Below are 288,358 nucleotides of genomic sequence, written 5' to 3'. Positions count from 1 at the left end.
TCCCTGCTGTGTTTCCCAACTTGTCGCCAGAGGCTAGAGTGACTTTAACCAATCAGGGTGAAGTTCAGCCTGGTGTGGAGGAGAGCCTTTACAACAACATTTAAGCACTGAAGTGGGGATGTGCATATACCTATATCCATTGCACTCTTTGGAAAATTCTGCAAAGCTGATGCAGAGGGTGGCAATTGAATACAGGAAGGGCAAGGGATAGGCCAGAGAGAGAGATACAATTAGGCAAATTTAATAGCCCCCAAACAAGGCGTGTGGGGGGGAGGGATGTAGCCACTGTTCCAGCCCTCATCTCTCTCCTAGACACCAGCTCAGAATATGCCCCAGCTGAACTGGGATTATCTGGCACAATTTGTGCATAACCTTCCGCCCAGGCTACCGTCCCCTTTCACTCCCACCCACAGTGGACTTCAGGTAATTCCACTGTATACAAGTCTGGCTAGGAATTATCCATCAAAGTCCTACTCAGGCAGTAGTTGACTCATGAAGCAGTTCCTCCTTATGACCCTAGGATTTAATGATCGGTCTCTATCACCCAATATGGATTTTTTTTAAAATGGCACCTTCAGAGACACTAGTAAAGCTGAGGGTTATACATAGGGCCTATTAATTATTTATTCTTGTATGATTTGAGGTGAGGGTCTGCCCGTGCTTTTTATAAACTCAGACAGGCAGCTCAGGCTTCTTCTCTGTAACAGTGCAGATTCTGTACATGACTGACAAAACAAAAACACCAGACATACAGAGATGTGTTCTGGCATTTAGATGAAGTTAGTAGCCACACACAAAACTGCCGACAGAATTCCAACATAGCAGGAGGAACATCTAACGGGAAAGGTGTAAAGGGAATTGTCAGGATAAAGGAAAGCCTCAGAACAATTTGGATGGTAGCATTCTTGCTTGTGAACCATTAGACTGGGTTGAAGTCTAGCCAAGTAAGTATTCAGGAATCCGCCTCGTGCTGATAAAAGATGGGTGCTGAACTGAGAGGGACGGTCTTTCAAAGCCATCTTCATTCTATCCATTCTGATAGAAGTTAAAAGAATCGCACTCGATGATATTTTATTCAAAACTCCATTCAGCTCACTGTATTTCCTTCCCCAGCACTGCTGATTGTGCGCCGCTGCCTTCTACTGCCTGATTCAAGCACGGTGGCTATTGCAGTAGTGGTTTGCAGAGCTGTGCTAATCCATACTTAGCTAATCTGCAAACAAAAACTGGTCACTCCCTCCCTGCGTCTCAGAAAAGATTGAAAGGTAACAGTGCGGCTTTATAATACCAAGGAACAGATTCTGCCACCCTTACGCATGTTGTAGGTTCCAACAGAAGTAAATGGAACCACTCCAGGAGTAAGGTACTAGTCCGTATCAGCAAGGGTGATGGGATCTGGCCCCAAATATTTTATTGCTTTCACAAGATATACTATAACACGCTTATGAATATAATGGATTACAAAGTACTGTAGTGTATAAGTAGAGCTAAAGCACATGTGTTAAAGAACATGTGGGTGGGGGGGGCATTATACTTGCTTTTTTATTCCGGTGATTTGCTTACCCATTATGCCAATTATTTTGCAGATTCTACCTTAGGCTTCTTGAGGGTCCAACTTTGACAGGACTGGTAGCAGGGGCAGAAGGTGGGGGAGAGAGGGCTCAGGGGCTAGAGGAGAATGTGTGTTCGCTGACGATACATATACCACAACGTAGATATGACTTTGGAGGACATCTGTAAAATGGCAAAAATAGCACTACAGGATAACTACATTAAAGACTGCGAGGCACTCTGCTACTGGGCTAATGGGGACCAGATATGGAGATGAAGTGGGTTAAGTCTAAGCCTATATTATTATTTTACTGTCCTCCTCCTTCCACTCTCTCATGGATTCCTCTTCTTTGTTTAAGGCTGGCACAACTGTCTTCACGGTCTCTGCCCACTCAGTATTTACCTTATTGTTTGTCAGGCACTTGGGGATACTGTGAATCTGAAAGGCACAGTATAGCCCCTGATTCTACTCTGTTATTTTCATCCTGCAGCTATAATGCCGACCCCGGTTAATTTCAATAAACATCACAGTACCATGAGTCATTATTTCCTGTTGAAAAATTGGCTTCTAGCCCCAATAATGTGCACTATACATGCAATCCCATGGTGGGATTGAAATTAACTCACCTCACCCTTGTACCGCCGTAGCTTGTCTTGTGGAAATAATATACCAGGCTATTCACTTACATAGACGCACGCAGAGGAATAATCATTAATGTTTACTGATGTAGAATGTACACACTACATTAGTCACAGTCCTATAAATAAACATGCTTTTTATGCACACTACATTAATCTTGATCTGATAAACAAACAGCAAAACCACAGTGATCGCTTTCTAAGATACCCCCTGCAGAGAGAGTTAGCACACCAGAGCTTGCAAACAACAGTACCAAGCATCAGAGATAAAGCCGTTTCTTCAACCATTATTTCATGAGGGGTGGTTTATTGAAGGGAATGAGGATGGTTTTGTTTGGGGAGAATGGGTAAGTTTACATACTATGATATTGACATTTATTGTTGTACGTTTGATGGTTTGTACGGTTCCTAAAAATTCACTGTCCCAGGAGCAGCGTCTGAATGACTGTGTCACACACCAAGACTTTTTTACAAGATGAAGAATAAATAGTATCATCTTGCATTCACATAGCAGTACATTTATTTATATTTCAGCCTGAAGGATCCCAAAGTGCTTTTCAAACAATCGCTTTGCCAGCCACTGAAATGTAGAGATCTCTGGAGTGAAATGTGTACACAACAGTTTGGGATCAGAAGTATATTGTATCTGAATAAAACCATAAGGAAATGTAGGATGCGGAACATGATTACCCAAAGTGGAATTTAAAGAAAGCATGAGAGATTATTAATGCTTACAGGGCAACTGTGGAAAATACAGCTAGTCCAAGGGAACAAGAAGATGTCTTAGACACACTTATGAATGGCAGCTTGGCCCAAGCTGTAATCAAAATCGAGCTTGTCCACAAAGAGCTCTCCAACTCTCCAAGGAAGACAGGTGATCCTTGTTGGGGATTTAATACTCACAAGAATTGAGGGAATGTTTTGCAAGAGACAGGCAGACAACAGGACAGTATGTTGCTTTCCCAGAACCAAGATATCACTCTAAGATTGGATAGGCATTTGAAGTCGACAGGAAAGGATCCGTTGGTGGTGGTTCATATCGGCAGTAATGACATGGTATCACAGGACATCTATCCAATAGTAGATGACTTCAGGGAACTCAGAAGTGTGCTGAAGAAGAATGTCCAAGCAATCTTCTCGGAGATTTTTCCTGTCCCATAAGTGAAGAAAGCCAGAAGGCATAAGATTCTGGAAGTGAACTGCTGGCTAGGTAAATGGCGTGTGGTGGAGGGTTTTGGTTTTGTGAAACATTGGTCCACCTTCTATAGGAAGAAGGAGCTGGATAGTTTGGATGGCCTCCAGCTCAGTAGGCTGGCTAGAGTAGTCAAGAGGGCAAAAAACTGATAACAAAAAGGGGAGGGTAAAAAGAGGGGAAAATAATAGCACTTGGTTAATACAAAATCAAGATGAGACCAAAATTGATCAAGGAACAAAAAGGACATGAAGTGAAGTGAAGAAATTCTTTAATTGTCTATATACCAATGTTAAGAACCTGGGTAATGAACAAGAGGAATTAGACTTGCTCATTTATGAGTATAAATGTTATTTAGCTAGTGTTACTGAAACCTGGTGGGATGATTCCTATGACTGGAATGTTAAAATCAATGGTTTATATTTATTTCGGAAGGACTGAATGGGGAACAGGAGTGGCACTCTGTCAACAATGTCTTTACCTGGTTCTGAGTCACCGATAACACAAAACAAAATGATCTTGAATGCTTCTGGATCAATGTTCTAGAAGATAAAACACAACATGGGGTATTAGTTGGTGCCTGCTACAGACCATGAACTCTCACTGGGGAACAGGATGACCAGCTCCTTACACACCCATCTATAATGTGTAGGAAAGAAAGTTGCATGATCGTGGGGGACCTCAATTTGAGTGACGTATACTGGAGGTCTCACGCTGCCAGTACTAAAACTTCCTAATTCTAAATATTATAGATGACAATTGCATAACTCAAAAAGTGCGACATCCAACAGGGTGGAACTCTATATTAGACCTCATCTTGACAGCTAAAGAGGAACTGATCACAGAACTGAAAATTAATAGTAACTTAGGTACAAGTGATCATGATTTGATTACATTTATAATGTGCACACAGAATAAAATCCAGAACAGTAAAAATGGATGATGTAGTCATATTGTGTGACTACATCTTATAATCATATGATAACACTATCATCTCAGGAGGATATTAAACAGCAGCTACTAAAGTCAGATATTTTTAAATCAGCAGGCCTGTATAACTTGCATTCAAGAGTTTTAAAAGAGCTGGCTGAGGAGCTCACTGAAACATTATTTTGATTTTCAATATGAGTCTTGGAATACCGGAAAAGTTCCAGAAGACTGGAAGAAAGCTAATGCTGTGCCAATATTTTAAAAAGGTAAATAGGATGACTGGGATAATTATAGGCCTGTCAGTCTGACAACAATCCAGGGCAAGAAATGGAGTGACTGATAAGGGACTCTATTAATGAATTATTAAATGAGATTAATATAATTAACACGGGTTTACGGAAAACAGATCCTATCAAACTAACTTGATATCTTTTTGATGAGATTACAAGTTTGGTTGATAAAGGTAATAGTGTTGATATAACAAACTTCTGCAAGGCATTTAACTAGTACCTCATGACATTTTGGTTAAAATTGGAAAGGTATAAAATTAACATGGTACACTTTAAATGGATTAAAAACAGGCTAACTGATAGGTCTCAAAATGTAATGGTAAATGGAGAATCATCATCAAATGGGTGTGTTTCTAGTGATGTCCCTCAGGAATCGGTTCTTGGCCTTACACTATAACTTTTTTATTAATGACCTGGAGGAAAACAAAATCATCACTGATAAAGTTTGCAGATGACACAAAAATTGGGGGAGTGGTAAATAATGAAGAGGACATGTCATTGATACAAAGCAATCTGGATCACTTGGTCAACTGGGCTCAAGCAAACAATATGTGTTTTAATGAGGCTAAACGTAAATGGTGTACCTCTGGGAACAAAGAACATAGGGCATACCTACACAAAGTGGGAGTCTATTCCAGGAAACAGTGAACCTGAAAAAGATGTAAAAGCGGCAAAGAGTCCTGTGGCACCTTATAGACTAACAGATGTAGTGGAGCACGAGCTTTTGTGAGTGAATACCCACTTCATGTACATGCATCCAACGAAGTGGGTATTCACCCATGAAAGCTCAAGCTCCAATATGTCTGTTAGTCTATAAGGTGCCACAGGACTCTTTGCCGCTTTTACAGATCCAGACTAACACGGCTACCCCTCTGAAGCTTAAAAACGATGTGAGGGTCTTAGTTGATAATCAGCTGAACAGGGGCTCACGGGGTGATGCTGTGGCCAAAAGGGCTAATGAGATCTATGGATTCATAAACAGGGAAAACTCCAGTAAGAGTAAAGAGATTATTTTACCTCTGTATTTGGCACCGGTGTGACTGATGATGAAATATTGTGTCCAGTTCCGGTGTCCATAATTCAAGAAGGATGTCGATAAATTGGAGAAGGTTAGAGAAGAGCGATTAAAGGATTAGAAAAACATGCCTTACAGTGATAGGCTCAAGGAGCTCCCGGGAGCTCACAGATCATGGTGGATTCTTCATCACTGACAAAAGTTGGGTGTTTGTCTAAAAGAAAAGCTCTAGCAATTATTTTGGGGAGGTTCTGTGGCCTGTGTTATACAAGAGGTTAGACAAGGTGATTGCAATGATTTCTTCTGGCCTTGGAATCTATGAATACATGCAATTTGTGAAGGGTGAACAGGTCCTTCATCAATTCACGGAGAGCACTGAACAGTTACGGAGTGCAGTGATGACCAAAAAACATCTTTTCTGGATATTTTACATTAGAACTCAACATGTAATACTAGGAAAGAAGTAAATTACAAGCCTGTTAACCAAAAATAGGATAGCCTGGATCTCGGTCCCTGGGAAAGGGGTGGATGCAGGAAGAATCTCTGGAAGACACAAAAAAAGAACAAGAAAGTGATTAAATTTTACCAGAACTGACAAGAAAGTTGAAAATAGATATTTTAGCTTTTGGTATTATTTGTCAAGAGACAAATGTATCAAATTGTCTTTTGTTCTAGCTAATAAACGTTCTTTTCATAAGCAGAAAATATAAAAACAAATTTTATGCACGCATAAATGTACATGCATATTTGTGCACATCCAAACTGAGGTACACAAACTCCCCAATCATATACATGTCAGAGTCTATACACACACACACAAACCTCAAGTGATGCATGTGTAGGAGGTTCTTTGTGCACATAAGCTGGACCTGTGTGTAAACCACACACCTCCTGGGTGTGGTGCTCTGTCCCTCTTTAGTGGCACCGAGACCATTTAGAAATTAATGAGTCTGCTACAACCTTAGCTAAGAGCCACCACGCTTTTAGCTCATGCAGTACAGGCTCATACATTTAGCTCCAGAGGTCCCAGGTTCAATCCCGCCCACCAGTGACCGGGATCTGTCAGCGTTATATGTGCACTTACACAAAAACTGGCCAGTAGCAGGAGTATTTTGTTGTAGTGCAGCAAATACTGCAAGCTTTGTCCTGCTCCCATATAAGTCAGTGAGACTTCTGCCATTGATTTCAATAGGAACAAGACTGGGGTCAGGGTGTACATTTTTAATACAGATGGCCTCACTTGCAGTATCTCATTAAGGCCCCGATACTACAAAATACTGCATACATTGAACTCCACTCCGGCAGATATTTGTATTCTTAAATATGACTAATGATGTTAGCACTAATATCACCTTATAAGTACCAATATCCGCTTATGTCTGTGTCTCTACACAGGGCCGTCTATGACTAATGTGTTCAGGAGATCACAGGTCCCGGAAAGTTGAGCACAATTAAAACCACTGATGATGTGAGGCACCAGCTATCTTAATTAGACTTCCCACCGAGAGTGGACAGTTTAAATAAAACAGGATAACCATGCCCAGCATTTAAAGACCTTAAAATATGACACAACACTGCAGCTGGCTACTGTGAATCCTGCTATCAGCAAAGGCTTGCGTGGTCCTTATATGCACAGTGAAGATAGGACCCATGGTACTGTACAGGCAGCTGGTGGTTTCATAGCCTCAGTTGCCTTTGGACAGCAAGCACACGTGTGTGCATGTGAATGTCTGCATGTGCACACACAGGCACAATCATGTTTCTTTAAGTTTCCCATCTTACTCTTCAAAACTTAATTCAAATAATTTCAGTGCCTCTTTTTGTTGCATCTTTTCTTACTAATTGGCACTTAAACCACTCAGAATAAAGCAAGCCATTAATATTACTGACCCATTTGTCTCTTTATTTACCTGTCCTTCTTGGGAGCATGTAATTAAGGCAAAATTAATTGTTCAAAAAAGGCAACATGCTGTAACTTGAATCTGTAGTTCCCCTTTGAAAACTTTCCACTAGGTTTATTATAGTCTGAGTGTGTTCTCTTTACATTTTCCATTAATGAACACGAGTTCTTGATTATAGTGGTGGAACTGGTAGCAGTGAGCTACATTTACATCAAGATGTGTCTGTGTTCATTTTAAAAAAGGCACAGTTCATTAGAAATGGACCCAGCTGAATAAACCAGTGGGCAAGGTATGTAGGCTTTTTATTTTACTTTATGTTAACGCTGGTGAAATGGAACAAGTGCACCTCAGGGATACATTTCCATAACCAGACAAGCAGACGGGTGAAGAAATTTGACTTGCTATAAAAAGCTCATAACTGCTGAACAATCTTAAAGTCTCAGTAGAAAGAGTTGTCTGCACTGCAGCGTGTATTCCCCTTTCAAAGATTTCACATTATACATCGCAGTTTCTCTCTCCTGCATTTCATATCTTACAGATGACAGGCCTGCTTTAAAACACAGCTGCTGGCAGGAGGCCAGGGCAGCCCATATTTCACTTAAAGGCTCTCTGGTGCACAAAAGAGGATGGTTGGGGGTAACATGAATCATTGATTCAATCTTATTGATTGGTATATAGGAAGAATAGGCCACCTTACTTCTATAAAGTATATTTAATCACTAGAGATGCTGTAGTTTAACTGTCAAAGACACACACACACCCCTGAAGTGCCTGTAGGTAGAAGGAAGCAGCCCTTTTATACCAACTCCTGATACATGTATGGGCTGCCTACACTACAACCACAACACATTCAAGAGATCCAGTGATGACCCGCTAGTGCTTTGCCCCAGTTACCACAGTTTTAGTAAGCAATATAGATGAGACTTGACTACATCCCTGAACCAGGTAACAGCCTTTACCACATCCAGGTACATCCAAGTTTTAGCCTGGTTATGGAACATCGCTAAGGTCCTGTCTGCGCTACATATTGCATCTGTTCTACCGCTGGGCCAGACGACAAAGACATTTCTTAAACTAGTTAATATCGAAGGAGAGGAAAGCAATTAAGCTTAATAAATTAGCATGTATATAATTTATCTTTCTAGCTGGATTATCTGATGAGTTAGGCTGAAGGAGAAGATCAATATTTTGAAATTTGGGTACCTAGAGTCAGGAACCTGACTATATATTTAGAACCCTAAACATGTTGCATGATTTTGACTTCAATGAATTTTGGGTGCTTGACACCTCTGAAAACAGGCCAATCTACCCATTCTGTGCTGTGTGGAAGCGGACATTAGCTTTCACTGCAATTGCACCAAAAGTTATCCCAAGTTAGTGAGACCTTTATGCTCAGATACAAGTATCACAGTTCAGGGCAATTGCACCTGTATAACCCCTTGTGGTCCACTAAGGACACCCACTATAGGCTCCAAGCTCTTTGGCTGTCACCTCTCTCTCCATCCTGACCACGGGTACCATGGTTACCAAGTTCATACCTATGTCAGATTCAGAACCAGCACAACCATAACTAGTTCAGGCTTTCCTGTATACAGCTTGGGCCTTTGATTTTGGTGTCATTTAATAGGGAATCAGCAGACCAGGGCCCAGTCCTCAGGCTGGGGGGTTTGCATAACTGCAGGTAGGGAGTTTGCATTCAAGTGTCCCTAGAATTCCCAAGGGAACCCGCTTAATACTTTCTGTTCTGGGAGTCCATTCTTCTCTGGCACATTGTTCAATATAGTCCTTTGAACCACCAGGTCTCACATCTGTCACATCTGTCCAGATAGGGTTGCCAGGCATCTGGTTTTCAACCGGAATGCCTGATCAAAAGGTACCCTGGGGCGGCTCCAGTCAGCACCGCCAACCGGGCTGTTAAAAGTCTGGTCAGTGGTGCAGAGGGGTTAAAGCAGGCTCCTTGCCCGCCCTGGCTCTGCATGGCTCCTGGAAGCGGCCAGCATGTCCAGCTCCTAGGTGCAGGGGTGGCCAGGGAGGCTCGAGTGCCAGCTCTGCAGCTCCCATTGGCCGGGAAACACAGCCAATGGGAGCTGCGGGGACGGCAGCTGCTGATGGGGGCAGCGCATGGAGCTGCCTGGCCCCGCCTCCACCTAGGAGTTGGAGAGGGGACATGCTGGCCACTTTTGGGAGCCACCCAAGGTAAGCGCTCCCCAGACCCCACACGCCTCACCCCCTCCTACACCACAATCCCCTACCCCAGCCCTGAGCCGCCTCCCACACCAAAACTCCCTCCCAGAACCCGCACCCCCTCCCATGCCCCAACCCCTTGCCCAGAGCCCCCTCCTGCACCCCAAACTCCTCATCCCCAGCCCCACCCCAGATCCTGCACTCCCAGCCAGAGCCCTCACCCCACTGCATCTCAACCCTCTGCCCCAGCCCTGAGTCCCCTCCCGTACCCTGAACCCCTTATTTCTAGCTCCATCCTGGAGCCCGCACCCTGAACCAGAGCCTTCACCCCCTCGTGCACTCCAACCGCTTGCCCCAGCCTAGTGAAAATGAGCGAGAATGGGGGAGAGCGAGCGACAGAGAGAGGGGGGATGGAGTGAGCAGGGGTGGGGCCTCAGGGAAGGGACAGGGTAGGGGCAGGGCAAGGGTTTTTGGTCTTCTGTAGTCCAAAAGTTGGCAACCCTATGCCCAGAGAGGTTACATACTATTCCGGCCTATGATAACAAATAAACAATTCATTCAATACAATGGACCCCAAAGATATCTAAACTTAATAAGGTCTCCCAAGGAAATGCAGGAAATTGCTATATCTGTCACAATGAGCACCCAGTGGGGAAGTACTTTGAGAATTTCCAGTTTAGCAACTGTAGAATATCCCACATCACTGGCAAATGCCTCTTCCTTCTCCAGCATAGGTTTTCTCCTGCACTGGGGATGCAAGAACACTGTTCCACCTTAGCCATACAGAGAGAAATTCATATATCGACTATTTTAGCCATATTTTCTTGGGATTGAGCTTTCATATTTATTTCCCTTTGCTGGACCCTCTGGAAGCCTAGAGGAGAAGAAAAGTGAAGGTCAGATTTTGATTCTTCAGTTAAATTGAGCTGCAGTGCAGATATTTTGATAAGAACAAAGTAATGGCTCAATATAATTGAAAACAAAAGATACCCGCTAAGAAGAAACAGTGGCGATAATAAGTTGTGCAAAATCCACACCAGAAACAATATAATCTGACAGGCCTCTTCCAAAAACACTTCAGAAGCAGCTTTATCACTTACTGAATGTAACTGGTTAAAGTCTACACACTTCATGTTTGCTAAACAAGCAGCTCAGTGTTCTGCTCCCGTCAGGGCTCAACTTCTCAAATAGGAAGTGACAAGGCACAAGTCACAGTTATGACATGGGAACATAGAGAATGCTCCGTCACTACTAATTAGGGATTGTTCAGATACAGAGAACTGTCTACTTCCCTTAGGTCAAGGAGGGTCAGCATTGTTCTCTTCGTAACTTCAGTGAAAAACATGTTTTGCCACTTTAAAATCTGACATTAGTAATCATTGGAATCCATAAATCTGAGCTTTCCAGGCCTGTGGGACTGCTCCAAGCTTAATTAGGTTTTGGTTCACAAAATGAATCAGCATCTGTTGCCTGTTCTGTGCACACTACAAATCCAAGGGGGACCACCCCAGCCTCACTAAATGTTCTGCTTTTACAAAAAACAAAAACTTTATCAAGCCTAGAGTTGTCCTGTTGGCTCAGAGGCCTGTGAGACTTGAGCTGCGTGGTGGGGACTAGCAGCAGATAGAGATACAGGAGGAAAGGCAGCTCACTGTGCTGAGGTAAGGGATAACTTCAGTGACCTGGCAGGAGGCCGAATAGCATTGGAGAGGTCATGCAGCCACCTAGAATGCTTTTGGATCAAATTTTCAAACTCAGTTTAGTGGATTAAGTTCCCATGTCCCATTTTCAAAAGTGACTTATTTTCAGATTTTTAAAGGTTAAAATCATTTTTAAAATATCAAGAAGTTAGAATCTTGTATTGCATGATCATAATTTGAAGTTAAGAAACTAAACTGAGAAGTAGCTGCACTTTAGGGATCTCTTGTCAGAGAGAAGTTAGGCACCTGAATCAATTAAATCAGTGGGAGCTAGGAGCCTAAATATCTTTGAGGATCTGAGTCTTAGTCTTGGACTTAGGTTCCTCAGTGCCTAACTTGCTTTTGAAAATGGGACTTAGGGGATTTTGAAAATATTGCCCTTCGTCTATTAGTTTTATTTCATTTAACCAGCCTCAGGTTAATTTTAACCCAGAATAAGGGGGAAATCCCAATAATCATCACTGAAAAAATTGCTGAATATTAAAAAAATAACGTTAAAGTCGAGACAAAAATATTTCCAAGCATCTATCAGCTCCTTGTTTTAATGGCGTTCCAAAGGCAAAAGTAGTAAGCTGTACAAAGAACCTTCATGACTAGGATCAAAAAGTCTCCCTATTAGATCATGAAGTTTCTCTTCTTCATCATCAATTAACAGCCAAAAAATATAACAGCAATTTCACATAATCAGTATTGTCTTCTGCAAAATCAGTTGCTCGTGCAGTATTAATAGAGTGGGAGGTCTTTGTCCTTGCAGTATGGCCCCAACATGTGTGCAGTTTTACGTCCAATGAGCCTGAGTTAGTTTCTAGCATGATCTGAGTCCAAAACAGGCACTCTGATCTCTGAATAAAAACAGCTAATTTTATTCCGCCCAGGAAAGGTGCTTCAAGATAGGATAAGTCTCATGGCAAATACTGTGATAAAACTCCCTGTGTTAATCTTACATCTATCATCTTGTCCATGTTATGCTTCTCTAGTTTAGCACTTCACATCACAGAATCTCTGACTATCAACCTCTAAAATGCAATTACTTCTCTGGTTGGTTGCTTTACTGCAAATTATGATCACACAATTCAAGATCCTAATTTCAAGAGCTATCTTCCTTTTAGAGATGGGCCAAATCGGAATCTTCTATCCAACCCCCTTTGAATTTCAGCAGCTTTGCTTCAGATCCCAATTTGCTTCCTCTGGCTAGTTTCAGATTAGATCCAAAAACCGTGTGGTACCTATTTCTAGTTTAGTTAGGTGACAGGGGGGGCAGCTTATAATATTTTGCACAATGGAATCAGAACACAACCCCTGGCTTAGATTCACCATTAAATATGGATCCAAACACTGGCTCCTCATCCCACGTATCTCTGTTCCTTTTATGGAGCACTGCAGTGCTCTGTGCACATGTCTTCAGTTCAACAGCAAGCCTATCAATCCTGTTGTCCAGGCACACTTCTCAGGTGCTGTGCAGTCACATGTTCCTCCACAGGCCTTCTGTTAAGATCCTATTCATTGCCATAGGCCTGACTGATCAACCCTGTCTGTACAACACTTTCATCGCTCAAAGCAGATTCACTACAAAGGGATCATTTCATGAGTTTGCCAGGTTCTAGAAAGTGCTTTCTGTAACTCATGAGTACTAAGTTCAGTCAGTTTTAATTTAAACAAAAAAGCTGGGGAGAGACAGAGAAATATTTTTAGCAAAATTACTAGAGTCAAAAAACTGAATACTAAAAGAGGTTGCCATCAAACTCTATCCTGATTCACACCATGTGCAACCCTGATGATCTTTTTGGAAGTTAATTCACAGAGAATGTTTCTGGATACATGGTGTTGTCACGTGGCAATATAGGTTCTGCACACAGGGCAAAATTATGCTCTGATTTACCCCTGGATGTATATAAACTGTATTGGCAAATGAAGTACTGTACATCTGGAAAGATGTTCCAGGTAAGCACATTCTGGCTGCTTCTTAACCTGACTAGGCAGGAGAGTTGTGTAGCTCTGTTCTGGAATTGGGTATAGAGCATAGATGTTTGGGCTCAATCCCTACCCTTCACTAATTCCACCTGTAAAAAATAAAACATGAAGACGTAAGAATGGGTATATTGGGTCATCTAGGACAGTATCTTGTCTTCCAACAGCTGCCCGTGCCAGATGCTTCAAAGGGAATGAACAGAACAGGGGAATCATCAAGTGATCCATCCTCTGTCTTCCAGTCCCAGCATCTAGCAGTGAGAGGCTTAGGGACACCCAGAGCATGGGGTTGCATCCCTGACCATCTTGGCTAATGGCCATTGATGGACCTCTCCTCCATGAATAAATCTAATTCTTTTAAACCATGCATCCAACGAAGTGGGTATTCACCCACGGAATCTTATTCTTCAATACTTCTGTTAGTCTATAAGGTGCCACAGGACTCTTTGCCTCTTTTAACCCAGTTATACTTTTGGCCTTCACAACATCCCCTGGCAATGAGTTCCACAGGTTGACTGCGTGAAGAAATATGTTTGTTTTAAACCAGATGCCTTTTGATTTCATCGGGTGACCCCTAGTTCTTGTGTTATGTGAAGGGATAAATAACGCTTCCTTATTCACTTTCTCCACCCCAGTCATAATTTTATAGACTTCTGTCATATCCCCCCTTCATCATCTCTTTTGCAAGCTGAACAGTCCCAGTCTTTTCAATCTCTCCTCAAAGGGAAGCTTTGAGCTTTTCCATTCCCTTAATCATTTTTGTTGCCCTTCTCTGCACCTTTCCCATTTCTAATATCTCTTTGTTGAGATGGGGCAATGAGAACTGCATTCAGTCTTCAAGGTGTGGGCGTACTATGGATATATAGAGTGGCACTATGATATTTACTGTCTTATTAGCTATTCCTTTCCTAATGGTTCCTAAGGATGTTAGCTTTTTTGACTACCACTGCACAATAAGGGGATCTTTTTTAAGAGATTTACCCACAATGACTCCCAGATCTCTTTCTTGAGTGGTAACAGCTAATTTAGACCCCATCATTTTGTACGTATAATTGGGATTATGTTTTTCAATGTGCCTTACTTTGCATTTATCTACATTGAATTTCTTCTGCCATTGTGTTTCCCTTTTCTGTATCTTTTTCCATTTCAGACCGGATTTTTCTAGATCACAAATTTTCTATATCCAAGAGAAACAGTTGGATATGGGGAAAAAAGTTGAGATATAAGTTGGCGCAATCCGTCACCGTTGGGGAAAGCAGGCCATTACTTCCTTTCAATTCCAGCACTACTGTCCAAGATTTCAGCCGAGTTTCAGTTGCTCACATTTTACGTTGCGCATTTGAAAGAGATGACAGTACACAGTTCTGTGTTTTGATATTTCAGCAGTTTAAGCATGAATGTCCTTGGCTACTCAGAAAGCAGCAGCTGTATCCAAAATGGGAAAGCGCAATCTTGATTAAAAGCAAAAAGAAAGAGTGGTGGCTAGCTCTAGTGGCACACTAATTGGAAGACGCTTTTGGTTTTGGAAAAGAAGAATGTTGCCATTAAAAGAAAAAAAAACCCCTTTGTACTAAAACAAAATTATGCTGACGCCCGCGGCGTTCACGTCCGAAGTTCCAGGATAGTGCTTCTGCAAAAACTAAAGTAAAAACTGCCAGATTCTGTGTTTAAAATAGATACAATACAGCCATGAATGCAAAGCAGTTGGAAGTATTGCTATCCTATGGGAGGCTCTGGTGTCCTGCAGGTAATCTGTCAAAGGCTTTGATCTCTCAGAATCTTGGGTTTGCAATTATAGCAGCTTCTTTTTGATTTTCACTATCTGCTTTCTTAAAAGGTAGAAGGAACAAATATGTACAATAGAAAGTTTAAGGCTTGAAAAGAAAAAGGGCTTGAACTTGAAAGAGTAAAAGTGGTTAAGTGCACACAGAAGGTGTCAACTCTCAGGACCTGAGAGGCTTGGAGAGATTACACAATGATGAGCTGTGTACAAATGATGAGAAAAGTTTAAGTGGAGAATGAAAGGTTAAGACAAATAATAGGACTGTTTTCGATACATTTAAAACAAAGGGGTGGTCATAAGAGTTGTCGAGTCTCTCTGAGACTGAAGGAGAAATTCACAGACAAAAGAGGTATCGGTTAAAACTGTGACAGAGATGGCAATTTCCTGCAATATCTGTGGGAGCTCTTACAGTATGAAGTTTGCCTATCGTTGCGGGCCAGGGATTGTATGTAATTCCATTGGGGCGGGTGGAGAGTAATCACAGCCCTCCAGGAACTAAAAAAAGTAGAGAGTGATTAGGCAAATTCATTCAGGTTGTAACACCTTCAGAGGTGTTCCACATCCTGGACAGTTCCTGGGGAGGCTCACCTGTAGTATTTCAAACTTGATTCTCCAGAGGCCAACAGAGAACAAAAGGACTTTGGGATAAATAGTTTAAACTCAGTCTGTAGCGGGGCAGGTATACCCTGTCACCTCTTGGGGGAGGAAGGGGGCGTTATGGCCCCATGGCTGACTCCAAATAACCTCATGGCAGTGTGATCTAATGGCCAGAGTCTAGGGTGACCATACGTCCATATTTTCCCGGACATGTCTGGCTTTTTGGTTCTTAAATCGCCGTCTCAGAGGAATTTTTAAATATCTAAAAACATCCGGGATTTTGCCATTATTATTTTTCCCCAAAGAAGAGTTGATCATTCAAGAAAGAGTGAATGTTGATCATTCGAGAAAGAAAGTGAGTGCTGATCAGCTCTTTTGTGCGGCTGCGGGAGAGGAGGGGGAATGCGGTGCACTCAGGGGAGGAGGTGGGGCCAGGGTGGGGATTTGGAGAAGGGGTCCAATGGGGCAGGGAGGGGGCAGAGTCGGGGTGGGGACTTTGGGGAAGGGGTTGGAATGGGGGCGGGGAAGGGGTGGGGAAAAGGTGGAGTTGGGGCAGGACCAGGGGGGTGCGAGCAAATGCCCGCCCCGTGGAGTGTCCTCTTTTTGAATGTTCAAATATGGTAAGCCTACCAGAGTCAATAGGACCACCCTTCAATGCAGGGCAATATGGCTCAGCGGCCAGATTCAATAGGGTTGCCCTTATAAGCTGGGCGGTATGGTCTAGTGGCCAGAGTCAGTGGGGTTGCCCCTATGTGTAGGGCAGTGTGGCTTAACAGCCCAAGGAGGGTCGGCTGCCACCCACGGCTGAGCTGGCAGCCAGGGCAGGCAGACCCAGGCCCTCCCTACTCCACCGGGTCCCAGCCCAGGGCCCTATCAGTGGTGAGCGTACCCGCCACTGGGTCAGTGGGGATCCTTCCGAAACACACTGAGATCAATGTCTGGTTCCCCTGGGCTACTTCCCACCCTGTCTTCCCACTCTGTAGTCCGCAGGTCCTCTGGGTCTCCAGGGTACTTGGCAGGTGAAGATCCTGATGACTCCTCCTCCTCACTGGCTTCCACAGCCAGCTGGGTATTTGCTTGGGTCTTGGCATGGCTGGCCCCTGTGGCTCCAACCACTGTAGTGCAGAAGCACGGAGACTATGCCCCCTGCATGAGTCCCACAGGGGGCAGAGCGTGGCATGGAGGAGACAGGACCATGGCCCCAGGTCCCTCTACACTGGCCTGCAGAGGGGAACAGGTACGCTTTTCAGAACAGGCTGCACCAATCCAAATTATGGGCCAGCCTGCACAGTGCCCCTGCAATGCAGGCTGCTCAAGAACTGTGCTGAGTCTGGCAAAATTCCTCCTCAATCTTCATTCTCGGTCCATGCAGCTTCACACCACTCCTTCCTCAGGCAAAGGCCTATAAAGCACAGCTCCACAGAGAGCTAGTGACAGAACCAAGGTGTCCTATCTCCCTGCCCCCCATTTTAACCATTAAACCTTCCGTTGAGATCCAGCCCTGAGTAACTCTACTGCTTGCAATGCTCCAGATTTACACCGGTGCATCTAAGGACAGAATTTAGGTCAGCTCTCCCTTGTCATTCATATTGCTAGATGTTACCTGTGACAGCTCCAGTTTGGGCTGGAGGATAATGACTTGGAGAAAGTCACAAAGATCTCTATTACGGCTGGTTTTATTCACGTTTTGTGTCAGTGGTCTGGAAAAAGAACAATATAGCAAGGTGATAAAGAACGGATAATGACACAAACTGCAGGGGCAGATCATTGTCAACTTAAAAGGCAAAGGCAATAGAATTTCAGAATGACTTGGACAGGGCAGGAGTGGACCGATAAATGATTAATGCAGCTCACTGGGAAGAAATGGACGGTAATGAATTAGTGCTAGGATGGCTGTCACGAGACAGTTTAGCGAAAGTCTGGGGGTGAAAGGGGCAGAAGTCAGGAGAGGCAGTTTTCAAAAATAAAGTCACGGTCATAGCTTTGTAGACAAATAAAATTAGGGTTTACTCCACTCTTCATGCAATCCAGTGACAATAGGGTGAAATTCACCCCAGCACAGAATCCACCCAAAGTCCTATGCGCCATTTAAGCCTTTAATGTGGGTTCAGATACCACCATGCTGGTAAGCATTGTATAAATACACAGATTAGGTGAAGGTATAGAAAGCTCTGACCCTCTGAACTGGAGAGATTCTCACCCATAGTGAAGAGCTGTGAATGTAATAGTTTCTGTACTACAGCAGACCATTAGACCAGCTAGTCTGATACTTCAGAGGAAGATAACACTCTCCTGTAATTCACCTGCTCAGTTAGCAATGCAAACAGGTTTAGAAGTTGATCAGGGTCTGCCTGGACAAAAGTCACTGAGAAGGCAGGATATGAACGTTACGAAGAGTGGGTATGTTTTGGAGAAGCCAGACTGAGCCCTGGTCTAGCTCTTTACATTTAAGAACAAAAAGTCTTTCCCTCCCGCCCCCCAGCTCTCTAACAGTATTGACTGCTGCAGTGGCTCATTAAGTCAAACAAAGTGGGGTTTTTTAAAAGGGGCTGGATAATTTCATGAATAATAATACCAGGTCCAATCCTGGAAGCCCTCAGTGCCTGAAACTCCCATTGACTTCAGTGGGAGTTCTTTGTGTGAAGAGCATGCCACAGTTATGGTTATAACACCACTTATAAAGCACTTTATGCTCTGGGGCATAAATTGATAGCTGCAAGGGGGGCTGGAAAGATCTTGTACTTTATTGGATAATTGGCTGGAGGGTCAGGATTGCTTTCCTCTGGGGCATTATGCATTTGCTATTGCTGAAGTCCAGATATTGTGCTTGACGGGACTGCGGGAAGTTTCACCGTCCCATACTCCCAACCATTTATACTATGCACACAATGCCATTGATTTTTTTTTTTAAATCATGGATTCGATGACTTCCATGAAAACAGTGGGAGGAGTCCATTAGCAGTGAGGTTAGGGACAACCGGCATGTAAAACAGTCCTTCGGTGCCCATACATTAAAAAACACCCACACGTTCCTCTTTTGTTCTGTAATGCTTGATAAGGCTCTACATTCCTTGGCATGGTGTATAATCCTGTGGTGCTAGGAGTTAAATTCTCCCAGTGTGACATTTTTGATAACCGGCAACCGTCATCAAACTCACTTGTGCCTAGGAGTCATGAGAAGCAAATCAAAAAACAAAACCTGAAGGCATTAATTGTTAACAGAAGCCAACATTTTTGTCCTACATATGGAAACAGACATTTTGGAATATTGTACAAAGCTTTAGCCACCTAATAAAATATCGTAAAAATAGAGTAATTGTGATGGGGTGGCTGACCATCACTGGCAGAAAAGGGGTTAAAAGCAGCTTAGGGAGGCTGAGCAGAAGGCAGCGAATCAGAGAAGGGCTAAAGGGAGCAGCCAATCAAGGCCAAGCAGGCCCATATAAAAAGGGAACTGCAGGGCAGAGAAAGGCAGTTCTCTGCTGGGAGCCCAGGGAAGAAGGACTGTCTCTGGATGGCTAAGAGAACTGCCAGCACCCTGGACAGAGCAGTGCTGCGAGCAGGAACCAGGGGAGGGAGACAGAGCTCCTGGCTGGCTACTGGGGTTTGCGGGCTGAGGCCCTGAGGCAAGGGCAAAGAGGATGCTGGAGCCACGAGGAAGTGGCCAGTGGTTACTACAGAAAATTGTCTAAGGGAAGTGGCTGAACAGAGGACTACAGGTCTCCCAGAAGGTGGGGCACAGAGTGTAGCGTGGCTGCGGTCCTTGGAGAGATGTGGGTCCTAGAGCAGGAGTGATGGTGGAGAGGCGCCAGAGTGGTGAGCACATTCTGTTACAGTATTATACAGGATTTCAAGAATCTTCTTTATCCAGAAAGTTACAGGAGATGTGTCTGTCTGCAGTCTCTGGGAAGAGGAGACGAAGAGGCATATAGCATTCTGAAATTACTAGAAGATGCTACAAAAGAAACTGAATTTATGTCAGATCTAAGCAAGATAGATACGTTACTTAGATTAATGAGTCACTAAAGGAATTGGAGTGGTTTTTATTTTAAAGGAATTCTTCGAGACAATATCAGGCCAAAAGGGAGTTTTACCTGATTAAGCGCAGAAAAAACCATGTAAGGACTACAACATTTTAGTCATTGGGGATAAAATACCCAGGACTTCAATAAAACCAATTAGAATAAAGATCTATAGAAACAAATTTGAAAAGAATTAGAAGTATATGATATGCAAGCGTTAGTTCACAGGAAAAGCAGTGGACCCATATAGACTCTTTCCTAGCCCTCTTGCAGCCTAAAACTGTCTTTATCCCAAATAGGCAAACAACTGACAGTTAACATACAGGCAAAATTGTGTTCATTCAACTAGTATTGCAATCAGCAGCCATCCTCTACTAATATTTGGTAAGTGGTAATTTTATGCAATAAAAATAAGCTCATCGAGAATATAGTTTTATAAGAGAAATGTGTGGCTAATGCCCATTTTGTATTCATTTGTTATTATTTTAAAAACAGTTTTTTGTTTCACATTGATCCTCCTTTCCAGCCTGGGGTTTTACTGGAATCCTTCCAGTTGGTGCTGCTGCTGCATACTGATGCCATCTTGTGGTGGAAAAGTTGAGGCACAGAACAAGTCAGCCTTTATAAAGAAATTAATCTTTTGACTGTGGCTTGACTAACCGTGAGTCAAGGAAGTCTGGCAGGATCATACTCCAAATCTGTGTCTTTCTTTCAACCTCTCCTCAGCCTTCAGGGTTGTATTCCCATCAAATATGTAGTAGTTCTTCACCTCCTTTGGACTTAGTAGAAGTGCAATCTTTTGAAGACTCAAAGCGTGTGAAGATCTATTTCTTAACAGCTGATGAACCAAATGCACCCAAATTATTTCCTTGAATGCCTCAGCAAGAATACCAGGGACAGCTGGACTTCTTCAATTACAAAGTCATCCTCTCCATTTTCAACACCATCTTTCCTACTACAGACCTCGACTTTCCTCCCTCCCTGAGTCTCACCCCTACACACTAATTGCTTATCAGCATCCTTCAACTTCTTACTCCAGCCCTCTCCCACTCACTCCTTACTTTTGCTCTTTGCCCAGGATCTCAACTTCTTCAAGGGGAAACATGGCTTCTCTCCTCCACTGCCACCTCTCCTCCCTTCACTCTTTCTTCTTTTATACCAGTCACTGACCCAGAGATCTCTCACCAGCTTCCAGCCACTTTACCGCTTTACAGCTGCTGAACTCATTCACTTCCTTCATGTTCAGCCTCTCCCTGCCCCTTTGGCTGCTTCCCCACAGCATACGAATAGGTGCTAGTATCCCCATCCTCAAAAAATTGACCCAGTCTCTCCAGCTAGTGTCCCATCCCCCTCCTTCCCTTCAACCCTATGCCCACTGAACAGTCTTAGCTACAGCTGCAGTCTCTGCTTCTACTCAATCCTGGATTCACGCCAGTCTAGCTTCTGCTCTTGCCACACTGGTGAAACCACTCTCACCAAATGCTTCGGTGACTTCTTCCTGGCCAAAATTCAGGTCTGTGCTTCATCCTCCATGACCTCTCTATGGCCTTTGGTACTACTGATTTCCTTCTCCTCAACATCTTGTCCTCCCTTGATATCCGTACCGTTGTCTTTCCTGATTCTCCTCCTGCCTTTCTGATCTCTCCTTTGCAGTCTCCTTTGACATTTTCTCCTCATGCCCTCTTCCCCTTCCTGTTGAAATCCCAAAGGGATCTTTTCTTTGCCCCCCTCTTCTTCCTCCTCCTCCTCTCATAACCACATGCCTGGGGGACTAACATGAAGGGGAAGGGAGTCCAGGAGAGCTGGCTGTATTTCAAGGAATCCCTGTTGAGGTTACAGGGACAAACCATCCCGATGAGTCGAAAGAATAGTAAATATGGCAGGCGACCAGCTTGGCTTAATGGTGAAATCCTAGCGGATCTTAAACATAAAAAAGAAGCTTACAAGAAGTGGAAGGTTGGACATATGACCAAGGAAGAGTATAAAAATATTGCTCGGGCATGTAGGAAAGATATCAGGAGGGCCAAATCGCACCTGGAGCTGCAGCTAGCAAGAGATGTCAAGAGTAACAAGAAGGGTTTCTTCAGGTATGTTGGCAACAAGAAGAAAGCCAAGGAAAGTGTGGGCCCCTTACTGAATGAGGGAGGCAACCTAGTGACAGAGGATGTGGAAAAAGCTAATGTACTCAATGCTTTTTTTGCCTCTGTTTTCACTGACAAGGTCAGCTCCCAGACTGCTGCGCTGGGCATCACAAAATGGGGAAGAGATGGCCAGCCCTCTGTGGAGATAGAGGTGGTTAGGGACTATTTAGAAAAGCTGGACGTGCACAAGTCCATGGGGCCGGACGAGTTGCATCCGAGAGTGCTGAAGGAATTGGCGGCTGTGATTGCAGAGCCCTTGGCCATTATCTTTGAAAACTCGTGGCGAACGGGGGAAGTCCCGGATGACTGGAAAAAGGCTAATGTAGTGCCAATCTTTAAAAAAGGGAAGAAGGAGGATCCTGGGAACTACAGGCCAGTCAGCCTCACCTCAGTCCCTGGAAAAATCATGGAGCAGGTCCTCAAAGAATCAATCCTGAAGCACTTACATGAGAGGAAAGTGATCAGGAACAGTCAGCATGGATTCACCAAGGGAAGGTCATGCCTGACTAATCTAATCGCCTTCTATGATGAGCTTACTGGTTCTGTGGATGAAGGGAAAGCAGTGGATGTATTGTTTCTTGACTTTAGCAAAGCTTTTGACACGGTCTCCCACAGTATTCTTGTCAGCAAGTTAAGGAAGTATGGGCTGGATGAATGCACTATAAGGTGGGTAGAAAGCTGGCTAGATTGTCGGGCTCAACGGGTAGTGATCAATGGCTCCATGTCTAGTTGGCAGCCGGTGTCAAGTGGAGTGCCCCAGGGGTCGGTCCTGGGGCCGGTTTTGTTCAATATCTTCATAAATGATCTGGAGGATGGTGTGGATTGCACTCTCAGCAAATTTGCGGATGATACTAAACTGGGAGGAGTGGTAGATACGCTGGAGGGGAGGGATAGGATACAGAAGGACCTAGACAAATTGGAGGATTGGGCCAAAAGAAATCTGATGAGGTTCAATAAGGATAAGTGCAGGGTCCTGCACTTAGGACGGAAGAATCCAATGCACCGCTACAGACTAGGGACCGAATGGCTAGGCAGCAGTTCTGCGGAAAAGGACCTAGGGGTGACAGTGGACGAGAAGCTGGATATGAGTCAGCAGTGTGCCCTTGTTGCCAAGAAGGCCAATGGCATTTTGGGATGTATAAGTAGGGGCATAGCGAGCAGATCGAGGGACGTGATCGTTCCCCTCTATTCGACACTGGTGAGGCCTCATCTGGAGTACTGTGTCCAGTTTTGGGCCCCACACTACAGGAAGGATGTGGATAAATTGGAGAGAGTCCAGCGAAGGGCAACAAAAATGATTAGGGGTCTAGAGCACATGACTTATGAGGAGAGGCTGAGGGAGCTGGGATTGTTTAGTCTGCAGAAGAGAAGAATGAGGGGGGATTTGATAGCTGCTTTCAACTACCTGAAAGGGGGTTCCAAAGAGGATGGCTCTAGACTGTTCTCAATGGTAGCAGATGACAGAACGAGGAGTAATGGTCTCAAGTTGCAATGGGGGAGGTTTAGATTGGATATTAGGAAAAACTTTTTCACTAAGAGGGTGGTGAAACACTGGAATGCGTTACCTAGGGAGGTGGTAGAATCTCCTTCCTTAGAGGTTTTTAAGGTCAGGCTTGACAAAGCCCTGGCTGGGATGATTTAACTGGGAATTGGTCCTGCTTCGAGCAGGGGGTTGGACTAGATGACCTTCTGGGGTCCCTTCCAACCCTGATATTCTATGATTCTATGATTCTATGCTCAATTAATCTAATTGCCTCTATCCTGATGACTCACGGATCTGCTTCCCACACCTCACATGTCTTCTTCATTTTAGCCCCCCATTTCTGACTGTCTTGTTCACTCTGGGTAGATTGCCATCAATATGGCAGAGGAGATGCATGTATGTGGTTTTGGGGCCCCTGAAAGACTGGACCCTTACTATGTACCGCAATATATACTGAACATTTCATCACAAAAGGCTGGACTTTGGCTTTTATGCTACTGTCATGAGTAGGAGTCATTGCAAAGCTGCATCGACCCAGAAGCAGCACCTGCTCTTCAGAGAGACGCTACCACTGCTGGAGCTGTGTCATCGGATCCATGATGCACCAGCCCCACGCTGTTGGCCATCATGGGCTTAGGAGCCCTGTCCCTATCCCCTTTTTGTCATCTTGTTCCTCATGGGGAATTGAAGCAGGGAGTTGAAGCAAGCAGTCCCCCACACGAGTGGCACAGACAGTGGAAAATTGTCTCAGAGAACGCCCTGCCAGGAGACATAACAGAGTATCAAGACTGTCAAAAATATCACCCCCAAAGGCAAAGACAGAGCTAGACTATGGTTGCACTTCAGAGATTGAGAGGGTTGGTACATGTAGTCCACTGTATGGCGCTTTTTCACTCCTATAGTCCTTCCCATCAGAAGATCTCAAACACCTTCCAAACATAACTACCCTCCCAATCCCTGCATATCCCTGTTGATAGAGCTCAGGAAACCAAAAGCACTACCAACATCAACGGCTAACAACCACACCCAGAAATGACACTAGAAGAATGAGGACAGACAGCCAGAGGCAGCTGGGAAGTTGCTTCCCTAACTTTACATTTATGCTTAAAGGGACCTTCCAGGAAACCATGTGTGAACATAAGAGTGTTATGTTTCTAGTGACGCTCTGGCTCCTCAAGAAGTCTTGGAATTATCTCTGGTGTAGCCTGAAATTTATGTTTAATCCCTCGTAACAGGCCAAATTAGCTATTTATCTACCTTCTAATAACAGCAACGTAGGGCCGGGCCCACAAGAGAGAGAGAAACCCCTGTGAACACACAAGCAAGCAATTCCATCGAATGATCTGACAGGTGATGGAACCTGAGATTCAAGTCTTGCCTATTAATGAACTGCACCCAGGAGCACGGAGAGCGTGCATAGAACAAAATGATGACATTGCTGATTCGCTGTCAGCAGAAACTTCCCTAGCTCGACTAAAATCTGCACATAGCTAATAACCATCAGCAGCATGGCATCTTCTATTTGGGCTCCTACTCAGCTCTTGCGACTGTTGCCTCATTCACAGGGGAGATAAGTGGCGAAAACTCCTCTACTGTGGCACACCCCTGAACGGCTCGCTGCTGCAGCTTGCAGAAGTGCCCGGCTCCGTGGAGAACAAACCCCTGGAACAGGATCTCCCTGCTTTATAAAAGAAAGAAGGAGAACCCCATCGGACAATATTTTATTCATTGAGACTTAAATTGTCAGTATTTTATTAAAAGCTTTGGGATGTGTTTTATAGCATGTAACGGTAAAAGTATCATTGTGCAAATCTCAGTCTTACAGTTGTAGCCTCACTCGAAATACTTCATAAGCCTCCAGGCATAGCACTCATCTCACTCACTTACACCTTCATTATCATAGGACTCATTAATCTTACAGTCTTCCTTGTTAAGACAGTGCTTGGCTAGCAGTAATATTTAGTAATATCAGAATGTTGGCAATCTCTTGCATGCTCTGTTTAAGAATTCGTGTCCTAATGTTCCACCAAAAAGATCTAGAAATCAAAATATAATTTTAACACTTTTCAAAACCATTGATACATGATGGTAATTTTGTGTTTCATTAAAATGTAATTCCTGTGTACTCCGAGCATTATGAATTGGAGTCTTCATTAGTAAATCATTCGAAGACAAGAACCAGGGTTATACCAAAATGATATTTTCTGAATTCATAATAAATGTTATTAAGAATAATCTCCAGTAATATCACTCACCTGAGAACTTGCACCTGACACATTCGCATTTAGGCAGACTCAAAATAACGGCAATTGTTAGACAATCTGAATATGTATCTTGGTCTTGGAATCTAGGTGAACAGTTATTTGGCATTTGTCATCCCACACCTTATTCATATTCACTGAGTGGAATGACCTAAAGCTTGATTAGCTGATGGCGCACAAATCATTGTACAGGTACAGTCTTTGCTTCAAGATGAAGGGAATGCCAGCAAAGTCACAAAATTCATGTTACCTTGGCTCCTGCAGCAACACCAGGCTCATTCTAAGGACCATGGAACCCTCTTACACAAACATCATTTCTTCCACATTGCATTCTGAACCTAACGAACTGCAAATTGCACATTGCAGTACCCTGAAGCCGCCTTTCTGCTGCTCCCCCAATCCTGGAGCCACTGAGGAATAAAACAGCTCCCAGCCTAACTTCGAGCAGCCTAACTACTGCTCTAAATTACACTGGCTACAGCAATTCTGTAAGGAACTGCTCGGATGTCCGCGGATTCAAGCCACCTTTGTGAAATCCTCAACAAAGCTGCATTGTGCAATCCTTGGCTGCAGCGAAGGGTCTGGGCCAATATATTTATTGGTGTCTTGAAGAAGTACAAGCCCACTGTTGGTGATTAGCAAAAAAATGGTTACCTACCTTTCATAACTGTTGTTCTTTGAGATGTGTTGCTCATGTCCATTCCATTCTAGGTGCGTGTACGCCCACGTGCGCGGTCTTTGGAGACTTTTGCCTTAGGGGTATCCATAGGGATGGCTGTGGCGTCCTCTGGAGTGCCGCGCTCATGCCACGGTATATCAGGCGCCGCCGTCCCTAAGCCCTCTCGCTTCCTTCTTGCCGACAACTTCGACAGAGAGGCAGGAGGGTGGGTAATGGGATGGACATGAGCAACACATCTCGAAGAACAACATTTATGAAAGGTAACTGTTTTTTCTTCTTTGAGTGCTTGCTTATGTCAATTCCATTGTAGGTGACTCAAGCAGAATCCTTGGAGATGGGCTCAGGTTTACAGCTTTGCAGATTGGAGCACTGCTCTGCCGAAGCTAGTGTCACCTCGAGCTTGCTGGGTCCACACAAAGTGTGACGGATCACCAGGTCGCAGCCCAACAAATTTCTTGGATCAGCACCTGAGCGTGGAAGGCTGCCGAGGAAGCCTGCACCCTAGTTGAGTGAGCCATCACGACAGCTGGTGGGGGCACCTTTGCCAGCTTGTAGCAGATGCAGGCCATGATCCATGCCATGAGTCTCTGGGTGGACACCACACAACCTTTCAACCTGTTTCCATGTTTCTGGGAATATGGAAACATGGAAATAAGCGTCCTTCAAGTTGAGAGCAGCGTACGACTCTCCAGGATCCAGGGAAGGAATAACAGAAGCCAAGGAAACCATGCAGAACCTCAACTTCTTGAGAGACTTGTTGAGGTGACGCAGGTCTAAGGTGTGTCTTAGGCCCCCTTTGGCCTTCGGGATTAGGAAATAATGGGAGTAGAATGTCCATGCACATCCCAAGGAACCTCCTCCTCCACCACCCCCAGGCACAGGAGCTTTTCGACCTCCTGAACGACGAGTCGCTCATGAGAGGGGTCCCCAAAGAGGGATGGGGAAGGGAGGAGAAGCCACAACTGTAGGTTATAGCCCCGGGATACTATATCCAGGACCCAGCAGTCCAAGGTTACCCTTCACCAGGCTGAGTGGAAAAATTGAAGGGGTGGGAGGGACCTGGGGAACTGACTGGGGCGTCGCTCCTGGGCGCACCATCAAAACGCACGCTTCTGGCCCCCATGGTGTTTAGAAGGCCCAGACTATGTAGGTAAGTGAGAATAAGAGGGTGTGATGCCAGCTGAAGCTACTGTCCCTTCTTCTTGGCATCCCCGCCAAGGTTCTGTAAGGTCTTGGCGGTGGGGGTGGCCGGAAGGGCTTCTGAGCAGGCTGCGGTGTACGTATGCCCAATGAATGAAGAGTGGCCTTTGTATCCTTGACCCCATGCAGCGTGGCCTCCGTCTGCTCGGAGAAGAGACCAGCCCCATCGAATGGGAGGTCTTGGATTGAAGTCTGCATCTCTTGCGAGAGGCCCGCCATTCGTAGCCATGAGCTATGCCTCATGACCAGTACCGACGTGACTAACCGAGCCGCAGAGTCCACCGCATCCCAGCCCATTTGTAGGGAGCACCTGACCGCCACGCTGCCTTCCTCAACCAGAGTGCCGAACTCCTGGGCTAACCCCTGTGGGAGGGACTCCTGGAAATTGTGGAAGGAATCCCACAAATTAAAGTTGTACCTGCCCAGGAGGGCCTGATGGTTTGCCACCCGGAATTGTAGGCTGGTGGTTTAATACATTTTTCTGGCCTCTTTATTCTTGGGAGTAGAAGAGGAATGGAGCTGTTTATCCTTTTCGTTGGCTGCAGAGATGACCAATGAGCCTGGGAGTGGGTGTGTGTATAAATACTCAAACCCTTTAGCCGGGGCAAAGTATTTTTTTTCTCTGCCCTCTTGGAAGTGGGAGGGACAGACGTGGGAGTATGCCACAGGACCTTGTCAATCTTTAAGATCCCTTCATGGACTGGCAAGGCGAGGTGGGCTGGGGTGGAAGCAGAGAGGATACTGAACAAAGAGTCAGTCCACTCGGCCATCTCCTCCACCTCTAAGCCCAGATTATCCATCACTCTCCAGAGTAGAACCTGATGCTCCTTGAAGTCATCAGATGGGCTAGCTCTTGAAGGGCCTGCCACTACCTCATCTGGGGACGACGAGGATGACTGGGTTACTGGAGGAGGATCTGTGACTTCCCCTCCTTCGGGGAGGGCGGTTTCGGGGTGGGTAACGCTTCCTCAACCCTGGCCTCTGAGCGATCAGCACGCACCGAGCCCAGTGACATTGGTATCACTGGTGCTGCTAGTGCATCCAGTGCCACGGGTCACTGGTGCCGTCTGCTGTTGCTCCGAGGCGGCAGCTGAAGATCGCTGGGAAGGGGGCATAGCCATGACCAGCACTCCCCACGAGCCCCAGTAAGGCCACTGGGCTGGCCACTGTCCTTGGTGCCACTGCTGCAATGTCGCAGCCAATGTGGTGTCAGGACCCCAATCACGCTGGTGGGATCTAGGTGAGGGGCTAAATCAGGCCTCCAGGGATTTGCGACACAGGGGTGGGGAGCGCGGTTTCGACGCATAGGATCAACGGTGCTCCACTACGCACCCCAGAGGCCGCAGCAGCTGGCTTGCCCTCCTGGGGAGTCTCTGCCGCTTTCTGTTGCCCCTGCTGCGCCAGCGGAGGTCTCTGCTCCCTTCGCACCGGGGAGGCCTGGGCATGTGCCAGCGCCAATGGGAGCTTTGGTCCCAAACCGCTCTCTTGACTTGGTGACTGACCTTTCAAGGGGCTCAGAGTTTCAGCTGGAGAGGTGTGCACTCGCGGCTCCAGGGTGGCTGGGCAGGCCGAACCAGGTCCCTTGCCCAAAGGCCCTTGGGCCTTTTTGCCTGGTGCTGGGGAGCTGTGCTTACGGGCCTCCTTCTTAGGCACCAGGGAAATTGATTGGTGCTGGGCGGAGCACTACGCACCGATGCTGAGGTACTCGCCGACTCCTGGTGGGAGGGCTCGGACACCGGGCGAAGGGTCAACTCCACAAGAAGGGCTCGGAGTCTAATATCCCACTTCTTTCTGAGTTCATAGCCAAAAGTTCTTACAGATACGGCACTTCTCCTTGACTTGCAATTCGCCCAAGCACTTGAGACAGCTGCCATGGGAATCACTAACAGGCATCGTCCTGTTACAGTCCATGCAAGGTTTGAACCCGGGGGACCGGGGCATGCCCCGCCTGGGGCACAGTCCCACCGGGGCCTTTATTAACTAACTACAAACTAGAAAAAACAATTAAAACTATTTCCAAAGCCTTAAGGCTGAAGAGCTCTTAACGAGGCAGGAACAACCGCTAATCACTTGCGAAGCAAGGGAGAGAGGCACTCTGACCAACCACCATGGGCGGTAAGAAGGAACTGAGAGAGTGTAGGGATAGTGACGCCTGGTGTACCGTGCCATGAGCGCGGCACTCCAGAGGGCGCCACGGCCGTCCCTACAGATACCGCTGAGGCAAAAGTCTCCGATGACCACGCACATGGGCGCGCATGCACTTACAACAGAATCGACATGAGCGAGGACTCGAAGAAGACTACTACTTAATAACAAGAATTTGTTAATTATGATTAGCAACACGCCTAGCGGGACATGATCTACAGACTTCTTCTGTATAATTACTTTTACAACTTGCTGTCTTATCGGGCCAGATTCTGATATTCTTGGGGGGTAGTACTTTACTCCTCTAGGAATCCCGCTGCTGTTCAACTCGAACAAGGTGGGCAGAATCTGGCCGTAAGACCACACAGCTGGGTCAGTTTCTCAGAAAACTGGAACTTGGTCACCTTTTCCTCATCACAGATACTTTTACTGAATTCCTGCACAACAAATCATGCACAGCTGACACAGACATTCAGAAATAATGAAAGTGGGGGAGAAGCTAGTTTCTACATTTTTTTTATTTATAGAAAGAAATCTACAGAGTTTTAACCTTGGTCTGTGTGTACTGTAAGCATTTGTAAAAGTGCCCAAAGACAGTAGGGAAAGGCAGGCCTACGCAGCGCAATAAGAAATAGCGAATTAATTCAATCAGTGGTTCTCAGCCTTTTCCATGCTGTGAGGGACCACCCAGGGGCCACACTCCCATTTAGCGATATGGGACTATCAAAGTGGGAGTGACTCCCTGACACCTGTTTGAAAACCCACTGGGGTTCTGACTGTCAGGCTCCGAATCCCAGAATTAAATTACCCAACTAGTGGTGGTCACATCACACTACCCCTCAGCACCCCGCCTAAGCCAGGGCAGCTAATGATCCAACCGGCGGACTGAATTCGGTGATGACTCCTGGTCATGTGCCACCTCAGGCACGTTGCACATATGCTAAGATTACATTGTGCCAATGTAGATGGGATAGTGGGACTAGCTGGACCCTGGGTCTGATCTGGTTCGGCGATTCCTAAGGTATAGGCCACCTACAGTTGAAATTAGAGACAGTATTCTCCTCAGTTCCTTCCCTGTGCTATTATTTATGTGCATATATTGTTCCTGTCCTTTGCTCTCTGCTGTTGGAACCCAATCCAAATCCCAATTGAAGTTAATAGCAAGACTTCCGCAAATTTTAATGGCAGCTGAACTATGGGACCCTTAAATAGCTGCAATGTTCCACAGAAGACTGCATTTTGGTGGTGGCTGAAATGTTCCCTCTCTAGTAGGATTTGTATACCAGTTTGTAAAGGCTTTGGGATCCATCATAATGAAAGGTGCTACATAAATGCAATATATTATTAAATAATATCTGCACCTGTGTGGTATATATAATCTCATCTCAGCAGAACAATACATTACAAAACTGTATTCTAGCTGGAGGGGTAGTAACCATTATAGCTAAGGTTGCATAATGGTTTCCATTTTAAGCCCCCTGCTTTCAATCACGCAGAACTTTCTGCCACTTGCACATTCTGGCTGATATTTTTAGGCCTGTTCTCTGCCTGAAGGTGGATTTTGAGTGCAAAGAGTCCAGCTATTATTAAGAAGGGTGATGGGGGAAGGGGAATTTTCTTACTATAACAAAAAATCCTTAAGGACTAACCAGCTGAGAGCAGAAAGCAGACACTGGGCATAGAAAGCCCCATTTGAGAAAAAGCATCTTTGAGTTTTCCTAGAAAGTCGGATTTAGACTTGACTGACTTAGTGACCCTTTAAAAATGGCACGTTGTTCATGCAGTGTGGTTTTTTTTTCTCTCTTTTTGCGAAGTCCGAGTGCACATCTAAGGATGGTTGCACCACTCAGACAGCAATGACCACTAATCTGTGGAGCAAAACCATACTGAAGCGTCTCACAGACTGGGGCAAGGGGTCTGTCGGTGCCCGTGGCTCAATCCCTGCCGGTCTTTTGAAGCGGGACAGGTGATACAACTAGGCTCCACTGTAAAGGAGGATTGTGTAAGACTCAATAGGTAAGAATGTTACTTAATTGGTTACAGAAAATAGGAGGGGGTTAAGCAGTGAATACCAAAAATTAATATTTGTTTTACATCACCAAGTTATTTCTAGGTAATAGATGCTACACTGAAGCTTGCTGATGAAGCAAATTTGAGTCAAGATGCGGAGACTGGTGTCACTTCACCTTGAGGTGAGATACTGCACTAAAGGCTTGGCGTGAAAAAAGCTGAAATATTCCCGCTGCCACACTATGAATACGAGGAATTAAATAAAGACATGCAGATACCACTTGCCTATTTAATGGGGACCCTGGAGCTCTGTGTTCCTAATGCCTGTATGGCTTATGTTCTGCACATCTTTTATGTACTTTCAAGCCCCAGACAGCTTCTTGCAACAGGATAAATTTATCCTAAATTAGACTGGCAGACAGGATTATTTTTAAAGGTCACATGCTACTATTTCTGCCTGAGCGTTCTGGACATGAGTGACAATTGCTTTTAAGTGGCAGTTAACAGGCACTGAACTGAAGAGGAGCAGGATATTAGTGATGAGTGAACTGCCCCAATGGTTGAGGGAGGAACTGCTGAGTAAGCCTGTGTCCATGTGGGGATACCTCCGTATGCAACAAGAGACAACTTCATGCTCCCATCTTATAGCCAGACAGATGCATTCCGCCCATCATTAACTATTTATTTGCTGCCCTATCTACAGAGAATCATTATTAGTTATTTTAAAATGCCACAGGTGCATGTAATGCTCATATAGACAGACAAGGTCCCTGACTCAAAGACCGTACAGTCTAAAGACCTGATCCCAACCCCACTGAACTCAATTGGAGTCTCTCCATTGATTTTAATGAGCTTTGGATCAAGCTCTAAACCCTGACCTCAGATATAATTATTATTCTCATTGACATCAATGGGAGCTCTGCACAAGTATCCGAGGTCAGAATTTGTCCCTAACATGGGGCACTGAAGTCCATGGGAGTTTTGTAATTGATTTCAATGGGTGTAAGAACAGGCTCAAAGCGAACAATAGAGTGAAATTAAATATACTGAACTCTTTCTTTAGTGATCACTTGGGGGCCAGCAAGAACATATCAGCTAATTAGAGATGGGCTCACTAAAGGCTAAGGGGTTGATCCTCAGCTGTTAAATGGTCATACTTCCATTGAAATCATAATTGGACTGGAAACTTTGGAAATTCTTTAAAGTGGTCACATAATACAAGGCATTACTTAGCAGAAGTGGTCATTCGTGCAGACATGATTGTATATTACAATGGCTTATGCTTTATAAAAGAAGGTATCAGGTTGAAAGTTCAACGGTAGTGAGATCACTAAAGAGTACAACGCAAGGTGGGATTTTACCCCGATAGTCTCATGAACCTGCCCATCCATGGATGAGGAAACCTGTGGGATCGTGAAAAATGACTTTTTTGCATGACTCATGTTCACAACAATAAAACTGAGATTTACCAGGAAGTTGCATAGATCAAGAATATTTTTGTCAAAATATCCAAGCAGATCTGTCCGCTTAAATGTATACAACAAGCATGTTTCTGAACATAAAATGCATCCATTAAGGGTACTGACAAAATAGGCAAAAATGAAGATGGTCTAAAGTGGTAATGAAATACCTTTATGAATCTAAGTAACCAGTCAGACAAGAATTGTATTGAGGATTAGCTCCAACATCTGGAAACACAATAAAACCATTACTTTATTTTTGGACTTAGACTGAAATAGAAGGAAGCCTTTTTAGTCTCTTTTTCTTTGAGGTTCTGCCTTAATTTTTAATTTTAAAAATGCAGAAATTGATCATTTATGAAATTGAAGCCTTAAATATATATTAAAGTAAAATATTTGAATTCTCAGACCCCAAGAGTACCAAAAATATACAACATTGAAAGGGCCAGTGCCAAAAAGCTTAGCGCCCTGATTTTTCCCTGTTATTTATATATTTATTTAGGGCTAGTTTCTGCTGGTCTCTCTCACGCTGGAATGAATGGGTCAACTCAAGGAGAAAGGTACTACACAACAAAGGAAAGAGTGGCAGAATCTGGTCCTGATTTATTTATCTGACAGAGTTAAAAGTTAACTGTGAAATAGGTAGACTGCCCAAAGACATGAAGTCCAGAACCAGAGGTCTTAAAAATCTCAGAATGATCTGCTCCCGAAAAGCTACATTCAGGTGTGGTACATGTGTCTCATCTTGTACATCTTCTGGAAAGCTGTTTAAAAACCATGAGATATGGTGTCAAGCTTTTCTGTAAGTCTGAATCTCATCTCCATAAGCTAACAGTAGCGTTTCTATTTCTTCTACAGATTAAAAAGATGGGAACTGTTCAGCTTGGAAAAGAGGCAACTGAGGGGAGACACGATAGAGGTCTATAAAATCACAAATGGTGAGAGAACATGAATAAGGAAGTGTTACTTACCCCTTCACATAACACATGAACCAGGGGTCGCCCAATGAAATTAATAGGCAGCAGGTTTAAAACAAACACAAGGACATACTTCTTCACACAATGCAGAGTCAACCTGTGGAATTCGTTGCCAGGGGATGTTGTGAAGGCCAAAAGTATAAACTGGGATCAAAAAGAATTAGATTTATTCATGGAGGATAGGTCCACCAATGGCTATTAGCCAAGACGGTCAGGGATACAACCCCATGCTCTGGGTGTCCCTAAAGCTCTGACTGCTAGAAGTTGGAACTAGACAACAGTTGATCACTTGTTAAAGTGCCCCCTGTTCACTCCCTCTGAAGCATCTGGCACCAGTCACTGTCAGAAGACAGGATACTGGGCTAGACTGTCCGTTGCCTATGAACATAAGAATGGCCATACTGGGTCAGAGCAATTACCCCCTTCCTGGGATATGCCTGATTTTATATTACACGGGTAGAATATCTGGGTACCAACAACGTTTTGAGCCTTCTTTCAGCATGCGTGTATTTCCAAAAGATAATGCAAGGCTGGAGGTAGAATGAGGCAAATAAGTAGCTTAGCATGAGTTTCATCTATGTTTTTTTCTCTTTGATTAAACTAGAAATTAATTGGGACAGGACTACAGAATATGCAGTATCAAACCATCATGTCCATTGTCCCTCCGCATTTCTAATGGTTAACTACATTGAATCACTGAGACCTACCACCATCCGCTAATGCCACAAAATAATTTTAATCTGTGTTTCTATCAGATTCCAAGCTGCTGAACCATTTTTCCACATTCTAGATCCATCCACTTACCTAATCTGCCTATAACACCATCCCCAAATCATCCTCATTCTCTCTCTCTCTCTCCCTCCAAATCATGCTAAAACCGCCGTTTCAGTTTCTTGTAAAATCAACATTTCCAAAGCACTGTGTGTATTACCAGCAATATGCAGCTTAACCAGTGCCAATGGGCAAACTTCAATTTTTATTTTAATAAAGGGAAACCTTAAGAGATCATTGTAGCCGGAGACCAGTCAAAACCTCAAACTCAGATAACGCAGGGCACAATGAATGAACAAACAAAAGCAGAATCATTGGGACTCAGTGGGATAGGCAATTATTTTTAAAAACTAAGACCCCGCCCCTGTGGTCTGTGAGGTTATCATTATCACTCGAGTACATGTCTGAGTTTCACCAATTACTTTATACCGGGCTCCCCCTCTCAGCTATTCTGTTGCCTTTTTTTTAATTGATTCACACAAAGTAAAATTCTGTCTCGATTAAGCCATCATGGCTTTATAAGTGAGGAGTATATTACATTCATCTGTTGCTCGTAAATTCATTCATGGTTGTTGACTGTATAATTTTTGTGCTATAACACCAGGTCAATTACATGTTTTGTTTCTAACTGACTATGTTAATTTCCCCATAGTGGTAATAGGATGGTGCAGACCTGCACTGCCTCCAAGGAAGCCCCAGGTTTCACAGTGAGTGCTCTATCCAAGGTTCTTCCAGGCCCTTGTTCTGCCTGCATCAGACACCCCCTGAAGCAATTCTGCCAGTGGGAGGATGATGTCAGTTATGCTATATAATGCTCAGTACTTGCTGCAGGTCCTCCAGAGGCTTGAGCCTGCAAGGGTCAGTGGAACCTGTGGGCACTCGGCACCTTGAAGGATTGGGGCCTAATAATTTGTGGACTTCATCTTTTCTTAATTATTGGGGATTTTTTCATATTCAACCTTTATATATCTATTCATAAGATCAAAACAATTTAAAAAGCGGGTATGAGCTCCTGAGCTACACTATTTGATGTTCATCCTCAAAGTTGGGCAAAGAATATTATGCACTCTAGAGTACTTGAGAAGCTAAATGGTACTGCTGAGGCATCACCTTGCTCCCAGCAACAGAGACTGTTCCTAGGAAATAAGGTTTGGAATAAAATGGTATGAAATAATGACTGCATTTGTTCTTACTCAATAGATCCAGGCAGGTTCTCAAGAGATCCAATTTCCAGTATCCTGGGAGAGAACCGCCATCAAAACATAGGAAACCCAGATGTAAATGCCTTTAATGCAGAGCAAAGAGGAACGGGTACTAAAATCAACTGTTGTCTGCTGCTTAGTCATCAGTCTTTTGAGTGCCACGCCCCAGGCACTTACTGGGTCACGTCATTTGTCAAGTCTATAATAATGCACGAACAGTTGAGTGAAAAGCATACAGTGCACCCGGAGGCCACAGGAGTGCTGCCTCCTTGGAGGTACAGGGGCACTGAAGGGGTCATGCAAACATTCAAACTAAAACTTCAGTTTGTTACATGTGGCTGAAGACAACTTATTCTATTATGGGCTGTAGGAGCTCTGCTGTCACAGTTTTTTCAATTCCTCACCATCTGTACCTGAAGAACAATATTCTGGGCAAGATTCAGCGCTGCGTGCTGGATGGGATGCAGGAGGCCGTGTTGTGGCTAGAATCCGAAAGACAGAAATCAGCCAGAATTTCTCCTGGGGATTCTCTGGGTTTTCATTCTGGAGAGAGAGCGTGAGCGCGCTAACCCTCTTGGGAGGCTAAAACAGTAGCTCCTCCAATCATTCACCCCACCAAACCCTTTCTGGGGACAAAATGGAGCAATGACTATACTCTCAATGGGATGCTGTCCAGCCCCCATGGCAGGGAATATCTTGCACCTTCCCAGCCGCCTTGCATGGTCATACAGGGTATGTCTAAACGCATGGTTGAGTAGAACTCAAGTGAGCAGACCCTGGGTTTGTTAACCTAAGGCTTGAGCAACTACACACATGCCTAACCCCAGATTAGGATTGTTGAACTCTGGGCCACAACCTGGGGCTCCAGCGTCTACACTGCATTATGCGGGCACAAGTCCAACCACCCGTATCCCAAGCTACCTAGTGCCCTCCCAAAATGAGGCCGCTCTAGCCCTTTGTTTATGGTGCAGTGCAGGGAAACTTGACTGTCCACCAAACTTGCCTGTCCAGAGAACAAAAAAATGGCCCATAGGATTGTGGGACACTTTTGGTGGACTCCCAGAGCACGAGTCTAATGGGGCTGTGTCTATGCTGCAAAGCAACAGGGCTTGAATCCTCGGTCCCAGCTTGACTCAGGCTCAGACCATCCTCACACCTGAGATACCGGCACCATAGGCCTGAGCCCTGGGTTAGTGCAATCTGCGTGTAGATGGAAGGGAGGGGGGGCTAGGTGTGAGCCCGAGTTCAAACCCTGGGTTTACACTGTAGTATAGACATATCCACAGAGACCAAGCACAAGCTGACATCTTGTATTTAGGCCACTGAGTCCCTCATAATCTATTTCTCATTGCTCTCATTGAGTGAGTCAGACACGGAGGCACTAATTACAGAGTGCTTGACAATTACAAATAGGTCAAAGCCACAGAATGGGATCTGGATGTGAACTTTCTTAAAGGTTGGTGTGTTTGGATCCCAGGATTTAGTTTGGCCCATGATACATGTAGGGACCCGCTGCAAAGTGCGGTCCTGAATCTAAATTTCTCCAGAGTTTGGAGGTGTTTGAATTCAAGATTCTGGTTCAGGCCCATCTTTGTTTACAATATTCAGGCAAGTTAACAAACAACAAATCAAGCTATCCTAGAAATAAGCAATGCAAAAATCTTGAGATGTGTTTCAAAACAGCCCGAGTCACTGCCTAAGGAACACATGATAAAGGGGTTCACTGAATAGGGGCTAAGGGTGTGGAGGCACAGGGGGGTTTTAGACCAACTGCTTTTAAGAATTTGCTGCCGCTCTTTGGACACAGAGTGCCAAAGGAACTAAGATCCAACCTCTCATGGCCTCCGTTCTCTGTAAATGCTTCAGTTTTGACTTTGAACAGCTTGTTTGAGCACTGTTTGCATTTTACAGTTTCTTTCTGGTCACTCACAATGGCTTACTTTGATCTCTGAGCTTGTGGGTACGTTGGGTCTAATCAAGAAGTCAGGCATATGGTGGGGTAAGTTAGATCCCTTCCACACTCGGTCTCCTAGATCTAATTACATCTGTTCTAACCATGTCTGAGTGAGTCCAACTTACACACCAAGCAGCTGGAAGATGGTGCGGGAAAGCCTGAGCTGAAGTACTTACCTCCCTACTTTATATGCAAAAGACAGTGCTAATGCACACATTTATTATTTCCCTTTGCTACAAAGAGAAAAGCCAAGTCAGAATTCATATGTTTTCAAAGACTAGAGTAATATTTTGATGCAGACACATTATATTGCGGATGAATTCCACCAACCAGCTTTCATTTACTTGGCTGTGCTGACCTCCCGAGTCAGGCATTCTGCATGGCACATCCTAAAGGAGAATCCATCAGCTTAGTACCAAGCTTTCTACCCACTGCTACTCATTCAAGCAAGATTTTCACTGGAGAGGTTGCTAAGGCAGTGTTGAAGTGACTGCATTCTGACTGAGCGACACGGAGCACACATCTATCCACTGCCGACTCAAACTGCTACATAGACAAGCAACTGCAGAATTCATTAGATAAGAAAAACTACCTGGGTGTTACAAAGAGAAGCACGTGCAGCAACACACGGGAAATCGGATTATAAACCCTAATCGTGTGCCCGACTGAGAACGTCATCTGAATTGATACACACAACAAAAGCTGCAGGGCCAAAGATATCCGTACCTCACATGGAGATGAAACGTGTGAAGACTGCGTTCCCAAGTCTAAAAGTAAAGCAGAACCATGCGAACTGTGTGGGAGTGACAACCCTACACACCTGACTGTGCAGCAGGAAGGGAGTCGCTACTGTTATTTTTATCTTAGATTTGCACACAAAGGGTTTTCTATTCTCATGTTTCTGGATTAAGGTCTAGTTCGGCATACTGCTGAGTGCATTATAAAAGATATACCATAAAACACACAGACGTGCAATGCTACTAAATTAATATTACTTTGATGTGGGGGGGGGCTGTGGAGGGGTGTACACACCCACCCACACACCCGTCAGTGGTGTTAGAAAATACATAGAGCTGGACGTTGACATTAGGCACAACCATGAGCAAGGGGGTGGCGTGTAGGCCTGGATTAACCCAGTGCACTTGCACAGGGCCTCCATCTCAGAGTAGCCCTGCTCACCTGCATTGCAATGGGACAAATCTGTGCTCCCCATGTGCTAGGTTACACCACTCACTCACTCGGCCCTTGCTATGTGAGGGCGGGGCAGGCAAAGGGAGAAAGTGCAGCCATTGGGTGGCTGGGATCGGGAGGAGCCACCCAAGCCTGGGACAAGAGCACAGCGCTGAGCAAAGGGGTGGCCAGGATGGTCCCAGGGATGGTAGGTGAGGGAAGGGGGGCAAGTTATTGGTGGGCTCAGGGGTGAGGAGTGTTGGACGCTGCAGGGTGAGGGGTTGGGGTGAGTGGGGGATGCTGTGGGATGGAGTGAGTTGCGGGGAGCTGTTGGGGTGAGTGACCAACAGTGCTGTGGCCTGGCGGGCTGTGTTGAACAGGATGGATGTCAAGGCTGCTCGGAGGTAGGGAAGTCTGTCAGGATAAGTGGTGGGGGGGTGGAGAGTTGTTGGGGTATATGGGGGAGAGAGGAGTACTTGGGGGTCTGTGTGGGGTGGGAGAACTTTGCTGAGCAGCCCCTGTTCATGCCGTGAAAGGCTGGCAGCAGCTGGAGCAGAGGGCGGTCACAGTGGACACCCCTCTGTCGTGGCAGAGTGGGCAGCAGGACCAAATCTGAGCGAAAGAGGAGGGGCAATTCCCATAGTGCACCGGGCCCCAGCATTCTTTAATCTGGCTGTCATGGTACATAAACAGCACCAACCCAGGAGTCACATTCCCTTCCCTCCTTCCTCCTTAATCTGGTGATGGCGCTAAACTGCTGACCTCTATCAAAAACAAATTACAAACAAATTGTACTGGCTGACAATTGTGGGGGGGTGGGGGGGAGGAGGTGGCTGGAGCCAATTCTTTGCCCCTTCATTATCTCTGCCACCCACTCTCTACTTACCTGCTCCTGGAAGGCGAAGGGATAGATAAACAGCCCCTACTTATTCCGACAGGGTCAGTTACAAGGTCTACCTGGCCTGCAGAGAGGTGTAGCAGGCAGCCAGAGAGGGATTTCCCCATCATCTCCTCGGGTTTGTCGCTCCCACATGAAATTATACTAGTTCATCACTTCGGTATTGCTAATCTCTGGGGACCGAACACCTGTGTTATTTTCTCCACAACACTCACTCTCTCTTTCAATAGTCAAAATCAAATCCCATTGCCCAGGTGTCCTGTCACTTTTTATCTCATCATGATATTCTAGCGCATTTCAACAGTTTTCACTTTTCCATCTCTCTCTCTCTCTCTCTACTCAGCTAAATGCAGTACAAATCAGTGGGAGCGCATTTCGTATTTATTTACTTCCCCCTACGCCATTTTAAGCAAACTTAGGAAAAATCTAATTATGAGTCTTCGTTCCAGGAGGACAATTTAAATATGGATCCCGAACAACACATCATAAAAATAGCAACATCCAGACTTTCCTACCCACACGCCCTGTAATGTTATTGGAGGATTTTTACTTTTGGTAAAACTAAAACAACTGAAAATGCCCATTAGCGTGCGTGTACACATATGCACAGATACACTCAATATCTCTGGGGACACAGGATGGCACAGAGGATTGCCACTGGGATATCCATTCTTTCGCATACAGGTGCCCTGTTGGAATCCTCTCTCCCCTTTCACAGCCCTGATCTCTTTCCTCCACACCTCCCTTACCTTGTGCCATGCCACATTGCCTCTTCCCCTTGCTCCCAATTCTTCTGTGGCATTGTGTTCTCCCCAGTCTTCTAACTCTGCCACACCTCTATTCTCCTGCCAGCATCCCTGCTTCTCTTGTAGGCTCTCCTCCTCTGCTCAAGGAGGGCACCTCTGCCTCCCTTGGTGTCTCTCTCTCATTCCCCCATCTCATGTGTGCTCTCACCCCTGGGGGGCATCCCCACCTTGCACTGTTCTCTCAGTCCTCCTCCATTCCGTCCTCGGGAGGCTCCCCTTGCTCCATAATCTGATGGGAGGCTGCATTAGCTGCCATTGCCAGCTAAGGGAAATGTGCCCATGCTGATCATACCCCGCCCTGCCTGGTGCTACTGTTATGGCTCGGGCCTGTGGTGCTTTTGTCCTTCACCCCTACAGCTGGCCCTGGATATCCTGACAGGTGCCCCTAGGGAATTTCCTGGTTGATGCTTTTTAAAGATAGCTCGAATAGGCTTATCTTATATGCATATCCTCTCTCCAAACAGGTGTGACTGTGGTTTATAAACCGGTGTGACACCTACTCAAGACAGGAGCAGCAGATGCCTGTTTGACGTTCCGACACCTGCTGCTATTCATCCCTTTATTGAACTCTTAGGATGACAAGTGAGAACGTGCTGTAGAAGCTGTGGACCACCCCCTCTTGAACGCACTCCATGCTACACATAAGGTGTCACTCGTTATCCTCGGCACAACAAGTGGTTTTCCTTCAACAGTCGATATGATCAGAGCTAAGCACATGGGGCCACTTTCATCCCGGGTGTCAGCCCATTCGAGCCTGGAGCGTGTTCCCAGTAAGTTTTGTGCATGGCTGCAACATCCAGTGCAGAACGATTGCCAGGGTGATATTCTAATTTCCATGGGCTACTTGTCATGCTAGGAATCGGATACGAATGAGATAGATGAAGTCCAGCGGTAGTCACCTTCCTCAGAACACCAAGCAGGGGTCACTTCTTTCCGCTTCCTTCTGGCAGCATTCATATGTGGATGGTTTATGAATCACAGCCACCACAGATGTGAAGCATTAAATAAGCTTCCTGTATTATTATTAATCGTTCTTCTTCTTACAGCATCTTAATCAACCATTAGATGTGAGTTAACGAAGGGGCTCCCAGACAGCAGGAGGAAGGAGGAGGAGAGTATAGCCATAGAATCACACGCTCACTTGTTTAGGTAATTAGATGGTTAGAGACACAAATACCCAGAGATCACAACTCAACTGTGCGCGAAAAATACATGCACGGTTGTTGCAGGTTCCAATTATGACCACAAAAGGGAAGCTGCCGCCTTGACACCTTACCTCCAAAAATGTCTCGATGCTTCCAGAATATGGATCTTTTCTGATTTTTCTTATTTTATTGCAGTTTAAACATGGCCTGTGTTAAATATATTCTTCTAAAAAGTAATTCATAAGGAGTTAATGGGAGATTCCAAGATAAGTCAGTAAAGCTGTGACAGACAGTGCATTTCTGGGCAATTAGAGCGTCTCGCCCAGTTATATTGAAATGAAGAGTTGCATAATATTCACTGACTGCATGACTTAGAACAGTCAGTGCTCCAGCATGTGAAACATTTACTCATGAGAAAAGGCAGGTGCTCTCAGAGCCCAGAACACAGGAAGGGGGGCCCCCATATTCATCACTGTGAAAGGAAAGGTGCTTTATGTGTTGCTTAGAGAGAAAGGGATGGGGAGGTATGCTAGGGTGATAGCTGGGGGGGGAGAAGTGACAAGCAGGTTCACCTAAAACCTGCTTCCTGCTGCCAAACATTGCCCTGCATCCCTTCCAAAGCCCACAGATACTAATTACTTCCCCCCACTTCACCCCGCCGCCCTGCCTCAGGATACTCCCAACCATTCAGCCTCACCTCCAGGACCTTCCTCCACCCTCCCCTCCACCCCTCAGCCTAACCTGCAGGACCCTCCCACACCCTCCTCAACAAGTCCCATCTAACCTTCATGCCCTAACACAACTAAAGGCCTCCCAGCCACTTCTGTATTTCCCCTATTACACTGTTGAGAAAGGAGTCTTGATTTTTCTGTCCCTACCATCAGGCTAGTATCCTCTACTCCTTCAAAACACCTCTCAAAACCCACTGCTGCTGTGATGCCCCCAGATAACCAGCCATCATTTCAAGAGGTAAGCTGAGGGCAGACAACTGAGATACCTCCTTACTTATTTACTGAGGTCAGTACAAACATTTATTTTTATATATTTTAGGGATTGTGTCTCTAGCAACATATGAATCACCGCACTAGTTTAGGTTCCTGGTCCATCTAGTCTGCTAGCCTGTCTCCATCCATGGCCAGCAAGAGGTGATTTAAACAACAGTGCAAAAAAGCCCTCAGTGGAAACCAATGGAATAATCTGCCCTCTGGGAAGGCCTCCTCCTAACAACCATTAAAGCATCAAGTTTTAAAACCCTTTCAAACTTTTCCCCCCGGCTTTTATGGTTGTAACTCTGGATAGTCTTATCCATATACATGTGCACTCTGAATTTTTCAAGATTTTTCACCTCAACCACATCCTGTGGCAAGGAGTTCCACAGTTCAGTCATGCAGTTTCCCTATCTGTAAAATGGGGATAATGACACTAACCTCCTTTGTGAAGTGCTTTGAGATCTACAGCTAAAAAGTGCTGTGTAAGAAATAGGTATTATTAATTTTTATCATATTGTGTGTGGGGGAAAACCCATAATTTACTTTATTTATAAGATTATATGATTGTTTCCCACTCCCCTACCCTTTATATGTTGCTCGTCTTCCTATAGTATAAGCTCATAGGAGAAAGGACCATGTCTATCTATAGACGTGTATAGTGCCTAGCACAATGGGGCTCTGATTGGGCCTTTTGGGTGTCAGTACAGTACAAATAGTAGCAATAATGAGAGTGCAGCAGGTTAGTGTGGGATGTAGCTTCATAAAGGGTTTATCAGTCCCTATGAGATACTGTGAAATTCTGAGGTGTAAAGTTGCCACAGAAAGGTGCTGACACGACAGGCGTAGGAGGCTGTCTCTGGCACTGGAAATTTTCTTAATGTTCAGAATAAGGGAACTAATTGTAGAGGAAGAGAAAGGAACACACATCACTACCCACAGTGGTTTACTGGGTAATTGCAGGTCTGTAATGGTTTCTATTGATTCTATTTGAGTGCTCAGGGTATAACGCACTGTACAGTCCCATCACTGAATGCATATGTGTTTGCACTGCCCAGCGCCTGTAAAGGGACAATATATTACCCAGTTGCTCCACATAGGGACAAAGCTGCCTAGCAGCAGCCCAAAGAGCCAGGCCAGGCATCAAGAGGAGGAATCCCAGGCCCAATGGCTAAACACAGTTCCCAGAGGTATGGGGAAGGGAGTGCATTTTGGAGTACCTTCTCCAGTTCTACCCTGCCCACCCATGTTTCACCCTCGCTCATGTGCTGGCTGCTATCACCAGAGATCTCTCACACACAGCAGGCTCTGCATAATGCACAACATCTGCACACCCCCTGTCCTCAATACCTCTGTTTTACCAAGCTTCGCTGCCAGGGGGAACCCCTTAAGTATAAAAACAAACACTGGAAGCTACCTGACTAGAACTATACAGCCTGAAATAATCAGCCCCAAGAGGATGATAGAACTAATCCACTGAACATCACTAACCCTGATCTCCCACCTTTAACCACCGCCAACACACCCTCCACACCAACCCCCAACTGAAAACCCAAGACAGAAGATGAGATTTCCCCATCATGGGCAGCTGTGGTAACTTCCACAGTGGTTCTCATGCCAGAAGACTATCCCCTCTCAAACCACTCCCAGTGATATCAGCCATATCTACTTGGCAACACAAGGCATCGGTCCTGTATCTGAGCCAAGGGAGGTGCACCTCAGATTTAGTTGCAGTGACTTGAAAGAAACACCTTGTATTGCTAGAAAAGGCTTTTTCTTCCCTTTCTCCCTCCCCGCCCCCCCCCCCCCCAGCTCTTTTTTGTTCTTCGAGCCTGATGGAGACCCTCCTCTCTAGTCTCATCTTGAGCACAAGATCTTTTTGATATTAAAAGCTGTTTTCAGCATCTCTTATGAAAGGTCCATTTTAGGTTTTACATCATTCATTCTTCTACTCCTTTGCCATGGTAAAATCAGAGCCGGGCTGATTTTTTTGGGAAAGCTTGTAGAAAGTTTGGGATTTTTTTGCCCACCCTTCCAAACTTAATGAATCCTTATTTTTATTACTATTATTGTGCATATTCAGTAGCAACTAGGGCACTGGTTCTCAAACTTTTGTACTGGTGATCCCTTTCACATAGCAAGCCTCTGAGTGCGACCCCCTAATTGTTAGGATATAGTTATTCAGGCCTGTCCGCAAAGGCCTGTACTTTAAGAATTTAGGTGTATTCTTATCACTTGGCTAGTTAGAGGTATAAAAGAAAGAATCAAAATCACTGTCTGCCAGTGTAAGGTCCTTCTCTTACTGTGACAGTCTGAGGCCCTGTTCTTAGGTTAAAGCCTTTGGCTAAGCAACAGAGGCAGCCATAAGCTGGGAAGCGACTGGTCACATCCTCACATTCCAAACTAGTCCCATTGAAATCAGGTGCTATTGGGCTGTTAGGAATACACTCCTGTCCTGATAATGCCTGTCACCTCCAGAGAAAGGGAAGTGCCTAGAAGATGTAAAAGGAAACTTAATTTGATAGCATCCTGTCTGGCAAGAACTCACTTATCAATAGCTGGGATGTGAAATCCTCACTTCTGTTTTGTCATTATAGTTCCCACTTTGCTATTGTTTGTCTGTATAATCTCTGTCTGGTTCTGTGATTGTTTCTGTCTGCTGTATAATTAATTTTGCTGGGTGTAAACTAATTAAGGTGGTGGGATATAATTGGTTACATAATCATGTTACAATATGTTAGGATTGGTTAGTTAAATTTCAGGAAAATGATTGGTTAAGGTATAGCTAAGCAGAACTCAAGTTTTACTATATAGTCTGCAGTCAATCAGGAAGTGAGTGGGTGGGTGTGTGTGGGGGAAATGGGAACAGGGAATGGGGGTGGGGAAATTGGAATCATGTTTTGCTAAAGGGGGAAATGGGAACAGGGAATGGGGGTGGGGAAATTGGAATCATGTTTTGCTAAAGGGGGAAATGGGAACAGGGAATGGGGGTAAGGAAACTGGAATCATGTTTGGCTAAGGGCAGGAATGGGAACAGTGACAGGTGTAAGGCTCTGTGGTGTCAGAGCTGGGAAGGGGGACACTAAGGAAGGAAACTGGAATCATGCTTGCTGGAAGTTCACCCCAATAAACATCGAATTGTTTGCACCTTTGGACTTCGGGTATTGTTGCTCTCTGTTCATGTGAGAAGGACCAGGGAAGTAAGTGGGTGAAGGAATAAGCCCCCTAACACTAATAAATTAAAAACACTTTTTTATGTATTTACCATCATTATAAATGCTGGAGGCAAAGCAGGGTTTGATGTGGAGGCTGACAGCTCATGACCCCCCAGGTAATAACCGCATAACCCCCTAAAGGGTCCCAACCCCTGAACTAGGGTTTCCAACCATGGGTCAGGACCCGAATGTGCTAGACACAGAACAAAGAAGAGATCACAATCTGAGTAATCTAAGAAACAGTTAATCAATATTAGATTTACTAATTATTATAGATGGTCCCTGCCCTAAAGAGATTACAGACTAAATAATCTTTGCCCACCCTTATCATGCAATAAAGAGACTTAAAATAATTCTTTGGGATAAACCCAAAACCAAACTGACTTGTTTTACATAAAGACATATGTTCTGGAGGAGCTGTAGGTCCCTCCAGGCCCCCTGCTGCAGAAATGAACTCCAACTGTCTCTTCGCATTAGCTTACAGTTTGCACTACCTTATAAGGCTACCTTCACAACAAAATGGCTAGAAATAGTCTTGTAAAAACATAATAAAAGCTGAGATTCTCCTTTTCAGTTCCAGTTTCCCAAACCAAGGGGGGAGATGAGTCACACAGTTTGCCTTTGCAGCCCAAGTATAATACTGAACAGCATTACACAGACAGAGTTATGTACGTTAGAATTTTCCAAGACATCGAATGAAGCAATCACACTATCAAAGCAGGTGAGGTATCATGTCTCTCTACTGGAACTAAAATGAAGCCGAAATAAAGAACCCCATGCCAATGAAAATGTCATCTTCAAAATATACACAGGAAACATTTCAAACACATTGCAAATATTTTCAAAAGGAAGTGGCCAGCAATTCTCAAACAAAATGTGTGCAGGACACTGGATTGCCAAGCTGCTCCCAAACCAGCAGGAATCTCTCCATTCTTGGGGATCTTTATGCAGCTGTAAGAACTTCCTGAATACTTTCCTGCCTATGAAAAGAAAAATATAGCTAGCACTTTCCTGTCCTATCAATAATGTACCTTTTTTTTTTTTTTGCCATTACCACGTCACAGAATTTCTTCTATGCACATTCTAACAAAGACACCATTCCTACTTAATTGGCTATTTGCCTTCCCCCCCCCCGCCCCCCGCCTTTTTTTTTTCCTTCTTCTTCTTAAGAATAACCCAGAAATTTGGGAAGAGCCATGGAAATGTCTCAAGAAGTTGTTTTTCAGCACGTTTCCTCATTCAGTGCACAAGATAGACAGGGCTCACGTAATGAGCAACTATTCAATATTGTGTTTTATTCTCATTGTTCAGTGAGTGGCTCCAGGCCTTATTAAAGCTAATGTTAAAAAATACACAGGTTAAGAAAAGTGATTGTACATCTGGGTATAGTGCTTAGATTATCCACAAATACAAAGTTTGTTTTTAAAAGTCATAAGATACATATAGTGCATAATCAGCAATAACCCAAATTAAGGTGAATAAATTTAACAATACAGTTTATATATTAGTATTTGGGTACATCATTCATGAGAAGTTATACAGATGGTTGTGGAAAGCAAATATAGCAATATGTGTACACTATTCAACCCCTCTTCCGAAGACAAAATCATTCATTTTCTCATGGGATTTCCATGGGGCATCACTATAGCATCTTAGTATTTTACAAACAGTACTGAATGAATTTTCACAACACTTCTGTGTGATATGTGTGGGGAGGTATGAGCCCCATTTTATAGATGGGAAAACGAGGCAAAGAGATTAAATTCCAAACAGTCCGCAAATATTAGGTGCGCAGTTTGAGATGCCTAGGACCTCATTTTTCAGAGTGGTGAGCATTACGTCACATTTTATAAGATCAGAGCAGTGCTCCCACTGACTTCATTTGCAACTGTGACTTCTGAAAATCAGACCCAGGATTTCTAGTTGGGCACCCAGAAAATGAGGAACATGCAGCTAGTGATCCAGTGAGTAGTGTGGTTAAATAACTCGCCCAGCATCACACAGGAAATCTGTGGCACAGGCCAGGATAGAATCCAGTTCTCCACGACAGCATTCCACTGCCTTAATCAGGAGACGATCTCCTCTCTTCCTACAATCCCTGGACTCCTTCACTACATCTTCCAACTTCGGCAGCAAAGGAGGCAGGGGCACCTTAGTTATGGCATTTTCTAACTTCTACGTGCTGAAGTTTACAACCTTAGCATTCTTTCAGTGTCACTTTTTTAAAGTACTAGACAGCTAGACGGAGATTTTCAAAGTTAGCTACGGGTCTGGCAATGGAAGTCTGCTCATTGACTTCATATGACTCAACCCCAATAGCACACAGGACTCTGCTGGAACTTGAGGCTTTTCACTCTCCCCTTTAACGTGCAGTTTCCTTTTCCTTCCCTACCTCTGCACACGCATCCTTTACTCTCCCTTTATGCTACAAGTGTAGTGTTTCAGGAGATCTGTGCACATTCTCTGGTGAGAATGGGGAGATGTTCCACAGCCACACAGAAACAGGAGTTTTTATAAATAAACTGAACTTGTTCTCTGCAGCTGAGCTCCTCCTGCCCAGACTGGGGAGTGAGCCTACATGGTTCTTTGTAACAGTCAGTGAGCAATCAAAGCTTGTGTCATGACACGTAATGAGAGCCTCTCTCTGCCAACAGGCCACAGTGCCTCGCTACCTGCGCCATGACATTCTTGGAGCCTGCGCGTCAGTGGGTGACAGCACCACAGAACGGCAAAGGGTTACACGCAAGTCACAGGCAGAGCTGGATGATCTGAAGAGCCCCCAGACCCCCCAAGTGACTAACAGGTCTGAGCACCTCCTCCAGCTCAAGTGCAAGGAACCCAGTTATTCTTTACTCAAAATTCATCATTTCTTTGTCAAAGATGACGTCCAACACACAGAAGGAGAGGCCAGTGGGTTCTGCAGGGGAGTCTGAGGTGAAGCCTAGCCCCTACTGTTGCTATGGTGCTGACTGCCGCCAACACAGCCTGGAGTGGCAGCTTCTTTCCCTCCTTGGCCCCATCTCATGGATCTCCCTACTGTACAGCCTGGGCAGCCTTGTCTACACTAAACTCTCCTGGACAATTTTCCAGCAGTGGTAGCAATTGAGAGAGGTCTGGTGTAGAAGCAGCACCAGTGATTTTACCATCAAGTCATCTGAAAAGGGTGCTAAGAACTCCAGAGTCTTATCTAAGCTAGAGGGCTCCCGTTCTTGCGACGGTCACTGGAGCTCCACCCAGTGGCAGGGCAACAATAGGAGACAGCTCACTGTGGCCACGTCCTCATCTGTGCACTGGAATAAGGAGCACTTGTGAAATCTCCTGGTTTTCACAGGGATTCACACGTGAAGACCGACTTTACAACCACAGTCATTTTTGTTCCTGGATTCTGTGTCTAAATTGGCTTTTGAAATCACCATTAAAGACAACAGACAGGGAGAAAATGTAAAAATGGAGCTTGGTGCAAAACGTAAGAAAGAGGATAGGCGACTGAGTACTGCAAAAGCGCGGCAATAGGAGAAAGAACATGGTTACAACTCCAAAACCTTTGAATAGCAGTGACTTGAATAAAGGAATCAGAGTAAGATGCATCCTTTATCCAACAGGGCACACGGAAATGCAGAATGGACAGGGCATTGCCTATGCTAAATAATGAACAATTCTTGTCAGCTTACTATTAAAAAAAAGTCCAGGGGATGGGAAGCAGAACACTAAGGAGGTGAGGAACTCTGACTCAGCTCTGTATTTCCAAGGACCTGATTAGGTCACAAAGGAAAAACCAAAAATGCCCCCAGCTCAAGCATGATTCACACTGGGAGAGGAGCAAAAAACACAGAAAAGCCATAGAGGAGTTTCTTCTGATCTCAGCTGGAGGATGTGCTCAGAGCAGGCACTCATCTGGGAACCTGAACATTGCCCGGCTCTCCCAGCTCTGCCTGTAAATGGCTTTCCTGTCTGGAATATTTTGCCCACTGTTTAGGAGTGTGGCGGCCTCTGGTGGTGTAAGTATAAATTGAAAACCTCACACAAATCCATCCATGCCGACAATCGACATGCAGGCTGCAGCAGTATCATGCAACAGCCATTAAGTCTCAGGTGCTTTACCTATGAAGAATCATGTTGCTCATCCCTCAGATTCCAGCTGCCGTGTGAGGTTCAATTCACCCTATTGCTGGAACCTCCTATTGGGTGATCTACAAAGTTTACTCCAATTTCAGATGGGAATTGAATGCTCCCAGCCGGGGTATGCGCCATAGTCTGTAGCATTATTAGAGAGGACTGGGTACAGGAAACAAGTCCCAGCTGTGCCCCTCACAGTTCTTCACCACCCCTTGTGTCTAAGAGCTCCCACTCACCTTGGAACAGGGTCTCCAGAGTTACATGCGTCACAGAAGCCTGTGCTTAAATTCCTAGGATCCGTCCCTCGCTATTCAAAGGAAGGAAGAAAGAAAGGGGTATTAAACTGATGAAGAAAGGGATCTTAAACACACCTCCACCAGAGGAATTTGATTTAAGCAGGGACACACCCCATGGATTTCAAAACTAAGTGAAAATCTTTTCTAGGTTTGTACAACACCTAGCAAAAGGGGGTCCTGGTCCGTGACTGGGGCTCCTCAGTGCAATTGGAATAGCAATCATTAATGAATAACTGCCTGCGCTCAACTGCTTGCTCTATGCATGGGCACTGCCTCCAGCTTTAAAGGGCTCAGTGTCTTCTCTCTACTCACCCTCCCATTCCCACAGGGAAAAGGACATTTGTTCTGGCAGGAAAAGAAACAGGACCCACTACAACTTTTGTGCTCCCAAGCCCTCCTGACTACTGGCATCATATTTCAAATACTGGAGCCACCAAGGATTTGGTACCGGGGGTCAAACCCTAATTTAGAGTCTAATCAGTCTTTTGTCAGGCAAAACTCCCTCAGACTAGCCCTCAGTAAAGTAAAGTCTGGAATGAGCTCAGCATTGGGTGCTAGAATCATAGAATATCAGGGTTGGAAGGGATCTCAGGAGGTCATCTAGTCCAACCCCCCGCTCAAAGCAGGACCAATCCCCAATTTTTGCCCCACATCCCTAAATGGCCCCCTCAAGGATTGAACTCACAACTCTGGGTAGCACACTGAGCTTGAGCACTTCATGCTGCACAAAATCCTCTGGCCAGCCTAGGTGCCCCAATAATAGGTTTCAAAGAGAAATCCCAGCCATTCCTCCTCAGTGGAAAGGTCAGTCACCAAGATCTGGGGCCCTGAAGGAAGAGGAAAGGAAACTGGTGACGGGAAGAGGTATCATCCACAGAGAGCCCATGAAAATTGCATTAAAAAAAATAAGAACAGATTCAAGACAACCCTGCCTATGTACTTCAAAACCATGACCTAGAGAAACCAACCCCTGTAATGTTCACCGTGATCACAAGACAGGCACATGACCCCAGTGTTGTGTTAAAAGTAGAGTAAGAACATTTTTCTCTTATTAGGAAAAAGATGGGAGGGCAAGAGGGGGCAGTAGAGGCAGGACAACAACTGTTGGTGCCTCTAGGATGATTCTCCAACTCTGCCTGAAAATAAGACAGACTGGCCCTGAACAGGTTGGTTAAGATCTCTCAGTGCAGCTGTAGGAACCTCCTGCAAGGCCAAACCCTGGCACCAGCACACGCAGCGCGAGAGGACGACCAGTGCAGTCAGGAGCCTATGAAGGAGGAGGTCCTTCCCCTGATGCGGTTGAACCACCCGCAGCATTGCCAGCTCTCCTAAGTGGTTGTGGCCTACCTGCAGCTCTGCACAGGTATCTCTAGGAGCATTTCCCTCACCCTGTTGTAAGCGGACATAACCATGGAGGGTCTGAGAACAACCTCTACTCCAACCACCTTGAGACACGGAGGCTTCAGATCTGTTACAGTGACCACTGACCGAGCGGCAGTGCTGCAAGAAGCAGGTAGATCACTCAGAACTTGTTACATGTTTTCAAATTTTTCCTCATTATTCTCAGCAGAGGATACTTCCACATGTACCATGTAAAACATAATAAACGTTTGTAAAATGATTTTTTTTAAAAAAATTCTGTGAACTGCAGGGGGATTCTATGGGAGTCTTTGTTCGATTTCCAGGACTCGTCACTTGCCACAGCAATTTAGTTTCTTTATATGAAACGGTGGCCCCGATCCTGTAATGGGGCTCCAGGTGTAGCAAGAGTCCATTTGTGCAGATCAAGTTACGAGATCAGCGCCTGTATGTGCTGCATTAAATATATATATATCTACATATACCATCCCTCAATACAACTGTGCCTCAATGTCAAATCAAACTCACCAGGAGAAATTTCATTAGTCAATTTTTATTCAAATTAAAGCAAGCGTATTGGAAACTATAATGTATTTTCCTGTTAAAGCTGGAAGTATTTCTATGAAAACCATTTCTTGAGTTGTTTGCCAAACTGGACAAGACATATGTCAAGTGAATCACTTCACAAGAGATTTGGTCCTTGACACGGCAGGAGGGATAGCTCAGTGGTTTGAGCATTGGCCTGCTAAACCCAGGGTTGTGAGGGCTGGGGTTGGACTAGATGACCTCCTGAGGTCCCTTCCAATGCTGATAGTCCATGATTGTATGCAAAAAAATGACAGGTTTAAGGAGTCAACCAATTGACTGTGTCGTAGCATCAGCCGTTATCCCAACAGTCTGTTTTACAAAAACAAAACTCTGCGTCCAGGTAAACTCTTTCACGCTCTTCCATTATTTTAAAATTATTTTACACCTAAAACATACAAATTAAACCTTAACGTTTCCTTTTTGCCACTGTAGAGGAACATGAAATAATTTATAATCTCATAACCAAAGATAAGAACAGAAAAGATTAATGAATTCATTTAGCTTACTTCCACACTATAATACATAATATATTCCCAAGCACTGTAGTTTGGAGCAACAGATTATTCTAACACGGACATTATTTATGTGCCCATCCCATTTTGTTAAAATCAATGGTGTAACTGCCCTGACATTGGATACGAATCCCCCCCAAAGTTTAAAACCACAAAATGGAGAGCGCTCTTGAGGCATTGCTACTGTTTGATCAGAAGGCACCACAGATTGCTGAATGGTTTCCCTCGGTCTTCAAATAGCACAAACAAGAGAACAGTAGTCAGCTTTCGTTGCGTTGCCACGCAATGTTGCCAAGTGTCTTTATGGTAATTACAGAGCTTTACAAATCCAGATAGAAAAAGGATCTAGATAAACAGAAAATTGGCTTTGATCACCCCAAATTACCTATTGGTCCCAAATGGAAAATGTGGCGCTGATTCAAAACTCACTTTAAAAAACAACCACAGACTTGAGGCAACCCGTTATGTGGGAAGTGACTTTGCACTTGCACGTAAGTTTTAGAAGTACAGTCCTGCGCAAACATCTTGACAGGCATTTGTCTGCAGGAGAAGCTGTTTGTCTGTCTGTATACAACCTAGATTCAAAGACGTTCCTCACACACTGGGGCCCCAACGAGCCACCCTTAGGGAATCCAAGGGTACGTTTAAACTACAAGCATTACAGGGGCACAGCTACAAGCTTTCCGTCCCTGTAGTAAATCCACCCCCTTGAGAGGCAAGTAGCTAAGTTGACAGAAGAATTCTTCCATTGACTTGGTGGTGTACACATCAGGGCTTAGGATGGTTTAACTACATTTCTCAGGGGTATGAATTTTTCACACCCCTGAGCAACACAGCTAGGTCAACGTAAGTTTTAGGTGTAGATCAGGCCTAAGGCCCTGACCCTGCAAAGGGATCAATGCTCAGCTTGGAAAGGAATAAAAAGGGCCTTGCAAAACCTCCTGCAGTTATCTGGTTTGCTTTCATAATTAGGTTTGGGCTCAAACACATCTCCCTACATGACAGCCCAACCAATTGCAGCATTCTGATCATAGGGGAGAGACTGAAAATGAAACTGACTAGAGTCAGCCTGGTTTCCTTGTCTGAGCTGAGTGAACAGCAAAGATTAAATCCAGAGCAGAAAAGGAGAACGTTGAAATCGACGTTTAAAATTTTTTTTTTAAAAAAAATCTAATAATCTACTATGTTGTTCTTAGCAATTGAGGTAATGAAATCATTTTAAATTCATAATGTTGAACCCAGCAGAATCCTTTTAATGTGTTAGAATTAACACAAGAGCAAAGAGACTTTATCCCACCTTAGTTACAACACTGTAATTTCTTGTGCAGAAAATGTTCAAATTCACACCCACACCATGGCTGGCGAGAACTGCATTAGAGTGTAAGAATTCAATACAGAATGGAACATAACGTCATCGACAATAAAAAGTAATCCAAAAATTCTTAAAAATTATCTTATAAAAATATTTACATTAAAATTTGTTAGCTCTAAAGCTACATTTTTTCAGTCCTAAAAAAAGGCAATATTTGAAACGATCTGGCTCAGGTGCTCAGAATTAATACAAACATTAGACCACACATCCAGTAAGACAACTTCAAAAGCATTTTTAGGGGATATTACAAGTGGCTTGGCATGTGTTACAGATGTTAATATTGCATAGCTGAAAAACGAGGTCACTTGACTTGCATAATGCTGCAACGTTAGAGAAGGAAGGAAAGAAGCATCATTTCCTATTGATAAGAAAATAGCTTTGGAGACTAAAACACAATTAGTGATCCCTGACCAACTATCCGGGTCCTAGCCATGTCCAGTATGCACATGGGGCTAGTGGTTTTCCTTAGGCCACGTGTATGTGTAAATGACATTTTAGAATAGCAATAAGACACCAAAACCCACTGTCCCAAAGGATGAGTGCACCCCTTCAGCTGTTAAAGGGGCTCAACCTTTCATCTTGTGCATTACAGCCTCACGTGAGACGTTCCAGAGCTACTCAAACACACACTGCCATGGACTATGGAGTTAATTTAAGAATTACTTCATCTTATGTAGTATTGGACAGACTACCCACAGCTGAAGTGTCACAGCTGGTGAGTAGCTATTTAGGGATGAACGCTGGTGGTTCGGTCACATATGACAGGATCTCATTTGTCAGGGGTGAGGATGCCTCCTACGGTCTGAGCCAAAGCCTGCTGAAGTCCATGGGAAGACTCCCATCAACTTCAACGGCCTTTACATCAGACTCCTGGTGAGCAAGTTACGGAGCCAACACATAACAGTAAAGCATCAGCTGGCAGAACCATTATTTTGTTACTAATTCCATTGATTTTGTTCAGATATATGGATTGTAGGGCGTGGAGTGAGGGGTGGAGGAGGGTTTATGGGACGCTCTGCTTTCTTGACTTATTTCCAGACCCCCCTCACCTGACCCACAACACCCCAGCTCCCAATATCAATATCGTACGCAGTGTAGTTGTAGCCGTTGGGAAGATGTGCTAACTACTGATGCTAAACGAACTGTTCCACCTTGCATATAGCTCTGACACTCCGAGTACCTTTCCCAGACCTGAAGAGCTCGGTGAGGCTCAAAAGCGTGTCTCTTTCGCCAACAGAAGTTGGTCCAATAAATGGTATTACCTCACCCACCTTGTCTCTCTACTATCAGTATTGTCATTCCAGTGGACAGTTCACTCTTAGCTTTACAACACAGAATGAGTGGATGCTACTTCACATTCCCTAGAGAGGATCAAATGCACCGCTCATATGCCTATGCAGTGCTCCCACTGAAGTCAATGGCCGTGAGCCACAGGCATCCAGGTTAAAGGACACTGTCAACTTGCAGTTTTAAAGTCTACTTGGGCTTGTCTACATGGAGACTTAGTGCACAACAAGAGGGGGTGTAAATCTACAGTGCACTAGCTGGCCATGTGGACCCTGCTCCCATGCACTAGAAGTTCCTTAGTGCACTTTCATGACACAGCCAGTTAGCACATGGCAAGCTAGTGCAGTGTACTACCCCAGTTTGCCATGCACTAAATCTCCATGTAGACAAGCCCTGCATTTTAAAATATTCCACTTCCTGATCCATCTCCCTTTAAAATCAGCACATCATGACTTATTTTTATATTCTTTAAAAACAATTGTAAAGGGTTATTCTACTCCCCCGTTGATGTTTCTAAGAGCAAGGGAAACACTGAAAGCTTTTTGAGCAAGGAGATATTGAAGGCTTCTCTACATGGGAAAACTGACCGGCAGAATTATAGCGGTAGAAATATTCCGACACAGCTGTAGTGGTATAACTCCCAAAGTGAATACTGTAATGCAAATAACTTCTTCAGTATAGCTTAAACTGCCTCCAAAGCAACATAAGCTATACTGACAGGTTTCAGAGTAGCAGCCGTGTTAGTCTGTATCCGCAAAAAGAACAGGAGTACTTGTGGCACCTGAGAGACTAACAAATTTATTAGAGCATAAGCACTTTGGTGGGCTACAGTCCACTTCATGGGATGCATAGAATGGAACATATAGTAAGAAGATACATATATACATACAGATAAGTTGGAAAGTCACCATACAAACTGTGAGAGGCTAATTAGTTAAGATGCGCTATTATCAGCGGGAGAAAAAAACACTTTTGTAGTGATAATCCAGGTGGCCCATTTAGACAGTTGACAAGAAGCTGTCTGTCGCTTACAGACAGCCCCCCAACCTGAAGCAAATACTCTCCAGCAACCACACACCACACAACAGAACCACTAACCCAGGAACCTACCCTTGCAACAAAGCCCGTTGCCAACTGTGTCCACATATCTATTCAGGGGACACCATCATAGGGCCTAATCACAGCAGTCACACTATTAGAGGCTCGTTCACCTGCACATCTACCAGTGTGATATATGCCATCATGTGCCAGCAATGCCCCTCTGCCATGTACATTGGCCAAACCGGACAGTCTCTACGCAAAAGAATAAATGGACACAAATCTGACATCAGGAATCATAACATTCAAAAACCGATAGGAGAACACTTCAGCCTCTCTGGCTACTCAGTAAAAGATTTAAGGGTGGCAATTTTGCAACAGAAAAGCTTCAAAAGCAGACTCCAACGAGAAACTGCTGAGCTTGAATTAATATGCAAACTAGATACCATTAACTTGGGCTTGAATAGAGACTGGGAGTGGCTGGGTCATTACACATATTGAATCTATTTCCTTAAGTTAAGTATCCTCAGACCTTCTTGTCAACTGTCTAAATGGGCCATCTTGATTATCACTACAAACGTTTTTTTCTCCTGCTGATAATAGCTCATCTTAACTAATTAGCCTCTCACAGTTTGTATAGCAACTTCCAACTTATCTGTATGTAGATATATATCTTCTTACTATATGTTCCATTCTATGCATCCCATGAAGCGGGCTGTAGCCCACGAAAGCTTATGCTCTAATAAATTTGTTAGTCTCTAAGGTGCCACAAGTACTCCTGTTCTTTTTTCTATAAGCTATACTGGAAAGCGTCACTTTTATTCTGGAATACAGTGAGTGGGTGGGTAAGGTTCTGTGGCCTGCAATGTGCAGGAGGTCAGACCAGATGATCTTGATGGTCCCTTCTGACCAAGTCTCTGAGTCTACTTTGGAAGTTATACCGCTATAGCTATGCCAGAATAATACCACTGCTGTAATTCTGCAGGGCTATTTCCCCGTATAGGAAAGCTCTGACTGGCTCTATAAGGGAAAACAGTGAAACTGACTCTACCAAAAGTCCTGTAAAATGCACAAAGTTACATGAGGTGGGGGGGTGGGGAGGGGAACTCAGAGGAAACCTTTTATTCGCCCCCCTGTGCCCCCCAAACATGTTTTGGGACCCTTTGGTGTTACTTTTAACTACAGCGGATACCCAGAAGTGTGTCATGACTCCCAGCAGCAGGGTATGCTGGGAGTCACACATACAATTTGCAAGCCGATTCCATCCTTTTAAAGGGAAAACAAACTAGCACGAATTTGGTACAAGTGAGATTATTAAAAGTCACAACAGAGCCCAGCTTTCACTCTTTAAAATCCCTTTTTGGAAGGATCTTATAAAGGCTCCTGCTAACTGCTTGGTATGGATGGAAGAAAGTATTTAACACAGAAAACACTTTAAAAAGGAGAACAATGACACTGAAGAATACGATTTCCCTCTTCTGGAAGCGTTAAGACACTGTAGGCATTTTATCTTGGTCTTTAATCACTTCTTGGGTGGTGGAAGATTATTTGGCTGGATACAGGCAAGATGTGTTAATGACTCATTAAGACACCTTATGTTTAAATGCTCTGTTCCAAAATGGCCTTGAAATGCAGGACAGAGGTATGACTTTCTTCCTTGATTTTTTAGTTCGAACAGTACATGTTTTATGGGAGCAAAAAGCCCCTCCAGAGCAGCATGTTTCTGTAGGATTAACAACCTTTGGGTGGTGGGGTATTCACCTTTCTCTGGGCAAGCCACTGCCCAGCACATCCTATCCTGTATATAAAAGCAGCTATGTGACTAGCAAAACAATCATACAATGTACATCTCCAATCACATCATAAGTGTGCTAGGGATACATACAGTTGTCCAGTGACATATACACATGTTACTGAGACAGTGTCAAACACAAGCCAGCACCCTGGTCCAGTATATTTCTGATGATCGGTGGTTAGAAGATTCCACTGTCAGTAGTAAATTCCAGGAGCAGTGAGTAAATAGCTTAACTCAAGATGTGTACAAAGTATCAGTAGTGAAGACATTCAGTATATTTGTTTTTACTCACAAGCCCTACAGTAGCGTTTTGTTTCACACACGAAATTCAGTCTCTCCAGTATTAGTTTAAGCACAATGTTTATCCCAGGAAACCGCCTGAGAGAATTGATTGCACCAAGGACAACAAGCAACACCTTGGGATTGGCACGCTGCTGCACTATCCACAGAAGGGGAAGTTCTTAATGCAGCGCTTGCCACACTAGGAGTTCAACAGCAATAAGATGGATTAGATCAGGTGCCAGGCATCTCCTCAAGAACACCCACTGAGATTCACTTCACTGCTGCTCCTTGCATTAGCTGGAGTAGGTGTCACAATGGTTTATGAATCACAGCCACACCTGTTGAGAGAATGGACAAACAGACCTCACATAAGCTTTGGAGCAACTGCTGGGTTGTGCTGTAACACACACATGCTGCAAAGACCAAGACCAGCAGCCAGGGCGTGCAAAGGAAGCTGGCGTCCCCAATTCTGTGAAGAGAGCCTCTCCAATGGAAGCCCTGAGGGGCATCAAAAGAAAAGACCAAGTGGCCAGGAGGCACAGCCCTCAGGTTAAGGGATACACACTCCTTGACCTGATAGGGGCAGCTGGGCACATATGTGGGAGCTGGCACATCCCGAGTTCTGTTCCCACCTCTTCTCCCGACTATTTACCCGCATAACTTCTTCCAGTGCTCATATTGGTTGGCAGCAACGTCCATTTATCAGTGATGGGATTATAATACTCTACAGAGGCCAAATTGCAAGAACCATCATCTCCTCCAACCACATAGAGTAGCCCATTCACAGCACACACACCTACAAATAAAATGGACACACTGTTAAACTCTAGATACCATATCCTACTAAACCCCCCACCCTCCATCTTTTCTTCATTACAGGAGCCTGTGCATCCAAAGCCTTGCATTTTAACCGTGTTCACACAGTACCATTAAATACACCCACATGACCGAAGAAAGAAATGAAGATACAGACAGAACACAAACAAACAGTGGTTACCTGCATTTCTTCTACACATGTTCATGTCTGCAACTTGTTTCCAGGTATTTGTTCCTGGATCATAAACCTCCACACTCTTTCTTACCAAGGGACCATCGTGCCCTCCCGTAGCATATAGCTGTCCACTGAGAACACCGACGCCTGCCAAACAGAGAACAGAATTAGCCAGACCCGGACGGGACAGTGAAACTGACTCTACCTTTCACATCCTTAGCACCGCAAACTTAATAGGCCTGTCTAGTGTGCTAGGTTAGTCGTGTCCATAATGTGGACCACCGCTTAAGAAAAAGAGCAAGAGGGTGTCTGTCTCCTGGACACCTCCCTTCCCATTCGTGATTGTGGAACAGCACAATAGCAGCGACAACAGTTCTGTATAGGAGCAGTGACGGTGGGCAGGTATTTACTGCATATTTAGCTCTCTCCCTCATGTGCCTCTGCCTTTTTCAAATACAGGTTAATCACATGGTCTATTTTTTGCTCTTCGTGTCTTCCCCTCTCTCCCAGCTGTTCTGTTCCCCCAGCTGCTCTGCCTGCTGGTCTCCTCCACCTCCTTTGCACAGACCTTCCTGTACTTGGTTCTCTTCTTCCTCTTCCTCTGCTCATGATGTCCCAGCTACTGAGACCTCTTCTCTCCCTCTTCCTCCTGTGCATACTGCCTAGATGCTTCATTCTTTTCTCCCTTGAACCAGAGCCAGCGTGTTGTGTAGGGCCCCCCCCCCAATGGGCTAGCACCACCTCTGCCCTGGCTGGTGATTTGGTGGCTCCAGTCCTTGATAGCGGCTCATGGCTCTTTTCTTTTTACCTTAACATAGCAGCAGCTGCCCTGAATAGAGACAACTAAGATGGCTCCTTGTCTGCCACTGTGCTCACAGGCCCTCGGGCCTTGACCCTGTAAGGGAAGCGGGTGAACCGGCCTCGTGTGATCAGCCAGCAATATGCACTGTACCAGTGGCCACAGACTGAGGCTGGGAGGCACTGTTTTAGGTGCCTTTGACAATCCATGTGAATTAGCACATCCAGCAACTTACTCTCAGCAGCAGGATCAAGACCAGTCAAAATGAACCAGCCAGAATGTTAATAAAACAAAGATGGATAAGAAAAGCACTATCCACAGGCTCCAGCCCTCATCTCTGCCCACCCTCCATGCCCTAGAGGTCAAGACATTCAGGTTGTTTGGGGCAAGGGAAGGAGTTCTGAAGTCAAACGCCTCAGAGAGCTCCCTGCTAGCAAACCCCTCTCTTTCAAGCCAAGCAGGCCCCTGCTCAAGTGCCTCTAGTGAGTAGCAACCGTAGTACTGTGACATGGGGAGAGGAGCAGCTTTAGGCAAGCAGGTCCCATGGTGTTACAGACCAAAACATCACCATCTTAATCCACTGAACACCAATCAGCAGCAAGCTCAGATCCTAGAGCACGGCTGTAACGTGCCCCTCCGCCAGTGGCAGTTTCCAATGCAACTAAGCTGCAGCCCCACCTTTACCTTACACCAGCGCTTCCCAAACTGTATTCCGCGGAACACTGGTGTTCCGCACGATGTGAACAGGTGTTCCGTGAAAGAATCCAGAATTTAATTTTGACTCTTGCACTTGATTTTTGTACTACTTTATACGCGCTTTCCAGTTAGGTTTCAGAGTAACAGCCATGTTAGTCTGTATTCGTAAAAAGAAAAGGAGTACTTGTGGCACCTTAGAGACTAACCAGTTTATTTGAGCATGAGCTTTCGTGAGCTACAGCTCACTTCATCGGATGCATAGCATATCGTGGAAACTGCAGAAGACATTATATACACATGGTCTCTGTGTGTATATAATGTCTTCTGCAGTTTCCACGATATGCTATGCATCCGATGAAGTGAGCTGTAGCTCACGAAAGCTCATGCTCAAATAAACTGGTTAGTCTCTAAGGTGCCACAAGTACTCCTTTGCTTTCCAGTTAGAAACTGTTAGTTCAAGTTATTTTGAATTTGTATTTTTGCTTTTTTTTATAAAATAAAATATATTTGAGCATAAATAAAGCAATTTTTTATTAGAAAACCAAAGAACTATGAAATAATATTCTAAGTGTTCCGTAATAGGCTAAAAAGCGTTCCATGGCCAAAAAAATTTGGGAAATGCTGCCTTAAACAATGGGCCTGCTGGTTTTTCTTGTGTTTCACCCCAACAACTTGCTCAGTTAGGTGCCTGATCCATATCCCATAGACATCAAGGGGACTACACTAGCCACTGCATTAGATTTAGGATGTGCTGCAGTAACTGATGGAAAAAAGCTAACAGCAGGAGAGAAATTAACCAGACTGTGAACATGAGTAACAAAAGGCAGATATGCTGTGCTGACTTACCTGACTTACCAACATCATTTCTATCCTATCTGGCCTCAGTTTTAGCCAAGTGGGCCTCAGCCACATTTACGCCCCAATCCCTACTACGCTACGGGGATGGTCTGGACTACCTCCAGCTGAGTCAAAAGAAAGCAACACAGATGGATGTCAGCAGCCAAACAAAACTGCCCCAGCCCGTGGCAACTCTCTATTACATACTGTATTTAACTTTTGCGCACTGGAGAAACAAGCCCATCAGCAATATTAGGCCAAATTCCAGGTTCAGTGGAGTAACTCTGGATTTGGCCCAGCGTTTGTGCGCTAATACTGTGATTATTGGGAGACCGCGGGAAATGGGCAGGAAACTTGTGTTACACTTGGGTATATCACACTGGAATTGCAACACTTTCTGAATCATTTTTTAAATAGTAAGTGCAGCCAAATGTTAAGATGGTTAGATTATTAGATTGGGAGAGGAAAAATAAAAAAGTTAGAAATGTCCCATCCAGCCTAAAACGGCCTCTCCACCTGCAGTGCCTGTAGGATTCCATCTGCATCAATGCAGGGTATCTCAGATCCAAAGAGAGGACATCCTTTCCAGGAACGAATGGGATTCTTTTCTGTTGACCTAGTACACAGAAAGAGGCCTGCTGATGCACTGCCAGAATACATGTATTTTTTAGTCTGTACAGGGCCTGCAGCTAGCAATCAAAATTAAACTGCAACTATCCAGTATACAGGTTTCAGAGTAGCAGCCGTGTTAGTCTGTATTCGCAAAAACCAAAGGGCTACTTGTGGCACCTTAGAGACTAACAAATTTATTTGAGCATAAGCTTTCGAGAGCTATATAAGGCTTATGCTCAAATAAATTTGTTAGTCTCTAAGGTGCCACAAGTACTCCTGTTCTGTTATCCAGTATACAGGAGCACTCGTTTCCCAAAGAACACTAGATGGCAGCATTGAGCCAACGATGCTGGAGGCACTGACCGTTGTTTTTATTTATTGCAATAGTGTTATACTGATAGTCACTTTTTATTGCTCTAAGTAGTGAATTCCATTACTGGCATTTTCCCCCGAGAAGAGGAAAATTCACTGCCTGTTTTGGTAACTGCCGTAATTTGCTGCACCTCATACCCAGTTGAGGAAAAGAAAATGAACAGCAGCATTTGCAGGCAATTGAGAGCATGTTCAAAATATCAGAGCGACTATTTTCCTTCCTCTGTGTTTCGCATTAGAAGTACGTGTAAAGCAGGACTCCCAGCACAGTCAGTTTAATAAGGAAACTTCACCAAAAGCAGAGATTCATTATAACCAGAATTGCTATACGCAAGGAACGCCAATTGCACATTGCCGTGGACTGACAGTGTGGGATATTCATTCTATTTCCCTGTAAGACAGGGTGAGGCAGGTTCAGTGGCCCTGCAGAGAGATGTAAAGCTCTTTTGCTGACTCACCCCTGATGTCAGATCAGGAGGGCCCCAAACTAGGAGCGTTAAAGTGTTGGCATGTCAGAGACAGAGGTAATTAGAGGCAGGGGCAGAGAGAGATCCTGCAGAGAAGAGTGCTACAGCCAGTCAAGGAGAAAATTCTTACTGAGGCTTGTGCGTTATTATTTCCGCTAGCAATAAAGGCAAGCCTCGAGAAAAGGGTTGATTTGGGGCCCTAGTCAGTGTGTGTTTCTGGTGGAAGGAGCAGGGTGGGAACTTCACCTTCTTAAACACAGTTTCACTATGTTCACATTCAGCAAAAGTGAGTTTCCACTGCACGTGTTACACCATAATTATAAAACTTCTATAGCATCTTTCATCCACGGATACAAATTACTTACACACGGAGGCTCAGCATTATCATCCCCATTCCAACAGACTAGGAAAATGCACTGATAAGTTTTGTGAGTAGCCTATAGCCACACAACGCTTCAGTAGCAGTCAAGAACGGAACACAAATCCCTTGTTCCCTGTCTTATTCTACAATCCTCTGGCCTGTCCACTCATTAAAAACTGGGTCGAGACGGAGTGCTCGTTAAGATGGAATAAAGTGCTTTAACTTGGTTTTTAGGTCACTTGCTGCAGGTGAATTTTGATCTATGAAACACCTACTATATATACAGTGACCTATGGAAATCAAGAGGAAGCCCACAGGACAAGAAATGAAGTGGTGGAAGGTGCAAGTAACGGTGTGTCAGAGCTTGGCTTTCTGGTCCCAGGGCGAGTTTGCAGGGCTGGCAATTAGAAAAGCTGTCTTTTTACCGCACGGACAAGGCAAGTTTGATATGGAAGCTACTCAGAGACAATAGACATGATGCCATTTCTCAGAGTCACTGTCCAAAGCAGAGATTAATTTTAATTTTGGGGGAGATTAACACAGTCAAGGGAGCAGTTGGAAGCTTCCATGTGATCACGACCCACACGAAAAAAGCTTCACTCCTCAGAACTAGCAGCCCAGCAACGCAACTTCTTCACTTCCTCACCATGCAGTGACAGGGGATAAAAGCCGGACATATGTGAATTAAATGCTTCCGAGAAGTGGGGAAAGGATTTATTTATTTATTTAAAGGTGTCTCAGAATCGATACCTGCACCGCTGCGCCGAGTGCTCATATCAGCGACGTAGGTCCATTCATTTGTAGCTGGATTATACTGTTCTACGGTACTAAGGCACTGACGTGATGCTCCATCGTAACCTCCCACAGCATACAGCTTACCTGCAACAAACACGGCACAGACTAATCAGAGAGAAATGGGTGCATTTAATATCTGATCATCACAATAGGGTACATTATTATCAATCATTTGTAGACTACCATAGTGCCGAAAGATCCAATTGAGATTGGGGTGCCACTGGGTGAGTCTGTATCTCTTTTCGGGTGGGGGGAGGGGGCACTCTACTACACAAGTTAGAGCATATTTACAATTGATGTGCCCGTTTTTAAGCGGCGAACACGAACACTGTCTCCACAGGAAAATGCAGGAGGCTGGAATCCCGGAAGGCCAGAGTTCTAATCCAGCTCTACCACGTGATTCACTGCACCAGATTCAGAGGTATTGTGAAAACACAATCAGACCCTCAGACCCACTCACACCCAGTTTATGAGGTGTAAGGGACTCTAAACTGCTGCAGCTGATACACCCAGGAGAAGGTGTCCATTTAAAGCAGGCTTTCACCTGCTTTAACCTTACACATCCCTATATCCTCCCATTCAGTTGCTAGATTTTCTGTCTGTTACGTGCATTATGCTGATGTATACGCCCTTATACTCACTTAGCCAAATGCAGAGGTGATGCGTAAAAACAATATACTGCAAGCTATATATTGGTAAGTGGGCATGAATCTAACTGATTCAGAGGGAGACTAAGTTAGCGTAACATGCACTGTAAAGGGGGCAGAACTATGTGGAAACGTCACCCATTTAGGACACAATCTCAGCCATGAATTTGGCCAATTATGTTGCCTTGGGAACAACATTCCAATTTCTCTGCTCTAGTAAAATGGAGCTAATATTTACCTCACAGTGGTCTTACATAGGAGTTAAATTACATTCACCTCAGTAGCACCTTTTGGTTTGAAAATACAGTGCAATATTTAAGATGCCATGAAAGAGATAAACATGGAATAACCTACTCCACTGCAAAGGGCATCTGCATTGGCTACAGTTAAACACTAAATCCCTATTTTGAAGAATCCTGGCCAGTCGAAAGTGAGCTGATGTTGTAACTGCAGCTCAAGGTTGTCTGCTCCTTTGGGCTGAGTGTATAGCATCATCTTGTTCGTGTTGTGCTGATGCATGCCAGGAGCCATGCGTACGATTGGTATCCCCAACAAACGAACGGAAAAAAAAAATGACGGGCATCTAATGAGGCTGTATCCCGGAGCAGCATTGTCAACAAAATAATACTTAAATTCTACCCTCGGTCTTTGCCCAAAACCCTCCTGAGGTGAACGGGATTACAGTACTTACGTTCTGTGAGGGTACAACATGACCTTAAATGGGTCGCTCACCCCTTTGCTCTGTGGCCCTCCTGCTGTCTGTTTTTGCAATGTCTGGTCTTTTCCACCATCTTCTTTCCCTGATGGCTTTACAACTCCAAGAGGATGCAGGCTATTTTCCTTCACACAGTGTTACCACACACAGCGGGGGCCCGACCATGAACCCTTACACACACAGCTCCACTGACTATGTGACCATGCACATGAGTAACTGCTAACTCATGTTAGAGAGAGGTTCACAAGAACCAGAACCAGCACCAGTCTTTTGTTCCTTCTATCCTGTTTCATACTAAGGAACACTGGAAACCTGTGTCCTTCCAGAGGGTGACTCTGGTAGTGACTGTTAGTGGGGATTATTACACCTTTCTCAGTGCTGCTCCTGCTGCTCGGTAGTATCATCCGTGGGAAACGGCTGGAGTCTGGGGATTTATGGGTATTTTTAGGAGCGTGCCACAGGTGCCGAGCGCTTGCGAGATCATGCCCTTTTGTTTAGTGTACCATACATTTCAATAAATAGATACTGTGTGATTTCACCTAAAACAACACCCTCCCACCAACCTTGCCAACTTTCTCCAATTTGCCATGTAAAGCATTTAATTCTCCTCTTTGTTTTAATCTCAACCGTACGGGGTATTGAGCTCACCCCATTACAGAGGGCCCCTGAAAAGCCCTTTGTACCAATTAAGTCTCAAATTAAGCACAACTGAAGTGTGGTGGGAGCCCATGCACCAGTCTGAACCTCGCCTAATACGAACGCTAATAAGCCTGCCTACACTCAGGTCCTGGGTGACACGCTGCCTTTCTTCCTACTGGTGAAAATTGGCTGAAGTCAAAGTCAGTCCCATCACACTTCACTGGCAAGATCAGTTTCTTACACTTCCATACGCGCACGGGTAATTGCACTCCCCTGTTACTGTCTCTTTAGACATTTCATACACTTATTTGTGCAATCACGTCAACTCCGCTGGTGTTTTAGGTTAACAAGTCAAAGCAGGAAACATTTTGGTGCCGACTATGCTCTACCAAGGTAACGTTTGTTGGTTTGCGTCAACTATTAGATATGGTCAATAACTGTAGGCACCAGGTCAATTTTCATCATATTCAGTCTCTGTGGCTAGAACTCTGGGGGTGTTGTTTAACTCTGGACAGTGGCTTAAGCCGTATATCAAATTTGTTGTTCGCTCCTGCTGATTTAAAACCTGTTCAGCTCCAAGACACTTGGCTATTTTTGCTCCAGCGGATCTACACGTGCATTTGTTTTACCTTGTTTAAAAGAAAAATTACCATAGCATTTCTTAAATCTCTGTTAAGCACTCGAACTGAATATGACCCATTTTGGCTTTTCATAGGCATCACTGTTTACTAAGCACATCATAAGCATATGAATATGCCAATAATTAAGGAAATTATTATTAAAGTCCACAAGCAGTTAGGCAGATTTTAGCCGCTCTATCACTACTTAAAGAGAAACGGACTTCCGTTCCTCTCCTACTCCCTTTTTTAAAGAAAATTTCCAATCCATTCCCATTTACTGGCCAAACCAGCCCATTTGCAATCCCAGGAACTCAAGTTTGTAACATACTGGGGCTAACTCCAATCAATCAATCACTACATACTGTACTAATGGGAGACAGCTACAACCCGCTGCAATTAGGGCTACATAATAAAAACACTGCCACTAAGTTCCACAAAATGGAAAGAAATTCATATTCTAAAGTGATTGTTCCCCTGGATTCTAAGCAAGGTAAAATGAAATCAACCCACTTGGCACCAGACCTCAGGACTTTCATACTTACATGTTCATGCTGATGGCTGTTTCAAAATTGCAACTGCCCCTTATCCTTCCCTGCCCCATCCCTGTGCTGGCACCGTACTGAAATTTGTTACTGTAAATTCCCCATTTACGCACAACGCAGAATGGGCAACCCAACATGTGAGTCCGATGCAAACAACTGCAGAATCTTATGATTTTGTTGGTAGTGTGTCACCCAGCTAAGGTGCCAGGATTTTAACTGTGCTTCAGCCTTCATTTTGGAGGGCAGATTTTTAAAGGTCTTCCTCTTGCGGTTGCCATTGTCTATCACAATGCTTGCTGATGACCACAACAGAACACCCTCACAGTGCCTTGTTTCACTGACCAGAGACGTCTCAGAATGTTATTCTCCCACCAAAAAAATGAGAATGCCCCACGTAAAGCAGGAGAGGTGGCCAGCTGCTGTTGGGCCCAGCATCAGTATCAAGATCCTGTGCCATGTAGCGCGGATGGCAAAACATACAATTTTCCCGCACAACAGAGAGACTATTCAAAGCTGCAGCAATTTAGTCACGTTAAAAAAAAAAAAATCTTTACCAATCAACAAACATCTAGAATGCAGCTTTTAGAAACCGGCCTGGCTTGTTCTTGTGCTCATCTGCCAGCAGGTTACCTCAGGGAATGTTTGGAGAACAGCTCCTGCTCCTTCGCTGCAGGAACTCAGACTTTAATCACTTGTGTTTTCGTTTTAAATAGTAATATTCAAGTGACTGAAATGGCTGCTATTATTCTTACCCTCCACAACTCCAACTCCAACACTGCTTCTTCTTGTGTTCATGGGAGCCACAAAAAACCACTCATTGGTTTTATAGCTATAGGCCTCTACTGATGCCAGACCTAGTTAAAAAGAGGATACATAGATTAGCACTGTACTGTTCTCCCCCTTGGAGACACATCTCCACCGTGACCTGGACTAAAGTTTTCCAAGGTTCTCAATTCCCTCCCCACTCCCATGGCAGCTGCGCGGCCATTTTCCTGCTAGGCAAGGAAAAGCAGGTTGGTACTGGCCCATCAATGCTGCTCCTTCTGCAGCCAGGAAGATTGCTATTGAGCCTTACCAGATGACTCCCTGTCCTGAGGCTGCTGCCACTTCTAATGCGCTGGGAATAAGAGACTGGATCTGGGGCCTAGATCCCGAGCTCTTCAGCTGGAATAGTCCAACAGTGACTGTCCTTTCAAGCAGCATTAAAATCAGTCTAATGCAAAGATTTTAAAACCGCCCCTTTAAGCCCTCTGAGGTTTGCTCATCACAAGCTTGTCTACATTACAAAGTTATACCAGCACAAGCTAAGGTGCGAACTGAAACCACTATGCTTACACTGGGATAAGAGCCAGGTGGACATTCTTATTCTGATAAAAAAAAGAGTGCTTTGTTCTGGTTTGGCTTTTGTTACTTCGGCAAGGGTTTAAAAAGCCTCTCTTATTCCAGAATAAGTGTCCACACAGGGAGTTCCACCAATATGATTATATTACAGTAACTAGGCCAGTATAACTGGTAAAACTCGCCTGTGCAGGCAAGCCCTTCGGGAAGGGCAGAGTTAGTTTTGCATCAACACCCAAAATCTGGATGCTTATCTGAACTTTCTGAAGCAAATGGGTCTCAGAAATACAGCTAGAAATACAGCAAAACCAGTCTCCTGCAGTAACTTCAGCACTTTCCCTTCCAGTCCTGGGCAGAACCTGGAAGCACTGAAGTGTGCAAAACAGAAGGACAAGGAAGGGTGTGGGAGAAGTGACAAGCAAGTATTTCACCTTGACAAGTTCAGAGAAAGCTTTTGTTTAATCCAAACCCATTTCACCCATCTCCATTTAAAACAGTATGAAACAATGGTCAATCTGGGGTTTGAACTAGAGCTGGCGAAATACTTCAGAACATTTTTGTATTAATGTTCGTTCCAATTCTTAAATAAGGCTGCTCTGACTGCATTTTGTGATCACTTTCCATGTACGTTCTAAGTGAACAGTTTACTGGAAAGAAAATTTGCCTAAAAAGGAAATGTTTAGTGAAGACTAGAGAATAGTTACAGAAAGATAATCGTGAGTCTTTACACCAGAAAACTGATTCTAAGAGAGAAGTTTTAATCTAATCCAATCAGGAAAGAAAACAAAACCATATGACCTCTGGCAAAACCAAACTAACCAAAACAGTTGAAGATTTCAAATGCAGTTATTTTATATTCACAGCTCACCGGCATACTACAGCTCAAGAAATGTTTGCAGAGATCACGGCGGGCAGAATTTCAGAACAACTAATGCATTGAAGAAAGACGTAGAGTTTTTAGAAACGAACTATTTGCTCAGCTCTAGTTTGAGCCATTCAAGCACAACTGCAAAGTGAACGTAACTATTATTTCATGGCAAAAAAAGAACCCAATAATAATACCGACGCTTTCCAACAGTGAGATGCCTCTGAAACACGCACTTTAAAATATCCCCATAGTTCCAAATCCCATCTTCACTAACCAGATCTACTAACAAATCAGGATTTTTGCTGCTCCTGGGGACTGTCACTTAAAGTGAATGTTAGTGAATCACTTGCCTTGCAATAGCAAGATCCCTACAAAAACCAAAGATGTTTGCTATGAAAACATTTCCTTTTAAACGTCAGATTCTTGTTGAATAAATTCTTACTTTCTAGAGGAAAAAAAACAAACACAAGACATCAAAACACAAAGCTAAAAACGTAGGTGTGGACAACTGGTTGGAACTAACTGCTGTTTTCTACCGTGAGGGAATTTGCCGTTCAAGGACTCCCTGTGAGGGACCTGGAGAACACAGAACTAGTACAATATCCATTTCATTTGGCTGCCTGGCTTTTGTGCAGTAACATACCAGTGCTTCCATCAAATCCGCCCACAGCATACAGGAGTTCATTCAGCACAGCCGCCCCCAAAGTGCTCCGTCGTTCCTGCATGCTGGCAATTGACGTCCACTGATCCTTCACACCGTCATACACGTCTACAGTTCGCACTCTCAGAGAGCCGTTAAACCCTCCGACAGCATAAACGTTGCCTGCCATAAACACCACACCTGTTAGAAGGGGAGAGAGACTTAAGTCTCTGAGTTAGGTTTAGAGATCCAACCGCACCTACAGGTTCCAACCGCACCTACAGGTAGCTTGGAAAAGAGATACCATCAGATGGCTCTGTTGGTATTTGTAACAGAGAAGGGATGAATAGGACATTTGCAAATGTTTAGCATTTAATTGCTCTGTACAACCATCAGATCTGAATAAGAGAACGTACAGATTGTAGGGAAAATAACGCACATAACACAGAATATTAAACCAGGCCTCACCCAAGCTGGTCTGCAAGCTTGCCAATTCCAAGGTGGGTATGAGACCCAGATAATTTCAAGGTGCCTCAGAGAGGGGGAGCAAAGTATGGATCCGGAGAGCACCTCTGGATGCTGGATGGTAGGTCAGTCAGATCTCCAAGGAGGAACAAGTTTCAACTCCACATACCTCACCTCTGCTAGGAAAAATCCCTTCTCTTTCAAACTGCAAGTCCAGTGAATGATCTCTGTTCCCAGCTCTTTACTGGAAAGCCAACAGGGAAAGTTGGCTCCCACTGTGAAGCCAGGCCAGAGGAGATGGAAGGAATAGCATAGAGGAAGTAGTGGGGAGCGAGCTGGCTTTGTGCCCATTTGGGGGAGAGAAGCTTTCTGCTGGATCTTGGTGGGAGGCAGAGCTGTTGTCGGCTGGAAACAGAGAGGGGCTGAATACACTTCTGTCCCCTAAGGAATTTAGTGGGAAAGTGATGGAAGCTACTGGACATGTTCCATTTACCTGCTCTGCATCTCCGGGAGGGAAGCTCAGCTATCTGCTCCCACCGATCCTCCTCAAAATCGTAACACTCCACGCTCCGGATGGCTTTGGGCGCTTGCCCACCAACCACAATCATTATCTGGGAAGGAAAAACAAGAAAAGGGAAACCCTTAGGTCAAGGACTGTTTACACAGCGGGCTGCATCCTGCAAAATAAAAACCACTACCAGAACCTAGTCGAAGTGAGCTATATTGACAGCTGGGGGGCTGTCTATGTGGGGAGGAGGGTGATTTTTAAAGGCATAAAAGGGTTGGGCCCTTTGAGAATCTGTCCCTAGAGGACCTATACGCCCAGGAGTACAGCTTATTACATACTGTTTAGGGGGGAAACCTACAAACAAAGCAGGCTTTTGTGCTTATGCTGACCTCAATATACACTTAAAGATTTCCCCCTCACCCAAGCTGGTCTGCAAGCAGTTTTTTGGCTTGCATCAGGGTGCTCCAGCCCACCAATTATCATTCCCCAAGCAACCCAGCTGGGTCAGCAGAACGTCAACGGCCCCAAAGACTGCCCAAAGTTCTTTGAATTCTCCCTCTCTGGCAGATGAGATGTCCCCCTTAAGAAATCTTGCTCTGGTCAATCTCTATAGGGTTGCTGTGCCCTTTTCCTCACTCTAATGCAATACCTATGTTTTCAAATCACAAGTGATGGCTCTTGCTCAGCAGAGGACACAAAGCACCAGCATGGTTCTCATGGGACAGCTGGTGAGAAAAAGTGCTCTCTTTTGGTTGGACTAGATCTCTGGGATCCATGCCCACACGACAGGTTATATACCACAGTTCATAGAATAACAGAGTTGGAAGGGACCTCTGGAGGCCATCTAGTCCAACCCCCTGCCCAGAGCAGGACCAATCCCAACTAAATCATCCCAGCCAGGGCTTTGTCAAACCTGACCTTAAAAATTTCTAAGGAAGGGGATTCCACCACCTCCCTAGGTAACGCATTCCAGTGTTTCACCACCCTCCTAGTGAAAAAGTTTTTCCTAATATCCAACCTAAATCTCCCCCCCTGCAACTTGAGACCATTACTCCTTGTCCTGTCATCTGCTATCACTGAGAATAGTCTAGATCCATCCTCTTTGGATCCACCTTCAGGTAGTTAAAAGCAGCTATCAAATCCCCCCTCATTCTTCTCTTCCGTAGACTAAACAATCCCAGTTCCCTCAGCCTCTCCTCATAAGTCATGTGTTCCAGACCTCTAATCATTTTTAGAGTGGACTCTCTCCAATTTCTCCACATCCTTCTTGTAGTATGGGGCCCAAAACTGGACACAGTACTCCAGATGAGGCCTCACCAATGTCGAAAAGAGGGGAACTATCACGTCCCTCGATCTGCTGGCAATGCCCCTACTTATACACCCCAAAATGCCATTGGCCTTTTTGGCAACAAGGGCACACTGTTGACTCATATCCAGCTTCTCGTCCACTGTCACACCTAGGTCCTTCTCTGCAGAACTGCTGCCGAGCCATTCAGTCCCTAGTCTGTAGCGGTGCATGGGATTCTTCCGTTCTCAGTGCAGGACTCTGCACTTGTCCTTGTTGAACCTCATCAGATTTGTTTTGGCCCAATCCTCTAATTTGTCTAGGTCCCTCTGGATCCTATCCTTACCTCTCCTCCCAGTTTAGTGTCATCTGCAAACTTGCTGAGGGTGCAATCCACACCATCCTCCAGATCATTAATGAAGATATTGAACAAAACCAGCCCCAGGACTGACCCTTGGGGCACTCCGCTAGACACGGCGGCCAACTAGACATGGAGCCATTGATCACTACCCATTGAGCCCAACAATCTAGCCAACTTTCTACCCACCTTGTAGTGCATCCATCCAGCCCATACTACTTTAACTTGCTGACAAGAATACTGTGGGAGACCGTGTCAAAAGCTTTGCTAAAGTCAAGGAATAACACGTCCACTGCTTTCCCTTCATCCAAAGAACCAGTTATCTCATCATAGAAGGCAATTAGATTAGTCAGGCATGACTTTCCCTTGGTGAATCCATGCTGACTGTTCCTGATCACTTTCCTCTCCTCTAAGTGCTTCAGAATTGATTCCTTGAGGACCTGCTCCATGATTTTTCCGGGGACTGAGGTGAGGCTGACCGGCCTGTAGTTCCCAGGATCCTCTTTCTTCCCTTTTTTATAGATGGGCACTACATTAGCCTTTTTCCAGTCTTCCGGGACTTCCCCCGATCGCCATGAGTTTTCAAAGATAATGGCCAATGGCTCTGCAATCACATTCGCCAATTCCTTTAGCACTCTCGGATGCAGCACATCCGGCCCCATGGACTTGTGCACGTCCAGTTTTTCTAAATAGTCCCGAACCACTTCTTCCTTCACAGAGGGCTGGCCACCGCCTCCCCATGCTGTGCTGCCCAGTGCAGTGCAGTGCAGTTAATAGTATTGCAAAACTATCACTGAAATCAGCCTCTGTACCAGATGACTGGAAGGTAGCTAATGTAATGCTAATTTTTAGAAAGGGCTCCGTGAGGGGATCCTGGCAATTACAGGCCAGTGAGCCTAGTGTCAGTGCTGGACAAATTGGCAGAATTATAGTAAAAGAAGAGAATGATCAGATACACAGGAAAACACAATTTGTGGGGGAAGAGTCAACATGGCTTTTGTAGAAGGAAGTCATGCATCACCAATTTGTCTGCATTCTCAGAGAGTCAACAAGCATGGGAATAAGGGTGATCAAGTCAATATAGTGTACTTGGATTTTCAGAAAGCCTTGACAAAGTCCCTCACCAAAGGCTCTTATGGAAACTAGGTAGCCATGGGATAAAAGGGAAGGTCCTCTCCTGCATCAGTAGCTGGTTGAAAGATAAGAAACAAAGGGTACGAACAAAAAAAAAAATGGACAGTTTTCACAATGGACAGAGGTGAAGAGCAGGGTCCCCTAAGGATCTGTATGGAGACCTGTGCTGTTCAACATATTTATTAATGATCTGGAAAGGAGATGAATAGAGAACTGGCAAAGTTTACAGACAACACAAAACTATTCAAGATAATTACATTCAAAGCAGACTGTGAGGAGTTAGAGAGATTTCACAAAACTGGGTGACTGGGCAACAAAACGGTAGATGAAATTCAGCGTTGATAAGGGCAAAGTAATGCATGTTGGAAAACAATCCCAACTATCCATATATAATGATGAGTTCTAAACTAGCTGTTACGAAAGAAAGATGTTGGAGTCACCATGGATAGTTCTGCTCAATGCACAGCAGCAGTCAAAAAGGTTAACAGTTCCTAATATACTGTTAGGAAAGGTATAACCAAAAAAAAAAAAAAAAAAAGGACAAAATATCTTACTGCAACTGTATAAATCCATGGTGCACCCACACCTTGAATACTAAGTCCAATTCTGGTCGTCCCATCTCAAAAAGGATATAGTGGAACTGGAAAACATTCAGAGAAGGGCAACAAAGATGACCAATGGTATGGAACAGCTTCCATAAGAGGACAGACTAAAGATTAGGTCTGTTCATTTTAGAAAAGAGACAACTAGGGGGATATCATAAAGGTCTATAAAATGATGAATAGTGTGTGTGGAGGGAAATGAATAGAGAAGTGCGATTTACCTTTTCATACAATACACTAACCAGGGGTCACCCAATTAAATGAACAGGCAGCAGGTTTAATACAAACAAGAGGAAGAACTTTTTCCACACAACAAACCTGTGAAACTCATTGGCATGGGATGTTGTGAAGGCCAAAAGTATAACTGGATTAAAAAAAAACTAAATTCATAGGGGATAGGTCCATCAATGGTTATTAGCCAAGATAGTCAGCGACTCAATCCCATGCTTGGGGCAACCCTAAACCTTTGCCTATCAGAAGCTGGGAATGGAAGATGGCTGGATCACACCATAACTACCCAGTTCTGTACATTCCCTCTGAAGCTCTGATATGGCCTATTGTCAAAGACAGGATACTAGGCAAGATGGACCATGATCTGACCCAGTATGGCAGCTCTTATGTTCTTATGCAATAGGGATTTCCCCATGTACTCTCCCTCAAAACCTTTCCCACTGCAGCAGAAGAGTTCTAAAGAGACCCAGAGATTCAAGGAAATCCCCCATTCCCACCCTGTCAAGGAAAGGCAATGGAAATCACTGGCCTTTAAGGGAGAAAATACATATTTGAAGGCTAATCGGACATACTCCTGGCTGGACATCCTGCCTCCCAGGACTGTCTTACGGGAATTTTCTCAAATGACCTCTGAAGATTCTTCTTCTAAGTTTATCCCCCGTTTTGTAACTTAGCCCCAGCCATGGAAGCCCTGCTTAATTCAGCAGCCCATCACCCCATTTATTTATTTATTGCCCATGTGCCTTGTCACATTTACCACATTTACCTTACCTATAAATCAGCGTAGCATTTCTCGTCCCACCACAGACCCGCACAATGCACCAGTGCTCTAAGTGGAGAAGACCTCAGTGTCGTTTCAGTGGTCAGACCACCGCTTATTTGCTGTTTTCATAGTTATGCTGACAAATACTGATACTGATAAATAAGTGAAGCACTCCAGGTGGACCACCACCCATGATGGAAACTACTCCCCCAGAAAGCACCATGTCTGTGTAAGGGATTAGAGTGTTACAGGGATTCTCAGACTTCATTGCACCGCGATCCCCTTCTGACACCAAAAATTACTACACGACCCCAGGAGGGGGGACCGAAGCCTGAGCCCGCCCGAGCACCATGGCCCAGGATCGGGGGCCAAAGCCCAAGCCCCACCATCCTGTGCGGCGGTGGGGAACTGAAGCCCCAGGGCTTCAGCCCCAGCAGGGGGCCTGTAACCTAAGCCCTGCCACCCTCAGGTTTCGGCCCCAGGCAATGGGGCTCAGGCTTCAGCTTCAGCCCTGGGCCCCAGCAAGTCTAAGTCAGCCCTAGCGACCTCACTAAAATGGGGTCGGGACCCACTTTGGGGTCCCGACCCACAGTTTGAGAACTGCTGGAGTAGTAGGTCTGGCTGTGGATTGCACAGGGGGGTCCTTGTCAGCTTCCTAAGGTCTCTGATGCAACATGTGCACTGAAACAAATCCAGTGCATTTTAAGTCTAAATTGCTTAGATCTTAGTAAACTTTATCTTGAGCAACAGGAAAAAAAAAAAATCAAATCCCAGTGCATTTTCTGAAGCCCCCAATCGACACATTTCTGGCCCGTGACTGTTGGTTTGGGAACGCAGGAACATTCCCGATGAGAGCTCAGCTGTTGATGGCTGCCCATAGCAACCAAGCTGCAATGGAACCCCGGCAGATTTTTGAAACGGTCGCTGGCTCCTTCACTGAGAAAGCAGCTTGATTTGTGCACTGCTCTGAAGACATTACTTCTTATTCTCTACAGCTATCGAGAGCGAGATTTACTCCTCTTATCACAACACAGCATGCCAGCAGGAGCGAGCATTACACAAGACAAGCGTATTTTTAGAAGGCTGAGGAGCTGGCACCAAGATAATTAGCCTCGGAACAGATCAACAGCGTGACGGGGGGAAAAATAAAACCCCGATCTCTTGTTTCTGAGAAAAAACAATGTAGCCTAATATGTAAAGGTCCTGAGTTCAAGTCCCAGACGGTTGGGGTGGAATGGGATGATTAGATAACAGTCTAGAAGTATTTACAGGGCATAAAAAACAGGGAAAGAGACCTCTGTATAACTGTTTAATGTAGAAGCAATAGCATGAAATTGAGGTGACAAGGTAAAAAGTTATCAGGAAACATTTCCTAACAAGGGTGACCTACTAATTGTGGACTAGCCTCCCAAGGAAAAGGGAGGAAAGCCACGGAGCTTAAGGCATTTAAAATGAGGAGTTGACAAAGCAGTGGAGATTATACAGCAGGAAACAATCCCACATTGGTAGGAGCAATAGACAAGACCATATAGCTTCTCAATGAGGAAGGTCCAGCGGGAGGAACCTCCCTCCCTTTCTTTTCAGCTAGATCGAAGGCAAAAGTGGGGGGCCCGGCTAGTAGGTTTTTCTTTCATACTTTGGGGTATGGTATAGAAAATGTTGAGAACTTCTGAACTTATTGACCTCAAATCTTTTCCACCTCTCGTTTCTCCAGTTCCATCATTCCAGCGCACGGTCCGTAAAGGGCAAAGACACTTTCACCGTGACAACCCCAAGGGTAGATTCTGTAGATTAATTCCTATTAAGAACCACAATATGTAGGCAAATATGATGCATGCACTACAGAACTGCAAATTAACAGTATCCAGCAAATCAGTATTTGAATACCGCCTCCTGAGATAAAACTGGTACACAGCCTCACAAAATCTAGCTTCCTATTGTTTATAACTGGAGGAATAGGCACGTGATTTGACATCTTACAGCCTGAAATTCTCATTAATAACTTCAATGACAGTTTTCTGTGCAAGCCGCCTGTATGCTTTGGGGATGGGGTAGCGTTTTTCTCCTCCATCTTTTTCTTACTAATGAACATAGATGCAGAGCAATGCACAGCTCCCATATCAATATAGGGAATCTCGGAGTTATTTTTTCTTGTGCCACATCTATTTTTAGTCGCTGTTCAGAATCTGCCATGAGCCAGTTTTCAGATAAGGTTGGCTGGGTTTTTTTTTGCTGTATCAGGCTCTGCCTCCAACATGCAGATGAACTAATGCGAGCTAAACGCACCATAGCCCTCTCCAACCGCACAATATCCAAGCTGCTTCACTCAGCAGAAATCTCAGCCAACCCTCTGAGCACTGTAAACCCCCTGCCTACCCCACAGACCTGCGGTTCTCAACGGTAGTCCCGAGGCCACCAGTAGCCCCCACAACACTGCTGGTGGTCCAGAATAAAATATTTTGAGAACCAAACAGTGGGAAATTCGAACATCGGAACTGCCATATTGGATCAGACCAGTCTACTCCAGTATCATGTCCCTGATACTAAGGAGAGTACCGCAGGAGGGTGCAGTAAACCCCTGTAGTAGACTACTATGGGAATTACTTGCCTCATCAGTTAGCGACTGGCTCATGCTCCAATGCAGGTGGTTTTATAGCTCTTCTAAAAAAACCCAAAAACCAGCTAGCCTACCTAATGGAAATGCTGCTACTGCTGTCATTACGCATGTGAGTGTCTAACCCTATTTTTAAATGGTCAGTTCAACTAGTTTCCGTCCTACTGAAACTGAGCTCGCTTGTCTGCACTTCCCAGGAGAAATGCTCGTGCTATTTCTGAAGACAGGATGAATATCTGCTACTCTCCAGGCTTCTAGGATAGTAGCCAATTTTAAGGAGACTGAGGCAGGTTCTTGACCCTGTTCTGCTCAGGCAACATAAAAAGGATCGGAGACTAGCCACAAATCCTCTGGTGGGCATTCCCCTGGCATGGGGGAATTTCCAGAATGTGTGCTATTGTCAGGCTGCCTTCAGCAGGCTTTGGGTCAGGCCCTATCAGAGCCACTGAAACGCAACAGAATTAGGAATCAATCAAATGAAATCTAGTAAGAGAACAAGCTCTAGCCATTCAAAGGTGAAAGATGCCTCTAATGACGCAATATCAAAGCCAATTAAAAAAAAAAGACCTACATTTTCCCTTCTAAGTTTCTCTATTTTGGAAGAGAACTTATCTTACCTTTGGCAGGCTAACTGGAGTCCTTGGTTTTGTTCTAGGATTCTTTATCAATTGCCTTTGATCCAGAGGAAGCAAGTGATATTTCATGGCCTCAATAAGGAAGTCTTTACACGTGTTGTTATTCTTGATTAAAGCTTCTTCTTCAACTGTCTGGGAATGCCAATAAAGATTATTTGAATGGATGTATTTCACTAGGGAGTTTTCAGAGAAAATATAGGGAAAAGATTGGGATTTTTTTGTGAGAAAGATAGAATAGCTGCAACATTAGTAGGCAGTATTCTGAGTCTTCAGTAAGGACCTGCTAAGGCACACAGTATTTACTTCCAAGTTTGCTCTCTTTCTTATCAGATCTTTAAAGATCTATTTATGCAGGTCTATCTGTTCTGAAGTCATAACTGCATCCAAACAATGAGGGTTGCTTTCATCCTCATATTGGAAACTAAATCCTTTCTGCAGAAAGGCACGGATTTTCCTGAAGGCACAGGAATCACTTTGCACCCAGTTCAAACATGAGGATTGGCATTTTACACCAATAGTGCAGCTTCTGGCTGGGGAAAGTGGAGTCCTGCACCCTGACCATCACTTACATCATGCCCAAACAGTTGAGCTGTATATAGAGGGAGGCTTGGGGGATAGTGAGGGTGGGGAGGCTTTAGCTGGTTTTATGTCAAAAGCCTAACACATAGCAACTACAACTTGTATTACTGTTGCCCCTTCTCCCAACACCTGTGTCCTGTTCTGACACCAGCCCTCCCTCTCTAACAGACTTCTGGGGCCTTGCAGGTCAGCTTCTCAGTAAAGGAGAAATCAGTGGTGGAGAGTCTGGCTCTATTCTAAGTTTAACTTATTTATACAGATACACCAGTCCTGGTACAGAGATGGTCCAACAGCATGCAGGCTGATCTTTTCTTTCAGGAAATTCAGCCCAGCACCAGTGCTTAATAGCTCTGATCGAAGTAGCATGCTAAAAATAGAGAATAGCCATGGTGACAAGAGGTGGGAAGTGCTAGCTGCCTATGTACAAGCCTATGGTGTCGGACAGGTACATACTTGAGGCAGCTAGCCCCTTCCACCACTCATGCCACCACGGCTACACTATTTTTAGCATGTTAGTTCCATCAGAGCTACCATGGCTATGTCTCCTCGAGCTGGGAATCACGTCTCCAGCTTGAAGTGCAGATATAAACCTAAGAAAAAATATTTTGAAGTGCAAACATAACACCACCCAGGGGACACCTAATAGAACAGCATTTTTGGATTCTGTATGGTCTTGAAGTATATATATTCCCAAACCTCCATCTGGATTATGCAGGAATCCCATGTGCATGGCTCAGCTTCAGAATCAGGCCCTTAATTTAACCAGCTATAAAAACAGGTAAGTGGATGCCTTTTTAAAAAAAAAAAAATACATATTTCCACATTTGTGGCAGTTTTAGGTGCACATCACTGCCTTTTGCACTGCCGAGTAGAATACAGAACACATTCAGGGAGAAAAAGGTTTTTCAGTCCTTGAATTATCTTTAGATCCCACTCAGTTTGAAGGCACACTGTAAAGTATTGACTCTGGTCTTCGGCCCACCGACTAAGATAAATGCCAAACCACCCACAACAGAAGCACTCGAACAATCAAGTACATAGGCTAAGGATCTACACTCAGTTTTAACGTGAGGATTTTTTTTTAAAATGTACTAACCTGTACAAGATAATCTCTGGGCAAAAGGGGCAGACGAACATGCTCCATTAGTTTAGCCATGTGTTCTAAGCGAGACTCTTTCTCATAATTTATCCAAGATATAACAGCTTCAAAGACCTACGCAGAGAGAGTACAATTAACTATAGAAAAGAGAACGTGCCTTCTCAGTAATCATCAAAGCCAGGGGCTTAGTGATCTAAGCATCAGGTTTGCAGTATCTAAAGAAATAAATAAAAGATGCACCAGGGATAAGAGCTCTAGCAGGTAATAATGCAGAAAGACAGATAAAGATGCACAATGCTGCATATATGCAGAGCACAAACATTTCCCCAAGCTTTGGTCATGTGTGTCAAGCGAACAGGGCTGCACACTTTGACAAATCCTCTGTTTCATCATTAGATGATCAATGACATTCTCAAAGCGAAGCAGGTCACCCAGACCAGCACGCACCTCTGTTACGTTAGGTATTGGAATGAAGACAAAATGTAATTAGTCTTTCAGCATTCATGCTGGGCATTATTCGTAAAAACAACACACAAGGATTTATTATTTGTAATACGCGAAAGATCAGGCAGATGAGCTTCACACATGTTCTGGGATCACATGCTAATTCGGTGCTTAAAATCAGATTTAAATCCCTTCATCACCTCCTTCCAAAACTTGAAAACAACTATGGAAAATGCTCACAACATGTGCAGTGAAATCCCTAATATTTTGACACTTGTTCCAGTTCTTAAATTTCACCCTCCTCTGATAGCTGAAACAAGGCTAAACTATTATAAGCTAAATATATCCAAACACCACCAAAAAAAAAAAAACCTGTGCTTCCAGGAGGGAAAGAAGGGGCTGTTGGAAATTTGGTGAAGAAGCCTGGTCTGAGCACAATTCCAGCTTCATTTCCAGACCAAACAGGTTCAGATCTGCGGCCTAACTTTCGGCCCAGAACAAACTGTAAATAGACAGACACTTTGTATAGCAGTAGCTGCAGTGGAGAGTACGCCACAGAACAAACAAACACACAGAATCCTGGAAGAATATGCATGCTGTGATGTATTAAAAAAATAAAAATAACTCAACTGATGGGTAGAGAGTGGTGTTTGGTGAAGTATCTAAGAGCATTTCATTCTGCCCATATTGTTCAACGTTTGGTTAACAAAGACCAGTTAGTAAAGGCCCATCCACAAAGGAGTTGAAACCACAACAGCTACAATCCTAGTGTAGACAGGGACGAAAGACCTATCAAGAAACGTAAAAGGCATTCCAGAGAAAACCTGCAGAGTAGGGAAAGGGGGCAGGGCAGTTGGAGATATTATGTAATACAATCCAGATCCTTGCAACAGGATGACTGACAGTCAATTCCCATGTTCCCACTGAGCCAGAATTGTGAAATTTGGCACTTATTCAGTGGGCCTCTACGTACATGTGAAATATCCCAGTGCTGACCTTTGCCCTTCCCATCAATGGTTACCAAAATATCCTCACTCTCTCTAAGAGATTTCAAGTGTATCCCTTACATCTAGCATCTTGGAGTCTGGCATATTCACTCAGAGTTATGAGTACATGCCTTCCAGTTTTGACCTTTCCAGGCAGTCACCAAATCATCAGTCCCACAATTTACAAGTATCTTAGTTTCTTCTGGGAGGCAGCCACGTTAAGTCCAAGGCCTCCAGTTTGGAGAAATTAAAGTGATGTGATGGCACCAGTTCTACGGGTCATTGTTTAGTCCAAAATAGTAGATGGCTATCTCAAGACATCCAAAATAAGATCAAAGAACACTGCTGGTGTTGTGTGGAGGAAGTTTATACTGATGCTATCCGTGCTATACCTACTCTGTGGATAAACGGGAAAATTCAAACTCACAAGGTGTACCTCTGGTACCTTCCAATAGCACCTAATTCAATTTTTAACAGAGGAAAAATCTTAGTCCAAAACCCCAACTTCTTTTATTTCAAAAGTTGTCTCAGTTTCCACGTTTCCACTGTTCTGCAGAATTATAATTGTTACCAGGTTCCGATCAGTTTTTGTATTTCAGTGCACGACTCTACTCATCATCCAGAGCATTTCACAGCTGACCCAACAGAATCTGAATGGCCATGACCCTTCCACTGTTTGCAACACCCCTGTGACTTTGAGACAGCGCTTTCCAGCTACACACCCAGAGAACCTGGATGTAAGAAAGCCAATCTTTTCCATTCAGTTCAGTGAGAGCCACCTACCCAAACCAAGGTGCTGCTCTCGAGTTCAGGAGAAGGGGAGCTCTGACTTGCTGAGTAACGAACGAAGTGTAGGAAGAGACTGGGACTGCCTGAAAAGCTTTTATACAAGTTTGGAATATCACTTCTGTGCACACTGCCCGAGAGAAGACAGAGTGAGCCTTCGTGTTTTCCCATACAGAAATCTCTGATGACCCCAGATTCTGAGAAGTTCTGCACCAGCTTCCGCAGTGTGGCATGGAGTGCAGGTCCATTGAGGATTGGGCTCAAAGCCCTGGGTTATATTTATTAGGTTTAAGTGATGGATCAATAAGCAAATTTTAGCCCGAGACGTAGGAGATTTGGGTTCAATCCCCTGTTCTGTCACAGACTCCCGCTGGGTCTGGCTACACAGAACTTTGGCGTGAATGAGCAGGCTTCCCAGCCCAGGTCTCGGGATGGGGGCAGGCTTCAGGATCCAAGCGCTAGCATGAGCCACAACATCAAAGCCCTGTCCATACAGCTATTTTTAGAGCACTGGCGCGAGCCCTGCTAACCCAAGTCTGTCAGCCCAGGCTGGGAGACCCGCTCCCACTTGCTCCAAAATGCTGTGTAGACGTACCCTGTGTGACCTTAATCTCTGCCTCAGTCCTCCCCACTCTGTAAATTGGGGATAAGAGCATTTCCCTAACTCACATGGGTGTTGTGAGGATCAATACATTAATCATTGGTAGGCACGCAGAAATGGGGGGCTGGGTTACCACTTCTGCAGGTTACTGCTAAATTCCAGTTTCATGCACGGTTAGCTCCTAGTTTTTATATGTCTGAACAAACTTGATTTTGTAAAAAAACAGTCCCTCTTTCTATGTCTGATGTCTGCAGTTGAAGCAATGAAGTAAGAAAGGAGAGATGCACCCAGGTACAGCAGAGGTACTAAGAGGACAACCCTTCAAGCTGACCACATGTATACAAACAAGACAGATAACTTGGTGACAGGAATATTCCAAAAGCAATGCCTCCCAATGCCCTGTTTCAGTTTGGGCCTACGGGTACCTGAAAGTGTCCATCTATTCTGGAAGATGGAATGTACTGGTTCATTAGTTCCGTTATACACAGAAGACACATCAAGAATAGGCATTTCAACTTATTTCTTTACCCACGAAGAGTTTAACCTACTTTAAAAGTGAGCACTTCTCAAAATCTGGTTATGACAATTTAGCCCTATGCCGTTTTAAACATTTGTCTACTTACTCCATCAAATTTTTTTTTAAAATAATCAGCTACACCAGGGGTTTTCAAACTGGGGGTCGGGACCCCTCAGAGGATAGCGAGGTTATTACATGGGGGGTCACGAGCTGTCAGCCTCCACTCCAAACCCCGCTTGGCCTCCAGCATTTCTAATGGTATTAAATATATTAAAAAGTGTTTTTAATTTATAAGGGGAGATCGCACTCAGAGGCTTGCTATGTGAAAGGGGTCACCAGTACAAAAGTCTGAGAACCATTGCGCTACACAATGAGAACATTGGAAGAGATGAATATGCAAGGTTAGAGAAATTTTACTGCCTATAATACCGACGTTTACATGAGCTATTGGACTATTCTATCAATAGGACCTGAATTTTTGGAATTTTCTTTGGATGCCAGAACATATCCTGCGTGTCTATATTAATCCCATTCTTTTTGCATCTCTAGCCTATTATTAATTTCTGTTGTTTTGAATGTGTGGCTTCAGCTTACATTTTCTTTTACAGTCTTGCACGCTTACTTCAAAACCTACCAACAAAATTATGTTTTCAAATGTATGAAGTCCAGAAGAGAAGAGTGGAAGCTCGGCTTTCCATATCGTGGGAACACGGACAGTAAAGGCTATTTATTAACACAACAGATGTGTCAACACAGCAGTGCGAAGAGCTAGTAAAACCCTGTGCAAGCTGCTCTACACAAGCAGAGCAAATTTGTGGCAAAATCATACGTACAGGATGAGAGTTTGCTTTTCCCTTTTAACTTTCTGATGACAAATTCATTATGCATTTATAGCTCAGATTTTGCATGTGAGTGAGCTAGGATGACCAGTGTCCGGTTTTCAACCGAAATACCGGGTCGAAAAGGGACTCTGGTGGCTCCAGTCCCATTAAAGGTCCGGTCGGCAGTGCTGTGGTACTAAGGCAGGTCCCTACCTGTCCTGGCACCGTGCTGTGCCCTGGAAGCAGCCAATGGGAGCTGGGGGCAAGGTGTCTGCAGCAGGTGAGAGCAGCATGCAGAGCCTCCTGTCCATCCCCCCCCCGTCGCCTACTAGTGTCAGATCTGCTGGCTGCTTCTGGGGCGTGCGCAACGCAGTGTCAGGACACGCTGACCGGGAGCCGCCCGAGGTAAGCCCTGCCCCGCTGAGCCAAGAGCCCTTACCCCCCGCAGCATCCCAACCCAGCCCAGAGCCCCCTCCTACACCCTGAACCCCTCATCCCTGGCCTCACCCGAGCCCTCACCCCCCTCCTGCCTCAACCCACAGCCCCCTCCCACACTCCAAATCCCTGGGCCCCATCTCCCAGCCTGGAGCCCTCTCCTGCACCTCAAACCCCTCATCCCTGGCCCCACCCAGAGCCCACACCCCTTCACGCACCCCAAGCCCTTGCCCCAGCCCAGTGAAAGTGAGTGAGGGCAGGGGAGAGTGAGCCACCAAGGGAGGGGGAATATAGTGAGTGGGGGCAGGGCCTCGGGGAAGAGGCAGTGCTAGGGTGTTCGGTTTTGTGCCATTAAAAACTTGGCAACCCTAGAGTGAGCTGGTCATGTCAGTGTGATAAACTACAATATCATGTTCTGGTGACAATCAATCTATCATTTTAGGTGCTTATCTGGCCCCTATTTCCATAAAATCTGAGCACCTCACAATTCGTGTGATGTCTTCATCCCCACAACCCCCCTGTGAGGCAGGGCAGTGCTATTCTCCCCATTGTAATTGTACACATGTGGAACTGAGGCACACAGGCTACGTGACTTGCTCAAAGTGAGACGGGAAAACTTGAGGTGGAGGGAGTAATTGAACCCACCTCTCCCAAATCCCAGGCTAGTTCCCTAACCACTGGGCCATCCTTCCCTCCAGCTATTTCATCTGCATTGACCAATAAGTAGGGCCATACCAAATTCACAGCCATGAAAAACATGTCCCAGACTGTGAAATCTGGTCTTTTATGTGCCTTTACCCCATACTATACAGATTTCACGGGGAGACCAGCGTTTCTCAAACTGGGGATCCTGACCCAAAAGGGAGATGCTGGGGGTTGGCAAGGTTATTTTAGGGGTTTGCAGTACTGCCGTCCTTATTTCTGCACTGCCTTCAAAGCTGGGTGGCTGGAGAGCGGTGGCTGGGGGCCAGGCGGCCAGCTCTGAAGGCAGCGCCCCGTCAGCAGCAGTGCAGAAGTAAGGCTAGCAGCACTGGTAATCCCCCTACAATAACCTTGCGACCCCCCCCACACACACACACACAACTCCTTTTTGGGTCAGGACCCCTACAATTACAACACCTTGAAATTTCAGATTTAAATAGCTGACATCATGAAATTTACGATTTTTTAAAATCCTATGACCAAGAAATTGACCAAAATGGACAGTGAATTTGGTAGGGCCTTACCAATACGGTACGGTGCCTGATATGCCAAACTTCCAAATGGCACCAGCCACCATTATTTTTCTTTTAAAACAAAACAAAACCCTGCCAGAAAAAAGCATTTCCTTATTTCCTCCTAATAGTGGACCTCTCCTCCCCGAATTACCCAGTTCTGAATTGCAGAACATGCAACCTCCCATCCAGGACCAGTGAAAGGCCTAAGGTCAGATATCTCATGATGCTTTGGGTTTAGAAGACGAGCTTTATATCTGTGGAAGAGAGAGATTCCTGTTTTCCAAAGAGAAACAGAATTTCCTTCTTACCCTGGGAGGAGATGGATAAAACACTTTTTATAGTCAAGACTTTATGTAGAGAAAATTGTGATAGAACATGTTGATGGAGTTCTAGAATTTTTATTAGTTATAAATTTTCTCTCCTTTTGAGACGTGGTGCGCTATTGGAAAAAGGGCTCGAAGACAGCATAACATGAGACCAGTTACCAATAAAATAGCTAAAAACTCAAAACATTCCCGAACAGATTCTCTATTACTACATAACTTACTGTACCTTTTCTTCTGAAGACACAGTGAGCTTGTCACTTGAAATTAAACTGCAAACCTGGTCCAGACTAAGGCTAAGAAATTCTTCCCCTAGCATCACCTCGGGAAAGTGCTGCTCTGTTCAAAAAATCAAAGGTTGGAAAGGAAAATTATAATGAAATCCATGCTTTCAGTCAACAGAAGGACTACAGTGTTCAGAGAATTGTTACTATTACAGCAAAGGCCCAAGACAAATACGATTACACTGGAATCAAAATGCTGTATAGACTAGAAAATATTCTCAGAGCAGGTTAAAGCAACCTGCTGTTATTTGAAATGCTGCCCCAGAGATTCATTCACTAATTGCAATAAATCATAAAATGGGACAAATAAAACTCTGTAGTGTTGCTAAGTATTTTTCTTCAATGGCAAGTATAATTACCAATGGCAATTCAGAAAGAAGAGCTCGTTTCCCGACCAATAGATAACCTGCAACCATGCCACCTCTGGATGTGACCCTTGTCTGCTCTCGCAAGCTAAGCAGCATTAGATTTGTTCTGTACTTGGATGACACACCCCCAGAAGAAAACCAGACGGTGAGGCAGGAAGTGGTGCTGGCGAGTCAGCAGGTGAGACTTAGAGTCACTAAGGCCAGCACTGTTCTAAGGAACGCTGTGTTGTTAGCTTTCAGAGATGTTGAATGGAGGCTCTGAACGTTGCCAGTTATTAAACCAAAAAACCCTGACACTGACTTGAATCATTTCAACAAGACTGGCACAGTCAGCATTGTTGTGTATAACCCAGCGGCGGTCTGACAGCCACACGGGAAGTGAAGAATTACACAGAATTACACTGCTGAAATTTCAGGCAGCTTGGGGTGATTAAATAGAGCATGGAGAGTCATCAGCCTCCCGTCTCCACTCCTAGGCCTTCCATAACCTCCAACTCATCAATATCCCAGGCATCTCAACAGCTGTCAGCCACACTCCACCCTGACCCCTCTCTTGTGCCACCCACCCCCTGTTTCACTAACCCCTACTCCTCTCCCCCCCCCCCCCCCCCGACACCTAATACTTCCATCTTCCTCTCCTGCTCCAGCAAGCCAAATGCCCAGGGTCAAAATCACTCCTAACAGTAACTCCAGTCTGTCGGCTGGTCTCTACCTCCACCACCTTTCCTGACCACTGACCTCCCCTGTCCCTGCCCTCACCCCCATCACTCTCTTCCGCCTACTTAACCTTTTACTGTCCTCAGGCTCCGTCATCACTAAGTATAAACCTAGTTTCCCCCATCCTCAAAATTCTGACTACAGACCCCACCAACTACTTATCCATCTACCTACCCCACCCCTTCCTCTAAACTCATAGGATCCACCCTGGCCTAAGTCCCTTTCCACCATCTCCAACTCCCGCCATTCTGACTTTGAGAGGCACTGTATAAAAATACTAAAATATTTGTGTGTCACAAATAATCAGACAGGGAGCAATCTCCCTGGCAGCAACACAGTTCTGAAAGAGCTCTTCAGATCTGACAGTGCTTTCCATTACATATTAAAGCTTAACGAAGGGCACAGGTCCATATAATTAAAGAATTGGACATTTGTTGTCTAAAAAGGCTGAGATCTGTTTGCAGACACTTTTATTGCTGGACAAATATCCGTACTACTGCAAACTGGCTCTCTTTTATACAGCCCAATCCATTATTATAATGTTTCGCAGGAGAGTCGGTGCTTTATGTTATTATGTAAATCAATAGGATTTGTATATATCCCATCATGCATGTGGTACTTTAAAGGACAGAATTAAGACAGCCGCTGCCCCTAGGCACTTACAGTCTCACCTAACACTTGTACAGCCCCATTTATCTTTCAGCTGAAATATGACAACATGAATCTTTAAGCTTGGGGAGTCTCTTTGGAGCAGCGACTTTCAAGGCCTAATCCTTTCAGCACTGAGAAATCCAGCCATGAGCACCGAGGTGAGCTCACTGGGGCGAGGGCCACATCTTGCGTTCTGTTCCGTACTGCACTCACGGTGCCGTGTGGGTTAAATGACAGCAAACAGATGGCAATTCCTTCCCTTACATTTCCTCCCTTTCCGCTCGCTCCGCCCTTGCTGTCTTCTAGGAAACGGCCATCGCAAAGGACTATTACTCCAGCTAACGTGGCAAACTCTCTGGCTGAACTCAGACATTAACAGGCCCAATTCTCATTGACACTTTACAGAACACTCTGACTGCACAAGGGTGGATGTACATTACAATCAGCACCCGCTTTAGGGTACCTTCACATGAATGGCTTTAGTGTAAATGAGAATTAGGCCCTGACATGTTGTGCCTATGCCAGCGGACAGTACAAGACTCCATCCAGCACAATGCATGTGCTCTGGATAATGCAATCTACGGTTCAGCCAAGACAGTTCAGGTATTGGACAGCAGACAATGAATATTTCATTCCTTGCTATTTGTTACAAGCATGTAAAATATGTTCTGATTTTACACATTTAACAGCATCTGCCCTCTCATATAAAGAAGACTACTTCACCTGCCTAAATTATCCATTGTTTAAAATTAAGCTTTTTTTAAACGAGGCATTTTCGAGTAACTGAGCTCATGAAATCCTTGGGGTCTCCCTCAGATTTCTGGCTTGGCTTAATGCTGTTACATAAACAACTCAAAGAATTTTAATGGCATTTGTATTAATGGAGTTTCATTAACGTTATACAGGCTATTGTATTAATAGGGACTCATGAAGGCCAATAAAGCAACAAAAGTAACTGCCAAACAACCAAATAAATATATACAGAATGCACTGCTTGTTAGGTTAAAGATTAACCAGGGTCCTGGAAGCAAGGATAATGAGGTATTACAAGCAAACCCTTACACAATAAACCATCCCTTTCAGAGTATGTTTTTCTCCAGGGAATAATGCAACAAGGGAGGCTGAAAGGTTTTGTCTGGATTTGAGGGAGAATGCCGGAGAATTTGGTGGCCACCCGATTTTTTTGTTGCGAAAGAGCCTACTCACCATATGATTAAAAACCATAAATGCCAGGCAAAATGTCGCAGAGGAGAGGAAGCGTGAACGCAGAGCCTGATCGGGGAAGGACTTGGAGACTAGCCCTGCTTTGCCTACACAAAGCACAGCACAGCAGGCAAAAGCTCAGAAGCAAATCTGCTGGAGAAAGGAGGGCGCGGGGGAGTTAAGAGCATGGAGAATTCTCACTCGGGTCCACTTGGGTTTCTGCCTCTGGCACCAGCTAACAGATACAGGAACAAATCTCCTGGACGACGCAGGCAGGCAGAAAGCAAGCAGAGAGTATAAAGAGACGTCATTGAGGAATCGGTATTATCGCAATAGGTTATTATCCAATTAAGTCAGCCATTAAATTGAAGAGGCATTTCCTCCATGGATGTCAGTTGTCATAGTTCCTTCAAAGTCCGTGGAACAATGACAACGTACACCAGCTCAGGATGTGTCCCTAAACCTGTTTGCCTAGACAAGTGCTCCTAGAATGCACATCAAACTAGTGCAGGTTTGTTGTGGTTGGATACCAGCTGCCAAACAAGAGGAATTCAGACTGCTCCATCAACATGGCTGACATTGCTGAGTAACTAGCCAAAGGGCCTTGATAGCGCAACGCAGCTAGCATTCCTCATCCAAAGGCCACCAAAAGAGCGTCTGGTGTGTCCTGGGACCATGTAAGTTGAATTTAGCTGAGGTGGAGCAGAAGGACAGCGTTTGGCACAGACAAAGCCTGGCACACTCTGAACGATACATCCGTAGCAGTTGGCCTGGTTGCAAATAGTGGCAACCTCTCTGTCCAAGCTCTATTACAAGTCTTGGAGATTAATGCCATCAGGCGTTACCCAGAGCATGGACGTTAACTTCTGGTACCGCTTGGTATATTGGAACTCGCCAAAGTCAGGGAGGCTTTGAGAGTGACTGAGCGTCCTATGGTGCAGCTGCAAACTAGAACAGCCGCTTTGTAACTAGACTGACTACCATCTAAGTAGAAAATGTTCTAAGTGACTGAGCACCTTGCATTAGGGTTTGGCTTTTAGCTGTCCAGATACTCAGCCTTCTCTTGGCTCATTTAGATTAAAAAGAGTCCTTGGTACATAACATGATGCCCAATACGAATAGACAGATTTGAGCTCATGCGGTCTGTAAGAGAACTGTTGCGAGTAGTATCAAGAAATAAATAAAGTAAATTCACAAGTGCCCATTGTGATCAATGAATGGTTACTGCCTAACATTGCTTCCAAGTATAAAACAAAAACAAAAATCTCTCCTTGTCCCCCCGGCAAATTCTCATCTTAAGTGTAAAATGTATCTGCAGAATATAGATCAAATGTATTAAGAGACTGAACTAAGGATTGTGTTCTTTATTACACTGCAGTGTCTGAGGTGCGGTACAGAGAGACAGAAAGACAAGATACTGGCACATCGAAGATGAGTAAACATGCTTTTCAGTTAGCTTATGGATAAATATTTGAGAAAACTATGAGAGCAACTTCCCCCTCGTCGGTCATAGTAACGTAAATCCCCAAAGGGTCAGTCAGAGGAGCCCCACTACAACATGCTTTGAAAGGCTGCGCTCCCAGAAGACGAGCAGGAGAGAAAGAAATTTGATAAGACAAACAGACAAGATATTCCGCCTCTGTTCTAGAGAGTGTTTTTTCCAGAAGAACCACCAAGCTGTATTTCTACTACAGATTTAGGAACACATAAAGGAAATAATTCACCTGACACCCGCCTGCATTTTCCATAACAAATTAAACTAAAGTCCTTCATTTCACCTCCAAAGCTTCCATTATTCTGAAGAGCCTCCGTCTTTTGCAGGACCACCCCACATCAGAGCCCTGCAAAGTCCAATAAAGAAGCCCACTGCATGTTCTTTGGAAACAACATTAAAAGTACGAGTTGCTAATGGCTCTAGCCCCAAGTATCCTTTATACTTGGGCCCAAACTCTAAGTGGCTGGGATGAGCTAGGATGTTTTGCTCACCTGCATATGCATTTGCCTGCTGCAGAAGTTCAGTGCAGGTGTGCACATCTGCAAAGGCTCGAATTCCAAGGCAATTTGTGGGGTGCAGCTGGGACTGGAGAAAATCACAGCAGTTTTGTCTAACATCCATTAATTGCAATAAGCTGGCAGCTGGCAACAAAACCTGAGAGTGGGAAGGAAGCAGGGGGAGAGGGGGGAGGGAGAAGAGAGAGAAACCAGAGTTAGCACCAGAGGCACCAGTTTGATTCCTGGCATAAACTCACCAGATATTACTCCCCTTCAAAACAAGAATGGGTTTCTTGGCTTTTTAGGGGCGGAGGGTGTCCCAGCGGCAGCACAAGAGGCGCTAAAGATTTAGGAGCATCTATGGACAGAGGTTCCCTCCCCCATGTGGTGACTGGCAAAAGCAGCAACATCTTGGGGGACCCAACAGTGACGCTCCCCCCCTCACTTCTTCCCCACTGAAGAAGTTGCACAGGCAGGCAGAGGAGAGAGACAGCACAATGAGCCTGCTACAGCCAACCCACCTAAAATCCTCAATTGGTTGACAGTAGGTCCCTCGTGAAGCCTTCGTTCTGGAGAGCATTATATTATTTGCAGGCTTGGGATGGAACTCACACCCCACACACGAACACACAAACATTCCATTATACTTAGGACCCCAACCACCTGGAATCTGAGTTTCCAACCAAAAAAAAAAAATCCTTTTATTTGCAGGTGGGTCATCTGTACCGGCAAGGAGCTATTAATGTGCTCCACAGCCAGTTTTCGGTTTAAAAGGTTTTTAGGTACAGAACTATTCTCTTGGGGGGCAGCCCTAATGCTCGAACAATGACCACATCTTTGCACCCACAAAACTGCAGATGCCACTTATAGGATTTAGATGCTGAAATACTCGACTGCACCCACAAATGAGGTACTTAAGTGTCCAGGCGCTGGAAATCGCACCCACAGAATTGAGAGTGCAAAAAATGGAGGCCGGGATAAACCCAGGACGAGAACTCGGCCTACGGCATTTAGCACTGTTCATCTGTGAGAGAAAATGCCTTCAGAGCTCCTGGACAGGAAGTCAGAGATAAAGCCAGGCTGGACACTGCAGCCGTCACTTCAGCTTGTTACGTTTCTTTTCTCTTGTCTTTTGCCAACGCACTGCGATCAGTTTTTTGAGTCCATGTTTTTATAACTCTGGCTAGTGCCGAGAACTCGTTCTTGATGGGAACACCAGCCACACATTAATGGGGTTTCAAAACATGTCACCAACTTCTAAATTATTTCTAATCACGGGAAACAGATGCCTGTTAAAAAAGCTTATTTTACTGCAGCTCAGTGTTGGTAAGAAGCAAAAATGTTTTTTTCCCAAGCCTCCCCCTCCCCCATTCATCTCAGCAGAATAGCACTAAACCGGCAACCTGCCCTTAGGTACATTCTAAGCCACTGATCCATTCCAAGAAAAAAAATCGAATCCAACTGGATTACATGTTAATATTACCAAGCAGTAACTTTCACAGACAGCTACAACCCCAACAGGCAACAATAAAACAAAGAAATCAATTAACCCACGGGGCTGTTTCATCCAAACACTTCGATCCCAGGAACAGATTAGTCTGTCTGGTTGATTCAGTTAAAAAGGCGAGAGCAGTGTTATCTTAACATCTAGCTATGAACAACTTTCTACTTTCTCATTATTCTACTAAAACTGCCTCCTTAGTTCAACGTGGGGGTGTGCACGCAGCTTACATAACCATCCCAAGGAGCGAGATCCTCCCAGGTTCACTACAAGCTGAGGTTACTCCATCTGTATCAATACATCACAGCTTCCGAATGTACTGTCCTGAGCAAGCTGAGTGAGAGGATTTCCTTCTGTGTTTTGGGATAAAATCTGCATGAAAGAGGCCATCCATAATAAAGCTATACTGGGTTACAAATGCACAACAAAGCCACAGAAACTTCCCGGAACCCCTCCTATTATAGCACTGGGCACGTAACGGGTAAAGTGTACTTTACTCTGAGTAGTGGAACAATTCCCCAGGACATAAGCATTTGGCCTGCTGCATGGAAAAGAGGCATCATTACCTAATGCTTAAAGAGAGAGAGAGAGAGAGAAAAAAATATAGTGTATCAACAGATAAGTGGGTTGTCACTCTCTCTTTTCTCAGTTGTGTGCTTCTCTACCAGTCTTGTTTTTACCAGAGAACATGAAAACCCAGCTAAGGATATCCGTTAGCACTGTGTATGTTTCCTGTAGAAATAACAGGAGGAAATGCCCTGCCTAATCACATACCCTGGCTAAATCTCAATTCCACTATGATCCACGCAAGTTTTTGCCATCTATTTCAACTGCATCAGAATTTGGCTCTTAATGCTTAAATTCAAGTTGCTGGATGCAATTTAGACAGCAAATGCTAATCTGGTTTCTCAGCTACATCAGCTTCCTGGCTAAAACTTGAGTCTTCCTTTGAAAGTTACATCAAAACCTGTGCTACATTTACTACTGAAATTCTCTATTGGGATGACTTATATCTGGAATCGGATACATGGTTATAAGCTGCAATATCCAGATCTCGGCAGCTGCTGTAGCTGGTTCTCAGATTCTCGTTTTGCTGAACACTATTTGCAAGGGATTGTATTTTTTTAAATGTTTGGCTGAGGTCACAGCTGGTTTGGGAACAGTTTCTGAACGTCAGAAGGTGTGAACACATTTATATTGATTGCTGCAGTTGAAAGGAAGTATGGCCCAGTGGTTAGGGCACTAGCCTTGGCTGTGGGAGACCTGGGTTCCATTCCATGTTCTGCCAGAGACCTCCTGCGTGATCTCAGGAAAGTCAATTAGGCACAAAGACTGAGTTTATCCTCAGTCATACGGGGATAGTAGCACTGTCCTGTCACACAAGGGTGTTGAGAGCAAAAATACATTAAATACTGGGAGTAACTCAGATGCAACAGTAATGAGGGCCAGATAAATATGATAGAAGCAAACAATGAGGTAGAGCTAGACAGCCCACGATACGTTGAGGGGGCAGGTCTGAGACAAAGATGTAGATCGGGCATTGTAACCCTCCCCTGACAAACCACACATCCTCATTAACAAAAGGTACTCTGCATATCAGCAGAGGACTGAAGGCTGCTTCCCGAACAGACATCCTGAAGTGCTGCTGTTTCCCTGAAGCCTCTTCCTGGAAAGTTTTCTACATAGTTTGAGACACAGAAGTACATGGATCCTCCATGTGGAAGGCAGATGAAAACACTGTGCTGTTAGATGAGCATCTGCCAATGGCCCATGGGACAGAGGAAGCTACATTCAGCTTCCTTTGATTTCTCTGGTTTGTCTAAGAGAGAGAATTTGCCTTATTGCCCCGCTCTCCAAATGATGTCCAACCAGCACTAGCAGCTGGGAATGAAGACCAGCTCCCGCATTTAAACGCTTTCCCCAGGGGAAAATACGGCAGCAGCACTGCAGGTGAAATGCTTCCATACGGGTGACCCTGGCACAAACCAAACAGACACACGGTAACATCTCCGTGTGGAGAAACAAGGAGAGGAACAGCCAGAGAAAAGGAGGGAGAGAAAAAACAGGTGGACATGAAATAAAGTGCGGAGGCATCAACTCCACTCCCCAAAAATATTCCTTCCCGAACTTTATATTGTAGAATGGCTAACTGTGTCTGTTGGCAAACAGCTGAGAGAGCGTGCAACAAACCACATCAGACTGTGACTGCAAAACCCACACTATAGTTTTTAAGGTGCTACGAGTTTCCGTTCCTTGTCCATCTCCCATCTGACGATACTGGCCTCTAATCCTTCCTAAGGGATTGGGGGGAACCCCAGTTTGGGTCCTGTTAAAACTGAACAGCCACAGCAGAGGGATATTAAGGAGGTCTCTTTGGTACTCCATTAGACACAAATGTAAATCAAGAATATCTCCTGTAGCAAGGAGAACACAGATTTTAATCAGACTTCCTTAACACACTGGGCTTGTCCACACTACCGTGCGGGGTCGATCTAAGATACACAACTTCAGCTATGTGAATAGCTGAAGCTGACAGCTGGCGCTCTCCTGTCGAGTCTGCTTGCACTTCTCGTTGTGGTGGAGTACCGGAGTCGAGGGGAGAGAATGTTCAGCGGTCAATTTATCACATCTATATAAGATGTGATAAATCGACCCCCACTGGATCGATCGCTGCCCGCAGATCCAGCGGGTAGTGTAGACAAGCCCTATGCTGAAGGACTCTCTCTGCCTCATCCACAGCTTTCCTGTATGCCAAAGTTGTTGTTTAACAACAGTTTCCAGCGTTGCCAGAGATGTGCTGGGTAAAAGGGTGCAATCTCTGAAGGCTCCAAAATGCTGCAGAGTTTACGGAAGGTTTTCAATTACATTTTGCAGACCACATTTATTTGTAAAGGTTTTTAAAAACCAGGGGAGTCCCCAGCTATTTCCCCTTATGCCTTGGATTCTCGGACATTTTTCATTCTACAAACACCACACACACACACACACACTTACTTCATGCAATGAGTGCACAGGGAGGCACTCAAACACAGCATCCTGCACCTAACTGGGAAGGGTTTAATTGTGGGATCAGCTCAATGAGCCCATTCCCAGGGAACCAGTTTATCCTAATGATACTTATTGACAATTACTTGCTCAATTAGGATGGTAATTTCTTGGATGCATGCAGGTAATTAAGCAGCTCTGTTAAGGATCTCTTCCCAGTGACGTGCTGTAGGGGGTCTCTCAGGGGGTCCTGCATTAACGTTCCATCACCAAATGGAATGGAAGATTTTTGGAGTAATATCCCTGCATCTGATGGAGTCACCTCTTCTCTGGGCACTGCCACAGCATCCCTGCCAAAAAAGATTTACCTATCCTTGGAACTCACGAAGACACTTGAAGAGCAACATTTATTTGAGCGGGGAGGATTTGGTGAAGTCCAGATTGCTCCAGGAATGAGGTATTTTCAGAAGAGTTTCCATGGAGAGGATAATCCCAGCCCCTTTGAGTTTCCATGCCCACCCAAGGTTACACAAGCTGGTCACTGTGCAACAAATACAGGACAGGCATTTCCAGAACACGCACCGGATATAATGTTGCACTGCCTCCCTCCCTCCCTGGTTCTGTGGTTTTGTTTAAACAGGAACCCAATCAAGTCCCTTTTTACCGTCCCTTGCTCTTCTCTCTGCAACATACACACCCTAAGGCCAAGGCACAGGCTGAGGGGGACAATTTTTGTGGGAGCCCCATGCTAATGGCACTTCACTGGTCCGGCCCTCGTGAGGCTGACAGAGCTATGTCTCCTTCCAAATATCTGCACTACCATAGGCGTTGGAACCAGGGGTGCTGGTTTGAAGTAGTAACAACCACCCAAATACATGGTTTCCACCTTCAGCACCTCCACTACAAAAATTGTTCCATCACCACAGTGAACTAGTGCTGGCTCAGCAAAGCAGAACTGCTCTAATGCCCCCTCCTGGGCCCATTTATGTTCAAATAAACTCTCATCAAGCTCACAGCACCAGAAGCTTCTTCAGAAACCTGGCAGCACTTTAATTCTCTACCTTGACTTCATCTCCACTAGGGGGAAGTGGCTTTGAGCCTTTGTCAGCAGCTGGCCTTTGTTCCCTGTAACTCTTTACTGAGCAAGCAGCTTAGATGCGAGCAATGGAAAGCCACTGGAGAGACATTAATTTCAGCTACCACTTGAAGTCTTCTCTTACCTGGGAAATCCACATAATTGGCATGCCAACAGCCTGCCGGAACAGCCAGATTTTCAGGGTTCTACCAAGCCATGTAACTAGAATACACTGGGCAGCAGGCTCTGCTCAGAGGCACACAGGCAGCTTCCAATGAAGCCAAAAGGGGATGTATGTAAGCACCCATAGACTGAACTGGACCCACAATAATCGCAGGTTCCTGCAAATTCCTTGGGGCCAGCTTACACGCACACACCCCATAAAGGGAGGGAAGAACAAAAACTCACACCACATTACAGCAAGAGGCAGCAGGGAGGAAACCCCAGGTGAGGATTTCCTCAGATTGTTGCATGGCAGGGGGATTTTCCCCCAATCCGTTCTCTGTAATGAGCATCAGTATAAAAAAATTCCTCACTCTTTTTTAGTAGATACACCTGAGACATTAACAGTCTTACTCTTCATCATTCATGCTGTCTGAACTTCTTTGGCTAGCTATGCAAAGAGAAAGAGACAAAGAATGATCTCCTTTCTAGAGCCATCACAGGCTCTATGGGAGGAATAGAACTGTTCATTATGTTCTGTAGAATGGTTAAAAAAAGGAGATCAGGGAAAAGGAGATCATTCTCTGTGCATTGCTGTCAGTGTTGAAGAGTAATTTCTATTCTATTGGTTTCAATATAAAATTAAGTTAAATTCTATAAGACATTTCCAAAACAATATCAACTTGGATATTGAAACAGACTAGTCAGTTTCATCTTTGTTTATAATGGGTTTCACTTTCTTTAAGTTAATGCAGTTTCTTGTATTAACATAATTCTGGGCTTTCAAAAGGGAGCAGGGTGATGTTTAAATAAGTCACACGGGGGTGAAGCTGTCTGGGGTTTGTTTTATTTAGATCATGCAAACATCTCTATTCCTATTGGACTTTTCTAGGCCTCTGTCCACTTGGGTTTGAACTAGTTTGACTGCATACATCTTTGAAAGAGTATAGAAAGGGCTCTTACTTCAACTATTTGTTCCACCACAGAGCTTTAAAGCAAAGGCAGTAGTTGGGTTCTATTAGGAAGACACTAGCCTCTGTTCAGTTCCCGTGAGCCAGCGTTTGGCTAGAGGAGACATACAATCTGAACCTCTTGATGTTTACCATAAGACAGACAGACCAGTCTTGGCAATGTGTAAGCTATATCTCTTCGCATGAGATGCAAGCTCCTAGAGATTCAGGAGAGAGAACATTTCCCAATACACATTATTTTGGAGCCATCCAAGGCTCTTTTATGTCCCCCATTAACGTTGTATCTGAGCACCTCACAATCTTTAACATATTGATCCTTGTAACACCCCTGTGAAGTAGTGAAGTGCTATTTTCCCCATTTTACAGATGGGGAACTGAGGCAAGAGACTAGGTGATTTGCCCATGGTCAGGCAGGAAGTCAGTGGCAAAATAAGCACTCAAACCCTTGTTTCCCCAAGTCCTAAGGGATTGGACAAAGCTAGTGGCCATCTCACTTGCATCAAGAACATCACCACCTGAAGACAGATTCTTAAAGGGCTTCTTGCTGCTCCCTCTAATCTCGCATTTTCGAATAAAGACAATTTAAAACACACACTGTAGTATTTCCCAGCACTCTCTCTCGTGCTCATTTTTCACTCCATCCTGTGGAGATGAACTGCGTATGCCTTGTCCAATTTCAGAATCATTCAGAAAAGGAAGATGGTTGAAACTAAGGCTATGTCTACACTGCAGCTTATGCCAGCATAATTTATATCGCTCAGGGGTGTGAATAAACCACCCCTCTGAGAGACAGAAGTTATACTAACGTACGTGCAGGTGTGCACGGTGCTTCTCCCACCGACAAAGTTATGGGCACTCGTGGGGGCTGGAGGAGTTAAGCAGACAGAAGAGCTCTCTCCCATCAGCTTAGAGTGGCTACATCGGAGAGCTTATAGCGGCTGTAAACTCTCTAGTGTAGCCGTGCCTTATGTCTACCATTTTTAAACAAGTAGCAACAACAATTGAAACCAAACCTGTCAGAGATCCCAAAACCCCTCCTGGAATTCAATGACCCACTTCCCACCAGCTGCTCTTCTGCTATAAATACAAATGTAGGCACTGGACACCTTCACTATCTTCCACACAGACACAGGAGAAAAGTAAAAATACCCGCTCCTAAGCATCATGTGTTACCTACAGACTATACTAGTCTACTGCACCCGGTCAATGATTCTTCCCCCTGCTGCCAAATAGTTTTGCTTTCCTTGTATTCAGTAACTTCCTCTCTACTCTTGATGGTCCCCTGCCTATTTCCCACTCCACACAATCACCGCTATCAATCTGACTCTCTTCTCTTTACAAATAGCTCCCCAAAACAGGACTTTATAACCAAAATTCAATCATGTTTGTAATTCTTATTTTGTATTGGCAGGTTCTATATAAAATAACCCTCTCTTCCACCCATCTCAGCTTACTAGTATTCTTTATTATCTGTATAGCATCAATAGGGTACTAAGTGCTTTACAGACTGGTACAAAGGAGCCCAAATCTGCTCCCCCACCAGATTAACACTGGCATTACTCCTTTCGAGATGCACATGATTTATACCAGTGTGAGAGCAGAATCAGACCCAATGTTCTTCCCCCAAAGAGCTTCAAGTCTAGATAGAATACAAAGGAAGGAAGTAGGAACTAGAAGTGGCTATGCGAGCTCTGATTTTAGCTGTAAATTTGCATTCTACTCAAAGCTTCACACAACCCAAATGACTACCCATAAGAACTAAAAACTAATCACCACAGGAGTTTTCTATTGGGACCTGAAGAACCATCATCCCACTTATGCTTGTTTTAGCGTATCTTGACCTTCACCAGACTGACCCGACAAGTTAGCACAGCTTCTTGGAAGGCAAATGCCTAGTCTTATCATATGCAGTGGTGTTGTACTCATGTCGGTTCCAGGATATTAGAGAGATAAGGTGGGTCAGGTAATATCTTTTACTGGATCCACTTCTGTTGGTCAGAGAGACAAGCATGTAAACTCATAAGCTTGTCTCTCTGACCAACAGAAGTGGGTCCAGTAAAAGATATTACCTCACTCACCTTGTCTCTCTCGTCTTATAACAGGAACATGAAATGAAGACTAAATGTAACATGACTTATGTGTGGGGAAAAAGCAGTAAAGTGCCTCAAAACAATACAGAAAAGAAAGGTAGCACGCGTCACACTCTACCCTTCATTTTGTGTAGCCTGCAGGCATCAGTTACGCTGATGGTTCCTCAGTCTGCGATTTAAGCCATGAAGGCTTTTCCCCTTCAGTTTCCGGGAGTTATTGAGCCCAGCTTACCTGCACGTTCTCTTCCGTGACCTCTATTTCAGCTGTATAGATGTAATCAATCAGCTTACTCAGTGTTTGCCCATCAACGTCTTTTATTTCAATCTTCTTTGCTTTACTTTCAGTCATGTCTCCTGAAATTCAGTTCAAATTGGTATTCAGTATTTGTTTGCTTTTCTCCTCCCCTCCACCTCAATGCCCCATATGCCCAGTGGAAACTCTCCCTCCACCCCCAATTAAAACACACATTGAAAGCCCTGAACCCAGTCGCTATCCCTGCAGGTCGAGGATGACTGGCAGAAGTCCATTAGTGCCACCTTCTAAACATCAGAGAGCGATATCAGGAGGCAACAAGAGAGACTGCCCTTCACTCAGGGTGTGTGTGCACTGTTTCACAGCCCAAGAACTACAACGGGGGAGAGGTACCCCAAGAACAGCATGCCCAGCATCTTCTCCTGAGGCTTCCAGCATAGTTCTGCAGACTGAAGAGATTGGCCTGGTTCAAATACATTTCCCCATGAGCTGGGTGCTTGGATGAAGACAACCTCCTGAGATTCACCCAGGCTCAAATGTATATGAGAAAACAATAGGACACAATTAATTACTCTCATACATGGATAAGCACAGAAGATGACAAAGAAGTTGTCCTTTGATAGGCTATAAGAACTAATTATGGGTGAATCTCCGGAGGGCCTCTTCGCACAAACTAGGAAACTATGAAAATCTCTGCAGGAATCACCACTCCTTTGCTAGCATTTTTTTTTTTTAGCCAATGGGGCAGTCCTATCCAGAGGGATAGGCCAAAGGAAATTTAAGGTTAACTTTTTCTTTTTTTTTAAATATAAAAAGTGGCAAACAAGAGACTCCATTGGAGGTAAACCAAACCTGTGTCTGCTCAACAGCCTACACATGCATATCCCGGTGTAGCTGACTTTGAGCTTAATTAGAAATGGAGGTGGGAAGGAGGTATATTTCAGTAACAAAAGAAAGCTGTGGGTGTTGCAAGAAAGGATCCCTGAGGCCACCTTTAACGATCAGTTGCAGAAAGTGACATTACACCTCCAGGTTTTCTCAAAATGCTGATGATAAGCCAGGGAAGAAAAACAAATTCCAGCAGCAGAAGTAAAACAATAGAAGAAAACAATTAAGTTAGACAAAGGAGAAATTGAACAACTGTCAGATCTTGTACTGGGATACGAATAATCACAACACTGAGAAATTCGGTCACTCAGTGCTGCTGTGGGATTAAGAGGAGTAGTTCTACACTCATCCTCTGTGAAAAACAGTTACAGGCTGCATGTATGTAAAGGAAATGTCCAAGTCATCTTTGACATGACATGACAGAACTCCACATGCTAAGAGCACAGCACATGGCCTGGGGTGAGACAGACACACAAAGGCAACCAAGTTTCAACAAAATCCTGACACTGGGAACACCACCTAGCTCTGGCTTCTTCACACAAGTGACATGAACTACGCTGTGTGTGAGTAAGATGAGCAGGACCTGGACCCTAAGTAAAACCAATAAAGCCTTGCGTTGAACTGAATGAATTAAAAAACGCAATGATAAAGATCACGTAAAGGAACCTGGGACATCTTTACAAGCAAAAGACCCACATCTGTGAAGTCAAATCAAATCCCTGGTGGTATTTAAAGCAAGTGGGATTTAAAAAAAAAAAAAAAAAAAAAAAAAAAAGAAGAGAGAGAGAAGAATTCTCACCACCTGAAGGAAGCGTCCTGAAAAAAGGATATTACAGAATGGTCCATAAAAGTCTCCCGGGTGCTATGGTAACAACCTGTACCTGTGCTTCAGAGCAAGCAAAAGACTCAGCACAGACATTGATATGTTTATTGAAAAAAGAGGGGTAGAGGACAGAGTCAGAAGAACTTATGCAGAGATCAATACACGAATAGCTCAGAGAGACTGATCTGAGATCATCATCTCCCTTTGTGGCACTCATAAGACACAGCCAACAAAAAATACATACTGTGTGGGCTCACACGCCCACCCACAAGCTGCTAACGCTGCAGTTTGCATTCTGCTAGATCTCTAGATCGTTATGCTCAGCTCCATAGCCCGGGCAAGTAGAGCTGCAGCGATAGCATCTACCCCCTCCACACTCCAGCAGGTCACTCCAACCTGTTCCACTGGTCAGAAGGCACCACTTTTCACATGCCTGTTTTTCTTCCCAGCCAGGAAACATCTGGACACTATGAGCTGAAAGGGAATGGGGGGCGGGGGAGGGAAGTTAGCAGGATAATAGGAGTGGGTGATAAATGCTTCCATCCAAGTCGAAGCATGCATATTCAGTACAAATATAGCATCTCCTAAGGCATCTTTGGAGGTGTCGGAATGACTGGATGAATTAATTCAACTCATCCCATACACCCTTTCAAAAAAAAAAAAAAAAATCCTAAAGTCTTTGACAAACCAGAATCAAGCCTTGCTTGCTTCAGATCTTAATTAATAACAGTGCTTTAAATTATTTGTATTAGCACTATACCGACAGACAACAACTGATAACAGGGCCCCACTGTGCTAGGCACTGTGCACATTAGCCAAGCCCTGCTCCAAAGAATCAAAATAGACAAGACAGACAAAGGTAGGAAGGAAAGTGACTTGCCTATGGTCATGCAACAGGTCAGTGTCAAAGCCAGGAGAGCTGGGTTGTGTTCCTGACTCCCAGTCCTGTGCTCTACCCACTGGATCATGCTGCCTTTTGCTGCTGAGTAGACTTTGCAACCACTACTCCCACATCTGCAAGCACTTCTTACGTGTACCTTGCACACCCCCTCAATACACATGACTGTCTGTCCTATATACTGCAATGCCATTGCTCTTTCTAGCCTGCATTAACTCAGTGGGGGAGTCAGTTCTTCTCTCCCATCTTTGATATTGCCTTGTTCACGGAGCACTGCAGGCCGCCCTGCGCCATGTTTCTTGTGCTCCACATGGACACTGTCTGGTTCATAGCTCTAGCTCTTTTTTGTGGCAGGGGGTTTTAAACCAAGGATCTGTTCAAACTGCCTGTGAGGAGAATACACGTGTGGCAGAAAACACAATGGCAGCCCTTTCACACACAAAAAGAGGAGAGCAGATTCTGAAGTGATGCCGAAGATCTGAAGAGAAGATCTGGATTGCTGCTGACTACTTCTGTGCTTCCAAAACCCCAAAACACACAATCTGTTCTGCAGTAACGGCCTCAAACATTCCAATCACATCACTGCAGCTTTTGCAGTCATTATTGGAGTGGATCAGGTTTTGTTTTATTTCAAAATGTTGTACATTATAATGACCATCCTTGCAGAACAAAACAAAACCATCAAGCCTCCATGGGAAGTGCTTTTAAAAAATAATGAAGGGAAAGCAATCAGTTTAGGAACACTGCTCCAAATTCAGCTCTGGAGTTCGCAGGGATAAGTCTCATGACCTTCAGTGGGCGATGTGCCTGCTTATTCCAGAGCTTCAAAGTCTTGGTTTTAAACAAATACATAACTAGAAGAGATCAGCTGGCTAAAGGCACTGGCATAGGGAGTCCTTCGTCTCAAGGTCACTGGTTCAAATCCAGTAGAAGTCTACACTGAGAGTTGCTGACCAGCAGTGGGATGATCGCACAAAGCAAATGAATTGTTAGTCTCCGTTCGGTTCCTGCTTGTCTACCCACAGTCTTCTTTTCTACCAGCTAACCCAATGAGCACTTTCCTCATGGGCACGGCCACAGGGATTTTCCCCCTGGAGTGAAATCTCTCTGCCCCAGAAGAGGTCCCTTCCAGGCCAAGCAGGACATATACTACTAGAGGCTCTCCCAAACAGCTTGCTACTGCTGCTGCTCATGCTGTGCGGGTCCTGTGGATAAATACAAGAGCTCAGTTTCCCCACTGCTGTCAAGTTTCATCTCTGAGCAGTAACAGAAAAAAAATGAAGAATATTCAGCTTATTTTTGTAAAGGATCACTCTCCACAAAGTGAAACAATGCTGAGGTACAGAGAAGTACTTCTGACCTTGCAATAGGGAGACCCAGAACTTGTTCCCAGAATATGGGAACAGCCAGCCCTAAACAGAGAGGAGAGGAGATAGTGACCTAGCGCTCAACTTGTTTTACAACCAGAGCAGCAGCAAACAGTAATCGTTAGAACTATAGCCAAAGGTAGTTTACAAAAAAAAGTCACACGATTGTGGTTAGATGGTTACTATTTAACTTTCAGATCCGAGCATTACTGGGCCTCACAGAATTCCAGAATTGGAACAGCAACAAAGTCTACCTGCCCTTATTAATGCCAGTTAATCATGGTGGCTGGTTTCAGGCAGACGTGACCTCTAAGGATCAGAGGCTTCTCCAGGGCTGTGCTCTTGTTGGCTGGTGTAATAACTACCACAAACAGTAACAAATACTCTCACAGAGTATGCCTTCCTGCTTTGCCCCTTACACATAGCGGCATTATTATTATCGCTAACATCCAGTCCCAAGATACTGTCTCAGCTCTCTAGATTCTTAATAGCTTAGATTTCTCAGCCTTACGAAGAAAAAACTTCCTGGCAAATGTAAAGTACCTACCAATGCACTCCTGCTTATACAGACATATATCCCACAACGTCAACCATCAATTTATTTTTTAAGTGAATGCACCTTCTACTTCCCATATGCCAAAAGCCACCGATATATGCAATCCCGGCAGAACACCAAGCCCAGCACATGAACTCACAGTTGCATCCCCCCTTTTCCCATTCAGTTAGGACCACATTCTTTTTGGCACAAACACTGCCTGGCTCTGCTATAGCTTGTAAGTCACGACAAAGAAAACACATTTTGCAGATGATGATTAGCAAAGAGTTGAACTCTTCCAATAAAACTGACAGAAACAGGGTCAATCTAAGCCCCTTTTAAGGAGGGAGCATCCACGTAGAGACACAAAACAGTAGCTCTCCCAGCTCTCAGCTCTCTTTTGACCATCCTCCAACGCTTTGGTGACCACAAATCAAGGAGTATCACAGAACGTTCCCCAAATTGGATTTCTCACATAATGCATTGGGCTGAAGTTAAGCTATCACAAGAGTCGTTCAGGAGACCTTAAAATCCAATCTGTTTTATTACTGAGAATTTGGGTTTGTTGGCTCTTTTTCAGGAAGGGAATGTGAGGGAGGGAACAGTGTGGCCTCCTGGCAGCTGCTCCTTTAAGAAGAGGAGAAAAGAGCAGATGGCCCAGGTGGAGAGGGTAGTCAAAGGTCTCCTATGTACTCAGGACAGCAACAGGAGGAGGGTCAACAGTTGCAGAGCCCTGCAAAGAGGTAGAGTTGGGCGGGGTAGCAATATTGATTGAAATTTTTTGAAGGGGGCAGCATTGTTTGGGGGTATAACTGATTTGTTGGAGGCACAGATATGATTTGTCAGGTGGGAGCAAAGATTTGCCAATGGAAATTCAATATGCATGGCCAAGGGGCTTGGGAGCAGAGACGGTACTGCAGTGCAGGTGTCTTCCAGCTGAGCTACCAGGCTGAGTCTTCAGTTGAGTTAGGTGGAAATATTCCATCCCTGTCCTCAGAACCTTGTTCCGCTCTTCTTGACCTTTTTGTCTTAACATAAGACCTAATCTTGCCAACGCTGAAGTGTGTGTGTAGTTTTGCTTACACAGAATCATAGGACTGGAAGGGACCTCGAGAGGTCTAGTCCAGCCCCCTGAACTCATGGCAGGACTAAGCATTATCTAGACCAGAGGTGGGCAAACTACGGCCCGGGGGCCACATCCAGCCCGGCCCTGGCAAGGGAGGCTCGCCCCCCCGGCCCCTCCCCTACTGTTCCCCCTCCTCCGCAGCCTCAGCTCACTCCGCCGCCGGCGCAGTGCTCTGGGCAGCGGGACTGTGAGCTCCTGAGGCAGTGTAGCTGCCGAGCCCGGCCTGACGCGGTGCTCTGTGCCGCACGGTGGCGGCGGCGGCGTGGCCCGTTTCCAGCCAGGCAGCATGTCTGTAGCGCCTCCAGGCAGCGCGGTAAGGGGGCACGGAGCGGGGGGGTTGGATAGAGGGCAGAGGAGTGGATCAGGGTTGGGCGGGAACAGGGGGTTGAATGGGGACAGGGGTCCCGGGGGGGGGGGGGGGGCAGGATGGGGCAGCGGTCCCGGGGGGGCAGTCAGGAATGAGAGGAGAGGTTGGATGGGGTGGCGGGGGGCAGTTAGGGGCAGGGATCCGGGGGCAGTCAGGGGACAGGGAGCCGGGGGGTGTGGATGGGGCAGGAGTCCCAGGGGTGGGGGGCCAGATAGGAGGTGGGGGCCGGGCCACGACCTCCTCCCCTAACCGGCTCTCCATACAATTTCCAAAACCCGATGCGGCCCTCAGGCCAGAAAGTTTGCCTGCCCCTGATCTAAACCATCCCTGACAGGTGTTTGTCCAACATGCTCTTAAAAATCGCCAGTGATGGACATTCCACAACCTCCTTAGGCAATTTATTCCAGTGCTTAAGCACCCTCACAGTTGGGAATTTTTTTCCTAATGTCCAACCTAAACCTCCCTTGCTGCAATTTCAGCCCATTGCTTCTTGTCCTATCCCCAGAGGTTAACGAGAACAATTTTTCACCCTCCTCCTTGTAACAACCTTTTGCGTACTTGAAAACTGTTCTCATGTCCCCTCTCAGTCTCCTCTTCTTCAAACTAAACAAACCCAATTTTTCAATCTTCCCTCACAGGTCATGTTTTCTAGAGCTTTATCATTTTTGTTGCTCTTCGCTGGACTTCCTCCAATTTGTCCACATCCTTCCTGAAATGTGGCACCCAGAACTGGACACAATGCTCCAGTTGAGGCCTAATCAGCGTGGAGTAGAGCAGAAGAATTACTTTTCGTGTTTTGATTACAACAGTCCTGCTAATACATCCCAGAATGATGTTCCTTTTTTTTTTTTTTTTTTTTGGCAACAGTGTTACACTGTTGACTCATATTTAGCTTGTGGTCCGCTATGACCCCCAGATCCGTTTCCGCAGTAGTCCTTCCTAGGCAGTCATTTCCCATTTTGTGTGTTCGCAATCGACTGCTCCTTCCTAAGTGGAGTACTTTGCATTTGTCCTTATTGAATTTCACCCTAGTTACTTCAGACCATTTCTCCAGTTTGTCCAGATCATTTTGAATTATAATCCTATAATCAAGGACGGGGTTTCCAAAGCCTTGGTCTGAGTGCTGCCCCTGGAGTCAACAAGACTTCTACCATTTGCTTCAGTGGGAGCAGAATTAAACCAAGGCTGAACATTTCGGAACACGTCCATCCCTTGTGTTCAAGTGTTTGTAGGACAAGGCCTTTGGATTGTAAGCTCTGAGACAGGGACTTCTGTGGGGGGACGTGTGAGCAATGTAACATGCAACTTTACAGCACTGTATAAATTCTTGATATAAATAAATAAAAAACATGCTTTAACACCCCAAATTCTGGTCTAGAAAAATCAAACATCTCACTTCAAATGCTATCTGCCAACCCACATACAATTCCTTCTGTGTCCCACACAGCACAGATCTCCCATGGGAGGGACACATACGGTGGCATCCAACTTTTACCAAGTGCTGCCAGTGTCCTCAAACCTGCACAAGACAAGGTCCCCTGTCCAAAGGGGATTTAGCCAATACATTCATTGGTATAAGCAGCTACAGACTTTACTACATTTCTTCTCTTCCACGAAAAGACCTTCATACAGCCCCGAGCCCACACCATCTGCAGCAGGTCTATCGTGAAGACATAACTGTGTGCGTCTTGGATTCTGCAGAGCACACTCAACCACAGAACTTTGTTTGGAGGCAGAAAAGTACCTGTAAACATTGCACAAAAATAGGGGCTGCAGGCTGCTAGGACAACGCGATGGGCTTCCATCTCAACGGCTTCAGCAACAATCACCACATCACAGAGGAGCCGCTTGCTGGAAAACACCAGAGAAGACAACATGGTTTCAGAACATCTGGCCATGCAAAGGGCCCTCTGTAAATACCTTTGGAAAAATGAGCAGAGTTCCTACGTCACAAACAAGTGACCTGAATAATCCAGCAAGATCTGACAATTGCTGGAGTCTCAGTCGAAGGTTGAAACACAAGGAGACAACCAGCCCCTATTAACTTTTCTTTATGGAGCATATCCTGCTCCCAGCCAAAGCGGCAGAGATCCCTGCCTGCAATAGAACTGGACACATTCTGTTCTACAAAAGGAAGGATTTGGGAGGCTGGCCACAGGGTCCTGAACCCCGAAGTTTAGATTGTCTCCATCTCCAATCATAAAGCAGCCTGGGAAAGGGACAAAGGAGCCACCTAGCAGCTCTGTCACTACATCCATCTGCCACCCACTTTTCCCCCATAGAGCAGTAGGGGATGCTGCAGCTTTCATCTCTCCACAGCCTTGGGAGGGAGGTGGGATAAAAGGGGATAGAGTTCCTTTTTTTCCCACATGACACAACAGGCCTGGTAGAGAAAGAAGGTTTGATGCTACAGCACATGAACAAACAAAGCGTATTCCTCAAGGCTGAATGGCACACAAAGGGTTCCTTGCGTCATTCTCAAGAGCATCACCACAAAGTGCACTCACTCACTGAAGTCTGCTATTCACCTTGATGACTGAGTTTAACGCACGAGTCAGCATGGAGTCAGCCCCAGTTCTGCCACTCACTCACAGCTTGGCTTTGGGTAAGTTTTTCATGACTCTGTGCCCATTTTTATCTCCCTCTCAGATCTCTCCTTTGAGGATTTGTTAATTGATGTTTGTATATTGTAAGTGCTCAGTATTATAAAATACCTAGTCCCTATTTAAGCACCTAAATGCAGAATAAGGGTGCTCATTGACGGGGTCACATTAGGAAAAAAGATCAGGGTCTACAAATCCAGATGTCACTTTCTCTTCTATATAGCTTATTGCGCTTTTGCTTTAGAAAACCCCATATCAAACAAAAAACACATTTAGCCTTCTAATAGACTAGGTACGTCCCCTGTATTTTGTGATACTTAATAAAATGACTCCCAAAATGCTGAAAATTACAGCTGGAAACATACAGGAAAGACAACACCTAGAAATAGATAAGAGACTGTGTGTTCCATATTTATACCAGCTCTGATGGGGTAGTGGTGGTAAAGGGAGCTTTTATGTGAGCAAAATACAGTGCAGGCTTTGGAGATCATTCACTTCAGTCTATCAAGAAGGAATCCAGTTTAGTCCCTCTCTGGGATCCTATCATCTAAAAAGTGTATTTCATGCAAATGAGTTTTCCATTTACATTTAGAAGACGAATGTGCCAAGCAACTAACTCGTAGTCAATAGGTTAGAGGTCTCACTACCCCCCAGAGAGTTTAAATCTAGACTTTCTGTAAGGGATTACTAGATAAACAGGAATTAAATCGCTGTTATTCAAGGTAACCATTTCCACAGGCTGTCTGACGGTACTACTGAGTGATGGTTCAAAGCAGTGCACCATACAACCATCAGGATTTGCAGACTGCAGAATAGCAGCAGGAGCGAAGAGAAAGCAGTGCCAAGGAGCATGCAAAGATGCAGTCTGAAAAGCATGTGCTTAAGGGCAGATCTAACCTTCTACAGTCAGCTGAGTAACATACGGGATCGAGCAAAACACAGAAACCAAGAAAGCAGCACTGCTCGGGTCTCCAGTGCACTTCAGTTAAAGGAATACAATATTGGAGTTTCAACATAACTACGGCCGCCTGGTGCTCAGCTGCACAAGCACCTGCATTCAGGTCTCCTCATCCCTCTGCCAGCAGAGTGCTAGAGGGAGACTGAAAAGGAAACGCACTCAGCTTCACAGAATTGTGAGATGGGAAGGATACTTCGCATTTCTCTGTGTTATGCCCCCCTGCTTGGGCCAGCCCAAGCATGGTGGCATCTGCTGCAGAGGGAGAGGATTCCAGTCCTTCTCTTTATAGGATAATGCATATTTTAGAAGGTCAACCTATTCAACCCGGGGGCGGAGGGAGAGAGAGAGAGAGAGAGTGTGTGTGTGTTACGTACACATTTTTCACATTACATAAATAAAACAGAATAGTTTCCACAAACCAAAGATACCATTTGGCAGGCCAAGGACTCAAATAAGTCACACAAATGAAAAAGTCAAACGCTCACTGAATTTCAACCTGCTTCAAGGGAAGATGGCAGACTCCAAGAAACAAGCCAAATGTCATCCACTGCCACTGAATGGCTGACACACCCACAGGTATCTTTTTAAATGACTAATTTTTTTAAAAGGCCATTTAAAGTAATAATTCTCCTCTCCCCCCCACACACACACACACTTGATCGAAAATGTGCTGGAGTTCTTCTTTGAGCAGTGTGAAGTTTTTAAATTGGCTTGTGGGTGGTGTGGGTTTTTTTTTGTTTTTTTTACACACTTTGCAGTACAAAGCGGAGATTGATTGACCATGAGTCAAAGAGAATGAGAATCCCACTTTAGCAATCCTTGCTCTGTAATTACGTGTAGGTGTCCTCATAGCTGTAATATTCTATTATTGGTCTTCAAGCCATTTGCTCTGTTGAGAATAGTGTGTTTGTGTGTGTGGATTTGCTGTAAGTAGTGGGAAACTTTAAACCAATTATTGTTTGTAAACGGCAGATATGGCTCTGAAAATGACACAGCTGTCTTCTTTTTGACAAAGAGGTAGACAGGTGTGTGGGTGGGAATAGCAGTGCTCTACAATGTCTACACTTTGGCTGCCTCTTCTACTGCTTTGCTAACACCCTGTTGCGTGACCTCCTTTTGTGCTGAAGCAAATACAGAATATTATTTTTTAAAGTGCCCCAAATGACTTTCTGTTCTGATCAGCATGTGTCTGATAAACCAAAGATGATGCATGTTACGTGGAAAAAGTACCTCCGTAATTCATTCATGACCTTGAATGCCTTTCCCATGTGAGAAGGATTGACTGTTACCGTGCGCTGGTCCTTCTCCTTATCTTCAGCTTCATCAGGTGACTGGGAACTCTGTTTGATGCTGAAAATGAGGATAAGAGGGAAGGGAAAGTTTATGCTTTTTCAGTGTTGTTGAATCCAGCATAATTGAATTTAAAGATAGCAATAATTTATGTTAATATAGCAAGCTCTGTTCTGAAGGATCCCCAATGCTTTACAGCTTAGGGCCCAGCTCCTGCAAACACTTGCGCATGCAAGTAGTACGAACAGGACAACTCACATGTGTAGAGTCACAGACACTCTCATCCTTGTCTCTAGGATCAGTGTCCGTATACGGAAAGTCTCGCTGAAATGCAGCTACCGCTGGTTGGTTAGATGGTCGCAGCCAGCCAGACAAGAGTGGGGAGGGGAAGAAATGTGAGCCAAGCACATGAGGACAAATTCAAGTCTAAGGATACATTTAAACTTCAAGCTGGGGGCTGTGATTCCCTGCTTCAGGAGACATGCCCACATTAGCTCTGATCAAGCTAGTGCACTAAAAATAGTTTGGTCGCAGCAGTGCAAGTGGCAGAAAAGGCTAGCTGCCGCGAGTACATGCCTATAGTCTCTGACGAAAACATACTTTGGGTGGCTAGCCCCTTCCACTGCTCACGCCCGTATGACTATGCTGTATTTTTAGCATGCTAGCTCAATTAGAGCACGTGCAGGTATGTTGAGTTGGGAATCACATGCCCAGCTCAAAGCGTGGACATACCCTGAGGGTATGCTTTCACAGCCCAGTTAATCTGAGTGATCACTCATGTGTTAAACCTAACACAACACATGTCCACAAAAATCTCTAACCCGAGTTAAGTGCTGGTTTAAGGTCGAGCTAGCTGGCCAATCGGAGGGTGGGGAGCGTGGCTTGAAGCGCAAGTGATGCTGGTGCTCGAGCTCGTAATTCAGTGGGGATGCAACAGCTAATCCAAATCATTGTGTAACTCTAGTGTTGCTTTGCAGCATGGTTGCTCTCATTGGAGCTGGCCTAGCTCACCTACAGTAACGAGACTTGCCACCTGCCCAGGTTTTCCCAGGATCATCCCTTTTTGAGGCAGCTGTCCCAGGAAATCTGCGAGTCTTCTCAGGACATTAAAACTCCCAGGTTGTGCAGTGTTTTTTGTTTGTTTTTTAACCACAGCTGTGTAATAATACATCACTCTGAGCCTGCTCAGAGACTGGGGCCGCATCTGCACCACACACAGATGGCACAGCGCACCAATGAGGGCAGGCTCCAGGGACAGACTCATGTGGCTGAGGGGGAGGTGGTGGCCACAGCAGGATGGCTGCAGTGTTGGACTGCCCCTGGGCCGGCCTGCCTCTGCTGACCAGCAGCTGGAGCTTGGGAGCCCAGCCTGTGGGGAAGTGAGGGGCTTGTCTTGGGGACCCACGTGTCCCTCCCCCAGTGCTGGGTGGCAGGGGCAGACCCTGCAGGCTGTCCTGTGCCCTGGCATAATGGTGGGACAGTTGGATCTCCAGCATTAAGTAATAGGTATGTCCTGGGTTTTGTATCTCAGAGGTGGCAGCCCTATCAGTAACAAAAGTGTACTAACTCCAGCTAACTACTACAGTGAAGACAAGCCCTGACAGGCTCTGATTCAGCAAAGCACTTGACCTCAAAGTTAAGCAGGTGCTTAACTGCCTTGCTGCATAGGTATAGACTTAAGCACAAGGGGGCCAGTGTCCACACAGAGAGCAGGACTGTGGTTTTTCATCTCATCTGAAAGAAACATGCTCACAGTAGATTGCATGGAACGCACTCTACGGCGATAAGTCAGAAAATTGGAATTGAAATTATTTGTACGTCGTCCACTGTATTAGTTTAGAGGTCACGCCTCATTCTGTGTTAAGTTTAGAAAACAGGGTGTAGTGCAGGTGAGGCGTACAGGAGGGATTATTAAACTAGAACCTCCTTTCAGGACGGCAAGCTATACAAGCAGAAGCAGTTTTGCCCAATGTGATCTGTCTAACAAGGATCACCATAATCTGGAAGTTTAAGGCACATCAGCGTCCTCATTACCTTGTTCAGAGAATTGTCTCTCTGTGCAAGATTATCATTAGGTCAACACCAGCTTCTATGATTCACACGTGTAAAATTACTCTGAGCTCAATGTTTCAATTTTATTGAAAACAAATAGAATGATAGACTGCTACTCTATTTAAACCCATAATCCTTTCTCCAGGCTTTTCAGCAGCCAAACCTTCCCCTCCAGTACATGAAACCCAATCATGAAGAACCCAAAAATGCAAGTGATTTAACTGATTTTCATTTCCAAAGCTGGGATAAATGTAGGAAGAAAACGAACCCAACTGGGGGTCCATAGCAAAACTCCCATTGACATTACCACAGCCTGGATTTAACCCAGAACAGTACAATCGGATTTTTAACATTAACACTTAATATTTTAAAGTGATTTTAGTAATACTGTTAAATGCTTACAACACTTCTGTAATGTGCACAGTGTCTATGTACGATAGTGACACAGTCCATTAAAAAACAATTGCCTGATTTTTTTTTTTAAAAAGCCAATTGTTACAAGTAATCTCCGATCTTATTATTACTGAAAGATTATAGGAAAAAATATTTTTCTATGTTTCTAGTTTGCTTACTTTATGCATTTGACAGCACTCTGCATAAAATCAATTCCACTGTTTCCCCTGTGTAAATCAGTGCCAGCTAATTTCACCTTATGTCTGTCCGGGATTTACACACAGCCACATTAAAGAAAGTGTCTATATTTAAAAAAACAAAAAAACCCTACAAAACTGGGATTGGGCATTCTAGAGCAGCGAAAGTACTTGAAACTTCTCTAAAACATCGAATTGTCAGAAGAAAGCTTTGGTTGTCAATCTTGTACCTATATTACCCGCAAAAGTCCTCTGAATGACAGGTTAGAGATGGGAAATATGTTTCCCCTCCTCCCCCAGTTTGTTTACTTTGTCCATTTCACAGCACAAGGCTAGATATAGGTCACTGACTATACACCCTACCCCAGGCCCTGAAAAAGGGGATTTACCAGCAGCAGAGCTGAGAGCGAAACTGAAAACAAAACAGGCTGCAAGCACATGTATAGATGCACACAGGAAACACAGCAGGACTCAGAGCAGTAGGGTGGCTTAGTGGCATTGCTTGTGGGTGTGCACAAAAACCCTCTTATAGTATTGCCAAGTCCAAGCATTAAAAATTCCTGAGACTGGTTTAAAAATCATGAGATTTCAAAACTACTACATTCAGGTTCTTTTTATTTGCCTTCTGGTACTGGAGCCTTTAAGTTGCACATTTTCAAGCTTTTCTCCATCCCCCATGAGAGCTAGCAGCTGGAGGGAAGGAGGGGGCGAGGTTATTAAACATGAAAGCTGATATTCTCATATAATTAACTAACTCCAGGAGTTGGGGCTATAAGAAAGCCATCCAATATCCTGAGGCTCACCATAAAATTGTGAGAGTTAGCTGAAAAACCTTAGTGTTGCCAACATGTTTAATAATTTTTGAAATCAAGACATCCCATTTAAAGGGTTCTCTCTCTCTCTCAAAGACGAACTTTTTTTTAACGAGTCAGTTTTTAAGAAGATTCAAATTGACAAGAACCTTTAACACACCTGTGAAAATGACAAGATTTCCAGTTGATCTTGTTCTTTAAATTAGTGAGAAGGCTTAGCTATGGAATGAAGATTTCTGATGAACATTTAAGGATGATGTGTGAACTAAAGTGCACGTGGCTATGTACAACAACTCAAAAAGTACGCAAGACCGGCAGCGGAGGATTCCCCTGGTTTAGGCAAATCTCCAAGAGGCGTAAAGCCAATGTAGCCAACTCTATGCCACCTGCATCCTAGCTACCCTTAGCCAACAGAGCAGTCCCTAGAAGTTTTTAGCCTGCTCTAAATTCCAGTAGGTACTACATTGTTTCCCATCTCAGGGGAAGGAGAGATTGACCACAACCCCTCTTCAATTTGAGGGGTTGCTGCCTGCTACTCTACATATTCTCCCAGCCTCTCTGCAGCTCTATCCCTCATCCAGCCTCCAATTTTTGAAGACTCCTCTTCTGTGAGCAGCCTCATTTCCTACCTCCAGTGCCACTCAGAACTTTCCCAAGCAGAAGCAGCCCTGACCTCAGCGTTTCCCCAAACAGCAGCAGTGAAATTAATTAGAGTTCTATTTAAGGTGCTGCTCTGGCCCAAGCAGCGACAGGTACACTGGCGAGGTCTATTTGCAGGCTCAGGTGAGATCATGGTTCACACATCATATTTCAACTACAAAAAAAAAACCAACGTTGATTTCTGCAGAAATCAGCCTCAGCCCCTTCCTCTCCTCTCCATTCATTAGGTAAAATTTCCCAATTATCAATGGGATTTTCAAGCCACTCTATTAAATGTGGTCCATTATAACAATAAACTCTGATCCTCTACCCTACCCATAAATACCCAAATAACATGGCCCTTTTCCCTATCAATAACTTCTTACTTGTCTACCAGCAGCAACAACAAAGAGGCCAAATCCTGCAATCCTCTCACACCCACAACTCCCAGAGAATCCAATGGAGAAGGCCCGGGGTGTATATGCAAAATCAAGGCCATCAACTCTTCTGGACAGAGAGTTTGATCATCCTCTGCCTCCACTAGCTAGGGCAAGGCAGATGCGATACATTCCCGCAGCATGCATATTTACCAGCAGAGTAGGCGATAGGATGGGATAAAGCTTTTACTGGCATAGCTTTCGAACAGCTGCTCTAGCCACAAGCTAGTAATGCAGCTCATCCAGCATGAGCCCCAATAAAACTTTATCACGCTTCTAACCAATCACGAGAAAGGTATTAAAGATACATTTTACAAATCTCAGAACTTACCAGTGCTGTGTGCACGCATCTGACTATAGACCTCGGCTGCCTTAGTTACCAGCAGTAACTACATCAGATGGAAGAAGGAAGGAAAATCAAAATATTGCAAATACACAAACTTCCTGAGAGCTAAACTATCCCCTTAACACACACAGGGGGCTGAAAAACTCAAAGGGTGAAATCCTGCTCCCGTCAAAGTTGATAAAAATTTTGCAATGGACTTCACTCCATGAGTTCGGACTTGCAAAGTTTTCAGCTGATCCATCCTTAGAGGGGGGGAAGGGCATGTTGCCACATGCACATTCCACAGACTAGTCAAGAGGTTCAGCCCATTGAACCACTCAGCTTCCCGAGGTTCATGCAGACACTAGGGGATATGGCCCTGGTTTCTATGCAGGAGCAGCTGCGGTACTGCTTCCTGCTCCTCCACGCAGCATCTGCAACAGAGCAGCTCCAGCAGGGACCAAAACGCCACCGTGTCCCTGTTAGATGCTGCTGCTGGCAAAACAACCCCACCCCCAGAAGGGGATTTTATGACGCAGAGGTAAAGAGCAGTCAGTCAATAAGGACTAGACCAGGAATCCCCATACATCTCCTGGAGACGGCAGAAAGAAATGCCACAGAAAGAAGTTGGGAACCTGCACTGCCTCTGATCTGCCATCTCTCTAACCACAGAGGGATTTCCATGGCATCAGGGAAGACACCATGCAAGCTTCTTCTTCAGCCAAAACTGATGAATAGTGTTTCTGGTTGAGGGGAGATATGATTGATCTCTATAAATATATCAGAGGGATAAATACCGGAGAGGGAGAGGAATTATTTAAGCTCAGTACCAATGTGGACACAAGAACAAATGGATATAAACTGGCCACTAGGAAATTTAGACTAGAAATTAGACAAAGGCTTTTAACCATCAGAGGAGTGAAGTTTTGGAACAGCCTTCCAAGGGAAGCAGTGGGGGCAAAAGATCTATCTGGCTTTAAGATTAAACTCGATAAGTTTATGGAGGAGATGGTATGATGGGATAACATGGTTTTGGTAATTAAATATTCATGGTAAAAAGGCCCAATGGCCTGTGATGAGCTATTAGATGGGGTGGGATCTGAGTTACCCAGGAAAGAATTTTCTGTAGTATCTGGCTGATGAATCTTGCCCATAGGCTCAGGGTTTAGCTGATCGCCATATTTGCGGTCGGGAAGGAATTTTCCTCCAGGGCAGATTGGAAGAGGCCCTGGAGGTTTTTCATCTTCCTCTGTAGCATGGGGCACGGGCCACTTGCTGGAGGATTCTCTGCTCCTTGAAGTCTTTAAACTACGATTTGAGGACTTCAATAGCACAGTTATAGGTGTGAGGTTTTTTTTGTAGGAGTGGTGGGTGAAATTCTGTGGCCTGCGTTGTGCAGGAGGTCAGACTAGATGATCATAATGGTCCCTTCTGACCTAAATATCTATGAATCTATGCTACTGCTGCAAAGGATTCCATGAAGAGCTGCCCTCTTTCAAAATGGCTGCCGTGCTCTATTGTTCTCAATAGACTGAAGCTAAAAGTGCCTACTTTCAAACAGGAGTGGAGCCGAGCTGCCCTCAGGGAAGATGGTGGCCAGCAGGACTACAGACACTTCTGTACTAACCATAATTTTATGGTTGTGGCACAATGTTACTACAGAGGGCAGAGTTAAGGTTGTTTGGAACCTTAACTGTGCATTTCCATTCCTTGACATGTCAGCTTTCTTAAAATTTAACCTGAACTCTGAATTTCCTGGATTTGTAGTGCCTATTAATGGGATAATTACAGCATCCTTGTAAGGATTTTTACCCTTAAGTTGCTGACAGGCACTCGGCCTTTACTCCGGTCTAATGTAGTTTGATCTGGGAACTAAATAGATATTAAATTGCAGTCCCCTGACTTATAAAGCTAAGAAAGAATCTGTTTATCAAGATAGAACTGCTATCCATATTGACAGAGCTGTCTTCCTTATTTTTAATTTGAGAAGAAAGGAAGTTTTTTTATTATGATAAATGGATATCATGCCAAAAAATAAATGTTTTGATCTTTAATTTTAACTGAAGGAAACAAAGCAAGTATAAAACAAAAAGAGCAACAATATTTTACATCTAGAATGAGTGGCAAGAAATACATGGAAGCAAATATATTTATTATTATACCTAATATTTCCACCCCAGAGACAAGCTAACACCCATTCTACTATCAGATGTCAATGTTACAGTACATATAGAAGAGACTGATAATAGCTAGCTATGAAAGAGAGAGAGAGAGAGCACGTGCACTAGCTAATCTTTATTTTTTTAAAGCCACATGAAAATAAAATAATTTTAAAGACTATGGGCTAGGATTGTCAAAGGAGCTTAGAGAAATTAGCTTGCCAAATATCCCCAGTACTCAATAGGAGTTTGCCACCTAACTCCCTTTGGCATCTTTGAAAATGCCAGCTTTGATGGGGGGAGGCAGATTTTGCAGAGGATTTGAAAATAATGAAACAGAACTGGCTTGTTCTGCTCCTCTCCCCCATTTAAAAAAAAATCAATATAAGGAAGGATTTTTTGTTTTTGAGGTAAGTAATATTTCCCCTATTTTGTTAAGGCATTTTTGGCATTGCCTATTACTACAAAATGGATACACAAAACTGGTAACATATGCAATTGGAGTATACTGCAGATATGCACACTAGAACCCCAAAAGAACATTATTTTGAGGAACGTGGACTTGATAAAAATCACAAAGATAAAGCGTTCCACAACATAGGATAACAATTTTTACCCTAATTAAGATAATTATTCAAATTCAACACCAATATCACAGTTGCTTTGCGATGCAAATATTAAATCTCTCGAAAAAAATACTATGAAGACATCACCATGTTTATGCAAAATCATCCACAGCCATTATTTTAAATTACGATATTGGAAAATTTAGGTTTTCAATAATTATTCTGTATCATTCATATCATTATTTTGGTTGAACAATAAAATGTGTCTAATTTCATCAGAGGTAAAGAACACACATATTGATCATACAGCTGTGTAGTTTTGCCAGACAAAGAATGGCCATACCAGCATTGACAAAGAGAGAACTGTGATTTCAAAGTAAGCAATTTAGATTGCCACACGACTGGCTTACACAAAATCACTCGCTCTGCAAACATTTAGGCACATCAGTAACTTTACACATGTAAGTAGCCCCACTGAAGAAGCTCACATGTGTAAAAGTTTCTCAGAAATACAAGCGTTGGCAGGTTTAGAACCTACATATGGCATGACCTGATAATAAAGTACTTTTTTAAAAAAAAATTAACTGAGTGGGAAAGAAAAATTAAAATCCAAATAAGAAAGTTAACGTAGGTCAAACTTGAGGTCTATACTATTTTTATGCAAGTTTATAAAATGTTCCCATCAAAATTCTAAGCACGTGTACAAATATAAACACAAAGCCACCACAAAAAAACACACAGAAATAAAGTACTTGACAGAGTCCTTTTTAAAGAGCTATTCATTCCACTTTTCAGCGTGTAGGATGTAGCTTTTGTGGAGTTCAACAGGACGTGCACTTCTAGAATGTGAGAACCTGACATCTCTCAACTGCCTCTTCAGAGGGGACATAAATCCAAGGTCCTCACAGCCTGGGTTCATTGAAGAGCCTTCCGTCCCTACCCTGAGAGCAATGGTGTGTAAGCCACAGTTTGGATAATTATATTCAAACCAACAAAATCCCCCAGAAGTTTCAGTGGGATTCTTCAGTTTCAAAGACTGAGGGGATATGGAGTTTGTTCTTAGGGAATGAAAAAGCATCTCAATCAGTCTAAAACAAAACTGAGCCAAACTGGTTATTATAGGGACATTTATGTTTGTACAGTGCCCAGAATGATCAGGGCCAAGTCCGTATTTGGGCTTTTGGGCACTACCAGAACAGAACTGATTAACAAGGATGATAATGAATTGCCACTCTCCACTGGGATGAGCACATGGCCTCAGCTTCCTCTCCTGTCAACTCTCAGACAACAGATTCACTTTAAAAGCTGCAAGAATTGGACACAAGTTACATGGGCAAGTATCTAAAATACCTCTGAGATTTAAATATACTAATGATTAACCTCCACAGGTGGCCATTTAAACAAACACTAGATCTATTCTAGAATATATTTAACTGCAAGAGAGATCACAGGCTGAGAGTTTTGTTCTGAACATTAAATATACAAACAACTATTGAGACTCTTGATTCACCTAAGGATAGAATCCTGCCCCTTGCTACTTGGACAAAATTCCCTTTGGCTGCAATGAGAATGTTGCTCAAGGACTGCAGCCAGGTTTCATTTTAGGTACAGTATGTTGGAGAAGCAAAGTTTTCCTCACATCCCAAAAGGCAGTAGTTCCATCAATATTATTCAGTGAAAACTTTCCCCATACACAAAGGTCACCAGCACAACTTGGAAAGGGAGTACTCCGCTGATTTTTAGCTTCTAGAAGTTTAAGTTTCTGGCTTCAAAAAGTCACAGGGGCATTCAAAGAAGAACGCCTACATGGTAAATATTTTATATACCCCTCTTCTCTAGGGCATTCCCATGCAACAATCACAAGGTGCCACCTCTCATTATTTGCACTATGTTCAGTGGCTATTAAGAGCTTAGCTTTTTCTTAGAAAACTACAGCAACCAAGGTACGACAGACAAAAAACAAGACTACACAGGAAACAGTTAATGGCCCATCTACCCTATGAGCAGCTATAAAGATCCATCCTGCTGTCTCCCTCTACCTGTCATAAAACACAGGTCGCTCGTTTTGGCTTACAAAAGATGTGTAAATATACTCACGGTATGATTTGCAAAATTCATAAACTTTTGTTTGTTAACTACAAAAAGCACTAAATGGGTGCCACTGGGTACAAGTCAAGATTTACAGAACTAAAATCAACTAGCTGAAATTAAAGAGTGAGGCGAACACTAAATCAGAGTTTAAAATTTTACTGGTAGGCTGCACTACATCAACCCACATTAAATTTCCAGCTCAACTCCGCATGTTCTTTAAATGCCTGCGTCAATCAGACAAAATGCATTCCAACATCTCATTAAAAACTGTGCTCAGAAGTTGAAGGAAATTTATTTCCATGCAAAACTTGCCATAAAAAAGATTTTTTTTTATGGCAAGTTTTGCATGGAAATAAATTCCCTTCAACTTCTGAGCACAGTTTTTAATCAGGTGAAGTAACCTTCACCTATGACATTGCAATGTCTAGTAATCAGAAAATAAAAACAACGTATTTTGTGCAGGGGATTAGGGAAAAAAGGCCTTGCAGGAACAGGAGCCTCACATGCTTCAGAAGTAAGGTGAATTCTCCCAGGAACATTGAGAATCAGCCCTTTACTTAATCACCACTTCTTGCATGCCAATGAGTGCCACTGGCGAAGTGATCTGGTTCTTACAAGTCACACATCTCACATTCTTGCTGATAAGCTTATGCAACTGTAAGGAAGCTTAATTTCAAATTAAGTTAAAAGGCAGTTCCCATGAGAATGTTTCCCCTTAGACTGCCCCCCCCCTTTTTTTTTTTTAAAGCAGAGATCCTTGTATTTGCACAGCTCCCAGGTCCCCCAGTTCAGGCGCTCACAACAGGGGGGATTTTAAATCTCGAAAGCACACACACGCTCCACTCAGAGACAGTCCACCGGGGGCAATTTCTACGAGGAAGCGCTGGGGGAAAAGAAAACAAAAAGTGCCCAGCGGTGATGGGAGTGATGACCGTCTCAGAGCAACACAATGCAAAACCGTCCTCACAAGGGAGAGCTTTGAAATTTCACCCCCCGCCCCCCAATGAAGCAGGGCTGTGACACTTACAGAGAAGCGCCTGGCTACAGTGCGTCTCCTGCATTGCGTGCCCTGCCAGCCCCAATGCAAACACAAAGGCGTCTGCCCTGCACACACACACACACACACACACACACACACTCCGCACATACCTTTCATCCTCCATTGTGCGCAGCCGGACTGGAGCCTGAACTCTGCATGCACTCCAGTCCCCTCGCAAGCCGGCGGCCGCTTGCACCCAGCGGGCTGCAGGGAGCAATCAGTGCCTGCGCTTCGGCCCGGCTGCAATCGGATCTGCCCCCCCGCCGCCGCCGCCGCCCCCTTCCCAGCGGCTTCCTCTCCCTTGCTCCTGCAGCAGCAGCCCCAGCGCTCCTTACCCAGCGCTCCCTGCAGCCGCCGCTACTCCTGCTGCAGCCGCCGCCCCCTCCCCCCTTCCCTGCGAGCCTGCTACTCGGTCTCCTGGCAACAGCAACTGCGGGAGCGGGGTTGAGTTCACACCTCTCCGAGCTGCCGCCGCTGCACAATGCATCCTCCAGCCTCCTTTGCACCAGCCAGGGACGTTGGTCAAAGGGGAACAGGGAGAGTTTCTGGCTTGCCACATTCCCATACCCTCCAGCTGCAGGGAACCTATTTCCCAAACACACACACACACACACACACACACACACACACACTCCTCCATTACTACACTGCAACAAGGTACTAGTTATTACCCTCACCCCTAAGACCTTTGCCTGGCTTGTCCTACCATAGGCATTGCCCAGCAAAACACGGATAATGGTCCCCCAAGACACACACACACTTCCCGCTCAAATCTGCTGCTGTCCCTTTTAAAGGCTGTAATTCACACAGTAGAAATAATCGCAAATGTAAAAGATAACCAATCAACAGATCGTGGACCAGATCTCATTCTAATGGCTATTAAACTATTCAAATTAATTGCTTTTGAGCAAACCCATGTAGGACATCCCACAGTGACATTCGTGCTTGAGGGGAGACTATTCACAGATTCCTAGGCCAGAAGGGATCATTGTGATCATCTAGTCTGATCTCCTGTACAGGCCACAGAACTACCCCAAAATAATTCCTAGAGCAGATCTTTTAGAAAAACATCCAATTTTGATTTAAAAACCCACCATCGATGGAGAATGCACCAAGACCCTTGGTAAATTGTTCCCATGGTTAATTACTCTCACTGAATTTAGATCTGTGACATCTTCTGAAGCAGATCTAGCTATATATGCTCTCTCTTCTATCATTCCCGTCTCCTCAGTATCTGAACACCTAGTCTCCGGGGGGAGGAGACTGGTCAGGAGCATGACTAGTTATGGGCCCCATAACTACAGAGATCCCAGGTATATAGGATGACCAGAGAGTAAGTGTGAAAAATCAGGACAGGGGGTGGGGGGGTAGCAGGCACCTATATAAGACAAAGCCCCAAATATTGGGACTGTCCCTTTTAAATCGGGACATCTGGTCACCCTACAGGTATACGAGCATGAGGCAGCAGACGTGGCTGCATTGTACCAGTGCTGTGCCCTGCCCTGGGTTACAGGATTCCCTCATTCTGCAACCCTCACGTGGTTCCCCCATTCACACTCACTTTACAGGGAGCAGGGGCTTAGCCTCTAGCTTCTATTTTAATAAAAATACTTAGAAAAGGCCCCAAACACAGCAGTAAAATGACTAAACTACAGTGACTTGGACCACTATTGTCAAATATTGTCACATTTGACTAAGGACATTTCCTTTTTCAAATGCTTTTCCCAATGGTTTGCCCTATTGTTTCTCATTTAAAAGAGCTCTGCCCTGTAGGTCCATCTTTGCCAAACACCCACCTACATGTCATCCAAGGTAAAATTAGGATGCATACACCAAAAATAACCTGCAACCCAACTGTACACTGATCTTATGGTACAAAGAGCACAAGAAACACTATCAGTGGTTTATATAAGTTTATTACAGTATATTTGGCTATAATGCAGAATACTTTATGATTTCTTAACAAGAGAGGCTAATGAGATATTTAGCCCTCCCCTACAGACACATAGTATGCATAATATATCAGGCCAACTGTAACCCACTCTGTGGTAGAGAAGATGTTTCTTCTGGACTCCAGGTGCAAGTCAGTTCATGCCCTGCAGCATGAGATTCAGTAACACTTGTTATGTTTACCCCCAGCTAATATAACTGCAGATGCTATTCCTCATTTTAATCATTCATTGTATTAAGTTTTTTTCCTCCATCATACTTTCTGGCAGTTAGTTCCAGAAATTAATGTATAATTAGCACAGAGAAGTATTTACTTTCTTCATTGCTTTTTCGTTTCATCTAATGTTCTTACAATATGGAAAGAGATAGGAGGTGCCCAGAAGGCCATCTCCTTTCTAAATGAAATAACCCTAGTCTTTAAAATTTCTCATCATACAGTTGCATTATCCTTGCCCTTTTTGTTCCCCATCTTGAGTCCATGTCTTTTAAAATGTGTTAGTAATAGCAAGTTAATAATTTACACTTCTACAGAGCCTTTTAACAGAAGCTCTTTGCAAATATTAAATATCTAAACAAGGTTCTAGCATCTCCATTTTACTGCTGATAAAACTTAGGACACGTTGGTTAAATGACTTGGCTAAAGTCACACAAGGATGCAGCATTCAGAATAGAATCAAGGTCTCCCACCATCCAGTCCTACAGTTTAAACAAGTTCAGCTGTCTCCCCGTAGACAGAGAAAACAGCATAAAGCAGAGTTTCACACAGGATTCAGAAGAACACTGAGGATGTTTTCCATGTATTCCCTTTGAAAATACCCTTTAACTCAATGAAAAGATCCTCACCAAGATCCTAGTGTACATTCCAAGTGCCCATTCAATCACGTACTCATGGCATATGGTATACAAGGTAGTGAAAGCATAAGAGTTCAAGGCACACGGCAAACACTAAAAGTAAATAATTTATTTAGAAACTGAGGGTCCAGGCCTGCTCCCATGGAAGTCAATGGCAAATGGTAAAACTCCCAACTGATTTCTAGAAAAGCAAGAGCAGGCCCTGCCACTGGTGTCCAGTGCCTAACCCCTGAGCAGCGTCCATTTATTAAACAAACAGCTATCATAACAAGACACCAGCCTTTCAGCCAAAGACCAACAACAGAACACCCCACCTCAACCAGCCTAATACCTACAACTGAACTAAACCAACAACCCTTTAAATGCTCTCTGAAACAGGTGTATTTAATACTAAACCTTGAATTCCCTCGAATGGGAATGGCTTCTCACAGCTATGGAGTGTTAAATCCCAGACAGAGACTACATCAGTGGATAGTAACTCCTGGGATGGGACAGAGGCAAGTTCTAGTAATCAGTGATTGTCTTTACAGCAGCCTTGCAACATAGTCATAACCGTTTACCCAAGACACAAAATTGCTTGCTTACCATTTACCGCAAGGACTGATGGTCATGAAAAAGTGGATATTTTACTCTGCCAAAAAAGTTACTCAGGGTGAGTGGAATTTTTCAGGGCTGATTTACAGTGCTCCTAGTAAAACTGGAACTGGGTGTATAAAACTGGTACTGTCCTACTTGGCATGTGTGGTTGCGTTTTCAAATCTGCATCTTGACAAATAGTCTTGTCTACTTTTTTTTTCTTTAATTAGAAAAAAAACCCACACATTTGGAGTCCATAATCTCAATCCCTTTTAAAAAAAAAAAGCACATTAATAAAGCTGATATTGAGATGAACTGAGATCATAAACTCTTCAGGGCAGGGACCATCATCTGAATGCAACTGCCATGCTTCCGTTTTTAGATGCCCAACTTGAGACATCTTGGACCTGGTTTTCCGAGGCCTTCTCACACAGTAGCCCCCATTAACTTCAAGCAGAAGTATGAGTGCTGAGAACTTCTGAAAATACGGCCTAAGTATCTCAGTTTGGACACCGAGCACTTCCATCATCAAAAACCAAGGCCATTTTTGGAAAAAAAAATTGTCCTATGTCTTCACTCATTTTGTGAGGTGTTTAGCACATCTTTGGTGAGGTGTTTAGCACACCTGAAAAAATTATTCTTCAAACTTGACAGAATTCAGAGAATGCAGCCAATCTTTGTCCTCTTTCCTGAGAGGAACAGAAGTAAAATGAGGACCAAAACATCTAACATATGAATATGAAGACATCATAAGGCCCTAAATCATCAGAACACTCAAGAGAAAGGTCTGGGAAGGGCTCAAGGTAAGGATTTTTTCAGATCAGCCAATTAACAGTTTGGGCAGTGAAAGCACAGGAGGTAGAAACATTGGATCACCTTTGCTTTAAGCTTTTGCCTTCCTTGGTACATTATCTTCAGCAAAACCTTTTTCAGTGTGCCAGTATTCTTTCTACACATGCAACTAACATGTAAAGATCAAGCACTCTGCCCCAGACTGAGATGCAAAATCTTTTTATGTAATGTTTATTTTTTTCATCTCTGTAACTGTTGCCCTCTTGTGGTGGATGTATATTTTTACACTAAACCTGTTTTCCACTAAGTTCACAAAGCCACACTTGTTTCACAGACACAGCATTTTTCCAGTCTGTGGCATGCACGAACATTTCTTTATTTTTAATTTAAAATGATCCAGGGCTTATGCTGATCATTCCCCCTTACATTTAGGATTTAAAGATAACAAGTGGCCAAGATTACAACCTAGCTGTGAATTCTGGAGACACAAGGTGCGTGAGGTAATAGCTTGTATTGGACCGTCTTCTGTTGGTAAGAGACAAACTTTGGAACTATGCAGAGCTCTTCTTCAGGTTAGGAAATGCAATCGGCGTGACACAGCTAAATACAAGGTGGAACATATTGTTATGCATCAGGAGTTAACACATGTCCCAAGAGATCATTCAAGCGGACAGAATCACAGGACAAGTTGACAACACACATACATATCACCAAGATATGTAAACACCTGAGCAAAGGCAAAAGATTTCTCTATCTGGCAGACAGTGGTGGGGGCCCATAGACAGGGAGTTAGGCACATTTTAACTTAAGAAAAATCAATTATTTCTATTTTATTTTCCAGTTAGGGAAGGGTATGTGGTCTAGTGGCTAGAGCAGAGTCCTGGGATTCAGAACTCTGGGGTACTAGTTCCGGTCATGTCACTGGCTCTTCACCAAGTCACTTAGGTGCAGATTTTTCAATGGCACTTAGGTGCCTAGCTCCCATTGTCTCTCAGTTGGAGTTAAGTACCATCTGAGTTTTTGAAAAGCTACCCTTAATTCTTCCATTTCCACCCTCTGTAAAATGAGAAAACTACTTATGCAATTCATAAGCATGTTGTGAGGCTTAATATTTGAGTAGTGTAACTCTGAGATAGTGACATAAATGGTTCTATACAGGGGGAAATTACCACGCCCATTCCAAGCCAAATCTACTAGCCCTGTATGTCCTTTACCTCATTTCTTTTTCATTAAAAATATATTTTACCTTCAATTTTTGTTCTTTGCAGCAGTCCAGTAAACATGGTCACACTGCTTTGTCTAATATTCTCATAAGCATATTGTTTATTTAATCAGCAAAGAGAGACTCGGACAGCCTGTCTACTGACACCTAAATAAAGGATTGTCCCTCATGAACCAGCTTGATATCTCTTTTTTGACAGATAATCATTGTTCAGTCTGAAGACTCAGCTACAAATGTCTGAAGGAGACACTGCTAACTTAAGCACAATTCTGACTGCATTATTAACCCACTATTGTGTACTAACAATACCAAATTGTGTATTACAACTTTCACTGAAAGATAAGGGAAAATGGACAGTTACCTGTATTTCTACTCCTTTGAGTATATCATCTCACAGGATTCCAACTCTTGGGTCCCAAACCTGTAGCATGACACAGGTAGGAACACCCCCCAGCTATTACATTTTTGGTCCCCTGCAGCACTGACAGTTAAGAGGAGCCTCCCCAAATTTCCATTCCAAACAACAATTTCTCAGCACCCTCTCACACCATCTCAGTCAGCTCCCCAATGCACAGGAAACATGAGCTCCCCCAAAGCCACCAATTATATACACCCACAGTGTAATATTTTCAAAATTCACCAGTGTCATCTCAGTGCTGAATACAGCAGGACTTTAAAGTAACACACCACCTAAAACCGCAACCTCAGCCACTGAGGTGAGGTAGGTGGCTAAGTGAAAATCCTGGGCAATATCTTCAAAGAAGAAAGAGGCATTCCAAACAAAGTTTGTATACTCTCTACCTCAATGCTGAGAATGAGCTGATTTTCCCGTCCAAAGCCAAAGCTCAGCAGAAGGATTGTGACATAAATCTCACCCACATCCATCACACCCTATTAGTGCATGACAGCCCTCAAATATCTGACACAAAATACAGCAGACGTGCGTAAAAAGGTAGGACAACTAGCTAAGGACTATCATCCACTCTAGACTCCTTCCATCTGGGATTGAGACGAAGAAAGAGTTTGAACAAGATACGTAGGCATGAGAATATTGCAGGGGCTATACACCGACACCTATATACCTCTTGTCACCTACAGTGGGAATCTTAACAGAATTCACAGCACCACCTTATCCATGTAATCCAATATAAGGGGAATTAGCCATTATACCACACAGTTCATTCATTCTATAGACTAGGTACTTAGTAAACTGACTCAAGAAAACATGAGCTCACAAACCTGGCATGACTCAAAAGGGTTTCCTTCAATTAAGGGTCTGTCTACACAGCCCTACACAATGAGTTAGTGCACAGCAAGCTGGGGCGTGACCATTCAGCACACTAGTCTGCCACATAGACCAGCCCTTAGTCAGACTACATCAATATTCCTTAAAACAGGGTGGTGGAGGCAATAGGACTGAATGTGTCAAACCCTGAAACTGCACATCACTTGAAGAGATGAGGACTGGCCTAAAATAGTCTAGTCTTGTTGCCCAACAAAGTTGGATGCTAATAAACCAGAAACATGTAAGGTAGCCACAAAGAGAGGACTGGGACACTAGGATAGGAAATTTCACATTCCTCTAGAACTCTACCCAACCAGAAAGCAGTCCGGGAAGGTAGCGATCTTACAAGTCACCATTGCTGACTAGAGTCCCAGTTTGAATAGCTTCCCAGCTACTCAGAAAGGCACATTAGCCTCCAAACAGTATTGACTTTCTGAGATCTGGTGAGAGCACCACAGTAATCTCAGCCACTGGCACAGAACATTCATAACCAATCTGGCTGTGTTCCTTTTAGGACCACCACCTGAGGGACCACCAGTAGTGCCAACGCATTAAGAGAACCCAGCCTTGGCACTCAGCGTTCTGAGTACCTACTTGGCAAAGTGCCCATTTCTAAAATGCAATTTGATAATAGGTGTCCCTATGCTAGTCGTGCGTAGTGATCAGAGGACCACCAAAGTGGGGACATCAATGCAACTGTGAGTCACAGCTGCCTCTTTGCACAGCATACAATCGGCAGGATGTCAGCACCCAGCGATTCTAGGTTCAGCATGCCATGCCATTAACACACCTGATGTAACAAGGGGAAGCGATTAAGGGTCTAACTGCCTCTATTGCCAGTGCACTGGGGCTGAGAGACGCTTTGCTAAAGCAAACACACACTAGACCCCACAATCTGCATGGCATCAAGGTTGGCGATTCTCTATGTGCAGGCTAATGCACTCGCTAACATCAGAGAGTTGGAGGGCTGACTACCCATGACACTGCTGCAGTACACAAATGTACTGAAGACCAACACACCAGGGATGAAACACCTCCTCTGCCTGGCACTGTTGCAAGGAATCTCCTCCTGTGATGCAGTTATAGATTTATAGATTGCAAGGCCAAAAGGGATCGTTGTGATCTAGTCTGATCTCCTGCATAACACAGGCCATAGGACCTCCCAGAACTAATTCCTGTTTGAACTAGAGCACTTTTTTTTTTTTTTTTTTTTTTTTAGGAAAAAACATTAGTAAGATTGATGTGTTCATCCACTTCCCTTCCATTCCACTCTAGCGCTGATACACTGAGAGTGGAGAGCTACACCAGTGAGGAAGCATGGACATGTTGGGATGTTCCTTCTTCCCTGGAAATGATACCCTAAGTGTGAGGCACCTTTTCCTTAGCACCAAAGTGCCAAGAGTGGAGAACTAATGCACATGGGCACCCCTTCTTCCATGGCACAAAGGGCAAGAAATCAATACAACAGTTCACCTTCCCTTCAGAGTGTCGCTGACTCTAGTGTAGGGTGGTCTGGGCTTCCCTATCTTGGCTCCAGGGTGCCCCATTTGAGGCGCTGCTGATTTGCAAGGGAAGAGTCAATTTACCAGGACAACCCTCTTCAGAAGTGCTGATGCTCTTATGGGGGAAGGTATTGACATACTCACATGCCTCCCCTTCATAGCACGGATGCACCAAGGCAGAGACGTGTGCTGAAGGGCACTGCTGAGTCTAGTGAGAAGTACCAATTAAATGTATTGAAACAGTAGCACTTATGCAAGGACAAGGTGCTGACCCCAACCTCCATGAGTGTCACTCAAATGCTTTTATAGACGTTGACCTTAATACCCTCTCCTGGCGCTCAGACAGACAAGGCATGTAGCCCCCAATTCACAGTGATACTTAGGCACCTAAGGAGCAGTTATCTTGTGCAATAACTGAAGTTCTATAAGATGTCTTCCCCACAGGTGCTCGATGTCAGGTGTGCTCACATCCCTGTGCCTTTAAATTGGAGATTTTTGGTAGAAGTGCCAATTCGGCCAGCATGGGCATTACATTTCATCAGGCCCCGCTCCGAGGCTATACAGGGCTGGGCAGGTGAACCGCCCTCAGTTCTTTCTCTAACGCAAAGTCCCCACAGGAAACTCTGAAGCAGAGGGGAAGGAGGTGGATAGTGGAACACCCACAGACACACATCTCAAAGAACTCCAGTTACTGCCCAAGGTGAGTAACAGGTGGAACACTTCTCTGGACACATCACAGGCTCAATCTTTACACTTACCTCTGCAAGTGGAATCTCATGAAATCTTTCCTACTGTTCAATAATACCTTTTGTGTCTCCTGAGGACAAGTCGACTCTAGTCCCAGGAGTCATCGAGGAGCCATGCTTTGAGATGACGTACCTTCAGGTTGGGATGAAGAGTGCGGCTGGCATCCTGGGAAAGATGATGAGGAATGGACGGGAGGTTGATCTCCTGACAGACAGCTAGATGAATTAGGTAAGGATACCATATCTGTCTGGGCCACATTGGGACTATCAATATAATTCTGGCTTTGTCACACTTGATCTTGTTGATTACCTTCAGAATCAGAGGCATTGAGGTGAAATGAATATAGAGAGTCTCGTCCATAGACCAAGGAAGGCATCTCCCAAAGAGAGAGGACCCTGGGGTAACAGTATCTAGCAGGGGAAGGTCCTCCTCCCCCCAGGGGAAAGGGATCAAGAGAAAGCCCCCCTACATAATAAGTAAATAAAATAACTTGAGAAACAATAAAAAGAAGGGCAACTAGGCTAAGAGACTTCAAAAGTAAGGCACACTAACATTTCGTCTCTGGCCCAGGCTGCTGAGAAGGAACGGAGGGTGGTTCTCTCACGCAGCCCTAAATAACCTCAGAGCAGGGCATGAGGAAGCATAGGGAGCATGCACAGGCTGAACAGGCGATATTACCAAAAATCTCCAATTAAAGGCGCAAGGGGTGTTAGCGCACCAGAAGTGGAGCGCCCACTGGGACATGACTCAAACAAGTCGTCCAAGTTTTAGCCTCCACCACAATCCACAAAACTCCAGCTGAACTCCATTGGTGCCTAAACTCACCAGGCCCCTAAGTTTTTGCCTCTGGGCATGCACCCTGCTGCTTCACTCTAAGCATCCAGACACCTATCTTCCACTTAAGCCCCCAGAGCGATCTACAAACCAGGGGAAGACTGGTGTTCGTCTTCCTAAGCCAAGTGAGGGACCCAATCTAGTTAGCAAGCTTAGAGGGGACCTTCAGGATCAGGTCCCATTCAAAATTTCACCAGAGGTGCTGGTGCCCACCTTATACCTTTTAGCCCAGTGATTAGAGCACTCCACTGGGATGTGGGAGACCCAGGTTCAGTTCCCCTTCTGCTAGAGAAAAGGATTTCCCCAGCAGCAGAGAGAACTAAACCTGGGCCTCTCACAACCCAGATGAATGCTCTAATCCCGGGGTCCTCAATCAAGAGTATGTGTACTGCTGGGGGTATGCCGAGGTCTTCCAGCAGGTACATCAACTCATCTAGATATTTGCCTAGTTTTACAATAGGCTACATAAAAAGCACTAGTGAAGTCAGTACAAACTAAAATTTCATAGACAATGACCTGTTTATATTGCTCTATACACGGAATATACATACTGTACTTTTCAAATTGATTTATTTTATAATTATATGGTAAAAAGCAAGCAATTTTTCAGTAATACTGTGATATGACACTTTTGTATTTTTATGTCTGATTTTGTAAGCAAGTAATTTTTAAGTGAAGTGAAACTTGGGGGTATGCAAGACAAATCAGACTCCTGAAAAGGGTACAGTAATCTGGAAAGCTTGAGAGCTACTTCTCTAATCAGGGGGCTAAAAGTTATAATGTGGGCACAACCATCACCAAGGCTGCCTCTTCCAGCCACTGTGTGGCAGGCACCTAACTTATTCCCACAATGAACTACTTAGGTACCTAAGCCACCTGACTCCAAGCCAGGGGTGGGCAATAATTTTCGCAGGGGGGCCACTCCATGAATTTAGGTAAGTTGTCACAGTCCACACATTTCTACTACATTAATGGAGTGGGTGCGGGGTCTGGGAGGGAGTTTGGGTGCAGGACAGAGCTCCGGGCTGGTGCAGAGTGTTGGGGTGCAGAAAAGGGTGAGGGGTGTGGGCTCTGAGAGGGAGTTTGGCGCAGGAGGGGGCTCCGGGCTGGGGCAGGGGATTAGGGTGCAGGAGGGGCTGCAAGGTCTAGGATGAGTTTGGGTGCAGGAGGGCGTTCTGACCTGGGGCAGGAGTGCGGGAGCGGGTGCAGGCTCTGTCCAGGAGGCGCTTACCACAGGCGGCTCCCACCCAGCAGCGCAGCAGGGCTCAGGCAGGCTGCCTGCCTGCCTGCCGTGGCCCCACGCTGCTCCCAGAAGCAGCTGTGGCTGGCTGCTGCTGGCATGTCTCTGCGCGCCCCTTGGGGAGAGTGGGGGCAGCAGGTCTCCATGTGCTGCCCGTGCCCAAAAGCACTGCCCTTGCAGCTCCCATTGGCCTGTTTCCAGCCAATGGGAGCTGAGGATGACGGTGCTGGGGGCAGAGGCAGCGCACAGAGCCACCTCACCCTCACCCCCCGCCCCCCAGGGGCATGCAGAGACATGCTAGCAGCAGCTAGCTGCTTCTGGGAGCAGCATGGGGCCACAGCAGGCAGGCAGCCTGCCTGAGCGCACAGCCTAGAGATCGCAAGGGGGCAGTCAAAAAGCCTGGCGGGCCGGACGGAAATGTTAGATAGGCTGGATCTGGCCTGCGGGCTGTATTTTGCCCACCCCTGCTCCAAGTAATGGGTTCCCATTCATGGTTTGCCAGCAGAGATAAGTGCCTCCCTAAAGGCCACACTTAAGTCCTGTCCAATTCACAGAAATAGGCACCTTAGAAACACCCCACCTGTCATGAGCACTTCCCATTGGCTAGCCTACCCGCTCTAATGGATCGTATTCTTAGGTGCCTCTCCCCACCATTCACAGTATAAAGGAGCTTAGGTGCCTAACCCAGGCTTTGGGGACCGCAATATTGTCTCCATGATTTTACAGGTGTCTAAATTAGGTGCTACGACACTGACCATCACAACACGTAGGTCCCTTTATGGATCCAGGCCATCCGGGAAGGGGACGCATGATTTTTTTTAAAAACAAGCTACAAAAAAAATTTTTTTTTTTAAAAAAGATTTTAAAAATCTGGCCTTAAGCGCCTAAAGATTCAGCTGGGAGCCTGGCTGGATTTTCCAGAAATGCTTAATCACCCTAGGTGCTTTTGAAAAATCTCACTAGGCATCTATTAGCATTTTTAGGCACCTAAATACCTTTAAACATCTAGCCCTTCAGTCTCATGACCAAGAAACAACTGCCCTCAGCCATGACATGTGCTTCAAGAACAAAGTAACTGTCTTCCCCAGTCACAGGTAGGAAACACTTCACTGACAAAGCAACTCACAAACCAGGAATTTATTCTACCCACTCCAGTACTTAACATAGCTCCAAGGAACATGGCAATGCTTTAAAAGAATTCACAGCTGAGACCTGAGAGTGGGGCTCAGGACCAATTCAAAACCAGATGTAGCTGGAATGACTGAAGGAGAAATCAATAAAAGATACAGCAGAAGAGCTATATGAAGTAAAGGCAGCATCAAAAGAGGAGCCAGAGGAGCAGCAGATTAAGTTTGGTGCTCAGCTTCTGCAGGCAGCTTCCTTGCTATCTGTGGTCAGAAAGGGCCAGAGCTCCAGAGTTAGACTGAGGAAGCTGCCACACGGGGAGCTGGAATAGAACATGGAAGAGGTGGCTCATCTTGTCATAGTCACAGAGGACCAAAAATCAAACAGCTAGGGGAGTATGAACTGGTCTCACAATGGAGGTTGGAGACCCAAGTAAAGAGAAAGTGCCAGTTTTCACTTTGTTTACCACGCATATTTGTAAGGCCCTACCAAATTGACTGTCCATTTTGGGCACAGGATTTCAAAAGTCATAAATTTCATTATTTCAGATATTTAAATGGTAGGGGTCCTGACCCAACTCTGAAGACAGCAGCACAGAAGGGTGGCATGGTACAGTATTGCCACCCTTACTTCTGCACTGCTGCTGGTGGGATGCTGCCTTCAGAACTGGGCACCTGGCCAGTGGTTGCCACTCTCCGGCCTCCCAGCTCTGAAGGCAGTGCAGGAGCAAGGGTGGCAATACTGCAACCCCACAACAACTTTGAGACACCCCCCCTCCCCATTGCTCCTCTTTTGGGTTGGGACCCCCAATTTCAGAAATGCTGGTCTCCTCGGTGAATCTATATAGTATAAAGTACACAAAAGACCAGATTTTGCTGGGGAGACCAGATTTCATAGTACCTGATGCGTTTTTCACAGCTGTGAATTTGGTAGGGACCTACATATTTGACAGCGCTGTGTATACGTTTGCTACTTTCCCGTGGTTCCATGGGTCTTTCCCATAGCGACAGGAAAAGAAATTCTTTTTAATAAAAACAGGGAAATGATTGTAAAACTGGAAGGTATACCTGAATATTTTTAAATCAATTTTTCAGTGGACTAGATTTTGAGTTGACTATACCCCTTTATGATGTGGCTTAAAAACCATTTCTGAAATAGTATTCTGATATTACACATCATACTTTAAGAGTTCAGACTTTAATCTCTAGTGAGAACAGGGCATCTTGGACATGCATGAGAACATTTTGCCTTTTTTCCTTTTACATTAACAATTAAACTGCTAAAGCTTTTTATGGGCAGCACCTTTGCTTATTAGGGGAATTCCTATAATGTTCATTAGCCATTCATACGTTCAACGGTCACGACTAACTATGCATCTTGATTTTGGCAGAGCTTTGATCATTTTCACAATTGCTACATATAGTCAGAATTCAAGAGGTAACAGCTGGAAGCTTCAGAACAGATGGTATTAGTCAAAACCAGGCTTGATATCTAGGTTTTCAAAGCTAAGGAGCTTTGGGCTAGGTTATTTGGATGGCTGACAATCAGAGGATATATATCTAGTGTTCTAAGCTTGATGTGTCCCTGTGGCAGGCAAAGAGGATGTTGAAGTAAAGAGAAAATGGTACAAAGTTTAAGCATAGAAGTTTCTGGTTATCAGGGAATAAGGTACAGATTATCAAGGGGTGCGAAATTCGGTTTGGGAACAGGTGGCATAAGGAATACATAATCTACAACCTCCCCAATTGGCAGTAAAAGGTTAACAGGTCAAAGTACAGACATTGAGATATGGGGGTATGTTGTTCATATAACGGCTATGTTCAGGTGTGGAGTATAATGAGTGGAGACAATGATGAGGATAGATTTACCCTCATTTGGTGGGATTTAATGTTCAGTGAGTTTATGGTTCCAGTTCATATGGTCCAATGGAAAAAGTCTCTCAGTCCCTTTCCCATAGTTGATGCAAGATCCTGTCTACACCACACTTTCAGCACAGAATTCCAACTCATGCTACCACCAGGTCAACTGCACCAGGGTAGCACTAACGCAAAACACCAAGTGCTGCCAGAGCTGTGTCCAGTATACAGTTTTTAACTGTGACATCTGAACTAGTGGTAGCACCTATGAGAATCCTGCCCTGTCCCATCCCCCCACCCAAATTCCCTTTCTGTAGGTACAGCCTAAAGGTCTGTGATGTTCAGTCTTGATACTTAAGCAGTATTCAGGCAGTAATTAGATCTTCAAGGGGAAAAGGAATCAGGAATAGCTGTCACTTCTGACCAAAACTACAGCTATTATTCAATCTCTTGCAGTATTTGCTCCTGCAGTACCCCCCTGTACTCCGCTCTCCCTCCATGAGATGGTTTGGACATTTTGAGGGAGGCAGAGATGAAAGAGGGATTAAATGGCTGTTGGGATTTGAACTGATCTCTGTCAGTTGTACAGAGTGATTGTAGCTTTCCTCCCCTTTTTATCAATTAAGAAAATTCCACAAAGAATTCTTGGGAGCAGAGAAGGTAGAAAATTAGGAGTAGAATTGTCAAAGGAACCTCAGAGAGATGGGTACCCAATTCCCTTGGCTTCTTTAAAAATGCCAGCCTAGAACACACAAAAGTGCCAGAAAATTCTCAGCAAAAAACACACTTTGCTACAGCCTTTCATTTCCTCACATAACAAATATACACCCATGCCAAAAAGGGGGTAGGATGCAATTAGTAGTAGCCTTTAAATAACACTATTGTAATCAATATATGCAAAGCTATTACAGGTAAGCACATTTTTCTGAGTGTTTTAAAGAGTAATTACTAAATGCTGTAAAAATATAAAACTCACAAATGGTCATTATGTGGGCTTTTAACTCCATTATGTATCATATTGCATTTTAAAGCAAGCATGAAGATGTAAATGTGCTTTTATTCATTTTAAACACAAAATGTACAAGTAGGCACCTCCTCTTAAGTTAACTATTTAAAAGAGTTATACATCAGTTAATAGAAGGAACCATGAAGGAAGGTCAGTTAACCCATGTTACTTTGTAAACTCTAGTTGTAGTTAGGGAAAGAAACTTCAGTTTTGGGGTGTAAATTTTCAGCCAAAAACTGGAGTATGTTGACCCAGGGAACTTATTTTTTATATAAACACAAAATGTCACTTAATTCATTTAACTTTCACTAAGATTAATTTTTCATATTTAAGAAAATCTTCATCCCTTAAGGTTCCAGAGCAAATTATACCACATGAAATCTATTCAGATTAAGTGATAAACGTCTGTCAAAAACATCAGAGAATGGACAGTGCCTTGAGAAAACTCGAATGGGTACCAGCTCACCCATAAGTGAAGCAAATGTTGTGTTTGACCAGATTGCCATAGTGAACACCTGTTTCTCCCCGCCATGCACACACAATAGAGCACCATAATTTCATAAAGTGTCTTTTGAAGTGTATTATGTTTTAGAAATCAGAAAGTTTAAAGCAAACAATTTCAGCTTGGAAAACCTATTGTTATGTATTTAGGAACAAGATCTCCGAGTTTCTAGACTTCAAGGGGGGTTAGGATCCTCAGTACACCCAATATCAGGCCCTTGTGTAGCAACAGAAATGCAATTATAGTGTGACAATGATACCAACAGATAGTTGCAAAGACAGGGATGATCAATCAGTGCACTTACCTAAGGCTACACTAAAGAAATGCTATTCTAAGACCTAATAATTATAAAAACACCTTGCAGCCACACACAGTGGTGCTCCAAATCAGGGGTGTGGGATGAAGGTAAATACCATTTGGAATGGACTGTTTCTGGAGGTTAAATATCATTTCAGCCTCATTTTAGTGCTAGTGTAGGCACAGACTAGCTGAAATAGTTCAACTAGTCATCTTACTATTGTTCCACAGTGCATATTTGTGTCACTTCCCAGAATACACTGTTTCTGGAAGCAGAGTTGGATAGTGTGAGGTACTTACCTAGAGCACTGCAGCTGAAATCATTTAGGACAGTATTAGATGAACATAGAGTATTAGACGAACCTAAAACGCTACACGATGGCTACTGTGTGTGCACTAAGAAAAGGAGTACTTGTGGCACCTTAGAGACGAATTTATTTGAGCATAAGCTTTCGTGAGCTACAGCTCACTTCATCGGATGCCACAAGTACTCCTTTTCTTTTTGCGAACCCAGACTAACACGGCTGTTACTCTGAAACCTGTGCGTGCACTGAAACCTTTGTTCAATGCCCTAGCACGCACACGAGCCCTGTCCAATTAAACATACTAAACGGGTAGGGGAAGGAGAAGGAAGACATTTCATTTTTAAAATATGTACTTTGTCTCTGCATCACATCTGTAACAGATCAGTGACCTACAGAATTTTTAAAGTAATCAGAGTGAGGTGCGTCAGCAATGTTAGTTAACATTTGAAAAATCAGTCTTCTGAACTGTCACCTTACATGCAAGAGAAAATAAACAGTTTGTTTTCATTACAGTAATGGGTAGGAATTATATATTAAATATGCAGGTGTTCAGTGGGTTTTTTAAATGCACAAGTTGTCACTATTAAAAACGGTTCTACACCAGGCTTTAAATGAGACAAGTAATAAATCACTCAAATTTCTAAGCTAATGGGTCAAGTGCTGTTAGAGAATAAGTGTGTTGATACTCTTCACCATCAAAAATCCCTTTGTTAAAGTTAAAGCAACAAATTTTACAACAAAAATCCCTTACCAATTCCTTAGATTATAAAGATGAAAACAGTTAAACTAAATTATGCCTTTTACTTTTTGTACTTTATTCAGTTTGGAAAGCAGACTATCTGGTTTCACTTTCTCATGTACAACGTTGTTTATTTGTATCCAACAAAAATGATTAAACCACAAAATTTCAAGGTTTTTAATGTCATTTAACACTTAATCTAATATTAAACTACAGCAAACTAAGGCCATTTTACTTCAGAGTGAGGGTATCATACACTACACTTTAACATCACATCTTTTGTTAATTCAGCTTACCTTTCATTTAACTTCCCTGGGCAGACATGCCCACAAGAGAAACAAAAACTAACTAGAGAGAAAGTGTCATCAAATGCACCAAATAAACAAAGTAAAAATATTTCTCCCCCAATTAATCCTTAGGAGTTACTTGTATCAATAGCAGGTGAAATATTTTCACAGATGTGAGATTTAAACTGGAGTCCTTTTAATACCCAACATGTTTTGACCAGTTTTTATATCCAATAGGGTACTCTTGGAAAGCACCTGAGTCTCTAAGACATGTTCCTTCACAACGGAGTGTTTCTGTTCTCTAGAGAAGCAATCACAATAGAGCAACTATAAACTATTTGAAACATTCTCCACACAACAAATTGTACCAGAAACTGTGAAACATTAATATGAAGTTGAAATTATTTATAATCCTTCATGACATAAGCAGCAAACAAGTCAAGCATCTCCCTCATAGTATAGGTGCCATTTCTGGGATTCACCTTCCCTAGAATCATGTAGTGGTAAATGCCAGAGGAAGAATACTACTGCATAACCAAATAGTAATTTCCAAAATAGCATGTGTTTTTGGTATGAACGAGTTGCCACACAAGATATGTAGTATACTGTAAAATTACAGAACTGTATGTGGCACTTGCCTAGCTGACTCAAAGGACCAATCTAGACTCCAAAAACAGTTTTAATTGGGTCTTCCAAAACAAGGTTCTTCCTATCATTAAAACAAGGCAACTTTGCAAGGGGCAGGACTGAACCTGATTTAACTGTCTCCCCAAACCAAACTGGAATTCAATGCTTAGTTGTTTGAACTGCAGTAGGGACAACTGTGCTTTTATGTGGGTGGCCCATCCCTCCAACCTCAGCATGTTTCTAGAGTGTAGAAGAGGTAAAAGCAGCCTTTAAAATTTAAAGATCTCAGATAAAAGCAAACAACCAAAGGTCTTCGTTGACAAGGACAGTTGGTAAAGCTAATTAAATGCAATACGGTATTTTGCAAAACCTTGTTAAACATAACTTACACTTGACTTCTGCACTTTGCCTAAACTACTTAGCTGGTTCAGGACAGATATGAATTTCTGGATGCAAATATGCATTATAATTGCAAGCCAGATTACTTAACACCCACTTACAAAGCAAAAAGGCCTGAAAGAAATTCACAGTTTAAGAGCTCTAAGTTATAGTTACTGAACACAAGGCCTAGAAAGGCCTCCATTTTGAGAGGTCAATTCCACTCCAGATCCTTAGGGCTTTGTCTACAAGAGAAAGTTGTACCAGTTGGGTTTTTGTTTGTTTTTTAAAAAGTCACATCTAAATTAATCTACTTAAACTGAAGACTGAGGGACACTGATTTTATTTGAAATCAGGTTTATTATAATTCAGCTATGCTAAATCAAAACAAGCCCAATTTCAACTGAAATCCGTGTCCACGAAGTCTTTTAAATTGTTTTTTAAAGAGATTTGAAAATTACACTTTATACTAGTGCAGTTTTCATGGGTTTTTAGAGCACAATACCACTTCCACTTAAGACAATGGTAGTTTTGCCAGACTTTAATGGAAGCAGGATCAAACCCATAGAATGCAGTGATAGAAGGCAATATGGTTAAGTGTTAAACATTACATGCTTCGAAACCTGGAATCAAAGTGATTTTACGATTTTTTTTTTAAAATCCATGCCCCATGTCATACATACTCTCACTCAAGCATGTAAGGAATTCAATTCTTTATTTGTGATATCCATAAACCCATAAACGATGCTATTCTATATTTCTATTCAGGAAGGCAGTTTTCCCCTATAACATTATGCTTTTTTTTTTTTTTCAAATAAACAACAAACTTTAATTCTATTGCGTGAAAGGGCTACAAATATACATTTGTTAATCAAGCAGACTACACAGATATTTTGCTTTACAACTGGCACCTATGTTACTGGTACACTTAGCTGGCTCATTTATCATAGCACTTTGCCCAAACAGTTTAGATTATCACTTCTTTTGAAGGATGGGCAGTTATAAGAGTTTTAGAAATGTACTGAAGCAGATACTTCAAATCCATTTTGTTTCAGTCAATATGCAGGGAGCCCATCTTTAGTCACATGCAGATTTGATTTTTATTTCAGTTTACACCGATCATTTAATGGCATAAGACAACTTTCAAAAAAATCTAGTAGAGTTGTTAGCAAACAATGTTGCCTCGGTTGTAATGAAGCCTACAGCAGTGGTTCTGCCATTCTACCAGGAGATGGTGCTGCAAAGGATTCTCGGGGAACTTTAACGAAGGACAATAGTTCAGACCAAGTGAAAAGTCTGTTTTAACCTGGTACTATGAAAACAAGTAGGCATTTAATTGAAGGAATAAATGTTGACCCTTTCCTGTAACGAATCATTTACAGACAAGCCAATAAGAGGATCTGAAACTAAGCAATTGGAAATTTTGAACATTTTATATGAATGAAGCACATGCTTAACACAAACTATTTCTTTAGAACTACACAGTACATACTTGATGGAAAAGTCCTATAGAAAAAAATTGACCAACCATGTCAGCACATCAATCAAACTGCCTAGTACAAGATGGTGGATGCACACAAACTGCAAAAGTGAGAATGAATATTTAAAAAACAGACCACATCCACCAGTTAGTACTTCAAAAAGTTTCCATAAAGTGTTTGAAAACCAATAAATCCACTAATGGGACATCAAAAAAGTAAATTAGGACCTTTACTGGCAATAAAGTCTCTAAATACATAGAGAATTAAAAGCAGAGGAATACTTGTTTCAAACCCAGAAAAGCCTTAAACCGTACGGAATGGATCCTAGGAAAAAAGTTAGACATGTAAAGGTCAATGAACACAATGATTTATTTAAAAAATAAAAAACGTAAAAAACGATTTTTTTTCCTCCTTTACAGAAATGTTAATTTCAGTCATGGATCCAAGCAGATTTTGTAGGGGAAAAAATGTAGTAGCCAGGTATCGAGTCCTTACAACAAAGTAAATTCCCCCCCCCAATCTCCCTCCCCAGTTTTTACTTCAGAATCAGCAAGACATTGCCCACCCCCACCCCAAAAAACAAATTAAAACAAGACATTTTCATTGCTAGTATAAAAACGACCAAGGTCCAAGTAATAATAAAAAAATAGAGTCCATCAATGACTGTAACACAAAGTATGTGTGTGTGGGGCCCAGTCCATCTTCAGAGAGAAAGAAGTGGCACAGGCAGAGGCGACCCCCAGAGGGCATTTAGGAGCTGCTCCCACAGCAGGGGAGGCATTTACTAGGAACTGCCCTTAGGCGAGTGAGGGGAGAAACCATTAGAAGCTGCCCCGTAACAAAGGGAGGGCTCTCCATGCCACCCCCAATGGGTATGGGCGCCCCCCGGTTAGAAGGAGCTGCCGCCATAGCCTCCCCCACCATAGCCTCCTCTGTACGGTCCACTGTTACTGCGCCCTCCCCAGCTGCCGCCCCCTCCTCCGCCTCCTCCGCCGCTCTTCATGGGGCCGTAGGAGGACTGATGTTGGCTGTAGCTGCCGAACCCGCCGTACCCGTTGCCGTAATCTCCGCCTCCGCCACCTCCTCCATAGGAGCCGCTGCTGTAAGATCCGTAGCCGCCACCTCCGCCGTAGCCTCCGTAGCTATTATAGCCGCCGCCTCCTTTGGAGAGACCGTTGTGGTCCCGGTTGCCGGATCCGCCGCCGCCCCGTCCTCGTCCTCCTCCCCTGCCGCCCCGAGAAGGCCTAGAGGAGCCACCACCTCCTCCGCCAGACTGGATGTCCTCCTTGGGCACGGCCTTCTTGACCTCCACGCGGTGGCCCTGGATCGGATGGAACTTGACTACCGCGGCCTTGTCGGCGGCGTCGTGGTTCTGGAAATAGACGAAGCCGAAGCCGCGCTTCTTGCCGCTCTGTTTGTCGGCGATGATCTCGGCCTTCTCCACCGGGCCGAACTGGCTGAAGTGCTGCACCAGGTCCCCCTCGCCCACGTCCCCCTTTAGACCGCCCACGAAGAGCTTCTTCACCTTCGCGTGGGCCCCCGGCCGGGCCGAGTCCTCCCGGGACACGGCCCGCTTCAGCTCGACCGCGTTGCCGTCCACGGCGTGGGGGGAGGCGGCCATGGCGGCGTCGGCCTCCTCCACAGCCGAGTAGGTGACGAATCCGAAGCATCGGGAGCGCTTGGTCTGCGGGTTGAGCACGACCACGCAGTCGGTGAGGGTGCCGTAGGCCTCGAAGTGCTCCCGAAGCCCGGCCTCCGTGGTCTGCACGTTCAGGCCGCCGATGAACAGCTTGCACAGCTGCGAATTCTCCATGCTGCCGCCTCCGCCGGGGCTGCGCCTAGGCCTGGCGCCGAGACTCCTCCTCCTGCTGGGGGGAAGCTCAGGCCTCTCCACGTTCAACGAGCACCGCAACTTCAAGACAGCAGCAGCTGCCGCCGCGGCTCCTCCTTGGCGTGGCCTGGCCTCGGCAGCGACCTGGCCGCCGCCGGTACCACAGGAAAGGTGCCTGGGGGTGGGGAGCACACCGACACGCACAAAATGGCGGCTGCTACTCCTCAGGCGTTCGGCCGGCAACTGGTGCTGCTCACACAAAGGGGACGCTGGGAGCCCCGCCCGCCGTGCCGCCGCAGCACACGCCCTCGGCGCAAACTGGGCCAATAGAAAGGCGCAACAGCCTACGTGAGCGAGTCATTCACTAGGAGGCGGGGCTTCGTAAGTGATTGACGACAGCTAGGACTAACCGGGTTAGGCGACCTCCACCGCGCGTACGCAAGAGGAACAGAGAGGGCGGGAGTGTGTTAGTAACTGACGTCCAGGAGAACCAATCGAATTCCTCGAAAGCCACGGGCGGAGAGGCGGGGCCTAATCAAGAGTAGACTAATAAGATTCTGCAGCCCTCAACTCGCGCCGAGCAAAGAGGAGGAGGCGGGAGGGACCGACCGGGTTGAGGCTGCGCCAATGCGTCAACCCAGCGGATGTGAGCCAATAGGTCTCCTCCTTCCCAGCCGCGCGCGCTTCCCCGCCCCCAGCAGCCCCGCCCCCGCGGGTGGGGGAGGGGGTAGCGTAGGTTTCATGGCAGGCCGCGCGGGAGCATTTGAAAAGCTGACCGTTAGGAAGCGGTTTCCGTCATCATAGTCCTTCCCCTCCCCCTCCCTTAATGAAGTGAGAGAGGCCGCACCAACCAACTCTCCCCTCGAGGGGGTGGAGGAGCCCCCCGCCCCCCAGCACGTGACTCCTTCCAAGCACCTCACGTAGGCCCCGCGGCCATGAGGGAGTAATTAATGCTGGGGGTTAGTTCACGGCTGTCCCTATGGTGCTACACACAGATCAACTCCCTGCTCCCCACGGTCCATTCCCGCCTCCCCCCCCGCATTGCTCTACCTCAGCCCCCTCCTCCCCACAGCCTGCAGTGCCCAGCCAGGCCCCCCCAGGGGGACTCTGGGGAGCAGATTCACACGTTGCAGCTGTTTGTGTTTGGGTCCCTGGAGCCACCCCAGTGTGTTGGGAAAAGCAGCCCCGGAGGCAGGGGGGCTGGAACAGTTTTTAAAGTGGGGGCGCTGAGAGCCATGGCACTAAACTGCGAACCCTGTATCTAATGGAAACCACTTCAAGCCAGGGTGTGCGGCAACAGCCCCCCTGCTTCCAGCACCTATGCACCGAGGAACCGAGAGCAAGGGGGAAACATATTATGATCCTTTGGTGGCCCACTTACACCGTGGATAGGGCCTTGCCAGGCTGCGGGGCATCCTCCTAACCTCACATTTAATTTCCCAGCACAGCACTTTTGAGTTTATTTTATTTTGCTCCTTCCTTTCACTCTGGGTGGAATTATAGTTTTGTACTTACCTACGAATACTACTAAATACATTCGCATTGCTAGTCTTGGTGTAGGGGTGGTGGCTCCTGCCTATGAGAAAGACAAGGGGAGAGGTAAGGAAATATCTTTTATTGGACCAACTTCTGGCGGTGGAAGAGACGAGCTTTCAAGTGCCACAGAACTTAAGAGGAGCTCTGTGGAGCTCAAAAGCTTGTCTCTTGCGCTAACAGAAGTAGGTCCAGTAAAAGATATTCCCTCACCTACCTTGTCTTTTGCATTTTTAAATTATCATTTTTCTTTTCATGGCCCTTTTCCAGTCCCTGTTTTTCTTTATTTTCCTACTGTTCCCTTTTGGGGCTCTCCTTACTCCTTTAGGTTCATTCTCACTTCCCTTTCATGTGTTATGTGCCATGCTGTTGTAGCCATGTCAGGCCCCAGGATATTAGAGCGACAAGGTGGGTGAGATAACTTTTATTGAACCAACTTCTGTTGCTGAGAGAGAAAAGCTTTGGAGCTTACACAGAGCTCTTCTTTCCCTTTCATATACGTTTCTCAGTCCCCACTCTCTTTTTGCTCTTCCTGACAGCATTTCCCTCCTCAAATTTCCAATCTATTCCATACCCTTTCCCTCCCAGTACTGTTTTCCCATAATTGATTTAGTTAGTTCTTGTTAACTCAAACAGCAGGTACTTTCTGTTTAGCTAAATAGGAAAATACAAGAACATACAAATATTATGAACCAATTAACAATGCCGGGGGGGAGAGAAAACCTGGATTTATGCTGGAAATGGCCCACCTTGATTATCATACACATTGTAAGGAGAGTGATCACTTTAGATAAGCTATTACCAGCAGGAGAGTGGGGGGGGGGGGGGGGAGAAGAGAAAACCTTTTGTAGTGATAAACACCCATTTTTTCATGGTCTGTGTGTATAAAAACATCTGTATTTTCCATAGTATGCATCCGATGAAGTGAGCTGTAGCTCACGAAAGCTTATGCTCAAATAAATTGGTTAGTCTCTAAAGTGCCACAAGTACTCCTTTTCTTTTTGCGAATACAGACTAACACGGCTGCTACTCTGAAACCTGTAATTAATTATGTGCATCTTTCTGATTTTTACATTTATATAGATTAAAAGTTGCCAGCTGGATTCCTGATGCCCTTGATGTACTTGCTAACATAATTTTTATCCATGGTACAAGTTTTCAAATAAGCTGGGTGTTATAGAGCAGGATGGCCTGGGAGCTGCTTGTGAATTTTAGATTCATTCTGCTATTATCCTTCTTTGAAGGTGAAAAAGGAGAGAAAAATAAATAACATTTTACCAGAATGCTCATGTGCTTAAGGCCCCAGGCTTCCAGATCCCCATCTTAATTTAAACTCTTCCTTGATTATTTTGCCCAATTCCTACTCTCTCCAATCTCTTACCCATTAGTACTCCCTAATGCTCAATTGCATAATTCCCATTTGTGCTCCACACTTCACCCCCTTGTTACCTCAGACATCCCTTTGTGCTTCCACTCTCTTCCCAGTCCCCATTCTTTGTTTCCCCTCTAACTTCTGCCTACATAAGCTCCTCCCTCTCACTTTGTCACCAGTGTATAGTGCACAGATCCTATAGTCCAGTCCAGGCAATTGCATCATCCCCCTCAGCTTCATTAGAAACAGATGCCTTGAATGACCACTGAGAAAACCTAAGAAGAGACTGGCTTTGCATTGGTAAGGACTCCAAAGGCTAGCAGGAGGAGTGAGGAACTGGTCACATGCTACAGATACCTGTACACTACAGCAGCATAGCTATGGCTATAGCCCTGTAATGTAGACACTGACTACAGCAACAGAAGGGATTTTTCCATTTATGTAGGAACTCCACCACCCTGAGCAATGGTAGCTGGGTGAGGGAAGCATTCTTCCATCAACCTAGCTGCATCTACACCGCACAGCTACGGCACTCTGGAATGTGGATTTTTCACAACCCGAGTTCCGTACCTATGTCAACTCAAGTTTTAAATGTGGACCAGGCCAGCGTGAGCACCTGGAGAGGTGCTACTGCTATATAGCTGACATACGGCGCACAGTCCCTGGTACCCTGACAGCTGTGCATGATGCAATACAAGCAAAGGTTGGCCACTCCTACCTTAAAGGATCCATAATAATTAATGGAGCTAAAATAAATGGTAATAAGACTTAATGGGGCAACACCATTTTATAGAATCACCTCCTTCCTTAGCTTCCTGACAGCATTGCTAAACTTAGGTAGACAGCATGTGTATATGCAAGCAATGTCAGACCTTAAATTGGCCGATTATGTTAAAATAAGATAAAAAAAGACAAGAACATATAAAAAATAAGTCCATAGTTCAAGTAGTCTCTTCATCCTCCAGATTCTTATCCTGCTGCACTTTGCCCAGCAATTTCTCAGCAGCTAAACAATCCCTGAGCAAAGAACATCTCCCTTAGTAATGCTACAGGTACACCTCATGCTACTGCCTAGTTCAGGAAAGTAGTCCTGAATATTTTCTTCTCCTGTGAGGAGAAGAAACAGTGCAAGTTCAACTCCAGAATACTGGCAGAAATAAAGATGTTAATTTGGACAAAAATGGTGCAAAAAGAAGATTATGGGATGGAGCAATGGGAATTGTGCAAATTTAACCCCAAACTGCCATAATTCCCTGACAGGACTGCTGGTATCCCACAATGTGTTGCAAAAATATCCCACAAGGTTCTGCACCAGACAGTGTCATGGGGACACAGGGATGCCTATGCATGGTACACAGCATCTTTTACCAATACACCCTCTCACAGCGAGGATGCGAGGCACCAAAGACAACCAAGTGAGTTCATTCTGTAGTGACACTGCAATCTCTGCCCCTGTAAACCAACATAAATGCTACCAATAAAGCTTTCTAATGTAGACATTGCCATAATCTGTGGGGGGAAAGAAAATACAGGCATTTTAAACCAACAATTTTACTATCTTGGGTTTTGCAAGACACTTTCCCTACCTTTGGAGTTAGATCATAAAAATAATTACTTTGCTTTTAACAACCCTCTGTCTTATATGCATTAATTTATAACCTACATTTATACACTAATGGGGTGGCAGTGGTGGGAATGTTGATTTAGGCAAGGCAACAACAGCTGCCGGCATGTTCATCACGCTGTCACGTAGACCTGCCCTGACAAATATAGATGGGATAGCTAAATTTTTTTTAGGAGTTACTAGTGTTTTGGCCAACCAAGTTAAAACACCTTCAAGGTGCTGCTAGGGTTGCCAATCTGACTGAAGATATTTTGGGAGATTTTTTTCCCCAACATAATGTAACGTCATTTTCTTAAAATATCCTATTAAAATCTCCCAGATTGCTTTCACAAATCACCAGGAAATCCATGCCAATTCTGGGAGACTCTATGCCAATCCTGGAAGGTTGGCAACCTGCTGCTCAGAGGGAGGGCAGTTAGCACTTTGTGAAAATTAGACCCATTTCAAGTGTCTCGAGTTTGGCATAAAAAAAAAAAAAAAAACACACACACACACACACTCCCCAAATAAGGCACCTAAACTCATTAATTACTTTTCAAAGTCTTGACCCCGCAGTGCTGAAAATAGTAGTATACTCCAGAAGTCTTGTCTACAGTAGCTGCTCCACTATTAACATCAGTGGAGCTGCACTAGTGTTAGAATCAAGGAAATATTTCAGTCAAAACCCCAGTGTTAACTTCAGTGGAAGCTCCATTCACTTTAATGGGAATCAAACTGGGAATCTGGCTCAACTGAGGATGTAGCCAGGAACGCTGACTGAAAGCCTAGGAAGAAGAGAAGTATGAATTTCTCCCATTACCTTACAGGCCATGTTAACGTTAAAGCTTACTTGTAAAACACTGTGAATAAAATCCTTGCCCTATTAAAGTCAATGGAGTTTTGCCATTGACTTCATAGGGACCAGGAGTTCACCATTTAAACTCAAATAGCAACATTTAATTACTTCCCTGCTGAATCATACTTCAGATGCTTTCAACACAAGCATCTCATGTCTACATCTTGTAACTAATTTTCTTGTTCTACAATATGTTTATGTAAACACCACACTCTTAAAACAAACAGTACATTAAAATTAATAGAATGACAACATAACTGTCTGTATTTAACAAATATCAGTGGAAGATATGACAAAGTATATTTGTTCAAGTTCATCTTTCTCAAAACATAAATGGACAGGCATCTTTACCTAGTTAGTTTCCTAAACTAATTGTGTCAGGTATTAAACCTGTTCCTGAATCCCACTGCCAGTTTCTGTGGCTTGGGGCGGGGTGTCACTTTTTCACATTTTTAAATAAATGCTTTTCCTCTTCCCAGTTGTCAGGTAAAAGGTCAACACAATTAGGGGAAATGATTAAGAGATATACTTGTTAAAATTAATCCGTTATATAATTATTAAATAATTTAAGTTACTCAGGCAGGGTGCTAGCATGGAGCCAAACATCCCCATTTTTTGCCAAACATCCCCATTAACAGTAGTTAGGGGATGGTGGCAGGCTTGTAGTTATCTGCTGCTAGATACCCCATTTGCCAATGGACATGGGTTGCAAGCAACTAAGTCAAATCATACTGGACAGCCCCTGCCATTTTCTAGGTGCCAGCATTATAGCAACTTGCTGGCAGGCAACTGTTTTTATAAATTTAGGTCACAAAAAGTATTCCAGTTGCTGTACCAGTGTCACATTTCCCTTCTGATCCAGAGAGTCCAAAGCCAGAAGGGACCATTGTTGTCATCTAGTCTGACGTCCTGTATAACACAGGCCGTAGAACTTTCCCAAAATAACCCCTCGAGGCTAGAGCAGATCTTTTAGACAAACATCCAATCTCGATTTAAAAATTGTCAGTGATGGGGAATCCACCATGACTCTTGGTAAATTGTTACAAGGATTAATTACTCTCACTATTAAAAACTTATGCTGTATTTCTAGTCTGCATGTTTTATATCCAGCCTATGATATGTGGCTTGGCCAGTTGTTTTAGAGCTTATTAGCTATCAGAACTATGAAGAGTTCTATTTTCCTGGCAGCCTGACAGTAAAGCAAGTCACAGGTCATAGAAGAATGTTCAATAGAGGCACAGTGGGTAACAGGCAGCAGTAATACTAGCCAGTAAACCAGGAAACAGCTAGTCCTCCTTTCACTTACCTGACACGGTGTTACTGTATTCTACATGTTGCATTTTATATTAAGCTTTACAGGTATTGCACAGTTAATACTATTATGTGATAGCAAGGCTCTTATAGATTAAGGATTCCTAAATTATATATATACACACACACATATTGCCCAACTGAACCCCAGTTTGCCAGTCAACCTGGGAGAATGCAGCTGAGAATATACCACTCAAGCCATATCTGCCTCTGCTTCATAATGAAAATAGCCCCTGAGGGTTTCAAAGGTCCTTAACAATTTACAACAGAAGATGAAGAAAAATTAAGATGATTATAAGATGGCAACCTTTCTCATCAACCTGGGGAGTTATCAGTCCTTAATTCTTGCTTCCAGGCTCCATTTATTGTCTAAAAGCCCACAAATGGAAAACAAATACTTCCCCCTGGGGTGCTTTACCCAGCCATATCTCCCAGAGCTTTTCCCCTGTATTCTTCCTTGCTCAGGGACTACTTCAGGGGACTGTCCCTTCCTGAGGCCTCTCTCTACATTCCACACTTCCCTGTCTTCTTGTCTCTTCCTGCAGCTCAGCTCTTTATAGGGAACACCTGTCCCCCTTCTCAGTTGCATTTGATTAGTGAACAAGGCTGGCTGGCCGGCCCCAGGTCTCTGGCTCTTAAAGGGCATGGTAGCTTGATACAAGAGGATAATTATGGCTTCCAGGGATTAGTAGGAAGCCAGAATGTTAGTTTTCATGGAGAGACAGTGGGATGGGAAGAGAGAGGAAGGGATGAGGAGAAACTTAAAGGAAGGAAGGCACAGTTCAGGCAGGAGGAGATAGAGGCTCTCAAAAAGAGGTGTACAAGCTAGTGGTCAAATTCACCAGCCAGAGCAGTTCAAATAAAGCCCAAATGCTCAATGTTCACATCCCTTTTCTCTTGGCCGGTTTATTAACAGAAGGGGGGGGGGGGGAGGAGACACCTCTAAAAATAATATAAACATTTGCTAAGAGACCTTTCCTGGCAAATGTAGAGAGCGCAAACAAGGGCTCCCCTGACACTGTGGTTCTCCTGTCTGTTACCTTATAACTGACTCCCTGTAGGTCACATCATTCCTTGCTCCTAATCGTGTTCCCTGAGGCTACAGATCCCAGTTTTAAAGGGCTCAAGAGCTGTAACAGGCATACTGGGAAGTGCACATGCCCCAAGGCCCAGTTACGAAGTGGACTCAACAGGCTGAAACACAGGCATGCATGATGCAAATGATCCTGGACAAATAAGCATCATTTTCTCCTAGATCTGAGATAGGATTTTTGATGACCTCCATCCCCAATCAGTTCATTTGAACCAGTATTAAAATCTCATGCAGACAACATACCAACAGAAACAACTATTTCCACACTATTTTGATTAGATTTCCTTTTCAGCTGCTTTAACTAAGTTAAAAAGTTGGGAAAAGCAGATCTAGCCATTGGAGCTTGTCCACAAAAAAAGCTGCCATGGATTTTAACAAAAGTTCAACATTTTTCTATAAATTTCCCCCCACAGCTTTAATTTGTTTTGATGCCAGCTGGGGCATTGCTAAAAATCAATTTCAGAAATAGTTTGATTTTTTAATATAGACCGCACCTAGGCCTTTTATACAATCTAGGAAAATGTGATTCCACACAAATTGATGGGAGACTCGGGCACTTGATTGTCATACTTCAGTGTTTTAATTTAAATATTTTTATGTAGTGTGTTAGAGTTTGAAATCCTAGATGACCTCAAATGTGTTTTGCTTCTCTGGCTCAAAAAACCCCTGATGATTCAATTAAAAAAAAAAGTACCATGTAGAGACCACACGGGGGCATAGAAGTGTAAGAGACCAGCTTTATGGCATTCATAAAGACTAATAAAAATGGAATATTGTGTACCCTCCTTTTCCAGTGTTAGACATCATAAAATAACATTTCTTTCACATCATCTTGTACCAAAAGCATATCGGTAAGGAAATGATCATAGTATTTCTTGTCCTAAAAATGACAGACTTCAGCCATGCTATGGTCAGTTTAGTGGGCTTGGGACAGTGAAACAGGACAAGAGTTTCTGGGGATAAATAAGAAAAGAATACTGAAATATCAAAAAAGAGTGTCAGAAATGATGGCAGGACATGTATAATTCACAAAGACTCTTATAAATTCAAAGGTTTCAAGTAGCAGCCATGTTAGTCTGTATTGGCAAAAAGAAAAGGAGTACTTGTGGCACCTTAGAGACTAACAAATTTATTTGAGCATAAGCTTTCGTGAGCTAGAGCTCACTTCATCAGATGCATTCAGTGGAAAATACAGTGGGGAGATTTATATACACAGAGAACATGAAACAATAGGGGTTACCATACACACTGTAACAAGAGTGATCAGGTATGGTGAGCTATTACCAGCAGGAGAGTGGGGGGGGGGGGGGGGGGGCACGGACGGGGCACGGACGGACCGACTGACCGACCTTTTGTAGTGATAATCAAGGTGGGCCATTTCCAGCAGTTGACAAGAATGTGTGAGGAACGTCTGAGGGATTGGAGCAAATGCGGTTGTATCGTAGAGCTTGGCTGTAGACAATGGATCGTGTGATGTGGTCTGGATGAAAGCTGGAGGAATGTAGGTAATGCATTGTCTACAGCCAAGCTCTACAATACAACCACATTTGCTCCAACCCCTCAGACAGAGACAATCACCTACAAGATCTCTATCAAGCGTTCTTACAACTACAATACCCACCTGCTGAAGTGAAGAAACAGATTGACAGAGCCAGAAGAGTACCCAGAAGTCACCTACTACAGGACAGGCCCAACAAAGAAAATAACAGGATGCCACTGGCCATCACCTTCAGCCCCCAACTGAAACCTCTCCAACGCATCATCAAGGATCTACAACCTATCCTGAAGGACGACCCATCGCTCTCACAGATCTTGGGAGACAGGCCAGTCCTTGCTTACAGACAGCCCCCCAACCTGAACCAAATACTCACCAGCAACCACACATCACACAACAAAACCACTAACCCAGGAACCTATCCTTCCAACAAAGCCTGTTGCCAACTGTGTCCACATCTATTCAGGGACACCATCGTAGGGCCTAATCACATCAGCCACACTATCAGAGGCTCGTTCACCAACACATCTACCAATGTGATATATGCCATCATGTGCCAGCAATGCCCCTCTGCCATGTACATTGGGCAAACTGGACAGTCTCTACGTAAAAGAATAAATGGACACAAATCAGACGCCAAGAATTATAACATTCATAAACCAGTCGGAGAACACTTCAATCTCTTTGGTCACTCGATTACAGACCTAAAAGTGGCAATTCTTCAACAAAAAAACTTCAAAAACAGACTCTATGGAGAGACTGCTGAATTGGAATTAGTTTGCAAACTGGATACAATTAACTTAGGCTTGAATAAAGACTGGGAGTGGATGGGTCATTACACAAAGTAAAACTATTTCCCCGTTTATCATCCCCCCCATCCTCTGTTCTTCACACGTTCTTGTCTGCTGGAAATGGCCCACCTTGATTATCACTACAAAAAGGTATTTCCCCCCCCTCCTGCTGGTAATAGCTCACCTTACCTGATCACTCTTGTTACAGTGTGTATGGTAACACCCATTGTTTCATGTTCTCTGTGTATATAAATCTCCCCACTGTATTTTCCACTGCATGCATCCGATGAAGTGAGCTGTAGCTCATGAAAGCTTATGCTCAAATAAATTTGTTAGTCTTTAAGGTGCCACAAGTACTCCTTTTCTTTTTATAAATTCAAAAGAGCTTTCAATTATTTAGAGACTGCAAAGTAAAAGCCTACCAAAACTACTCATACATAGGCCCGATTCATCCACACACAAAGTTACGGCGGTTTCATTAAAGGCGTGATTTTAAATACATTTAGATAAGCTAGTGCAAACCCCTGTGTAACCATAATGCTGAAACTAAGGGTGCTGGGGCTGCTGCCACACCCCCAGGCTTGAAGTGGTTTCCATCATATTCAAGGTTTATAGTTTGAATCAGTAGCTCTCAGCACCCCTGTGTTTAACCACTCTTAATTTAATTCAAACCTGGTTCATAGTAATGTAGTTTGCCTAGGTAAATTGATTATAACTGCTATTATAATCAGTTTTAAACTGGTAGAAGAGCGTTTGTACAAGGATTTGCACACGTTTCACTAAATCAATTTTAAACCAGTTTAGTTAACCTGGTGCAAAGCCCTGCATGTGGAGCAAGTCTTAGCTGTCCAACAGACAGAGCATCCACTGGAACCAGTGGGATTTCTGTGTGCAGAGGGTTTGCAAGATCAGTCCCGTACTACGTTTTGCCCTTTGAAGCCTATAATAATAATTTATTGTACTTCCTATGTATATACACACTCCACCAAAGAGCTCGGTGCGCTTTACGTACATTCAGTATTGTATACCCACTTTACACAAGGGGAAGCTGAAACACAGGCTGATGCCAGAATTTTACAAACGTGCACTTGTTCACATGGCCTGCAGGCTGCAGCATACACCAAACAGAGCTCAGAGTCTCTTTGGATGCTCAGGGAATTTTGAAAACTGCTTTGTTAGTTGTGTTCAAGTCCCCCCCAGAACCCTCAGGGCCGTGCACTTCTAGAAGGAGAGCCTGGGGCCTGGCCACTTAACCGTGATTTTCAGAAGCACTCAGAGAGCCACACGCATTCAGCCAGGCACTGCTAGTGTAGTCAAGTCAGAGGCACAAGTAACTGCACACAATCACCCAGTCAGAAACCCCACTCCAAACTAATTAATACTCTCCAGAAAGAGCGAGTCCAGTATCCAGAGAAAGAGGTTTACAGGTACAACATGGGCATCTGCAATGCAAACTTCCCCCAGTCTGGCCTCTTGCTATATATTCCAACCCTGAGCTGGAGAAATCTCCTAGGAGATTTGTGCCAGCTGTCCTTGGGACAGTCCCAGCTTTCCAGAAAAATATTTTCTTTTCTCCCTATTCTGCCTTTGGGGGTATTTAATCTCCATGGCCACCAAATCCTTGGCCTCTTTGTTGAGACTGCAGACACAAGTGTGAATTAGTGCCAGTTGGGAGGGTGTTATTTATCAGCAAAATGGATGAAAAAGCAGGTCTTCAAGGGGAAACCGAATAACCTTTTTCGTACCCAAGCTGAGAATATGGGACTCTCTCTAAAATAAACAGAGCTGTTACTGGATGCAAACATTAATGTACCATAAAGCAGCCACACTTTTTTTTTTTTTTATTAATGCACAGCAATTTACTCTCCTTCCCCAAATGTGACACTAGAATGACCTATAATGACCTCTTCTCCACACACAAAAAAAGGCACCAGACTGTTCAGACAGCGGAGCACATTGATCCCTTCGAAGGTTCCTCAGGGCATTATAACGGGAACATGCTGAAAATAGAAGAGCATTTGTCTGTAACGTGGGAAGACATCATGGAACTCTGCTCAGGTCCCACTTGCCTCCTTTCCTCCATTGGTGACTCTTCTCTATTCCCCTTTCCCCTTGGTGATGCTGTCCCCTTCCTCTTCTCCTCCCAGAGAAGTTCTTTCTCTGCTTTCCTTCCCTTCACCCGCCGTCTTCTAATGGTTCACGATGAGTCCTGTGTTATAACTGGGAGTAATGGGATGGAATAAAAAGAAGAAAAATTAAGGCTAAAAATAAGTGGTGGGGAAGCTTAAAAAGAGTGACGGGTTCTATTAGGCCATAGCATAGTCCCCCAAGGGCAGAGGTGGAAGCATTGTCTTTTGAGACATTAGAAACTAGAACGGATGAAGCATGGAGACTGTATACCTCAGAAGCTCCAGGGGATGGATTTAGATGGCATAACTTTTTTCCCCATCTTTAATTCATGCTGTGCAACCACATTGGCTAAGCATATGCCTGTAATGGGCTGTTTTGCTAACATTATCAGCACTGAAATAGACATTTAAACGCCATCATTAGGTGTCAGAGTTACAGTTCCTTTAGTTGGATAGAACCAACTCACACCTTTCTCAAAGCTGTTGTTTCTGCAACCTCAGGAAGGTAGCCATATGTCAGTGACATTTGGAAGGTTTTCTTCAAAACTATAGGGACTAGAAAATTAGGGCTAGAACCTCAGCTCCAGATCAAGTTGCTTTGTGCTGCCTTAGCAGAACCTGCTACCACCTTAGCAGCACAAAGCACCCTGAAAGCTTCCCATGAGGGTCTTCTGAGGATTGGAACACATAGTCCCAACTATAAATACAAAAACTGATGGGATATACATTAGCTGTTACCACTCAAGAAAGAGATCTTGGAGTCATTGTGGACAGTCCTCTGAAAACATCTGCTCCATGTGCAGTGGCAGTCAAAAAGGCTAACGGAATGTTAGGAACCAACAGGAAAGGGGTAGATAGTAAGACAGAAAATATAATAATGCTACTCTAGAAATCCATGGTATGCCCACCCCTGGAATACTGCATACAGTTCTGGTCGCCCCATTTCAAAAAATATGTATTAGAATTGGAAAAGGTACAGAGAGGGGCAACAAAAACAATTAGGGTTATGGAACAGCTTCCATATGAGGAAAGATTAAAAAGGCTGGGACTGTTTTCAGCTTAAAAAAGAGACAACTAATGGGGGATGTGATAGAGGTCATTAAAATCATGAACGGTATTGAGAAAGTGAATAGGGAAGTGTTATTTACCTTTCACATAACACAAGAACCAGGGGTCACCCAATTAAGTTGATAGGCAGCAGGTTTAAAATTCACATAAGGAAATACTTCTGCACACAATGCACAGTCAATCTGTGGAACTTGTTGCCAGGGGATGATGTGAAGGCCAAAAGTATAATTGGGTTAAAAAAAGAATTAGATTTATTCATGGAGGATAGGTCCATCAATGGCTATTAGCCAAGATGGTCAGGGATGCAACCCCATGCTCTGGGTGTCCCTAAACCTCTGACTGCCAGAAGCTGTACTGGATGAAAAGCAATGGATCACTCAATAATTGCCCTGTTCTGTTCATTCCCTCTGAAGCATCTGGCACTGGTCACTCCCTGAATGTCACTCCCTGAAGCACAGTTACTTCAGCTTCCAAGCTGGTATAATATATGACATGAGCTTTAGAGAGCAGACCTGGGGAAAGGGTAACTTCAGAGGAAGTTGGAACATGGGAACAATATTGGGGAAGGACATGCAGAGAGGATGTTGGAATGTGGGAGAACTGGGGCACAAGAAGCAGAGGAGGGTGCTGGCAATTCTAGGGAGTCATTAATGAAGAGAGGGATACTCCAGAGGAGGGGTAGGGAGAAGGATACAAATCATATCCACAGATAAATAGATATTCTGGATCCAAGCAAGCATCAAGCGGTCATTGACCAGAAGCCCATTGTGTTAGGTGCCATACAAACACAGAACAAATAGATAGGTCCCACCCCAAAGAGCTTACAGTCTAGTTAGCAGTGCTCCTCTTGACTTTATTCAGAGTCCTGCACATGGGGCTTCCAGGATTGGACCTAATGTCGGAAATACTTCTGTGGAAATGCGATTAAGAATCAAATAGTGATGACTGGGATTTTTTCTTTACACTTAGGACAGGGATCTCTTATTTAAAACCCCCCATCTCACCGAATTCCTAATATTTCCTGAGATATAAGACCACCCCTTGAGCAGCTGAGGTCCCCCAGAGGTAGAGTTCCTACATCCAACATCTAACATCAGTCCTGCTTAGCATGTCTAACCTGCAATATGATGTTAATTATTTGTTATCAGATTACAGAGATTAAATTTGTTTCCTAATATAGATGTAGTCTTTCCTTCCATGAAGTTATCAACCTGTCTCTACCTGCTGCAAAATGTTGTTTCCCATAATTTTTATTTAGCAATTAAAAGTAGCATGAAAAGTCATATAAAGTAAATATAATTCTGGTATTCATTAACCTATTTGGCAAACACAAACACTACACAATTTGGCTGAAAACCATAGACTTTGATCCCTCTATTCTTGGCCATATACTCCACTTACGCCATGCCTACTTCTCCCAGCTGGGAGTTGCACAAACAGATCACAAGCAACTACATCCTTAAAACTCTGGGATTTAAATTAATCTTATTTACACCAGTTAACATCAAGATTCAATACAATTAGACTGATAGAATTACACCAATTTAAAACCAGTGTGATATTAGAATCAGCCCCCATATATTTCATTCTATCTTTCTACAGGAGACTAAGAAAATCCAGAGATACAGTTATTAGTAAGAATGGAGTACCCATTTGGATAAGAACTATCCCAAATCTTTGTCCAAAACTTAAATTGAATGAAATTGAAATACTTGTTGAAAGTTTACCAACTTATTTTCTTTGTTGTTGCTGGTTTTATATACATACTTAAGAATTTTTATGATCTATACTTAACGTTCCATTTCTGCGTGCTGTTCCATTTCTTGGGTTTAACTGGGACCAGATGCAGAAATTCCAAAATACATTAAGAAAGCTCATTTCAGAGTATTTCTGACCTGATCAAAACCCTAAATGCTAGCAATCCTTCAGGAAAATTTATCCTCGCAATATAACAAAACAAAATCTGTGCCAAAAACTCAAACTATTACTCTCCATTATAATGCAGCATAGATACAGCCTCATCATTTTTCTCCCTCATTCTGAAAATCCTACTGCTTTTCGATCATCACATTCTGTGGAGATTTTTTAATATCGAGCTCCCCTCTTTTCTCCCAAAAGTTTTGCCTGCTACTTTCCTTTTCTCCAGTTTAACAGGAAACCTTCATCTGCTCTGTCCGCGGCTTTCCCCACACAAACACCCACTTGTTCTGGACTAATTTTCCCTCTTGTCACCACCTCCCCAGAACTGAAAACCCCAAGATGACACAGCATTGGAGATGGGGGCATTGGGGAGTAGAGGGATATGGGGAAGAAATTCACCGAAAGATGAAAAACTCAATGTCTCTGCACCACTCCCTGGAACCAACAAGTTCCTTCCTTGTCACCTCCAGTTCTAAATAGTTAATAAATAAATATTTAATACAAGCCTTATTAAAGAAATGATTGTATATGTTTTTAAACTGTAAAACAACAGTAATGATCATGAATCCTATTTCTTCCCAAGCTTGGATAATGGGCAATGGTTTGATCTTGAGAAATTTTTACAGTACAGGTATAAAATACCTAAAATAGAGGGTATTTATAATGGAAAAATCAATCTTAATTGTAGTAAGGCAAATAATATCATTTCAATAGAACATGTATTCTCCTTCTAAGCAGTCTACTGTATGGCTGTATTTTCATTCCCCCTTGGGGAAAAAGCAATAAGCCATCTGCAAATATTTACCCATGTGAAATCCAGCTGAGATTCTTAAGAAAACATTTGTACTATAGAACAGATAAGATAATTGAAAATGAGATTTCAAGATAATGCTTGAAAAAACGGGAAAGAAAATATCATCCCCATGGCTACTGGTCCTCTCTCCTCCCCGCTTTCTTCTCATTGGTGTTTCCTTCTTCTTAGATTCCAGAGCTTGTTTTATTTCTCAGCAGCCTTTCCACAGTGAGGTGGCTTCAGTTTCCCATTGGAAATCTGAATGAAGCGGCAGTTTGCTCAGGAAGGGAAGAAAGAAAAGTTTAGATCTGGCTTTAGCAGCAGACAGATGCACTTCTGATTTCTTCAGACACAAAGAAGATGTGTTCGCTGACTTTATACGTCACCTGAAAAGGAAAAGAAAATCCGTTAAAAACAGAAGAGTGGAAATATGACTTGAATTTTCCCAACAGGTAAGAAGTCAGTGCATTCATGAACCAAACCATCTGAAGGGGAAAGATCTTTGAAATATGTATTTCAAATAATTATTTTATTCCCCATTTCTTAAATTTAAGGATGACAGGGCAACTTTTTGAAGCTTTTACATTTGTAATGCTTTCAAGTTTAAATCAGATTTTTTTACTGCAACTTTTCCTAATCACTTTGGAGGGAAATATCAAACATTGGAATAATTCACAGCAAACTCAAACAGGGGTGTTTATGTGTTTATTTTTCTTATTCTTATTTTATGTTCATACTAAACTTTTAACTTTCCTTTATTTCTGGATGCTTCAAGAATGTTTCTGCAACAATGAAGGAACAGGGTAAATGGCTTATCATTTGGGATACTATTAAACCTTCTATGTCTGTTTATGATGATGAATTTTTTTAAATGGGTATTGTAGCATGAGAAGTATGTGTCTCAGTATTACAGAGATTAGTTCTCTTAGTAAATATTTAAAGGGGAAAAAAGAATTCCACCTCCAGCCTAAGTCTCAATTCAAGGATGCAAAATATTATGTTAACACTTATGGTTAGTTTAATAATGTTGTTCAATAGAATTAATACATGCTGCACAGCATGGCGGTATAGGTTGTTTTTCCAAGGCATCATTTGCTAGAGATTATGTATTTTTCCAGTTGTCGAAAGAAGAGGGGTGTAAATTACCTTATTGCTGAGGAAATGTTTAAATTACCTTTTGTTATGACATATATGCTAAAATACACTTATTAACCCACATTACCAAGCAACCCAGTAACAATTTCCAGTTATTGGGAATGAAGCTTTTTTTTCCTGGAACAATGACAAAATACAATCAGTGTGCAAAGAGTTAATGAACTGCAACTGCCCACATTACAAGGTCATTAAAAGGACATTCATTGAAGGTAGAAAGTGCCACGGGAGCCCCAGAATCCACACTGAACACAGGAGGAGGACATTCGGCACTTGTTGATACATAATCATTGGCATTTTAATTAGAGATTGTGAAATAGTGGATTAATAAGTAAACATAGTAAATAATGCATAAAACACCACAAAGCTGGCTCAGCCTCATCTCCTGGTGGGCCCATATAGCCTCCCCTGAGAGAGTAGAAGAGACAGCAGAGCAGGGCTTGTTTGTGGTAGTGCATGGATCCTAACTAGATAGGCTCGCACTGCACCCTGTTTGCAAGGAGGCAGGGCCCAGACCTGGGGTCAGGCAGTGGGAGTGGTCAGCACAAGGAGCAGAGGCCAGAGATCCAGAGGATCATCTCATGGACAACAATCCGTCCATACAGCCAGACCCTAGGTCTGTGACCTGTACACACCCTAACACTGGCATCAAGACTCTTTGGATATGTCTACACAGCAACAGGGAGTGAGCCCCCCAGCTTGGGAAGACAGGATCTAGCTAATGCACTAAAATAGCAGTTTGGATGTTGTGGCTTGGGCTCTCAAGCCTAGGGGGCCAGGTGGGCTTGAGAGTCCAAGCCGCAATGTCCCCGCTACTAATTTTAGTGCGCTAGTGTAAGCCTGTCTCCGCAGACTGGGAAGCTCACTCCTTGCTGCTGTGTAGACATATCCATGGTTGCAGTGCAGCTACTGGCTAGCTTTGCTTTCCAGCACACACATCCTTGTGTGTATGAAAACTCTAGTCAGGCAATTACTGCTACTTACAGCAACCGCTACTTATAGTGGATTCCAGGGAAATATGCTTAATTTAGCTCCTGTTCTCCAACTTCTTGCTTCTCCAACTAGCCACATCACCCATTCACATGGGGCCCAATCCTGGAAGCTGCCAAACACCTTCAGTTCTCACTGAAATCACTGAAAATGGAGGGCACATTGGGGGTACAGAGAGAGCTGCCCTCGCATACGCACCCACAGAAGTGACTTCTTGGGATGATAATGCTGTCATGTGGCTATCTTTCCTCACTGGTTGCAGGGGTGCACATAAAGGACCATGGAGGCTATTTCAGCCATTAGGTTGTATTAGCCTCTGAGGAGCATCTTTGCAAATTCCTTCTCCATTCCCTCATACAATCGTACAGTTCCAGGCCAGAGCTTAGTATTATCCCCTTAGCACAGACTTCAACACTCACATTTGGATCAGCAAGGCCATACAAAGCCACATTAGTACAGTCATAATGCCATCCCTCATTCCAACAGGCCTGCACTAGACCCTTCTTTTTATGGGGGTTAGAGTGATTTATCCCCACTTGTGACAGATCTTTCACAAACTTCTAGACTCAGTTGCCTGATCTGAAATGGTAGGACTTATTTCAAACAGAGGTATTTGAAGAAAGCAATCCAAACTAGAATTCTGCACCTAACATTCTACGGGCAGCTGAGAACCTGGGAGTCCTATGGGTCTTGGAGTTATATCACCTCGGTACAATACCCAGCTCAGCTGCAGACTTGTATGATCTAATGCAAGCCACTGAACATCCCTGTGTCTTAGTGACCTAATAAAGATAATGACCTAATAAAGCATTTCACAAAAGTGCAGCATATAAAAGAAAGTATTTGTCATAATTATTTTTCTTTTATTTGTTTTCTCTTAAAATTTATACTGCTTCCTCTTCCTGGCTTTTTCTCAGGGCTATCACAGTGTAATGTTTATTGCTACAGCTGCAGAATGACTGCTTCAGGCTTATTTCCCTCTCTCTCCCAACAAAGGGACTAAGGTGAGTCAAATCAGTGTTGTTTAAAGGGATGTAAATGTACCTAGAGGTTGTGAAAAGCATAGTCTTGAAGAAATGAAAGATGGGCAAGCAACTCTATGTGGTCTATTCTATGTGGTTCTTTTTCTTTCTCAGGTTTGATACACAACCTCTTTCTGCCCAGAAATTCGCTGAGCTTTGGCTTGAGTTCAGCTCTTCTAACTAGTCTCTAACTCCCAATCCATAGATTCATTAATGCTGAACCTGATCTCTCATTTACACCTGTTTTACAACAGTGTAAGTCTATTGATGTCAATAGATTTACACATTCAGATGTGTAAATCAGGAGTAAGTGAGAGGAGAATCAGGTCTTTGTTTCTATAGACCAGACACTGCATTTAGCTACAGTAAGATTCCTTTGTGTTTACCGAACTAGTGCAAATATTAAAGCATGTATCTACAGAAAGGAAGGCGAGAACCTGAGGCTAGCACTCATATGAAGATATTGTTGTATATGTCAAAGATGCTGCCTCCATCTGGTCCATATTCTTCTCTGCTTATATTTAGGGCCAAATGGAGGTGGTCTCTTTGACATCTACACAAGTAGAAAAAGGCATCCAGGATGGAAATCCAGTACACAATCATTGCACCCTGCTCCTGTATTCCACCCTGGACCCATGATGTTCATATTCTACAGACCTCAAAGGTAGTATTCTAGGACAGAACATTGCATGGGGCAGGGTGGTTAATCTAATATGCTTTACCAGATACATTCCCTCTGTTCCCATGTTTGGTTTTTTTTAAAAGATTACTTCTACGCAACAACAGAGCATTGTGCATGAAGTCACAGGCAGACTTCAGCGTATTATAGCATTGCTTAGTAATTTTTGGGTAGTTGGTGCCAGGCCTGAATTGAGCCCTTTGATTGCAGAAGCATGATTCTTTATTCTCCTGATAATCAAAAATGACTGAACCATTTTTGGTCAAACTTTCCAAAAATATGCACCTTTGGGCAGAGAGTGACCCTGCAATAGTTTATCCTGAAAGTGAAACTAAAAAACAAGAGGGTTTGAATGAGAACTGTTATGAAACCATAAATAGAGTGGTCATTGATATTCCTACTACAATATGCTACAATCACTGAACCGTGTGAAGAGAGCCACTGATTCCCTGTAATCGTGAGTGCAGAACCTCAAAAAGGCAGACTCAAACCACTTGTGTCAATCTCTTTGATTTATAGGTTTAACACTAACGTTTTACCATTTGCTTTTGTTTTCAGGATTCTTCAATGCTGTAAGTACTAGTATCAGATCTGCTCAAACAGAGCATCATGAAGAACAAGCATAAAGATTGAATCCTATTAATTATGGTCTTGGGAAGCTCCAAGCAAAATATCTTCTAAATAATTAGGGCCAAAAGATAATCTTTGTATTCTAAATTATGTCCATGGTTTTAGGATTCCTTTATAATGGCGAAACCCACTCAGCATCCTAGTGTGGGTTTGTTTAATCAAACTATTGCAAACAGCAGCAACTCACAGTTTTCACACTTTGATTCATGTCAGCCTTCTTTCCCTGCAGTCTTCTTGCTCATCACGGCTTATACTGTCGTTACAATAGTGGGGCTTTTTGGAAACCTTTGCCTGATTATTATAATAAAACAACAGAAGGAAGCTCAAAATGTTACAAATATTCTGATTGCCAATCTCTCCTTATCCGATGTCTTGATATGCATCATGTGCATTCCTGTCACAGTTGCATACACTTTGATGGACTATTGGATATTTGGCGAGGCTATGTGTAAAATAAGCTCTTTTGTACAAAGTATGTCTGTCACAGTCTCCATATTCTCACTTGTTTTAATTGCTGTCGAGAGGTACCAGTTAATAGTGAACCCACGTGGCTGGAAGCCGAATATTTCACACGCTTACTGGGGAATTATCTTCATTTGGGGGGTTTCCCTTATCATATCCATTCCTTTTTTTATATTCCACCAATTATCTGATGAACCCTTTAAAAATCTCTCTTACCATAGCGATTTCTATATGAACAAAGTTGTTTGCATTGAGGCCTGGCCATCAGTTGCAGAGCGACTGGTCTTTACCACCAGTCTGCTGGTTTTCCAGTATTGCTTCCCACTGGGCTTTATTTTTATCTGCTATCTCAAGATATTTGTATGTCTCCGGCGGAGACATGGTAAGGTGGATGGGATGAGGGAGAATGAGAGCAGACTAAACGAGAGCAAAAGGATTAACATGATGCTTATTTCAATTGTCGTGACCTTTGCAGCTTGCTGGTTGCCTCTAAATATATTTAATGTCATTTTTGACTGGAACTATGAGGTCCTGATGAACTGCCACCATAACCTAGTGTTCACATTGTGCCACCTGGTAGCCATGCTCTCAACATGTATAAATCCTATCTTTTACGGATTTCTCAACAAGAATTTCCAGAAGGATTTAATAGTGTTAATTCACCACTGCAGATGCTTCACATCTCAGGAGGAATATGAGAACATCGCCCTTTCAACCCTAAACACTGATGGATCCAAGGGGTCCTTAAAATTAAATAATACCCCTGTGAATAGCTAAAATAATCCAGCATGACAGTCTCCAAAACTCTGTATTTATTGTAAATTTACTGATTCTTGTTGATTCTTTTGTAGGATTATAAAGGTCTTGAGCTGTTCCCACTAATGCCAGAGGGAGTCTTTGCCATTTAGTTCAGTGGGAGCAGGTAAACTTATTGTGCAAACTGTTCCTTCTAAATAACATTTTGCTTATTAATTCTAGTAAATCACCCCCCAGAAATCCTTTACAGTCAACACTAGTGAAATACCAGCAGTATTAGCGTATCATTTTTAAGCACATGATTTCACTATCAATAATTGGCTCCCTCAGAAATTTTCCACCTCAGTGATACATGTGACATTCCCTGGATAAAATGCTCTCTTCTGCTTCCCCAAGATAATCCATCCATGCCAAGATGCCACCAGTCCTGCCTCTGCCCTGCCCTCTAACCTAGTACCTCTCGACCCCGCTGTGTTTTCCCTGCACCTCACAGAGGCTACTTCAGATGGCCCAACTACATGGCAGCTGTCCCTCACGATGGTGATAGATGCAGCCCCTGGTGGTAGCAGTAGGGGCAGACAGGATGTCCTGCAGCTTCTGACTAGGAGTGGCTGGTCCAGTAGGAAGCAGGTCCCCCTGCTGGGGGGGCAGTTTGGGGAAGGCGTTCCCTTTTGGTTTTTGATGCAAGTGGTCTTCCCTAATTAATGGGGAGGCTTGGGTTTCATGGCCGATGTATGCATGGGGAGGGGTGGAACCAGGTATCCCAGGCTGCTGGAGGGGGAGCTAGGTCAGGCGATGAGATTCCTCTGGGTAGAAATGGCAGGTCAGGGACAAGTGGGGAAGGAACCCAGATTTTCAGATTCAGATCTGGGGCTGGGAAGGTAGGCATTGCAAGGTGATGGGGGGAGGCAGCCAGCAGCAGCCGCAGGACTTCCATTCAGTACAGCAGTAGCTTGTCCTGCCTCTTCTCCTTTCCTCCTTGTGCAATGCTGGAGCAGCAGCAAGGATCAGGAGTGCAGGGATTACATGGTGTGTGCTCCATTGGCTCTGAGCAGAGCTTGTTGGGGGAGAAACAGGAGAGGAGTGCTCATTGGAGCAGATCCCACAGCACTGGTGGACGCACCCGTCGCACGACGGCTGTCAGAGGCTGCAGCCGCCAGCACAGTCCTAGTGCTGAGAATGCTGACAACCAGAGCTGGCCTTAGCATTTTCAAGTTCTGTTCTACGCAGGCTCTTCTGCTGCGCTCATCACTGTAGCTCTAGTCAATGTGACTACACATCTATCTAAGCTGGCCTGTTAAACCATTTTTAGTTACCCCTCCGTCCACCAGTACCTGACTCCTGTATCTTGTTGTTACAGCAGTATGGGTACAGATGGACCAATGGTTTTCTGAGGGGTTAGGAAGATCATTCTTTGGGATATGTCCTTACCTCACTTATTTTACATAAAAAGTGAGTCTGGGGAAAGCTTCGTTAGGGTCTCTCAACCCTCTCTCTGCTTCTCGCTTTCAGCCCTAGCGAGTACTTTCCTTTGTTTTATATCCACTTGCGCTGGTTTGCAGTTTCCAGACTTTGTTCACAATGAAAAGAGCGAGAGACTTAATTTTTGTTTTTAAATGAAAGTTGAGATGGGCCCCAAATGAGCCTCTGCAAGTGCCACCCAGCTCACCAGTATTCAAAATGAAAAATGCATATAGCATTTCTTTTATTTGTATTGTATTCTACTTTCTTTCTCCAGCACAAGTTGTAGGCGTCTGTTATAAACACCATAGATTCTGAAAACAGGCTCTTTAGAACAGCTATTATCAAACCAACTATGAATTCATAATTACTCATTGGCTTCAGCTACTTATACAGATGAAAACATGTTTGCCTTTGGATAGAAAATTTGTTTTGTGCTTTAGTTTCAGAAATATCCACCCCCATCCCTGCGTGTTAGTAAGCGATAATCCACAAAAGGCTTCTGGGTAAGAGAGGGTATTTTTTGTTTGCCATGTATATCCTGTTCAAACTGGCTTTTGCTACAATGCAGTGCATGGAAGACTACAGCTGTAAAATTAATGTTTTTTAATTAAAACATATTTTAAAAGTTAAGACATACTGAATATACTCTCTATCCACCTTTATGGCGCCATCACAGAATCAATTAGGAATGTCCTAATGGCAATAATTAGCGAGTTTAAATGGGGACAGCTAAAATGCTAGACTGATATTCACCAGCACATTACTCCATTTTTCTTTTCCCGTTTGGATTATTGTTGTATAATTATTGTTGTATAATCTCTACCACTGGTTTCAGAGTAGCAGCCGTGTTAGTCTGTATTCGCAAAAAGAAAAGGAGTACTTGTGGCACCTTTGTTAGTTTCTAAGGTGCCACAAGTACTCCTCTTCTTTTCTCAACCATTCTGGCTAGTTAGCACAGATATGTGTATGTCAGAAAAGGCTGTCTTCCTCACTGATCAATATCTCTATGTTCAGTGACCTCTAAATGCTAAATATATGACCTCAGTCTTGCAGTGGCAACTGATTGTGATGTCATAAACACAGAATTAGGTTTCACAGCAGGATGTACTGAGAGTGACTTTTTTATCTTAATTTTTTTTTAATTTGAGAGAGATATTTTCAGACTTATTTTGACCCAGCTGTCACCAGGCATATTTATGCCTTTGTCACTTTCTAGACTGACTACGGTTATTTACTATAATTTAGGCAGTCTGAACACCATTTAAAAAACTCCAGTTATTCTAAGACTGACATTCTTAATTACTATACTAATTCAAAAAGTATTACCCTCATTTTTAGTCACAAGAGAAGTTCATAATAATTTTCAAAACAATTTTTTTTAAAAGTCCCAAACTACTACAGAACTTTCATGATTCTGGCCTAACGTAGCTAATAACCTGATCTTTTATTCACTTTTACTGCAGCTCACATTTTAAGTCCCCAAGAACAGGGATATTAACTTTCTCCAGCTATAGACTGAAGATTGTAAAGGACAGAGCATTTCAGGGTTCAGCGTGTCTCAGGGCAAAAAGTGTGTATACAAGTTCTAAAACAGCTTAAGTACAGTTTGGTTCTCTGAAGACTTGCAGATTATCTGAGAGTATGTCTACCCTAACCATAACTGAGGATCTGTCTACACTAGAAATGCTACTGAAATGTGCTGTTGTAGTGTAGACACTTACTACAATGATGGAAGGGGTTCTTCTGTCACTATAATAAATCCACTGCTTCAGCTGATTCTTCCATTGACCGAGTGTTGTCTGCGCTGGGGCTCAGGTTGGCTTAACTATGTATCTCAGGGGTGTGATACAGCTAGGTCAACCTAACCTTCCTGTGTAGACCAGTCCCGAGTTCTGTAGACTAGAGCACAGTGGGTCTTATAAAGCATCTTTTAAAGTGCGCTCATGAAAGCTCTTGGAATACTGTACGCATTTTACAAATCCACACGGGCTGTGGGAGCTCTGCCTGAGCGAAGAGTGCAGGACTGGGCCCTATATTGTTGTAAACCATTAATTCTTCTCTGATGACAGTAGGCATTTAAATATGGTTTAATAACTAAGGCTATGTCTACACGTAAACACTACAGCAGCACAGGGACAGCGCTGCAGCTGCACAGCTGAAATACTTCAGCGCAGATACTTAGTACAGCGGCAGGAGGGATTCTCCCATTGCTGTAGGTAATTCACCTCCCCAAGAGACAGTAGCAGCTAGGTTGATGGAAGACTCTTCTGTCGACCCCGGGGGTAGGTCGGCTTACCTACCTCTCTCAAGGATGTGGATTTTTCACATCCCAACAGAGATGTAGCTATGTCAACATAAAGTTTCAGTATAGACTAGCCCTAAGTTTTAGGAGTTGCCAGATAACATTTAGCTATTTCAATACTGACATAAACATGCCTTGTGATTGGGTTAATTCCTAAAACCATCACGATTGATCACGGTGTCCGGCTTCAGTGAAAAGAATTTACATCCAAATTGTAACATGCTCCCTGGTGTATATTGCACTGTGAAAGTTACCTGTATTCTGTCATTTACTATGTGTTTGTACAGCCTTAGAACAGTGGGACTGTGACTAGTTGAGACTTCTCAGTACTGCTAAAACATAAATGTTAACTGATATTAATAATACTTTATGCTCAAGACCACCTTTTTGAAGACAGCTTAGTGTACTTGTAACAATTTGCAAGAATGGTGTAAATGTTTCCTGAGTCACTCTGAGCAGGAAGGAGACCTGGTCTCAAATGTATTAGGGCTTGATCCCACTGAAGTCAATGGCACTGCTCTCATGAGTAAGTACTACTCACATGAGTAAAAGTTGCAGAATTAGAAACACCATAATCAAAGACTTGAGTGACACATCTGGATTGAGTGGCTGCACGATAATTACAGAAGTGTACTAATTAATCAAGAATAATGTATCTGAAGTAGGAAGTGAATTTTTAGGTTATTCGTCCATAACTGCGTACATCAGCCCTGTGCACCAAAAGTAGCTAATGTACTTCCAAAGAAAATAACTAAATAGTTGTTAAGGACTAAGGGTGTGATCCAGACAGATACTTAGGCACCCAAGCCCCATTTTTAGGCCCCTCTGTGATCCACAAAACTCCCACTCAGCTGCCACCTAATCCTGTAAATGCCTAAACTCACTGAGTGCCTACGTTTTTTCCTCTGGGCATGCTCACTGCGGACTCCCTCTGGGCGCCCAGGTACCTATCGCCTGCCTCAGTATACAAAGTACTGCCTCATGACGGACATCCAGACACACATCTCCTTCCCAAGCCCCGGAATGAGTCACAAACTGGGGAAGAAAGGTGTTCGGCCACCTGTGGTGTGCGGGGACCCGATCTGGTAGGGAACCTGTGAGCATGCTTACCAGATCAGGCGCCTCAGTCGTGCTCATACGAAACAGCCGGGGGCGGAGGAGGCAGGGGGAAGGACATCCCTTAGAACTTCTAGTCTAGTGGATAGGATACTCACCCAGGGTGTAAGAGACCCCTATTCAAGTCCTGAGGGGGAGAAGCGTTTTGAACAGGAATCTGCCACCCCTCATCCACTCACTGTATAGGGAGCTTAAACACCTAATTCAGACTTTGTGGGTCATGCCCGTTCCTGTGATTTTTCTAGGTACCATGACATTCAGGGCTGCAACACCAAAGTCCCTTTGTGGATGTCTCCCCAAAACTGTCTATATGTGAAATGGGTCCTGTTGAGGACATAGGCAAATCTCCCATTAGCTTCAATGGCATAGATTCTCAACTGGCATAGATCACTGAGTTCCAGTTATTTGAATCAAGCCATGTTGATTTACTCCAGCTCAGAGACTGGCCCAATGGGAGTTCTGGCTGCATAAGGAGCGCATGGTCAGACCCACTTTCATTAATATTGCTGGACACAGCAGGCTTAATCAAAGTAGGTAGCGTATACACTGGGGGAAGGTGGACCAGATTCTTCTGTCAGTTATAGAGGTAAGAAATCCAGGGTAATTTCATCATCTCACCGAGCGATAAAGTAACTCTGTTACATCTGTGTAACTGACAGCAGATCCAGCCCAGAAACTTGACTTCTCTCACAGATTCCAGGGCCAGTATAAAAAGCCACCTGGAGCTGTTGCAAAATCTGAAAAATCATTGGTCAGGCTACAAAAAAAAAGATCAAAACTGTAAACACTAGATTGCCTAGGCTTGGTCTATCCACACCCCTGAGCCATGTAGTTATACTGACCTATCCCCCAGAGTAGAGCACACTATGTGTAGAAAAGCGCTCGTGCCAACATAACTCCCACCTCTCCTCAGGGAGGTGGAGTACCTACGTCAACAAGAGAAGCTCTCCCACTGGCACAGATAGTGTCTTCACTAAGCACGACAGAGCCTCAGCAGCACCGGTGCAGCACTGTAAGTGTAGACAAGCCGCCAGTCAGTTTTCATTGTGGGACTGTCTACACTTGAAATGGCACAGCAGCACAGCTGCAGTGTAGACACTACCTACCCTGACGGGAGGGGTTCTCCCATCAGCACAGGTAATCCACCTCGAGAGGCGATAGCTAGGTTGATGGAAGAATTCTTCAGTAAACCTAGCGCTGTTTACTCCTGGGATTAGGTCAGTTTAACTGCATCACTCAGGGCTGTGGATTTTTCACACCCCTGAGCAATGTAGCTATAACAAAGTAAATTCTCCACGTAGACCAGTCCTGAGAGTCAATCCGTATTATTAGCATCTGCTACATTCCTTTTTTAGGCCTGGCCTACACTAAAAAGTTAGGTCAGCCCTGCCCTTAGGTTTCATTGTACTCTTCACAGCTTCAGTAGCCTCGTTTGAAAAAACATTCATGTGCAGATACATTTGCACGTGACAGACACATTGGACCAGATTCTATCCGCCGATCCTGGCCACTTCACACCACTGAGGTGGCAGTAAGTGGCTAGCTGAGAATTCCCCTGGTATGAAGAAGTTCTCAGCTGGATCAATCTAGCATAGCTGGCTCATCTGACAACTGTTCCCCCTACTCCAGTCCAGGGCCACGTTGGGGTTCGGCGGCACGAACTTGTGCTCTATTAGTTTTTATTTGGCGTATGGTCCCTTGGGGATCAGAGCGCGCTGGCATAAGTTTTAGAACTGCATAGAGGCTTCTTATTCATGTCAGGATCAGGACAGCTTGATCCTTAAGGAGCCATAACCAGCTCTCTCCCTGCCCTCTTCTCTCCTGGACTGAGTAGATCTCACTGCTGGAGAGAATCTGGGCCTTCCAGAGTACAGCAATGTCCTTTGGAGAGAGGAGGATCCTCCAAATATTTAATCTTTCCAGGATTTGCCTTCTGTTTTTTTTTAAATTTAGCTATTAATTTATACAAGAACACAATGTTCATCTAGAAATAGCCCATTTTCTGTCTGGATATACAATGCATCTTATGGAGCCAAACGAGCAGCTACCACAGTTGCAGATGTAAGAAACTTTCTGTTATTACGACTACACTTTCCATCCTCCTCCTGACCTCCTCCAAGGCCAACCAGCTGATCTTGACATAGTGGGGTGGACTAAAGCATTAAGAAGCAAACAGTGAGGGAGGGGGGCATTGGGAGGAAAGGTAAGGCTCTCTCACAAACTGGTTTGTGGAATAAGGCCCCAGTCCTGCCGCAAACACTTGTATACATGCTGAACTTTATTATGCTGACTGAGTAGTCCTGTGAGCAAGCAAGGGAGTGAGGGAGCTGCCCTGCAGGAGTCTTGAAGCCTGGTGCAGGCTTCGTACTTGAGCCAACCAAAGATATCTGGCACTGGGAAGAGGCTGGTACCTTAAGCAATTGAGTTCTTGATATAAGAGAGCCTGAAGCAGCCCCGGGAAGGAGCAGCAGATGCTAGGAAGTCTGCTAGGGAGTCAGTTCTGAGCAGGCTCAGAGTGGATGGCCTCTTAAGAGTGATGAAAGACTCTGTGAAGGAAGATTTTTTTGCTCACCCAGGCTGTGCACAGGGACCTCTGGACATGAGGGAGTGCATGGGTGGCAGCCAGCTTCTTTACAAGTCCCATTGTGGAACTCCTCAGGGTAGTAAAATTAAGCATGTATGTAAGTGCTTGTTGCAGGATCAGGGCCTAAGAGTTGGAAACCTCTATAAATTTAAAGCTTTTCATGCTAGTGTCTAACAGATAAAAATGCCTAAATTCTTCTAATACTGTGTGCTTAGAAATGTCTCTCTTTAAATTATATATAGCCCATTTTAATTTGACAAGTATTGCGTAACTTTGCCTTGTTCTCCGAAACAGCGGTTTCCTAGGAAGTTACGAACAAGACCATAAATGTCCTATTAATAGAGCTTTTTTATGCACAATTTGGAGCTTGAAATAAGCACAAAGGAAAGCCCTATACATTTTACAGTGATCTTCTTTGGCACTCAGTGGTTTAAATTCAGAGGTGACAAACGATACCGCAAGTTGTACGTCAGTGAGTGGGCAGACGTTGGTGTCAATGCATCACAGGAGCAGAAACGTACTGATGGAGCAGGAAAAGCAATGAACGTAAACTTTATTCTACACATTCTTATATCCACTTAGGTTTTTTCCTGGCACAAACCTACCTTGCCTCTTCATTTTGTAATTTATAATCACAGGTCCCTGTGCTGATTTATTGTGAATGGCTCTCTCTCTCTGGCCCAGAGGGAGTGCAAATAACATCATGCATGAATTAACCAGCAAAAGGCAATTGAGGATTGATACAGCCAGTCCCCTTCTCCTCCCATTTTTTTTTAATCATGGGAAAGATATTTCATTTATTAAAAATGAATCTGAAGTACCTAGCAACCAAAGAGTGAACACATCCAATCTGCGTCCATGACGTAGCAGCTACATTACCATTCACTGTGTGGTCCCTGAATCAAAGAAATCTGCTGCTGCTGATGGCTGAATTATATCCATGAGCTTTTTATTCTTGCTACATAGATAATACATTTGCTAGAGCATTTTGTTGGTATATCATGTCATTCTCATCAGAGCTAAATTAAGTAACCATTTTTGTCAAATCTTATCACACTTGCATAAAAAAATGCTCTTCATTACCCAGGTGGAAGCACTTTGAGCACTGAGATTGCTTCAAAATGAAATGTTAATAATAATTGTGCCTTGATTTCTTCACACTACTATTTCTTATGGCTTCATTTGGATGAAGTGTTGACAGTCAGACTCTGCTTTGAACAAATATATCTTCTATCCAGAGTTTAGGGGGCAGAGGAGTATGTGTGGGTATGGTGTGGTAAAAGATTTTGGGTCAAATCATCTCTAGATAAGCACATGTCACTTCATTGGCTCCAAAGAGCTGTGCCCATATGTGATATTACCTACATATTACATGCACTGCCCTTATCTGGGGTCTGATTCAACTTCCGGTGAAGTCACTCGGAGCCTATCTATTGGCTTTGATAGGAACTGGATCGGACATAGAAATTATTTACTTTGAATGCATAAGCAACACAGAATGATCTTTGGTGTAAATTAGTGTTGTGGTCATAACTGTGGCAATATGCAGTATATGGACACCATTCAAATCCCACTTTATCACAATGACATGTCTCCACATTGGATAATACTGACCATCAAATATATTTGTACTGAGTGATGTACAAAGTTGTATCAGTTTTGTGCACTAGAATGTGAAACTTTGTAGTCCCATGTAATAGAGTAGTTTGAGTTCCATCTGGGAGGCTGAAAACAGCACAAGAGAACCCCTGGCCTTTGAAACAAGCAGTTTCCCTGCATGAAGCAAGTAGGGATATTTGCAGTCTAGAGCTCTTGCTAAATGTGAGCAAAGCAGTTCCAGTGATGTTCAGCTAAAAACAAATGGTGTCAAAGATATTGTGTTAAGATATTCCAGTCACAAGGGCCACATTAGCACTGAGAGAGACAGAATGTCCATGTAGAAGGTATAAATATATATCTCATGGCTCCTGGTCAGTTTGACTGTAAGTGTATGTAACTTGAGTTAAACATTTGGAAAACTCTGTCCACTGTAAGGACTAGGTTCCCTCAAACTGTAAGCACAACTGGATATTGTCTGTAAAAATGTACATGTGCAAATGCAGTGTCATTTTAAACGGGTTACTGAAACGCTTTGAGTGACATTTGTATATTGACTAATAAATGTTATGTCTGTATGAAACCAATCCATGTTGCCTGGCTGGTAAATATTATTCAGTTTAACTTTAATATTGTAGTGCAATAAAACTGTTCTTGGAAACCAGTTTTGGATTTGATATATCCATGTTTCGGATGATCTTGTTGTTAGTCATCTTCCTTTGTTATCAATTATTTCCAGAAGTGACAATGGCTCTAAACTCGTCTGAAAATTTCAGTGTTTTGAGTACTTATATCTAGAGTTAAATTCTAATAGCAACAGAACTTAATGCTCCCAGGTGTGGACAATACTAAAGACAAAGGTTCCTGATGAATTCATACCCTCAGGGTAGAAGAACCTCCTTTGCTGCTGGAACTTTGTAATTGGGGGCAAAGATCATTCATGCCTTTAGGATACTGTTTCTCTTTGAGATATACCATGTACACTAAATATTGGATTCCCCCTTGTCTGGACCTTTTCTTTTTAAGCTCTATCTTTATTTAGGAAGTTTGAACAGGTTTACAAATTCTAGCCATGTAAATATCAGAGACATTACAATAATCATTACAATAGTGAGTGATAGACAGAGGGTTTATTTTTAATAACAGTGTATTGAGCAATCTACCCGTAGCACAAAGTATTGGAAGTGCGCCTCTGAATACTGTGTTGCAGACCAATTATATTGACTTTTGGCACACATCCAGGTCCTAGGGTAGCCTCCAGTACTGTTCTAAATCATTGGTAACTCAATGGAGGGGAGAAGATACAACAGTTTTTCCTTCTCCCGTTCAAGGTGATAGGTGAATTTAGGGAGGAGGGACTCAGAGAGAGTGCAGAAAAGGAAGAAGTTGTGGTTCAAAGGTAACAGTGGGACACAATAAGATTTGGTTTTGTATGGCCTCTTTCTTAAAGGTGCAATTCCAAATTGCCTTACAGAAGTAAAGGATATATTATATGAATTACAGAAGATAATGGTGCAATAGAGAAACTGGACAAAATTCAGACCCTATGTAAGCATCTGCTGCAGTGGTATTGCATCTGCTTAGCCCAGGTCTGACTCTGGCCCAGTGGCTAGTGAATAAATTAAAGCATTCAGTCATCAAGCCAACAACGGTGAGAAGTTAACTGAAATGGCTTTGGGAGCTAAGGAAAGGTCTGAGTGAAGCAGAAAGAGCCACTGCCAGGGAATAAAGTTCTTGGGGAGGGAGAGTGGTTTGTTAGCCAAGATACTGTCCTGGGACTCAAGAGACTGGAGGTCAATTTCTAGTTCTGTCACAGACTTCCTCTGTGACCTTGGGTAATTCATTTAATCTCTCCATGCTTCAGTTTCCCCTCTATAAAACGATGAGGTTAACACATCCTCTCCGTTTTGTATATTCAGATAATATGCTCTTCCGAGCAGAGACGGCCTCTTACTGTGTGCTTGTGGAGTGTCTAGCACAACAGTGCCCTGATCTCAATTACTGCTTCTAAGAGCTACTGAAATATAAATAATAATAATGGAGGGCTTTGTACTAAGGATGATTTCTCTCTGGTGCATTCATTAACAGACCCTGTTTTCATCTAAGGCTCCACAAGGGAAATTTTGTTCCCTCCCCTAGGCCCATCATTATGGTTAAGTGACATGATATTTAACACAGTTCTTAATTATGATGGCAAACACTTGATTAGACTGAACTTCAAAAACCAGGGGGAGGGGGGGGACTGAAGACTCCTCTGGGAAAAGAGCACAGTGCAGAGAAAGACTTTCAACACCAAACTCTGCAAGCAGCAGGCACAACGACAGCGGATGTGCTTCAACGCCACTTTATAGACTTCAGCCTGGTCGACACCTAAAACTTAGGTTGACATAGCTACATCGTTCCAGGGTGTGAAAGATTCACATGCCAAGAGACGTAGGTAACCGATCTAACCCCTGGTATAGACACCACTACGTCAATGGAAAAATTATTCTGTCGACGTAGCTACCGCCTCTTGATGGGGTGATTTACTACAGTGGTGGAAAAAACCTTTCCGTCACTATAGCGAGTGTCTACAGTGGCATAGCTACAGCACTGCATCCGTGCCATAGACATGCTTTAATCATTATAAAGTGACACTGTCCTTTCAAGCCTATGCTAGCGAGCTGCTTTAAAATACTCCGATGACAATGCTAGAATTGTCCGCAGTGTTGCTGTAGTCGTGTTGGTGCCACGATAAGAGAGAGACGAGGATGAGGGTGAGGGAATATCTTGTATTGGTCCAACTTCTATTGGTCAGAGAGACAAGTTTTTGAGCTTACACAGAGCTCTTCTTCAGGTCTCTGGAGCATGAAAGCGTGGCTTTTTCACCAGCAGAAGTTGGTCCAATAAATGCTAGAATTATCTGGTCTACAGTTACTCATTTTTAAACAATGTGTGCTGTGGCAGGTCGGGTGCAGTGGCGTGCGTCTGTAATCCCAGCTACTTGGGAGGCTGACGCTGGCCGATACCTCAGGGTGCTGGGCTGCCGTTCGGGTGTCTGGTGCCACTGACAGCCTGGCCAGCAGGTGGCTGAAGGACTGGCTAAAAAGCGGTGTCCAAATACGTTCGCCACTAGCCACATGTGGCTAATAGGCTATTGAATTGTGGCTAATGCATGTGGCTTTTTTATAATGTGGCTAATAAGAAAAATTCAAAACCACAAGTGTGGCTAGCACTGAATTTCTGTTGGACACCACTGGGCTAGAACACATGAATGATGTGCTGTGATTGGCACTCTCTCTGTGAGGGCTGATGGACCGATCGATCAAGGTGGTCTGTGGCAAATGCCTTGGTTTCAATACCGATTCACTGACTTTTTCAACACCGATTTCATAGGCTTTTCTATTAGTCACAACTGATTTACATAACTTGATGTAAATGTCACCTGTATGGAATTACGTTCTGCATGCCCCAGAGTTCATCTTGCCCTTATCTTTGAGGATTAACAAAACTACTTTTTTCTTTAGGTAAATTGTGGCATTCTAATAGTTTTATAAAGTCAATTTAGTTCTTTAATCAGATAAACCTACTCTAGGCAGAAGAGGTTCTTAAACTTTTCTAGATCCCTACCTCATGTTTAGTCACGCACCACTATGCCTCCTTGTCATGTCCCTTGTGACGTGAAGAGACAGAATTCAGCTTTACTCAACACAAAAGGGTCTCTGCTGGGCCCTCACGGGCCTTGCTTTCTAGCTTGCCTACATCACTCAGGCTGCATGATATTACCACACAGGCTCTGTCTAAGTCCTGTCCCCGAATAAGTAATTGTGGGATAGGTTGCCGATTATACTACTCTCCTCTGCGGCTCCCCTGAATTCTTTGTGCCATTTCCCACAATATTTTATGAACAGCAATGTGGGAATTGTTGTAGAGATCTGGGTGCCATTGCTGGCATCTGAGGAGGATGGGTTTCAACTAAGTGAGCAAATGTGCCCTTGGGAAGACCTGGAGTACAGAATGGGAGAAGAATTAGAACCACACACCACATCCCACGAAAAACCTGTTGGCAATCACCTTGGGGACCATGTCCCCCTTCATGAAAATCACTAGTATAGCTAATGGTCCAGTTCTCCGTATCCAACTTCAGTTTCCAGACTCCTACGGTGCTTATCGCTACAAAGTTATTGCAAGTGTTTTCTTGGTGACATTATGTTGGAAAAAACACATCTTTTAAAAATATATCCATTCTAAACTACTGATGGGTCCAACCAGAACTCCAAATCTGAATGCTCCCAGACTGTGAGGAAGTCTGAATCAGACTACAAACCTCACAGCTGGCCCAAACCTCAGACACAAGGGTTTCCAAACTTTGGTGGACTTCTGATCCAGCTCTGAAGTTTGTGGTTTGGGCCCATCTCAAGGAACAACACACTGTGGCACCCATTCAAATTATGTGCAATCCTACAAAGCATCCCACTTGGGAACCTTAAACCCTTTGTACTGCCACAGCTATTTACTAATTTAACAAGTAGAGAAGTACCATAGAGAAATGTAATATATTCATTAAAATCCTACAAATAATAAAATATAACCACTCATTAGTTCACGAAACCTACTCACAAAATTCGTACTCTGGCCATACTGTTTGGTTATTTACTGGTCACCGAGTAGGAGAGAGAACTTTTCCAGATGTTAAAACAATGGAGTTCCTGCCTCTTCTTAAAGAGATGGAACAACTGTCCTTACCAAGAAGTAAAAAGCTACCTTGAAAATCTGAGTCTATTGTTGAATAATCTCCCTTCAGCTCCTGTGCCGCAGAAGTGAATGCCAAGTAGATGGATGTCTTTCTTTCTTTCTTTCAGGGTGGGGAGAATGATGACTTTTCTCTGGCTGAAGCACAGGCTAAAGTACCCCTACCATGGAAGATGTTCCCAGGGGTCTAGGAGGAGCAGTATGTTGAAGATATTAGGAAGGTTTTGGAAGAAAAATAGGGCATAATATAATAAGGCTCACATTAGTTCTAAACAGAATTACAAACTGAAAATCCATTTAGCATCGCACAGGCTGGCTGTTGCCTGGACTGTAAGGACCAGCTTCTTTTATAATTGCTACATATGTGTCTAGCACAGTATCTTTGTACCGTGTTGTATACAGACACAAAATGCTCAGAAGTGTTTACAATCTGTATCAGAGAAAATAAAAATAACAGACCGAGGGAGAGAGGAAGGAGAAGGGGGGATTTAAATGAAAGTGAGGGGAGTCGCACTATGTTGCCAATGAATCTAATACCCTTCAGCTCCAGCCTCCAGTTACAACCCCTAACGTTATGCTTAGTATTTTCTACTTTCCTCATTGCATTGGTGGGGTGAGGGGCTCTCTTTGCCCCAATGGGTCCCTGACTCCCATCCATGACGTATCCTGGGAGATCCCTTTCTTGCTCTCAACGGTCCACTCAACCTCCCTGCTTGGGAGGAACCCATCCCTCTGTGGTGTTGGGAAGGCACTGTGCATTCTCCTTGCCTTCCAATCCACCCATCTGCTGAGGGAATCATGGAGAGGGGACAGGTTGGACGCAGGTCCCCAGCGCAGGTCCCCCCCAGAAGAAGCAGAGGGGATCAGGATTTCATGAGGTCTCAAGGTCATAGGTGCATCACTCCAGCAAGCTCTGCAGAGGGCTGGTGGGGCCAGGATCTGGCCCTTTGCTTGCATTTTATTTAGGAGATAAAAACAAAAGAAAACATTGGGATGGTTTGTTCTCTGGCAAGGCTCCTTTCGCTTGGAAACAGATAACACAAAAAGATTGCTCTGCCCCTGAACAGCCATTAAACCATATTTTATCCTCGTGAACTTGGACCTGTGGTATCATTACTCAGTGAAAAACATCCTTCCAGGCTAATAACAGTCACCCCCGAACAGAAGTCTCCGAACTTTTAACAGTTAGCACTACCCCTGCGGCTCCTGATTGCCCTGGATCTCTGCTTAACGGCCTGCCTGCCTCAGAGACCCTGCAGCCAGTGCTTGGTGAAGGATGAGTGTCTTCGGTACTTGAGATCCACATTTAATGTCTGATCCTGCACCATGGATATCAACAGCAGCCGCACTTTTGGACTTCAACAGGTGAAGGATCACGGCCATACACTACAGTCCTTACAGCCACATACCCTGGGGTAGCGTTTCTATTGTTGAGGAGGTTAAAAATATAGCTACATATGTTTTTCCTGTGAAATAATGAAAAATCCTCCCCACCTCCTGCAAATCCTAACTTGGTAAACAGAGTATTTGAAAAATCAATTTTAAGAAACACGTTTTATTTCCCCGAGGAAGTTTTCCCCTTTTCTCTCCTTCTTTCCCCTTCAAATGAACTCAGAGAGGCAGAAGCCTAATCCAAGTTAACTCTCAGGCCAGTTTGGAAGCTGCAGGTGAAAATATTCTTTGTACTCTCTCTCCCCCCCACACACTCCCTTCTTTAGAAGGTGCATTGACTGAAAATTGTGTCTAAATGTCAGATAATTTTTTTTTTTAAACTTTCCCTCGTTCCTGCCCTTGAAAGCTGCCTCTGGCCTGTGCCACACTGGTATAAGATCAAGTGGGAGACCAATAATGCTGAGACACTAACCAGTGATCCGTGCCCCTCTGTCCACACGGAACAATGCCCCACGGCAAAAGGCGGGCGTTAGTGGTTTGCAGACTCTCCTTCTGTTTGAGAGTTCATACCCCAATCCTGCAAACATTTACCTTTAAGATCTACTAGTAAAAAGCACTATTAGGGCTAGGTATTATTTAGCAGGAATAATCTCCGTGAACTCAATGGGACAATTCTCATACTTAAATGCTTTGCTGGAGAGGGGCCCTAAAAGGCATCTTCCTATACTTGACCTTTCTGTATCCATTAGGGCCATGCATGGGATTTACCCTGGTCCCAGTGCAGGACTGCCCCATTGCAAGGGTCAGCCATGGGCAAGTCTGGGGGAAGGCTGTGTGTAACATAGGAGGCGAGGAGCTGATGTATACGATGATCCATTCTCCTCGAAGGAGTTGGCTTTGTTTTGTTTTGGTTGTTTCTGAGAAGCACTGGGTTGCCAACCTTCCAGAATCGGCATCAATCTCCCGGTGACTATTGAAAGCAATCCGGGAGATTTTAATAGGATAATTTAAGAATATGACATTACATCATGTTGGGCGGGGGGCGGAAAATCTCCCTGAATAGCTTCAGTCTGAGTTGGTAACCCGAGAGAGAGACACAGTTATTCAGTCTGCTGTATTAAAGTGACCCCCCACCTGCTTCCTGAACTGGCTGACAGTGAAGCCAATCTGCTCAGACGCAGGGGAGAGCAGTAGTTGCTGGGAGCCAGTTGCAGCTCCCATCCTCAGCTGTCTGGCCTTGGTGCAAGTTGGGGCTACACTGAGGCAGTTCCCTCAGGGCCAGTGGAGGACTGGGTGTGGCAGACACATGCTCCGCTCTGCCTCTTCACATCCCCTCCAATGGCTGGTTGGTTTAGGGAGGCACTTTACACAAAGCAGACTGAAGAATCTGGCCTCAGGTATCCTGTTCCTTTAGCACGTGTAAATCAGGCCAGGCCTACGCTACAGACCTCTATCGGTATAACTATGAGCGACATAGTTACACCAACCTACCCCCACTGTAGACAGTGCTAGGTCCATTGGGAGAGCTTCTCCTGCCGACACAGCTACCGTCTCACAGGGAGGTGGATTAACTACACCAACGAGAGAAGCTCTCCCGTCAGCGTAGTAGCGTCTTCACTAAATCACTACACTGTAGCTGTACATGAAGACATGCAGTGCCACTGATGTCAGCAGAGTTATGCTAATTTCTATCCAGCAGAGTTCTCACCCTACTCCAAACAGAGAATACCCACACTGGAGAAGGTCCAAAATGACCATCATCCTGGGATTTGTCTCTATTGTTAACGTAGGTAATAACCAACAAGAATGTCATAAACCTCAGGTTAAGCTTTCTTCTGAAAGAGGCTATCGCCTAAGTATTTCCTGAAGGCCGCTTTTGTCTCTGTCCTGAGTTCACTCTGCCACAGAGGGACACACCAATTCTTAAACTCTTGAATTACAGATAATAGAACTCAATTTAGCTGCCAGGGACAAGGAAGGTGGCCTGTCTGTCTGTCTGACCCTGACAGTTTTGAAGGCAGCAGCATGAGATAGGATAGCCCACAGCATTGGGGATCACTGGCTAAGGCTACCTTTTTCAAAGGTGTCCTCTGACTACGAGCACATCAGTTTTTGGATGCCTAACCTCAGATACCAGGTTTGCCAGGTTGGAGTGCCCAAAAATTAAGCATGCAAAGTTAGAGGGCACTTTTGAAAATTTGGGCCTAATTTTTTAAACAGCTTCTCATTTTGTGCCTACAGTTACTCCCAGGTGCAAAACTGCAGGCACAAATTACAGCATTTAGACATTTAATTGCTGTGCAATTCAGGCAGTACAAGCCTAAATGCTATCACTTGTCCCTGTGACTGACTGACACAAAACTGACGGCACATAATTAGAGATTAGGTTGAGGCCCCTTTAAAAAGCTGCGCCTAGTAGCTGAGATTTAACACTGGATACTAGAGCAAAAGCAGGGTTTAGTGAAAGGTTAGCAAACACAGGAGGATGATTGCAACATGATGTTCCAGCAGATCCAAGCCCTGAATGAAGAAAACGTTACAAACTCCTAGTCTACCAGAACAATGAGGTGTTCTCTTTGATAGGAAACTCTGCTTTTCTCCATGCAAGCAACAGATGTATCAAATACTATAAATGGAGGTTGAGTCCTTGCTCAGGGCAACTTAGAGAAAGATATTTGCGGTGGTATGGACTGGAATGTTTTGATAAGCCTTAGGCTAGGTCAGTTGGGATGCATTACAAATCAAACAGTTATACAGGAAACTCAGTCTGTGCTAACATCAACATCTAACTTGATGAGTAATAAGTCAACTATACAAAGTCCGGACGCTCTTTCCGTATCCAGATTTTGGTCCTTGACCTCCTTCCAATATACGGAGCCATCCTAGTGCTACTCAGAATATTTCAATTGAAGGTGTTTTCATGAAAAGATGGGAAAATACTATTAATAAAGTTTGGGGTGGGGTTTATTTTGTTTTCTGACCAGTTTAACTGAAAATGTTTGTGAATTTCAACTCAGATACAAACGTAAAAGATTAAAATATTCATGTTAATGTAATCCAGCCTTCATTTTTATCAGGAGCTACAATATTTCTGCTGCTAAGTAAGATTCTGGGAAGAGCTGAAAATCAGCTATGATTGTTTAATGATGTGGAGTGGTTTAAATACATATGTAGGTAATTTTTTTTTTTAAAGAAAAAAGTACAGTCAGCATTTCAAAACAATCAGGTAAATCAGTAATAACTGCTCACCTAAAGAGCTACCATTTCATTCTATAAAAGTCAAATAGGCAATAAAGAATAATAAAAACAAATTGAAAATGTATCATATGTTTAAATCTGACATGCCACTTCCTTACAAACATCACTGCACAGTTTGGGAGAAATATTAAATTCCATAGCTGAGTTAGGATAAAATAAAACAAACATGGAAAGACTGATGTCATTCATATGGCGATGCAGTGAGCTGTAGCTCACGAAAGCTTATGCTCAAATAAATTTGTTAATTTCTAAGGTGCCACAAGTACTCCTTTTCTATTCACATCGCTGTATTCTTTAGTCAGCATCAGACCCAAACAAGACTTAAGCATGGTCTACGCTTAAAAATTAGATGGACCTCGCTAAGTTGTTCAGGGCTGTAAAAAATTTCACACCCTGAGCACTGCAGTTAGGTCAACCTAACCCCCAGGGTAAACATGTCTAGGCTGACAGAAGGATTGTTCTGTCAACCCAGAGGTGGATTAACCACAGCGATGGAAAAACCCCTTTCATCAGTGTAGGAAGCATCTACATCCCAGTGCTACAGCTGCAGCATCAAAGATGTGCCACTCTATGTAGACATGCCCTCATTCAAAAACTCTCTTCTCAGGAAGAATTTAAAGGAAACCGTGCAAGTATTGGTAGGTTTTGCAAACTATTGTTGGGAAATAATCACCATCATTAGACATGTTTTTCCCTGAAAGCCTAGAATCCACAATGCTTTGCTGATTCGTCCTCTTTGGAAGCTGGTATTAAATAAAATAATAATAAATAATAATAAGCACTTTACTAAACCTGCAAATAATGGGAAATCAAAGTTTTAACAACTGAAAAAATGCAGAACACTATCATGTCTATTTTGTGCAGGCTAATGAGCTATATTCACTTGTAAATTAAAGAATAACTGCAAACAATATGCCCCTTTATATATTGTAATAAGTATTTGCTAAGTACAATTATACACAAAGTTAAATATTTATTAAGGACAAGTCTGGCTCCTGACTCAGGCATGGTCTACAACTAAAACTGCAAACAGTTCCAAATGCAAACAGATGGACATCGTACCAAAAGGACTGAAGGTAAAAAATCCATTACAATCTACATACCACACAGACTATGCTGACAGCTTGTGCCACACACTCTCAAAGAAACTGCGGAACCACCTGATCAACATCCTCTACAACAAACAGAAAAGGAGTACTTGTGGCACCTTAGAGACTAACCAATTTATTTGAGCATGAGCTGTAGCTCACGAAAGCTTATGCTCAAATAAATTGGTTAGTCTCTAAGGTGCCACAAGTACTCCTTTTCTGTTTGCGAATACAGACTAACACGGCTGTTACTCTGAATACAGCAAACAGTGAAAGATTAAGAATGAGCTCTCAAAACTGGATACTCTCATAAAAAACCAACCTTCCACACAAACTTCCTCGTGGCTGGACTTTACAAAAACTAGACAAGCCATTTACAACACACACTTTGCTTCTCTACAAAAGAAAAAGGACACTTATCTAAACTACTACATGCCACAAGGGGCTACAACAGTGGTTCCCTTAACCCACCCAGCAATATTGTTAATCTATCCAACTATACTCTTAGCCCAGCAGAAGAATCTGTCCTATCTCGGGGCCTCTCCTTCTGCCCCTCCATCCCCAACGAACTTGATACAGTTCTGTGGTGACCTAGAATCTATTTTCAAAGTCTCCGACTCAAGGAATATTTCCAACACATCTCTGAACAACATACTAACCCACAGAGACCTTCCTACCGACACTACAAAAAGAAGGATTCTGGGTGGACTCCTCCTGAAGGTCGAAACAACAGACTGGACTTCTACACAGAGTGCTTCCGCCGACGTGCATGAGCTGAAATTGTGGAAAAGCAGCATCACTTGCCCCATAACCTCAGCCGTGCAGAACACAATGCCATCCACACCCTCAGAAACAACTCTGACATCGTAATCAAAAAGGCTGACAAAAGGAGGTGCTGTCGTCATCATGAATAGGTTGGAATATGAAAAAGAGGCTGCTAGGCAGCTCTCCAACACCACTTTCTACAAGCCATTACCCTCTGATCCCACTGAGGGTTACCAAAAGAAACTACAGCATTTGCTCAAGAAACTCCCTGAAAAAGCACAAGAACAAATCCACACAGACACACCCCTAGAACCTCAACCAGGGGTATTCTATCTGCTACCCAAGATCCATAAACCTGGAAATCCTGGACGCCCCATTGTCTCAGGCATTGGCACCCTGACAGCAGGATTGTCTGGCTATGTAGACTCCCTCCTCAGGCCCTACGCTACCAGCACTCCCAGCTATCTTCAAGACACCACTGACTTCCTGAGGAAACTACAATCCATCGGTGCTCTTCCTGAAAACACCATCCTAGCCACTATGGATGTAGAAGCCCTCTACACCAAAATTCCACGCAAAGATGGACTACAAGCCGTCAGGAACAGTATCCCCGATAATGTCACGGAAAACCTGGTGACTGAACTTTGTGACTTTGTCCTCACCCATAACTATTTCACATTTGGGGACAATGTATACCTTCAAATCAGCGGCACTGCTATGGGTACCCGCATGGCCCCACAGTATGCCAACATTTTTATGGCTGACTTAGAACAACGCTTCCTCAGCTCTCATCTTCTAATGCCCCTGCTCTACTTGCACTACATTGATGACATCTTCATCGTCTGGACCCATGGAAAAGAAGCCCTTTAGGAATTCCACCATGATTTCAACAATTTCCATCCCACCATCAACCTCAGCCTGGACCAGTCCACACAAGAGATCCACTTCCTGGACACTACGGTGCTGATAAGCGATGGTCACATAAACACCACCCTATACAGGAAACCTACTGACCGCTATGCCTACCTACATGCCTCCAGCTTTCACCCAGACCACACCACATGATCCATTGTCTACAGCCAAGCTCTACGATACAACCGCATTTGCTCCAACCCCTCAGACAGAGACAAACACCTACAAGATCTCTATCAAGCGTTCTTACAACTACAGTACCCACCTGCTGAAGTGAAGAAACAGATTGACAGACCCAGAAGAGTACCCAGAAGCCACCTACTACAGGACAGGCCCAACAAAGAAAATAACAGAACGCCACTAGACATCACCTTCAGCCCCCAACTAAAACCTCTCCAACGCATCATCAAGGATCTACAACCTATCCTGAAGGACAACCCATCACTCTCACAGATCTTGGGAGACAGGCCAGTCCTTGCTTACAGACAGCCCCCCAACCTGAAGCAAATACTCACCAGCAACCACACACCACACAACAGAACTACTAACCCAGGAACCTATCCTTGCAACAAAGCCTGTTGCCAACTGTGTCCACATATCTATTCAGGGGACACCATCATAGGGCCTAATCACATCAGCCACACTATCAGAGGCTCGTTCACCCGCACATCCACCAATGTGATATATGCCATCATGTGCTAGCAATGTCCCTCTGCCATGTACACTGGGCAAACTGGACAGTCTCTATGTAAAAGAATAAATGGACACAAATCAGACGTCAAGAATTATAACATTCAAAAACCAGTCGGAGAACACTTCAATCTCTTTGGTCACTCGATTACAGACCTAAAAGTGGCAATTCTTCAACAAAAAAAACTTCAGAAACAGACTCCAACGAGAGACTGCTGAATTGGAATTAATTTGCAAACTGGATACAATTAACTTAGGCTTGAATAAAGACTGGGAGTGGATGGGTCATTACACAAAGTAAAACTATTTCCCCATGTTTATTCCATCCCTCCCCCGCCCCCCCCCCCACCCTCTGTTCCTCACACGTTCTTGTCAGCTGCTGGAAATGGCCCACCTTGATTATCACTACAAAAGTTCCCCACCCCCACCCGCCGCTCTCCTGCTGGTAATAGCTCACCTGACCTGATCACTCTTGTTACAGTGTGTATGGCAACACCCATTGTTTCATGTTCTCTGTGTATATAAATCTCCCCACTGTATTTTCCACTGCATGCATCCGATGAAGTGAGCTGTAGCTCATGAAAGCTTATGCTCAAATAAATTTGACAGGTTTCAGAGTAGCAGCCGTGTTAGTCTGTATTCGCAAAAAGAAAAGGAGTACTTGTGGCACCACAAACTCCTTTTCTTTTTGCAACTAAAACTTAGGTCAACCTAGCTACATTGCTCAGGGCTGTGAAAAACCCATACTCCTGAGAGAGACAGTTAAGCCTACTTAAGCCCAGGTATAGATGCTGCTAGGTTAATGGAAGAATTCTTCCATCCACCTAGCTACCACCTCTTCAGGGGGTGGATTTACTACAGTGATGGATAAAAACCCTTCCGTTGCTGTGGCAAGTGTCTACACTACAGCAGCACAACTGCAGCTGGGCCATTGTAGACACAGCCTCAGGCAGCACTCAAGAGCATTTCCATGGCAGTTACTAAGGGGTTCTAGATGAAGGAGAGAAAGAACCCGTACATGGTAACCTCTAGGAAAATCTCCACTATCCCAACAACTTCATCGTCCGTTAAGAAAGTTTCACTCTCAGAACAATTGGACAACGAAGCGCGTGGAACATAAATTCTTTGGATGAAGATTTGATCAATGGAAGTAAAGGAGAAATCACCAGGGTTATTTTGGGCACATAATTCACAGTAGGCACTACTGGCACAAATCAAGTTGCAAGATTGGGGCCTTCTATTGTTATTAGGTACCCAGCTCCGTGCTGAGAATCGCCTAAGCTGCTCAAGAAAAAGTGTGTTTCTTTTTGCTCTGGTGCACAGTTAGTTTGGGTAATCGATATGCAATGCGTAGGTAAAACCATACTTAAGAGGCCCATATTAAATGCCAGCTAATGCATGCTCTGGTCTTCTGACTCTGTGAACTATCATTACCCCCTTTAACCTGAGCAGCTAGTCAAAGTTCGGGGCTTTGAGGATTGTTTCCGCTGGGAAGAGACTGGAACCAGGTATTTTCTTTGATGCAATCTTGTTTATTTACAAAGATTATACACAAAGTTCTATTAGCCTGGACACAGTAGGTATCAAAAGGAGGAGAGAGTTCCTTTGCTTGCTGCTCCAAACTTGCCTTTCCAGCCAGCACTCTGTGTCCCAAAAGCTCTCTCTCTCAGGGCCACATTACCTGGGCTTCTGGTACTGTCTACTTGGCTTTCTGGCCACTTCTCCCACACACACAGACAGTCCAAGTTCCAACAGTCAAAGCCCTGCATTTTCTAGATCAGTCTCCAGGGAAACTCCTTCAGCCACATGGGTCAGCTTTTCCATGTACTGTACCTGTATTTTGGGAGTTACTGCTATTGTTTCAGCCACCTGGATACTATGGTTTCTTTACATTTATCCTGAGTGAAAGGTTATGGTTACACCATCACCCAACCCATAACAACAAGGTTAACCCAACCACACAGTCCTATCTATCTAAAAGAGATTTGAGACATTTCCACTACTCCCATTTCTTTTGTTTCTAACTCTTTCCAGGATTATGTCAATCTTAAAACACTTTTCCATAGGTTGATAGATATGGGGAAAAAGTAGAGTAAAACTTTGCTAAAACTCAAAATGCAGGACTAAAATAGAGAGACAAGGTGGGTGAAGTAATATCTTTTATTGGTAATAAAATCTTTTATTGATGGGTGAGGTAATATTTTTGCGGGCTTCAACAACGGAACCCTACAACAACGATATATATTTAAAAAAAAAACCAACACAGATCACCACGTTTATCTTCACAGATCCAGCAACCACCCCAAAAACACAAAGAAATGTATTATGTACAGTCAGGCACTCCGATACCACAGAGTATGCTCCGAGAAAAAAGTCGCGGATAAACACCTTAAACACGTTCAAAACCACCTTCACCAAACAAGGACACACCATCAGAGAAGTTGATTGGATGCTGGAACAGGCCACCCAATCCTGGATCCCATATGGGGAATCATTAAACAATTACAACCTGTCCTCGATGGGGACCATATTCTGAAAGAAATCTTTCCCAAACCCCACCTCTTCTGGCCTTCAACCCCCCCTCCCCCGATCTCATCATCAGAAGCAAGCTCCGCACAAACCAGAGCCCACCAACTCAAAGTGGCACCAGACGTTGCTAAAAGAACAGATGCAAAATTCGCAGACCTATCTCCACGGCTACGATGACCAACACCCCCCACAACACAACTGTCATGATCCAAGGGCCCTAGACATGCCTATCACAACATGTGATGTATCTCATCCAGTGCACTAAATGCCCCCCCAACAATCACTGCACTCTGGAATGAACTCATCCAAAAAGGATAAAAGGCAAAAATAACGTATTACTCACGGGGTGAACACTTGTCACAAAATGATCACTCTGTATCAGATCTCTCAGTCGGTCCTCAAAGGAAACACCTTCCAAAGACAAGCCTGGGAGCTTAAATTCATAACTTTATTAGACACTAAAAACCACTGTCACAATAAAGAGACTGATTTATGGCTCATTACAACAATCTATAACCCACTAACCCTCCTACTGCAGAAGTGTTAACATTTGGTCACCTGGCCGGAGGGCTGAGTCACAAAGAGGCATCAGCGACCCGTGGAGCAAGACAGGGGCTGCAGAACCAGAGAGCGAGACAGCACACAACCACAGGAGGGGCAATGAACTCACAAGCTACTCCCCAGTTACCAGGAGGAGGTGCCATCCCTGCGGTGACTGGACCACCCTGTCACAGACGGTTACCCCTCAAAGTAAAGTTCATTCAAGCTGTGAGGAAGGTGACAGAATGTGGTGGAGAAGGAAGCTCCATGCTCTTTCTTCCCCCGCGGGTGCTTGCTAAAATGCAAATTGTTGCGTTTCCTGCAATGTCCCCTCTCCTTTTTAGTTTGATGACCCTGTTTACTGCTTATATGTAGACAGAGGTAAACCTACACGCCTTTGTCTAAGGCAAACTGTGCTTATGCATTGCTTGCTGAACCCATTTTAAGAATATAATTCTGGAATATATTCAGAACTGTTTGTACACATCCTGCGCATGCATCATATAAGAATATTAATGATCAGTGAGTTATCAGTTTTCCTATGATATCTTACATGCCACCTTTTAGACACAGATTATGACATCAGTGGGTGAGGTGTGGGGAGTGTGTCAGGCCTGACTATACTGTTGACACAGTCATTTTAAGTGTACAATGACCAGTGTTGGAGATACAGGCAAGAAAGTCCACGATACCATCAGTGGACACATTGGTAAGATCAAAGCCCTGTTTTAACCCAACTGTTTCAATTTTAGTGTTTGCAGCTAGCACTAGCACAGGGGTACCATGTGGTGAGCATTATTCTCTTGGAACACATTACTGGGAAATAGGGGGTCACATGGTTTCCTCTGCAGTGTTAAAACCAGAAAATTGAATTTTCTTGCTGAACGTTCATTTAGCCACTTCAACAAAAGTTCATCTTTTAGAGGGCACTCAGCGGCTAATTCGATAGTGTAAAAGTGGCATGCTGCAGCTGCTAATGCAATCTAAAGGTGATGTGCACATACAAAGTTGGGCAGTATTCTTGCAAATCAAATTTGATATCCCAAAATATGGTTAATATAATTTAGTGCCGATAACTTGTCCCTGCCTAACCAGGAACTTGGAATATTGCAGATTCTGGTGGCCTCTATTCTTGTGGCATCCTGAACTTTTACTCACATATCTTTTGCAGCTTCACAAACAACAGGGGACAGAGGAAGAGGCTTCTGCCTATTAATTTCACCCCCAGGAGGTCTTGACAGGTGAAAAATCCAATTTTTCCTCAGATGTCTACCCTTGCTGCATCAGTGCCTCCATGTGGCATGCCCAGAGCGCTGCCTTTCCGATGGCTATTTTCTTCTTGTCTCTCGCATGTGGGAATTTCATCCCTCAGAAAAGTCAGCTCCGAGTTGTTGTCTGTCAGTAGCATGAAGTGGAATGGAGAGAGAAGACTTGGGAGTAAGGATTTATTGACTTGAAGCCAGGGTTAAACCTCCAGCTAGAACCAGCCAGCATCCTGTGGCACACAGCGGTCTAACACACTGGTTGAATGACACCTCGTTGGGACAACGTGATGGGCACAGGTGACACTGACTGCTCCAAGGTCACGGCCGCAAAACCTGACTCACCTCCCTGCCCAGGGAGAGCAGGAATTGTGGAGGGAGCACGGACAGCACCAAGGAAAGGGAGGAACAAATCAGAGGTGCCACTTCTCTGTGAGAGGAGAGGAGGCAGGAGCAGAGTGTAATTGGAACTGCTGCTGCCATCTTTGGAGGGGGAAACCAGAGGAAGCAAAGCTGGTGGGGGAAAAGAGCTTGGCCTTCGCTAGCAAAGCGGCAGCAGTGTCCTGCAGAACAGGAGATGTGGGCAGAATTCATTAATTAGGAGGAGAGTGGGGAGCCTGGAGTTTGTCTCTTGGACTGTGAGGCAGCACCCAGAATTTAACAACTGGTGTGGCGGGAGCACAAGGTGCGAGAATTGATCTTTATGGGGGGAGGATTGATTTATTGGGGAAGGCAGATGGATTCATAGGCGGGTGGATGGGTGGGGCTGGGCCGATGTGTTGGAAGAGAAGATGTAGCAATGTGTAAGTTAAATAGACAGCACATGAGGATGGGGAGGAGCCATGAAGATATCTGTCACCTTGATTAGGAGCCTCAGTCCTTGGGCAAGCTGGTGTCAAGGAAACGTTTCCAGCCCGTCTCCACAATCATAGCTCCGTTCTCCTTAGGCATTACCGTTTTGTCCAAAAGAGCCACTACGCAAGGACAACGTGCTCATGAACATCACAAACATAAAGCATCCAGCTGCTTTGATGCATTTGTTTTCTTTTAAGAGTTACCAAGCACAGATAGGTCACCCGGGAGCCCCCTGCAGAGACAGCGAGCCACTGCTGCGCGTGAGCTTTCCACTCAGCCTACAGCAGAGCACGCTGCGAGATACCCATTCATATGCCACTACTGGATGGTGCCTAATCGCCCCCTAGAACTCAGCACGTCGGGGAGGGTAGTTAGTCCAGGAAAAGTTAGGAGTTCATGGAAGTGCGGTGCAACTCTCAAAGAAGGCAGCAGGTGAAATGAATTCAGCGCTGTTACAAGATGACAGATAACTTCCATTTCCTGGGCAATCTTTTCATTGAGCTGCCACAGCCCTTTAAAGGCTTAACCAGATGGGTTCTGAATAAAAGCAGAAGAGTAATAGGTTGGTACCTACCATTCAAAGACTTGAGTGATTTAACAGACTATAGAAAAGGTTAGTTTCAATCAAGCAGTGTGAAAATACATAGAGGATTAAGTTATACTGGGTTTGCTCCTTATTAGCTGTCATTGATATAAAGTTGAAATCTTTTGAATATCACCCTGTTTACCTGAAATCACACAGGTTGTCTTTGTTCTATTTTCAATAAGGTTTGCAGCTTCCCCAGGGAAGACCCTTGACATTTTAGCAGCACTTTTTACTTCTAAGGGAACCAACTAATTAGCTGTGTGCCAATAATCCTGGACAACGTTTACTTCTAATTAACCAAGCTGACAAGAATTTAAATACAAACTACTCTTACAAATGAAAGGTTAACCACAGACTGTCAGCCTTTGCCATAGCTTTAGACAGTTTTAAGAGTGAAAAATCGTTGTAATTTAATTAAAAAGGGAGACTCCATTTCTATAATGAAAAGTGCAGACTTCCACTTTTAAAACCCAGAGATGTGGTTTTGGGGGACAAAATACTCACTCTCTCCCATCCCAGAAAAGAGGATTAAGATTATAAAATATTCATATCTATTTCCCTCCCACCCCCCACTACTGAGAATATAGATGAATCTGTTGTCCACTTTTCATATTCAGACATCCACAGAACAAATTTTTAACACAGTCCAGCAGCCTTAAAATAATTTAAGCTGTTCTGAGGGGTTTTTAAACAGGAGCTCATTATTCATTGAAATTCTCGCTGCAAGCAGGAAGAATCTTGAGCCTCCCGAACTGCATGAAAGGCAGAAATCTGGCCCTGACTTGCATAGATATCTGAACTATGTGTTTACCATAGTGATTGGTCCTATCTAGGGCCTGATGGTGCATTAGCACTGAAGGGCCTAGTTTTTTTCTATAGGAATCTCTCCCTTAACCAGAAGGGTACATGTTTCTCATGATATTTATCAAACCTCAGCTCCTTCTGCCATGCAGCTGCCTGCAGCTGGAATCAGACTGCACAATTAAGGTTAAGATTTTGTCACGGTTATTTTTAGTAAAAGTCACAGACAGGTCGCGGGCAATAAACAAAAATTCACGGAAACTTGCAACCTGTCTGTGACTTTAACTAAAAATAATGGCAGGGTAGGGGGGGTGGAGGTGTTGATGGGGTGATGACTGAGGTCTGAGCCCCGTGGTGGTGGGGTAGGTATCCCGTCTGACATCTGGGCACACACATGAGTGTGATAGGGATAAGAACATAAGAATAGCCATACTGGGTCAGACATATGGTCCACCTAGCCCAGTATTTATCTTTTGCAAAAAGAAAAGGAGTACTTGTGGCACCTTAGAGACTAACCAATTTATTTGAGCATGAGCTTTCGTGAGCTACAGCTCACCGAAAGCTCATGCTCAAATAAATTGGTTAGTCTCTAAGGTGCCACAAGTACTCCTTTTCTTTTTGCGAATACAGACTAACACGGCTGTTACTCTGAAACCTATCTATCTTTTGTTACCAGATGCTTCAGAGAGAATTAACAGAACACGGCAATTATTGAGTGATCCATCCCCTGTTGTCCATTCCCAGCATGTGGCAGTTAGAGGCTTAGGGACACCCAGAGCATGAGTTTGTCTCTCTCACCATGTTGGTTAATAGCCATTGATGGACCTGTGTTGTATTCAGTGTTGTTGTAGCCATGTTGGTCCCAGGATATTAGAGAGAGACAAGGTGGATGAGATAATATCTCTTATTGGACCAACTTCTGTTGGTGAGAAAGACAAGCTTTTAAACATACACAAGCTTGTCACAGAAAGTTAGAAACAGTTCCTTAGCCACAGGATCAAGACACTACGCCACACTGCCTCTCGCTAGGCCCCTGGTTTTCCAGAGAGTCTTTTCTTACAGCAGTTCATCTTCACAGTATAAGCCAACCAACTAAAATAGATGAGCCCAGCTTCCTTCAAAATCAACCTCAACACTTCTGTGTAAGCCTAGCAGCATGGATGCTTTGAGATCATTGGTGGCCAACACCCTACTCACAAGCAAAAGCAGCATATTTTCAGCTGATTTGTAGCAGCAGAATTTCCAAGTTCAGTTTTCAGCCACTGCTTCTGATCAACACACAGCTGTTTTCTTAACATTCTCTGTTGTCAACATTCCATTTTCATGCTGAGAGACAGCATGGGGTGGGTGGGTGTGGGGGGGGGGAGGAGGTCAGAATTCAGGCTGATGGCACAAACATTGGTTAGTGAGGTTAAAAAATTGCAAAAATAACTCTGTGTCTTCATTCTGTACAAACTGTAAGACAGAGTGTGTTTTCAGATCTCACTGGACAGCAAGTAAAGGAAAATATTACAACAATATTCTGCTCGACACAAGCAAAAAAACCTTTTCAGAACACTTATGCACCCTGAAAAGACATCAGTTCATGTTGAAGGATATCAGCAAGAAGAAATCACTTCACTTTGTTATTAAATGTTGCAATGAAAACAGTTCTAGGGCTAAATTAGGATGCACACCCCTTGTGCATTTGTTCATAATAGGGACTGTGTTATTTGTGGGTGGTCATAAGCTGGTCAGCCTAAGAATGTCTGAGTAGCTGTCCACTCGTGGTCTTGGCTTAAGTAATCAGGGTCATGCAAGGGGGGAAAGTGTGTAAGGGAACAGGTGGCTATGGTACAATAACCAGACCCTGCTCCTTGGCCCCAGAGGGTCCCAGAGCCTGGGCCACAATTAAACAGCCCCATAGCCTGACACAAGCCAGCTGCGGGTGCTTAATTGCAGTGTAGACACAACCTAAGCCTCTTCCCCACCAGGCCCTTCTGTGGCTGGAGCTACAAAAGTCTGAGGAGCATGAACCCCAGAGGTCTTGTATAAACCAGGATCAAAGCTCAACAGATCCACCAAGTGATTTCCCTTCTGGATAGGGCTCATGCCCCAGAGGCTGTAGGTTAGCCAGGATTGTGTCACCAACTCATTATAGGCCCAATCCAACATCAATGAATCCAATGCTATTGACCTCAGTGGGAGATCAGACCTCCCTATGACCTGGCCAACTTATTTGAAACAATTTAAAAAAAAAAAAAAGGGGGGGGGGGGAGGGAGGGAGAAAGAAGGAGGCCACTACGGACCAGATGCTGTATCTGAGAGTAGTTCTCAGTAAATACATTACAAAAGAAAGCCTGACCAAATGAAGAGTCCGCTCAGAGGTATAATGAGGCCCCCATGAGTTAAATTAGATCTACTCCGGAGAGATTTGAAAGTAGAATTACTAGATAACAGTGTGCTGCAGTTACAGGCTACAGTACTATGTCAGGTATTGGTCTGAATCAGGACAAATCTTCAACTTGAGTTGATCATCATGCTCTGTTGGAATTCTATATTTGAGCCAAAAGATAAAAATCAACACTTCAGATTAATTTATTGAAGCATCAGTGATACTGAATTACACCGCACCTTTCGTCCCAGGATCTCGAGACAACACTCACACATTCATTAAGTCTGAGAACCACAAGGCATTTGAATGGGCAGATGGGAAAACTGAAACAGAGCGGTCAAATGGCTCGACAGAGGTCACCCAACAAGACAGCGATGGATACAGGAATAGAACACAACACTACTGGCCCCCAGGCTAATGCTCTAACCACTAGACAATCATAGAATCATAGGACTGAAAGGGACCTCAAGAGGTCTTTTAGTCCAGTCCCCTGCACTCAAGGCAGGACTGAGTATTATCTAGTCTAGTCAATGCTCCCTCAAGTAAACAAATGCACTTCAATTCAGCTGAATTTGATGCAAAGCCATTGTGTGCGCACATCACACCCTGAATGCCAATTCAAGTTCATAATTTTTTGTTTTCCTATATGGTCTTGATTCCACATAGGTGCCAGATGAAGTGAACTGGCAGGTAACTCTATGTCACTGATGTTTAAAAATGCACTCTATTGACCTGTGTATCTTTTTATGACAAGACATGTCAGTTGGCCCTTATGAATCAGAGGTGAATAAGAATAAGGTTCACAGACATTCCTCTTCATAAGAAAGAGAAGATTTTGTAGCCATCTGCAACTCCCACAGGTATCTACACATATAGTCTGATGTCCAGACCAAACTGCTGATCTTATGTCCACAAAGCACATCCTAAGGCTCAAACAGAGACGGTCACTCCCAAATTTATTTTAGTTTAGCGTCGGCACATCTTTCTGGGGAAACTATGCCAGAAACTATGTCCGAGGACGCAATTACAGCAATATCCTTGTCATTAAAGAAGTAGGACTTGAGGATCAAGGTAAAGCGGGGTAGGTCTACATAGCCTCAATGGAGCTACATCAATTTACTCCAGCTGCTCTTAGGCTATTTCAGGACTATAAAGTTCTTGCTTCTTCTGCAAGAGATCAGTCTCTTTTACAAGCTGAGGAAGAATATTTTGTTTGACCAAAAGACTCAGTAACAGCAGCGTGGTATGTACTCGGCTGTTTTCCCCAAGCCGGTAGTCTCTATTCTACTGTTGGATCCACATGGACAGTAATACAGGCTACATCAGCTGGTCACTAAAGACCAGCAATTTCTTTCTGCCTGTTACTGGGGTTCCCCAAAAACTCTTCTTAGGGGATCATTTTGTTAAGAATTTCTACCCAAACAATACAGATCCCACACAGTGCCCCTCACGCTTACAGCGCTACAACATATAGTGAAAATAGGCAACTATATTACAAAGCCATTTAAACAGCTGTGTTTGCAATCAGGCACAACTAAAATAATCTAAGCACATGCTTCCATTTAATCTTTCTACTACGTACAGTCTGTGCTTTCACTGAAGTCAGCAGGAATTGGGCATTATCTGGGGGCAGAACTTGGCCACTGTTCAAGCTTTGCTGGAAATACAGTAGGGTTTACACATGAAATAACCAGATTTCTTCTTTATTAGGTTTTGAGAAGGCTGGGGGAGAGAATTTAAACCTTATTTTTGTTTAAACTAAATTTATTTTTGCATTCTTGCCTTTGTTACTGCATGAAGAGAGATTGTCTTTCAGCTCTGGAGACCTGGGCTCAAATTGTAATGTGGACACAAGCGACAAGAAATTTGAGGGAAATCACCACAATCCCTAGTGGCTATTAGTCCACGCCATAAAACTACTACCACCCAGCTTGGCATCCCAGCTGTCACTGATTAGCCAAGGGCCAGACTAGCAGGACCTTTCAGGTCAGGGCTGAGGTGCAGACAGGGCTGGGCGTGCTAGCCAGTACAGCACCCAACTCCAGCTAGGGATATTATTCATTCATGCGCACATGGAGCAAATTCCACACCAAATTAAAATGGCAGGTATTTTATTTGCATGTTTTGCAGGCTCAGTAGGCACAAACCAGTTATTGCAACAGAGAAAGTCAAGGCAACATTCTGCCATAGACAGTATTTGCTTAATTATTCATATTAGGAAATTATTCTCAGTTCCATATGGCTGTTACACAGAGTCATTTAGAAACCAGTAGCAGCAGACAGGCCAAAAACTTTGTTCACAAAACAGAGAGGGTGGCCACCCCACTTCATTAAAACCAAAGCGTTTAGACCTTTATGCTTTTGAAAAAGGAAATTAATGTTTCACAAAAGCCAGCTAGGAAGCCCAGCAGCAATTTATAGAGTATCTATGGAATCCTGGTATTCAGTATCTATGGAAAGATCATTATCCTGGGTCACGCTTTTCAGTTATTTACACATAACTGGATTCCAGTTCTGTGTCAGGCCAAGTAAAACAGTGGTGATAAGGTCATATCTTCCTTGATATTAAATCACAAGGCTACTTTGTTCCCCTGTGACTGCAGTACTGAGGACAGTGCTGTTCTTCAAAGAGGTGAGATCTTTGTTTGTATATGCTACTGTGAGAATGTACGTTGTTACATAAACATTAGAAATCGCCTGAAAGGAGAATAAATAAATTCGCTTTCTGCTCAATCCTACCATGAAAATGTCAACACCGGGAGAGATTTGATTAGACTGCTAAAGTGAAAAATGACATTTACCTTGAGTCTAGCTGGGCTCAATGAAGCAACGGATCATCCAGCAAAGTTTTTTGTTTCACCTGCACCAAGATCTCCCGTTTCAATTTGGCTTCCAAACAGGAAAGTTGATTGAGGACCATCTGGTCTGTGGATATTTAAAGCACCTCTCATGGTACCACCTGAGTAGCATCATGCCTATCCATCAAGGCCCATACACTGCCCCTCTTCTCTTTTATTTTATGCTGCAATGATCAGAGTGATTACTTTGTGGTCTGCCAGGAAAGTGTGTTAACAGGCCATTTTTCTTCCACCATGATTACTGAGGGATGGTTCGAAGGAAGAGATGATCTTACAGGGTGCACTAAAAGTTGCAAGATTTAGATTCATCCTGATCCATAGCAAGTAGCATTCCCCCCAGAAACCCAGTCCTTGAGACCTTCACAGGGACCATCAGCTTCACATCACCATTGACTGCAGCTGTTACTGTGCAGCATAGAGGGAGAAGCAGCCCCTTCAAGAGTTGGGCCCTACCCCTTTAGATTAAGGCCAGGACCTTGGAATGAATCCTGAATCAAATGGGGAGTCAGCACAGAGCACCAACAACCTATATAATGTCTTTAGTCAGGAGCTGCAGGAAGTCCCTATAAATGGAGGGCCACTGGCACCCAAACCATAGCCACACCCTCCCCAACTGCCCTTTCACCCCGAGCTCCTGCTCCCACGCTGCCCCTTCCCCACAAGACTCACACCTCCACTCACTCCTCTCCACCCCTCCTCCCATTGCTTGCCCTGATGGCTGTAAAAAGTGGGAGAACACAGCCCTCCCACATTTAAAAGTGACGGGGCCCATGGCCTACTGCCCACCCCCCCCATTCCAGCGCCCCTGCTTCTAGTCACTCTTATCTAAGAGAGGTGTTGCAACACTCTGAACCAGCTGAAGCCTCTGCAAGGCTTGGTCAGCCACAGGCAGAGTACCGCATCTAGCGGTTTGAGGTGAAGGTGATAAAAGCAGGCATTGTGGCCTGGTTCTGACCCTAAGGACGTGGCCTCCTAGCTGGCAAAAATGGAGGAAAGAAGTTTTCACCATTGCAATTAAATGAGTGGCAAGGAAAAGATGAATTCAATATAACTCTGAGACACTGCATCACACTGAAAATGGACTGCCACTTGTAGGCAGGGACAAAACCACATTTTGTTCCTAGTCATGTTTAAGTGTATGCCCTGGTCTACATTTAAAATTTAGATCAACCTAGCTAAGTTTCCACCAAGTGCCATAGTTAAACCAATCTAACTGCCAGCATATACATGGCTAAAATTCTTACACTGACAGAAGGGATTTTTCCTATGCTGTAGGTAATCCACCTCCCTGAGCAGCAATAACTAGGTCAACGTAGGGCCTGCACTGTAGCTCCCATAGTGTAGACATGCCCTAGGGTTATATGCAACTAGGAACAGACATTTGTGTCTTGTCTGCACTAGAATTAACCTAACCTATATGTTGGTTCACAGTTGTCAAAAACACGAGTACAATTTCCGAAGTAGAAAAAGGCCCATAGCTACAGACCTTTTTGTTGTACAACTCAGTACCTTTATTAACAAGTAACAATGCAGAGTGGGGCTAATCTAATATTCCCTGTTAACAGAGACCTGGAGACTGATCTTTCAAATGATTATTAACGGAGCCACAAACATGTACATTCGAGTCTCGGCATTAGTGTCGGACAGCTATTCCTGTTACATAAGGAAGGATTAAAGAGGGATGATTAACAGCAGATATTAGCCTCAAACACTAATAGCTTCATTAACCAAGCACTGGGGTTTGAAATCGTATTTCTAAGCTTTGTTTCTTAAAAAAAAAACAAAAAAAAAAACCCAACACCAACACCAACTACGTGGTTTGCACATGCTGATTTAATTGCTAAAAGCAAGAATCTTTCCGAACCTTCACGCACAGGGTATTTCAGTGACACACTGTCACTCATTGTAGGAGAACCCATTCATCTTAACACATGGAAATCATTTACCAGCAGGATTATCATGCCATGATAATTCACACACCCGACCTTAGACCAAGGGGAGCAGCTGCCAAGAAGTCACAGAGTCAGAGGGTGTATCAAACAAGTCTCCTGAGGGCAGCTGCTTAGAAACTATGTGCCAGAGCAGAAGTGATGTCACCTGCCCAAGTGTGCCATCTTTGACTCTTCCTCTGTAGGCAAGATAGCATCCACAGAGAGCTGGGACAGATATGTTTGCTGTGGTTCCTTCTTTTGTTAATTGACATCCCCAGTCTTGAGAGGTGCTGAGTACCCTCAGCCGATCCCATTCATGCCAATGGGAGTTCCAGGTGTTCAACACCTTAATGTTCATGTACAACGGTTTCTCTCGTTCACATGGAAACCATTACTGAAGAAAAACAGATAAGGCAATAAATCAGAGCCATTAACAGAATTTGATTTAATCCTCCCTGCTGCCCAGCCCCCTCCAAGGTGGTGCCACCAGGGGAATTGTCTGCCTACAATCTGCTTCCTAATTTCATAAATGTAAGATTCATAGAAAATCTCCCTCCTGATTTAATAACTGAGAAATCCCAGATGAGCCAATTACCTTAAACCCCTTAAATTCTGTTCCCACCCATGGTCATGAAGCACTTCTGACCACATCCCTGGCATGGGGGAGGACTTCTCAGTCTACACCCTTCTACACCAAGAATACTGAGTGGGGTAGGGTACAGGTATCCTCTTTTACTCCCTCTTCTTGGGGTTCAGTGAATCGCCCCCACAACGGTCTGCGTGAAATTCCCAAACACCCGTCTAAAGCCACTTGAGTTGTAGTGAACCAATATCTGTTAACAAAGCAGATAAATTCCTATGGAAGCCAAAGAAACTCATGTGGTAGACAGAGCACTCTGCAGTCTGGAACCCCTTAGAGTATGTCTATCCTGCAGCTGGGTGTGAGCCTCCCAGCCTGGATAGACAGACTCATGCTAGTGCACTAAAAATAACAGCATGGATGTCGCAACTCAGGCTCAAGAGCCCACCTGACCCGCTAGGCTTAGAGTGCGAGCCGTGAGGTCCATGCCGCTATTTTTAGCGTGCTAGCTCAAGCCCAACTAGCACAAGTCTCTCTCTCCAGGCTGGGAGGCTCGCTCCCTGCTGCAGCGTAGACATACCCTTAAAGCCAAGTACTGGGGCTTCCCTGGTGAAGGAAGTTGCCCCAAAGAAACTGAGAAGTTTATCTTTATATGTCTAAAGAAATGCCTCTCAAGCAGCGCCCAAGTCCTAGTCCAGGGGTGGGCAAACTACGGCCCGCAGGCCGGATCTGGCCCGTCCGGGCTTTGGATCTGGCCCGTGGGATTGCCCCCCCGTGGTGCCACAGGTCCTGCGATGCTCTCAGAAGTGGCCAACACCACGTCCCTGTGGCCGTGGAGGGGGAGCAGAGGGCTCCGTGCATTGCCCTTGCCTCCAGGCACCGCCCCCTGCAGCTCCCATTGCCTGGGAACAGGGAACCGCGACCAACGGGAGCTTCGGGGGAGGTACCTGGAGGCACAGCAAGGGCAGCGCACAGAGCCCTGTAGCCCCCCCCCCCCCCCCGGGGTCACACAGAAGCCTGCCCTGGCCCCGGTGCACGCCGCTTCCACCCTAGAGCCGCTTTAGGTAAGCGGCGCTGGACCGGAGCTCGAACCCCTCCTGCACCCCGCCCCCCCCAACTCCCTGCCCTAAGCCCCCACCTGCACCTCGCACCCCTCCTGCACTCCAACTCCCTGCCCTGAGCCCCCTGTCGCACCCCTCCTGCACCCCTGCCCTGAGCCCCCTCATACACCCCGCACTCCTCCTCTGCCCCAATCCCTTGCCCTGAGCCCGTTCCTGAACACCACACCCCCTCCTATACCCCATATTCCCTCCCACACCCCAACCCCCTGCCCTGCACACAATTTCCCTACCCAGATGTGGCTCTCGGCCCAAAAAGTTTGCCCACCCCTGTCCTAGTCACTACTGTCAAATGTTTTATCCTTTCCCACTGGGCTTGTCTACAGAAAGATTAGTGTTAGAAAACGTTAACTAACAGGATGTTAGGCACAACTTTGTATTCAGCGTAGACAGGGACTGTGGTGTTTAACAGTATCAAAGGGTGGTCATGATTAGCACTAGGGTCCACCCAAGGTTGTATTATGACCAGACATGCCTTTAAACAGGAAGCACCCCATCTACACTAAACCTGGAATTTTCAGAAGAGCGTAAGGGATTTAGTGTCCTGCTCTCAGTGGATTTTAGTGTGATTTGGGCTCTTTCTTCGAAAATCCTAGCTCGGAAGTTTAACTTTGTGTCAGTTAACACATGTTCTAATGCCCTGTAGTTTTGCAGCATGAACTAAGTCACCCATGATTCTTCTCAAAGTACTAGGTGCTGAAACTTGAGAGCCATTCTATCCCCACTGGATTTTGATGAATACCTGAATAGGTGAAAAACATTCATGCCTATAAACTTTTAGATGAACAATTCAGCACAATGCAGAAATACAGATACAACTAGAAGTCACCACAGCGAGTTAGAGCCAAAATTTTCATGTAGGATCCTGTAAGATTGTGGGGTGAAAGAGGGACGGCATCTGTTTGCACAAGTCAAATGCAGATTTGCTCACGCAGAAGTGCTGATTCTTCCTGAACAAACAGACAAGCCCCTAAACGTTGTGGGCAAGTGTTTAGATGCTGTGTTGAAAACTTGGTTCTCAAAAAATCAAGTCAGAAAAAACCCTCTACCATTATTATTTCACTCTTTAAACAAGACCAAAATTTACACAGCATTGCCCTTACAAGCTTAAATGCAAGAACCTTTTTCTTTGCATGAGGGAAGATTACTTACAAGGAGCCTCTACTATGATCTGATTCTGATTCAGAGAAATGACAAAATTCACGGCACGTCCTGGAATCGGCTTCCACGACCCTTTATTGCTTCCAAGATGTGGCCTTCATTGCTCCTTGCAATGTACAGAATCATACATTAACAGCATACCCATCATAGCTATCAAAGTACTACAGAATTTCCACTTTCACCCGCTATGCGTTGTTGTTAGAGTGCCAAGTGATGGATATCAATTTACACAGAAGCCTCCAGCTCATTTTGCTGCGTGACTACAGTCTTGTGAGCAAAATGAATTTATCCCCAGTTTTTCAACCAACATGCCTTAATTTCCAATTAGTGCAGTGCCTGGGGCACTGTTACGACACATGCATTTAGTATGATTAGCCATTGCATTGGCGGGAGGGAGAAGAATAAATTAAAGCATTGGTTACGAACTTGCAAAATTATGCTCACTTATTCTTCAACTAGACGTTTCATGCTGTATCTGTTTTCCTCTCTCAACCTTCCCTCTAGGTGGACTATTAGGTGACTCTCGGGTGAAACAGGATGAAGCCAGTCAATGGCAAAACTTCCATTGACTTCATTGAGGTAATTTTTTCACCCTTGAAGAGAGATTCGGGCCCCAGTTCCAGTGCTGCAGAACAGCTGGGAAGCCAGTTTAACCAGCTACCTGGGGATTCTCCCCTGGAAGGTGAATCCCTGGCTGACACAGAGCTTCTACACTGGTTCTAAGCCATTGGCACTGATGGCGTAATCAGGGTATGTCAACACACCAGCTGCTTGAATAGCTCCACTGGGCCATGGGCAGCCAGGCATAAATTACAGTAGCCTTTGGGCTGGGAACCAGACTAGTCCCAGGACTGGGAAAGCCTGCTGTGCCCTGCTCCCTCCTCCATCCAAACATTGCTCAGCTGCACGTGCCATCTGGTTTTGGATTCTAAAAGTCAGCAAGGAGCCCTCAACTCCGAAGTCCAAGGGAACCGAGGGTGCTCCTCCCCTTGAAGGAGTCAGCGCTTAGTGAGATCCTACTGCATCAGGCTCTCCTCAGACCACAGATCCCAAGGATTCAAGAACTGGACAATAATACCTCCCTGGATCCTTCTGTTGAAGTGAGCTACTAGACTCCCACTGGTACCCTACAGCAATCCAGCTCTAATCACCAGGCCCAACTCCCTCTTCAGGTATGTCTCACCATCTCCCATCTGTATGAAGTGTCTCTTTCTAGATCACAATATCATGACTCCGATCACACATTTTGGGGGGAGGGATAGCTCAGTGGTTTGAGCATTAGCTTCAGGGTTGTGAGTTCAATCCTTGAGGGGGCCATTTAGGGATCTGGGGCAAAAATTGGGGACTGGTCCTGCTTTGAGCAGGGGGTTGGACTAGATGATCTCCTGAGGTCCCTTCCAACCCTGATTATGATTCTAGGACTCCCAGACAGACCAAAAAGCATCCATGTGATGGGTTCTTTATATCTTTCTAATCCAGGCTCAAATTCATTATCTAGTATCATGAGAGGAAACCCCGCCTGTCCTGTTAATATTGACATAATGCAGCCAAGAAAGCTGGTTAAAAGAAAAAGAAAAAAAAAAAAAGGGGGGGGGGGCTTTTTTATCCTTTTCTCCTCCACCATTTTAAACAGGAGGAGCATGAAAGCGTAAGGTGGACACACATGGACAGGTTGATGCTTCCTGCTAGGGCAGGTTCAAAAATAATCTTACTGTAATTCATAGTGAAACGGACTCATTCACTGGCATGCCCGTAGCACTACCAAGACGTGAACAGGAGCACATCACCAACATCTGTTTATCAAGGAAGGGGCAATAAACGATGGCGAATCGTCCTTTTCATTTTTGCTTCTGTCTTTCGAAATGCTTTGTAAATATTTTCCCTTAGGCAAATGATTCAATCCATAAATGGAGAAGTAATGATCAAAATAGACTGTGTCCCTGCCCTCTTTGCCATAATACACCAGCCTCATTTATTCCGGCCTGATCCTTCCCTCTCTGACTGAGCGTTATGTTCTCAGGGTATTTCAAAATACACTAGAACCTTTCTGAAAAGCAAAAAAAGTGTTTATTTTCAAAAATAGAGCAACCAAGCTCTGGGACTGAGACCCCCATACTTATCACGTTGGCCAGCAAACAGCCACTGATTATAACAACTTCGGTTATTGCTGTGCTGAGCTGAATTTGAACTGGCAGCCGACGGGCAAGATGCTCCAGAGCACCTTAATAACCCCTGAGCCACCCACTCCTCACAGAGAGGTTTGGTAGGTTAATAAGCAGCCTCCAAAAAGTTGCTCTCCTAGGACTTCTTTTTACCCTCCACCCTATAAGCTACTCTGCTATGGGTGGACAGAGGAGAACTCAGCATTAACAGCATGGTTAAGTAATTTTTCTTTTCATTGCTTATCTCCTTTTCATCTCTCATGTCTGCTTTTAATTCCCCTTTCTTGCTACGCTTCTTACATGTTTACTTTCTTCAGGGTCTGTCTAGGCTCTGTATTGGAATTATGCCAGGGTTGATCCCCATTAGGTCAAAAAATGAACTTCAGTTCCTCCTAGCAAGGGGAGGGTCACCGCTCCCAGGTCTAGCTGTTGAATTCCAACTCTGCTTTTTAAGCTCTACCTAGATTAGAGAGGCCAGGGAGATGTAAAACAGAAGCAGCAAGTTTAGTTGCCACATTTCCAAACCCACCTAGTTCCAACAATAACAACCTGCTCTTATAAATGGAAAGTCATGGTAGTACAATACATTCTGAAGAGTTAATAGAGCAAACACTAACTGCTGTATTAGGGAATTATTTACAGTGTCCCAGTCTTGTAAGTGTTTCAGTAATTTTGTTTAATGAACCTCAGCCCTCTGAACATTGCAGATGGACACACCATATGTGCGTCCTCTTAAAGCATTTATTTGGTTGGCCATCTGGATGAAAAATGCCAGTATCATGTGTGACAGGGTCGGGCCAGATGGCTACAGGAGAGTAATAGAAGGCAGCTATATTAGCCCCAGGTTAAGTAGGTCCCTTTTCCCTGGGTAAGGTAACAGGGAAGGTTCCAGAACAATCAGGAACCTCCTGGAGACAATTAAGGCAGACAGGCTGATTAGAACACCTGCAGCCAATCAAGAAGCTGCTAGAATCAATTAAGGCAGGCTAATCAGGGCACCTGGGTTTTAAAAGGAGCTCACTTCAGTTTGTGGTGTGCGTGTGAGGAGCTAGTCGCAAGAGGTACTAGGAGCTGAGAGCGAGAACGCGTACTGTTGGAGGACTGAGCAGTACAAGTATTATCAGACACCAGGAGGAAGGTCCTATAGTGAGAATAAAGAAGGGGTTGGGAGGAGGCCATGGGGAAGTAGCCCAGGGAGTTGTAGCTGTCACACAGCTGTTCCAGGAGGCACTTAGACAGCTGCATTCCACAGGGCCCTGGGCTGGAACCCGGAGTAGAGGGCGGGCCCGGGTTCCCCCCAAACCTCCCAACTCCTGGTCGGACACAGGAGGAGTTGACCTGGACTGTGGGTTTATGAAAACGGCCAAACTGCGGGCTGCCATGAAGCTCCAAGGTGAGCAAATCTGCCAATAAGCGCAAGACCCACCAAGGTAGAGGAAGAACTTTGTCACACATGCTAGGGATTAGCAGCATTTTCAAGAGCTATTGATACAGCAGATGGGAATTTATACAAGATGTAGCATTGCTGTTTCAGGAATGCTCCCTAAAACCTCTCGGTACACATCTCAAAAACAGCAATTATCCTCATCGAGCTATGAATCTCTGCGGCATGTCAAAACACTTGCCCTTCCTAATCACAGCCATCCGCCAGTTCTTTAATTATTTAGTGACATGAAGGATGCAAAGATAATCAGAGCATGCAAACACTTACTGTAGCAAGCAATTCAGAGAGACTTGGTAAATATGTATTTTAAGCATGGAACATGATGTTAGACATTTTTTGTCTCTTTACTGCCAAAACTGCCTCCCATTTGGCAAGTTCATGGTTCTCCCTAGTGGTCCCCAAACTTTTTCCATTGCGCCCCCCTTTACCCATAATGGATGCTGTCTGCACCCCTCCTCCCGCACAAACCACGGTCGGGAGCCACAGCTAGGAATGGAGCTGGGAGCAGGGCCAGGAGCAGAGAGCCACGGTCAGGCCGGGAACGGAGCTGCAGCCAGAGCAGGGAGCAGGACAGGGGACCTGGCTGCGGCCGGGAGTGGGGCCAGGAGCAGGACCACAGCTGGGGACCAAGCTGGAAGGGCAGGGCCAGAGTAGAGCTGGGGGCAGAGCACAGATGGGTGGGCTCCCTCTCTTCTCTGCTTCCTGTGGGGGCACCCCACAGTTTGAGGGCCACTGGTTTACCCTATGTGCGCTCTCAAGGTAGTAAGGGGGTATAAGGTCTATCTGCATAGTGTGGGGGTGGGGTCACTACTCCCCCGCCCATGCAGGTCTGTTGGCAGTAAGTGGGCAGCAGCGAGGCCTTAATTCAACCCGCCCCCCCCTCCAGGGACCTACCAGATCAGCTGAGCCAGCACAGCAGGGGTGGCCTGTAGCAGATTGCTCTCAGCAGGGGCAATCCCACACCAAGAGGGGTCTGAAACTCTGATGCCCGGCCTGCACATAAAAATAGATCCACCTCGCTACTTTGCTCAGGGGTGTGAACAAATCACACTCATGGGCACTGCAGTTAAGCCAGTCTAACCTGCAGTGCAGTCACAGAAGGTCTTTGGAAGAAATTTCCTGCCCCTTGGGGAGGTGGATTACCTACAGTGATGGAAAAACCCCTTCCATCAAGGCAGGAGATATCTATGCTACCAGCACTACAGAGGCATAGCTACAGCATGGCAGCTGTAGTGGTCATCGGGGGAGGGGGAGGGGAGGAGAAAGAAGAGGAAGTACACACCCTTCATATTTTACAGCAATCACCAGAATTCAGCACCAAACCAGAATGTCAAGGCCCCAACTTGCTGAAGACATTTTGATTCTAAGGAACCGCAGATGATTCCTGATTTTATTACATTGGATCAGGATGTTAATTGCCTAAGCCCATTGAAGCCAGAGAAATTCTTTCCACTGGATCAGGTCCCTGAAGGCTTGACTTTATAGAATGGTTTGCATCTCTTATATATCATATACTGCTCTCAGTTACACTGGTGCAAATACTAAGTAACACCATGAGACCCAGTTATTTACACCTCTCGTGCTGAGATTTGGTTCTGTTTGTCAGACTACTCTTTTGTAGAGGGAGATATTGTAATCATTCTCTAATTACATAAGCAAGAGACTATTAAACCAGTATAGCAAAAAGTTGTTACAACAATTCACTTAGATATATTTTGCTGTTAGGTATCCGTACTCTTTAAATGCAATAATATAACAGCTCGACGCAATGCACATGGATGCCAGTGGAAGACTTCCTCTTGACTTCAATAGGCATTGGATGTGGTTGCATCATGCTACAGGCAGAGACGTCCCTTGGGTATGGCAAATCAGGGCGACCGCTCCGGGCCCCGTGCTTTGGGGGGCCCTGCACTTCGGTGTGCATGTGTAGTGCAGGAGGCGCTAGGCTGGCCCAGAGGGGTAGTGTTAGGGGTGCCTGGGAGGCCAGGCCAGGCCATCCCAGAGGGTGGGGTTAAGGGTTTGGGGGGCCAGGTGCCGGCAGCGGGGCTCAGGCTCGTACTCACTGGCAGGAAGTATGCTTTGTATTTCTTTTTCTTGCTCGGCATCACGGGGCTTTTGCTCAATCCGACAGCAGCAGCGACCGCAGCCCGCCACACCGGCTGTGCACGCACAGCCTCTGGCATGTGAGCTGCTCCTTGGATTGTGCAACTGAATGACACTAGCCAATGTCTATGGTCCTAGGAACCCTAGGAACCTCTGTCTTGCAGTGTCCAGTTATGCCCGCTGGATGCTGCAAGCTTCTAGGAGTTTGTCAATTTAATAAAGAAATTGATATGTACCAGTCTTGTTATCCCAAGGGGAGCCTCTGATACGCTTCAAACCAAACGCACTGCTTCAAGTAGAACACACAAACAGATTTATTAACTATAAAGATATGTTTTTGATTTATAATCACTTAAAATCTATGTCAGATTTAGTCAAATGAAATGAAAGCAAAACACATTCTAAGCTGATCTTAACACTTCCAATGCCCTTACAAACTTCGATGCTTCTCACCACAGGCTGACTGGTTGCTCTTCAGCCAGGCTCTCCCCTTTGATCAGCGCTTCAGTTGCTTGATGTGGTATCTGTAGATGTAGGTGGACGAGAGAGGAAGACCATGGCAAACGTCTCTTCCTTTTATCATGTCCTCTCCTCCCTCTTGGCTTTGCCCCCCACCCTTTCAGAGTCAGGTGAGCATGAGTCTCTCCAAGCAAGGGTGAGCAATTCCCCTGGTGTGGCCTCATGCAGGTGAGTCATCGCATTGTAGCTCCCTTGCTGGACAACGATTGTTGATGGGTTGTTTGACACCCCACCCAGGTGTTGGTTACTTTCCTTGCTGTTGCTTCTGGGGAGCTAATATCTTGCTGATTCCCCAACTTACAGCATGTTTTAGTGACAACCAAACAACACAATTCTCAGAACTTCATATTCATGAATGATACACATCTATGGATAGAGAAATGATTTTCCACAGATCAGACCCTTTCCCCTGGTACCTTATAAAGCGTGCTCGATGTGCAAGATCATGATTATATGAAAATGAGGAATATGGGGGTTACAGCACCAAGGTACAGAATGTCACACCCGCACCTCCTTAGGGACGGCCCTGGCTACAGGCTTGCATATTAGTTCCTTGCAGTGAAACATGTTATCAGATCAAATCCTATCACAATAGAACTCTACCTTCGCAATGGTTGACAAGAAAGAGATAGTTTCCTAAAATAACCAAGGTATCTATTAGTGTCACCCACACAAGATTCTCTGAGTTCTAGCAAACATTTGTGTTCAAATAATCTCTGGAAGGTTAGACACAAAAATTTAGGTTTTGTTTAAAATTTTAAGTGTGCATTTTATGGAATTAAAATATTTTTGGATTAAAACAAGTGACAAGAAGTTCTGTTATTTTACCTGGTAGTATCAACTGCAATGCGTGGGCTGCACTGTGCAATTGCAAGAGCACTGTAACGAGAAACCGACTAGTGACTCACTGACGACATTTGCTGGTTTGCTTTAAGTACGCACACTTCACACGGCTCTTTTTATTATTGTGATCCAATATTAAATAGGAGAGAAGGAACATTAAAGTTGCCAGTTCCTGTATTTCTTCATTCTCATGCTGGTACTCAAGTTGATCACTTGTCTAATTAGTTGTACTATGTGTCCCCATTAAACTTGGATGGAAATCTAAGGTTTCTTTTGCCCATACATATACATAGTGCTCATAATCTAATCACTAGGAGTAAAGACTTGTAGATATTATGTTCTGATTATTTTATTGGTAGGAGTCTTGAGAGTAGATGTTGGTATGGGAATGATGAGAGAGAAGTACTTAAGTACCTGAATGGAATAAGAAATGGATTGCTAATATTAATTACAATCAGGGTGCCCAGACCACAAGTGGAAATCTTCATTCAAACAGCACTTTTTAATACAATCAAAATAATAAAGAACTTAAGCAACACCTAATAGCTTTTTGGATCCTAGCGTTTACCATGAAAGGGTTAAAGTATTTATTAAAACAAGCAGATTTGCTATAGAAATCAGGCATGCAAAACAATGTATTCACAAATTGCTTTGACACATCAGTTTCTTTCATTTTCATAAGCAGAGCTATTTTTCTGAAACATAGTTCCCATCTTCTGTAGCCTCCTAGGCCATGTAAACTCTCACTTGTACTTTACTACTTCTGAAGTGTACAAAAGAAAAATAAATGGGCAAAGGAATCATATCAAATACAGGGGGATAAAAGATGTAAGAAGCATAACAAACCTATTTGACGTGAACTGTCAGAAACAAAGAATCACTAAAAGGCAGGGGTTTTGTCATAACTATTTGTGCTCTTTGCCTGCTATCTTTCTCCCATGTGTTCATATAACTTGAGCTCACATCAGTTAATGTCTGTTAGACAGTGTCCCTCAGAGACCTTTCTTGGAGATGAACTGTTATCCTAGCTAACTGATACTGTAACCTTGGAGCAATACAAATAATTGAAGAGTACTCTTTGTTTCACAGCAGGTGAAGAGAACACACCATAAAATAATAGATTGTAAAGATTTCACTTTGATAGAACTTTGACAAAATTTGGAATGGGAGAATGAGAATCAAACATTTCTTTAAACAAGCAAATAAAAAGATTCTTTATTGCACACATTATTTAACTTCTTGTGGGCCCCATTTTTGCAGCCTGCTCTCACATGGAATCATGACAGGACTGGATTAAGGCAAAGGTAACTATGCCTAGGGCCTCAGCTTCTGGAGTCACAGGATTACAGATTCAGAGCTGTCAGTTAAAAAGAGAAAAAAGTATGTTTCTAGTCTTCAAGATTAAAAAGAAAAGCAGGAAAATGCGACTGGAGTATAATTTAGGCAGGTGTCACTGTGTCAGTCTGCTGAGAGCCTGAAACTACAAGACCCACTGCTCTGGGATTCCCTGAACACCACTCCAGTAGGGGCCTGTGGGTGTGGTTGCAGAAGAGTGAAGCAGTCACCGTCATGGCCTGCCAGCCCAGACAGACATATCATGGCTGCTAGGGTAACTACTGGGGCTCCTGTGCTGCCATCCCCACCTCTCTAAGTATGGGGAAAGAAGGGACCCTTGCTGCCACCCTTAGTGCTGCTAAGGGCAAGGGACCTGCTGCCTAGAGAAGAGGGCCTTGCCCCTGCTGACCACTTCCACTGTGCATCTACATAAAGGCCAGGTGCAGTCTAGCCTTGTCAGGTGAACAAGCAAGGCTGGGCGCTTCCTCATCTTGGCTTCTTTCTTGCTAAGGAATATTATGCAAAGAATTCAGCCACACAGCCCTGCAGAGATCTGGTGTACACACCTGTAAACTGTGTACACCCGTGTGAACTGTGATAAATTGTGCCCTATGGATCAACTGCAAAAAAGAGTAGTTACCGAAATAACTGCTGTATTACATGGGCCACATGAAAATGGAAAGCGCTATACAAATAATTTAATAAAAAAAAAAATCACTGCTTCTGCAACAGATAACGTCCTAGTTTTTTTTGTTGTGTAAAAGGTTCTTCCATCTTGCCAGTTTTCAACATTTTATTGATTAGTGATCATAGGAGATGTGAGAGCACCGTAGATGGAGTGCAGGGGCTGAACCCCAGGAAAAAGAAAGGAAGGAAACAAAATGGAATCACTTATTAAAAAACCCAACATCCATAGTTGAGAGCCTAAGAGATAATGGTCTGCTCCTGTGTGGAAGGCCAGCACAAGGGTTATGTTCCAGCTAGGTCTCACTGAAGCCCTGAGGAGTCCTTTGCATCTGTATTTAGTTATTTACAAGCTGCGAGGCTTAATGAAATGGGCCAGATCTTGCAGTACTTATTCTGGTAAAATATATCAGTGCAATTATTGCCTAAGGACTACAACCTTCATGTCTTCCTTCAGTGTTTCAAAACTTCCTTCTTCTCGGTCTTCCTCATGGGCTGTGTCCCATGACTACTATTTCTTGCACTCTCTGACCAACATGTCCCACATCTCGTCATCTCACATGATCCATCCCTCAGTCAATACTCCATCAGCTTTTTCATGATGGGGACATCGTGACTTGTACTGTTTCATTGTATAGCCGGGGGGCATGGATCAGTGTTCACATCACATTCTCAGTCAGTACCTGGCCCAAGCCAGGGAATCTAATGATCCAACCAGCAGATAAAATTCAGTGATGAATCCTGGTCACGTGACACCTGCGGCATGTTCCACATACACTAAGAAGATTGCATAGCCTATCAGCTCTCAAATCCAGTATCCACCTGAGCATTGTCATTTCAGCAGTGGGAAGCCGTTGTTGTTCTCCTTGCTGGACAGCATTCCAACCCACATGTCAAGACTGGCCTAATCATGGTCTTATGCACTTTGTTCTTTCGTTTACTTGGCATGTGGTTATCATAGAGAATTCCCATCTCTCTATTTGTATCAAGTCATCTTCGTGCGGCTCCTAATGTCTGCTTCCACATTCCCAAAATGGCTCAACGCTGCACCGAGGTGTCTGAATTGTTGTACAGACTCTCTTTTAACCATCTAGTTTTACTGGCTTCCCGTTGTCCCCCTCAACAAAGCATCTCATGTATTCCATCTTTGGCTGCAGATTCGTAAACTATTTTCTTCTAATGCAGCCGTCCATCATTCTAGATCCTTTTCCAGCTTATACGTATCTTCACGGCACAAACACAATGTTATCAGCAAAAAGCATGCTCCATGGAGTCTCTCCTTTAATCTTGTGTCAATGTGTCCATTACAAGCACAAACAGAAATGGGCTTAAGACTGATCCTTGATGAAGATCTACCCTCACAGTGCAAATCTCACTGCAGCTGCTTCTCACTGCTGTTGTGTTGCCCTCGTACTTGTCCACAATAGTCTGAACAGGTCTCCAGAAGACTCTGCAACCTCAGGCACCATCATATCAATTCTCTAGAAACCGTCATAAGCCTTCTCTAAGTCCACAAACACAAAATGCAATTTGTTGCATTTCTCCCTGTACTTCCCCTGCAATATTCCAGCTGCAAATGTTGCATCCAGTGCTGACCTTCCTGGCATATTGGTTGTTGATTACTTGATGTTCCAGTTCCTCAAAGTCTTTTCTCAATAACTCTTTCCAATCATTTCATTGCGTGACTCGTTAATTTGATGGATCAGTAATTATTAAATTCTTGCATATCCCCTTTGTGCTTGAAGATAGAGGCCAGTGTTCTCTTCCTCCACACGGGCCTTTTTGCAGTTCGGAAGATTAAGTGAAAGAAGTTCATTATCACCACTTCTTCGTGGCCTAACACTTTAAATGACTCCATTGTCACACCATCCAGTCCCACTGCCTTCCCACATTTCTTCATCTTTAGTGCTGCTCGAGTCTCCACTGCAGCGATGGGCCTTGTCCACTTGTTGCCTGCACACACTTCCCTCTGCTTCCTCACATTCTCTTCATTGAGACATTTCTCATAAAACTGCCGCCACCTCAATGATTTTGCTGTCTTCCACCAGTACTCTTCCATTTTCATCTTTGACACACTTCATAGCCTGATCCTCGCTAATCTGTATATTCCTCATTCCTTCCTTTGTAAGCAGTCCTGCATATAGAAAGTTTTAAAAGTGCTTGACCCTTGAGTTCCGCAACGGCTTTTTGCCCTTTTTTTTGCCAGCTTGTATTCCTCATTATTTTCCACTCTTCTTACTTTCTGCCACTGCGTAAACCTTTCCTTCTTTATTGCCTCCTGCACATTGGTGGACCACCACCACCACCACTTCTTGCCATGAATTTTTCCTTCTTTTGTTTGACCACACAGATAGCTTTTGCACTTTCTGTAATACATCTGGATATTTCCCCCAACCCTTATTGGTGTCATCATGGTTGGTCTGGTCATTGTCCAACCTCCATAGAACCTCATCCTTAAATCTCAGAGTCCACAATTTTATCCTTTGTTCCACAGCTCGTCTTTTGCCCCCCCCCCCCCACCCACTAGCCTTTTCACCCAGAAATCCATTACAAACAAACAATCTGTTGCTCTGCAATCTGCTCTCCCAGAATCACTTTAGTGTCTCTTGTGTTTTTTAGATCTCGTCTTGTCAGAAAGTAGTCAACCTGGGACCCAGACAACTCTCTGGTAGGTAATTAAGTGCTCCTCCCTCTTTATGAGGTATGTATTGGCAACGGTCAAGCCCTGGGCTCTAGCTAACTAAGATATCCACAACAGCTTCATTTCTGGCTCCAAAGCCTCATCCTCCAGGACAGTCGCTGTAGCCCTCACCGTGTTCTGCCATATGTCCATTGAGATCTGCTCCAATAATCAAGCACTCAAAATTGTCATATTACACTTGTCACTTGGTCCAGGTATCTGGAATTCCTCCTTCTCCTCTGGAGTACAGCCAGTCTGTGGCGCATAGCCGTATAGAATATTAAATATGTGGTCTCTGCTCAGTGCTGTTCTAACTTTCCTCAGCCAGTCTCTCTTCCTTTGGATGTCTGCTACCTTATCCTTTAATGTTTCTGCTACAATTATTCCTGCTCCATTCCTCTTTGTTACTAAGCCATGATACATCATCTTGTAGCCCTCCACATCCTTATGTTTTACAGTTTAAATCCTGGGTAACATTTCACTGAATCGTTTCTCCAACCTTTGTCTTCTCTGCAATATTAACACAGACAAGGATGCAGTTCTGCTGCCATCTGCTGTTTTCACGGCGTTGGACAACTAGCTGCCAATAAGCAGTTCCACACCAAAAATACATTGCAGGTGTGGGCGGAGGCACTTCTCTTGTGTCCGTTTTGGGCTAGACTGCATTGAGCCCTGCGTGGCATTTATTGTATTTATTGTAACAGGAGTAACCTTCCAGCCCACCTTGTGCCTCTTCTCAGGGTCCAAGCACAATTCTCACTCCTGGAACCCCTAGTGACTGGCCATTAGCACCTCAACAGGGATTGGACCATGGTCCCTGCCTTCCCACCACTAGGACAGCTGAACCAGTAGGGGTAAAGAGCAGACTATGCCTAGATAAAGGGCATAGCAGATGCCATCGCCATGTGCACTCTCACTCCATACCTGAAAGCCTGCATCTCCCAAAGCAGCTCCTAAAGCCCATCCAACCCCGTTCCAAAATATGGCTCGCACCTCAGAGCCACAATGCTGCACTCACGCTGGCTCTCAATTTAGCAAGAATATTCTTATTAGTGTGTCCCACAGTTCCCCTCTGGCTCAGCTCATGTATGTGGAAGTTGATTCTCTTTTGAAGGGTCTCTAATTTTAATGCGTCTATGGCCCCTTCATTGGTAAACAGACCTGTAAAATGTAACAATATTGAGTATTAAGGTTTGACTTACTACTACTGGCTTTTAAAATAGTAGATTAAAATGAAGAATTAAAATTAACATAAGCCTCTTTTGTGACAACCTTTTAAACTGAAATCCTGTTTATGAAACTAAATAGCTTTTGACAGAATGGTCAATATTTGTGCTGCCAGAAGCTGAATTTTGAGGCTATTTTGGATTATACTTTTGGAAAAGTAAGGCAAGATTAAATCAGAACAAAGATCTCTGCCCAGCAAAACTGTTCTATAGCTTTCTATGTAACAACCTATTAAAGCTGATTCCTGTTTTTATAAGCCATTTATGCATATTGGTTAAATCAATGTTTTCTGAAAAGCATGAGAAGAACCTTTGAATAGGTTTCTGCGTCTCTCCTACTACATAGTGGCAATCAGAAAGAGGACACCACGATAAGTTAATACAGTGTTCATTTCCATGAGGCTAACGCTTAGGGTCAAATTCTGGTTGGAGTTCCACCCAAGCATAACATATAAAGGCATATAAATAATGGCCATGATTTTCAAGAGTGACAAGTGATTTTGGTTGCCCAAGTTGATGTCTTAAGGGGTTGGATTTTCAGCGACTGTGTAGTGCCCATCTTCTGAAAATCAGGCCCCTTCAAGGCGCCCAAAGTCATTAGTCACTTTTGAAAACCTTGACCAATAATAATACATTGTACCCATATTATTATTATTCTCATCCCGGAGCATATTTGCAGACACTGGGATCAGTACAGCGTTGCCATTCATTGCTGTCCATGTGTTGTTCCTCCTTTAAACCCAGCCTGGTCATGTCCCTGCGTACAATGTCTAATTGGTCCGCCTCTAGGTCCGACTGACCTTTGTTTGCATTGTTTTCTTTGGCATCCTACCATCTATCTTCTGCAGTGTGCTCACCATTATAATCTTTTTTTATTGTAGCCACTCCTGTACTCTGATTTCTCTTTCCGCTCCTTTTAACTTGTTTGTTTGTCTCAATCATTCCACTTTACATCTGTCACCTTTCAAAGAACTCTCATCTCTACTGCCTCCAGCCTTCTGATATCTGTTTCATTTAATGCAACTGACCACAAAGTAATACCGTTAGGACACTGGTTTTATACATTTTTCACTTTGGTACCAAACAATGTTTTTATCAGTCTACAATTTCATCAATTTCTGGGCATCACTCAGCTACAGTACATCCCCTTTTAATCTCATCCTTGGTAGAATTATTGGACTGATCAAGCTCCCTAGGTACACATAAGATTCTATCTGTTCTAGCACTTCACCACTACTGCATTTCAACGCTTTATCCGTTGTCCCTTTTTCAAGATGCAACCACTTTCGTCTCGACATTTATTGTAAGTCCGAGTCAACTACACCAATTTTCCAAGGCAGCAAAGAGTAGCACTGTTAATTCAAAAATGTCTGCTGTTGTACAGCGTCATCTGCATAAACTAAGGAACTTAATTGTAGACCATCCAGTGTTACACCCTCCAACTCACCTAATATTCTTAATGTCCAGTTTAAGAATGTGTTGAAAAGCAATGGTAATTCCATGCCCCCTTGTCTTACACCAAACTTTAACTCAAACCAGTAACTTAATTTTTCACCAATACTCATGACACTGCAGGATTCTTTATACATAGCTTTTATAAACGGCAATTATTTTATCTGCAGCTCCATATGGTTTTGCTACTTTCCGTAATGCTTCCCTCAAAATCCAATCAAATGCGCTTGTGAATTTGATGAAAACAACAAACATCTGCATCCACAGAGCACTTGCTATCCAGGGATCTCAAAGCGCTTTAAAAAGACTATGTCTCAGAACACACCTTTGAATGGGAGAAGTATTATCCTCATTCTACAAAGGGAGACTGAGGCAGGGGGAGATTAAGTGACAGAGGCTCACAGGAAGTCAGCTACAGACGTAGGAAGAGAACCCAGGATCTCTCAACTCCCAGTCCTGAGCTATGGCAAGAAAACTATCCTTCCTATGTTAGGCAGAGAGCACTTAAGCCCTATTAACCGATATATGCATATGCTTAAGGGCTTTTCTGAATTAGGATGCTTTCCCAGGGTGGTGCTATTCGTGCATTAGAAAGACAGCAAGTGCATTGGCATAAAACAATGGATAGCTGCTGTCTGCCAAATAAGCGGGGTACCCTAAACTGATCTTTAGGAAAAAAAGAAATGGAAGACTTGAGCGTAGAGGAGAGGGAGGGGATTATATTGACCCAGAAGCAGATCGTTGCTGACGCAGCCTAGGCAGTACTCTCTGCACAGTGATTGCAAAACACAGTCCACGTCTACAAGTAAAGAGCAAGTTACACACGTGGCTATGCTGACCTGCTCTTGGAGGAATTTATACAGCTTTCTTGTAGCACGTGGTAAGCCAAATGCCATCCAGATTTGGATTCTTTTGTACCTGGATGTTCAGGTACTTTGTCGCACCCCAGTGTGGGGGAAGACACAGATTTCCTTCTCCCTTACCTTGTCCCCTGGCCCCCCTTCCCCGCCCCCCCCCACACACACACACCAAAAAGTGGGGATGAAAGAGCATTTCCGGAGAATTAACATTCAGCTGTGATGACTCAGGTCCTGAAGTGCCCCATTGTCTGTTCAAGATGTCCACTTTAACTTCAGCCCCAATATGAAGATTGTAACTCACAAGGGTATTGGTCTGAACATGAAGATCTACCTGTTGTTTTGACAGAGCCTCACTCACCCACTTCCCACATTACACACTTTGTATAGAATCGTTTGTACAGTCATTCAAACGTTATTCTGACATTCACCCTCTGCCTTGAGCACACTCGCCGTCCCTAAAGAGAGGGCTCACCATACCAGAGACATTCTCTTCTAATTTATTCAGTTGGTGGGTGGGATTTTATTAAACTAAAAAAAACAAAATAAACCTCCCTTAACCCAAAGGGAGAAAGAGGGTAGAAGATTTTTGGTAATGCCCAGCAATTTCGTTTTTGACTCTCCTCACCCATGGGTGTTGGAGTCAGTGATCTTGGAAACCAGAGGTGCTTTCATACCCACCAGTATAGAGCATGCAGCTGTTCAGATGGTATTCTGAACATTCAGAGAGGCTGCGAAAGCTAAAAACAGAAACCATGGCTGGTGCGAGGCTAAGTGTATTTTCGGACTTAAGTCCAAAGCTAGTTAGAATGCATGCAGTAATCCATCCAAAGGAGACAGTCTCATGCTTTTAGCTGCCTTGTTCCTTCCTTTACAGTCTGACCCTTTTCTCCTAAGCACAATACAAGATTGACTGTCATTAATCTGAGACACAACAGATCTTCACATATGCCTGATATTTCACATATGAAAGCAGCTCGCTTAGATGAAGGTTAGGGAGAGACACTTCTCTCAGAGATGGGAGAGTCTATCCTCTATATACGTACTTTTAAAAAAACAACATGTAACACATCTCCATCATTTTTAAGAGCAGGTTTGACAAACACCTGCCAGGGATGGTCTAGATAATACTTAGTCCTGCCTTGTGTGCAGGGGGCTGAACTAGACGACCTCGTGAGGTCCCTTCCAGTTCTGATTCTATGATTTTATATAGAATGGAGCGATTGCATCCTGTATTATGAGTCAAGCAGCAAAGTTATATCAGGGATGAATTTGGTCCGGTAACATTTTTCTTGGCAGGAGAGCTCATAGAAAGGAAAGGTTTTTGTTGGGCTAATGAACCTATGTTGTGAAACAAACAAAAATATGTGCATTTCATATGAAGACTGAGTGGGGGGTTTTTTAAACCATTTGTTCTACCACTGTGCTGGAAGTTGTTTTAGATTATTCTGCTGCATAGATTGAGGATAGTCTAGTAAGTGAAATAAAGGGATTCTCTAATGATTTCTACACAGAGCCGAGTAAAAGGGAATCAAGGTCACATCAGAGAAACTAGAAATTTTAAGAGGAGCTCGACAAATACCGTCTGCTTTTGAGAAGTATGCAAACTTTAGCAGCGAAACTCAGAGCACTTACCCAGTCACATACCAGTAATTAGGGCCCAATCCTGCCACATTCTAGTCCTATTGAAATCTCTGAGGGTGCTCAGTAACTCTCAGGGTCAGCCCTTTAAAAGTCAGTTCCAGGTATTTGTAAATACTATTTTGAATTCATCCAGAAACTGAAAACAGGACCTCATGTTTTTTTACCCTCACTAGAAAAACAACCCAAACGGACTGATTTGCCTACTTTCTTCACTCCTACAGTAGTGTTTGTTGTTCTAATGATTGTTCCAGGAGAACATGGAGCACTGGCATAGAATTCTAAGTGCCCTACAGAGATTGGCACATCAGTAACATGACAGAAACGACAGGTTTCAGAGTAGCAGCCGTGTTAGTCTGTATTCGCAAAAAGAAAAGGAGTACTTGTGGCACCTTAGAGACTAACAAATGTATTTATTTGAGCATAAGCTTTCGTGAGCTTATAAATTTGTTAGTCTCTAAGGTGCCACAAGTACTCCTTTTCTTTATGACAGAAATGCTATGCTCTCATAATCCTGTTTGATGCATTGGGATCTTTGATTACCAGCCCTGCTAAATGGTTGCATCACATCAAACAGGATCAAACAGCAGTCACAGTCGGTTTCATACCAGAAAACATCACTTGTTCCAAAACTGCATAATCAACTGGCTGCGAGGGACACCGGTATTGTGGGAGAAGCTTGGCTGCAGGCTCTCAGCTTCCCATACTGTGCTGGACAGCCATAGCATGTGGCATCTGAAACAGGACAGCAGAAGCCTGAAAAAGCCTTGAATTAGATTCTCATCTAGGGAGAGAATCTACAGAAACCAGCTCACAGGAAAGAAAAAAAAACAAAAACAAAAACTACAACTGAAGCCCCCTTCGCCCTCCCATGCCAATGGAGAGTACCTGTTACAAGGAAGCAACAGACAAAAAAAAGCCAGTCATGATTACCAACAGGAAAAGTATTTTTGTGCCGCTTTAAAATTTACTCCTAAGCAGGGAGTCAGCACAAGCCCTGGATGCCACCTGGTCCCCTAACCCCCAAGTCTCATTTGGGGAGCATCAGTAGAATTGCAGTGGTGCTTGTTAAGAGCTGATATAAGGAGCTGCCAAAAGCTGCCATTTGCAGGGTACAACAAATTTTAATGGACCTACGCTGCATAATATTGAGCGCCATCTACTGGCATTTTATATATTAACCAGCTATCTATATATACACTAGAGAGAGAACTCTTCCACCGGATACCATTGGCAGCAGTGAGGGCTTGGTTCAGTGTCTAGGAGTCTTTCTTGAAACAGATACAACTATGGCTCAAGCCTTCAGCTTGAGTCGTACTCTTATTTCTAATTTGAAGAAATTAGAACATAAGCCTCCTTGGCCACCTTTGCAGGTGATTTTTCTCCACTTGCGAGCAACTCAGAAGTCCTGGGGAACATGGAATCCCAATACTTGTTTTTTGGTGGGGGGAGGACGGGAGAACACCCAATAATCATATCTACTTACGTACAATAAAATGAGCAAAACCCTGTCAGCATATCAGGAATCTGGACAATTCCACAAATTTCAACATAGTAGTGTCTGGCTAGTTGAGGTCCAGAATTTGGTCACAAAACAATCCCCAACCACCTAAAACCCCACTTGTGGGTCCAGTTAGAGGCAGTCAGATGGGCTTCCAGGGGTGGCTCTCCTGTGTGCTCCAGCCCAGAGACGCCCACACCATGAGTTCCTGCTCTGCTGTGAAGTTACCCAGTCTGGTTTTGTGGCATCAGCTCTGCCCCGGCTGGTCTAGTCAGTCCCTGCTGTGCCGCTGACTATCAGGACACTGTGACATCAGCTCTGGACTGACATCACTAGTCCCATCAGGCCTCACTGTGAAGTCAGGTCTCCGCAGATACCGCTGCTGGCTCAGTTCACTCTAGTCCTGCAGAATCTCTCCACAAGGGTTCAGAATCTGGCTGGGGAATCCAAAGCACAACCACACCCTGGGACAGAATCCCTGCTCCTGGGGACAGAACTAGACTCTCGGACAAAGTACTCTACCCTCACCTTGTTGAGCTTGAATCCCGTTGCCAAACCAGATTCCCCAGCCTGTATAGTCAGGGTGACCCAATTAGCAAAGGGTACATCTTGCACAATTCCTGTGCCCTTTTCAGGAACACAGAGTCAAACTCCAACCAAAGCAACACCACACAATATGTGGAACCCTAGGTGCATAACATTGCAATTCATATCAGTGAGACTGGACAGAGGTGGCTTTTACCCTTTCCTTGTATGGAGGGAGCAGAGACCTCCATCCCTCTAAGCCTTCATGTTCTGGGGCTTACACAGACATAGCATACCCTCAGAACTGCACAGACCTTGTGCTCGTATCTACTGCACAGGAACGTATTTCACCCTAGGAGATCTTGGTCTTGCATGTTCTTGCTCAGTCCCCAGTAGGGAACACAACAAAAGTCTTTAGGATGGGGCAGAATTTAGAATTTAACTCACTTGGAATGAGCTACTGGGCCTCCCTGAACAGAAAGGCAGTTGTTGCTGAGGGCATACAGTCTGTTAGGGAGCAACACAAGGATTTCAACACTGGGTAACCAAGAAAAAAAAACGTGATTCACCCTTGTTCTTCTGAGGCGCATCATACAGGGTGTCCCTTGACACAGATTCTCTGCACCACATTACTCTGCTCACCAACCATGTCTGAACCTGCCGAGAAAATAACATGGTTCCTACAGATTTTGACTAATTCAGACATGATAAGAAATAACCACGATAATCTTGCATTAATTTTTTTCAAATCCCAATCCCCATCACCATCCCTCAGGAGATTCCTAGTGGAAGAGACAAATGTAATAGATTCCTGAAGGGGTCACTGAAGGTATTTTGGCCTCCTGCTATATGCCTCCTCTTTTCCAAATGATCAGGTATTTTTGATCACAGTCCCTATCCCTCCAGATTCCCTCTTTTCAGAATAACCATGTGATCCTGAAAGAACACTGAAGATATCCCCATTTTAGCTAAACATGGCCTCCCTTCCTTTAGCTAAGGAGAACTAGATGGTTGGTACTCCCCTGGGTGCATAGCAGATTGGGATTAGAAACAGGGTCTACTGCATAGCAGGTTAGGGTTTTACTACGCCATCAGAAACTGACTTCCTCTGTCTCAGATTCAGGGGAAAGACAGGCATTGTGTTTCCACATATTTTGCAGACCTTATGTTGTGACATACCTTGATTGGCTAGGATTAGACCTGAGGGCATACAAGTTCACAGGCCCCATAGGTAGCATAATAAGCACATTACTTTGGACTGGCACATATCCAACCATATTCAACACTTCTCAAATTAGCAACAGGTCAATATCTTGGATGAGCATTAGTTTAAAATTACAACAGGAAATATATTAGATATGTTGAAGGGTCTGAACTGAAACACAGCCTTAGAGCATACGAAGCAGCAAAATACTTGATTTGCTGCCAGAAAGCATGGCTCTCAGATCGTTCAATAAGCTAGGGCCTCGAGGCCTCATGGAATAAAGGAATTATTGCAACACTCTGAAGGAGGATTAATTCGGATAAAGCACAACCTAAAGGGCTGTTCTTGGAATTCCATCTGGCTTGTATGAACACACACCCCTGCTAAATTACTTTCAGGAGATTGATTTAAGGCATCGGCCTATCAAGGCCATATTTTATTACGTAGTGAGACATCTAAGAGTTACTCCCATTCATTCATGATTTAAGTGTACAGGACCAAATTCTCCTCCATGGCACCGTGCGATCCTATTGACATCAATGAAGCTGTGCCAGTGTAACCAAGAGGTGAATATGGCCCATTGTAATGTCATTAGACACACTCTGGATTCACACCAGCATAACTGAGATAAGAATCTGGGCCAAAACTACTGATCTGTGTAGCCTAAAGGCTACTGATCTTCCATGGGCTTTCATAGATGACCACACACTATTAACATTAGCAGTTCAGTGAAATCATCTTAAATGTCCATCCCAGGGACCAGTAATCTTCTAACTGGAGGGCTGAATTATGTTCTGTGGGCCAAATTCAGCCTTGGTGGAAGACAAATGAAATGCCAGTGACTTCAGTGGAGTTGGGTCAAATTCAGCCAAATTCTGGTATAAATGGCTATTTCTCCACAGAAGTAAATGGAATTGCACTTTTATACCAAAGCTGTGTTTGACCCAACATGCTATGAAAGACAGGAGGTAGCTTAGGAAGGTGATTATTTATACAGGTTTATCAGTCAAACCTGTATCAGTGAGCTGGGTCCACATGCCTCTGTGCAATGCCACAGAGCTTTGGGAGCTCCTCCAAAACACGCAGTCATAGCCACACTAATTCCTTGGAGCTGTACCGCAGGAAAGCTGTGCAGTCTAGTGTTATAGCAAGGGACCAGAAGACCAGGTTCTCCACCCAGCTCTATCCCAGATTCACTTCATAGCCAAGGGCAACTCACTTAAACCTCTGTGTCTCCATTTCCCCGACTGTAAGAGGGGATAGTTATATGTACCCACTTCTGTCAAGAATCCTCGAAGAGTGCAAACTGTTATTGATAGCGGGCAGAGGCAGCTTTGGACATGTGCCAGACAGAAATGCAGACATCTCTGCTCTTGTACGGAGCCCCATTCAGTGACCTTCCACTCCCTCCCAGCATTTGCCCATAATCACCCTCAGACCATTGCTCTGCTGTAATGCCTCTGCCACTCTTTCTGAAAGATCATCTGGGCCCCAGCTTCCTCCCCTTTGAACTCCTGCTGGCTCTAGAAGCCCCCTGATCTTCCAATCCCGAGCAGTGCCAAGTTCAGACTAACTCCCCTGCTGCCAAACGCCAGTCTCCTAATGGCAAGTGCTCCAGCCTGAGCTGACTTTCCTGACCCCGGCAGTTGCCAAACGCTCCTTCCCCCTGGATGGGCTGTGTGCGCTTTGAAAGTCTCCCAGATGACTTAGCTTGTCAAAGGGATCTTCAGACCCCTTTGCCAAGTAGACATTTTCTTTCTGAATTAGACATATGTCAAACCCATGTGGTGGCCATAACCGACCATTCCACTTTTGGTCATTGCAGAGTGGAGGAAGATGTGTTTTCAGGCAACGTGGGCTGTCACTATTCTCAGCGACTGCATGGAGATCATAGTGCCTACAAAATACTCCACAGAGAAAGAACATCCTCCCACACACAGTAGTTGAGCTTTGTTGTTAAGGGAGTAAGTTCAGAGACAGTAGAATGGGGTGCGTGGTGCCGGGCCAGTTAGCACAAAATTTGATCAAATTAATGCCAAACAACTTGACTTCAACTCAAATCCCATGCACTAATTTAGGTTACAGGTGAACACACCCAGGTGCTCCAAGGGGCAGTTCCCTTCAATTTTATATTTGTTGGGAAATTTTCTTTTGAGCAACTCACTAAATCCAGCCAAGAGTTTGAACTGATGTAATTTGAGGTGTCATTCAGAAAAAAAAAAACACAAATTCAGGAGGAAGGGCCTCAGCCATTTGTAACCTTTGAGCCAGCTGTTTTCCCAGTCTGAGAAAGGTTAAAGAAGATTGAAACAGTCTCTCTTTTCTTGCCATCCCTGCATTCAAACGTTCATGATAGAAACAGGATACCGAGAGGTGACTAATAGTTTAAATTCCTTAGGCCAGATTCTCCAGCCACAGGACACAAGAAAATCCCATGGACTTTACTTGTATCCTGCCGGGGGAGAATAGGGGTCTGAGTGAGAGATACATTTCTCCGAGTTCTTCAGGCTACAACACAGGACTCATGGGGCCAAATTCACTCAAAAGCTCCTTAAAGGAAACAGGTGTAAGACCCAGGGACATTCCTGAGCCAGAGTCAGTGGTGACAAATGGTGATGTATGTTGCACATTACTTGTAAATTGGCTATGAAGTCTGTGAGTAGTAAAGCAGCGTAACTTCCATTGCATTGATAATAGGTGGTTGCAAAATAAGTGCGCGCACACACACACACGCACGCACTTATTTTAAGATCAAACTATCAAACTGCCCGTGACAAATTCAGGCCTGGTATAAGCAAGCATCACTCCCACAAACAGAGCTTAATGGCCACAGAATCCCAAACCAGTGTAAGTTACACTCATTTTGCACACCTGGTGTTTTGGTGCAAGTTACAGAACATCTGGCTATAAAGTAGTCAGAAAACAATGTGGAACTGGGATTGCACTGCCCACTTCCATAACCATCTAATTGGCCCTTGGAGTGGTACATCCAGCTACATCTCTGCAAAGACAGGGAATCGCCAACTCACCATGCATCGTCATTGCTGAGTCTCAGCCAATGAGACAGCAGGGTGACAGACTGCAGGAGGCAGACATGCCAGGGGCATGAACTACTGTAATGCAAAAGGGAATATAATACCTTCCTTTTATCCCCTTCCTTGCAGTAAACACTCTGTGCTCAGAACTAGACATTTCAGTAGTTGTTCAGAATATACCTATTCCTGACACACACAGGTAAGTTAGAAAGCTAAGTCAAATAAGACAAAGCGATCCACTAGTTATACTGTGTCAGAGCAGGACCGTCCCTTTACACCCTCAAGTAAAGGATCATAGAAGAAAGGGCAGAAGTGCCCTATTCTATCACCCATTCTTTCATTCATTTCCTTGCCCATAAAGGATTCTTCCCTTACTGCACATTTTCTAGTGGTTAGTGCAGTTTAAAATTAAGTGCCCCAAACCACTGAGTTTTCATCTCCCTTGGGAGACTACTGCATAAAACCTGGAATGGATCCTTTGGGAGCTCTCGCTACTTTGCATGTTCTGAAGTCTTGGTCCAGGGTACCTCAGGGTATCCTCAATGCATATTCTACTGCCCATTCAGAACAGTGTAATTTCCCCATGATCTTTTAGCAGAACTTTCAGTAGTCAGGTGAGTCGCCCCAAGTGATCCATGGGGCTAGGACCGGACACAGAGAAGAGAAGAGAAAGTAGCTCAGGTTCAAACAATAATGGCACCTCTTAATTTTTTACTTGGCACCTGACTACTACAGAGATGACTGCATTAGAAATAGACAGATAAGAGTTATGTTCCTGAAATACAAAGAGAGGAGTTAGATAAAACACACATAATACTCATTCTGGAAGATTGCAATGTAAAAACTCCCCCCCCCCCCCCGCCTAAAAATGCAGAACCCTAACACAAAAGAACCAAAATCAGATAGAGACAAAGCAGGCTGCTCCCTAAAGTAGAGCCACACAACCCACTCCATTGTGCTCTAGGCTGGCTCTCTGCAAACTGACTGCACAACACCCAGATCACACACTGCCCTACAGAGCCCCCTAGCCGGCAAGCATTACCAAGAAACCCCCTGAGCATTTTAAGTGATAGCTTATCATTTTAACAGTTTCAATACACCTCAAAAGGAGTCAGTTTCAATGGGAGTAATGCATGAACAGTGAAGGAAGGATATGACCCTTAAGATTACACCTACGAGCCACTTAGGTCAGCCATGTGGTGATCAGACTGGTGCAGCTTCCCACTTGGAGTTCTGCAGAATTTGATTTACACAGAAAACATCCTTCCATAACTAGGGGTCTATGGGCCCCCAAACTATCAATGGCCAATGAAATGGGAAGAATTGCAGAGGCATGCCATTCATGACACTGAGTTATAGGTATAAGTCTCCCCTGCATACAGCCAAGCAAATGTGTCTCTTTAGGCTACATAACTGCTACAGCATGCAATGCAGAGAAGGAGCAAAAGCCGCTACAACAATACAATACAAACAGCAGCACCTGAAAGTCACTCTGGACTACTGACATCCCCAGTAGCTGTGGGGAACAGCATCGTTCAACGAGGCCACACTTGGCTTCCTCTCAGGGCCTGCTTGGCCTTACAAGGTAGGGATGCGGCCTTTGTTTTTATCGGAACGGCTATGGTGCCTTCTACGGGGGCGTAAGAGCAGACCAGGGAGGTTTCAAGGTGCTGGGAGAGAACTAAAATTTTGTTCTGTTGCTCCCAACCATATGGAAAAAGGCACCAGGCTTCATATAAACCAGGATGCAGGGTTGTACTAGACTGGTACTCACCTGTAGAGAGATGTCCTCCGGAGGACAGCTTGCACCCTGTGTTGAAGCAGCAGTGTCCAACAAAGCTTTCTGCTCTTCCTTATATTGCGTTTAGTAAGGGGAGGAGCTAGAGGGAAGGTTCCACCTATGCTAGGCCGAGGTCTGCCCTGAAGAATAAGAGGCGGAGCTGTAGAAAGGGGCATGCAGAGGATGGTGGAAGTGCAGCTGTAGAAATGCTGGAGATAAATGAGCATGCAGTACAGATCCTCGGCCTAGTGCTGCTTCCATAGGAGTAACCCACAGGAATGAGCTTTTAAGTAGAGTCCAGGTGTTTGTCATTTTAATTCATGCACTTCTGTTTGTTTGAACCCGTGAATCACTCTTCACTTAAGAAACAGAGTCTGACCATCTCGCTTACCCACATCCAGAGTGCCCCTACCGAGTGTGGGGATGTGCGAGTCAGACACGTCCCTATGCTCGTCACCATATCGTGTATGTATCCATTTGCCAGCGCACGTTGGCTATTGGGACATTTATCTCATACTTCCACTGACCCTGCCACTTGTGTATGTTAAGCTGTAAGGGCTCTGAGGGGTTAGGAGGAAGTGTCCAGACAGAGGGGTGGGTGGCCAGCCTGGTAGCTGCTCTGTATGGCAAATCTGTGGGAAGAGTCCCACGAAAACTCACCCTGAGTGATTTACCATTAGTTCTTGAGGAGTCATGCTGCATTCCATTTACCCCCAGTGAGGGAGAGGGTTTGGGTCAGGGACACACTGGAAAGCAATCTCAGCTTGCTAGGGCCCCACGAGGGGCAGAGGCCGGAATGATTTCTCTGTATACCTCAGGCTGTCTGTTGGGAGGCTATGTCTCCTGCTTCCTGTGCATCTGCTCAGCCCCGGTCTCCCCCATAGCATGACAAGATGGCAAATCTTGAGCATTAATTCATTTATTTTCCAGCTTAATCTTGCTCCTCCCACATATATTGTGCTGAGAGAAGACACTCTGATGCTTTACTGACATTTTGGAGTGACCTATTTGACCAAGCAACTCTATTGGGAGCTTTTGCATTCCCCATCCCTTCCATATATAAATTGTTCCAAACTAATTGTCTTTTGGAGCATTTTAATTATTATTATTAGAATCAAGATAACTTGCTCGAGTAGCACTGGGCAAGCAATCACAAAAGTGAGATTGCTCCAGCTACTGAGCAAAACAACAGCCGTTTAAGCAAGCTATTTAATACAGGAAAAAAATATATATCCGTACCAGAATTCTTGATGCTTCTGATCTAAGAATATTATGCTATAGGGTATCGCAACCGCACATTGTTATTCTGTCACTGACAGAATTAGGAAGATTGATCTGACATAGCCTGAGTCAGTAAACTGTCCAGCTGGCTCCAACAAATCCCAGCTATCTACTACATTCTTCAGTGTTAAGGGAGGAGTAGCAGCTCACATTTTCTTTAACTACTAAATAAATACCAAGATAGAAATTCTTAGCATTCCAGATCAAGTGTCTCGCTTAATGAGCCTTTGCCTCACTGCTCTCTTATCTCTCTTGCTCCTACTTAGACTTAAGGTGTCATGCTTAATGGTTAACCTGAGCTGGCATCTTTCCAGCACTCTGAAAGGACTAAGGCTGTAAATTATAAGCAACTATATTCTGGCTACTGCTCCGTCTCCCCAGCCCACATCAGAGACCGGTTTCATTCCAGTAAATGGTGTTGCTCTGTGGGATTTTCATACAGCCCGGAGAATAAAGTGCTTCAATTTATTCCCATACAGCGGACATTCCTGCCATGCCATCACTCACAAGCAGGGATCTGTACATTAGAAAGTTAGGCCGACTGTCCCAGGCAGGCTTCAGTCCTGAGGGAGAAGTTGGTGTGTCTGGAGGAATCTTGCTGTTGCTAATTCAAGCTGCTGGTAGGAGGAGCCCAAAATTCAACTGGTGGCTCAGAGAGGTGAGCAACACTTTAATTTCTGCTCATTTGGTGGCGTACCGAGTGTTTGCTAAGGTTACCTGATGGCTTGTAACAAGCTGCATTTTCAATTTCAGATCTGGGGCTCCAGACCCAATGGAATGGTCCAATTCTACTGAAGTGCCAAAAGCAGTTAGTCATTCTTCAACTCCTGCCTGAGTGAGCATCTCTCGCTCTAGGGCCTGGCACACTGCAGTCCCCAGCTGAGGCCGAGAGTCCTAGTTCCATAGCAGGATAAGCCATACAGAGATAGGGGCAGCCTGTCTGGCAGCCTAGACGTAACCCAGCTGTACAGTGCGGCACTAAGGGGCAAGATGTCTGGGAGACAGTCAGCTCCCCAACTGCAACACACCACTTCTCTCACCTGAGGGAGCGGAGACTGCTGTGAGGGTTGCTGTAGCAACGCCTCATTTAGACAGCCTCTTGGGACCCTCAGAACACCCATATCTCAAAAAGGTAAAAAGGCACCTAATTTTCAAAGGGAGCTATCATGTGAGTTAGGTACCTAACCACGTCCGAGTATCTAAATACCTATGCAGGACAAGCGGTCAAGACAGGTGGCAGACGGCCTCTGGACCAGGATGGATTTGTCCTTTGTTGTTGCTCATTTGGGTTCTGGGGAGGGAGCCATGCTCCACAGCCTGCTTTTGCAAGAGGCTAATTAGCAGATCAAGATTTTTGAGGGCCAAAGGCACTTTTGTATTCCGTGGCAGCAGGAGGAAGAGGCTCCCTCCTCAGCACCGGGAATTGGGAAGAGGCTCCCTGAGTGCATGGGGAAGCAGCCAAGACTAGGAGTCAAATTGCAGCTCAGCAGAGCCCGGTGGTGCCAGAGGCGTTTTGAGTACTCACTGCTCTCCCTCCAGCCCCACCACCGCAGTAAGTGTGGAGGCCTGCTTCAAAGCCTATTGAAATCAATAGGCAGACTCCCATTTACCCCTGTGGGATCTCAAGTGGGTCCCCCAAGCTCAAATTAAAGAAAAATCATTTGAGGACAAATTCTTGTCTGTAGAAGCCCAAGGGCGTTGGGTAGCTGGGGGCAGGGCTGGCCTTTTGAAAGGTGCCCTCTTCATTTTACAGCCAAAATGTAAGCTTTTTTTTAAAAAAAAAAAATAATAATAATAATAACCTTTTCCCATTCTTGACATAGAAGCTAAAGCCACAGTGAATTATGCCTGATTTTCAGGATTTCCCCCTATTTAGTTATTATGAACTAGGAAACACTGAACTTTTATAGCCCTCACATACATCTTTTCTTCCTTCTCCAAGTTTCTGTTGTATTACTTGGAATGAGATGAAAGCCCTCTGCTAGCGAAAATGTGACCTGTGAATTGCATAAATTCCCTGGCTGGTGTTTCAAAAGCTGCAGGGGACAGTTCATGCCTGGTATAGCTCCACTGGCTGCAGGAGTTGCACTAGACATGAACTTGGCCCATTGTAAAAGAGCCTGTAAAGACATTTTTTAATGAAAAAGTGCCGTCTCAATTTGTTTTCAATCCCTGTAATTTTAAGCTAGTTAACTCATCATCTCTCTAAAGCAAACAGGAAGATTGTTTTGTGAGAGCTACAGGATCGGGGGGACTCCACTGCCTTGCACTGAAGGGTCATTTATGTTATTAAAGGACCCACCCAGCCCAACCAGTACCCAATAATATCATGTAACCTCTGTCTCCGTTACCCCCATCTGTGGAATGGAGATAACGATACCTACTACCTTACATGGGGAGTAGTTGAGAGGCTTAAGTCTGTAAAGCTGCCCATGCTGCCCCTCATCCTTTGGAAGAGCTCCTCATAACCCCACAAAGCTCCTCATTATCCTCTTTCATAACCCTCCTTTGCCATGATGCCTACAAAAAAACAGGACTACTGTCAGCCTGCTGCTGTGCTGAGATCATCTCCAAACATGCTGACCAACGGGGTCTCCTGTTTCCTTCTGCTCCCCTGTCTGTAGCCACCTGTTGTCTCTTGTCTCAGACTGTAAGCTCTTTGGGGCAGGTGCTCCCTTTTTGTTCTGTATAGTGCTGAGCACAATGCAGTTCCTGGTCCAGGACTGAGGCTCCTAGGCACTATGGTAAAACAAATAAAAAGAGTGCTGAGACCTTTAGCTTGAAGGCACTAATGCCCAGTTCCTCTAAGTGCCTAACTCCCATTGAAACCTGTGGGAGTTAGGCACCTGAACACCTTTGAGGATCTGTTGCCTAAATACCTTTTGAGAATTTGGGCCTAAGAAAGCCCAAAGAATTATTCTTAGAGCTTTATAATAGCTGACCTTTTTTTTTTCTTCCTAACAATTATCCCCATTTTAAAGGTTTAGGTTTGGCCATCATTACAGCTCACCGTCTTCTCTGTCACCTAGCGAGAATGGCCACAAATCTAATGTATTACTACAGTTCATGACTTCGCATTACAAAATGCCAAAGTACCAGGTTTTAAAGGATAAGACACCTGTTCAAACACTAAACATCAGTCCATGCAGTTCTCTTCTTTCCAGGAAAAATCTCTCTAAATGTTGTTCAAAGAAGCTTCCATTCTCGTTTGGCATGTAGCTCTCCCGAAGTCAAGGGAAATTGCACACAACTGCTGGATTGAGCCATCGTGCTTCATGGATTGTTTAGATTCCACCATGCCTAAGGAGGGACAGTTATCAAACCAAGCCATTCCGTTGTTGTTAGACTTCAAGGAATAGGCACCTGTTGCTGACATAGAATGACATGGTGGGCTTTTTATTTTTTAGAGATTGAAGTTTGAATCAATCCTGCTGATTTGTTTTTAAATGAAAATTTAGAACCAACTTCTTAAATGCTTCTTTTTCACTATGGCCGAAACAGACAAATTCACCTATTTCATATTTACAGTGGAGTGGAGGGTTATGTTAAACACTGGATTGCGATTCCTTTCCTGTCCTGATGTACTCTTGTAATTACGGGTTATTTTGTTTATAGACCATGTCAACAGAGTTTAGTAGATGAGCTCTCTCAATAATCACGCTGGCAGACAGAAAGTTCAAGCCCCTCTGTATTTTTAGTGCTTTTCTACCTAGGAATCTAGAGAGTCAGCTGACAAAAATCCAGAAATCGGAGCATGCTCTGAGATCACTTCCTAGATTTATCTTTAAGTAATTAGCAGGACATCCAATAACTTGAGAGACTACCAGAAGATCGGTCTCAGATCATGAGTGGCTGACATTTGAAAACTTTCACAGAGTGATTTGCATTGTTAAAAGTAATTTCCTGAGCGAAAGTGCGTGGGTTCAGAGTTTTACTGTAGAGACCTTTTCACGAGGGAGAGTGAGTATGACCAGAAAAGTTTTTCACCACTTGTAAACAGACACAGGTATGTACTAGCATGTAATTTAATCATTGGGCAGGAAAATAAATATATCATGTCCGTTTTCTAATTAAATGGCATTAAATTCTAGCACTCTGGGCATTGCACGTGCTCCATGTGCCATTACAAAGCTATTGCTCTGATTGACATTCAGTCAAGGGTATGTTAAAAAGAAAGCATTGCTTTGGGTTTAAATGAATGTGTTTGATTTAGTGATGCACTTGGGCTGCCTGACAGGCTAACAGATTTATACACCACCAGCTGCTTCTATATTAAATGGTACACATGTAGTTAAAATTAGACATTAGATCAGATTTCCCACTTTTGGCTTCTGCATGTGCTCCCCAACCCTAACGGTATTTCACGGCAGAAATTCAATGGCAGCTATTCAATTAAAGCCCACATACCATTTTTAATTAATTTAAACAAATAATAGTAATCCTCCCCCCAGATTTAAGGTGCAACATGCATCACCATCACAAAAGCGGACTTTTCAGGGTTTAAGGGCTCCACTGTTTCAGCGCCAGCAAACTTTTCAGGGAGTTAGTCTTCACTGGTGCACAAAATAGGATTTTTTTTTAAAAAACGAAATAGTCAAGTTGCCTCAATATATAACAATGTGACATCTTGTGAGTGTTTTCAATTAGTATTTCTACCTGTTTCATAACCCTGTGCCTTAGCACTCTATACGGGCCTTGCAGCTGACGGTGTGATTCCGCATATTTACTCTCAGTGTGCATGACTTCTCTCTAGAGTGTAAATTCCTGGGGACAGGGCCTGTCTCTTGCTCCATGTTTGCAGTGACTAGCATAAAGGGGCCCCAATTTGGAACTTCTTAAATATACTGTAATACACATAAGGGATTAGAATACTTTGAACACTTCAAAATGCATCATTTCAAACATGGTTGCACATTCAGCAGCAGCCTGGGTGGGATGCGGATTTTGTTTTGCATCACACTAAACCAGCAAATCCTATTAGGGAGACTAGGATAACAGCCTATTCCCTTTAAATAAAACTCTGCCTAGGGAGGCTAGATCCTGTGGTGCCAGAGTAATTTGGTTCCTGGTAGGGCGCAACAGCATGGTAGTTGGGAAAATGAGGCACTGGCGTTTTGCTATCAGCTTCAATAGGAATAGGATGGGGACCTTTGGCTTCCACAAGAAGGATTTGCAGGCTATGGCAAGTCCTAGACGACTTTGGAGAGCTTCAGGTGAACTGCAGCTCCCCAAGCAGGGGAGAGTGACATAAGGGAGGCGCAGGGAGGGCTACAAAGGCCTGAGGTGGGAGAAGGCGTCAAAGGACTGGAAGTAACAATGGTGCTGAACACAAACAGTGCTCGGATGGGCTCTTATTCACGTCTTCCCTATGGCTGCCAATAGCCACATCTTTCATCCCTGCAGCCTCACAGTATTGCACCTTCTGAGCCATCCTGACTGGGTGCCTCACTGTCTGACGGACTAAGGCCGGCTACATCTGCCTTTGTTGCTTAAGTCATCCAAAGACACGCACTCGAGACACCAAAATAGCTCCCACAGGGCCGCAGCAGGCTATTGGATACAATAAAACTGGCTTTCGAAGCATCTCCTACAATGCCTCTATAGACACACAAGACAGAACTTAAAGGGACGGTTGACATTAAGATATTTTAATTTTATGATGATCCTTATTTTTAGTAGCACTATCCCCTTGGATCATTAAAAGGGAAGTTAGGGAGTTAGATATTTCCGACGTTCGCCATTTACTCTGTATGTCCCTCAGAAGAGGAAACTAGACAAGCTGTTACCCTACAGCCTCCCACCGTTGGCATCTGGGACCTGAGGAACACAGAGTCTGGCTTCTTGGGTAGCCCAGACTGATTCATTCTTGGGGGAGCGGTGCCAGCCGGACTTCCAGTATGCAGTGAAGGCTGGTGTCCGTTTCCTCCTAGCCTGTTGTCTGTGGCTGAGACAGCTCTTCTAACGGACAGCATGAGATAAGGCCTGAGAGCTAGTGACTGTTACAGTTTAATCCTGGCTCCACCTTGGAGTCATTCTGTGGCCTCTACAGGAGTTATGCTGAAATAATCGCAAGCCCATTTTAGTGCAGACCTCCTCCCCCTGGCACTGGGGGCAGAGCCTCCATGGACTGTGATGTACAGGAGGTCAGACCAGATGATCTGGTGGCTCCTTTGGGCCTCGAACTCCATGACTGAGGGGGATCGTACATCTCCATATTTATATCCCAGCTTGTGGTCATTTAAAAAAAGGCATTTGGTCCTATCCCCAGAATGAGCTGGCCGTCCTGCTGTTCAGACTCCAGCAGAAGCAGCTGAGCACAACTTCCCTGGCAGCAAGAAACAGCTGGTGGCCTAGAGATGCCTCCTTGTTAGATATCGTTCCCCAAACCCGAAGGCTGGTCTACAGTGGCGGAATCAGTTATGTTTTGGGATGGAGAACATAAGAACGGCCATACTGGGTCAGACCAAAGGTCCATCCAGCCCAATATCCTGTCTACCGACAGTGGCCAATGCCAGGTGCCCCAGAGGGAGTGAACCTAACAGTTAATGATCTAGTGATCTCTCTCTTGCCATCCATCTCCACCCTCTGACAAACACAGGCTAGGGACACCATTCCTTACCCATCCTAGCTAATAGTCATTAATGGACTTAACCTCCTTGAATTTATCCAGTTCTCTTTTAAACCCTATTATAGTCCTAGCCTTCACAGCCTCCTCAGGCAAGGAGTTCCACAGGTTGACTGTGCACTGAGTGAAAAAGAACTTCCTTTTATTTGTTTTAAACCTGCTATCCATTAATTTCATTTGATGGCCCTAATTCTTATATTATGGGAACAAGTAAATAACTTTTCCTTATTCACTTTCTTCACACCACTCATGATTTTATATACCTCTATCATATCCCCCCTTAGTCTCCTCTTTTCCAAGCTGAAAAGTCCTAGCCTCTTTACTCCTCATATGGGACGCATTCCAAACCCCTAATCATTTTAGTTGCCCTTTTCTGAACCTTTTCTAATGCCAGTATAACTTTTTTGATATGAGGGGACTACATCTGCAGTCAGTATTCAAGATGTGGGTGTACCATGGATTTATATAAGGGCAATAAGATATTAAAAAAAAAAAAAGGATAGAGAATAAGACGGAGAATGATTCCTAACATCCTGTTTGCTTTTTTGACTGCTGCTGCACACTGCGTGGACGTCTTCAGAGAACTATCCACGATGACTCCAAGATCTTTCTCCTGATTAATTGTAGCTAAATTAGCCCCCCCACACCATACTGTATGTATAGTTGGGGTTATTTTTCCCCCCAATGTGCATTACTTTATATTTATCCACATTACATTTCATTTGCCATTTTGTTGCCCAATCACTTAGTTTTGAGAGATATTTTTGAAGTTCTTCACAGTCTGCTTTGGTCTTAACTACCTTGAGCAGTTTAGTATCATCTGCAAACTTTGCCACTTCACGGTTTACTCCTTTCTCCAGATCATTTATGAATAAGTTGAATAGGATTGGTCCTAGGACTGACCCTTGGGAAACACCACTGGTTACCTCTCTCCATTCTGGAAATTTACCATTTATTCCTACCCTTTGTTCCTTGTCTTTTAACCAGTTCTAAGTCCATGAAAGGATCTTCCCTCTTATCCCCTGACAACTTAATTTACATAAGAGCCTTTGGTGAGGAACCTTGTCAAAGGCTTTCTGGAAATCCAAGTACACTATGTTCACCGGATCCCGGTTGTCCATGTGTTTGTTGACCCCCTCAAAAAACTCTAATAGATTAGTAAAACAGGATTTCCCTTTACAGAAACCACGTTGACTTTTGCACAACAATTTATGTTCTTCTAGGTGTCTGACAATTTTACTCTTTACTGTTGTTTCAACTAATTTTCCCGGTACAGATGTTAGACTTACCAGTCTGTAACTGCCAGGATCACCTCTAGAGCCCTTCTTAAATATTGGTGTTACATTAGCTATCTTCCAGCCATTGGGTACAGTAGCTGATTTAAAGGACAGGTTACAAATCATAGTTAATAGGTCTGCAATTTCACGTTTGAGTTCTTTCAGAACTCTTGCGTGAATGCCATCTGGTGCCAGTGACCTGTTACTGTTAAGTTTCTCAATTAATTCCAAAACCTCCACTAGTGACACTCCAATCTGTAAAAAGAAAAGGAGTACTAGTGGCACCTTAGAGACTAACCAATTTATTTGAGCATGAGATGAGCTATTACCAGCAGGAGAGCCGGGGGGGGGGGGGGGGGGGGGGGAGAGAAAACCTTTTGTAGTGATAATCAAGGTGGGCCATTTCCAGCAGTTGACAGGAACGTCTGAGGAGCAGTGGGGGGTGGGAAATAAACATGGGGAAATAGTTTTACTTGGTGTAATGACACATCCACTCCCAGACAATTCCTCAGATTTGTCACCTACAAAAGACAGCTCAGGTTTGGGAATCTGCCCAACATCCTCAGCCGTGAAGACTGAAGCAAAGAATTCATTTAGTTTCTCTGCGATGACTGTGTCATCTTTAAGTGCTTCTTTTGTATCTTGATTGTCGAGGGGCCCCACTGGTTGTTTAGCAAGCTTCCTGCTTCTGATGTACTTAAAAAAAAAAAAAAAACAAAACATTTTGTCATTACCTTTTGAGTTTTTGGCTAGCTGTTCTTCACACTCCTTTTTGGCTTTTCTTATTACATTTTTACATTTAATTTGGTAGTGTTTATGCTCCTTTCTATTTACCTCACTAGGATTTGACTTCCACTTTTTAAAAGATGCCTTTTTATCTCTCACTGTTTCTCTTACATGGTTAAGCCAAGCCACGGTGGCTCTTTTTTAGTTCTTTTACTGTGTTTTTTTAATTTGGGGTATACATTTAAGTTGAGCCTCTATTATGGTGTCTTTGAAAAGCGTCCATCCAGCTTGCAGGGATTTCACCCTAGTCACTGTACCTTTTAATTTGTTTTACTAACCTCCTCATTTTTGCATAGTTCCCCTTTCTGAAATTAAATCCCACAGTGTTGGGCTGTTGAGGTGTTCTTCCCACCACAGTAATGTTAAATGTTATTATATTATGGTCACTATTTCCAAGCGGTCCTGTTATGGTTACCTCTTGGACCAGATCCTGCACTCCACTCAGGACTAGATCGAGAGTTGCCTCTCCCCTTGTGGGTTCCTGTACCAGCTGCTCCAAGAAGCAGTCATTTAAAACTATCGAGTAATTCCGCAGGCCCCTTCCTTCGTGCGAATGGCTGGCTGTTGCCCAGCGTGCAGATTGCTGGGTATCTTGCTGTTAGTTGGTGCCATTCACCTGGCCAACAAGCATTCCAACGGCTATGCACGCCCAAGCATATCCCCATGAGTTCCTTGCCCCTGGGGGAGGGGGAAGCGCACCTCCTGCAAGAGCTGAAACTGGCTGCACCAGAGAGCTGAGATGGGTTCTCCCCTTCCAGGATGCCAGCAAGCTAAAAATCTCCAGGCACGTCAGTGAAAATTGAGAGAGGAGAGCTTCACATTACACTCTCCTCACTAATGCAGACGCCTGAGAAGGGGACTCCTTGGCTTCTGGATTCATTTAGGAGCTTAAATCTCGCATTGGGGCTCAGTTCAGCTCCACCTATGGGAGAACAAGTATAGCCCAGCTGTTGAGTTTTCAACTACCCCCTTATGGGGCTGCTCTGGGCAGGTGGCAGAAACACCAGCCGCCGATCAGTACCAAAGCTCCAGCAGCAGCAGCACTGGTGCAGTGGGGAGATGTTTAGAGCACCCGTCAGTATAGACAAACGGCCATGAAGCAAGCCTGGGGCACCCCCGGCAACAGGGACCTCAGCTCTTCACAGGCTGCTGCGGAGGATTAAAGCCTCCATTTTACTATGCATTTGGTTCTTCTGCCTGGACCACAATGGAAGCAGCTTTTGTGGTACAGATATTTAATGGTGCCCACTGGGCTCGGTCGAGAGCCTTGCTGTGCACCTGCATGGGGGGAGCAAGCCCCTTTGCTCCTCTTGGCAGGCTGCCTGCAGGTTGGGAGGAGAGCAACCACCACTAGGCTGGGGTTGGGGATGAAACCGTGGCTCATCCTTCCCTTCAGCCTGCTCAGGAATCTTCCCCAGCAAATGGGCTGGTCAAGCAACCTACCCACCCACCCTTTCCCCAGAGCTAGGGGGAAGCAATGCACTGCCCCTTATTTGAGCTGGATCATAGGGTTACACTCTCGTCCTCTTAGAACTCTTCTCTTGACATGAGACGAGCCGACGAACATTACAGTGGTTTGCCTTGGGGCCCTGCATTAGCCCTTACTCCGACCTCCGATCGACAATTTCACTGGAGCAGGTATTTTCAACACAGGCACGCCACAGGCGTAGTTTTGGTAGCTACATTTGCCTCACTCTGACTTCTAGCTCCCCTCCCTTACTGCTCACACCCTTCCACCCAGGCTTGGCTCAGGGGAAATGTCTTCTCTGGGTCTTGCCCCTCCCACCCCAATTGCTGCCCTAGAAAAGCAACCAAGTATTGTGGGAAAAGAAGTCCTGAGCTCTCCAGAGATGAGTCGGACTCACACAGCTCAGATCCAGGCTTTACCCTAGTCCTGGAGAGCCCAGCCCAAGTGTGTGTATGTGGGGGGGGGGGGGTGATTTTTGTACCTGGGGTGTGGTTTGGTCCATTGTAGAAAAGGGACTGGCTGTGCAGATCTCCAAAATCCAGAGGTCTGGCTTTATCGCTGCAAAGAATGGAAAATGCTTACCAAAGAATAGAAAAACTTACCAAGCTGAGGGCTAAACAAGCACACTTATGGCCAAATAAGCGGCCACCTTCCTTGATCCTAGAGTTAGCAGCTAGATCCCCATGTGCTTCACACCATGTGCGTGCTGTATACAGGTAACTTGGCACAATGTTAGGCTAGCCCAGATCATATGTAGTTGAGCAGGTGCTTGGATGGATCGGGAGGCAGCACGACTGGGGTTGTCCCTATGTCTCAGGTAGGTGTCTGGGATATAGCTACTCAGCATTGCATTGGGGGCCGACTGATCCCCTGGCCAGCTCAGAAAAGGGGGATCACAAGCTCCAGAAACAGCCCACAGCCCTCTGCCACTTGAGCTAAATCAGATACAGAAAAATCCTTACATTCTTTCTAATTCACCACCACGCAAGAGAGGACAACATGCTGTCAAACAGGCAGCGCCCGATTCTGCTGCCACTGAGATCAATAGCAAGAAACCTCCCCGTCGTCATTCCTAGGCTCAGGATTGGACTCCCTGAAATCCTTGGGAGCAAACTATCCACAACCAATATCATTAATGATTGATTCATTACATCCTGTTTTCTCCAGATCTAAATGAGCTTCCAAGGTGATTATAAACAGGAGATGTTTGAGGAAGCACTAACAGGCTGGTTTTGAGTGAAGGAGAGACAAAAGGAAGATTAGATAAGAATCAAACATTCCAATCAGAGTGATTATTCAGTGACCTGTTTCAGAGTAGCAGCCATGTTAGTCTGTATTCGCAAAAAGAAAAGGAGTACTTCTGGCACCTTAGAGACTAACAAATTTATTTGAGCATAAGCTTTCATGAGCTACAGCTCACTTCATTGGATGAATGACCTGTAACCCAGAGAGAGAAGGTGGGCGAGGTAATCTCTTATTGGTGAGACACAAGCTTTCAAGCTACACAGAGCTCCTCTTCAGTCCTGGGAAACTTAAGTGGTGATGTAGACATGGCCTAAGTCAGCAAAATTTGTGTCACCTCAGGGGTGTGAGGAAAAAAAACACACCCCTCAGCGACATAAGTTTCTCTGGCATAAGCGGTAGCGTGCACGGCTCTATGTTGGTGGGAGGGCCTTTCAGGCCAACATAGCTACTGCTGCTTGTGGGGGGTGGTTTAATTATGTCAGTGGGAGAGCTCTCTCCCCTTGGCATACAGCGGCTATGTGAGAGATCTGACACGCCGCAGCTGTGCAGTTGTACTAGGTTCTCTAGTGTAGACATAGCCTGACAGCTAAATACAAGGTGGAACAGATGGTTTAGCGTAAGTAGTTAACACATATTTCAAGGGACCATTCAAGGTGAAGTGGCCCATTAACACCCCGCCCCTCAATAGAAGCTGGTCCAACAATAGATATCATATTTCAGAGTAACAGCCGTGTTAGTCTGTATTCGCAAAAAGAAAAGGAGTACTTGTGGCACCTTAGAGAATATATCATCTCACTCACCTTGTGTCTCTAATATCTTGAGACGGACACTGCTACACACTCAGACACAGTTTGATGCATTTTCTTAACACCCTGCCTTCTGGGTAAGTATGGTAATCGTCTGACCAGACCAATTTCCCAAGCCCAAGTTATAGGGCTACGAAAAGAAAAAGAAGAAAAAGAAAAAGAAAAGAAAGGCTTTAAAATGAAAACTGATGGCAACCTTAACGCTGGAGAGCTAGGTGCTGGGCAGCTTAGCACTTGGGAAGCAGTTCAGGCTCATGTTTTACAATAAGCCTCCCACCTCTTCCACAGTTCTCCTCCTCAATGACTTCTTGTCTCAGGCACAGAGGATCACTGTCACAGCAGCCTGAACTTGGCAGGGCTGGAACTAGCTGCTGTGACGGAGGGGTTTGCCCCTCCCTTTGTCAAGGACATTTGCAGTTCAGGCAGCGCTTGCGAATCAGTGGTTGATCCTGGGTAATATCAACTGCCAAAGGGCTCTTTCCCTCCCAGCTGCGTTTAGTACAAGGATGGAGAAAGCTTCTCTGCTAATTCAGCCCTTTCCACAGTTCTGTTCCTCCCAGATTGGATTTCTGCAGTGCACTTCATGTGAGGCCACCACTGGAAACTTCTTGGAAGCTAGAGCAGGTGCAGCCTATTCACTCACCAGTATTAGCTGCGTGGAATATATTACAGCTTCCTAATTGATTTCCTTCCTGGCACAATCCAAACTACTGGTATTGCTCTATAAAGCCCTACATGGCTTTGGTCCTAAGTCCTACCTGAGGAGCCACTCGCTCTTTATTCACAGTCAGAACAGTCAAGATCAGCTGAGCTAACAGCTCCAGCGTTAGAACTTTGGGGAGTGGGGAACTCTCCGTTCTGGGATACACTTTTCCTCTTGGTCTGTTAAACTATAGGATGTGATGTAAAGCCCATCTAGTTACTGGGAATTGGGAACTGTAACAGTTTAACATCACTACTAATTTTCTATTGCATACGGTTTATATGAATTTTGGTCACATGCAGAGAAGGACGTGTGCAGCAGGTCTATTTCCAGGCCTGAGCAGAGACCAGAACATGCTGTATTACAGGAAGAGCTGGTATAATAGTGTGTTGTAGCATGTATAACAGTGGGAATAGCAGGTAACAGTTTCATCACAGAATAGCAAAGCCATGAATCATACCTAAAAAACCTCACACTTGGTGACCACACTCTTTAGATCTTCTAAGTCAGCTTGGATGACACATCGGCCCCACACTGTGCAGTTGAGTTGGGTAGATTCTCCCCTCCTATCCATCTTGTTAACGTAACCCCGTGTGTTTTATGCCTTGCAGAAAAATCTCTATCAGATGTTGGGGCAATGGGTTAATGAACTGCAGAGCCATTTATTAGCTGAAGAGCATGTCCTGCTGTTTTGTGCATAAAGCCAATAATGCAGAACCTTCTTATCAAGTGTCCTGTTAATTGCTTACATCTGTGGGCCACCATCTCTAGGCCAATATGGAAGAACACACAGCCAAAGAGCAATAAACTCTGCTTTGGTACTTGCTTCTTTCACAGACCTATCTAAAAAGGCTAAGGTCTTCTGTGTTCAGCTTGCACTTTCTGTAGATGTTTTGAAAAGGCAGTCAGGCTCAGGGGTTCTCAAACTTCATTGCACCGTGACCCCCTTCTGACAACAAAAATTACTACACGACCAAGACCAAGCCCCACTGCCCTGGGAGGGAGAATGGGGGCAAAGCCGAAGCCCAAGGCCTTCAGCCCAGGCAGGGGGCCTGTAACCTGAGCCCCGCCATCCAGTGCTGTAGCCCTCTGGCTTCGGCCTAGGTGGTGGGTCTCAGACTTTGGCCCTGGGCCCCAGCAAGCCTAAGCCAGCCCTGGGGACCCCATTAAAATGGGGTCGCAACCCACTTTAGGGTCCCAGCCCACAGTTTGAAAACCGCTGGGCTAGATTATGGACTAGGACGAAAGGCTCTGTCAAAGCCCAATAAACCAAAACCTAATACTCAAAACCAGCCACACTGCAATTTAGTGGGATCTCCAAATGGAAAGAAATTCCAGCAACAAACCACCATTTAGACTCTAGAGTCCATCCTGCCACCCTTACTCATGAACAGTCTTAGTGAAGTCAATGGGAGTCACCGGTGCTCAGCACCGCTCAGAATTGACCCCCACAAGGTTTTCTCTTTGAGCACAAGATTGTGAGTCACCCTGTCTGCCCGCACTGGGCATGTGAGGCACCCCCTGATTACCACGTGAGGGCCATCTCCATTGCAGATCACAGTGCGTTGAGGGATGAAAGCAGCCTCCTCAGGACTCATGCAGGTGGAGAGAGCTTTGATTTACCCCCCTCTTCCAAGTCACTGGACAGCACAGCTGAGCGTGTGGTGCAGGTGGTAACCTCAGTGCCCATCCACAGAGTTGTTCCCACCCCCAGCTCCATTTTTATGTCCTCCTGTGCTAAAAAACACAATTTCTGTCTGGATGCAGGACAGGGTAGTGGAGAATTTTAGGGACAGAGTAGTAAACTTTGTATAGACCTCTGACCTGCAAGTACAGGTTCCTCTTCATTCCCTTTCTCCTGGCTGTTCCTACCATAAGAGTTGTACCTACATAGCTATCTTGGGGGAATCCACCACTCTGAGCTGGGGAATTTACAAAAATTAAAAATAGTGTAACTCAGCTGTATCACTCCAAAGTCTAAACCAGCTTGAGTCTAACTAAGCATGTCTACACTAGAGAGCTCTCTAGTGTAGCTGCTTGAAGCCTATGGGAGAGAGCTCTCCTGTCAGCTTGCCTACTCCAGCCCTTGAGAGTGGCAGGAGTGCTGTCGCTGGGAGAAGCCTGCCTGCTGACATAAGTGCCAGTGTGGACAGAGCTATGTCCGCGTAACTTATATCGCTGAGGGGGGTGGTTTATTCACACCCCGAGCGACATAAGTTATGCCGACATAAGCTGTAGTGTAGCCATAGCCCTAGCCTCTTGATAGGGGAAGGGGTTCTAGTATTTAGAAGCATAAAGAAGAAAGAGGAAGATTCTTACATTCCTGACAGATACCTGTAGGAGCAGAAACCCTAAGGAAAAATGGTTAAGAGCTTTCTACTTAAATTGCAATATATTCTTGTTAATGTAAAGTGTCACCTACCTGCAAAAAATGCAAGTGCCCAGTCTTCCAAAAAGTTGACGGGCCTAATTGTCCACTGACTTGCCCCTGTGTCCTCCTGATTTCTGCAAAGGAGGTGCCAGGCTCTCCTAACGCAGACTGGATGCGTTTTCTACCCATTTTGCACAGATGTAAATGACGACACAATGTCAAGCAGTGGAGAACCAGGCCAGTGTTTTCAAGCTGCTCACAGACTCAAGCAGGTGTGCATCTGGTTCACATCCTGAAGGGCTAAAGACACTGGGCCAGATTCAGAAGCAAAGCATACAGTGACCTAAATCAGACCCCTTTACATTCACTTGGACCCACTCTCTCTGGGTGCAAGGGAGCCTAAGTGCATACAACTTCTTCCAGCTCCTTGGCATGCAGGCAGGCTTATACTGAGGTTTAAAAGGGGTAGAGGGGTGGAAAAAGGGAAGTGAAGGAAAGTGAATTTGGCCCTTTTGTTCTGCTGAAGATAAGCTCAGATTCTGGGGTACAAGACGACCATTTCCAGAAGATACAAAGCTCTGGGCTCCCCAGCTCAACAAGGGTGCCTAACAGAAAGTCAGTTCAGAAGATGTATCAAAGTTGCCCTGGGGCTTAGCTGGACCAGTGCTTATGGAAGCTAAACTTTCTCTGTCAGAGAGTTTGTTGAATGTTATTTTTGACAAGTGCTGAGCCCATTGACTTCAAATAGGAGCGGAGTCACTTGGTATCCCTAAAAAGAAAATCAAGCTTCTTTTGTTTTAGCTATCTAAATACGGATGCAGACGCCTGACTCTAGGCACCCCCATCTGAAACGTTTGACTCTGTATCTGTCAGTAGCTCCGTGATTATCAGAAAACGGGGGAAAGCAGGGGATTTTGCAGCAGTTTGCCATGGGGGCACAGCCATACTCAGAAAAGTGGGAACATAACACCAAGACTAAAATTAATTCACTTTCATCATCCCTAGCCTGTGCTATGTTCACAGCTCTTAATTTAACGGCATAGCTCTTTCAAATGAAGGGTCCCTGAGGCTATTGTCTCCCAGGTTGTGTTGTGCACACTGCACTAGGGGGCTCTATAGGAGCACCAAGGGGATTTCTGGGCAGGTGCTTATACTTTAATAAAAAAGGTCTCAAACGAAATTTTCCAAAGTGGGTAAATAGGTAGTGCACAGGGGAGTTCTGTAAGGCCAGGCCCTCCACCCCAGACTGAGCCCTGGGACCTCTTCCACCGGGATGCGCAGCGGATGTGGATCGTCACTGATGGCTATGTCCCTCCCTTCTCTGATCCATCACAAATCCAGAGCCACCACTCTACATTGTTGTGGATGAACATGCAGAGGGTGATATTGTGCCCCATTCACCACAGTCTCTCAGGTTTCACTCACATATTGGTGTGCATTCTGTGCGAGTACACAGCCTCACACACTCAGAATTCACTCCCTAATGAGAATTTAAGAGTTTAATTATAATCTATTAATTAACTATATTTATTCTATTATATGGCTTCTATTGGATGGAGCAGTGCTCAGTCCAAGCCACTGATCTTCTCTTTATTGACTTTTAAAACGTTCCACTCCCAGTGATGGCATTGCATGCATTTGAGAGATGCTGCAACTCTACATAGTGAAGACAATCAAGCAGTCTCAATATAGGTCTCTACTGAAGAGTTAGGGGAGTTTTATTCTTCCCTTGATACTATGGACATTAACTCCCATGCACACAAGGAGTGGAGAATGGATCCCTAAGTACATGTGTTATAGCTGAACATAGGACTAAAATTCTGCTGCCTTAACCGTCATCAGTACCACAGTAAATGACCCCTTGAAATACTTCATTTAAGTGTTTCAGGCTCTGAAGTATATTTAAAAAAAATAATAAAATCAGCCTTTGTAACAGTGCCTTTGAATATTAGACTTAGTATTCAGAGTAACAGCCGTGTTAGTCTGTATTCGCAAAAAGAAAAGGAGTACTTGTGGCACCTTAGAGACTAACCAATTTATGAAGTGAGCTGTAGCTCACGAAAGCTCATGCTCAAATAAATTGGTTAGTCTCTAAGGTGCCACAAGTACTCCTTTTCTCTTTAGACGTAGTATGTTTTTTTAGGCAAGATTTTTCAGCTACTGTAAGAGCTACAGTAAGAACTGCAATAATTACTCACTGCTAGCGTTATGGCTAAAAAATAATCTCTTGCTATTTTTTCTTCTCTGTGTCCCCCCTCCTCCTTGCAACACACCCTCAGGATAATGTAGCCAGTTAGTATGCCAGAAATTTGTTCTAACTAAATGAAAAAACTTAAAGGCTGCAACCAAATTTAGACAAGTGGCTGTAATAAATAAATACATACATAGTTATACTTGGCTGTTATGTAAATGCTTTACATCTTCAAAGTCTCATACAAACATTCACTAATCTTCATGAAATCCCTGAGTGGGAGGGTAAGGCACTAAAAGTGAGCAATACATATTTAAATAATTCTATGAAAAAAATTTGAGTCACTAGGTAAACTCTTTTTAAGATTTAGAGTCACCCTCATTCTTCGCCCTAATCAAAGTCATTTATTAATCCATTCCATAACCTGCAGGAAAATGCCTGGTCTAACCCAATCACTCCAGGTTTCTGAGGAGGACCAAAACACATATCAATTTAATTTCCAGCTTCCTTGGAAACTCTCCATGAGCAACTGACAAACCACCTCCAACAGAAAAATTAAGACTAGAGAGCTCACACCTGAAATGGCCACAGTTCACCAATCTAAACTTAAGACACCAAAAATTGGACCTCAGACAGAATTTTCTGTACAAGGCTACCTCTGCTAAATCATCATCCTTTATACTAGTTCAAACTCTAGTAATTATAATCATAAATATTACATAAAGCAAAATTATTATATTTGGATTTTTTTTTTTAAATCCTCAAAATAATTCAGACAGCTTCTAGCTCCGGTTTGCAAAAGTTAAGTTAGCCGAAGATTATGCAGTGGATCAACTCTAAGTTGATTTTAAAACTACAAGACATATTAATACAATAAAATTACTATGCACATCTAAGCCCGCCTTACCTCTAAACTGTAGGGTTAAAAGGCTTTTCCTCCCCCCACCCATTTTTATAATGAGGTTTATTTCAGACCTGTCAGATGCTCACTTTGTTCCTAAAACAGATTCAATGTGCTTTCCACTTTTCAACATCTGGCAAAGCTTTCCATGCTGCTTTAACATTTTCCTAACCCCTTGTATTATATTTGCGCCAGTACTGGATATAGCATAATTCTGCAGACATGTCAACTATTTGGGCAATGCTAAAATGTCGTCATTATTGTTTGTGTCAACAGCATGATTGGTATGTACCTTGTAATCATTCTGGTGTTGGGTTGCAAAGGTCCCCAACTCTTCATTTAGCCGAGTCTAATTCTGTCCTCTTCACAAAGATCTAGAGTTACACTAAGTAAAGGTTGCCATTTACGTGGAACACTGAGGGTGCTAAAATGACTCACTAAGGTAAAACGCATGCTATTTAGTCTCTCAAGGACATAAGCCATACAATGCTGAAGTTTCTGCTAACTCTAGAAGAATAATGCAAAAGATACAAGAAAGCAGCACCCATTCGATTCCTCAAAATCATGCTTGGAGCTCACAGGGAGCTCTTGTAGCCCTGTGCCCAGGGCAGGAAGAAGTGCCCAGGTGTTCTGGTTTGTTTTTTTAAATCTGGTTTTCAGTTGTAACTTTTTTTGTGGGGTTGGGGAGGGGTGGTGAGTAAGTGGTCCCATCAGACTGCAACTATCCAGATGGGTATTAGGATCTGACTGAGTCCCCTCATACCCTTTTGTTGCCATTTTTGACAGCCTTTGGGTCAGCCAGTTTTGGGTAACAAATATATAAATTGAGGCGTTTTTGGGTACTCGGATAATAATAGCTTTGACTGAAAAACTTCACAGTGGGGTTCATCATGTGACATCACTGCTTCATCAAATTGGTCAGAACAACTAAACTGAGCATTCTAAATTGGCAGAGGTGGCATTAAAACCAGAGTCAGGACATGCACAGTCCAGCGGTATTGCCAACTCTCATGGTTTTGTCATGAGTCGCATGATAACTATTGTTTTCCTTAAAGCTCCAGCTCCTGGAATCAAGTGGATATGTGATGATTTCACCTTTCATTCCTAAGAAAAAAGTAAGTTTCTAGCCCTCATGGCTGTGGAGAAAGCCTCAAAACATGACCCCAGTGCACCCTAAAGGCTCAAAAAGCAGAAGGCAAAGAAAAAATACCAAATCTATTATTTTTACACAATCTCGTGATTTTCGGTGAGCCTGACTCCTGATTTCTGAACATTTGGGGTTGGCAATACTGACTGTAACAGTCACATTACACTCTAAATCAACATCTGCCATCACATTCAGCAGACAAGATGGATTTCTGCCTTGGGGGCTATCTTTTCCCCCAGGTAGGCTGTTGCTTGGGCTTTCTTGGGAATCTCCCTAAGCACCTATCTGCATCTTCAGGCACCTAAATACCTTTACAAACCTGGCCCTCAGGCCATAGAGAGTCTCAACCTGCAAGACAACACAATTTCTCTGTAAAGGCAAGTGTTTAACCATTTACACCTATGCAAAGGGAGTGTGAAACACTACCAAATGATATTGGCAGTGCAAGGCCCCAATCCTGAACACACTGATACAGTAACTTAACCTCAAACACCCTCAGAGTCTACGGCGCTACGCATGCAATTACAGTCCATCATAAACATTTGTAGTATCAAGGACTCCATGCTGCCCTGCACCTTGAGTAATATGGCTCCAAATACCCATGAATCCACACAACAGATGCTACTGGGCCTTAGTCCCAGGCAGAGCCCCCTGGGTCCTAGAAGGTATTTTCCATGCACTTAACATTGTAAGTGGAAATCATGTTATTACATGTATGCCTTTTACTCAGTGATTTGAACATGTCCCCATGGTGTAAATCCTACTGAGTTAGGAGAGAGGGATTTTAATTATAGTGGTGGTCTGGTGGGTTGTAGACACCTAAATTTTGGCTCTCACTCATTGGCCAGTGGACATAATCCCAGGGCATTGTCAACTTCTCCATTCAATGGCTCAGGAATGTTACAACATTCCAGGCAAAGTGGTGGGGTGTTCGCCCAGCCCCTTGCTATACTTTAAATGGGTATTGTCACATCTATAATCTCCATCCTTCCACCATGCTGCTGAATTGGCCAAACTCATTTCCTCCTCCTTAACTATGCTCCCCCATGGAGATCCAGAGCCATTGTCTCCATGACTCAAAGGCCCCGTCTGTGGTGTAGAATTGTCAAAAATGGCTCCAAAGTGTAAGATAGCAGCATAGTGCATGTTCATCGATGTGTCCGAATCTGTAAAGATTATTTATTTGGTCACAAGAACATACAAATGGCCATACTGGAGTCAGACCTATAGTCCATCTAGCCCTGTATCCTGTCTTCTGATTGCGGCTTCCGGTGCCAGATGCTTCAGAGGGAATGAACAGAACAGGGCAATTTATCAAGTGATCTATTGTGGTCAACATAATAGGCAGTGGTATCAGCACAGCAATTAAAGGGGCTAGGCACCTAACCCCATTGAAAGCCAAGTCTGCCCCCACGCACCCTATTTCCCAGTCTGTCCCTCCAATTCCATCTCTATATACTATGTACTCCAATGGAGTTAGAAAGAAGGTCCCATTTTTCTCCCCAGATGTCTCGGTTTATAGTTTTCCACTAATGGCAGGTATGGTGACCTAGAAAAAACAAAAAACCTTTTTATTCTAATAAACTATTTTTGTTTAAGGAACCTGCCATTTGCCAATTGCTTAATAAAACATCAATAGAACAGCAGGTGAAATCCTAAGCCCTTACAGACACAGGGGAGGGAATAAATAAATAAATAGATAGATAGATAGATGTCTCAAGTATAATTTACAGCATTCCATGCAGTTATTATAACCATCAGTGTGCTGCGCAGATTAGTCTCCAAGTTAAAGATTTGCAAGATGAGGAAAACCAGAGAAACTATGGAGGTCAGCCAACTATTTCTTTTATTGTTACTAGCTCCAATAGTAAAGAGGAGTCCCACCCCTCGATTCTAACACTCCTGCACTGTGTGGGTGTCTGGAATGCAAACCTAGGTCCAGATCCAAGTTTCGCACATCTCCTGTCTTTATAAACAGGCCACACAAAAAAATAAACCCCAAGCCCTCCTGAGCCTGGAAACACATTGGAGTTTTGTGACTTGTGCCCATTTCTATACAACATCAATGTTTATTAATATATATATATATATATACACACACACACACACACACACAGAGGCACAGTGTGTTGCACTTAATTACATACTGTTTGCTTCGCCATCATTTTCCCATAGGCAAGAGGAGGCAGCTGTAAATACCGTTGTTTTACATTTGTTTCCTGTAGGTTTATAGAGAAATCTGAAGGCGGTTCCTCCCTGCGAGTCTCTGTATTCTGGTGGTGCCAGAGAAATGTCACAGTAAGTGCAGACTCAGAGGCTGATGACTGAAGCACATTCAGCCTTTAAAAGTCTATGCCTCCACTTAGCCTTGTTTATTTTTCCCACTAGGACAAAGCGGAAAGCAACCAGTATCTCACTGACCATTGGTTCCTCAGCCAGTGAAGTCTCTAGGAGCAATACAGCTCATCAGAGTTACTCCACTTTAATTCAGCCAGTATCTATTGACCCTCAAAGAGTAGGTTATAGATTTATTATTTTATTTACAGTATTTTAAAGCAATTTAATGGTCAGCTCTTGAGCCCATTGAAGCCAATGGCCAAATGGCAAATCATCTGCATGGGGACGCCCTGAAAGGAGGGTTGTTGTTTTTTTTATTTGTTCTGCTGCCTTAGAACTGTATTTTCCTAAATAAGTTGATGGAGGTTTAGAAATAGAGTGGCTGCCACATAGCTTAACCATTTGTCATACTCCTTCAAAGGCGCATTTCAGAAAGGACAGTTGGTTAAGAGCGCTACTAGGGGAATTCAAAACATCCAGGGACTGGATTCCCATTAAACTGGGCTGGGGGTAATGACAAAGAACAGGACCACAACAAAAACACACACACACACACACACACACACACACACACACCTCAACTATATATTAACAATCCCAAGCAATGCAATCCGAAAACTAATTTCCCTGAGAAGCAGTCAACATTCCGTGTAACTCACCCCCAATGTTTCTTTCACATGCAGTCTTCTTTCACACAGAAAGTGTGGTTTAGAAATCCAATACGCCCCACTCCTGCCATCTTTGCTCGATCTAAACACAGCGAGTCACAATCCTGCAGCCCTTCCTCTCTTTTTACATCTGCTGAATTTCAAGAATGGGGTAAGGACTGAACACCAGATTCCATGCTGTGTCACGTATGTGCAACCACTCTCACTGAAGTCAGTTGGATTGCCTGGATGTAACTGAGGGCAGGACTGATCTCTGCATAAGCACTGCAAGATTTGGCCCATAAATTGGCTTACCAGCCCTCTGACCACCACTTATTCTTACATGGCTATAATCCTCCCTTCCAATAACTTGCTGATCACAATCCAAGGAGGCATTTTCTTCTGGAGCACTTGAGCAGAGACTATCCACAGAATAGTCAGTAAACTGATGCATGAGTAGCAGATAGATTCCTGAGTTTGTTTTAATTCAGGACCTGTCCTGCTGGATTTTTGCACATGAGAAATGCTAGCCATGATTAGCGCTAGTCCGGAATTTTTTTGATAGACGATATCAATTTATCAAAACTGAAATTTTTCATGGGAACATGGTAGTTTCAACTAAACTTTCGTCAGGAAAAGTTTCTCCGGTCCATCTTGGAATTTTTGCTCCAAGCCAGAGAGACTTTGAACCATCACAGAATAGTCAAAAAAGCCTCGAGGTTAAAGGCATTCAAGGAGGAGATCCAGGTTCAAAGTCCCTTCTGAACTAAGTAATGCTGGGTCTTGAACCTGGAGCTCTCACATTCTGGGTGAGTTTCCTAACCTTTGTGCTATAGCCTGCTGTGGTAAGTGGGTGTGTAATTTTTTCTGAAAAATTACAAGAGTTCTCACTGTAATCCCAATTTAAAAAAAAACAAACTCATTTTTTCCACTCTCGAGAAGTGTAGCAGGACAGGAAAACCATTGCCCACCCAGCTCTAGCCTTCTTTCCAATGTTTCAGAGAAGTGAGCTGTAGCTCACGAAAGCTTATGCTCAAATAAATTGGTTAGTCTCTAAGGTGCCACAAGTACTCCTTTTCTTTTTGCTTCTTTCCTATGCAGCTGCAGAGCCCATCTACAAGCCAGACTGGGTCTACTTATGGAATCGCCCCCGTGTTTACAAAGGTAACAGCACAAACCTCAGTATATTCTCTCCACACTATCTGGGCTTGAACTACTGATGTTGGGTCTTTGTTTCTCCTTTTACTCCTGGACTGCAAGATATTTGGGGATGAAACATGGCTTACCTTAAATTTCATAAATGTCATGTCCGTTTGGCAGTGCTATATGATCAACTACATCATAAGGTGTATAGGGTCCCAGTTTAAATGGAACTGTGTACATAAATCAATTCCACTGATTCTCTACAAAGGAGGCTTAAGGGTGCACATGTATCAGGGTATCTACAGATGTTCCTCAGTTAAATTGCTCCATTTGCCTAGATGATTTTTCTCCACATTTTTAAAGATGTAGGGGAAAAGTCTATCACATATTCATACAAGATATTGCTCTTTATAAAACACCCAGAGACAACGCTGGGGGGGGGGGGGGAGGGGAAGGAGGGAGAAGAGGCACAGTCATGTCGTCTTCCTCCTCCCTGCTCCCCCCCCCGCCATTTCTGCCAGGATTTATATGCCCTGCTCTGAACCCCGCTGAACACCAGAACCTTTAAATCAACAGTTATGCATCATCTCTGCTAACACCCACAACCCACCAAGATTTACATGGAATCTAATCAACTACTTTAAAAAAACAAACAAACAAAAACCCAGTATTTCATTTAGCTACATTGTATGTTCATAAATGTGTGTGTAAACAACACTAAGCATTTGCCATTTAACTGTGTACATAACAAAACCTCAGCCATTTCAAACTGTTTTTCTTCCTCCAGAGTCTACAAAACATCAGGGCCACAAAAGGTCAATTAGTGGCGTTTGAATGTCGAATACAGGCCAGGCCCACTATGCAAGTTCGCTGGTACAGAGACTATAATCAGATCATTGATTCTGCAGACTTCCGAATACTAAGGAAAAGTAAGTATTATTATGCTCACCAGACGCAGAATAATTTCATTCATGGCACAGACACATTCATGGGATAGTAATAAGATAGGAACGGAGAGCTATTAGAAGATCAGAAGACAGCTGTGCATTTATATAGCAAAAATACAGCCTGAAAATACCAAATAGTTTAAAGAAACAGAAGGACATATTAGGTCTCCCCTTTCGTTCCCCAGTGAGAAGAGATCAGACATTTGAACTGCTGATCACATACAAAGAGTACTTTTCAGGAAAATAACTGCAGGAGTTTCAGAATTCTTTAGAAATAGCCATTACAAAATATCATGACAAAGCATCTATTGATCAATAGTATCTTCAACGAATGACTACCGATTAGCAATAGACATTAAAGAAGAGACAAAACATGAGCATATTCCCACATAGGAGTTCACAGATGTAATGGGCCGAATTCATTCCTGGTGTAACACGGCTGAAATCAATGGAGTTGTACCAAGACTGAATAAGGATCCTTACATACGAACACACTGGAGATAACCTTGAGCCACAGAGTTCAGACCCCTGGATATGAATTTCTTCTTGCATCAACATGTGTCCAAGGCCTATCTCCAATATACCCACACTTTCAGATGCTAAAGATGCTTGGCTTCCTGTTTCATAACATATACCTTGCCCCTTACTCCTTTATCTCTATTTGTCATGTTGTACAAATGCATGGGGCCAAATTCTGCTCCCAGCATGTTGGTGTAAGTCTGGATTAACTCCACAGAAGTCAGTGGAGTGACACTGGTATAACAGAGCAGAATTTACCACAGGGTGTTGTGCTGAAGACACAGAACTGGAAGTCAGGGCACCTGGATTCCATTCCCTTTTCAGATTTTGGGCAAGTTCCTTACAATCTCTATTCCTGAGTTTTCTCCTCAGTAAATTGGGGATAATAATGCAACCTATGCCATATGTAAGATAAATTCATCAATATCTGGAAAGCGTATAGCATTTCTTGGATGGAAAGTGAAAAGTAATTACCATCTTAGATTATTTTCTTTCCAAAACTTTACTAAAAAGAAGAGATACAATGAAAATAATTGTGGTTAAAACAAACAATTCTCTATTTTAGACTGGCTTTATGAACTCATGGAGAATTAAAAATCATATTATTTAAGTTAGGACCTCCAGAAACATAAGACCACCAGTACTGCATTTTTCTCTTGAGCTATGAGATGACACTGAATGAGAGAGAGACAGATGAAAAATGTTCCCAGCATATGAAATCTCATCCTAAAATACTGATCATTCTGTAACCTCTTTAATGGGCGGTCTGGAAATCTGAGTACTGAAGGAAATTTTATAGCAATTAATTCTCTCTTCTTTCTTATTTTGAACAGAAACATGTCTGTGGGCAGTTCCTGGTAAGTACTTTGCAAAGCTTTTGCTAAATATTATGTCACTTCGTTTGCAATAGGCTGGCCCAGAATAAAAGCCACTGATGGAAGGTTAGCAAGAGCAAAACAGCTTGTGCACTGACACAGTGATAGTCTCTGCATACCTGGGTTCGAGTACAAGCACCTAAGAGGCATAGTAGGGAAGGATTTTGTCCCTTTAAGGTTCAGCTAGGAAGACAGAAGGCTCTCTGCAGTGAAAACCTACCAGCCTGTAAAACGACCTCAGGACTTTAGTGGGGTTTCCTCTTGCACGGGTGTAAGTGAGAGCAGAATTTAACATATGGGGGAAGCAAGTTTTGCACTGCATCCTGGATACGAATACGAAAGGAACCCTCCCCTACCATCCCTTACCCCCAAAATCCCTTCACTTCTTGCTGGGCAACCCAGCTGCCTGTTACCACAGAGGCCCATTACTGTTCCTGCAAGGAGCACCTCCTAGCTCACCCATCCTGGTCAGTGGGCAGGGGCGGCTGGCAGACTGGAAATATCATCCCTCTAGCACCTGCGTAGGGTCTGCTCGCCCCAGAATACAGGGAATGAGTGTAAGACAGCAATTCCATCAGCAGGCTCAGGTGGCAGGCTATCAAGAGCCCCTGACACTATTGCTGGGAATTATAGGCTCGGTATTTCCTTTGCTTCCGTTGTTTTTGATCCCAGGCTGCTTTTCCATACTTCGAGACTAACCAATTTATTTGAGCATGAGCTTTCGTGAGCTACAGCACAAGTGAGCTGTAGCTCACGAAAGCTCATGCTCAAATAAATTGGTTAGTCTCTAAGGTGCCACAAGTACTCCTTTTCTTTTTGCGAATACAGACTAACACGGCTGTTACTCTGAAACCTTTCCATACTTCATAACTGCTGTTTTTACAAGCCTCAGTGTGTACCTCTGCAAGAGCATCGGCATGTGAGGAATACAGACCCCAGCTTAGCTTCACTCATGCCCAGCCCCAGCTCTCAGCACTCAGTGCACCTCGCCTTGCAAGTGGCAGCTTTCTAAAGAAAGGTCAAAGGGTTAAATCCTGAGCCTATTAAAGGGGATGGCAAAATTCCTCATGGACTTCCTGGGAGTCAGCATTTGGCCCAGAGCCCCTTATGGTACCAATCACGTCCTCCAATCTCTCATTTCAGAGGAAGTTTGCACCTTGGTTATTACAGAAGCTTTTCCCGAAGACTCCGGGGTATTTAAATGTATTGCTGAAAATGAGTTTGGAGCAGTGGCATCCAGTGCCCACCTTTCTGTTTCCCAAGGTAAATAAAGGCATTCAGCTCATGAAGAGGGTAATAAATTCAAAGAACCTGCCTCCACTCAGCATTGGGCAGAGTCCCAGTTTCTTATCAAGGGGAAAACCAGGCCTAAACATCCTAGAAACTCAAGTTAGATATGGTAATAAGAGGAGTGGCTCCAAGGTAATTTTTTTTTACTCTAAACAGGATGGTCCCCACTGGGCTCATTTCCCCTGGGAAATGCCCAAATGGACTATGAGTAAGAAGGAGGGTGAGGTCACGTCATTCCAGGTAGTGATAATATGGTGGAGCCAATAAACAGGGCACTTTCCCAGAACTACATCCCCATAAACTCTCCAAGTAGCCAGACACACTCCTTTCTTACAAGATAAGTACTCTCCTTCCCCCACCCCCCCCCAGCCCTATGATCTCAGTGATATCCTCACTGGGGTCCTCAAGTGGCCATGGGTGTGCAGCATCCTCCTACTTCACCTCTTCTTAAGAGGGCCACTTCGCACCAGAAAAAAGTGTCTCTACGGATACTGACTTGTGACCACTGTACTCCCCTGCCTCTTGCTAGGTCGTAGGGCACCTGTTGGGGTCAGTCTCAGTTTCCCTACCCTTGCTGTCCCTGCTAGTTTGCAACCCCTTGTGGTATCGGTCCCCATTGCCTTTCCTCCCCTCCTGGTGCTCAAGAGTGCTATCACCAAAAAGGGTATGGTGCCTTTACCATGCCCCTAGCCGTCCCTGGTTTTTCCCAGTACCCAACAGAAGGATGGCCTTACACTGTGGCAATGCCTGCCGCTGCCTGCCTGTGTAGTGGGGCTAAGCAGGCCATTCAGAGAAGGTAGACAGGAACTGGCACACCAGCCAGTCCGATCATCCAAAATGGTCCTAAGGATCTTCAGCAATGGAACTTAACAGTTCTCCAACCTGGTCCCCTTTAGGTTGCTGTTGGTCAGTCACAGGGTGACCAGATAGCAACTGTGAAAAAACGGGGTGGGGTTTATAGGCACTTATATAAGAAAAAGTCCCAAAAAACGGGACATCTGGTCACCCTTGTCACTCACATGGCAGAATCGGAAGAATCCCTCAGGCCACCTACAGCAGCATGCAAAATTCCCTTCACTAACCCCAGGAGGAAAACAACAACACTCCCCAGTTGTAAAGTGACCAAAATTCAGTCATAAAATGTGTTACGGCATTGGAATTACTCTATTCAAGACACAAGCTTTCTGTTCAGTTTTAAGCTTCTTAGGAAAGTGGTGCAGATGGGAGAACAGGAAACAAATGAGTTTCTGGGTCATTTTTAAAGAACTCCAATAAGGATATTACACTTGCAGCTGTGATGTAAGTTGGAGGGAATGGTCACTAGTGGTCAGAGTTCTCCTGGCACCTCTTAACAGGAAGGATGCGATCATCAGCATCCTGGGAAAATTCCAGTTTGGGATATGTACCTGCCTCCCCAAAATTCCCCCAGTAGTTTCAGTTTCTCTCCAAATCACGTGCATGGTATTGCTGCACCGTGTTTAGTTTCACCCACGAGGTGGCTCAGTTTCGCTCTAGATAAGGTAGAGCTTCCTCAGTGAGTGAAAGGATTCGTAGATGTGTTTATAAAGTTCTTTGGAACGCCCTCTGCCTGGAAGGTGCGATATCAGTTTTTGCTTGAGCAATTAGCAATTGTACTTTGCAGGAGCAAAAGAGATAGAAGAATTTGAAACCCTTCCCCATACGCAAGCTACCAAGAAGACAGCCTCATTACCGAGGAAAAGCCAGAATGTGGTAAAGGAAAGAGATCTGGCTACCAAGCCCCCATGTAATGTGCTGCAAAAGACCCCAGACCCAGGCAAGCAAAGGAAACGTGTGAATTCTGGATGGCAGAATCACCAGCGTGAAATGGAAGAATTTCATGGCATTTATGAAGACTCTCCTGAGACTTCATCTGCTTGGTAAGGCAAAGTGGACAGCACAGCTGTACTTAAGTCCATTGTATAGCTGCCTGTTTGCACACATGCACAATTACCTGACCTGTGGTAATAAATGCACAATGCAAATGTTTGCATATGTAACCCACTGGGGAGCATATGCGACAGGTCCCTCTCTATGCCGATCTTTAGAGGAGAAGAGTTTGTTGCAGCCGGAGCTAGAGAGAATTGGCTCTTTATCTCAATCTGTATCAACTCATGCCTTTAGTTCTGGAGTTCAATCTCTGATGTGTTGTCCAGAAAAGCAGCCATTCCACATATACAGGTTCCCATGTTTAGCACAATTCCACTGCTGCATGAACTTGGCAAACGTGGCCCAGAGTTCAGACATACAGTACTCAGGCCATTAAAATAAGTGGGCACAAATTAAGAGATGAATACTGTCAATGACTCCTTTCCCCCAAAACACACGACAGACAACCAGCCATGCTGGGCCCACATTTTAAAAAGAGCTCAACACTCAAAATTCAGGCTCAGGTTTTCAAGAGTTTTCAGCATTCAACAGCTCCCAAATATTCTCAAGGGGAGTGGCAGGATTCTAAATACTTTTGAAAAATCTGGCCACAAAAAAGTAAGGAACAGATTTTTAAAGGTATTTAGAGGCATCCACAGAAGCAGATAGGTGCCTAATTGGATTTTCAAGAGTTCCCAGGCATTTTTAGGTACCCAAACACCTTTACAAATCTAACCTTAATTAACCCTTAGGAAACCTCTCTGCCTCTAGAGCAGAGCATGAGACAGGGAGCCATGCACTCCCAATTTCTAATCACAGCTCTGACACCAATCTCATCAGTAGTCTTGGGCAAGTTACAGCACCTGTGTGCCTCAGTTTCCCCCTCTGTACATTGGAGATCATACTTGGGGAGGGGTGTCTTAGAAGCGTGTTTCAATTAGTGTTTGTAAAGCATTTTGAAGATGAGAGGTGCTAAATAAATAAATAAGCATTGAGTAGCTGCTCTACAGGATACAACCAGAACAGTTCCACCATGTGTCATAGCCCCTCTACTGCCAACAGCTCATGCAGCTCCTCCAACAGAATGAAGCATTACTTGCTCTGGTAGGACCCTGTGCTTTTTGGAGCAGGAGGCTCAGCATTCTAACCTGTTGGTTCCACAGAGATCTCAGTGGCCATAGCTCACAGCATGGTGACAACTGTGAAGTCCTAGTGGCCACAGATTTGTTGCAATGCTGTCTCGGACAAAAAGAACAAACTGGACTTGGTTACTTTTCTTTGCAATCCTGTCCTAGACATGAGCAACACTGTAATGGTGCTTATTTTCACTGTGTGGCTCTCAAGCATGGTTAGTGATGGTCAGTCCAAGACTGGCTAGTACATGAAGGTTCCCCAGCACTTTTCATGAGGAGAAGGCTCACTAAAAGACAAGCTTGTGCCTCTCACTTGGTCAGCTGAATGCCAGCACTGCATTATGCCCTCACATCATGTATCACTGGTTCTGTGACAGAAAGCAATTTGTACTGGGTAACAGATTATATTTGGATCCACTCATCAACCACGGCCAATGAATTAGTTATTTTAACAACTCTGAACATACTATTATGCAAGCTCACCAGAAGAGGAGAGGTTATTTTTAAATATTGATTTCCCTGGGCAGGGATTAGTTCCTGGTAAATTTTATTTAATAGGGAACTGAAAGTGGGGGTTTTAATTTAAATAATCTGCAAATCATCAGCTGAGGCCTGATCATGCAATGAACTCCACACAGGCAGATTCCTGTGCCCATAACATCAGTGGGTCTCCACCTATTGAGATCTGCTTATGGCAGAATCAGAGCTGTAATTGAAGTCAGCTTGGTGGCCCTAGATAAATCAGCTTGCTTACAATATACCTTGACAGAGTTCAGCTTTGTAAGATATGAAGAGGCAGTTCATGTGCCTTAATTACTGAAGCCATCAAATATGAGAAACTAAACCCAGACATGTGATTACTATGCTGTGTGGTCAACTCAGGCTCCTATAACAATTCTGAACACCTAAAGTGGCGAGTTGAGCAGCAATGGGGGTGGAGGGGCATATCTAAGAGTGTGTTACTTGTACTTTTTACCTGTGGATTATTTCAAATCAAGGCAGGCTGTTACAACCACCCCCAGACAGGAAAGTCCCTATAAAGCTTTCACTGACACGTTTCTTTCTAAAAGGGAGACATTTTCTAGCTTAGCCAAAGGAGTCAAGTCAGTTTCTCCACCCTCTTTCCAGACTGGTCACCCCAGGTAGGAAGTTGGTACTTCAACATTTCCAGTAAGTTCAATTTTGTGCAGTCTCTTTTTTGGATGATGCTTTGTTCTAACTTATCCCAGGGGAAGTGAGTATTATTTAGATTTTTTTTTTAAAGTTCTGGTTTATAAATTCTGAAAGAGGCTTACACAAAATGTCACATAAAAGTGAGATCTAGTTTAAAAGCCTGTGTTATTTCACATGAGATAACTAAGGTCTGGACAGCACCAATGAAAGTCTCTCACTGGAATGACAGTGGCTTTGGGCCTGATCTTTTTAAAGGCATTTAGGTGCCTAAAGATAGCGCCCCCCCCCCCCCAACCCAAATCTTCCCCGTGCCACTTCTGAAAATCCCTCTAGGCTCCTATTTGTATCTTTGGACATCTAAATACCTTTTAAAAATCAGGCCCTTTGGGCATGATCCTGGAAACGTGACTACATGTCCTACCCAAGTCGGTGAATACTACTACCGACTCCCATGAAACTAGCTATAGCCAAGTGTCCGTAGGGTCACGCCCCTAATGACTTGCTACACGGTAGCCAGCTCTTTTGGGATATAGGCTATAAAGTTGTAGAAAGAGACTTAAATACATGGAAGCAACAGTGTCAATGGAGACTTACCAGAAAGAGAAGGTGGAGACAGGTGTAATGTCAGAATGCAAGCCCATTATTGGGAAGGAACGGGGCAGACAATTCCCTGTGCTTGTTCTTCTCAGAATTGCCAGTTAGCAACACAGTCACACCTACAAAACAAAAAAAAACAAAAACACCAGTAAATAATGCTAGAAAATAGCCACTAGCTGCCAGCCATCTTCTGAAGCCTTTAAGCTTTCAAACTTACTAGCTTCCTTTTGCCTGCTCCCCAGGGGAAAAAGCACAAAACAAACAATTGCTGAGCTTTAAGTGTTAAAGGGACACGGTCAAATCTAGCTCATTTAAAGAAGAGGTTTGAGGCCCTAGACCTGTTCTTAAGTCTATTGGCCAGTTTCTGTCTTTACAAGATGATCTTTCCATTTTTCCCCCTCCCTCTGCTGCTGTGTAAAGATCCTCGGAAACTGACTAGACACAAACTGGGTGCTATCAAATATACAAATTAAACTGAAGAAACAGCTCTTCTCTAATGTTCTTCGTTTAGGGAAACCTTAGCTGTTAGTTACAAGTTTAAAAATTCATAGTTTGTATTGGGTAGACCGTGTCCCTTCTTAAAAAATGAATTAACAGTTCTTTTAAACCACTTCCTACCTTTGATTTCCATCTTCTGCATTCCTTCCACTTCTCCCAACCCAGTCCTAGCTGTATTTAGCAGCCTCTTAGATATACAAAGCTGTCTTTTAAATTGATGTCTTGCAACCAAATTCTGTTCTGAGATAAGCATGCTAGACTCTTACTGAGGTCAATGGGAGCCCATCCTGCCTATCTAAGCACAGAATGTGACCTTTAACACTCTCACAACTTTCTACAAGTCTGATGATCGCACTACAATTGTCTTTACTCTCTTTTAGTCCACAGCAGTTCCTATTTACAAGTGTGGAATCTTGGTTTTAGCTACAGCACATTTCCTTCCATAATCACTCTCATCATGACAAATTTAAGTAAATTAGCACATAATTAACACCTTCTATGAAGAATTTGTTCACCCAACAGAGGGATCATTTAAAAATGAGCTTTAGGTGTGAATGCACCTTTCAACTTGCTCCTTTTCTTAGTGCCCAAAAGACACCAAAAAAGTGATTGAGGGAAATCTAAAGGTTACATGTATTTTATATTGCTGTACATCTGTAGAAATCTATGGACACTATATTAGTAGGACAAGCTATAAAAGTGTTGCTAACATATAAATAAAAGAGAGATAGCACTCTGATCTCTGGCAGGGAAGGATACAATCCACCCAGGTTAGGGTAACACATTGTTAGGGTTGTGAGCCCCCCCATATCCATCTGTCACATTGTCAATTCCCGATTTGGTGGAGAGTTGCCTAGGCTGACCTATCTGTACCCCTATCCTACCTAAAGCTCTGATCCTGCAAATGCTTCCATGGTTAATTTTACTACCATGAGTAATCCCATTGGTTTTGATGGGATAACTCATAATAGTAAAGTTAAGCATATGTGTATTTACAGGATTGGGCCTAAATGGTTAAGAATTGACCATATGCACTCATGCAGACAGCCGACTTACACACCCTTGCAGAGCTAAATGCAGAATCAAGGATTTGTGTGTGCTAATTCAGTATTTCTCAACCTTTTTGATACCAGGGACTGGCTTGCTACCTTCCTAAATAGTGTCAGGGAGATCTCAGGGACCGGCACTGGTCCATGGACCAGTTGTTGAGAAACACTGAGCTAATGGGTAGCTATTTAAACCAACCCTATATTTTGTATTGCATAGTTCTGGCTTATGGCCCTGGGCACCTTTAAATCAGCATTGGTTCTACAGTGATATCATTCAATAAATTGCAGTCAATTAAATGAACAGAGGTGTAAGTTTTCTAAATTGTGCTGTTTCACAAGGCCGTAAACACCAAAGAAAATCTTTGTGTTTAGTTGTTCTTCACTCTGTAGTCACTCAGGCAGACCACTAAGGAAGGGAAGCTGTGTTTCTATATAGGAGCTTGCAATCTCAGTTCCTTTTAGCTGAACACAACTATTATAAAGAATTGGCCGCTCCTGGACTCTGGCAGGTTAGTGACACAGCTAAATAACACAGAACATTTAATTGAGAAAGCAACAATAGATGGTGTGGCAATTCTTTTAAAGTGGGCAGTCTTTTCTAGTGGGCTAAGCAAGGAAGTTCTAACTTCCTAACTAAGCAAGTCAAGTTCTAAGTCAGCTTCTCAAGCTGGCTTGCTAGGTGCCCTTGAGTATATCACTTAACTTCAATGGCCTTATCAACAGGATTTTCAGACTCTCGCCACCATTGCAGATCAGCTGGGACTCATTATGGTCAAAGAACTTGTGTTGACCAGATGCAGGTATTTTTACTGCTGTGTGATTTCAAATGCCCTCTGAGTAGGGTTAAACCAGTGGTACTCAGGCTTTCCAGACTACTGTACCCCTTTCAGGAGTCTGATTTGTCTTGCATACCCGCAAGTTTCACCTCACTTAAACTACTTGCTTACCGACTGAGACATAAAAATACAAAAGTGTCACAGCACACTATTACTGAACAATTGCTTGCTTTCTCATTTTTACCATATAATTATAAAATAAATCAACTGGAATATAAATAGTGTACTTGTCAGTATACAGTATATAGAACAGTATAAACAAGTCATTGCCTGTATGAAATTTTAGTTTGTACTGACTTTGCTAGTGCTTTTTATGTAGCCTGTTTCAAAAGTAAGTAAATATCTAGAGGAGTTGATGTGCTGCCTGGAAGTCCTCAAGACCTCCGGGTCCCCTCAGGGGTACACCATATGCCCCTGGTTGAGAACCACTGGGTTGGACAGTATAATAAAAATGCCTTCTGGAGAGCTGATGTGGGGAGAACTGAGGAAAGGGAATAATAAGGTGTCCAAAACTGCTGGTGCAGACAATGTCACAGATCCTCCCTGCTGAAAAATGAGATAATGAAACCTACTTGTCTACCTCACGCAGCTGTTGTAACTAAGGCTTGCTGTGCTTTGCAGAGTTTGCAAATAACTCCCTTTACAGCTCAGCTGGATAGAAGCCTACCCACAGTGTGAGGAGCTGCCCCAGTGCCCATCATTGTGTGTGTGTAGCTGTGTATATTTTAGCACTGCGGTGTGTTTAACAACAGGCACTTGGGCACGCTGAGTTTTCAGCGGTGAAGAGGGAAGGACACTGCATGCTAGGGAGGTGCTGCAACAAAGGAGGGCTGTGACTAGATTGGCAGAACTGAAATCTGAGCACTTGGAATACTACTGCTTCTGGTATCTCTTTCAGAATTAGAGTCCCCCAGCTTGTTCCTGGGGGGGGGGGTCTGCATAAAGCGGCTGCTCAGCTAGACAAGGGAAATGATTCATTTATCTCTCCCTACCCCAGTGCAGCAGTGCTAGATATTTACAAGCCTCCTATCGCCTTGGTATCCACGCTCTGCCTGCTGGCCTGTGTCAGAACCCTAAGGCTCGTCCTACCACCCCATCCTCAAAGCCCCCTGGAGGAAAATGCCAATCACAGCCCATCATCACTGGTCCTTATTCAGCTGGAAGAAACAGTGCTGTTTTACACACATGCAAGAGGCTAGAGCAAGCCGCAGGACTGGGCAGCTTAGTGCAGAGCCTGTGAAGTATTCCAGGTCATTACAAAAAGAAAAGGAGGACTTGTGTCACCTTAGAGACTAACCAATTTATTTGAGCATAAGCTTTGTGAGCTACAGCGATGAAGTGAGCTGTAGCTCACGAAAGCTTATGCTCAAATAAATTTGTTAGTCTCTAAGGTGACACAAGTCCTCCTTTTCTTTTTGTAATGACTTGGAATACTAACAAATTTATTTGAGTATAAGCTTTCGTGAGCTACAGCTCACTTCATCGCTGTAGCTCACAAAGCTTATGCTCAAATAAATTGGTTAGTCTCTAAGGTGACACAAGTCCTCCTTTTCTTTTTGCGGATACAGACTAACACGGCTGCTACTCTGAAACAAGTCATTACAGTTCTCCTTTCTCCAAAAATCGTACTGAGATGGAAAAAAAAAACCCCCAAGCAAGTGGCTATGTAGATGTATTAACCTGTTTTTGTACTATATGGTGTAGCTCACTGATCAGCAGACCGCAAAGGCACATGGCCACTTGCAAAACAGCATCTGAAAAAACTGGGCTTATTCCATTAAACCTAACAGAACTGCAAATGATAGTGTTAGGCTGGGGACTCTTATTTTGATATGCTTGCATAGATAGGTGGACAAGGGAGTACATCAGATGTCATTATCTGGCAGCAGATAAAAGTACTTGGTCTTATAATACTAAGCAGAGTGCTACTATGATTACAGTCCGTGTCAGGGAATGACTATCCCTTCCCCAAAATATTGGTTAAAGCCCAGGTGACAACTTCTGCAGGTAAGTATTTTTCCCCCTGTCATTTTTATTTCAGATCTCTGACTAGCAGCACTGTCTGATCTGTACTTAAAAAGAAAAAAAGTGATGCACTGAATAACATTGCTCAGTCAAATGCACAGTGTTTGTACTGTAGTTTGCTTGTTCATCTGGAAAACATTGAGGAAAAACAAGTCTTTTGATGTGAACTCAGAATTACTTGTAAGGAAAATGTACTTGATCTAAAATGTAAAGTTTTATATTCATATTATGTTACAAGAGAAGGTTTAGGGTAGACCTTACTAAATACTTATGTACAGTATTGAGACAGTTCTCTAGAACTTTGGGTTGGTTTTTTGTGTGTGTGTGTGTGTAAATGGATAGTAGATAAAATGGGTCTGTAAAATACTTCAGTAAAAATTGCTGAATTCTTGGGTTTTAAACTGTTTGTTGCACTGGTGAACAAGAAAATAGTTTGGACATGATCCAGAAATTAGTTTCACATTCCAAGAATGTGCGAAAGGGAAAAGTTATGGACTTTATGAGAAAATTCCTGTTCGTTTATGGTTAATTTACAACTACACTGATAAACAGCACTAGGAAATGGAAGCTTTACCTCTTGTTTAAAACAGGAGAGATGTCTTAAGAATATGATCTCTTCCCCAGGGGAATTTATGACCTCATGGAACTCTTCTTTGGGCTCTCCTGGGAAAGGAATACAATTTACTGTGCTTGTGTGTGTATATATATATAGAGAGAGAGAGAGAGAAGCAAAACAGCTGATCTCTGTTGGACAAGACTGCAATTTTTTCCAGTACATGTAACTTGTGTAGATTTATAGTTCTTTATTTAATAATAGCTTTTACAATTCAGCAACTTGCTTGGTCCACTTTTATGAAACTTGACTCTTCTTTATAACTGGTAAGAGGTATAGTTTAGACATCTGCAATTTACAGATGTAATACAATCAAGCCCTTTCCTTCTAAGTTCGTTTGCCCTACTGTATCTTATAGCAGTGCTTTATCTAGCTATATATTCTGCCTTAATCAGTACTGTCTGTGTGCTATCTGGCAAGACAAACATAATTCACTACAGCCATGCTTTCAATTAGCATTCACTCACAGCAACTTCAGCATTGATGCTCACTCACAAATCTCAGCAGATTACTTCAACAAGGTGAACTGCTATTACATGCAAAAGGCTGAAATACACACTTCCCTTCACTAGGCTTCCTATTTACACACCTAATCTGAATTGGTCAGAAAATTTGAGCTCAGAAGTTTTGATCTTTGGTCTCCAATAAGGCATTATACAAAGTATGGAAAACTCAATTTAGTGACCTTAAAATGAGGAATATAGCTATAGTCCTATAATGACAATTCTGAGAAGTTAAGTTTTTAAAAAAATAAAACAAAAGAATTAATCTACTATAGTTAACAAAATTCTAGTAATCTGATACAGACCCCAGTTCATGCTTCACTAGCAGTGTAGTGAACTGATGAATTCCATAGCAAAAATACTGAATTCTGTGCTATACAGAAAAAATGCTAGATTCCGGGGTGCAGAATTATATAGACCACAGTTCCTTGATTGAGCTGACTGTGGCAGTTCACACCTTCTTAGAGCTATCACTTCAGGATGCCTGCAGATTCAGGCAGGCGGCACCCTCAGGTCATGCTTGGTTCATGTTTTCAAGGTGATCATTGCAACTCCATTACTTTGTGACAGAACTTAACGTGCTGTTCCAGAGAAGACACCCGTGGTGACCAACGAGCTAAGGTTGAATGGGGGAGTAGAACTCCATATGATGATCAGAAATGTATTGTTCATATAGCTCTAGAATGGCTTAAAATAGAAACTTCAGACATGGGTTATTGATTTATTAATATTTAATAATCAATCTAAAGAGTATGATGCTCATGCATCTGAGTGACTGCTCTCTACTACACAATACTTACAACTCAAATTGTAACATACAATTTATGTTATTTGTATTGTCTTCCTAAAGGAATAATCCACATCAAGACAGCCCCTTTCCATCGAGGTAGGGATTCCATTCTACCCAGGAACCTACCCAAGAAAGTTTTTGTGGCCTATCATCTAATTTTTACCAGCCACCAACCCAAAGCCCACTGTCACCTACAAAAAGCCAGGACAATCACGAAACCTCCCCTATGAGTGTCAGTAATCTCCCATCCATGTCCTCGGTGTACCAACCAAGCATGTTTAACTACGAGCGTCCAAAACATTTTATCCAGTCTCAGAATACGTGTCAAGGGAAACTGCAGCCTCCGGGACCCAAGACATCTGCATTGTCAAGCAGTCAAACCAAACAGTCATCAATTCTAATCCAGCCTCGTAACTCTAGCGAGCAGAAGTTTTCTTCGTCTTCATCGCTGAGCTCCCCAATCTTTCTCTCCTCGTCTTCCCATAGCTCCCATAAGGAATCTGCATTTCCCATCACACCTGCATCTGCACAGTCTCCTGCTACCTCCTCATCTGGGCAAAAGCTTTCATCCATGCATAACCAGTCCCCTGCAGCATTCCTCTGCTCAGTGTTGCCCTCACAGTCTGATTATAGTAGCCAAGCTCCTTCTACTGTGGAATCTAAGTAAGTATGTACAGGCTTCTAACTTTCCCCTGCTTTGAATTAGTTGTGTGTGGGTTTTGTGCTGCTCCAGGTTTTGACCATGTCCATATATTGGGTGAAATCCTGGTTCCAAGGAAGCCAATGACTAAACTCCCATTGGCTTCCATCCCTCCTGATCCTACTTGCTTTACTCACGCAGGCATGGGCCCATGGTGTCTGGGTGGGAGAAGTATTTGTAAATTAGAAACTAAACTGCAAATTCTTTACATACCCCTCCACTGTGCATTCATTTGTTAGCACGAGAGCAAATCTACACTTAAAATGCTGCATCACCGTAGCGCTTTAATGAATATGCTCTAAGCTGATGGGAGAGAGCTCTCCCGTCTGTAGTTAATTCACCGCCCTGAGAAGCGGTAGCTGTCAGCACTGTCTACATGGGGGGCTGTTAGAACTATGTCGCTCGGGGGTGTGGATTTTTCACACCCCCGAGCGACCTAGTTATACAGATATAGGTCTAATGTAGACCAGACCTGACATGAGCAGTCTACTTTGTCATTATGGTGGAAACTAATCCCATAAGGGCAGCCAAAGCAAGGGTTGGGCACTCATCTTAAATTGCCTACATTAAATTATTCTCTGATTTCATTCAATTTCAGAAAACAGGAATTCTGTGCGAAAAGAGTGCTCCTTGTGAGAGAGCTCCCATGCAGTAACTATAATGTTTCATAGCAGAATACAAAGGTATCCCCCGAGTCCCTCTCACTTTATGTATCCAGAGGTTGAGAAACTGACCCATGGTAACACTTTTCAGGAATCCCATTTCAATGATTCTGAGGTGTAAGTGACTTGAGAGCTTCTCAAAGTTCTATCCCTTGAAACCAAGGACCAGCGTCTCCTCCCTGATGTGTCTCTCACAGATTCAGTGCCATGCTGAGGCAAGACACTCAGTGACCTCACTGGGAGCTCATATGACAAGCAAGGGAAGAATGTGCCCTAGCAACTGCATTGAGGATAATGGAGGGAAGTGTGTTTTGTTTGCTATTTTGGGCATAAAGCTGGATTAAATGCTCGTATTCATGAAAACTAAAGCTACCAGCTTCCTTGAACCACAACTGTGGTGTGATTGATAAAGTGCAGGTATTATTAATTCGGTTAGGTATAATTCTAACTAGCCCCATACTTCTCCAGAACTACACTGTTCTGTAGTAGTGTGTGAGATAATTAGATACGTGCCTGTGACAACCACAATTATACAACCGAATACTTTGCAGCTCTACTATGTCATCTGTCTGTGGATATCTAAATGCTTTACAAATACTAAGTAAATTCAGTACTCCATGAGACAGGGAAGCGTTATTATCCCAGTAATTTTACAGATGTGTAAACTGAGGAACACTGAGGCTGGGTAACTTGCCACGGTCATGCAGCTATTTCAAAATAGTCAAGTATCAGGAAGAGATATGTAAAATCCAGGTTCCACTTCCCCTGCTCTGACCACTAGGAAGTACTCAGTGGGGGAAGAAGAGCATTTGGAATGGTGTGCACTGAAAATAAGCTGTTAGGACTCTTGGTCGTTATGGAAAAAACATAATATGAAGGAAATGTAGGGGCATGATGGGGTCCAAATACCCATGTTAGAATATACACGGTCCTGCTACACACTTATACTGCTGCTCCGGTTGTATTCTGTCCGCTTCTACAACTAAAGCACCACCAGCGAGCTCACAAAATTATTCCAAGGGACGCTACCCTATTCCTAGGTTTCAGAGTAGCAGCCGTGTTAGTCTGTATCCGCAAAAAGAACAGGAGTACTTGTGGCACCTTAGAGACGAACAAATTTCATGAGCTATACAAAAGCTGATGCTCAAATAAATTTGTTCGTCTCTAAGGTGCCACAAGTACTCCTGTTCTTTTTACCCTATTCCTATGCACTACCCAAGCCTTCTAGCAAGAAATGACCAGAAAAGGACATTGCCTATGTAAATCATCTCAGCCTTTGCCAATAGCCTGATCCTGCAATCCTCACTCATGGGGCATCCTTACCCAGAGGAGGTTAGTATTCTCCACCTCAGTGAAGTTTGCAGGATATGCCCCCGAAAGGGACAGAGACTGCTCTGCATAGGCTTGGGTACTATATCCCAGAACCCTAACGTTTTACCCCAGTAATTCCCTGGGTAGTGAGAACTCAAACGAAAGGCACAACCACATCTCTGCGTGTGTATTCACTTGTTAATCTGATTGTCTCTCGAAGGATCGCTAGATGCAGATTTTTTCCCCCCAAAACACTTGTCCAGCTGTGGATTTACCCTACAGAAAGAGTTGTGGTAAAAATGCACCAAGACAACATCCACCATTAGAACTAGGTGGAATATAACCATATAGTCCTTCCCAAACTTGGCCATAACTGACACCATCTCTGAGCCCTCTTACACAACCCAGACTATGGCTGGGTATCAAACTATAGCCTAGGAAAAGAATGGCCCAAGTTCCTTCTAAGGAAGGAAGATGTGATGAGTGGAGGGAAGATATCTCGCTTGTGTGAATTTTTTTCTCTCCTCTACCTTTGGAAATATACAAAGTTAGGTTTTTAACCCTTTCTTGGGTGTGATATTTGGGGTTATTTCAGACCCTCTTTCAAAACCCCTGGGAAGGGAACAGAGGGGAACCACATGATGCAAACCTCTGTTTCTTAATGCTTCCTTCAGCTGGAGGTGGGGGTGGCACGGACAAGTAAATCTGCAAAGCCCAAGGATCTATGGGTCACTCTTCTCCCAATCCTTCAACGTCCTGTGTCTCTGGTCCCCAGGGCTGTGGAGTAAAAGCTGCTGAGCAGCCCCTGCAGCTGTTAATCCTGCTCGTCACCACTGACATCCACTCATGGCTGGTGGGCCCCACCGCAAGCAGAGGGGAGTGGTTGCCCTCTCTTCCCTCCCTCCCAAAAAAACCCCTTGGTCCCCTCTACTACTATTTCTGAGCCTCGCAACTCCAGCCCCTTGGGAACTCGCAGCAGGCCCTCTGCCCCACCTGCAGAGAGGGGTAAGCAATGACAGGCGTGCCTCATCCTCCTCCCTGCTACGCTGCGAGCCTGCGTCTACCTTCTTTTTGCTCCCCTTCTGCCCAGGTAGTCGGAGGGAGCTTTGGGGCCCCTGATGGCTTTTAAGGGGCAGGAAGGGGATAAAGGCCTTGCTTACGCTGGCAATACATAAAGGGAAAAGGCCCCCCATCTTTGATATGCCAACAATATACAGGATTGCAGTGAAACCCCTACCTCTGACGATTGGTTCACAAGGGGTGTTAGGAGAATAATTTAGTCTTTGGATTATTCATCCCACACAGTATATTTGGTGACCTGCACCCTGTTCTCTTTGCCCCATGGATCTTGCCTTGTCCGTGTGTATTTCCTGCTGGCTGAAGGCATGCACCCGCATTAATTTTCATGCCACCTGTACTAATCTAGTTCTTCCTGGCAGTGCCAATGGCAAGCTCTTGCCAACTAGTGGTGGGCAATGCTAATTCAACAAGAGAAGTGTTGAGTGGATGGGCGCTCGGGGTGCAGAGGGGCAAAAAGACTTAGATATGTCTGGTAAGATTTCTCCCTGTACAGACCTGCAATGATCAAGGAGATCAGTGATGTACATGCAGGGAGGTCTTCTAGCCCCACTGCACACCTGACAGCCCCAACGAGGCACCTTCTACAAGGTTCAGGTGATAAGGGTGATCTATGCATGTCTGGTACTTGTGTTGTCTACCAGGTGACTTGCCTAGTGCAGGCCCATTTCCCTGAACTCTGTGTCTCAGTAACAATACTTGGCATGTATAATGGTTCACCTGTCCCAAGCACTTTACACACTGATTCATAGCCAATGTTATAGCTACTGGACGGCAAATATAAATTTGAATATTTATATATATTCTCTGCCTAGATTTTATGCAGTCCTAACTCGTAGCTAGTCTAGCTCACAGGAGTGACTTTCTGTCTGTCTCTTGTATAAAGTAGTTACTCAAAGCCAATGTATGCCAAACAAGCTAGCACCAAGCCAACATACAAGACTTCAGATCGAGAGATACAAGGAACGAAAGAAGCCCTCATTCAAGACCTGGAAAGGAAACTGCGAGGCAAAGACAACCTTCTTCACAATGGCAACCAGGTAAGAGAGAACCTCTTAGTGCAAAAACAATGAGGAGTCCTCGTTGTTTTTGCTTATACAGACTAACACGGCTACCACTCTGAAGCCTGTCTTAGTGCAAAGAATCCACTTACTCTGAACTTCATTAGAGGACTTCTGGCAATTCAGAGACTTACATCCAACTGCTTCAATTAATCACATGTTGGTTTGCATCTTTGCTAGCCCCTAGAAAGCAACTGTTTGTAGTAGAGGGGCCAGAACTACTTCAGTCATAACTGCAATGGCTGCAGCCGACCAGAAGCCCCAGCGAATGTTAGCTTTAGAATGTTTATCCTGGTTTCCAGTTGTAGTTTATCAATCTAGTCAGTAATGTTTAATTAGTAACACTGATAAGTAAAAGTGACCAGTTGCCCTCTGATAAGTGGCTGCTGTCTTGTCGCAATCTTCCCTAAAGCTCTTTTTAAGAGGGCATCTAACAACGTCCCACAGTGCTCTGTATTAGCTTACTGAAAAGAAACTGAATCAAAACTACTTTTCTTCAGACAATCAGAACACAAATGTCCGGGTATTATTTCAAAGGGAAACCATTTTCTGTAAAAAAGTCTCTTCATCCCAGGCATACATTAGCCTAAATTCAGGAGGCTCAAAATGCAGCTCTCCTGGGCCATGAAATCCAAATTGTAGAGGGTTTTAAAAAAAAAAAAAAAAAAAAAACCACTCTCCAAGTGCAGTGTCACCAAGAAAGAAGCAGGCAAACCTGTAGTGAGCTGGTTCTAATGTGTTGTGGAAACATTCCTGTTGGTCTGAGAATTGGTAAAAGCTTAGCAGGTAAAGGCTTGATGCTGCTCTCATTGAAGTCAATAGACGTTTTACCATTAACTTCAATGGGAGGGAGAGCAGGCCATACAGATCTATAATATAAATTACAAATCTATTTGGGGAGAGATAGAACCTGAATCTTTGGCCCAATCTGACCTAAGAATGTCCCTTGGCAGAAGTGCGTCTTGCAGCATTTAATCTGGCTGAGTATGAACACTGCACAGCTTGACACCTGCATTACCATTACTGCCTAGCTGCCATAGGCATAGACCTAACTTCTATTTTAATGTGGCTTCTAAACTTGGGGGGAACTATCAAAGTTCAAACCAAATTCTGCTTTTACTTACCCAAGTGCAAATTGGGTGTCAATGCAGCCGCATCAGCCTCTCTGCTTCTACCGTGAAAGAATTTAGTTCTTACCTAGTTAATATTTACTCTTGCTCAAGAGAGAACACGCAGCACTTCACAGGGTGGATGGGTGGGGTTTTTTTGGTTGTGTGTAGGTTTTTAGCACCTACCACACAGTTAGTGCCTGTACACAGCTGGTGGACATGGAAAGGCCTCCTAGTGCTAATGTAAGGGGACCCTGGAAGCTTGTTCTGATCTCCCAGTTAGTGTCATCGGTGTTAATTATTAATCATCCCTGGCCATCCTCCTCTTGAAGGTTCTTTGCAACAACGGGAGGAATGGGAGGCCAGAGATGGCATTTCCAAGACCTTGATGAAAAGACCGTTTAAACATATACGTGTTTGGGTGCTATATAAAATTGAGAGTGAGCTCAGCAGATTCCAAGACATCAGATCCTTTGGTACAGCCACAGGCATGCAGCAGCCACACTTTCCTTTCAACAGCTCCATGAATGTTTGGCATATTAATGTGCCCTAACTTGACTGTGAGTAACCTGAAATTGTAACAAACTCAAGTGATAGTAAATCACCTTTTAACCAGAATTGCTCTCCCACTGCTTTCAGCGGCTAACCTATGAAGAAAGAATGGCTCGCAGGCTGCTTGGACCAGAAAATGCTGCTTCTGTGCTTGTAACGCAAAATGAAGAAAATGTACAGAACTCACAGGTAAATGAAAATGGTCCAAAACTAGTGTCCATTGTCTGTTTAAATTTTCAGTAACTTGTATTGGAATGGGGTAGGGGGAATAGGTCTCTTCATGGAGTACAAAAAAGGAAAAATCAAGATACCTATACTGATAAAAAAAACTTCTGTATAGCATCCACTATCTGAGGATTTCAAAGCACTATAGGAATATTAACTAAAGCCCAGTCAGAGGTATTTAGGTGCTTAACTCCCAATGGGAGGTAGGTGCCTATAGACCTTGGAGAATCTGGGCTTTAACCCTTATATCATTCATCAGGTAGGAATATACAGGAATTCCATCTCTGGGGAGGAACATAACAGCTGTTTCACAGCAACATTGTATGATTGTTTCGGACAGGAGTGATGACTAATACAATAATCAATTTAAATGGCAGGGGGATTCAGGTACCTAGTATGTAACTGCCCGAGTTAGAACTTGGCTAGGACACTGGGATTAACTAGTGTTATGAATAGTGACATGACCACAAGAGGTCAGCATCTGGGTCTTTTTTTTTTTTTTTTTTTAAACATCCTGTCCAAAAGATGCATAATTAATGCTAGCTGCTAGGATGACATTGCATACAAGGTTAATACAAGGAGGAAGAAAACTCAGTACCCATGAAATAAAACAGAAGAGGAAGATAGAAGAATGTGTAAAATACTGGCTACTATAGAAGTTGATCCTGTATTGGGCACTGCAGGTAACTGGGGATGTATAGCTAAGATGCTAAAAAAGCATATCTGATTTTTGGATTTGTCTGCTCCCCCCACAAACAATATCCATTGGCTGCTAATCATACAGAACAGGGCAGTCAGACACTACCTTCGGTATTTCTCTGGTCCAGATTACTGGAAAGGGCTATGGTGTGGCACCAGGGATCTGCATACCCAGGAGAAACCATCCCAGTTTCCAAGGATTGCCTTCTGCTGTATGTTACTAGGGTAACCTGCAATATATCAGCTGAAATATCAGTTTCACCAGAGAAAATTTATGATTAGGAGTCCAATTTGCAAAACGTCTATAGACGTCAATGCAGAGTAGAAACCATAAGCTCAAACGCTGGGGAAGAAATCCTGATAGGTTTGTAATAAAGCTAATTCCCCCACCCAATAGTTGTAGAGAAGAGAGCACCAAAGAAGCATGTTAGTGTTGTTTCCCATAGTCCTGATCAAAAGACCAAGAAAGTGATTGCCATCAATCCTGGCGCAGCTAGTTCTGCAGCAGTCTGGGGCATGCTCTACAAAGAGCAGACAGGAGGTTGAGTCATGACAGCAAATTCGGTGATCTTGCATGCATGGCTTCAAATTGTTCTCAAAATACCCCTAATCGGTGACCCATCCAACCACTAGTATTCGTTTTACTACTTCGGCCAGACTGTAGAAACTGTGGACAAACTGATGCTTTACCGCTGAATCTTAAATGAGCGTGTATTAAGGAGGACACTTGCATTTGTAACCAGTGGGCATGGAGTGTGAAAGTAGGGTTCAGTCCTGCACGGCACTGACCAGCGTAGCCCAATCTAGTAAAACAGTTAAGCACAGGCTTAAAGTTAAGCTGTGAGTAACCCACTAAATTTAATGGTCATGTGCTTGAAGTTAAGCACATACGTAAGCGAACCACTGGATTGGGCTAACAAACTTAGCACTGTGCAAGATCAACGTCTTACTGCTTGACTACTACTGTCATGGGCACTCAAATACCTAAGAGCTTTCTATATTGTCATTCCTATATTTAACTGGCTCCACTGCTAAAATGGTGGAAATTCTCTGACTTGCTGGTATTAAACACCATTGTATCTGTTCCTCAGAACCCTAAAATAAAGAAGTCCTAGTAGGATCCAATCTTGGGTACTTGTACTTTTCTAATAACTTGATGGGGACTTATCCGAAAGCTTAGCTGGTGCTGTGATCTAGCAAGGAAAGTATTTTCCAGCTGAACACGTGTTCATGGGTATTGGTACCATTTGTGAGCAGGCACAACAAAGCGTTCTTGCTAGTACCGTGTCAAAGTGACTTCATTTCTATTCCTGCTTTACTGAAGGACACCGTGTACCTAGCTCCCGTTTCAAATATTCCAGTGCGAATAATCCCCTCTAACAGAGGTTATAGGTTTGCCAAAAGACTTTCAGCCAAAAGAAATGATTGCACTAGTCACCTGTGCAATGTGACGGAAAGCTGTTCTAAACCATTAGTAGCGTTTGTTCCTAGCCAAGGTAGAACTCTGGGATGAAAATGAATAAGCGTATTGACTCATGATGTCCATCTCTTTATATTTTATAATAAAGACTCCAAAAGTGCTTGCAACAATTGGCTTTTGAAAGGCAAACTGCTCTTTATTCAACATGTGTTTTCAGTTCAACCTCTTGGTAAATTCTGCATTGTTAACTTATTTTGATGTTTTGCTTTTCCAAGCAGCAGAATTCAGAAAACACAAGACTACAGGTTCCTACGCCACAAATCAGGTAATCTTTGAATCTATACCCAGATACTTTTGTTACAACATCCCCCTCTCAATGTTTCTATGAGATGTGAGTTCTGATCCAAATTTTGTGTGTGTGTGTGTGAGAGAGAGCGAGAGCGCTATTAAATCAGCTACATTCACTTCCTTTCATAGGCATCAGCATAAAAGTTTAGTTAAACTTCAGTTTGTAGAATAATCAAGGTGACAGTTATTTCAGTTATTGGAGTAACTTCAAAGGTAGGTTGGTAACCCACATACGTCAAGCCAAACTATCGGCTAGGGATTCTAGAAAGTACATCATACACCTCTTCTGTGTAGTGATGTAACGAATAACTGTAGGGTATGGGATATGATGCAAGAATCTTTGGGCCATGCTGCAAATGCTTTGAGACCTAAGGCCAAAGATAGCTGCTCTTTTTTGTGAAGCATGTATGCTGACTGTTCTATTCAACACAGTCTAAGCTAGTCAGATAGCTGGTTGGCTATCATAATTCACCAAATAGAAAATCGGGGGGGGAGAATCCACCCTATTGTTTTGTCTTTGGAGGGATAACAACATTCTTGGGTCTATTAATATAGCCAGCGTCCCTTTTTAAAGGGTTTTGTTTTTTTATTTAAAGGTAACATGTCCGTGATCGTGTGTATACCTTGTTGTAAGGAACTGTAAATGTGCACATTATAGGAGCAGACCATCCTCAAGAGGGGAGAGGAATGAGCAGGGCTCAATCCAGGAGAAGTTTTTTCAACCACGTTTTGTGCAAGTGCCTGAAGACAAAATAACTGTTGAAGAGGGACGATTTTGCAGGATTGACTTCAAAGTAAGACCGATGTTCATACAATCAAAACTGTAATTTGTCTGTTGGTAATTACTATATGCAATACATACAGGTGTCACTGCATCTCAGAGACCTCAATCCTTATGAACTGGGGTGCTACCTGTCTAATATTACTGGCTCTGCAAGTAATATATCCATTCCAAAGAGCTTTACAAATTCTAGTAATGAGAGAAGTTTTGCAATCTTCACATTAGCCCTGGAAAAACCTGAAATTTGACTGAGTGTAGCCATATCTTCACTCTCAACTAGGATTTATGAGGTAGTGGCTAAAGCTGAGTATGCTCTATAAATATATGAACTGCTATCCTGCAAGAGGACTTTTTAAATGCTACTGCCACAAATTAGGGCCCTAATTCAGGAAGGCATGTAAGCAGGTGCTTAAATGCTTTGCTGAATAGGGGCCCTAATTGACTCAGTGGGATGTAACCAGGTGCTTAATTGTGCCACAAATACGAATAGACTCCTGAATTGGGGCCTAGCTGCCTGCCACTTAAGAGCATTTAAAAAGTCCTCTTTGAAGCTCGAAATGTCATCTTGATTGAGCATAGAAGGCATCTGCTCATAGAAAAAGCTATTTTTGAAAAAAAAAAAAAGTTGAAACATTTTATTAATACATTTAAAGTGAAATGTGCATAACAATTATACTTCCACAAAGTTCTTCTAACAACTCTATTACTTTATGGTAAGAAAGTTAGCTCTTGTGTTGTGTTGTAGGCCATATTTAATGCAAATGTTTTGTGTGCTGATCCTATCTTGTTTTTTCTGATTCTGTAAATGTAAAACTAGAAGAGGCATCAAGTAGAGGAATTTGAAGTAACTTTCTCCCAAGTTTGGCATGACCTCTGACACCTCAGTATGAAAGGCTGTTCTTAATCTCTAACTATCTTGGAGATTAAGTAGTTGCAGTTGAGTATATTCCATTACTATAGCATTGTACTTAATGATGATAAAACTGGTTCAAAATGTGGCCTTATTGAGGACCTTCTTAGAGACTTCTGAGATAAAATGGTAGGCTTGCCCCTGTGAATGCACACCCACAACGAACCGCACTGACTGAAATGGGACTTCACATGTCATCAGGAACAACACAGGTTTCTATGAGCAGACTCCATTGTCTCATAACTAAAGTTCATGTCTCCAAATCCACCAGACTACTCCATAAGCTTCATAATTTACAAAGAAAACCAGTCCTGGCTGGAACTTCCAAGGGTAGAATCCTGGCTTGGTCCTCTAAGCTAATAAAACTTTCTGTAGTGGAGGGACATAGATGGCTTTAGATTTAAACATGAACAACTACAGTACCATAATGGTTTAAGATTGTATTTGTTCATGATTGTGGGTTTTTGTTTTTTTTCCTGCTTCACAGGTCAGCGGGCTACCAGCTCCAGATCTGGTATGGTATTTAAATGGAAGGTTGGTCCACCCAGATGACTTTCATAAAATGATAGTGTCTGAAAAGGGCTTCTACTCACTCATTTTTGAAGTGGTCAGAGGCTCTGATGCAGGGACATACGAATGTGTAGCCTCCAATCGTGCTGGAGAAGCCTCCTTTACAGTACAACTGGATGTAACTGGTAAGATATATGGCTGTTATGGCTACCTGGAAATCTTTATTCTCCAACTGTGTGTGCCCAAAAGTCTACTAATGCCTTTCTTCATGTACCTGAAAGACCTTTACAAACTTATCGGGATGTCTGCTTTTAGCTTTGAAAACTTCTACTTCATGATGTCCAGGTTTAAGAACTACAGTGGAAAAACTCTTCGTACCAAATGTGGGGCTTAGAAAAAAAAATCAACTTGGGATGGAATTTTTCCAAAGTTCTCAGCATTGATTCAGAGCTAGGCCAATGTTAAAACTCCCATTGACTTCAATGGGAGCAGAGTTAAGCCAGTGCTGAGAACTCTCGAAAATTCCTCCTTGGCTGTTTATTTCATCAGTTTCATATCTGGAAACTGCAAAAAAAAATTTTTTACACAAAAATACAGAGATATGATCATCATCCATACCACACTCATTTTCCAAAGTTATTTATAAACTAATAACGTTTGAACATGTTGAAGGAAGAGATTAATTTTTCAGAAGATATCTTTACCTCTAAGACAAATGTGCATTCCAGGCAAGACAAGTGGTGAAATTCTAGCCCTGCTAAAGCAATGGCAAAGTTCTCATTGGGTGAAATCCTAGCCCCATTGAAATCAAAGACGATTTGGGCTCACTTAAGTCCCAATCATGAAAAATCTTATTCACATAAGTAGTCTTCACCCCATGCAAAAAGTCTCACTGAGCGCTGATCTGTGGCCTTATTTATGTCCGCATGGATTACTGCTTTCTTCATTTGTGTGGGGTTGAGTGCTTTTAAAGCAATTTTGTCTCTGATTCCACCTACATTGTGTCTTCCAATCACACCTTAATATTTTTCCATTCAACTTATGCTCAACAAATATTGAACACAGTTTGGTTCCATTGCATAACCTTCTTCTTACTTTCTTGCATATAAGTAGGGAAAAAAAAGAGCTGAGTTGAAACCCACTTAACTTACTACATTCCCTTGCTGGGCAAAATTTTCTTATTTAAACACCATTCTTCAAACACATGATCCAATATCCTCCTCTAACATCACAAACTGTTGGATAAGTAGTATATAGCCACAGTTCCAACAAACCAGAAGGAAGCAACTTTGTTAGGAAACTTAAGAACTTTGCTTACAAATTCTTTCCCAGCGCAGATGTTGCTGGCATGATTCGAGCTACAGCATGCACAGGGCCTTCATTTGCTTTCAGGACCGTATTCACAGCTGGTGAAAGCTGGTACAATTCCCTTGCCTATGTGCCTCCCATGGAGTTAAATCATCTGTGCATTTTGCTCTCAATCTGGACTACCTGGTGACTACTGCTTGGGCCCTTAGGTTAGGGGAAGGAGACTTTGGGAGATGGAGATTAAACTCGAACAACGCTTGCAGCAGTATATTTTCATGCAATCTACTACAACCTTCTCTCTTATAACTTAGCAAAAGAACATCAGAAAGCTCCAAGTTTTATCTTCAAACCACAAAGCAAAAGAGTTTATGAAGGGGATTCAGCCAGACTGGAATGTCAGATTTCTGCCATCCCTACACCACGGATTTACTGGAAAAGAAACAATGAAATGCTACAATATAATACAGACCGAATAAGGTATGTAACTAAAACTGGCCAATGGTGTAGTAGAAAAAATAGCCAATATATGAAACACAAATAATCCAGTCTCTAAAGATGCAGCATTTGCATTTACCAGCTGCATGTGTCCGTAGCTCGTGAACAACAAACATGGTGAACGGGTTGGCTGGGAGTCAGTCCCACTATGGTGAAGATATTCCACTTGAATGGAGGGAAAGAGAGCTCCCTCTGACCTCTTACTTTATAAATACACACACCCAAAATGCACAACTTGCTCACTAGCAAGCACAGATTTAAGACTGAAATATTTTAATGTGTTTGGCTGTTCTCTGTTTGTACAGCACCCACAAAGGAGCCCTGATCCTGACTTGGGGCCTGTAGGTGCTACCATAATACAAATAATTAACTAATCAAAGAATAGCAATAACACTTGTCGAGAGTATAATCCAGTGCACCATTTTTAAAAAAAATTTTTGCATCACTTTTGATCTCTAGTCTCCTGCAAAAATTGTTTATTGCTCTTTAGGGTCTTCCACCATGAAAGACATCCCTTAAGTCAACTTATTTCTTTGCCCCTCATGCACTTTTAATTTTTCAGTTTGTTCTATGATAATCCTGGAAAGATTTGCCTCCTAATCCATAACGTAAATAAGAAAGATGCCGGTTGGTACACAGTATCTGCAGTCAATGAGGCAGGAGTGGTCACATGCCACTGCAGACTGGATGTTGCAAGTAAGTACTGTATATAAATGTCAAACTAGAATTTATATTATGAGCTAATATGATGGGTAGGAATTCTTCCCCTTCATTCAGAACCAGATCTGAGCACAGATCCAATCAAGTTGTAAATACTAGATGGACATGTGTTCCCAAAGATACTAGCAGACACACAATACCCCATAAATAATGACTCAAAGCAGCCAAAGAAACTTCCCCCATTAAAAGAGCACCCAAATATACTGGGGATGGTACTTCACAAATTGCAAATATTCTGTCACCACCACTCTCTGTGCATTTTTATTTTTAACTATCCCCAATTCCCTTGGTATCAAGGGGGGTGGAGTGGGGAGACTATGATCCCCTCCAACTTCCCCATCGGTCTTCAGTGTCTGAGAGCTGGGACTTGCAGTTGCAGGTGAGCTCTCCCTCAAGGGCCTATTCAATTGTGCAAAGGACAACAGTTAACAACTGACCTGGCATGCTGCAGCTCCTTCTCTTTTGGGACTTTAACAATCTACAGTAGCCGAATGAGGCATCTCTTGGTCTCTTTCAGCTCATACATACAAGCCAGTTCCAATCCCCAAGCAGTTGAAGGTTCGACCAACTTTTAGCAAATACCTGGCATTCAATAGTAAAGGACTGGATGCGAAACCAGCTTTCTCACCAGAAGGAGAGTTTGAACGGCTGGCTGCTCAGTCTGGACTGTATGAAAGTGATGAACTTTAACGTGAAAAGAGGAGGAAAACGCACTTATGTAACAGACCCATATCATAACTCCAGATATATGCAGTTAAGTGGCGGTTGCTCTAACTAGCAAACATACCTACATATTTTATTTATAATTTGACTCGTGCACATTTCCTGCTGTTCTGATTTACCAAGGTAGTACTCTATTTGTATGGATTGGTGAATATAGCAGATAATGCTCAGATGTTGTATTTTAACTGTAAAGCCTAAGAAACCAGGGCAGTTGGTGATGATGAAAGTGTAGGTTTAACTACATCTATGCTCAGTTACGAGGAAAAGCGTGTTTATTTGTACTGCTTTCTTAATATCACCACTCTCAGTAACACAACAACTTTGTGCTGCCTGAATACTAAAACCAAATAGATTTGAATGTTTTTATGTGGGTTTATGTCAAATGCAAATAAAGTACTAAATATAAAATACAGCTTGTGACTATTCTGCTTTATTAAAACCAGGAATTTTAGAAGTTCAGTATCAAACAGCTGGTAAGCTTGCAAGGATGGAATTTTTATTCTTTATCCCCACAACACGGTAGCTTCTTTTGGCAATACAAACTTTCTAGTTACCTGCCTTCTGACAGTGCTTTGTAAATAAAGCTGCAAGCACAGTATTTGTGAACATTTGTTCAAGTAAAAAGCCTTCAGTATTCACATCCCTTCAAATTTGTTTTCATTGAACGTTCACAAGTGACCTAGTTGCAAAAATGATTGTGGAAAGTGGCAGTCTCACAGATTTGTGTACCTATTAACCAAAGGTTAGAATTTTAATGTAAAGTATTTGGGGGCCATCTCAAAACCTGCTTTCGCTCTGCCTATTTGAGTTTCAATCATCCAATAAAGCAGCAGAAACAATATACCATGTGACTTGAATGACCAATCTCACACTCCATAAACAGAGAGGAAATAACTGATTACATACAGTAGACAACTTAGAGAATTCAAGTAGTCCACAGGGCTGAAACGTGTTGCATGTTGTCCACAACTTGTTCAACAAAAACTGTGTTTCATGCCTAATTCACAAACTGTTTGAACTCTGCCCTTTTCAAACTATTAACTTTTTAATAGCAGTTGTTGGATTGAAATTTTTTTCTTCTTGGATCCATAGAGTAGAGCTAGATTTTGTACTCTGCAATTTCCACCTAAACAGATGAACAGTATTCATTGGAAGCGGGGGGGGGGGCAGTCAAAACTACCCACAGAATAGAATATATGGCGACCAGGAAGTCTGCACAGTGGGCTGCATGCCCAGTAGTCGTAAAAACCACTGCACATGCTGTGACAACAGCAACACCGTACCTTTCCCTCCACCCCACTGAATGGACTGTTAGGTTACAGCAGCTCAAGTGAGCCATTGCTCTTTCTGTTCTCTCTTAACTATGGCTGGCCCTAGTTGGGGAACTAATCTAGTGTAGACTGTTGTATATGGGACTTGGGTTGTGTTGTGGGTGGATTTGGTTTTTGAGAAGAAACTTAAATCTTTCTGTGATTATTATTTGTATTACCATAGTTCCTAGAAGCCCCATTCTTGGATCAGGATTCCATGGCACTAGGTGTTGTACAAACAAAGAACCAAAAAAAAGGTAGTCCCAGGGAGTTTACAATCTAATGAATAAACCACTTTCTAATCCAACTCTGTCACTGCAGGAGAGATCTTTGCCGTCTGTAAGACACTGTCCATGTCCCACTCTAAACACTGCAGTCTCTCTGTTCTGTTTTATACAACACCTAGCACAAAGGGCTTCTGATCCATGACAGGAGCACCTAGGTTCTAACTCAATACAAAAAAATAAATAAAAAAAAAAAAAGAGCCTGCACATAATCTATCTACACGCATGTAATTTCTCGTCTAGGCTAGTTATTAGATATTGTCTGTCTGATTCTGCTATTGGAAAATGAGATGTCCTACTAATCACCAAACGTTTTGTTGGAATTTATTAATAGGCAACCGCCAATTCTTGGCTTTAGAACTGGAAGGACTAGTTCTGCCAAACTCTGCTCCGACATCTATTCAGAGAGTATTGAGGACGTTGGAGCAGGCAGCACACGAAACAAAAAACCGTGTTGGAACAAAAGTTGCCAAATGTGGAAAGCGTGTTTTTAACCTTCTGAGGAAATGACAAACTGATATTGTGTGCGCTTTTATGAAAAGGACAAGCCCAAAGCAATGGTTTGTATATTAAGAGCCCTTCGCTCTCACTGAAGTCGGCTTGTGCTCTCCTCTCCTCCCCACTCTGTCACTACGCAGGATTTTCATAAGTCATCTGACCTTCTTGAAATTGAAAAAAAGGCACCCAATCTTAGTCCTTCAGGCTAAGAAATAGTAGGTGCGATGCTGAAGCTCAGATAGATGATAATAATGGTCCCTTCTGGCCTTAAATTCCATGACAAAAATCTTTATTCCTCTTTCCCTGTGGTATTGCAAAAACAAAACCAGACATCGACCCTGAAAACAACTTAAAATCAAGTTTCATGATAACATTGACCCCTATTTCACTCATCAAAAGTAAATGCTAGCTGGAGCAGGAAACTGGTAATTTTATCAATGACTATTACACAGGCACATTTACGCAATAAAAATTACAAGTATTTTGGTGCCCGAATAACTTTTCCGAGAGAGTGAGCTGATGCTCTGTGTTGTGCTAGCTCATTTTTATGAATGTCCCAGAATAGCAAGTATTTTTTACTGAGCCTCAATTATTTGGATTAAAAAAAAAAAAAGAAAAGAAAAAGACACACACCAGATAGGGACTCAAACCAAGTTTCTCTCTCACATGCTGGTCTTCTACCATTAGAGATGGCTGTTGAAACAGCATATATATGGTAGACAGAATAGTGATTTCCTAATAATGCAGCTTATATCAAACCGAGAAAGAAGTAGCCTGGAAACAAAACTGTAAGAATGGGGGGTATTTTTGTGGCACTAGCCTGTATTGTGGAGTCCAGGCCAGACCAGCCTGTCTGATGGGGCACCCCAGACGGTATGAAAATTCCCAATTATTCATTTTTATTCATTGTGCTCTAAACGGATAAGCCATGGGGGCTACCTAGTCACCTGTATCACAGTAACTATACCAGGACCCTGAACGCATTACAAGGTGCTTAAGCTCATTGCTTAGAATGTATTTAAATCTAAGGAAATAAGTTTGTTAATCACCACATGGATGTATATTTTTCCAGTTGCTTTGTGCCTTTCATCTCAATTCATTTTATGGTTATGGTCCAGACTCTGATGATACTCCAAGTGTTTACAATGGGGTAAACAAGAGCTGAATGTTGTCCTATACCAGTGATTCTCAAACTTTTGTACTGGTAACCCTTTCACATAGCAAGACTGAGTGCGACCCTTCTTAAATATATTCGTGTTTTTAATTTATAACACCATTATAAATGCTGGAGGCAAAGCAGGGTTTGGGGTGGAGGGTGACAGCTCACCCCCCCCCATGTAATAACCTCACAACCCCCTGAGGGGGTCCCAATCCCCAGTTTGAGAACCCCTGCCCTATACCATAACCCAGGGGTCAGCAACGTATGGCACACATGCCAAAGACAGCACACAAGCCGATTTTTAATGGCACGCTACTGCCTGCCGGGTCCCAGCCACCGGCCCCGCTCAGCCAGCTGCCGAACCCAGGCCGGGACCCCGGCAGGCAGCAGTGTGCCATTAAAAATCCTGCCCGCCCCGGCCTGCTCTTCTCCGCCCCCCCCCCCCCCTCCCCACAGGGGCAGCGTGAAGAAGCTTGGTCTTCTGGCTGCTGCTGCAGAGCAGGCAAGGTCCCCCCTCCCCCACCTCTTCCCCCAGGGTGCTGTGTTCCTGCCCCACCTCCTCTCCCTCCCTGCCGCCGATCAACTGATGGCCTTTGCAGGTGAGGGGGAGAAGCGGCGCTGCAGCGCACTCACTGCTCTGGGGAAGAGGCGGAGAGGAGGTGGGGACAGGGAAGGGAACGGGGCCGTGGGGAAGGAGGTGGAATCAGGGCATATCCCCTCCAGCCCTGTGCCGTGAGCCGCTCTGGGAGCACCCCCAGGACCCTAGCCCACGCCCCCAGCCCTCTGCCCTGACCCCTGCACCCCCTCACACACCGCATGCCCTGACCCCTGCACCCCCCTCACACACCCCTAGCCTTCTGCTCTGACCCCTGCACCCCCCTCACACGCCCCCAGCCCTGACCCCTGCACCCCCTCACACGCCCCCAGCCCCCCCACATTCCCACCCCCCACCCTCAGCACCAAACAGGAGCTCCTGCACCCCCCCCCCACATTCCCACCTGCACTCCTTGCACCAAATGGGAGCTGTCCAGGTAAGCACTCCACACCCAAACCTCCTGCCCCAACCCTGAGCCCCCTCCCTCATTCTAGCTCCTGGCCAGACCCTGCACCCCAACCTGCTCCTTCACCCCCAGCCCTGTGCTCAGTGCACTCCCTCCCTCAGCTCAGTGCAGAGAGAGAGA

General features: G+C 44.1%; 4 protein-coding genes and 1 long non-coding RNA gene across 29 annotated transcripts; 2 read left to right on the top strand and 3 right to left on the bottom strand.

Moving 5' to 3' along the window:
- Positions 1-52,579: 52,579 nt before the first annotated feature.
- KLHL3 (kelch like family member 3) lies at positions 52,580-123,513 on the bottom strand. Of its 5 annotated transcripts, none has more exons than XM_007053589.4 (15): positions 123,190-123,513; positions 112,310-112,429; positions 109,263-109,369; positions 101,494-101,615; positions 92,472-92,634; positions 87,492-87,601; positions 81,130-81,246; positions 79,437-79,586; positions 71,818-71,935; positions 70,863-71,060; positions 68,766-68,867; positions 64,806-64,934; positions 59,918-60,058; positions 59,573-59,716; positions 52,580-59,258 (listed from the first exon to the last, which is right to left on the bottom strand). In XM_007053589.4, the coding sequence occupies exons 1-15, from the start codon at positions 123,201-123,203 to the stop codon at positions 59,230-59,232; spliced, it is 1,764 nt and encodes a 587-aa protein (XP_007053651.2). In that variant the 5' UTR covers positions 123,204-123,513; the 3' UTR covers positions 52,580-59,229. The 5 variants fall into 5 exon arrangements, with proteins under 5 accessions (XP_007053651.2, XP_043376671.1, XP_037763254.1 ...); XM_043520736.1 differs by having other exon boundaries at positions 123,415-123,435; XM_037907326.2 differs by lacking the exon at positions 112,310-112,429 and having other exon boundaries at positions 123,190-123,389.
- Positions 123,514-143,032: 19,519 nt separating this feature from the next.
- Positions 143,033-144,797, bottom strand: HNRNPA0 (heterogeneous nuclear ribonucleoprotein A0). Its single transcript, XM_037907215.2, has one exon. It carries the CDS (start codon positions 144,493-144,495, stop codon positions 143,572-143,574), a length of 924 nt encoding a protein of 307 aa, XP_037763143.1. The 5' UTR covers positions 144,496-144,797; the 3' UTR covers positions 143,033-143,571.
- Positions 144,798-155,489: 10,692 nt separating this feature from the next.
- LOC122466856 lies at positions 155,490-263,979 on the bottom strand. The gene is made up of 4 exons (XR_006292750.1): positions 263,620-263,979; positions 262,999-263,120; positions 160,490-160,863; positions 155,490-156,787 (listed from the first exon to the last, which is right to left on the bottom strand). It is a non-coding gene; the product is annotated as an uncharacterized LOC122466856 (long non-coding RNA).
- LOC102945835 (neuropeptide Y receptor type 6-like) lies at positions 160,804-168,424 on the top strand. 2 transcript variants are annotated; one of them, XM_007053613.4, is made up of 3 exons: positions 160,804-160,929; positions 163,537-163,623; positions 164,879-168,424. In XM_007053613.4, the coding sequence occupies exon 3, from the start codon at positions 165,068-165,070 to the stop codon at positions 166,187-166,189; it is 1,122 nt and encodes a 373-aa protein (XP_007053675.3). In that variant the 5' UTR covers positions 160,804-160,929; positions 163,537-163,623; positions 164,879-165,067; the 3' UTR covers positions 166,190-168,424. The 2 variants fall into 2 exon arrangements, with proteins under 2 accessions (XP_007053675.3, XP_043408994.1); XM_043553059.1 differs by lacking the exon at positions 163,537-163,623 and adding an exon at positions 164,167-164,305 and having other exon boundaries at positions 160,808-160,929.
- MYOT (myotilin) lies at positions 262,001-284,338 on the top strand. Of its 20 annotated transcripts, none has more exons than XM_043553047.1 (10): positions 262,001-262,401; positions 269,802-269,978; positions 273,952-274,105; positions 275,875-275,976; positions 278,407-278,456; positions 279,138-279,273; positions 280,658-280,865; positions 282,300-282,465; positions 283,046-283,179; positions 283,721-284,338. In XM_043553047.1, exons 2-10 carry the CDS (start codon positions 269,887-269,889, stop codon positions 283,891-283,893), a joined length of 1,215 nt encoding a protein of 404 aa, XP_043408982.1. In that variant the 5' UTR covers positions 262,001-262,401; positions 269,802-269,886; the 3' UTR covers positions 283,894-284,338. The 20 variants fall into 20 exon arrangements, with proteins under 20 accessions (XP_043408982.1, XP_043408979.1, XP_043408984.1 ...); XM_043553044.1 differs by having other exon boundaries at positions 269,376-269,978; XM_043553049.1 differs by having other exon boundaries at positions 262,036-262,373.
- Positions 284,339-288,358: the final 4,020 nt, after the last annotated feature.

The sequence above is a fragment of the Chelonia mydas genome, chromosome 8, assembly GCF_015237465.2.
Source record: "Chelonia mydas isolate rCheMyd1 chromosome 8, rCheMyd1.pri.v2, whole genome shotgun sequence".
Lineage (NCBI taxonomy): Eukaryota > Metazoa > Chordata > Testudines > Cheloniidae > Chelonia > Chelonia mydas.
This window is presented reverse-complemented; position numbering and strand designations above follow the sequence as displayed.

Bases quoted from the DNA above. Each gene is read 5' to 3' on its own strand.
- KLHL3 (XM_007053589.4), bottom strand. The intron at 109,370-112,309 runs GTACTTTTTCCA...GGTGTTTTCCAG, and splicing joins GTCATGAATGAATTACGGAG to CAAGCGGCTCCTCTGTGATG. The intron at 59,259-59,572 runs GTAAATAGTCGG...TTCTCTCAACAG, and splicing joins CACTGGAAGAAGTTATGCGG to GTGTGGCTGTGATTCATAAA.
- HNRNPA0 (XM_037907215.2), bottom strand. From the start codon at position 144,495: ATGGAGAATTCGCAGCTGTGCAAGCTGTTCATCGGCGGCCTGAACGTG.
- LOC102945835 (XM_007053613.4), top strand. From the start codon at position 165,068: ATGGCGAAACCCACTCAGCATCCTAGTGTGGGTTTGTTTAATCAAACT.
- MYOT (XM_043553044.1), top strand. From the start codon at position 269,542: ATGAGTGTCAGTAATCTCCCATCCATGTCCTCGGTGTACCAACCAAGC. The intron at 282,466-283,045 runs GTATGTAACTAA...TTAATTTTTCAG, and splicing joins TATAATACAGACCGAATAAG to TTTGTTCTATGATAATCCTG. The intron at 283,180-283,720 runs GTAAGTACTGTA...GGTCTCTTTCAG, and splicing joins CTGCAGACTGGATGTTGCAA to CTCATACATACAAGCCAGTT.